Raw genomic sequence first — 288358 nt, 5'->3', positions numbered from 1 at the left:
TTGTTTCTTGATGCTGGAGTCACCTTTCCTTTGTTGCCCTGAGGAGCTGACCTCTCCTCCAAGTGTTCTTTGCTGCTCTTGTTGTAGTGAGCTAGCTGATACCTCTGTACTAGGGAACCCATCTGTGCTTGACCAAGAGGCAGCTCCTCTTCTGAAAAGGGATCAAGCCTTTGCCTCTTTTCCCCTTGCTGTGTTGTTGTGGTGCTGAGGGGAGTCTGTTCCTCTCTCTCTCTTTTCTTACCCCTCTCTTCATTTGTAGGGGTTTGGAGCACCGAAGTCTCCACTGTCACATTCTGCACTGAGGCCTCCTTCTCTTGCGTTTGCTGATCATTCGGACCAGGAGCCTCTGCCATTTCTTCCTGCCGTTCAGGATGATCTTCAGGCTGCTTGTCTTGGGCTAATTCTCGCGCTTTGGGGGCCTCTTGCTGTTCTTGTTCTTTGCCTTTATCCTTGGCTGAGATTTCTGCTGTGATTGGGGCTTGGGCTGCCTTTTGTGAAGCTGTAGATGATGAGGCAGCTGCTCCCACTTGTGTGCTTGGAAGAGAGAATACCTGTGAACAAAGCTCCAAGTCAGCCAACTTTTGGAGATTTTTCATTGCTCTTTGAGCTAGTTCTTCTTGTGTGGTAGCCTCTTCTAAGGTGCCTTCCCTCCATTCTAGTTGATTTGCATATTTTTCTATGTGAGGCAACCTTACATGATCATAACTGGCCAGCCTATATCTGACCCTTCTTAAGCTTATGAAATGAGCGGGGTCATATGGTTTCCAGAGGAAGCTGGTCTGTAGGCCAAGGCCTTCTAGCATTCTATCTGCTTCTTGCCAACCTTCCTCCCTTTTATTGTAGATGAAGTGGCCTAGTTGGTTTCTAACTTTGAGCTGTGCTTTCTTGCCCTTGCTTGAAAAGTGGAGCACATCAGCATTTCCAAATTGCCTGAAATATTCAAGGGCAAACAATCTCATAGGCACATACTTGGGTAATCTGTATGGGGGAAACTCACACCCATATATTCTGATAACTGTGTGGTTTTGGTAATAATACCAATCCCCAATGCTGTATACCTTAGACAACTGAAGAATCTTCTGCATGTCATCAGTTAGTCTTGGAGGAGGTGAGCTCAGAAGCAGAGACATTGCTGGGTGGATGAAGAGGTCTATAAACTCACAATAAGAGTATGGGGAATAAGATGTACAGTGGAAAGCAGATGACCAATAAACCACTGACCTTGGATTGCCTTGTGCATCCACTCTTTTCACAGGAAAAGGAAATTTCTCATGCTGATAGTATAGGATCAAATGGTAGATATAGGAGGTGTATCTGAACACACTTTCTCTTGCCAAGTTTATCAATTGCTCATTTATCTGATTGGAGATGTAAGTGGCATAGTCATAACAGATTGGGGACTTGCCAGGGGAAAACATGGCCATCATCACAAGCACAGTTTCATCCACATATTCTACTGAATTATAGCCCAATATGGGACTAATCATGTCTGCAAGGTCTCTACCCAATTTATTTAGGTATACATGAAGAATGGGAGGGTACTGTACGGTCTCGGAGTTAATGAACATTTGATTTATTTTGGTGATTTGAGCATCTGTCAGCTTAGCTCCTTGTTTTATCAGATCAGTCAATGATAAAGGAACTAATTGCTTGGCAGTATGGAAGTTTAGCATCTCTCTGATGGCTTCAGGGGTGACATAAAAAACAACTGAGCCTGAAGGGTCAAGCACAGCCCTCTGAGTGGGGTCATAGCAGTTAGCACATCGATGGATTAGGTCAGGAAACTGGTTGACTTGAGGGAGCTTGAAGGTGGGAAGGAAAGAGTCCCAAATGCCTAATATATCTAATCCACTTTCATGTTTGAGTTTCAATTCATTTAGCAAGTGAATGTGATACTTGCTATGCATTAGCATTTCCTCTGATATCTGGTAATCTTGGTTTGCTAAGGCTTTCCATTCCAAGTGTTAACACCCAGGTTGTTCCCTTTGACTCTAAGGGAATACGGCCGGGGTAACCACTAACCAATCTTTGGATTACAGTGTCTAGCCAAACTGTAATCACAGAGGGCTCTCTCTTTATGATTTGTCTCTGTTCTGTGGAGATTTTAGGCTAGCTATGAAGTGAGAGTGTTTAGTTTTATGCTTTGGTTGAAGGATGTCTTTCTGTACTTGAAGTGTGAAATCTGCAGATGAATTTATTTCATTGGGCAATGGAGTCTGTAGCTACAAGTGTTTAGAAATCTTGAGATGATTTACTGAAATTACAAGGCCATTTAAATACTTCATATAACAAAGTTAGCTTATGATGGTGACATGTGAACAACCAGTGAAAAGCATTTAAGAATTTTCCACTAATCTGGGGTGTGGGAAAGAGATAGATGCCTCAGGAGCAAACTTGAATTCCTGAAATATTTATCACAGTGAGAGATATAGCTTGAAAGTGTAGCAATTAAGAATTACACCTTTTTACTCTATCTGGAAGAAAACATTTATAACAGCTCAGATTGAGTTCAGGGTAATTTGTGATTAAATCCTGGAACTATTCTTTTACTTTGCCATTTAGTGTAAAACTCACAAACATGAAAGAAGATGAAAAATACTGGAAAACATATAATCGCGGAGTTTTAAAGAAAGACTTATTGTGCTATGAAACATGCAGGAATCCTGTAACATTCGGCCAGCCACCACAGTGCATCAAGGAACACATAGCTTTAGAAATTCCATCCACCTTCTGTCTTATTTCTCTGAGAGTTGTACAGCAACAAAATATAGAAATGAAATCAACAACAACCCTTGCAAACTCATGCGAAGGGGGCTTTATAGAAATGTTTATACAAAATATCTCAGGCATTGAGTCATCTGAGAGAGAAATATCTTTATTATTTCGTACAGAAGAAGTAGATAGGAAGTTATCACAGCTTTGAACACAACATAACTGCCCTTTAAGTCTGTCAGAAGATATTTCGACCTTTGGAGGCCACTGAGTCGGTTGGAATGTTCTGCTTTAATGCTGGAAGATGCGTCTTTACGGCTGTCGTGCTGTAGCTTTCGGCCTTGCCACCTGTGACTGTGCTTGCTGTTGTGGTGACCGAATAGCCCTGCTGAGTTGGCTCAGCCTTCATCTTTCCTTTGTATGCTTGATTTACCGAAATTTTCCCTGTGTATGATCACTTATAAAGTTGCAAAAACTTGACATTACAGGTTCTGGTTTGATAATATTAGCTGTATCAATCTATTCCAGACTTCCTGTGTGGGTAATTGGTGTTTCACAATTGCCTCTATGGTTTCATCTGCTTCTGTATATTTATAGAAATTTGGAGGCACATCGAACATATGATTGATTTCATTCATGATGAAGAACAGGTTTTCCACTCTATTGTAGAGAGTCTGCCCTGATGCTGGCCCTGATTCTGCTGAAGTGCTGGGTTGTTCTGCAACTTGACTTGCAGCAAAGGCATTGACCCTTTTAGCATAGTTTTCATGGGTAAGCAGTTTTCCCACACTGCTTAGTATGCTGGGGAGACCTCTGTTTTGTAATATCTGAAACCTGTCCATGAACCTGTTGATTTCAGTCTGCATATCTTGGCTTCTCCTTTCTAATGTTCCAATCAGGTTTCTTAATGTTAGGACCCTTTTAACCATTGAGATTGTCTCAGTCCTGTTAGCAATTCCCATGGTGGTCAGTTGAGAGCTTGTCCTGTGATTTAATATATTGATCATCCTATTGGCAGCATCAGGCATGTTGCCAAGGCTTGCTCTTGCTCTGTGTATCTCCCTGTTTTCCTTTGTAATGAGCTCTGACTGCTCATGTATAGTCTCAATAAAATGCCACTGGTCAGTAATAGACTGGCCAATGTTGGCCCATAGGACTGTTTTCAGCTCAGCTGTCACTTTATCAAGTGTGAGCTCCTTTTCTAGCTCAGATATTCTCTTCTTGAGTGCTTTTATATCTCTTTCCTTCTCAGCCACATTCTGTTTTCTCTTATCATATCTTTCATTTACTTTAGCCAAAGATTCTTTGGCTTGATTAAGCTCTAACATTTGAGCTTCCAGGACTTGAATTTCATTTTGAAGCTTCTGCATGTCCAGACTATGAGTCTGCTCTGTTGTTGGTGCAGTTGTTGATGTAGTTGGTGCTGTTGTTTCTGTTTGTTGAGGAGGAGGAGCGGTAGTTGGAGCAGCTTCCTCGAGGTTGATTACTTCAGGAGGAGGCTTGGAGGTTTGACCTTCTTCTCTTTGTTTCAAGGCTGCCTGTAATGCTGCCTGTGCAGCCTCTGATTCTCCCAGCTTTTCTTGAGTTTGGATTAGCTGCTTGTACAGAGATACCAACAAGGTTGTGGCCTCTTGGTCATGTCTTTGCTGGGCAACATCATCTGTTTGAGGGTGAATTGTGGCTGGGAGTTTGATCTTTCTCCTCAAAGCTGCCATGTCTGCATCCCTCAACTTTAATATCTCTTGTATGCCCTTGATATCTTTGGGATCATGCCCAATCTCTATGATGATGTCTTCTAAGGACCTAATTCTATTGTCCTTTGCTTGAGAGGATGCTTTCTCTAACTCAAGCTGAGCAGCTGTGTTGTTAAGGCTATTCTCTAGCCTATAATTATCAAATGTTTTGTCTGCCAAGGAGGCATACACCATCTCACCCGTTTGCTTATGCAATTCTATTTTGTCCATTGGGTGGATGTCCTTGGCAAGGACCTCAAGGTTGGTCCTCAAGTAGTCAGAGGCAGATTGTGGCTGTAATGTTGTTGGCATAAAATGACTCATGATCATTTTGCCTTCCTGCACATCATATGCAGACATGAGTCTTTGTTGATTGGTGGGAGCCATTTTCAACAAATGGTTGTACAGCTGTATCTTGATGGGCTCATTCCTTTTCTTGATGTCGATGAACTGCTGTTTAATGTTGAGTTCACCTTCTCTTTGCTGACCTGAGGAACTCACTTCTCCTCCCATTGTTCTGTCCTGTTCCTGTTGAAAGGAACTTGCTGATGCTTCCCTGCTGGGTGGGACCATGCCAAAAGACTGCCCCATTGGCATTTCTTCCTCTGAGAAAGGATTTATTCTCTGTCTTTTCTCCCCATGAGTGGTTGATGTTGTAAGGGGAGTCTCTCTGTCCCTTTTCCTGCTTGTATCCTCCTTTTGTGGAGTTTGGAGGATTGATGCCTCAGCTAAAGTTTCTTGCCTTGGAGGCACAGTCTGTTCAGTGGATTTAGGGGCTTCCACTATTTGCTCTTGCTGGACAGGCTGCTCCTGTCTTTGGTCTTCTTGTTGTTGGTGTTGTGATTGTTGCTGCACTTCCTGCTGCATCATTTCTTCTTGTTGTTGCACTAGTGTTTCCATTTGCTCTTCAGTCATAGGAGGTGGCTGTTCCATCTGCTTTTCTTTGCCTTTGCTGGATGTCTGTGGGGTGTTCATGGCAGCTTGCTGATGCGTTGTTGAGGATGAGGCAGCTGCTCCAAGTTGCCTTCGATATGAGAGGGGAACCTGTCCACAAGTTTCCAAGTCAGCTTCTTTTTGAATATTTCTAGCCTCTCTTTCTAGCAGCTCTTCACTAGTAATTTCCTCTTCTAGTGTGCCCTTTTTCCAGCTCAATGTATTGGCATACTGCTCAATCTCAGGCAGCCTCACATGTGCATAGTTACCCAATTTGTATTTTATCCTCCTGAGGGAAACAAAATGATTGGGGTCATAAGGTGTCCATTCAAAACTAGTTTGCAGTTTGAGGCCCTCTAGGATCCTATCTGCCTCTTTCCATCCCTCCTCTCTTTTGTTATATAGGAAAGGGACCAGCTGGCTCCTTACCTTCAACTGCACCTTCTTGTTCTTGCTTTGGAAGTGGTGGCAGTCGGCATTTCCAAATTGCCTGAAGTATTCTAGGGCAAAAAGTCTCATAGGGACATACCTTGGCAGCCTATAAGGCTTCAACTCACAGCCATATACTCTGATTACTGTGTGGTGTTGGTAAAAGTACCAATCACCAATGCTGTAGGATTTGGAGAGATGGAGAACTCTCCGCATGTCATCAGTCAACCTTGGAGGAGGAACACCATACAATAATGTCATAGCTGGATGAATGAACAGGTCTATGAATTCACAGTATGTGTATGGTGATAGAGAGGTGCAATGAAACACTGTGCTCCAAAACACAACTGACCTTGGATTCCCCTGGGCATTAACTTTCTTCAGGGGAATGAGGAAGCTGTCTGGTTGATAAAACAAGAATAGATGGTAAATGTATGAAGTGTATCTGAACAATCTTTCTCTTTGCAGATTCATTAGCTGGTCATGGATCTTATCTGCAATATATGTGGCATAGTCATAATGTACAGCTGGAGGTTTTCCAGGAGAGAATATAGACAGCATTGCCATTATACTATCATCAACATCCTCAACTCCCCTGAACCCTAGGACATAGCTGATCAAATCCACCAGCATTCTGCCCAAGTCATTTAAGTATGTATATCCAATAGGAGGAGTTCTGATGGCTTCAGAGCTTGGTTTTATGAACAGCTGATTGATTTTGATGATCTGGTCATTTGACAACTTAGTCCCCTTCTTTATCAAGTTCTGCATGGAGAGAGGGGTCAATGGTTTTGCAGTGTGGAAATGCAGCATCTCATTTATGCTCTCTGGGGTGATGTGGAACAGGATTGAGCCTGTGGGGCTGAGAACAGCTCTTTGGCAGGGATCATAGCACTCCTGGCATTTGTGGATCAATTCCGGCATAGGATTGGCCTGAGGGAGGTTGTAGATGGGCAAATTTGAGTCCCAAATCCCTAAGATATCAGCCCCAGCAAGGTGTTGGGCTTTCAATTCATTTAGCATCTGAATATTGTATTTAGAGCCTATTGGGAACCAGTCTAACATCTGATAATCTACATCTCCCAGAGCTTTCCATTCTAACTCCCTTTGGGGGGCATTGGGAGGCTTGATATTCAGTGCAATTGGAGTTTCCATGGTTTATTAAGCTTCTGACTTGCAGGTGAACTGGCTGAAGTAAGCAGAACAATACAGAGGTGATTTCTTACAATAGAGGTGTGAATTGTAAGGGCCAGAGGGTGAATTGAGCAAACAACAATTGAAATACTGTTTAACCAACTGATTAAAACAATATCAGGGCTGACAAGAACTTTTCTATGGTGAATTTAGCCAGCTGAGGTTTCTAGTTCACGATTGCGCGAACTACTTGTGAATTCAGGTTGATTTAGTCAAATGCAGGTTTTGCAGACTGTCTGTTGCCTTACCAGAGGAAATAGGTACAGGTCACTGGGTAATTTATGGTGAAATCAGTGTTTTTTGGGCCTTCTTAACAGTTTGCTAACAGAACTATGATAAAACCAGTTACAGGAGTTATCTCGAGAAATACCTTGCAAATGGCCGATAACAGGTTGGAACTGCAGGTACAATGGAGGCGCCCACGGTTTCAGAGTTGAATTGTGCAGGTTGGCCCTGATATGGTCGTAAGATACATGCAGGAGTAACAACAGAAGTTTTGGCGAAAAGTGAGAAAAACACGAAAAATTGGCTAAAATATGGATTTTGGGCATTTTGGCGTGCTTTCGGGGATGACGTCAGCATGACGTCATCAGGTGGGGTCGAAGTCGGATGACATCAGCATGACATCACTGGTGAGGTGGCACACTGTGATTGGTCCACGAGGGTAATGAGGTGGCGGACATATCAGCGCAGGGGCGGACGGAGATGCTGACGCGACGGCAGAGTGTCAGTGACGTGGCCCTGACGCGGAGATGACATAAGCCCGGCAAAACTGGTGGTAAGCGAAAGGCGGTAGTGGTTTTTCTCGGACCGCCTACAATACGGCGGTGGTTTTGTCAGAGGGCAACCCGAGAGACTGAGAAGGCGACGCGTGGCCGAGGACTGACGTAACCCTTCGTCAGTTTCTCGGGTACTAACTGTCGGACGTCGGGCCCAACCCGATATGTATAAGGGCCGTCCGATCAAAAGCGCTTGATCGGACGGTTGACGGGTCAGTGAATTGATCGGGAAATACGGAAGGGGGGCGGGATTTAAATAATATATTTATCGGGATGCGTGCTCAGTGGAAGACCTTTGGGATTTGGTGTTTTGTAATGTTTTTCAATGTAAAAAATAATGCGGCCCCGACACTTTGGATAAGCGAGAGAAAGTGGGTTTTGATGGTTTTTTAGTGTATTTTCAATAAAACTCATACAGCGCCAGAACCATCGGATCACATAAAAATGGGTTTTTTATGTATATTCTTGTAAAAATGCACCCGGTGCTTGGACTTTGGATAAAGGAGGAAAGTGGGTTTTTAGAGTATTTTTGCAAATGAAGCGGGTTAGTGGACAAAAGGGGTCTTTCATCAGGTTTTCTTTAGCCAATGAAGGTTTAATGAGTGAAATGGATTCAGAAGGGGGAAGAGAGGTGAGGCTTAGGTTCTTCAAACTGACCAGATGCCAATTTGATCCCTGACAGAGTACATATGGCTAAAATGCCAAGGGGAGGGATATTTATACAAAGTTTGGGGTTTATACACCATGGTGTTAATAATAGTAGGGGAAAGGTAACATATGGGAATTACATAATAGAGTTAGTGGTTAATATGGATGAAAAGGGTGAATGAGGGGAGATACTACTAAGTTTGTTTGAGAGTTACTTAGTTTAGGGAGTAGATCATAATGAAAAGAGCCTTAGACAATAAATGTGGCTTTCCAATGAATAAAAACCACTATCAAACCTCAAGTCTCTTCTAAGCATTTCAATTGATGAGGGGATGTTAGTAATGAATAGGAAAAAAGGATAATTGGGAAGTTAGACATGCTCCTTTGCTTTGATTTTCTTATCTTGACCATCAAGATTAAATCTGAAATGGATACCACTTCTGCAACCCCATCTACTTACCCAGCTACTTTGCCTAGCATTTTTTGTTTCTTCTTGGAGGGTGCATTTAGACTTGCAGACCCTTTGTGTGCCTTTTCTTTTCCTTTGGCTTTTTCCTTTGACTTCCTATCTAGTACTGCCCTTATTCCTTCCAAGGCCCCAGATTAAGCAGTTGGGAACCTTAATTCTCTACCTAGCTACTTGTCTGCCAAGATTAAACAGTTTGGACAGACTTCTTTCTCTATTCTACAACAGAAAATTAAAACATGGCATGATCCAGGTTAGGCTATTGGACCATCCATCAGAATTTGAGTAAACATGAACATATTCACACACCTTGTCTTCTTGGAAATATGGGAGCTTTGTACCATCAAAGCAGAGCATATTTGGCTCTTGAATTTGCCAATCATGAAATATGAAACCTATTGGTATAGGTATCTAACAGTGGCTCCACATGGGGATGGTTTTTCTTCTTGAAAGACCAAGAACAGCAGGTCAGAATGCCTTGGCTCTTTGACTTCTCTTTAGCAAAACTTGGGGTCTTTTCTTCTTTGAAACATCAAAATTGTCAACTGTCATATTTACAAAACTTGCTGAACTACAACCCTTTCTTGCTTCTGCAAAATCCTTGAAACTAAGTTATTTACATGCTGAAAAAGAACACTACACACAGTAAATTATGTACAAGGGAACAGCCATGCTTTATTCATGGAAGGTAGTCAAAATAGTGCTTCAACATCCTGCCATTCACAGGACCTTCATCCAGATCAGTTTCATCAAGGTTCTTAAGAAAGTAAGTGTTGTTTCCTTGTACTGCTTGGATGATAAATGGTCCTCTCCAAAGGGAATCAAATTTTCCATGTTTACCTTTATCTTCCCTTCTTGAATCCCACTTGAGAACTTTGTCACCCATATTGAAATCCTCAGCTTTGGTTCTTCTATCAAAAGCTTTCTTCAGCTTCTCTTGTAGGATTTGAACTCTGTTATAAACTTGGTCTCTAGTTTGCTGTAAACAGATAATTTGATTGACCCTCCTTTGCATATCATTGGGTTCAGCTTGACTTTCTTGCAGTAGTTTCATGACAGGAACCCCTAGTGAGGAAGGAAATCTGGCTTCTAGTCCATAGACTAACTCATATGGGCTGACCCCAATGGACCTTTTGGTTGTTAGTCTATCTGCCCATAAGGCATTTACTAGTTTCTTATGCCAATTCTTTTTATTTTCTTCCAACACTTTCTTTATAATGTTCACCAGGCTCTTATTTGATGATTCAGCTAGGCCATTCCCTTGAGGGTAGTAAGCAGTAGAGTGGCCCAAAGTAATCTGAAATTTGTGGCAGAAGTTGACCATATTCTTGGATCTAAAAGCAGCAGCATTGTCTGTTATTATCTTGTTGGGGCAGCCAAATCTGGAGAGCATGTTATTCTCCAAGAACTGAATAATTGTTGAATCATTTGCTTGTCTGCATGGGATGGCCTCAACCCATTTGGTAAAGTAATCTGTGGCTGTGAGGATCCATCTATGTTGGCCTGAAGATGAGGGATGAATTTCTCCAATGAAATCCAAGCCCCATTGCTGAAAATGTCTTTCTGTTGCAATAGGCCTTAAGGGAAGTGGTATCAGCTTTCTTTTTCCCTCAAATATTTGACATTTATGGCATGAGGTAGTAAAATTCTTAACATCAGAGAACAAAGTGGGCCAATAGTAACCAGCCCTCAGTATTTTATCCACAGTGGACTTCCAATACAAGTGTCCACCACAGTCACCTGCATGAAATTCTTCCTTGATCTTGTTAGTTTCATTTTCAATCAAACAGTTTAGTAAGATACCCTCATGGTTTTTCCAAAACAAATTGCCATCTATAACACAGAATCTTGAGGCTTTCATTTTCACAAACCTACATTTAGTTCTGGACAGTCCTGGGGGAGCACATAGGTTTTGTAACACATAACAGATATCAGAATACCAGGGGGATTGTTCAAAGGCTACATTGATCTTTGGAGTCGCCAGCTCCTGTTCACTGTCCAGTTGGTTGATGTCCAAGGCTTGGAAGTTTGTTTCAGACATTAATTTAGCCAAGCCCTGCCCTTTTATCAGTTTTGTAGGTTTTATTTCAATATCAAATTCCAAAATGTTTGCAATCCATTTTCCTCTTCTACCTTCTAAGTTCTCTTGAGTAAGTATGTCTTTCACAATTGGGCTTGGTACATAGGCTATGACATGGGAGTATAGGATGTAGATCCTAAAGTCTTTAATAGCCTTGACTAAGGCATATGCTTGCTTTTCCATGATCTGGTATTTCAAGGGTGCATCTCTAAGAGCTTTACTAAAGAAAGCAATGGGTTTCTCATTTCCTTGGTCATCTTTCTGTAATAACACAGCAGCAATTGTGTGTTGGGAGGAAAAGGAGAATATGATAAATTCCCTATCAAATTGTGGATTTGTTAGAACTGGGGTTTGGGTAAGAGCCACCTTTATTCCTTCAAATGCTTGACTTGCTTCTACTGACCATTTCACTTTTGAATCCTTTTTAAGCATGTTATTAAGTAACCTACTTAATTCGGCCAGATTTGGGATAAATCTCCTTAGGAAGTTGATTTTCCCCAAGAAGGCTTGCAATTCCTTCACATTTCTTGGATGAGGCATTTGTAAGATGGCCTGGATTCTGTCTGGGTCAATCCTAATACCATCCTTTGAGATAATGTGACCCAACAGCTTACCCTCCTCCAATCCAAACAGGGACTTCTTGGGATTTAAGGAAATTCCATATTTTCTACAAGTTGTGAATATTTGTCTCAGATGTTTCAAATGTTCTTGGTCAGATTTGGAAAAAGGAGTGAGGTCATCTAGATAAATGACAAGGAAGTCATGAATCTCTTTGGCAAAAGCAATATCCATTGCTCTTTGAAATGTAGTCCCTGCATTTTTCAACCCAAAAGGCATTTTAACATATTTAAAAGTTCCCCATGGAGTTGTAAATGTTGTTTTGTCCTGATCATCAGGGTGAACTAAGATCTGGTTGAAACCTGAGAATCCATCAAGTAGAGAAATCCTTGAGGACCCTACTACTCTCTGCAAAATGTGATCCATCTTGGGTAAGGGGTAATTACCTTTCAAGGATACTTGATTCAAGTTCCTAAGGTCAACACACAGCCTTATTTCACCAGTCTTCTTTCTTGTAGGGACTAAGTTAGAAATCCAATCAGAGAATCTGATTGGTGCTATGATGCTAGCTTTAAACATCTTTTGTACTTCTTGTTCCATTGCTGGAAGAAGCATAGGATTGATTCTCCTAAGTTTTTGTTTAAAGGGTTTTTGATCTGGCTTGAGAGGGATGGTGTGTTGAATTACAGAGGTGTCATAGGATTTTAAATCCTCATAACTCCAAGCAAAGACATCCTGAAATTTCTTGAAAAGGTCAATGTATTTAGGCTTTTGATCAGGTGGTAAGGCAGCAGACAGTTTTATGATTTTGGGTTGTTCAACAGTCCCAATGTTGCACTCTTCTATGGCAGTGTTGAGGGGCTGCATTTTTGGTTTACTGGGAACATCATTTGAATCAAAAATATCTTCCAATGGGGCCAAACCAGTGGGAAGAAAATTGTCCTTTAATTGTATCACTTCAGCTTCATCATCAGCTGTCTCTTCTTCACCATCAATTTGTTGAATTTCTAGTATGCTGTCCTTGTTAAAAATTGTGGGATTTAGCATTTGGTTAGCTGTTTTAGGTGATATTGCTTTATTGTCCTTTTCACCCTGTATTTGTGATTGACTTGCTCTATCAGTGTCAATACTTAGTCCTGAAAATTCTTGCTGCAAGGTCAAGAAGTTGTTTATTTGCATGTCATCATCAAACACTTGCCAATCCTTAACATTGTTTGGGACAGATGGTCTGTGTTTTATCTCAGCTGTAAAGCAGTGGTGGGGTTCAAAAGGTAGCTTACATGTACTCGCAAATGTAGCCAAGCTATGAGCATGAAGGTTTTGAGTCCTAGGAATTTTGGTAATCTGAAATTCAGTGAATGAATTTAACAGTTCAGCAGCAGCAGACCTATAGGACCTCAGTCTCTTGTCATTGGTGACAAAATTACCCTTGACTTGTTGGATAACTAGGTCTGAATCTCCTAGGATTGAAACTTTTATGGCTTGTAAGGACTTTACTAGCTTGAGACCTAGTAAAAGAGCCTCATATTCAGCCATGTTGTTAGTGCATCTGAAGTTCAACCTATAGGCTCTTCCCTCTGCATGACTGTTTTGTTTATTATGTATCCAAATTCCAGCCCCTGCCCCTAACTTGTTGACTGATCCATCAAACTCCATGAACCATAAGATTTCTTGTTGCAGGGGAGATTTAATAACTTCTCTATGGTCTGGGATTGTGAGTTGAAGTTTTGGTTTTTTATTTAGTTCATCTTTTAGGACAGTCTCATCACTTGTTTGGATCATCTTTATTTCTAGAGCAGCTGTTTGTTCACTACAGCCCTGCTCTTGTTTTGGTGTCTTGGTTTCATCATTATCTGTTAGGCCTGAATTGTCATTGAAGAGAATGTATGAATCTATATCAGAATGGACAGCATATATGGGAAAGTTTTGAGGTTTCTCTTCACTGCTGACCATATATTTCATGAGGGATTCTCTATATAGTCTCTTGGGTTGACCAAAGACTGTGATTGTGGCATATGACATGTCTAACTACAGGGAACCTTGGAGTTTATCCCCCCATGATCTTGACAACAGCATTCCATATTTGGGTGGGATATCAGCAACTACAACATCCATTAGGATTGTTTTGTTTGGGTATTGGACGAGGGATACACACAAGTATTTTATCAAGCCTAAACACTTAACTTGGCTGGAGTCAAATGAGAATAGGTCCTTATATGGTCTTGTAATGTCTAGATTCAGCCTCTCCATCACCGATTTGGGCATGAGGTTATGAGAAGCACCTGAATCAAACATTGCATTGTGTAGTATCTTGTCATGCACATGCAAACTAAAATAGAAAGGTAGTATCCCTGTGACTGCTATTTTTCCATCAACCTCTGGACCAAACAGTAATTCTGGGGTGTCATCCAACACATTGACATTATCTTTACTATGAGTGAGTTGAAGGGATTTCTTGATGTGCTGTTTATAAATGTCATGTTTGGCCAATTCTGAGAGAGGAATAGCCACTTTCAGTTTGCCAATTTCAGCCTCCAAATCAAAAGGCTTTTCAGTTTGCAACTTAGTGTTGTGGGCAACAACCTTTTCTTTGTTTACTGTATTTTCCTCTTGGTTCTTATCCTAATCTTGAGGTTTGTCCTTTGCACTCATGTCTTGAGGAAGGTCCCCTGGATTAGGCTGCAAAGAAGGCACAGGTAGTGGTTGTGGTGTTGAGGACATTTGTTCAGTGATCTCTTCCGCAATTGCCTCTGCTGCAGGTAACTCAGTTGTGTTGATTGGTTCAGTGACTATGGCCCTTTTAGGCTGCAGGCTGTCCTTTGGTTTCTCAGGTTGTGTTATATTTACAGTTCTGCTCCTTAATTTGTACTGTTTATGAACTTCATAAACAGTTGTGTCATAGCCTTGTTTGAAGTCAAATGACTCACCTGATTTGGTTTGGAATTGTGGAAAGTTATCATCTTTGTGATCCTCTTGACTTAGGAAAACTTGATGCCCATCATTCAAACCCATCAAGTTGATGTGGGTATCATCTTCTTGCTCATTTGAAGTGGATGTTTCAGCATAGTTCTCTTGAAATGGAGGTCTGATTTCTGGATCAGCATTGGCCTTGCCAATGTTTGGGTTTGGGTTTCTCCTAAAATTTGGATTCCTTATGGGGTTGTTTTGTGGTGCTTCCCATGATGCTTTCCTTTCAACTGATTCCACCCTATCACCCAATCTCTTCATACCATTGAGTATGGCATCAAGCTTTTGATCAAAGGTTGTAGTTTCTTCCTTGTATATGCTTCTCTTTTCTAACCTTGCCATGTTTCTTTTAGCAATCAGGTTTGCTTCCACTGTGACAGCAACCTTTTGGGCTTCTTGGAGAGTCTCAGGTGCTCTTTCCTTTAACTGATATGCCATGTCAGGATCAAATCCATCAGGGAATTTGTACAGGGCTAAATCAGGGGGAGGTCTTAAGTTTTGTGGTATTGCATTGTATACATTGTTGAATCTAGCACAATACTCAAGAACGGTCTCTTGAGGACCCTCTTGATTGTGTCATATTCACCAAGTATGTGTAGGGGATCTTTCTTCTTCTCTCATCTGTTAGTGAAAATTTGATAAAGTTCATCAGGGGTTGTGATGGAATTTGCAGCAAGTGATCTGAACCAGGTTCTAACATCACCTGTCAGACTTTGGACAAAAATTCTCATCCTCACACTGTCATCATCTATTTCATAGTTTTCAAAGTGATCTTGCATCCTCTTGGCATGTTGGATGGCAGAGTAAGGGCCAGTGGAGTCAAAGTAAGTGATCTTGGTTTGGTAATCCTGAGGCAAAGCTGCAGGATTGGCAGGCAACTGTAAGGGTGCATATCTAGCCATATTTACAAGGTTTAAAGGATTAACAGGGGTAGCTGGGATAATAGGAACAGTGGGTACCACAGGGGTAACAAGCAAGGGTGAACCTGGAGTGTGATTCAAGGGAATATGTGCAGTGGATGAAGATGTGGGAGGAGGGCTTTGAGATGTGGATGGTGAACTAGGGGAACTTGGAATAGACCGAAAAATGACTTTAAATGGGGTAGAAAGGCTAGGATAATCTGTATCTGAGGTCAAATCAGCAGGCTGCTCCTGCCTTTGCTGCTTCCTAGTGTTTCTAGGGATGGTATTTGGATTATCCATAGTGATGGGTGGGTTAGGGTCAGGATTTGCCCTAGTATGCCGTGGATTTTTCTTGGGAGCCAGCTTCTAACTGTTTTTGGATTTTGTAGGAAGTTTTTATATTTGCAAGGACTGGATAAAGATTTTGGAATGGCTATATATATTTCAAAGCTAAGATGAAGATTCACTAAAAAAAACTCTTCCCTAAAGCTGTCAATTTGACACAGAAACAGTTTTGAAGGCCTCCTGACTGATTTCAGGCTTGATAGTAGCTATGGAAGATAGATAGTAATTGAAAAATCCTAAGAAGTCCCCAGTGGAGTCGCCATTTATGTTAACACCCAGGTTGCTCCCTTTGACTCTAAGGGAATACGGCCGGGGTAACCACTAACCAATCTTTGGATTACAGTGTCTAGCCAAACTGTAATCAGTGAGGGCTCTCTCTTTATGATTTGTCTCTGTTCTGTGGAGATTTTAGGCTAGCTATGAAGTGAGGGTGTTTAGTTTTATGCTTTGGTTGAAGGATGTCTTTCTGTACTTGAAGTGTGAAATCTGCAGATGAATTTATTTCATTGGGCAATGGAGTCTGTAGCTACAAGTGTTTAGAAATCTTGAGATGATTTACTGAAATTACAAGGCCATTTAAATACTTCATATAACAAAGTTAGCTTATGATGGTGACATGTGAACAACCAGTGAAAAGCATTTAAGAATTTTCCACTAATCTAGGGTGTGGGAAAGCGATAGATGCCTCAGGAGCAAACTTGAATTCCTGAAATATTTATCACAGTGAGAGATATAGCTTGAAAGTGTAGCAATTAAGAATTACACCTTTTTACTCTATCTGGAAGAAAACATTTATAACAGCTCAGATTGAGTTCAGGGTAATCTGTGATTAAATCCTGGAACTATTCTTTTACTTTGCCATTTAGTGTAAAACTCACAAACATGAAAGAAGATGAAAAATACTGGAAAACATATAATCGCAGAGCTTTAAAGAAAGACTTATTGTGCTATGAAACATGCAGGAATCCTGTAACATTCGGCCAGCCACCACAGTGCATCAAGGAACACGGAGCTTTAGAAATTCCATCCACCTTCTGTCTTATTTCTCTGAGAGTTGTACAGCAACAAAATATAGAAATGAAATCAACAACAACCCTTGCAAACTCATGCGAAGGGGGCTTTATAGAAATGTTTATACAAAATATCTCAGGCATTGAGTTATCTGAGAGAGAAATATCTTTATTATTTCGTACAGAAGAAGTAGATAGGAAGTTATCACAGCTTTGAACACAACATAATTGCCCTTTAAGTCTGTCAGAAGATATTTCGACCTTTGGAGGCCACTTAGTCGGTTGGAATGTTCTGCTTTAATGCTGGAAGATGCGTCTTTACGGCTGTCGTGTTGTAGCTTTCGGCCTTGCCACCTGTGACTGTGCTTGCTGTTGTGGTGACCGAATAGCCCTGCTGAGTTGGCTCAGCCTTCATCTTTCCTTTGTATGCTTGATTTACCGAAATTTTCCCTGTGTATGATCACTTATAAAGTTGCAAAAACTTGACATTACAGGTTCTGGTTTGATAATATTAGTTGTATCAATCTATTCCAGACTTCCTGTGTGGGTAATTGGTGTTTCACAATTTCCTCTATGGTTTCATCTGCTTCTGTATATTTATAGAAATTTGGAGGCACATCGAACAGATGATTGATTTCATTCATGATGAAGAACAGGTTTTCCACTCTATTGTAGAGAGTCTGCCCTGATGCTGGCCCTGATTCTGCTGAAGTGCTGGGCTATTCTGCAACTTGACTTGCAGCAAAGGCATTGACCCTTTTAGCATAGTTTTCATGGGTAAGCAGTTTTCCCACACTGCTTAGTATGCTGGGGAGACCTCTGTTTTGTAATATCTGAAACCTGTCCATGAACCTGTTGATTTCAGTCTGCATATCTTGGCTTCTCCTTTCTAATGTTCCAATCAGGTTTCTTAATGTTAGGACCCTTTTAACCATTGAGATTGTCTCAGTCCTGTTAGCAATTCCCATGGTGGTCAGTTGAGAGCTTGTCCTGTGATTTAATATATTGATCATCCTATTGGCAGCATCAGGCATGTTGCCAAGGCTTGCTCTTGCTCTGTGTGTCTCCCTGTTTGCCTTTGTAATGAGCTCTGACTGCTCATGTATAGTCTCAATAAAATGCCACTGGTCAGTAATAGACTGGCCAATGTTGGCCCATAGGACTGTTTTCAGCTCAGCTGTCACTTTATCAAGTGTGAGCTCCTTTTCTAGCTCAGATATTCTCTTCTTGAGTGCTTTTATATCTCTTTCCTTCTCAACCACATTCTGTTTGCTCTTATCATATCTTTCATTTACTTTAGCCAAAGATTCTTTGGCTTGATTAAGCTCTAACATTTGAGCTTCCAGGACTTGAATTTCATTTTGAAGCTTCTGCATGTCCAGACTACGAGTCTGCTCTGTTGTTGGTGCAGCTGTTGATGTAGTTGGTGCTGTTGTTTATGTTTGTTGAGGAGGAGGAGCGGTAGTTGGAGCAGCTTCCTCGAGGTTGATTACTTCAGGAGGAGGCTGGGAGGTTTGACCTTCTTCTCTTTGTTTCAAGGCTGCCTGTAATGCTGCCTGTGCAGCCTCTGATTCTCCCAGCTTTTCTTGAGTTTGGATTAGCTGCTTGTACAGAGATACCAACAAGGTTGTGGCCTCTTGGTCATGTCTTTTCTGGGCAACATCATCTGTTTCAGGGTGAATTGTGGCTGGGAGTTTGATCTTTCTCCTCAAAGCTGCCATGTCTGCATCCCTCAACTTTAATATCTCTTGTATGCCCTTGATATCTTTGGGATCATGCCCAATCTCTATGATGATGTCTTCTAAGGACCTAATTCTGTTGTCCTTTGCTTGAGAGGATGCTTTCTCTAACTCAAGCTGAGCAGCTGTATTGTTAAGGCTATTCTCTAGCCTATAATTATCAAATGTTTTATCTGCCAAGGAGGCATACACCATCTCACCCGTTTGCTTATGCAATTCTATTTTGTCCATTGGGTGGATGTCCTTGGCAAGGACCTCAAGGTTGGTCCTCAAGTAGTCAGAGGCAGATTGTGGCTGTAATACTGTTGGCATAAAATGACTCATGATCATTTTGCCTTCCTGCACATCATATGCAGACATGAGTCTTTGTTGATTGGTGGGAGCCATTTTCAACAAATGGTTGTACAGCTGTATCTTGATGGGCTCATTCCTTTTCTTGATGTCGATGAACTGTTGTTTAATGCTGAGTTCACCTTCTCTTTGCTGACCTGAGGAACTCACTTCTCCTCCCATTGTTCTGTCCTGTTCCTGTTGAAAGGAACTTGCTGATGCTTCCCTGCTGGGTGGGACCATGCCAAAAGACTGCCCCATTGGCATTTCTTCCTCTGAGAAAGGATTTATTCTCTGTCTTTTCTCCCCATGAGTGGTTGATGTTGTAAGGGGAGTCTCTCTGTCCCTTTTCCTGCTTGTATCCTCCTTTTGTGGAGTTTGGAGGATTGATGCCTCAGCTGAAGTTTCTTGCCTTGGAGGCACAGTCTGTTCAGTGGATTTAGGGGCTTCCACTGTTTGCTCTTGCTGGACAGGCTGCTCCTGTCTTTGGTCTTCTTGCTGTTGGTGTTGTGATTGTTGCTGCACTTCCTGCTGCATCATTTCTTCTTGTTGTTGCACTAGTGTTTCCATTTGCTCTTCAGTCATAGGAGGTGGTTGTTCCATCTGCTTTTCTTTGCCTTTGCTGGATGTCTGTGGGGTGTTCATGGCAGCTTGCTGATGCGTTGTTGAGGATGAGGCAGCTGCTCCAAGTTGCCTTCGATATGAGAGGGGAACCTGTCCACAAGTTTCCAAGTCAGCTTCTTTTTGAATATTTCTAGCCTCTCTTTCTAGCAGCTCTTCACTAGTAATTTCCTCTTCTAGTGTGCCCTTTTTCCAGCTCAATGTATTGGCATACTGCTCAATCTCAGGCAGCCTCACATGTGCATAGTTACCCAATTTGTATTTTATCCTCCTGAGGGAAAAAAAATGATTGGGGTCATAAGGTGTCCATTCAAAACTAGTTTGCAGTTTGAGGCCCTCTAGGATCCTATCTGCCTCTTTCCATCCCTCCTCTCTTTTGTTATATAGGAAAGGGCCCAGCTGGCTCCTTACCTTCAACTGCACCTTCTTGTTCTTGCTTTGGAAGTGGTGGCAGTCGGCATTTCCAAATTGCCTGAAGTATTCTAGGGTAAAAAGTCTCATAGGGACATACCTTGGCAGCCTATAAGGCTTCAACTCACAGCCATATACTCTGATTACTGTGTGGTGTTGGTAAAAGTACCAATCACCAATGCTGTAGGATTTGGAGAGATGGAGAACTCTCCGCATGTCATCAGTCAACCTTGGAGGAGGAACACCATACAATAATGTCATAGCTGGATGAATGAACAGGTCTATGAATTCACAGTATGTGTATGGTGATAGAGAGGTGCAATGAAACACTGTGCTCCAAAACACAACTGACCTTGGATTCCCCTGGGCATTAACTTTCTTCAGGGGAATGAGGAAGCTGTCTGGTTGATAAAACAAGAATAGGTGGTAAATGTATGAAGTGTATCTGAACAATCTTTCTCTTTGCAGATTCATTAGCTGGTCATGGATCTTATCTGCAATATATGTGGCATAGTCATAATGTACAGCTGGAGGTTTTCCAGGAGAGAATATGGACAGCATTGCCATTATACTATCATCAACATCCTCAACTCCCCTGAACCGTAGGACATAGCTGATCAAATCCACCAGCATTCTGCCCAAGTCATTTAAGTATGTATATCCAATAGGAGGAGTTCTGATGGCTTCAGAGCTTAGTTTTATGAACAGCTGATTTATCTTGATGATCTGGTCATTTGACAACTTAGTCCCCTTCTTTATCAAGTTCTGCATGGAGAGAGGGGTCAATGGTTTTGCAGTGTGGAAATGCAGCATCTCATTTATGCTCTATGGGGTGATGTGGAACAGGATTGAGCCTGTGGGGCTGAGAACAGCTCTTTGGCAGGGATCATAGCACTCCTGGCATCTGTGGATCAATTCGGGCATAGGATTGGCTTGAGGGAGGTTGTAGATGGGCAAATTTGAGTCCTAAATCCCTAATATATCAGCCCCAGCAAGGTGTTGGGCTTTCAATTCATTTAGCATCTGAATATTGTATTTAGAGCCTATTGGGAACCAGTCTAACATCTGATAATCTACATCTCCCAGAGCTTTCCATTCTAACTCCCTTTGGGGGGAATTGAGAGGCTTGATATTCAGTGCAATTGGAGTTTCCATGGTTTATTAAGCTTCTGACTTGCAGGTGAACTGGCTGAAGTAAGCAGAACAATACAGAGGTGATTTCTTACAATAGAGGTGTGAATTGTAAGGGCCAGAGGGTGAATTGAGCAAATAGCAATTGAAATACTGTTTAACCAACTGATTAAAACAATATCAAGGCTGACAAGAACTTTTCTATGGTGAATTTATCCAGCTGAGGTTTCTAGTTCACGATTGCGCGAACTACTTGTGAATTCAGGTTGATTTAGTCAAATGCAGGTTTTGCAGACTGTCTGTTGCGTTACCAGAGGAAATAGGTACAGGTCACTGGGTAATTTATGGTGAAATCAGTGTTTTTTGGGCCTTCTTAACAGTTTGCTTGCAGAACTATGATAAAACCAGTTACAGGAGTTATCTCGAGAAATACCTTGCAAATGGCCGATAACAGGTTGGAACTGCAGGTACAATGGAGGCGCCCACGGTTTCAGAGTTGAATTGTGCAGGTTGGCGCTAATATGGTCGTAAGATACATGCAGGAGTAACAACAGAAGTTTTGGCGAAAAGTGAGAAAAACACGAAAAATTGGCTAAAATATGGATTTTGGGCATTTTGGCGCGCTTTCGGGGATGACGTCAGCATGACGTCATCAAGTGGGGTCGAAGTCGGATGACGTCAGCATGACGTCACTGGTGAGGTGGCACACTGTGATTGGTCCACGGGGGTAATGAGGTGGCAGACATATCAGCGTGGGGGCGGACGGAGATGCTGACGCGACGGCAGAGTGTCAGTGACGTAGCCCTGACGCGGAGATGACATAAGCCCGGCAAAACTGATGGTAAGCGAAAGGCAGTAGTGGTTTTTCTCGGACCGCCTACAATACGGCGGTGGTTTTGTCAGAGGGCAACCCGAGAGACTGAGAAGGCGACGCGTGGCCGAGGACTGACGTAACCCTTCGTCAGTTTCTCGGGTACTAACTGTCGGACGTCGGGCCCAACCCGATATGTATAAGGGCCGTCCGATCAAAAGCGCTTGATCGGACGGTTGACGGGTCAGTGAATTGATCGGGCAATACGGAAGGGGGGCGGGATTTAAATAATATATTTATCGGGATGCATGCTCAGCGGAAGTCCTTTGGGATTTGGTGTTTTGTAATGTTTTTCAATGTAAAAAATAATGCGGCCCCGACACTTTGGATAAGCGAGAGAAAGTGGGTTTTGATGGTTTTTTAGTGTATTTTCAATAAAACTCATACAGTGCCAGAACCATCGGATCACATAAAAATGGGTTTTTTATGTATATTCTTGTAAAAATGCGCCCGGTGCTTGGACTTTGGATAAAGGAGGAAAGTGGGTTTTTAGAGTATTTTTGCAAATGAAGCGGGTTAGGGGACAAAAGGGGTCTTTCATCAGGTTTTCTTTAGCCAATGAAGGTTTAATGAGTGAAATGGATTCAGAAGGGGGAAGAGAGGTGAGGCTTAGGTTCTTCAAACTGACCAGATGCCAATTTGATCCCTGACAGAGTACATATGGCTAAAATGCCAAGGGGAGGGATATTTATACAAAGTTTGGGGTTTATACACCATGGTGTTAATAATAGTAGGGGAAAGGTAACATATGGGAATTACATAATAGAGTTAGTGGTTAATATGGATGAAAAGGGTGAATGAGGGGAGATACTACTAAGTTTGTTTGAGAGTTACTTAGTTTAGGGAGTAGATCATAATGAAAAGAGCCTTAGACAATAAATGTGGCTTTCCAATGAATAAAAACCACCATCAAACCTCAAGTCTCTTCTAAGCATTTCAATTGATGAGGGGATGTTAGTAATGAATAGGAAAAAAGGATAATTGGGAAGTTAGACATGCTCCTTTGCTTTGATTTTCTTATCTTGACCATCAAGATTAAATCTGAAATGAATACCACTTCTGCAACCCCATCTACTTACCCAGCTACTTTGCCTAGCATTTTTTGTTTCTTCTTGGAGGGTGCATTTAGACTTGCAGACCCTTTGTGTGCCTTTTCTTTTCCTTTGGCTTTTTCCTTTGACTTCCTATCTAGTACTACCCTTATTCCTTCCAAGGCCCCAGATTAAGCAGTTGGGAACCTTAATTCTCTACCTAGCTACTTGTCTGCCAAGATTAAACAGTTTGGACAGACTTCTTTCTCTATTCTACAACAGAAAATTAAAACATGGCATGATCCAGGTTAGGCTATTGGACCATCCATCAGAATTTGAGTAAACATGAACATATTCACATACCTTGTCTTCTTGGAAATATGGGAGCTTTGTACCATCAAAGCAGAGCATATTTGGCTCTTGAATTTGCCAATCATGAAATATGAAACCTATTGGTATAGGTATCTAACACCAAGTCTCTCTGAGGGGCATTCAATGGAGCAATATTCAGGGCCACAGGTGCTACTGGTGTGTCCATGTTTCTCAAGTGAATTTGGGTCGAATTGTGACTATCTATGAGAGAAATACCGTCCTGCGCGGTAGGTTAGGTAGTTTGCTGAACTACAGCCTGTTTCAGAATAACAGGGGTGTAATTGGGCACAATTGGCCGGTTAGAAACAGATGAAATTTGTTTTGAGGCATAGTAGGCCTATTTCTCCAGGGAAATTGGTCAATTCTATTGGTTTTTTTAATAATGCAGGACGAAACAGAGGGCGTGGTTGGGGAATTTGACAAATACCTGGTTAGGTGACGGTATTAGAGCTTGGTTGCGGTTGAATTCTGGGCGACAGCAGCTCCGAATGTTCTTGGCGAGGTGCGGCAGCAAAGGACGTAAAATCGCATGCAGAAGGCAGAGCGTAAAAACACAGAAAAGAACGTAAAAATGACAAAATTTGGCAAAATATGGACTTTTTGGCGTTGGCGCGAAAAATTGGATGACGTCAGCATGACGTCATCAGGTGGGGTCAGTGTCGGGTGACGTCAGCATGATGTCATCGGGTGACGTGGTGGCCTGTGAGTGGTCCACGGGGACTGCATAGGTGGAGGGCATGTCAGAGCGATGGCGGGCGGGGGTGCTGACGCGGCGGTGAGGTGGCGTGACGTTGGCATGACCGGTCAGCGGAAAACCGGAAACGTTAAGTAGTATGATATCGCACCGCTTTTCATACGGAAGCAGGATTGTCAGAGGGCGGCCCGATAGAATTTGGGGGCGACGCGTGGCAGAGGCCTGACGTCATCCTCTGACAAATTTCGGAAGCTAACGGCAGTACGTCGGAGCCGTTCCGAAATTGATAAGGGTCGTTGGATGGGAAGGCCCAGATCCGACGGCTGGCGGAAGGAAAAGCTGGCCGGACGATACGGCAGCAGGGCGGGAATATTTTAATATTTTCTTTGAAATGTGTGCCCGGCGGGGACTTTGGACTTTGGCGAAATTTATGGTTTTTTCAATGTATTTTTTGTGAAAATGGGCGTCATATCAAACTTTGGATAAAGCGGGATAATGGGTTTTTTGGTGTATTTTGCAAATAGCGCGGGTTAGGGGTAAAAGTGGGTTTTTTACAAGGTTATTTGCAAATGAAATGGGCAAATGATTTCAAAGGTTTGTGAAGGGAAAAAGGGGTAGGGTTTAGGTTATTAAACTGACCAGAGGTCAATTTAATCCCTGACTTTGGACATATGGCTATAATGCCAAGGGGGTGAGATATTTATACATTGCTTGGGGTTTATACACCATGGTGTTTATAATAGTAGGGGAAAGGGGAACATAGGGGATTTTTTAGATAATAACAAGTTAGGAGTTAATATGAGTGGAGAAGGTAAATGAGGGGGTGAAACACTAAGTTTTATATGAAATCAACTTAGTTTAGGAAGTAGATCAAAATGAAAAGAATTTTACACAAGAAGTGTGGCTTTTCAAAGAAACAAGAACCAGCAAAAGACTTTGACTTCTTTCATGAACATAGGTAGTGTTGGAATGTTAGTAATAAATATGATAGGGGATGATGGGGAAGTTAGACATGCTTCATTGAGTTGCTGCAAAAACTGCTGAATAAGAGATCTGTACTGGCACCATGTTTTTATCTTTTCTTAAGCCAGTGAAATGTCATCAACCATGCTTTCTGCAACCCCATCTACCTACCCACTGTATTGCCTAGCATTTTTTGGTTACTTCTAGGAGGGTGCATTTAGACTTGCAAACCCTCATGTGCCTTTTCTTTTCCTTTGGCTTTTCTTTATTGATTTTCTATCTAAGGCTAACCTTATTGCTTCCAAGGCCCCAGATTAAACAGTTGGGAACCTTCTTTCTCTACCTAACTACTTTGTCTGCCAAGATTGAACTGTTTGGACAGACTTCTTTCTCTAATCTATGATAAAAATTGAAACATGGCATGACCCAGCTTAGACTGTTGGATCACCCACTCAGAAGTAGGGTAGCATCAACCAAATATGAATATGTTTCCTCCATAAAAATATGAGATCTTTGCATCACCAAAGTAGATCATATTGGCACTTCCCATGCCAATCATGAAAAATGAAACCTATTGGTATAGGTAGCTAACAGTAAGTAGTCAATAGAAAGTAATAGTTGAGCCTTCATCGCTACATGAGGAATCTTGGACCCCAGCAAGCACATGATCATCAACAAAATGTCCCTCATGGGCCTTATCCTGATCTGCTCAATGGGGACCATGTTTCTCACTAAACCACTGCCAGGTATGCAGTGAGTTTGGATCAACTCGAGGGTGGTTCGTGGATCTATCCTATCCTCGATCAAGTTCATTGTGCACCGCTACACGAAAAACCTGTCAGATAGTATATATCATCTCTGTTGATCAAGAGCTCTTGATCCCCGATTCGGAACACCCCTTGGTGTTCATCCCACCATTGGATTATCCAACTCAGAAGTTCTTCCTGACCCTTCATCAGGTCAAGCCTTGCATACTTCATCAAGCCACATCTTCGCAAAGAAAGTATGCATGTTGGATCATTTAGCATATGTAGTTCCTCACTATCATGAGCTCTTTCTCTCCACAGACTCATGATGATGGCTCCAAAACTACACAAAATCACCCAAAAATTAGTCAAAATGATGGAGAAATGACAAATAAATCATATGTTACGGTTTGAAAGTGTTCCCATGCTACCTAACGCCCCTCCTTAGGGGCCACAAGGCATGCTAACGCAGACCCACAGGTCGTGAAGGGCGTTTAACGCTCCTCTAGACCTAGAAGGGAGTGTTAGTGCATACCATTAACTAGGTGTGGTGAAGTAAAATTATGAGTGCGGACACAAACGATTCCTCTAGCCCGATAATGGGTCTAGCCACAAACGATACATTCTATGGAAGATTTCCTTAGGTTAGAACCAATTAAGAAGGACTACCTCTTAGTATGCTTATCCCATTTGGTGATTACCTTGCTTTCTCGCTCCACCTATCTCTTGTTTTCGTCTTCAAACACCTGAAACAAGTAAACAACAAAAAAAAACAATCGTGATAATAGAAAAATTATAATTCAACCTATTTAAAAAGTCAAGAAACATTAAGCCATGAACATGTAAGATTACACATCATGTAGGAAATCAATTGATAGTTGCATATATATTGAATCAAGAAGAGATTACAACCATTGTCTTGACATTGTCGTTCTCCTCCGATAAAACCAGGTTACCACACACTTCCATTAGCATTCCATAATGGCTTCAACAATGATAATTTTAGGCTCTTCCCTTTAGGCTTCACACTAAACCAAATTCACACTTCTCCCTCACACAACTAGAGAGATACAACTATGAATAGCTTGTTGTTTACTCCAAATTTAATTAGCACTAGCACACCAATATTAACACTACAACACTAGCTTGTACTTGGGAAAAGGGAGGTTTATATAGCATGAATGGATGGGAGATGGTTCCTCTTCTCATGGGATAAGGTCTTATCTCTTGAGGTAGTTCCATCCTTATAGGGGAAAGGAGCCCAAATTGACATCCTTGACCCCATCCGGCCAAACCATTTACTAGACATTTGTTATGAAGCTTCTAGAGCTAGAAGCCTCAGCTCCTTATTTAAAAAAATTTCCATAAGAGGACCAACGCAACTGGAACAAAGATTAGCCACTCTGGTCGCTGCTAGGGATAGTGTTAATTCCTGGATATCGGTGTGAGAAGGACAAGGGTCATTAGCACCAACCTTGTAAACTGGGAAAAATAGAATATTTTGGTGAAATGGTGCAAAAGGGAATTGTTCTGCTCATGAAGAGGGACACAATGCGAGTTTATTCATGAAGGGAAAGCATGTAGGGTTCACTATAGAGGTCCTCCAGGATCAAGGAATCGGGAGTACAGGGACAATGACAAAATGCTATATAACAGACGCCCCCGAAAGCATGAAGGCCGAACTAAAGTGAGGGATGAAATGCTTTATGAATCAGTGCGGGGAACCAGAGTCCGCTGTCAGAAAACTTGCAGGCAAGTACATATACATATACATAATTGATAGCTTTTTCAAATGATACATAAATCGTGGTATGGATGCAGCCACCCAGAGGATGATCATGTAAATAGATCCAGGCATGGGTCCAACCATCCTATAAAGAGGATCATATCGAAACCAAGGTATGGTCATAGCCATCCAATAATGAGAAGGATCACATATGATAGCTCCTGGTATGGTCGCAGCCATCCATCTGAGAGAGACGTGTATATCAACATAATCATGTCACCCCACTTTGCAACCTGGACTTTTGTAATATGAGCCCGGGGCGTTGTGCTCCAACATGACCTGATCAAAGTACAAATTCTAACATGTGAATAGATGTGTTGACATGGAACATGCTATAAAGTCGTTTCATTACTAGTCAATGATGTAAACTTTTAACAAGCTTGAGAGAAACCACCAATGATGACAATGGTCCTCAAGGTACTATCAACACTATCCACAGATTGTGAATAGAGGAACTAAAGTTGAACACTCATGAAATCACTCAATTGAAATCCAATGATGTGAACTTGTCATCGAGTGCGAATAACTTGCCATTAAGGCATGCAAGCTCTAAGGTACTGGAAGGGAGTCTCCCAATAAACATCCTGGATAATGAGCTAAAGTCGATAGGAAGTGACCATGTCGAAGGAGGGCCATAATGTATCCCACATCATTGACATGAGACAAAAGGATGCAAAATTATTTTGGATGATACAAAGAATTAAAGAGGTAAGTGTAACTGCAAAAGGACACTCTTGAACATATCAGTGACACAAATGGAAGTTTGGCAGCTTTTGGATCCATATAATTGGTGGTCATGATGATGTGGCAAAGATCAAATGGAAGGAAAAAAGGAATGGCCCAACTTAGGAAGGTCAACGATACAAAGGAGGATATCCCAACCTGACACGAAGAAGAAAGTGTCACGTTCAAGAGTGAGTTTCTGAAACAACTGATTAGATTTCCAAATTTCCCCCACCATTTTTGGCAGGTGGTGGGCTCCAGTATTGTAGCAATAATGCTACAACTCCTAGAACTCCCTTCTTTAATTTTATCAACCCGGTAGTTTGTAACAAACTTGGAAGCGACGGTGCTGTATGCACAAGTACTAGCTCTTGCCGCAGCTGTCACTTGGTCAGCTGGCACAAGTCTGCTAGGAGCTTAAGACAACTTCTATGAGCTCTTAGAAGAAGCTTTTTAACTGATGAATGAAATCTAACTCAAAGGAAGCTAATCTACTTGCGGAAAGAAACTGAAAGCCAAAACTTAACGCAAACCCTAGCAAACCCTAATTCTATCAGCTAGTCCTACTGACGCAAAGATGAGAATGCAAACTACTAAAAGAGATGTCGTTACTTTTATGAAGGTAAAATACACGTGTCTAGACTACCTCTACCTGAAGAAAACATCTTTTTTACTTTTGAATCAGTTATTAGAATTATCATGCATGTGCTTTTAACTAGCTTTTTACTGTGCATAGGTGGATCAAGGAGGAGAAATGCTTAGAAAAGGTTGGGAAGGTACAGAGAGGGCCTAAGGGGTCCCTAGCACCCTTCCAAAGAGTTTCACAGAGTTTGGCTATCAAGAAACCTCATTCGTGAGCTTCTACAGGAAGTCTGCAAGGGTTCTACAGGATGTTTAGGATTTCTACAAGATGTTCTGTGATTTTTCTACAGGATATTTAAAAATTGGATTTTGGAGGATGGGTGAGTGAGGTAAGGTGCATGAATGGATAGGGAGGTAGGGTAGGGGCCCGAAATGACCCAAGGACTGATGGATAGAGTTGAGGAGAAGGTGTGGATGGCTAGACTTGTTCCAAGAAGACTGAAGTAATGTTGCACAAAAGGTAGGGTTATGAGGGCAGTATGGCAACGTGAGGCAAGAAACCAAGTTAGGAGATGGAGAAGATGGGTTTGAGGGAGTCTGGGTAGACAGAGAAGTGGTACAGGTGCTCTACAATTTGTGTTTCCAACTGAACCAACAAAGACATGCAAGAAAACAAAGATCTAGTTATGCTACCCTAATATGATCTAGCTAACAGTAACAAGAATGGACATCAACTTTATTTGCAAGGAAACCATGTATATTAACTATGCAATGAAGCATTCAAAGATCTGAACATGTAACAACTTCTAAAAATGAAAACCAAACACTAATGATTGCATGGCAAAGAAAAGTCAGTGTTTTTGTGGGCAGCAAAGTCATCCTAGTCACAGCTCCTGATCCCAGTGAGGGAGAGGTGAAACCACAGATGTTTGTTGGCCCTTTTCTTGAAGATTTTTCTGTTAACAACCTATCAACTATATTTTAGCATGAAAAGCTATTTTACTCATAAAAAAAAAACTAAATAACAAAACAAGATTTAGATCTAAATAGCCGATTTTATTCTAAGAATGCAGCAAAAACACATAAAGATAATCAAAGGAGGTACTGGGCGCTTGAGATGGGCCCAACCCCAAGAGCTACAGCCTCCTAAGAGAGATTTAGAGCTGGTGCAAAGCTGGATTCATCTTTATTGAGCAAGAAAAGAAGAGTTACATCAAAACTGTCCACAAGGGAAACTTGAAAATGAGCTGAAAGCAAAGCTAATCTATTGCCTAAAAATCGAACTACAAAATGACTAACTACTGGCTAACTACCAGCTAACCAAAATGAGGCCCTAAGCCTTCTTATTTATACAAATTGAGGACCCCAACAGTCCTCCTAAACTTTAGGGACTCGGCTACCCAAAACTTGTAGTTAACAGCAGTCCTACTTGACTTGCTTGGATGCCCTTGTGCTAATTGATTTGGTGGCCCTTGAACCCCAAGATTATGGTGGAGAATTCTAGGTAAGGGCCCATAAATGAAGGGGACACCTTCCTACAAATCCTCTCCCTTGTTCTCCCACGAATTTGGCTGCCAAGTGCTCATTAAAGCCTTCAATTTTGTCTCCAATTTGACCAAAAAGGCTACACAAAGCACACATTAGACTTCTTGGCATAATGACTAACCCAATTCACTCTATTAGCATAAATATAAAAAAAAACATGCAATAAACTAATGAGAATGGTGGATTAAGTCGAATTAGGAGGTTGAATGAGCCCAAATAATTATCCATTTTTGGGGCTCATCATCAACCCCCTACTGAAAGTGTTGCTCATCCTCTGAGCAACCAATCTATCTCCTCATCTTTGATGGCCCTGGTGGCCTCCCTGTCATCCCAAGCTTCTGAAGTGATTTCCTCTTCTTGGTCATGAAACCATGATTTTCTCTCTTCTTCTTCCCACTGTCTACTCCTTTTCCTAGAGAATTCTCAGCCTTGGTATGATTGTGAAAGTATATTCAACCATATGAAAGGAGATGAAACCAGTGGAGGATGGAAGAAAAGAGTGGTTGCATGCCTCCTCAACAGCCTTCAAGCTTCAAATCCCTCTTCATAATCGATTCTGGCCTGCCCAACGGCTCTACAGGATGTTTCTGGTAAAAATACAGAACTTCCTGTAGAAAGTCCTGTAGCTTCCTGTAGAAGGCTGAACCATGACTAAATTGTGTCTGAACCCTGAAAAAAATGAGTGTTCATGGAGGGGATGGATGTGAGGATGCTTGGGAACTTGGTAGGGACCCTTCTGCTTGTGTTGGGAGGCCCCCTTTCCGCATTGTGTTCCTGAAACCTACAACAGTTTCCAGGGATTAAACTATTGTTTCTTCCAACACTTCTTTTTTTGGATGGATAGTTCAGTATCATAGTTTCCCAGATGATGAGCAGTTTAGTGGCAGCATTCTTCACGTGCATGATTGGGTCCTGTTACCCCTCAAAATGCAGATGCGTTTTGATCTTTGCAGAGGCATTCTTTCCAGCACACAATAACTTCATATACAGGGTGATATTAGAAAATGAAGTAGCAGTATTCCCGAGTAGAATATGGACACAATAAGATAAATCCAATGTTTTTATAAGTTCATATGTCTTAGATGTTTTTTTCAGCATAGGAAGGCACCTTGAAGATTCTGGGAGATATTTCAGATTTGGAATAATTCAAATTAGATTTTGAACAGGGTGCAGAATTATACCAGCTTACAGAGGAGCACTTCCATGAGACTTTTGACTTTTTTTTCTTTTTTTTTTTGTTGTTTTTGAATCAAAGTCAGAGTCTAAACCAACACATATATTTCAATATGTATGGTGCAAGCTTTGCAAACAAATCAGCAGTTATGGAGGATTATAATACATGTAGAAAACACAAATATGAGCATTTTCTTTTATTGGAGCTGTTCTTGTATGATTGGGCAGAATTGAAGTTGAAGAGACACTGTTTTGAGAGAAGTGGATGCTGTTTTCCCATCAGTTCCAGATCAAAAAATGAAAGGCATTTTTTGTTGGTCTATGTAACCCCTGATTTCACATGTCTAGGTGCAGTTCTTTAGCCAATTTATATGATATTTGAGTGTTGTTTGAAGAGGAGCATATGAGGCGCTTTCTGGAAGACCAAGCACAATATCTACACCAGGAGATGGGGCACGTCCATGATAGGAGTTATAACCAGCAGCCTGGGAAAATTTTCCAGGGTTGTTATGTGCCTTAGTTATAGCATAAAAGGAAGCATTCTTAACCATTGTTTCTGATGCCTGCTGACTGGGTAGAGGGAGCGCACTACTTCAGATCTGCTTTAACCATTTGCTGTGATGCCCCTTATTTCAAGCACTAGAACAGATTCTATTAGCAAGTGTTTTTCAAGAAGATTCATGCATGGTCACCCTCTAATTCAAAACAACTCAATTCACCACCTTTTTGGAGTATATCATACATGGAAGAGTTTTTTCGATCCTACCTTTCTCGGGACTCCAAATTTGTCAAAGAAAAATCCATTTTCTCTGCTTTTGAAACCTGTGTCGTACTTCCTGGAGAACTTCTTCCTATAGAACGTTGATAAGCAGGAGGGTCTTTAAAAGAAAATGACCAAGAAAGCTTGGTTTGTTGCTATGGAGCTTGTTGCAGCTGCAAGGACGATGATAAACTAGAAACAATAGCTGTGAGAGTTCGATTGGCTGTTTATGAAGATTTTCGTTGATGAAGGGTGAGCTAGCCAACTACACGTTGGCCACATGCAGACTGTTGGTCCTCACTGCAGTGTTTAACTATTTGTTCTTTACCTGAAATCACGTCCATCAATCACGCTGAAGTTTAAACGGTCACCACTACCTGTTTCCAGATTTCCTCCTGAGATGGCTGAGCACACGTGTCGTATCCACCCACCAAGCGTTGTTGAACTAGATGAGGGTGGCTAGTTGGCTGGCCACTGATTCTTTTAACCACAACCATCTCATTGTTTACACAGTTTTCAAATTACATTCATGCAATTAGAGGAGCGAGTTTAGTCACATACCTGGAAGTCGTGCGTGGTTGTTGTGAAGTGCTGAGGTCTCTCATTTGCTGCATGCATTTGTTTCTATGGTTGCATGATGGCTTGGTTGATGATTAATGGTTGTTTTCCTTGTGCATGTGTCCTCTAACCAGATCTAGCTGCAGGCATTTGTTTCCACGTTCAAATCTGCACCTTCAAGCTGCTGCTGCTGAATTTTCACCGGACCAGAACTTGTTTTCGCCATTGCTTCCAAACGATGAACCGGATTGATCTGAAACTTACTGAGCATGTTCCTATCATCATGATGCACCTCCCATAGCAAAATCGTGATCAATGGATGCACAAATTTCGAGAAAAATGGAAAATGACTGAATATTTCAGAGATCAATTTCTCGGAAACCGTACATCGGAATCGGCTGAAACTACTTGAGTAGGTTACTATCACCCATATGCATATCCCCATGAAAGATGTTTTGAAACGAATGCACAGATATGGAGAAAATGAAAAAATGGCTGATGGTGATGGAGGCTGATTTCTTGGAAACCGTGCACTGGAATGGCCTGAAACTGCTCGAGCATGTTTCCATCATCCCTATACAATTCTCTGTAAAACGGTTTTTCAAATGGATGCATGGTTTTCAAGTTATGGCAAAAACAAATTTTGTTCTATGTATTTTCTCTTCAAAGCATTTTGCAAGTTTTTGCATGGAAAGAAAAACTGAGCTTGGGCTGTGATGCAGGTATGGAGATGATGGAGGAGGAGTTTTAAGATTGCATGAGGACTTCTGAACCCTTGAGGAAGCTACCATGTTCGCCAAACCACCTTTTTGAAATCCATTTCTAGCTTCCTACAATTTCTACAGGAACTTCCTGTAGAAGCACAATGAGGTGGAAAAGATGATGGAGAAAGGAAAGGGATGGACACAGAGGTGCTTGCAGGCCTAACCAACAGATTCCAAGATTTAGATTCCCTTCCAAAATCGAATCTGGCTCGCTTGAAGGTTCTACAGGATGTTTCCTGTAGAAATACAGATGTTCCTGTAGAAGGCACAAAAACTCCTTTGTATTTGTTTTGAGTGATCCTCCTGACCTGCAATGTCATTGCTGCAACCTGAAACTATTCAATGGAAATTAGATTTATTTTTCTTTTTCTTTTTCTCTTTTTTTTTTTGAAAAACAACTAGGGCGCCTCATGGAGGTTTTCACCCTAATTGCCTGCCCTGGGCGCCCCCAAGGGAGGTTTTCACCCAGAGATCTTGTTCTCTTTTCTCTTTTTTTCCCAACCCATTGACCGCCTCATGGAGGTTTTCAATCAATGAGCCAATCTAAGGCACCTCCGAGGAGGTTTTCACCTTAGATTTTTATTCTCTTATTTTCATTTTTTCTCTTTTTTTGTCTTTTTTTTTCTTTTCTTTTTTTTCTCTACCCTACCTTACTTGAAAAACAAAATCATTTTCAAGTATAAGAATACTTCCAATGGAGCCATGTGCACATCGAGATTAGAGACAAAATGATGTGGAGGCTTGAAATGCATGCCTGGACAGCTATTCGGATTTTAGAGACCAAATGGTCTAACTTTGAAGGGATCAAACATAGCTGAGGAAGAGAGTACCACTGCAACTTAGTGACCTTCTGAAACCATATCTCAATATAGCTCTGATATCCTTGGTTCTTTTGTTGATCTGGATCATGTTTCATGTCACCTTCTATCATGACTTCCTCATCTTCCTCTTTTTGTTGATCTTTCTCTTGAATACATGGAAGATTTGATGATAACCATGAAGGATCTTTCTTTATCTATGCTTCCGATGTCTTCTCCTCATCAAGTAAAGCCCATGGTTCTTTGATTTCCTCTTTTGAATCTTCTTTTGCCTGATGTGGTCCTTCAATGCTTTCAATATAGTCTCTTTTTTGCAATACTCTTCCTGAGCTATGGTGAAGATCATTGAGCTCAAGAGCAGTTGTTTGGACATGTTGTGCCTCAGCTTTGCAATTGGGTTGAGCTGCTCCATGGTATGGTTTTGGAAATGGTGGTACGGGTAGTTGAGTGGAGGCGTATATTTGAGATGGATGTGGATGGGGTTGTGGTTGGGTAGGCATTTGGGGTTTCCTTGGTGGAGGAGGAATTGATGGTTGCGGTTGAGCAGGTGGTGGAGGAAAAGAAGTGGGAGGAGTGTTGTACTGGGGCCTCCACCCCTGATGAGGTGCATTCCACTGAGGTTGTGGTTGAGCATAAGAGTGAAACGAATGAGCAGCTGGTTGGGCATAATATGGATCTATGAAGGAACAAGGAGGAGGTATGAACCAGGAAGGATGAGTAGGGGGATCCCAAGAAGGCATGAAAGTGGCTTGATAGGGGTCATAATAGGTCTCAGGTGTCCCTTGCAGTTCCTGCTGGTAAGATCTAGGTCCATGCGGCCTCCTTTGGTTCATATAATAGAGTGATTCAGTGTCTCCTTTGGCTCTCTAATATGCAGCTTTCATTCTGGGTAAGGAAGGGCACTGATCTGTAGGATGGTATTCTTCACAGACAAAACACACTTCTATGGAGTACAATGGACATTCGTTCCTAGGATGCTTCTAGTGCACCTAGGACAAAAAATGGCCAAAGCCCTCTTGGCTTCTTCTTGCTTCTTTTGGATCTGCACTGTATCCAGTTGCATGGCAAGAAACTGCCTCATATCACTCTTGAAATCTTCGATCTGATTTGCAAATTCATTTTTGGATAAGGTACTGCTCTCAACATTTCTACGTGTAGCCATTCGCTCAAGAGGAATGTTTTCTTCTTCTTCTCCCCTAGAGGTTCTTTAAAGATTCCTTGATGTCCACCTAGGGCTTCTTCTTAATCACAACCATCGAAGAAGAGAGAATGTTGGTTGTGTGAAGCAGTGGGGGTGTTGTGAAATCATTTTTCTGAACTATCTCTACTCCTACAAGGCATGAAAAGAAATCTTTTTGGTCGATTTTTGTATTTTTCTTCTTGTACCTGCAAAACTAAAATAGATTGAACTGCAACTAACTATCTTGTTGAAATGAAAATGCGGAATTGAAATGAAAGCAGGAAAGGACTAATCTATTTTGCTCAAATGAAATTGCAGGAATGAAATGCTAGGCTACGGTTGCGGAATTGAAATGCTAATCTACGCTTGTAGAAATGAAATTGCGGAATTGAAATGCTAATCTATGAAAGCAAGAAATGTCTACACTACTTTTGCGGAAATGAAATTGCAAAATGGAAATGAAATAAACTACTTAGCAGAAGGTTGTAGTAGAAAATAGAAGAATAGCAGCAATCACTAATACTCTGACGCTTCCCCGGCAACGGCGCCAAAAAGGATGGTGGGCTCCAGTATTGTAGCAATAATGCTACAACTCTTGGAACTCCCTTCTTTAATTTTATCAACCCGGTAGTTCGTAACAAACTTGGAAGTGACGGTGCTGTATGCACAAGTACTAGCTCTTGCCGCAGCTGTCACTTGGTCAGCTGGCACAAGTCCGCTAGGAGCTTAAGCCAACTTCTATGAGCTCTTAGAAGAAGCTTTCTAACTGATGAATGAAAGCTAACTCAAAGGAAGCTAATCTACTTGCGGAAAGAAACTGAAAGCCAAAACGTAACGCAAACCCTAGCAAACCCTAATTCTACCAGCTAGTCCTACCGACGCAAAGATGAGAATGAAAACTACTAAAAGAGATGTCGTTACTTTTATGAAGGTAAAATACACGTGTCTAGACTACCTCTACCTGAATAAAACATCTTTTTGTATTTTTGAATCAGTTATTAGAATTATCATGCATGTGCTTTTAACTAGCTTTTTACTGTGCAGAGGTGGATCAAGGAGGAGAAATGCTTGGAAAAGGTTGGGAAGGTACAGAGAGGGCCTAAGGGGTCCCTAGCACCCTTCCAGAGAGTTTCACAGAGTTTGGCTATCAAGAAACCTCATTCGTGAGCTTCTACAGGAAGTCTGCAGGGGTTCTACAGGATGTTCTGTGATTTTTCTACAGGATATTTAAAAATTGGATTTTGGAGGATGGGTGAGTGAGGTAAGGTGCATGAATGGATAGGGAGGCAGGGTAGGGGCCTAAAATGACCCAAGGACTGATGGATAGAGTTGAGGAGAAGGTGTAGATGGCTAGACTTGTTCTAAGAAGACTGAAGTAATGCTGCACAAAAGGTAGGGTTATGAGCGAAGTATGGCAACGTGAGGCAAGAAACCAAGTTAGGAGATGGAGAAGATGGTTTTGAGGGAGTCTGGGTAGATAGAGAAGTGGTACAGGTGCTCTACAATTTGTGTTTCCAACTGAACCAACAAAGACATGCAAGAAAACAAAGATCTAGTTATGCTACCCTAATATGATCTAGCTAACAGTAACAAGAATGGACAGAAAATTTATTTGCAAGGAAACCATGTATATTAACTATGAAATGAAGCATTCAAAGATCTGAACATGTAACCAACTTCTGAAAATGAAAACCAAACACTAATGATTGCATGGCAAAGCAAAGTAAGTGTTTTTGTGGGCAGCAAAGTCATCCTAGTCACAGCTCCTGATCCCAGTGAGGGAGAGGTGAAACCACAGATGTTTGTTGGCCCTTTTCTTGAAGCTTTTTCTGTTAACAACCTATCAACTAAATCTGAGCATGAAAAGCTATTTTACTCATAAAAAAAAACAAACTAAATAACAAAACAAGATTTAGATCTAAATAGCAGATTTTATTCTAAGAATGCAGCAAAAACACATAAAGATAATCAAAGGAGGTACTGGGCACTTGAGATGGGCCCAACCCCAAGAGCTACAGCCTCCTAAGAGAGATTTAGAACTGGTGCAAAGTTGGATTCATCTTTATTGAGCAAGAAAAGAAGAGTTACATCAAAACTGTCCACAAGGGAAACTTGAAAATGAGTTGAAAGCAAAGCTAATCTATTGCCTAAAAATCGAACTACAAAATGATTAACTACTGGCTAACTACTAGCTAACCAAAATGAGGCCCTAAGCCTTCTTATTTATACAAATTGAGGACCCCAACAGTCCTCCTAAACTTTAGGGACTCGGTTGCCCAAAACTTGTAGTTAACAGCAGTCCTACTTGACTTGCTTGGTTGCCCTTGTGCTAATTGATTTGGTGGCCCTTGAACTCCAAGCTGATGGTGGAGAATTCGAGGTAAGGGCCCATAAATGAAGGGGACACCTTCCTACAAATCCTCTCCCTTGTTCTCCCGCGAATTTGGCTGCCAAGTGCTCATTAAAACCTTCAATTTTGTCTCCAATTTGACCAAAAAGGCTACACAAAGCATACATTAGACTTGTTAGCATAATGACTAACCCAATTCACTCTATTAGCATAAATATAATCAAAAACATGCAATAAACTAATGAGAATGGTGGATTAAGTCGAATTAGGAGGTTGAATGAGCCCAAATAATTATCCATTTTTGGGGCTCATCAGCAGGTACCCCAATTATTTTTTAATAACAAGCTTGAAGGGGATATCATATGCTTGCACTATAAGTTCATCCTTCTGACAAAGCCGACTTAGTAATTTAATGAGCCCTAGGAAGGAGAAGCTCATGCTCATCATGATGAAGAATCCAATGTCGTTTAATACTTTAATGAGTCTGACAAAGGTGTAACTCGCTATCTTTTTCATGTTTAGAGAGTTTGAAAAATACACGGAAAAGAAAACTCCACATGGTCCCTTTTCGTAGATTTGTGTCTCTCGAGCCAGAAAAGGTAGAAAACAATACTTGAGAGAACCACTTGACCATTTCAATGGAGTACCTTTTTCATAAATAGTGCATCCCAACTCATAAAAGGGGTAAACTTATACTGGGCACATGACGTTTCGCATCCGTTAACAAGTTTGAAATGAAAAGGCCTCGACTATCTTTTCACTTTTAAATGGTTGGAAAAGAGCTTGAAAGCAAACCCCCCACTTTATTCTCTTTTATAGTCGAAAGGGAAAAATACTCGCCAATCTTTTCATATGAGTTTTACGAGTCAAGAAAAGAGCTGAAACTTGACTCGGCATCATTGTCAAATATCCATCGCCTGTCACTGTGCAAAAAAGGTAAAGTGCATTATCCAATTCTTGAGGAAAAATAGGTCAAAATATTTACAAAACGTAATATTTCATGAAAATTTGAATAAAAGGGAGGAAAAATAAATATTTTTTACCATTTACTATTTTACCTTGTTGTGAAAGACTTTTTTCTCACTTTTGCCCTAATTGTTCCTGAGCAGATTACGGGCGATCCAGGAGGTCATTCATCGATCCTCCAGTTACAGGTAAGATCCAAAGACCTAAGCTTCACTTTCATACCATGTATTCCTATTTTTAACCATTTTTAAGATTTTTGAGGGAGGATTTGTCAAAAAAAATTAACCCTCGGTCGGCAAGACTTCTGGATACGGAATCGCGTCGGCCGAGGGTAATTAAAATGACCTATTGCACAATTAGCACAACTATTTTTAAAACAAGCATGTTGGGGCTGTGAATAGGGAAAAAACTGATTTCCCCTCAAAAACACCATTCGAATTTAAAACTTATGGGTCAAAAATGATTATTGACTTAAATCCATGGTTTTTGTAGGAAAGAATTGCTGAAAATGCTAGGTTGGAAAGAATGTGAGCACGAGGATGTGGACACCCAAGCACTGAATGATCCAAATTGCCTAAACTTTTTGAGGCACTGTGGGCTCCTTAAATTCTTTCTCACGCCAAGGATGTCAGCCCAACCTGAGTTGCTTCGGTATCTGATTAGTCTCTGGGACATAAATTGGAAAATAATCATCATTGGTAACCAGGAGCTGGAGTTAGAAACTGCAGACATATATTTCATCACAGGACTGTCTGAGGGAGGGGAGCCAGTCAACTTATATTGGCCACGACCAATTGGGGCAAGCATATCCATGTTTCTTGCCAAACATTGCCTTGAAGCCCTTAAATCCAAGAATAGCAAGATTGAGATTGCCATCGTCTGAAATTTGACACTGAGAGTGCTACTGTTGACCATCAATAGAGTGGTGGGGTCCCAGGAAGTGCATGAGACTAACAATTCAAAATTCCTATATGCCATCGAATTCACAGCACCAACGATCTTCAATTGGGTGGAAGCCATGAAGATCAACATAAAACGCCAACTGACCAAAGCTAAGGCGGGGAATCTGAAAAAATTTTGCTTCGGATCCATACTAGTGACCTTTTTCTTGGAACGGTTTCCACTATTCTAGTACCACTTGACTGAGGTAGATCCTCCAGTGCCACGTGACCCGCGGATGGCCCGCTAGAGTCGTTTGATGCCCAAGATCACTGACGGCCAACACATGTCATACAAGCCTACCTTCTTTTCATGGCTACCACTACAAAAGATCATTTTGGAGGATTGTCCATACAGTGGCACCAACTTTTGTGGAGGTCCGGACTTGCTGCTGCCAGAAGGAGAGGATTTTGACGATGAAACTAAAAAATCAATTTTTTTAATTTTGTGACTTTTTAATTGTTTTTGATATATATATGTGTGTTTATAACATTTCACTTTGTTAATTCAGATTTTGGACCAAAGCATCCTGCTGTGATGTCTTCAATAGCCAGGCACATCGCCTGCTAATTTGATGTTATCGCTCCTTATTAGGAGGGGAGTGAAAATGAGGAGGAGATCATGAGGAGCATTGAGGGGTTGACTCGTGGTATCCCAGAGTATGCTTGGATGTGAGACATTCCTTGCCAATACCAAAGACACATAGTGGGACTACCAGATCAGATTCACTGATTGTTGTCTCGTGTTTCATGAGCCATGTCATGCTACCACGATCACCACACTTATTAGTTCCTAGGTCTAGCATTTACATTTTTGAGGCCTACGCGCCACAAATGTATGAGGCCTGCGAGCCGCCGATGTTATTTTAGACACACATATTATTTTTTTGGGGTTTTGATGTATCAAACATTATCACCATATATATATGTATATGCTGTATTTTCTTTCTTACTATGGTACAAATGATTTGTTTTATCTTTTCACATGTTTCAAAAATGTCAATCCAACACATAATTGGCTAATGCATCTATCAATGTATTCATGCTTCTAGGAATGTGATGATATGTAATGTAATCAAAATTCCTTTCTAGTAGATGAATGCGGAGATACATTCTCATTATCTGAGGGTTTCTAATGGAATATTTCTCGTTGAGTTGAATGATGACAAGCTGTGAATCCAGGTTGACAACCAACTCTTGAATATCAAGAGCAATGGCTTCTAACAATAGTTCGATGACTGCACTATATTTAGAAAAGTGGTTAGTTGTGCAACCTAAACAAATACCTTGAAGATCAATCAAATCACCATGAGGGTCATAAATAGCCCATGATATGTAGGATAGGTTTCGGGTACTACGGCAAGCACCATCAACAAAACTGACGTGGAGAGTCACAATTATCTTCAAAGCAAGGAAAACATAGTAAATAGGAAAGTTGTTTGAAAACTCACACACCAAACCACACTACACAAAAAAGAATGACACACTAATGTACACAAGTAACCATGCAAGATGAACTAAGCATAGTACTTCTTGAGAAAGTCCATGCTGGGACTTTGGTAATTGATCAACATAGATGAACACCGGAGTTTTACTGTGGTCATGACTAGTAAGTGTCGACTCGGCAAAATAATAGAGTAGAACTCATATTAGGCATTTCCCCCATGACCCCTAGGCGAGGGAGGGTTACAAGTCGGATGAACAACCCCATTGCAATAATGGGAAATGGGGAAAAACTTGGGGAGGGAGAAAAATCCTAAATCCATGAAGGGATAAAGGTTCCCTTAGTTGAAAGAGCTTGAAAATGGCAAGAAAAATTGACATGTCAATAGATATCTGAGAAGAGAACTCTTCGAGACTGGTGGACATGACCGCCAAGCGAGGTAGGAATGAGGAATGATGATGAGTATCGGTCCAAGATGGTTCCTCGAGCGAAATTACTTCCATGATACCTTCGTTAGTAAAAGTCTCATCTAAGGGAGCAAGAGATTCCAAAGCGCTAAGCCATGGGGATTGAGAATACATATCAAGAGAGGTCTTCAAAACAGAAGAATCAGAGGATACGGAACATGAGGCCAAAACAATTTCCACGTAATTAATTTCATCAGCACTAAGTGGCATAACCTTGCCCTAGGTATCAACACAATCTGGTGAAGGTATGACCCAAGGGTAAGATTTGATCGAGACTATGTTGACAGAGGCAACATGAGGAGGTGTGAGCAGAAAAATTCCCATTAAGGAAGAATATTTAAAAAGACCTGCGCCCCCCCCCCCCCATAGGGAGAACCATTGTTCTTGACGTACGAAACACTGCCATCTGAGGAGGAAGAGGCAAAGAAGGAGAGTTGGTCAATAGTGACAATCTTCCTTTGGTGGGGAAAACGAATCACGCTGAATATGCAGGAGGCTACAACATGCATAGAATGGGTCTAGCTCTGGCCGAATAGAAGATTATAATTGATATCGGCGTCAACAATATCTACCTCGTCTTGTATTGTATTTCCCTCTAGAGTAATGGAAAGGTTAGGTAAGACACCGAAGGGTCACGAATCGTGCCAATCAAAAGCTTCCAAAGTGTTCAGGGATTCGTTCAAAGCTGGAGAACCAATGGCCTTCTAGAATGCGATTGACATGATGCAGGTGGAAGCACGTTCATCAATGACAGTCCTATGGATGGTCTTCTCATTGATGATTACCTGAATGAGAAAGGAAATCTAATGAGGTAGGCACGAAACATGGTTCTCTAGATCAAAACATATCAAATTGGAATTGGTGGGATCAATAGCCCCGATAGTCGACAACAAATATTTTTGCTGTGATGGGAAGCTTTGGAGCACCTTGAGAGCTGACATACTTGATGACACCTGAGCCAAGTCCTCAACAATATTATAATGTTGAGCAGCTCGAGTGTTGGGATTGTATGAGGATTTCCTTAGCACACCTCGAGAGGGTGGCCAAATATCGGATTCAGGGTTAGGGTGCTCGATATGAAGAGGGCCAGAACTCAGAGCAGAAGAAGAAGGGGTGGCTTCTTTCTCTTTCCCAGCTTTCGGAGCAGGAGTTCAGTTATCTTTTGATCTAGTAGCCAAATTAATAGGCATACTCATCATGAACACTTGAGATCCTGAGGAAGCAAAGGATTGAGGTTGGTCTACCATTTGGGTCTGCTGAGACGAAAATGGCTCTTTTAGGATAACTGGGGTCCCTTTGAGCAAAATAATAACTTCAAATCGTTGAGGAAAATCCTTGGTGTAGTGATCCTCCTCACAAATGAGGTAGTGATACTTAGGTTTCCGTTCTGAAGACTCACCAACAAACAATTTAGGAGGACCATGTTTTGGGGCATCGGCTTTACCCTTGCCTTTTCCTTTCTTCTTACCTTTCAAGGAATTTTTTTGTTGCGGTAGACTGGACAACATGGACTTCTAAGGTTTTACCAGGGCTAGGTGGATTTTGGGAAGAACTGTTGGAAACAGTGTTTTAGATCAACTTCTATTTGGAAGAAGATTTAATAGGGTTCTGGGACACTAAACCAATGACTCCATCAACAGGGGGTGTAGCCTGCGACTTCGATGTTGTGGGATCGGATTATTGCCGTGAAGCATCCGGTAATAACTCATACAAAGTGCTAGACTGAGAGTAAACTAGATCTAAGTACTGGGCACGAGAAAGGCTTGTGCTTCAGTAACACACCCGCCCATAGATACATCGCGAGAAATCGGGGACACGAATGACTTAGTGAACCATTCGGTGAGCAAATGATCAAAAATCTTGAATTTGACTAGGCAATGTCTACATATCCATTCATGGATGTGATCGGAGATGTGTGTCATAGTATCTTGCTTAAGCGATGTGAGAAAATAGGTGCCAGTTTCATAGTGAATTGGTAGTTGGAAATGTGTGAGGAAACCCATGGCTAAATAGTTAAATTCATGGTAGGTACTTCGAGGAAGCTTGATGTACCATTTGGCTATAGAACCTATGAGGGTTCGTTGGAAAAGATGGAGACAAATGGAATCGTCAACATAAGAATTCGAAGATCACCAGAGGTGATATGTCATCACATGGGCTTGAGGATCTTCTTTTTCTTTGCCATCAAATTTTGGACAAGTGCTCGGGATCTTGGATGGAACCAGAGGCTAATATAGCGAATGAAGAATTGGATCATCTATAACGCAAGACACATATGGAAACTCTAGTGCGGCCAAGAAAGAATTGAGTATTAAAAGGCATTGGAGTTCAGTAAGTGGGTCCAACCGGAGGAGCCCATCCCTGCTGGTAAGGATTTTGGCCCCACAGTGGGGGATTTTCGCCATATGGCATTTGATTCTGCCCCCATTGTGGGTTACCTTGACCATAGGGAGGATTTTGACCTTGAATGCCTTGGAGTTGTCCAGTCATAGGTTATTGATAAGCAACATACGGTTAAGAGGTTGTTGAGCTTGTTGACCTTGTACATATGGGTATTGTACCTGTTGTCCCTAAACATACGGGTGGTGAACTTGATGCCCCTAAACAAGAGGATTTTGGACCTGGTCCCCTTGGGCATAAGGATTATACACTTGTTGCCCTTGGACATAGGGATTTTGTACCTGCTGCCCTTTACCAAAAGGATTCCGTACCTGTTGACTTAGGACATTAGGGTTTTGTACCTGTTGATATGTATATAAGGGTTGGCGCTGCTCGGGTTAGTTTTGTTGTTGCAAGGGTTGGCCTTGCGACTGCAAAAGTTTTCCTTAGGGCTACAAAGGTTGGCCTTGCGAGGGTGTGGGTTGGGAGGTTAACAGAGCATACTGCATCTGTTGCTTCACGGTTTGTTGCAACAATTGCGAGGATTGCCCCTGCGGTTGTTGCAATTGACCTTGCTGCGAGATCATTTTCCCTTGCTGTTGCGTGGATAGCTCTGGCTACAACGAAGGTTGCCCTTGCTGTAACAAAGGTTTCCCTTATTGTTGTAGAGGTTGTCTTTACTGTTGCAAGGGTACTTGAATAGTTCCTCGAAAATTTCCGAATTGAATCTGGCCATAGCCACCGTGGAAAGTGGATGAGCTAGGGTAAACGTACTGCCGAGGTTGAAGGGTGTAAGGTGGATTAACTATTCCTTGGGAACCATATTGAAGGTAAAGAGTTTGGTATTGGACTTGAGCATCATAAGGCTACTGATACTGGACATTGCTTGACCCAGATGGACCAATGATATTTTGAACTTGTTGGTACTAAACATTGCTTGACCCAGCAAGACCAACAGGGTTGTGAATAATGCCAGAAGAAGGTTGGTTCACACCAAGCATGTGAACCTATGAGCCACTCACATTGGTGGCACCTGACAGTATAGAAACATTCAAATTCTTCCCCCTAGGTGGTGGCACATCTTAGCCATTGATCGGAGGTATTGAGGACATGATAGAGACCACAGGTTGAACCGGATGGGTAACTGGGACGGATGATACAAGAGAGTTCAAAATGGTGGATTGCAATGGGATTGAGGTAATAGCCTGTTGGGAGGTCAAGTTCCCAACGAATGGACTTGTATTAGACATGGCCCTATATGCCCAAAAATGGTTATGGTAAAGTGACGAGGCACTAGGTGTACCTGAAACCAATTATGCCAAGGAGACATAATTAAGCAGCAATTCCTAATACACATTGATGGGAATGCTCCCTATATAGGGGAAACCTTTAGGAGGAAATGGATTTTCTTCCTCCTCGACAGTATGTGGAGTAGACAATTCTTACTCATCTGGAGAGGTGACTGGAGCATCACCTGGGGGTTCCATATCTTGGAGAAAACGATGGCGAATAACCAAAGAAGTACAAGGGGATAATTCCAAAGGAACACCAAGTTAGTTTTACAAATTCTACTGACGCTAAGGTGATATCACAACAGGGTCAAACAAAGGATTCGAAGGATAAATAATCATTCCAAGTTGACCGTCAGTGGTTAGGGAACTCTCAGGAGTTTGAATGGGATTGTCCGGAGACTCTAGGCCAAAATCAGCAAGTGACCTAGTATCTAAAGTAGGCGGAGGATGTGATGACAAAGGTTGAATGCTCAAAAAAATTCCAAGTTCAACACCTTGGTCCTCGAGTGACTCTGGTAATTCACGAAATGGCTCCTTAGATAATCTTTCAAACGAAGGAGAGGAAGAGGAACTAGGTGAACCAGATGGTTCAGCCATGATGATCTTATCTTAGTTAACAAGAAAAGAGAGAGATAAACTTCAAGGCTTTAAAATTTATTTAAGGGAAACTCACAATTTGGTCCAAAAAGACTAACAGGATCTTATAATATTGTAGGCAATCAATTTATTAAGACACATAAATAGATTGGTGCTCTTTCATGTTTTAAGATTCGAGATAGAAACGAAGATGACTTTATCACTTTCGATTGGAAATGAGCTCGAAAGGACAAACACTCGAATGATATTTTAATTTTAATGAGTCAAAAAGATCAAATGACTGCTCTGTATGGTCTAGGCAAAAAGGATTACCAGGCAATAGTGAACTGTAGAATACCTCTCGACAAACTGAGAAGTACGGGCAGGCAATCTCCCAGAATGTTGTGTTTAGTGTATCATGTTTGCAAGGCAGCTGACTTGGCTTCTTATGGATAAAGTATTTCATCCTAGAGGGGTCCCCCATTATATACTCAATGGTAGGGGGAGCACAAATCTGTACTAGCATTGTCTAATGCCAAAGCTAATGACAACTGCTAGGTTTAAAGACGTTGAAACACGTCTCTAGCCTAGACCTTCAAGATGTGACCGTTAGATTTCAAATGCGCCTTAGTTTAATTGAGTTCGGTTTAAAGTTTATCTTGAGTTATGTCTCAGTTTTTAGTCCTTAGCGATGTGACTCAAAAAACCCTAAATGCAACTAAATGAGATAAGACCCTTTTAATTCGATGAATTGTCTACACTAGAGAGGGTAGAAAACACACAATCAAAATGCAAACAACCAAGAAATTGAAAGCAAAATGATTTTTCACTACTTCACTTTTTGAGAAAATAAAATAATGAAAAATACATTCCAATTCCTAATTTCCTGACAAGTATATTTCTAACACGTTCCAAAAGAAAAAAGAGTTATTTTTCATTTCAAATGCCAATGTAATCCTAGTCTTTAATGATGCCAACTACCGTAGCAAACTGATGCAACAAACTAGAATTTCATACTTTTCATGAAATGACGAAAAGAATTTTTCGTATAAAACACTTCAATGAACAAGTTTTTTGAGACAATTAGCTCTTTAAGAAAATAAAAACACAAAAAGAGAATCTCTTTCAAACTAGTGAAACATTGACTTTACCAAAAATAAGAAAAGAAATGTGATCCATGCCAGAAAAGAAACATTTAGACAAGCAAAAGAAAACTTTTCAGACTTGTGGAATGGAGGTCAAAGCCATATAAGGACAATAAATGAAATGCAAGGAGTAAATGCACCAACAACTCAACTCACTGAGTTCACAATCAGTTGAATGGATGACAATTTGGATGCCCTAGTGCCACTAACCATCCAATGACCCAAGAAATCAAGCGAAAATATGACAAATCAACAAGCAAACTAATGAAATGAAAATTAGCTTTCTAGTCAGGGAGAAAACGGTCTAAAAGGCTTATGGGTTTGAAATCATGAGAGCAAAACACACTGGCCAAGATTTAGGACAAACCATAATCTTCACTTACAGGCATCGGTGCGATTGCCTAACTAACAACAAGCACCAAAAGGAGGTCAGCGTGACTTTTTCTCAGCATATTGCGCTGATTGGCATGACTGTCGGTGAATTAAGAGCGCTAAGTGAGGAAGCTAAGAAAAAAATAAAAAAAAATTAAAGTTGGGACCAAATTTGCTACTATGAATTTCAAACTCAAACCAGTAAGCAAAGGAAAATAGATAGAAGCAAAGGGAAAAAGTGGAACTAGAAAAGTTCAGAGAAAACCATGAAATCTCAAACAAACAAATAGAAGGATTGGTTCCCCAGTATGGTGGCCAATTTGTGGTGAAGTAAAATTATGAGTGCAGACACAAACAATTCCTCTAGCCCGATGATTGGTATAGCCACAACTAATAGATTCTATGGAATATTTCCTTAGGTTAGAACCAATTAAGAGGGCCTACCTATTAGTACGCTTATCCCATTTGGTGATGACCTTGCTTTCTCGTTCCAGCTATCTCTCATTTCCTTCTTCAAACACCTGAAACAAGTAAACAACATCAAACAACAACCATGATAATAGACAAATTGTAATTTAACCTACTTAACAAGTCAAGGAACATTAATCCTTGAACATGTAAGATGACACATCATGTAGGAAATCAATCGATCGTTGGATATATATTGAATCAAGAAGAGATTACAACCATTGTCTTGACGTTGTCGTTCTCCTCTAACAAAATCTGGTTCCCACACACTTCCGTTAGCATTCCATGATGGCCTCAACAATGACATTTTTAAGGCTCTTCCTTTTAGGCTTCACACTAAACCAAATTCATGCTTCTCCCTCACACAACTAGAGAGCTACAACTATGAATAGCTTACCGTTTACTCCAAACTTAATTAGCACTAGCACACCAGTCTTAACACTAAAACACTAGGTTGTGCTTGGGAAAAAGGGAGGTTTATATAGCATGAATGGATGGGAGATGGATCCTCCTCTCACGGGAGAAGGTCTTATCTCTTGAGGTAGTTCCATCCTTATAGGGGAAAGGATCCCAAATTGACATTCTTGAACCCATCTGGCCAAACCACTTAGCAGACTTCCATTACGAAGCTTCTAGAGCTGGAAACTTCAGCTCCTTATTTAAAAAATTTGCATAAGAGTACCGGAGCGACTCGAACAAAGCTCAGTCACTCCAGTTGCTAGGGATAGTGTTAATTCCTACATATCAACACAAGCAGGAGAAGGTTCATTAGCGTATGTCTTGTAAATTGGGAAAAACAGGAGATTTTGAAGAAATGGTGCAAGAGGGAATTGTTCTGCTCATGAAGAGGGACACAATGGGAGTTTCTTCATGAAGGGAAAACATGTAGGGTTCACTGTAGAGGTCCTCCAGGATTAAGGAATGGGGAGTACAGGGACACTGAGAAAATGTTGTGTAACACTAGGGATTCTCCAAACTAAAAAATTTGACCCCTAATGTAGCTAAAAAAGCTAAAATAATGCAAGATGAATGTTAGACCATATACCGAAAACAAACAGCATGTCGAATGGTCACTTGGATTGCTTGAAATCGCTTGGGGAAGATCTACTCTTTTCACTCCCGAACACTCTCACAACACTCAAATGGTGAAAATGAATGCTCCAAAGCCTTCTTATAGTCACTCTGGAGGTATGGATCACCTTAGTTAGTCATTGAAATTGATGTTTTTCATTTCCTATGTTTTTTATCATACTCCATTTCAATATACTTTCAATATTACTCATGCTTTGATGAAGAGGTTTCAGTGCTGAATTGCAGAAATGACCATGTTCGATTCACTATGAGCGCTTTCTTTTATGGGATCTTTTCTTGCTCTTGAATTGAAAAATCCCTGAGTTTTCGTCATCAGGCTCGTAGAACTCCTACGACGACAATATGAGCACTTTCTTTTTTGGAACTCTTTCTTGCTCTTAAATTGAAAAATCTCTGAGTTTTTCCCTTCTTTGGGCTTGTTAAATCTATGAAGAGGGCATGATCAGTTCTTTTATCTCTTTTTCCTCGCTCATTAAACTGAGAAATTTACCTCAAGTCTTCTTCATTTGACTCGTTAAAATTTGATGAAGATCTATTGAGTTTGTCATCTTGGGACTCATTAAAATTTCACGACGAATATCAAGTTTACTTCGTCCCATCATACTCTTAACAAAATGAGGCAAACATTTATTGAGAATAGGTTTATCACTTTATCCAGACTCATTAGACTAACTTATGGAAAATGAACCATGTCAGAAATACTATTAAACCTTTGTCGCACCTAGTTAATAACTATGACAAAGGGACCCCCCTGGAGTTGCTCTTTACGATCTTTTCAGACTCTCTAAATATGAAAAGACCACCGACTTTACTATCTGGACTCGTTAAACTTAATCTAATGGGGAAAATTAGACAACACAATTACTTTATGGCGGTATTTTAGATAGGTTTTTTTTGCAGCAGTCGTTCCCTTGAACATGGCACTCCCTCAAAAAAACCTCCTTTTTGTTGACCTCTCAAAATGAACCTTACCATCCTATGAGTTTATCCTATATACTCTGATGTTCTTGCATCCATGTATCCTAACACTCTTTGACGTTCATGAGTCTAGAGATGTCTGGTTAAAACCTTTGTGTCATGCCTTCTATTATTCAAGGGATCCCTTTATCCTCTGTTTCCTATATCAAACCATCAATCATATACTTCCATCATGCCCTCTGTCGATTTGACCCATTGCTAAAAAAATTTCTTTAAGACACAATCATTCTTGTCTCGTTTTGTGTCCACTAATGTAGGGAACATTATTGCCTACCCTTCGACAGATATGTTCCTATCAACTTCAACACTCTATCTAGGAAGAAAATCCATAAACATATCAGTCCCTTGGAAATTGCAAACATTAGTGGCAATTTACCTTATGTTTGATCAAGGGTTTTCATTATTGGCTCCTGATTGAATGATTCTACGAGTGTTCAATGACAACATCATTATTCACACTCTTTAGATTGTACTCCGCATCTTAAAGACCATCATCATTATTTGTGGCCATCCTCGCATCTGTTAACAATTTTCATTATTGACTAGTAATCAAATGATTTCATACATGTTCGACCTCAACACCTTTATTCACATGTGTCGAAATATGTTGTTAAGATGAAGTAGCGATCAAGACCTTGGGTAGAGGCTTACACCACTTAGCCTTGTTTCCTCTCCCAAGTTGCGTACATTATTTTTTGGAGACAACTTGTTAGGATGATCCTATTATGACACAAGTTCCACATTGTTCTTATCGATGGACATGATCATCATATCTCTTTGTTGAGAAATCACTCTGACATAGCTACTGAGCATGGGAATGCCTGACTTAGGACATGATTTTAGATTTTACATATGTGGTTGTATCAGGTTTCTCGTAGTCCTGAATCTTTGATCCTCTCTCTCTTTTTTCCAACACGGAAATTCTAAAGTATTTCGGTGATCATCTTCACTTCTGATCTCACACTTTAGGGGGCATCTATTAAATAGGAAAATGACCTCCTCATTAGCTTAGAGGAGAAAGGAAATTTGACTGAAAGATTGACAAAGTTCACATTCATGTTTTTCAGGGTAATGCTCCCCAGGAACTAGCAAGGAGCCTTATAATGATCCTCAGCCATGAACCAGGTGCGTTAGTCCCTAGGGTAACTCTTTGTATTTCCTTAGGGATAGCGTTAGTCAACTTTGGTGAGTTTTTGGAGGTCAAAGGAGTAGGTTGAGTGAATAATATCCTACAATTTTCTCATATGTTTACCCGAAAAGCAAGAACATCCAGATTCAACCTATTTGAGGATATTACTATTCCTAATGCAGTCTAATGAACATGGAAAGAGAAATAAAACATGGAAACATACCAATTTTTTCCAAAGGCAGCTCATGAAAGAGTTGGCAAGGTTTAGCCTCTCATTCTATATATTTGAGGCTTGGGGCATTGTGAAAAAGGTCAAAAGAATTGAAAGGATGATCTATTGACTGTGAAAGCTTTGCATTAGAAATTGGTTCACCAAGAGGTTAAGAATAGAGAGAGAGACGGGATATGGAGGAGTAATGGAAGCTTGATGCAACTGATGGTTGTAATCACTCTTTCTTATCATTAATATAGACCTGCAGTTGTGTTGTCTACCCCATGGCGTTGATGTTGTGATTCATTTTCATGCTTATGCAATACCATTGAGTATGAGTAGCTTATTTGTGTGTAGTTAGATATCCTTATGTATTCTTGTTTTGATTATCAAGGTTATATGTTGTAGTATTACTTCTCATCTTTTTTATGTGCATGTATTGATCTAGGATCTAGTTGAGAGGTCTTCCACTCCACTACTTTGGGTTCCCCGGCAACACTACACCAAGATCCAAGGTAAAACTCTTCCTTCCTGTTTTGATTATCATTTCATTGATATGGATATGTACATGTCTCTTTGTGCCAGCTGTAGCTAATTTGATATGTCTTCCAAGGATCCCGAGAAGATCCCTGAGGGTATTTCCACCACAATCAACCATGCATTAATCCCTATAGCACACATGCACAACATGGCTAATGGTGCAACATATTCCTATATTTTGCAATGACATGAGAGGGAAACACTTACAAGGTTTATAAAAAGAGGGTCATAGGCAGACTGACCAATTCCAAAACTCGATCACAACCCTAATGAACTGAGGCAAGCATGGGGGACCTGAAATTTTCTGAAGTGCCCTAAAATTTTGGGTGTTCTTGTAGTGGCTACAACACCACCTTTTTTTTACCTAGGATTTTTTTCACAAAATAGGAAAATTATTTTCTTTTTCCCTTTCTAAGAATACATTTCTATCCATCTATTCTTTATCCTTATTTTTCCACCTCGTAGAACATTTCTCTCTGGTTATATTGTTTCTTATCTTTCCACCCAACATAACATTTCTCTCTTTCTATGTTGTTTCTTGGTCACAGAATTCCTCCCTAGAATATTGGAGAATTATGGAAGGTTGCAACTATGACCACTATCACTTTCCTCTTTTTTGTCCACTTGGACTTAACCACTTCAATAGTTTTTCTGGAAACAAAGAAGCCCAAAATAATTGCGTGTTGTTTCCCATCATTTTTCCAGGAGAAAAACAATTATTTTATTATAACAAAATTTATTTACATAAGTCAATCAAACTTAGTCTTGGTCTTGTTTAGTCAATTTAATTGTCCTAAATTTATTACATAAATTATCGACCGAAGTTGGTAAACTTGTGAAGTGCAAGTGCATTATATATGCTAGATGCATTTTGAGTTTAGTAAGATAATGGTTGAGGATGGTTTATTTTTAAGGATTTTATTTATTCCTATGTTCCTAATGAAAACTAAAGATTTATAATACAATCAATTCTTAAAAAGGAAAGTAAGGTAAGCTATCATGATCTTCTTTAATTGACTATTGTTAGTTACTATGTAAATGATAAAAACAAAGCTATGTGAATTAATGTTCTAGAAAGATAATTACCTCTACTCTAAAACTAATTACTTCTATTCAAAGATAAAATTCATAAAACAATCTAGATTAAGATCTACACACTGCAATTATCAATCTTAATTGAAATAATGAAACAAAAGGAGAAAGAATGTGATCTAAACAAATATAACTATTTATGAAAGGAAGGAGATTTATATATACAGTCCTATTTTAAAAAGCATGAAATGAATTGAAATCATTACAAAACAAATGAAACTATGATAATGCAATTTGGAAAAATAATCAAATGAACTAAACTGAATACTAAGAAAATGAATGAACCTTAACTGTCTGCAGGGGTCCTCCACAAAAAACAAGGTTTATAACTCTATCACGGTAGTTAACTATGCATGATATTCATGAAAATACTTCTTCAATTAAAGAGGAAGAAAGTCATGGAACTTCAAACTGTCAATTACAAATTAAATATATGTATGTGTGTCCCTGGTTGTTGTTTACACACACACACACACATATCTATATCTATATATATATATATATATATATATATATATATATATATATATATATATATATATATATATATATATATATATATATCTATATATATATATATATATAGATATATATATATATATATATATATATAGATAGATATATATATATATATATATATATATATATATATATATATATATATATATATATATATATATATATATATATATATATCTATCTATATATATATATATATATAGATATATATATATATATATATATATATATATATATATGTATGTATAGCATTCGCACCTAACAGTTTTGATATTTTCACACCTTAAAAACTTAAATACAATCCTAATCTAAATATTAATCTAATAATGGAAATTATAACGCTTCTTGATGATTTTATATTTGGAAAGCAAATGAGAGAGTTGTGACTGAATTGAACTCTCGCTGCTCGGTTCATCCACGCATTGACCCACTCCCTTGACTGCGTGACTAGGAGATTTCCTTGATGATTTGGCTCTGATAAATAGAAGGAGAACCATGAGGAGATGAATTCCTATCTGCCCATGTGCTGCTTTTCTTGTCTAGTGTAGTAGAATATGTCAAACCATGGAGGTAGCTGCAGATTCATGTTAATTTCATAGCTATTATGATCTTTAACTAAATAATAAGAAACACTAACAAGTATGAAAAATAAGACATCTGAGTACCTTACCATGTCAAAATATCTTATTTTATTGTTTATTGGAGTTGATAGTAGTGATGAAAAGAGGAAAAATGGATGGAAAATGATGTCAAAAACAGAACAATCATGAGACTCTACATTCCCCCATGCTGAGGTCTTTGCATGTCCTCATGAAAAACACAAAACTAATGTCTCTTGTTTAATTATTGCATTTCTTTTGAAACTTCTGCAAGTACATCCAACTTCATGTTTTTTCTCTTCTTTCCACCCACTGCCATCCATGGATTTTTCATGAGAATCTTGTACTTCAGGTTTATTACTTGCCTTTGTAGAGTTCTATTTTTCTGTTTTGGCTTCTTGTTCTTCTTGTACCACATACTTATGTGTAAAAGGAGATTGTCACTCTTAGCCACTTGGATTTCACTCTGCACCTTTAGAGTTTGATTCTCCTTCTGAATGTACCTGTTTAGTGTCTCCAACTCAAACATTTCTTGTTTTAAAACATTTACTACTGGAGTTTCTTATGGTTCACTAAACTGGACTTCTTCTTGATTTGAAGCTGATGTTATTGTTGCATCTCTTTTCTCCAGAGACTCAATATAATCATATATTTCCTGGTATACTAGATCAATTTTAGGTGTTTTTTGGGCTAGACTCTGAGAAGGTGTGATGAAAGTTTGTGGAGAAAGCGTTGAATTTTCCTCTGCTTCTAGGTCAATATGCTCAATACTTTTTGGTAGGTTGTTCTTTTGTTTTTGGATTGAGTCTGGTACTTCTTATTAAGTTTGTCACATGAGGCTTTTGAATTTTTGCCTTCTTCCTTTATATTTTAGGTTTCTTTGTGTAGGGTATGTTCTCTGTCTTTTGGTTGGCTTTCTTTCTTCTAACATCCTTCTTGTTCATATTCCCCAAAATGTCTGCAAGAGGAATGTCATCGTCTGATTGCTCATGTGACTGTTGGTTTCCTTGTTTTGTTAGTATTTCAGTTTTTCTTTTTCTTCCTCTCTTAGCCTTGTTGCTCCTTGGATGTTCTTGTTCTACTGGTTCTTCAATTTTTCTTTTTCTCCCTTTCTTAGCCTTATTGTTGCTTGGTTGTTCTTGGTTATCTTCTTTAAAATGGTTCCTCACCAAAAATATTTCCCAATTATCACCCACATTCTTAAGATGGTATTCAACAAGGATTTTAATGAGACCATGGTGATACATGGTGTTTTCTATAAATTGAATTTTTCTTTGGACATTCCCTAAAATCTTTCTTAGAATATTGAGCAAGAAATAAGGAAGATTTGTCTCATTATCCTCAATAAAATTCATTAACATTCGGATATGATAGAAAAACATGCATCTAAACCTCCCTTCACACGTAACAAAGTTTTCAATTATTAGAAGAAAATTTCTCCACTTACTTTTTAATGCTATTCTCGAGATGCCTTTCTTGAAAATGGTGGTATCCATGCTAGGATTCTTTAGAAAAAATTTCCATTCTTTGCTCTCAATACCTCTGTTCTTATACCATTTTTCTCCAATTTGAGGCAATCGAGTAGATTTGACAACAAAAGATTATGTGACTGTGAATTTTATGTCCCCTATATTGACTTCCACTCCATCAAAGGCTTTGGCGAAGGACTTGGTGACTTCCTTGTGGAATCTGTCAAATTTCACTACAAATTCCATCGACTGTGCTTTTTGCAAAAATTCCCTTGTTTGTGGATATCCTTCCAAAAATTTTCTTCCTGGTTGTTCTGTTCTGACTATAACTTGCATGGCTGAGAAGCTTCGTCTCAAATCTGTTTGTTTGACAGGGTATGAGGTGTTATCACTTTGATATTTCTTTTGAAGTTAATGAAGAAAGAAAAATCAAAGGTAAGCACAAACCACTTTTGGAGATCAGGACCTAGCCTTCCTGATGCTCAAAGAGGTCTCTCTCTTTATATTTTAACTTTGTTTTAGTTAAGATGATTTTAGGCTAGTTATGGCTTGCACTTGGGTTTTGTTTTGAAATTGGGTGGTGGGATCACTTTAATTAGATGAACAGAGATTTTCTTCTACCATTGTGGTATGGATTCTAATGTCAGACAAACAAGATTGGATTCAGTTCTAAAAACATTGTCTACAGGGCAAGAATAGATGAGTTACTGTTGATCTCAAAGGCTAAATGGTGGGATAGTTTCAAGTTGGATCCAGGGAGCAATTAAGGGTTCCCTAGGCCGGACTTTGGAAGTAATGAAAGAGGTAAACTAGGATGGAAGAGAAATTAAGGGTTCTCAAATTTGGGTATCAGAGGAAAACATGTAAATGACTAATTGTGCTAAATAGAGTGTAATTAAACAAATTCTGAGTGATATTTCTAGTTAATTCATTCAGCTTTAGAACACATTTAATATTATGAAACACATAAAAAAGGTAACAAAATCACACAAAGAAAGTACTTCACTGCAAATGGCTCATCTCACGAATCCTATAGCGATATTCTTTTATTACTTTCTCCAGTTTGTTGACTTGAAAATGGTACAATCACCCTTAGGTTCAAGATCAAAATAACTCTACAAATGTAAAATAATCCACATAGTACTTCGAATTTTGAAGTATTTTTACAAAATGAATTACAAAATAGCTGAAACTACTTTTAGAACTAATCTAGGAAAAAAGGAATATCTTCTTACAAGAAGATAGAGACAGCGATTGAACTGCTGCTTGTTGCCCCTCTTATTAAGGTTCTGTTGGCTTTGCTCTTTGATCTTTTGCCCTTTATGCTGCTTGGCTATTTGGTCTTTATGCTGGATGTTCTGTTTAACTTTAACCTTTCATGTGATACTCTTTCATCTGATACACTTTAATCCCGTTGACCTGTCAATATCCTTTTACCTTGTTGTTTCACTTTTTACTGTAGATTTATAATTTACTGTCCTTTTACTATAGTAAATCATTTAGTTTTTCCCATCTTTCTTCATCTGGTAATTGGATATTGATCATTTTTCTATATATCTCATCTACCTCTGTATATTTGGCAAAAGTGGGCTTATTAATAAATAGGTGTTTTACCTCATGTTGGAGGTAAAACAAGTTTTCAGAAGTTTAGTACAAGACTTTTCCTGTTGGCATGCCCTTCATAGATGAAGTGATCACCTGTTCTTTGGCAACTTCCCTGATCTTCTTGTTGTAATCTACCTATGTCATTAACTAGTCATTTATAACTAAGGGATTAGGTAATACCTTTTCCTTCAAAAGTTCAAATTTAACCATGAACCTATCAACGGCTAGCTGCATGTTCCGACACTTATCTTCTAAATTCAACATCAAATTCCTCTTGGTGAGGACTATTCTGAGTTCCAAAATTGTATCTATCCTATCAGGTATCTCAAGCTCTTATAGTTCATATTTATTCTTGGAGTTGAGGAAGTGGATGATTCTTGCCGCTTCCTTTGGCATATCTCCAAGTTCTGTTTTAACCTTTTCAATGGTTTCTGTAGCATGCTTTATTAAATCTATCTCCTCAAATATGACCTGTATGGATGCCCAAATATCATTGACAGAGTCAATGATATTGGCCCGCAGTTGCTCTTTAGCCTTTCCTATTGGTTCGACCAAGGTCAGCTCTTTTTCCAGGTTCTTTATCCTCTCATTCATCCTTGCAACCGTTTGTTGTTCTTCCTTATGCATGATTTTGGCAAGTTTGCAGTCTATCTCAAGGCTGTTGACTTTCTCTTTCAATTTGTTCATCTCATTGGTCTGAATGGACATTTCTTCCATTGCTTTGACCAGCCTGTTTGCTTGTTCACTTGTGGAGGTCGTTGATGTTGATCCTGTTGCTGATGTAGTCTGTGTTGATGTTGATTGTGCAGTGGCCATTGGAGAAGTGGGAGCTAATGTTGCTACCAGAGTAGAAGGTAGAACTGTGGTCACTATTGGAATGACAGTTGCATGAGCATTATAAATGCTAGAATGTTTGAGTTGGATTAATTTATCCAACTCCTTCTGCATTTCCTTCAACTAGTCATTCAATTGCAACACCAAGTACATCATCTCTTCATGATTGGTCAGGCTTTCTAGGACTTCTTTTGTCTGTGGGTGTTGCAAGTGAGTCAACTTGAGTTGTTTCTTGAGGGCTGCTATGTCCTCATTCTTCTTCTTGATCAGCTTCTCTATGGCCGTAACATCACTTAGGTCATGGCCTAGTTTAATAACTAAGTCCTCTAAGGACTTTATCCTGGTGTCTTTAGCCTGTGTAGAGGCTCTCTCCAGCTTTAATTGAGCTGTCACATTGTCCAATGAATCCTGTAACTTGTAAGCAGCAATGGCCTTTGTTGTGAGGGTGGAGTAGATTAGTTATCCAACTTGCTTGTGAAATTCAATTTGATCAATGGGATGAACATCCCTGTCCAAGACCTAAAAATTTGTCTTCTTGTAGTCTGCTGAGGTCTTTGGTTGCTATACATTGGGCTGTAAGAAAGAAACCTGCATTTTTCCTTCTTTTATGTCAAAATCTGACATCAGTCTAGTCTAGTTTGGTAGTGTGAGATTGCGATATTGGACATATGTCTCTGCCTTCAGTCCCTCATTCCTCATTATGATTTATTTGAATCTGTCTTTAATGTATTTTTCCTTGTTAGCTGGCCTTACATAGGAAGATATCTCCATATTTGACTGTCTATCTACCAATTGTGTTTTGGATGTTGAGGGTTGTTGTGTCTCCTCTGATGTAGTTGGTTCTTTATCTTTCTGTCTCATTTCCTCAGTGTCAATTATTTCTTCTGATGCAATGTTATCCTTATGTTAAAAGACATGATTCAATTTGGGCCTTTTGCTTGGTTCCATCAGCTCATAAGTAGTATCCATGGCAGAGCTAGATGCCTCATCCTTGCTCCTATTAGGGTTCTTCTCCTCATTTACTGGGGTCTCTATGACTAGAGGAATGTTCATTGGCCCTCCCTGTTCTGGAACTTGCAGGAAAGAGTTATGATCAAATTGTCTCTCAAAATCAATAAGTGTATTCTCTATGTCCACAATAGTGTTGCCCATGTTAGTCAAGGTGTTCTCCACCCACCCATCCCGATTAGCATACTGTTCAATGTTAGGCCTTGGGTGGTGGATGTAGGTTGCCAACTTGACCTTGAGTGTGAGATTCTTTATGACTCCATGAGGGTCATAGTGCCAGATGAAACTATTTTTGAATTTCATTAGTTGAAGTAATCTGCCAGCCTTTGGTCCATCTTCTCTGTTGCTACAAATAAATGGGCCCATTTTTTTCTTCGCTTTGGACTGATTTTTCTTCCTATAAGCTAGGAAGTTGATCTTATCAGAGTTGATCATCTGCCTAGAGTACTCAAGAGCAAATATCCTCATTGGGAGGTATTTTAGCAACTTGTAGGGGGCTATCTCACAACCATAAATCCTAATATATGTGTGGTTTTGGTATAAGTACCAATCTCCCACCTTGCTATTCTTGGCCAATTGCAGTACTCTTTTAATTTCAGGGTTGATTCTAGGTTGAGTCTTAGAAGTCAGTTTGTTCATAACTGGGTATACAAAAGAGTCTATAAAGTCTTTGTAGGTGAATGAAGTGGAAAACTTGTGGACCAAGGGTGTCCAGTAAATCACTGATCTCTCCTTTCCCTTGGTGTTCAATTTCTGGATCCTCAAAGGGAACTTATCTGTTTGGTAATACAAGAACATATGAAACAACAGTGATGAGTATTTGAAAACTCTTTCAGTGGGTAACCTAGTGAACTATTCATGCATTCTGTTTGCAATGAACTGGGCATAATCATACATGACAGCAGGAGGCTTGCCTGGAGTGAAAATGGATAAGAAAGCCATGATGACCTCATCCACATGCTCATATGATGTGAATCCTAGGATGCATGAGAGCATGGTGATTATTCTCCTACCAATCTCTAAAAAAATAGTGGCAACATAGGGTGGAATGCCTTTAGGAGTATGGCACTCCTCAATAATGAAATTATGGAAAATTTGTTTGATTTTAACTAGGCCTAGTGTGATGTGTAGGTCCAATAGGTGTCCAATGGATAAAGGAGTCAGATTGGGACCAGGTTGGATTTTCAGCATTTGGTTGATGGAATCAGCAGTGATGGTGAATAATATCTCATGGTTTGGTGCTTTAATATCCCTACGACTTGGAACATAACAGCATGACAAAAATGTACTATGTATGGGAATGGGTGGACTTCTGGGAATGTATACTTGGGAAAATTGTATTCCCAAAGGTTTATATCATCAACATGGTTGAGGAATGTATCCTTGGCCTAGCAATGGATTCTCAAAAGGTGGCCTGGTGTGGCTGTATCTTTAATTTGGAAATCCCTATCTGCTAGGGCCAAGTAGTCAATGTATAAATGAGGGGTTGTCACTGGTCTAACATCCAAAGAGGTTGGGGCAGCCATATTTGTGATAATATAAGGGAATTGGGCTTATATTGTCTGTGGGAACGAAGTCTTGATAAATCTGATACAACGGTAGGGTATTGGCAGTTTGCAGGTCAGAGTTTTGGTATTTTAGGAGAGGGAATATTCTCAATTTAAGGGAATTCAATTAAATTCAATCAATTATTTCATGAATTTTACTGTACATTTTAAACTGAGAGGGTCGTTCTCGTTTTCTATCGAAATACCTGGAACTTATGGTCAGGGCTGCAAACTAGTCTTTGAATGGTGGTTGCAAAGGTTTTTGTGGCTTTAGGTGTGCTATGGATGACTGAAATGGGTGTTCAGAGCTTCTTCATGCTGCAACTGGTAGTCAGAATTGGTTGCAAAAGCTCAAGGGCACAGGAGGGCTTAGAACTCTTTCACAGAGAAAATGCATCAAAAGAGTGAAAATGGGGGTTTGTGGGCTTTTAACCAGGAATGGTTAGAAAATTGGCGGGAAAATGTTTTTATGAACAGTGATGGTTTTGCTATATGGTAGGGAGGCGGTATTTTGGGGATATCACACCTCTTATGGGGGTCAGGCAGTATTTTACCGAGAGCAAACGACTTAGCGCGGTGCCACCATGTAACCCAAGGGGGCCTAGGCGATACCACCCATATCACGTGCTTTCGGGCCGGTAAAGGTCAGGAAGTGAACGGACACGATATGGGAGAGGGCCGTAGGATCTGGGGGTGGACGATCCAACAGTCAACGCACGACGGAGATGCATGGCGGGGAATGGGGGTGGAAGTTAGCGAGGCCCATGGAATTAATTACACTTGAGTTGTAATTAACCAATTATTAACTACGGGTTTATGAAGTAATGCGGGTTTATGGAATATAATGGGTAAAAACAAATTTTTGGGGTTTAATATAGTAATTCGGGGGGGGGAGATAGTTAGGATAGGAGGTTGTAGTGGGTTTTTAGGGGAATTAAGTCCAAGAGGAAAAAGGGTTTCACACTAGGGGAAAGGGATTTTTTGGGAAGGGGGATGAATTTAGAAGGTAAATTGGCTGGGGAATGTGTGAAACCAAGGGGGGTAGGAGTCAAAATGAAGGGAAATGGTGTTTTCACAAACCATGAAGAGATAAAAGGGAAATTAGTAAGTATATAGTGGGGGTTGAAATGCAATGGGGGGAGTTAGGCAAATCATCTTATGAGCATCCTTTTTCTTTCATAATTTCTCCTGCATACTGAAACACACGATTAAACATGATAGATGTGCTTATGCCTCAAATAGCTTGTATTTCTGCAACCTTTCTTCTACTTACCCTTTTACTTACCCTAACATTTTTTCTTCACTTTGTTGGGTGCGCTTAAGCTAGCAAACCATTTTCTTTCATTTTTCTTTTATGAAACAAACTATCTACTTCTAACCTTATATCTTGCAAGGGCTCAGATTAAACTGACGAGGTCCTTTTATTTCTCTACCTATCTACTAATTTGCCAAGATTAAATTATTTGGTCAGATTTTTATTCTCTAACTATAAACATGAAATTCAAAGCATGAAGTAGTCAAGATTAAACAGTTTGACTATCATGGGTTGTGGCATGTATGACAAGCTGCACATAACCATTATGTAAGACAGTAAAGCAAAGAGTAATGGCACTTGGACTTGCACACTTTCATGATCTATTTTTTGTTTTGGGTTCATATTTTTTCATTTTTTTTTTCCTTTCTTATTTTTCTTGTCCTTTGATATTTATTTTAATACATACCCTCTTTACATTTTTTTTTAATTTTAATATGGAAAACATTTGCAGAAAGCAAAGGTGTGTACAATATTACAAGTTTTAACCTCATCCAATTCAAAATTATGAATCCTATCACTATAGGACTCTAACATGAGGGTTTCAGAGGATTTTAGAGTAATGAGGATGAGAGTGTGAATGCCAAGAATGTGATTTGTAAGGATATGAAGAAGTGTGATATAATCTAATTGTTGAGAGAGTAAATGAGCATGATTTGGGTGATCGGATTAATAAAATTCTGGATTTGGTTTGGAGCATAGGAATAATGATGAGGAGCGAATGGTGGATTAGATCCAATTTGACACGATACTATTAACGTTTAGTAATGATGATTTTGAATTTGGTAGTACAATGTCTATATAATTCATACGATTAATATTTTGATCCTTATTATCAGGTTAAAGAATTGCATACCTTTGAATTATTTCTTCTAACATGTGGTTGTTGTTATTTGTATTGTCTTTAGGTGCCTTGTAGTGGAGGGAGTCAATAACTTCTTTCAATTATTCCATCAGAATTCTCTGTCAAATTGGCTGCATAAATCTGTCGAAGCTGCAGAAACTAATTATGTATCTGTTTTATTTTGAAAAATAAAAGAGTGGGAAATAAAGAAAATGGGTTTATAAAAGATGTAAATAAAATTTAGGGTGTCAAGAATTGATTTTCACCTTAGGTTTTTTGTATAAACATGCCAACCATTGTTGGTTTTCAAGTTTACATATTTTTATTATTATTATTATTATTATTATTATTATTATTATTTTTAATTTAGAAAGAAAAATATTTTTGAAGATCAAGTTGGAGAAGAAGGAAAATCCTTCTTCACCAACTTTAAATCAATATTATCTTGCAATTTGTTATAAATTCTTCCTTGGTCAACGGATTATGATAGAATCTCAGTCGATGACCATTCACAAGAAAAGTGATTTTGACTACTCCATTGTCAAAGAATGTTTCAATCCCATAAGTCCCAAGCCAATGAGTTTGAAATTTCCATTGGAAATATTTGAACTTTGAATCAAATAGTAATGCCCAAACTCTTGGTTGGAATTTTCTCTCTTTGATATATTTATCATGCCATCTATATATCTGTTGTTGAACTAGATTAGTTCTTTGGATTGCATCTTGTATTATTTCATCAAGTTCATTTAGTTGCTCCATTCTTTGTTTTTGTGCTTCTGAAAGATCAAGGCCCAATTTGATTGTTGTCTTGAAAGTTTTGAATTGAAACTCAATACGAGACCGGACTTGTTTTCCATAGACAAGCTGATAAGGAGTATGTCCTATAGTATTTCTCCATGTGGTACAATATGCCCATAAAGCTTCTGGAAGCATTTCTGCCCAATCTCTTTTATGCAAGTTCAAAGTTTTGATGAGAATTGCTTCAATGACTTTATTGGTGGACTCCACTTGTCCATTTGCTTGAGGATGATATGGAGTAGACTTTCAAAAACCATAGCCCATTTTTCAAAAGGGTCAATAAGTACCTGAGGTTGTAGAGGCATCTCATCAGAAGGAACATGTATCCCCATCCTTTGAAAACTATCACATCCCTTAACATACTCTCTGGCATCATTAAAAGGGGAAGGCCAATAGTATCCTAAGAGAATGTTGGGTCCCTATAATACTAGTGATTACCCCATTACTATTGTAGTTATACCCCTTATTAATATTTTTGTGCCCCTATTGCCCCCATATTGTTATTACTGTGCCCCATAGAATCCCTCTATTGTTATTTTTGTGGCTTTATATTATTATTGTTAGGTCGGCTGGATTATATTGTGACTCCTTAGACTCCTATATATAGAAAGGAGGTTTTGTCATTTGCATCATCCAAGAATTTTTCATTTATGTAATGTAAATGAGGTTGCCCCCTCGAAGAGGCTGAATTCTAAGGCGTTTATCTATCTTTTCTATCTTTTCTTGAGCTAGTTTCATAACATTTGGCATCAGAGCTTTGGATTCTAGGGTTTCGCTGCTCCAAATAGGTCATCGTGGCATTTTCGCTATAACTTTTTTTTGTGATGTTTCAGAAGTTGAAAAAAAAACCCATTTGACAAGAAATCACACTGAACCTTGGATCCGAATTTCAGATCGTTTCGCACGATATTTGTGGAGATATTCTCTGAGGAAGTTGGTCTTTTTGCAGACTCCTGAATTACATTCAAAACAGGTGACCTAGGGAAAATCTTCATAACTTTCTCTCTGGGGATCGGATTGAAATTTCGTAAGAAGGTACAGAAAGCGGACGGACTGAAGTTTCTTGTATGCATGTTTCAGATCCAAAGGTCAAAACAGTGACTCGTGGCACGTCGTACAAGTTCGATCTACTGAACTAGTCTATAAGCAAGTCACTGTGGGAGATTTCACATAACTCTTCCTTGGAGAATCCAATTTGGGTCAAACTTGTGGCATTGGAAAGAGTACACAGAGGGCTACTATAGCTCAAAATTCAGAACTAGATGATTGGAAAGTACATAGATACATCAGAGGCAATATCGAGTTCCTACAAAGTGAAAAAAGGTGTGTAGATTTTCTTAAATTTTTGCTTAAGCTTGGTTTGAAAATTTATTTTGAAGGATTTCAAAGGGCATAGTAGAGCATTATTATCAGTAACTGATGCCCCGAGGAAAGAAAATGCAAACACCTAGTAAGGAACCTGAAATCTCTAGCATGACTCATGAAGAAGAGGAAGAAATGCAACATGATATATCAAAATTACAAGACCAAGTGCAACAACTGTCCCTTGCACAAAAAGGAACAGAATCTAAGATGGATGGTTTAAAGAAAGATGTAGAAGCTAAGATGGATGGTTTAAAGAAAGGTGTAGAAGCTAAGATGGACTGTTTAAAGAAAGGCGCAGAAGCTAAGATGGATGGCATGGAAGCTAAGGTGAATGGCATGGATGCTAAAATTGATGGCATGGATGATAAGATGGAAGAATTGAAGATAAATATGAATAAGTTGCTACAAGAAATGGTCACTAAGGGTGAAAGGGTACTAAAGGAAACTCATGATGAGAACAAAAGAAATGTTAATCATGATTCCATAGACTCTAATGTTGGATCGAAGACTCACCATGTTCCAAAAATCGATATGACGAAGTTTGATGGCAAGGATCCCGCCACATGGATATTACAGATGGAGCAATTCTTTGATCTCAATAATGTGCAAAACACACAAAAGGTACGTATGGCAACTTATATTTGGAACCAAATCACTTTGTATGGTATCAATGGCTTTGCTCTCGTAAACAATTTATCACTTGGGCAATTTTTACGGAAGAATTGATAGCACATTATGAGGATACAAAAAGCAACACTTTTTTTAGCCAACTGATAAGTCTCAAACAAAAGGGTTCAATAATGGAGCACATTGAGGAGTTCCAAAAATTGAACATAAGGGTAAAAGATATTCCAGAGGAGCATAGGATTGATGTGTTCATAGGGTATTTAAAGGATAATATCCAACATGATGTTCACCTTTGGGAACCGGATTCATTAGAGAAGGCATTCAGGTTAGCAAGAAAAATGGAAAGAAAAATTATGGCAACCAGGAAGCATACCACTCACAACTATAAATATGGAAGTTTTGTTGACCCCAGTCTTCCACAACCTATAAGGTTGACACCACAACAATTGGAAGAAAAAAAAGCAAAAGGGCTTTGTTACAGTTGTGATAGCAAGTACACTAAAGGTCATAAGTGTGCTGAGAATAAATTATTCTACATAGATTGTGAAGAGGAAGAAGAAAAGGAGCAAGAAAGGTCAAAAGAAGAGGATATACTCCAGGAACAAAGTCTAGATGAAGAACAAATAAATCCAACCATATCTTGTAATGCATTGGTAGGAATTACCACTCCTCAAACCATCAAGATACAAGGACAAATCAAGAAGAAAAAGGTAATAGTATTGATTGATTCAGGAAGCACCCACAATTTTATTCATTGTAAGGTAGCAAAAGAATTGAATTGCTTCCTATATTCAACACCAGAGTGTCAAGTGATGATTGCAAATGGAGGAACAATAAATTGCTCTGGAAAGTGCCATAATATCAAGTTATCCATGGGAGAATATGTATTGACTAGCCCAATGCTTTCCATTCCAATAGGAGGTGTTGATGTTGTACTAGGAGTCCAATGGCTACAATCCTTGGGTACAATAGCTTTTAATTTTCAAGAACTTTTCATAAAATTTTCTACGGAAGGAAAGGAAGTTGAATTAAGGGGTATTACAGGCAAACCAGGAAAGATAATCAGCTCTAATGGTATGACAAAGCTTCTAAAAAAGGAGCAAAGAGGTGTAATTGCACAATTATGTTCACTAGATGTTTCCAAATTGGAATCATCTATTTCTCCAGATCTCCAAAAAGTCTTGGACAATCATTCCAAGGTATTTGAGACTCCCAAAGGTCTCCCACCTATGCGTGATAATGATCATGCTATTCATCTGATTCCAGGAAGTGTTCCTCCAAACATCAAGTCGTACAGATATCCCTATGTCCAAAAGAGTGAAATTGAACGTATGGTTGCAGAAATGCTAGAGGCTGGTATAATTCAACCAAGTCAAAGTTCTTTCTCTGCTCCAATAGTATTGGTGCACAAGAAGGATGGATCATGGCGCATGTGTCCAGATTATAGGGAGCTAAACAAGCTCACTATTAAAGATAAGTTCCCCTGATCCAGGTGGATATTGGTGGCCACCTACCAAGTCCACCTGGACCCCCACCATTTTCTTTCTCAGCATTTTCAGTTTCCTTAATTGTAGCACAACTTACTATTTTTAGCAGTTTTTCGGGTCCTGAACTTCCGGAGCCGTTTTGAGGCCCTAAACGACGTTTTTTGGGGAATCCGGGAGCAACATGGGTCCATGGAATGGACTGATGTTGCCCGTTCCAACAATGATAGTGCTCGGATAGATCTTTCTAATGAGCTATTGTACGCGTCAAACGGAGATCATATGCCAAAGTTACGACCCCGGGAAGTTGATGTACCAACTTACCCCCAAACGGGGCCCACAGTTTGGCGTTTCATCTCCTAGGGTTAGGTTTTGGAATGTTAAGGGTTTTCCATTGTTTCTCAACAATAAATAGGCCTTCGAGCCTCATTTTAAGACAGTTCAGAGGCATGTAGCCATCACATCTCTTCTCAGAGATAAGCTACCATCGCCCTAGCTGGTTTATTTCCATTTCTGGTTGTAAGCATATTTCAGTATTTTCCATTAATGAAATGAAGTATTATTTCCGCTGCATCTTTGTGTATATGGTTATTTCTATAATTTGTTGCGTTCCTGTTTAAATCCAGATCAGTGGTATCAGAGCGGTCTGCTTTTTCTCTGTTTTTTCTTTGCATGTCCCCAACAAGGTCGGGATATAAGGAGTTAGGGCTTGAACTGGTTGAACCTTTGCAAGACCAGCCTCGCAAATCCCGACGGCCTCCCATGGCGGACAAGAAGAAAGACGAGGGGGCAGGAGATCCCATCAAAATCTTGCTCGAAGAAGCCCTCGAGCGACAACGGAACGCGATGATGGACAGCTTTGCCCAGATCCTTCAGCGGCTACCCAGAAGCAACGCATCGGCTTCCAGCAGCTACTCTGGAAACGCCACACCCTTTAAGGTACAAGTTAATTTTGAAATCCCCATATTCGAGGGTCAGATAGACACAGATGTCGTAGATAAATGGTTAAATCTGCTAGAGGGTTATTTTTCTGTTCATGAATTTTCGAGTCGGGAAAAGATTGTTTTTGCTCTCCTCAAAGCAGCCCCTCACGTCAAGGACTGGTGGGAAACCTACTGCGAGCAGAAGGATGAAAGTACTGGCTCACTATTTTCAGCCGCACCCACCTGGGATTCGTTCCGGGATGCCATCAAGGAGCAGTACTACCCTGTCGGGAGCTACGAGGATGAATACATAAAGTGGACCACGCTGCGGCAGGGAAGGGACCAAGACGTGCCGGAGTTCACCAATCTTTTCCATACCCTTCGCACAAAGTTGGGTATTAAGGATTCGGAGCAACATTTGATACTCAAATACCGTGGCTGCCTGCACAAGTACATCCAGGAAGAAATACAATTCCTAAACATCCCCTCGCTCGGCGCAGCATACCGGTATGCCGTCAAGGTCGAGCAGAAGTTTAAACAAAAGAAGCGAGACTTTGGATCTGCGAATCCAAAGCAGGGGAAAGATGCCCCTAAACCACAGAACAAAGGACAAAGCCAAGGCGGGACAGCCCAAGACAACCAGCCGAAGCTGCAAGCAAAGAACAATGCCGCGAAGCCAAGAAAGGACACTGGAAAATGGTGCGAGTTCCATAAGAGCTCCACTCACAACACAAGTGAGTGTCGGGCCAAGCAGTCACTGGTGGCTGAGCTAAAGGTTTCAGAATCAGATGCATGTTCCGACTCTGAGTCAGAACCCGATAAGGGGTATGAAAAAGTGAAGCAGATCATTGATGCGGACCCCAGCGCCACTGTTGCTACCGCAAAGATCCAGAAAAATGAACCCGAAGATCCAGAGGAGGAGGAGCATCTCTTCCACTCCCAGATGTGGGTAAAGGGATCCCCGATACAGTTCATTGTTGATAGCGGGAGTCAAAAGAACCTCATTTCGGCAGAGGTCGTGAAGCGGTTGGGCTTACCGACCACAGCACATCCACAACCATACACCATTGGGTGGCTTCACCAAGGATGAGATCTTCGCGTGAGCCAGCAGTGTCGCCTTCCATACAACATCAAGCCCTTCACGGATGAGGTATTGTGTGACATTGCTCCCCTTGAAGTTTGTGATGTATTACTAGGACAACCATACTTGTGGAAGCGACATGCTGTGTATGAATCAAGGCCCCGTGCTGTTATTATTACATTGGGAAATAAGTTGTTCAGGATACCAGAGGTAGCACCACCTGTCGTCCTCTCTTTGATTACTGCAAAACAATGCAGTAAGATCATTTCCAAAACCAAGAAATTTGTTTTCCTGATGATACGCCCTCAAGAAAAGAAGAAGACAGTGGTCGCGGCCTCCAAACGGGGCCCCTCTGCACGACAACTACAGATGGACAAGATTGTGGAGGAGTACGAGGACATCTTCACCTCCCTGGCAGGGGTTCCTCTGCACTGTCAAGTCAAGCACTCCATCGATCTGACCCCAGGTGCGCCGCTACCCAATGGGCCAATTTATCGGCGCTCCGTTCTGGAGAACGATGAAATCAAGAGGCAAATTCAGGAGCTCCTGCAGAAAGGTCACATCCGTCCGATTTCATCGCCCTGTGGGAGCCCGATCATGTTGGTACAGAAGAAGGATGGGACGTGGAGACTTTGTATTGACTACCGGGCGCTGAACAAGATCACTGTCCGTAATAGGTACCCGATCCCGCGGATTAATGACCTCCTAGACCAACTAAAGGGGGCGAAATATTTCAGCAAGATCGACCTGAAGTTGGGATATCACCAGGTACCAATCGAACCCTCCGATGTGTGGAAGACTGCCTTCAAATCCAAGGAGGGCCTCTTCGAATGGTTGGTCATGCCTTTCGGATTGACAAATGCTCCTGCAACCTTTATGAGGCTAATGGATGACATCTTGCGGCCATTCACCAACTCCTTTGTAGTAGTATACTTGGATGACATTCTGATCTTCAGCCAGAGTTAGGAAGAGCACCTCCACCACATCCGACAGGTTCTCCAAACACTGCGGCAACACAAGCTATGTGCCAATTTGGAGAAATGCACTTTTGGCATGACCCAGGTTCAGTATCTGGGATACATCATTGATGAACAGGGGGTGCATGTCGATCCAGCCAAGATACAAGTCATTCGGGATTGGCCCTCTCCAACCACTCTAACAGAGCTCCGCAGCTTTCTAGGTCTTGCCAACTTCTACCGCAGGTTTGTGTTGGGGTTTTCTCATATTTCTTGGCCCTTGAGTCAAGTCACCAAGGGCGGGGCGAAAGCAAAATTCTTTTGGTCTGAATCTCAACAGAAGGCATTCAGGGAGTTGAAGGATCACCTCTGCACGGCACCAGTGCTCGCGTTACCCGATTTACAACAACCATTTGAGGTCGAGACAGATGCCTCTGACTATGCTATTGGGGCAGTCCTTACTCAACATGGACATCCAGTGGCATATCACAGTGAAACACTTTCAGACACAGTCCGGAAGTACCCCACTTATGATAAAGAGATGTATTCCATTGTACAGGCCTGCCGACAATGGAAGCATTACATTTTGGGGAAGGAAACGGTCATCCACACAGACCACCGACCTCTGCAGTTCATACAGACCCAAGGGAAATTGCAGAATGATCGCCATCAGAAGTGGTCTACATACCTGCAACAGTTTCACTTGAATATCAAGTATAAAAAGGGCAGCACCAATAATGTTGCAGATTGCCTCAGTCGACCACCGATCATGGCGCTAACCACCGTGCTCAACTCTTGTGGGCACGAGACTTCTGATTGGCCACTTCTCTACAAAAGCGACCCAGAATTCAGCCACACATACCAGACACTCTTGGAGGGTCGGCAGGTTGCAGATTTTCACCTCCAGGGTGCCCTATTATGCCACCTCGGTCACCTTTGTGTTCCTTCAAGCGAGCGTGCCAAGATGATTTGGGAAGCACACTACAGTCGGGCTGCTGGGCATTTCGGGGTCGAGAAAACAGTGGCAGTACTGCAAAATTATTTCTATTGGCCGAATCTTCGACAGGATGTTGGGAAGTACATCCGATCATGTACTGCCTGTGCCATTGCCAAACCGACCATTAAGAAGCACGGTCTCTGTACCCCGTTGCCTACCCCTAGTCGACCTTGGGAATCCATCTCCATGGATTACATGTCAGGCCTTCCTTCCACTAAGCATGGAAATGATTGTGTTTTTGTGGTCATCGACAGGTTCTCAAAGATGGCCATTATGGTGGCCTACAAGAAGAATATCACAGCAGAAGCCACTGCTAAACTCTTCTTTGAACGAGTGTGGGTGCACTTTGGGATCCCACAGTCTATCATCTCAGATCGGGACAGTCGGTTTCTCAGCACATTTTGGTCCAGTCTCTGGTCAATGCTGGACACCAAACTCATGAAGTCCACAGCCTTCCATCCTCAAACTGATGGCCAGACAGAGGTTGTCAATAGGATGATTGTGCACATTCTGCGCATGTATAACTCAAAGCATCCACGCACATGGGACGAGAGCCTCCCCTATGTTCAGCACAGCTACAACCGAGCTCTTCACAGCTCCACTGGCCATAGCCCTTTTCAGGTGGGTTTGGGATTCCAGCCACTATGCCCCATTGATGTGGCCATGCCACTTGCAGCTACTCACATGAATTCAGCTCATATCCAGTCTGAAACAGATAAGGCCACCAGCTTCATTGAGCGCATCCAACATATTCGCCAGCAGGTCCATGACATTCTTGAGAAATCAAATGCCAAGTACAAGCAGCGATATGATCAACATCGGGTGCCACACAAGTTTCAGGTGGGCGACAAAGTCTGGTTGCATTTGCAAAAGGAACGCCTTACTGGAGCCTATCGGAAATTGAGACCACTCCGATATGGTCCTTACACCATTACTAAGGCTATGGGAGATAATGCATTTGAGCTCAGCATTCCCCCATTCCTTGGCCTGCACCCAGTGTTCAATGTGGACCGCCTTCGGCCATACTTTCCACCATTGCTAGACACATCCGACATTGCAGAACAGCTCAAACCCACAGAATTAAATCCAGATTGCATGGAACAAGCTGCAACTGATCGGATCATGGACACACAGATCAAGAACACTCGCCAACAGAATATCCAACTGTATCGAGTTGTCAAAGCAGGCCAACTCCTTCAGCAGGGCAAGTGGCTCACCAGGGAACAAGTTCAGCAGAAGTTTCCTCATCTCATGGAGGAGCTCAACGCAATGGGGACCATTGCTTCCTAAGGGGGGAGGAATGATCCAGGTGGATATTGGTGGCCACCTTCCAAGTCCACCTGGACCCCCACCATTGTCTTTCTCAGCATTTTCAGTTTCCTTAATTGTAGCACAACTTACTATTTTTAGCAGTTTTTCGGGTCCTGAACTTCCGGAGCCGTTTTGAGGCCCTAAACGACGTTTTTTGGGGAATCCGAGGGCAACATGGGTCCATGGATGTTGCCCGTTCCAACAATGATAGTGCTCGGATAGATCTTTCTAATGAGCTATTGTACGCGTCAAACAGAGATCATATGCCAAAGTTACGACCCCGGGAAGTTGATGTACCAACTTACCCCCAAACGGGGCCCACAGTTTGGCGTTTCATCTCCTAGGGTTAGGTTTTGGAATGTTAAGGGTTTTCCATTGTTTCTCAACAATAAATAGGCCTTCGAGCCTCATTGTAAGACAGTTCAGAGGCATGTAGCCATCACATCTCTTCTCAGAGATAAGCTACCATCGCCCTAGCTGGTTTATTTCCATTTCTGGTTGTAAGCATATTTCAGTATTTTCCATTAATGAAATGAAGTATTATTTCCGCTGCATCTTTGTGTATATGGTTATTTCTGTAATTTGTTGCGTTCCTGTTTAAATCCGGATCATCCCCATTCCTGTCATTGATGAATTACTGGATGAATTGCATGGATCAATTTACTTCACCAAGTTGGATCTTCGTTCAGGATATCATCAAATCAGAATGAAGACTGAAGACATTCCAAAAACAACATTTAGAACTCAAGAGGGTCATTATGAATTTTTGGTCATGCCTTTTGGCCTTACCAATGCACCTTCAACATTTCAAGGTTTGATGAATTCAATTTTCAAACCATTCCTTAGAAAATTTGTGTTAGTATTTTTTGATGATATACTAATCTACAACAAGTCTTGGAAGGATCATGTTGAACATGTTGACAGGGTGCTACAACTATTGGAGGAGAAACAATTATATGCAAAAGGATCCAAATGTTTCTTTGGAGTCCAGGAGGTGGAATATCTGGGTCATATTGTATCTCATGAAGGAGTTAAGGTAGACCCTAGCAAAATTAAAGCCATTAAGGAATGGAAAATCCCCACATCCATAAAGCATCTGCGAGGATTTCTCGGGTTGACAGGGTATTCTCGCAAGTTTGTTAAGAATTATGGGAGAATAGCAGCACCTCTAACAACATTATTGAAGAAAGATGCATTTTCATGGACTCCGAAAGCAACAAAGGCTTTTGAACATCTTAAAGAGGCAATATGCCAAGCACCGGTCTTAGCTACACCGGACTTCACAAAAACATTTATTGTGGAATGTGATGCTTCAGGAAATGTAATTGGTGATGTTCTAATGCAAGATGAAAGACCTATTGCTTTTGAAAGTCGTCCAATCAAGGGAAATTTTTTAAGCAAAGCTATTTATGAGAAGGAAATGTTGGCAATACTCCATGCACTTAAGAAATGGCGACCCTACCTAATGGGAAGACACTTCAAGGTAAAAACGGATCATGATAGCCTTAAATACTTTTTAGAACAAAGATTATCCTCTGAAGAGCAACAAAAGTGGGTCACAAAGATGTTGGGTTATGACTTTGAAATCATCTACAAAAAAGGGAAGCAAAATGTGGTGGCAGATGCACTCTCAAGAAAGGATGAGGATGTGGAAGCATTGTTGTGTCTCATTTCTATTATCCAACCAGATTGGATAAACGAAGCAAGGGAGGAATGGAAGAATGACGAAGAAGTGTGGGCACTTATTCGAAAGTTACAACAAGATTCCAGTACGTCTAATACATTTAGCTGGAAAAATAATTCATTATGGTACAAAGATCGCTTATACCTCTATAAGAATTCCCAGCTAAAACAAAAGATTCTTATGGAATTGCACACTTCTCCCTTAGGAGGGCACTCAGGATTTTTAAAAACTTACCACAGGGTTAAGAAGGAATTTTTTTGGGATGGCCTTAAATCAGATATTCAAAAGTTTGTGGCGGAATGTTTGGTTTGCCAACAAAATAAGGTTGAAACAATTAACACACTGGGTCTATTACAACCTTTATCCATTCCAATCCAACGTTGGGAAGAGGTTTCAATGGATTTTATCACAGGGTTACCCAAGTCTGAGGGAAAGAGTGTCATCATGGTGGTAGTTGACAGACTTACCAAGTATGCACACTTTTGTGCATTATCACATCCATTTAAAGCCAGTACAGTTTCTACTGCATTTATGGAAACAATTCAAAAGCTACATGGAAACCCAAAGATTATTGTAAGTGACAGAGATCCCATTTTCACTGGAAATTTTTGGACAGAATTATTTTCTTGTCTTGGTACTCAGTTAGCTCATAGCTCATCTTATCATCCTCAATCTGATGGGCAAACTGAGATAGTAAACAAATGTTTGGAAGGATATCTTCGTTGCTATGTATCTGATAAACAGAGACAATGGGTCAAATGGTTGCCTCTGGCTGAATGGTGGTATAACACTTCCTTCCATACAACAACAAAAATGACCCCATTTATGGCACTTTATGGGTATCAACCACCATCCATCACATCATATTTAAGAGAAAATTCTAAGTTTCAGGCAGTGGAACATCACATCAAACATCAACAACAAGTCCTCCAACTCTTAAAGGATAACCTCGTGTTGGCACAGAATAGAATGAAACAACAGGCAAATCAACATCGCAGTGAAAGAAGTTTTGATGTAGGTGATTGGGTATTCCTACGGCTACAACCATATAAGCAAATGTCCCTCAAGCAAGCTAAGAAGGATAATAAATAATCACTAAAGTATTATGGTCTGTACAAGGTGTTGCAAAAGATTGGTACTATGGCATACAAATTGGAGCTTCCTGCAGCTTCTCGATTGCACCCAGTTTTCCATGTTTCATGTTTAAAGAAGGTTATAGGCGACAAGCTCCCAGTTCAAACAATATTGCCAGAACTTGACGAGGAAGGAAAAATTATATTGGAACCGGAAGCAGTCACAGAAACAAGAACTCGACAGCTACGAAATCGATCAATTTCATAGTATCTTATCAAGTGGAAGAACTTATCAGCTGAAGATTCCACATGGGAGGATGAGAATTTTATGCAGAAGTATCCAGAACTACTCAAGCGTTGAGGACAACACTTTTTTTGAAGGAGAGGGGCATGTTGGGTCCCTATAATACTAGTGATTACCCCATTACTATTGTAGTTATACCCCTTATTAATATTTTTGTGCCCCTATTGCCCCCATATTGTTATTATTGTGCCCCATAGAATCCCTCTATTGTTATTTTTTTGGCTTTATATTATTATTGTTAGGTCGGCTGGATTATATTGTGACTCCTTAGACTCCTATATATAGAAAGGAGGTTTTGTCATTTGAATCATCCAAGAATTGTTCATTTATGTAATGTAAAGGAGGTTGCCCCCTCGAAGAGGCTAAATTCTAAGGCGTTGATCTATCTTTTCTATCTTTTCTTGAGATGGTTTCATAATAGAGAAGGACTTTGTAAGAAGCTCTTATGTCAGTGAAGTTTCCTCCATATGGATCATCATGACAAGATTTCAATATCTCTGGTACTTCAACTTCTCTCACACACCTTCGGATGATCAGATTTGGACCCGTTTTATACAATTATTTGTTTATCCATGAATAAGATGCACTAATTTGAATTACCTTCTTTTTCTCTCGAGGAGACAAGTATCATGGTAATTTTCCTGTAGCCAAATAGTTAGCAATATCTACAAACCATGGAGATTTAGTAGATACTACAAAAAGATATTCATCAGGAAAATTATCTTCTACAGGCATATCATTGTTATCATTTTGAATTCTTGATAAAAAGTTAGCAACTGTGTTTTGTTTTCTAGGTCAATCCAAAATAGTAATATTAAACTCTTGTAGCAATAATAACCATCTAGTGATTCTTCCATTAGTGATTGATTTATTCATTAAGTATCTAATTGTAGAATGATTAGTATGTACAAAAGTTTCATAGCGAGTAATATAATGTTTGAATTTATTGTTGTCATGAATAACAGCTAAAAAATCATTTTCTGTGATATTTAAATTAACTCTGCCAGAGTCAAACTTTTATTGGTGTAATAAATGCCATATGGAGTTAAGTCTTTTTGTCCTAGTAGAGTTCCTAAAGATGTATCTAAAGCATCGGTTGAGATATGAAAAGGAAATTTCCAATTTGGTCCTCTAAGAATGGGTGCTTCAGAGATTTTCTCTTTTAAAGATTCAAACACCTTTTGGAAATCAAAATCCCAATTGAATTGATAGTCTTTCATGAGTAGCTTGAAAATTGGAGATGCAATTTTTGTAAATTTTTCGATAAATCTTCTATAATAACTAGTGAAACCAAGAAAACCTCTAACATCTCATTAACAGGTTGGAATTGAAAATTTAGAAATAACTTCCACTTTAGATGTGTCCACTCTAATTCCATTTCCTGAAATATGGTGTTCTAGAACAATTCCATCAGTAAACATCATAAAACATTTTTCATGGCTTAATGAGAGATTTTCCTCTTTACATCTAGTGAGAACTTTTTCTAAATTTTCAAGGGATTCCTTAAAATAATTTCCATATATTGTAAAATTGTCCATATACACTTCCACACAATCATGAATAAGATCAGAAAAAATGCCTAATATTGCTCTTTGGAATGTTGTAGGAGCATTACATAATCCAAAGGGAAGTACTTGGTAAGAATAAGCTCCCCATGGGCAGGTAAATTTGGTTTTATCTTTGGCCTTCCAGGGCTACTTGGATTTGGTTATACCCACTAAAACCATCTAAAAATGAAAAATATTTATTTCTTGCCAATGTATCTAAAACTTGATCTATGAAAGGAAGTGGAAAGTGATATTTTAAAGTGGATTTATTCAATCCTCTATAGTCAATACACACTCTCCATTTTCCAATATTTTTGGGAACAATTACTCAGGGTGAAACCAATTGGTTGTCTGATATTGGATAGATGAAAGTGACATTCAAGATTTTCTGTAGTTCTTCCTTAACAATATCCCTTAAATTTGGATTCATTCTTCTTTGAGGTTGTCGAACTAGTTTGGAATTTTCTTCAATATAGATGTGATATTTACAAGTAGTAGGATCAATTCATTTCATGTCAGTATATTCCCATGAATAAGCAGAGAAATGTTCTTATAACATCTTGATTAATTCTTTCTTTGTGAAATTCTTCCAAATTATTATTGATATTCAAAGCTTTTCCTGGAAATATTTCAATTGTAGAATTGTCAAATTTTTCCATAAAGTGAAAGGATAGTTGACGAGATGATAAATATTCAATATTGTAATGTTCTTGAAAACTCTAACTAGATTTATAATATAATGAAGATTCAATATTTTCCGTCAAATCTAATATTTAATCTTCTTCATCTAATTGTGAAGTAGCAAAGATTGGTCTTATATCGAAGTCATCATCTATCATTCTTCATTTTCAACCTCTACTGTTGTTTTTGTTGGTGGATATAGTGTGATTTTCTTTGTTGTACTTCCATCAGAAATGAACATATCACCAGATCTACAACTTATGAAAGCATTGGTTTTAGTTAGCCATGGTCTTCCTAGAATCAATGGATTCCCTCCTAAGTTATTCTTGGGTGTAAAAATCATAAAATAAATACGATATTCCCATGAATATAAGGAAACATATATGCTTTCTAATACACCATCAGGTTTAATTACAGATCTATTTGCCAATTGTAATAGTGTAGGTGTATATTGAATATTAGAAAGTTTTTATTGATTCATAGTTTGTTTACTCATGATATTTATGCCTACTCCTAGATCAATCAATGTATTTGGGATATCTATACCATTGATGTGTGTTTTCACAGTGGGGCTTCCTGGATCAATATATTTTTGAATTGTTGTTTTACTCATAACGATATCTACAACTTTTCCAACAAGTTGGATTCTTTTTATTTCTTTTCTCTTTCTTCTAGGTTTCTTTATGCTCAAGTCCCTAATTGTCTTTGCATAAATTGGTATTTACTTAATAGATTGAAGAAAAGGAATCTTTATGCAAACATTCTTTAGTTCATCTAACATGTCATAATCAGGAACTAAAATTTGTTTCTCCACTCCATCGATTTTCACTATTTTAGGGAAGGGTGGTTTTGAGGCAGATGTTGAAGGTTGTTCCATAATAGGGATTGAGTTATTTCAATGTGTTGAAATAACTTGTTTTTGAGTTTCTTATTTTTTTATCATTAAGAGACTTTTCTTCTTCAGGGATATTTTCTTTTTCACTTTCCTGAATAACAATTGAGGGGGACCTTTTTTCTAATATTCTACCAGATCTAAGTTTAACATTATTTAGATCTAATGGAGTTATCATGTAGGTTTGAAAATTTTGTCCTTCCACATTGTAAACTGGTTGTGAATTTTTATTATTATTTGGATTTGAAAGTGGTTGGCCAAGAAATTGATTTGGTCTTTGAGTAAAAGGTAACGAGAGTTGTGGATTCACATTGTGAGGTTGAGTTTTTTGAACAAGCTAAGGACAGTATTGTGGAGGAAAAGTAGGATATCTTTGCTGAAATTGTGGATATTGTGGATATTGAGGGAATTTTCCATAAGGATTTTTCCATCCTTGTGACCAAGGTTGTGGCCAAGATTTCCAAGGCATTAAAGCATTCCAATTACTTTGTGAAGATTGTGAAAATGGTTGATGATTAAAACCTTGAGTTGTATTTGGCTATGGATTCTGCCAAGGTCTTTTAGCAATAAAACAGAGAGGGTCTACCTAGTTTGGTACTCCTTCTTCTTGATAAGAAAATTTAAGACCTGGTATTGAGGGACATTTATTTGTATCATTATTTTCCACACAAATAACGCAATTTTATATAATTTTTAAATCAAGAGGACATTCTCTCAAGGCATGTTTCTTTCTGCACTTAGGACAGAAAATGGATAATGCAACATTTTCATTTTTTTGCTTGTTTTGTATTTTAAGGGTGTCAATTTGTTCCTAAGGCTCCCTAAAATATCTTTTTTAAAGTTATCAAGAAAATCTCCTAATTCTTCTCTACTTACTGTTCCAGTTGCAAATTTATTAATGCTTGATAGAAGAGGGTCTCTTGGATTTTTCCCAATTCTTGATTTGCCTCTTCAAATGTGTATGCACAACTCACAAATTTCTCCTTGTGACAACTAAGAAATGTCTCCCTTACCCATTAGATTGTGAATATCAATCCATTCATCTCTAATTGATCTTAATAAGAGAGCTTTCAAAGTTTCTTCATCTAGATTATTCATTTCTACCCTTTTTACATTGTAAGCAAATATTTCAACGAAATCTTCAAGATTTTCATCTTCTTTTTGAATCATTTTAAAGACTTCATCTTTATTTTTATGGGGCATACATTAATCCTTACATTTCTCTAAGAATGTAGTTTTTATTTGTTCCCATATTCTTACGGAGTTTATTCCTAAACCCATAAACCATTTTAATGTTGCATCCTTAAGGGTTGCAGGGAATAATTTCAACTTTTGAGCATCATGTAGATAATCATATGATCTACAGAAGACTTAAAATTGACAAATGTCTCAGGGTCTTCGCTCCTTAATCCATGAAATTTTGGAAGGATAGAGGGTGAGATATTTTTCATTGTAACAATTCTATCTTCATCGAGGATTGGAAATCCAAAAGGTTCTGGATTTATATTCTCTCCTCTTCCTCTTCCTCCATCTCTTCCACATCCTCTTCCTTGCCTTCCTCCTCCCCTTCATCCTCCAATTATAGGTTTTTCACCATTCAAATTATGTACCTCTTCTTCCCCTTCTCTAGCCATTGTAGATTCTTTAGAATTAATATAGGGTTCTGATTCTGGTTCTAAGATTCAGTTTTCAATCTCCTCTAGTTCCTCTAGCTCTTCTATCAATGGTTTGAAGTAGGTTTCTTCTTCCTCTTCTTCAATAGGAACTTCCAACTCTAGAGCTAGAAGTTGTTCTCCAGTCGAAGATAGGAAAATTATTCTTGTTGATGGGGATGTGGGATCTTCTTCAATTACAACTTATGTTGTTGAAGTTGGTGAATCTTTAGGTTGGATTTCAGATCTTAATACCTCAACAAGTCTATGTTGGCCTATTATGGATGGAATTCAAGTTTGTGTGAGTGGTGTGGCACTACAAGGTCGTGGTGGAGTGAGTGATGTTGTTCGAATTAAGCTCTTTTGTCTACTTACAAATCTACCCCTAGAGTTTCTTTCCCTATGCATATCATGTTTTTTTTTAAGAAATCAAGATCTATATTTACACTTCCCCGACAACGGCGCTAAAATGTTTAGTCAATTTAATTGTCTTAAATTGATTACATAAATTATCGACCAGAGTTGGTAAACTTGTGAAGTGCAAGTGCACTATATATGCTAGAAGCCTTTTGATTTTATTAAGATAATGATTGTGGATGGTTTATTTTTAAGGATTTTCTTTGTTCTTATGTTCCTATTGAAAACTAAATATTTATAATACAATCAGTTCTTAAAAAGGAAAGTAAGGTAAGCTATCATGATCTTCTTTAACTAACTAATATTAGTTACTATGTAAATGATAAAAGAAGAGCTATCTAAACTAATGTTCTAGAAAGATGATTATTTTTATTCTAAAAATAATTATATATATTCAAAGACAAAATTTATAAAGCAATCTAGATTAAGATCTACACACTACAATTATCAATCTTTAATTGAAATAATAAAACAAAAGTAGAAAGAATGTGATCTAAGCAAATATAACTATTTATGAAAGGAAGGAGATTTATATATACAACCCTATTTTAAAAAGCATGTAAGTGAATTGAAATCGACAAAAAAATTGGAGAATTGTAAACAAATGAAACTTGATAATGCAATTATGGAAAAATAATGAAATGAACTGAATTGAATACTAAGAAAATGAATGAACCTCGACTGTATGTAGGGACCCTCCACAAAATAGCAGGTTTATAACTCTATCTCAACAGCTAACTATGCATGATATTCATGAAAATACTTCTTCAATTAAAGAGGAACTAAGTCATGCAACTTCAAACTGTCAATTACAAATTACATATATGTTTGTGTGTCCCTGGTTTCTATATATATATATATAGCACTCGCGCCTAAAATTTTTAGATTTTGATGCCTTAAAAACTTAAAGGCAATCCTAATCTAAGTGCTAATCTGATAATGGAAACTATAGCACTTCTTGACGATTTGCTATTTGGAAAGTGTTAGCCTCCTGTTGCAACAGGTGTTCATCTTTCATGATTGACATTTTTACATGCCAAATATGTCATATTTTGTATGCTGCAATGCTCCATATTTTCTAAGAGAGGCCAAAGAAGAGGCCATGAAAGTGTGCCAGTCTAAATGCCACTATTGTATCCCAATTATGATGAGTTATCCATTTTTGAAGAATTTTCTATTAAGGGAAGGCCAAACAGCTTAATCTTGGCCTCCCTAGGTTTCAATTTCTTGTTTTAGAATATAGAGAATGAATATTTGTCCAAACAACTTAATCTTGGTAGATTTGTAGATAGGTAGAGAAGCAAAGGAGCCCAAGTGCTTAATCTGGGCCCTTGGAAGAAATAAGTGTAGACTTATATAGAAGGACAGCAAAAAAATGAAAAAAGGATAATCAGGGTCTGCAAGTCCAAGTGCACCCATGCAAAAAGAAGAAAAAAGTTAGGTAATTAGGTTGGGTAGGTAGTTTTGTGTTGCAGAATCAAGCTGTGTGGTCCACTTCATGTTTTCAGGTGTTATATCTTCGCAGATCACAGTTATGATGCAGTTTTCCATTTGGAGGAGCTCAAGCGAGGCATGCCTAACTCCCCCTTCTTCTCATTTCCCAAGTCACTCACTAACTTCCCTAAAGGGGTCAAGATCTGCTTGATACCTCTTAGTTTCATCATTTTCCATATCATTTGCCTTGGTAAAGATCTGTTTTGCTTAAGGCATGTTCATACTTCCTCTATGAATCATTTTCCCCCCTAATAGCCTAATATTCGCATACTTAGTGCTTTCTTATCACTTGTCATATTAACTACTAATCTTACTATGTAGCCCCCTATCTATCTCCCCTTCCCCTACTAAAAATATGTTAATAACTCCCCTATGTACATATTCCCAACCCTTGGCATTTTAGCCACATTTATCAAGTCTGGGGAAATATTAAGTCCATCTGGGACCTATATTTAACCCATCCGCGTTCATATTTTGTGATAAAGTTGGTTCGAATCACACCCATGCCGCATTAACCCATAAAAACCCACATCATTAAAGTCCCCCTCCCCGCCATATAAAAACACACAAAAAATGCGCGCGGGCCCCGTCCCTAACCATCCGCTGCCTTACTTGTGCTGCCGACCTTCAAATCTGGCGCGCCCAAGATCTACGGTGGGCGGGCCTTTTTGTGCCCCGATATGCCGAGGGTTAACGCCCGGGAGATGGGCAGTTTTCCCATCGTACTCCCGCCACACGTCACCCTCTCGGCTGTGGCGGAGCCCCCTCCTCCGATACCGCCTGCGCACAAAAGCGGTGCGCCCCAAACCGGATACCGCCTTTCCCCCTGCCACGTCATGCTGACGTCATCATCCTGCATTGGCCTCCTGCCACCGTGTCCTTTCCATGTCACTGCCACGTCACCTCCTCCACTGTATCACCACATCACCCACCGTACTGCTGACGTCACCCTGCCACGTCACCCACCGTACTAGGACCCACCGCATGACGTCATGCTGATGTCACCGTCAAAAAGCGCGAAAGGCAAAAATCGCAGCCTAGGAAGCCCAGAATCAAAATCTGAGGCAGTTTTTGATGCGCGATTAGCACCTAGCGCTAATCACTACTAATCATGCATCGCTATGGGAAATAGGCCAAAATGGAAATCCCTTTCATGGCTCGGCCTCCAACAGGAGAATGACATGAATTTCTTCGCGCAGCATTCAAAAAGGGGCAAACACAGTTTTAAAAGCAAACAAAGGGCCGAGAAGAAGCCATGAATGGTCGTACAACAGTTTAAAGAGTATCAGAAGTGAGAAAGGTGCACATTCAGTGCCAAAGCATATCAAGGAAGCGGCAAAGAGTGTCAGTCGAATGTTTTAAATGAAAACCTTTATTCCCAATGCAGGTGAACATTGAATGACCTCCAACAAAGTCAAAGAAAGCAGTAAAAGCCAATCAAGGCTCTCCCATCACACTTAATGCACCTCAGAATCACTCAAGAGCATGGATCAAAACCCAAAGCACAGTTATGGCTAAGTGATCAGCACAGAGCCATAAAGACAACACATTAAACTCCTTTTTGGTACAGCTGCACCCAGCGCAGCTCGAGGATATTTTCCCGCATTTATTTCAGACATGTGTTAGGTTAGAAACACTTATTGCAGTAGATCTGTCTGAGATCTGCTTTTTGTAGATATTTTATCTATAAAACAACCCTAATTCATTGTTTTAGGGGTGGGTTGGTTGTATAGCTCCAAGAGAGACTCGCTCTGTATACCTGATGTTTTACTTAATCAAAGACTACTAAAAAGCTTGGAGGAATGACTGTGTGCTGTGTATCAATGTTTTGAAGAATTGAATGTGGAATTCTTGTGCTGCAACATGAATCAATAAGTGTTTCTTACCTTTTTTTTCCACTGATGTACCGTCCAAAATAGCAGAAAGAATGAATAGTTTAGAATTGGTTTAATTGCCCTATATGCTCAATTTCTGCTGTTTCTATATGTTTTCATCTGAATTAGTAATGAATATGAATTCCATGTGGCTCATATTTCACCTAATTCACTCATGTTTGACAGTTATCTAGGGATTCTTCACTTCTCCTAGATAGATCTCATTCACCTTCCCTCTGCTAAGCTGAATGAGAGATTCTTAACTGCCTCTCATTCCTAGCCTTCATTCCATCCTTTAGATTGAATCACTATTTCATGTGCAGCTATCTTGCTCCATATTCCCTCTTCTAACCAAGAAAACGTACCAACAGTTCTACTCCTTGACTCCACGCCCAATGGTTCTAAAACTTTCATGTTATCCCTGCCTCTTTACTTGAAAGCATCATCCATCCCACCAAAACTAAAACAAAACCCCTTGTACTCAATAACTAGCCTAAAATCATCATCAACAAAGCTAAATCCTAAAGAGAGAGCCCTCTCTGACTGCTGGTGGGCTAGCACCTGCAGTCCAAAGATTGGTTTGTGGTTACCTCGGCCGTATCCCTTAAGGAGCTAAGGGACAACCTAAGTGATAACATAATGGCGACTCCGCTGGGGAACATCCTCAGTTAAATCTCACAAATCAAGTTGCAAAGCTCCACTAGGGAAAAACAATGAATTTTCCAATTGCTACATATTCCTTAAAAATACAGATGAAGCCTGAATGTCAGCCAGGAAGCCTTTGAAGTTGTTCTTGCTTTGCATTTACAGGAGTAAACAAATGTTGCTTCAGTCAAACTTCATGCTAGTTTTAAGTTATAGATAACTATTCCAAAATTTGATCAGTTCCTTGCTAATTCTAAAAAAGCATTCACAGAAAATACCAAAACAAGTTCAAAATCTAGCTCCCAAAAGGAATTCATGGTATACAAGGTCAAATCCAGACACAAAACCCCCAGCTATTTTTGAAAATCTCAATTTAATCCCAAGGAACTTCAGGAAGCTAGAGAAAAGAGAAGATTTTGTTGACTTTAGCCCTGAAACAGTTCAACCAAGCTGTGTTCCAACCCCTGTCAAGGTTTTATTTCGTTCAACCCCCACTTCCCCTTGTTTATCATCCACCTCCCAAAGCACTCCTTCCACACCTCCATTTACTGCACATACTCCCCTAACCGTTGTTGTTACAGCTGTTACAGCTGTTCCTATTGTTCCACCTATCCCCGTAAACATAGCTAATAGATATGCAACCTTGCAATTACCTGCTAATCCAGGGGCTATGCCTCAGGATTATCAAACTAAAATCACATACTTTGATGGAATTGGTTCTTTCACAACCCTTTAGCATACAAAGAAGATACAAGACTATTTTGAGAACTACGAGATAGATGACGATAGCGTCAGAATGAAGATTTTCGTCCAAAGTTTGACAGGTGATGTTAGAACTTGGTTTAGAGCACTCACCGCCAATTCCATAGCAGACCCAGAAGCCTTATACCAGTCATTTATCAATAGATGGAAGAAAAAGAAAGACCCCTTGCACATATTATTTGAATATGACACCATCAAAAGAGGCCCTCAAGAATCTGTCTTGGACTATTGTGCAAGATTTAATCATGTTTATAATGCAATACCACAGAACCTAAGACCTCCACCTGATCTTGCTTTGTATAAATTCCCTGATGGTTTTGACACTGACATGGCTTATCAGTTAAGGGAAAGAGCCCCTCAAACCCTTGCAGACATGAAAAATGTTGCTGTTAGCGTAGAGGCAAATCTAATTGCCAAAAGAAACAGAGCTAGAACTGAGAGAAGAACCACCTTTAAAGAGGAACCCTCAGCCTTAGACCAAAAGCTGGATGCTATTATCACTGGCATCCACAGGCTAGGAGACAGAGTAGAGAGTGTTGAGAGGAAATCATCATGGGAAGGACAACAACCTAATACCATAAGGAACCCAAATTTCCGGAAAACTCAGAATACAAATGCTGGTAGGTCTAGCCCAGACCATGATGTAAGGCCTCTTTTTCACGAAAATTACGCTGAAGCATCTACATCTAGTGAACAGACGGAAGATACTCACATTAACTTGGTAGATTTGAAGGCTGAGCAACAAATTTTCCTAATTCAACAAGACCAAGATGAGCATGACCTTAATCAATTTCATACTAAGTCTGGTGAGCCTTTTGATTTTAAACAAGGCTATGATACTGCTATGTATGAGGTCCACAAACAATATAAGTTGAGAACAAGAACCATAGATGTGCCTAAAATGGTTGAGGCAAATGATACCAAGCAGCCGAAGAAGATTAAAGAAAAGGTTGCCTTCATAGAAACTGCTAGTAAAACAGTCCCTAATCCAAAGGATCTCACCATAGAGGATGTCACGGACATCCAGTCCTCTAATCATCAGCCTCTGCCACCTTCTTCCTCGAAAGAAAATTTGAACAGCGTTCCAAAAAGCCCTCCTAAAACTGAAAAACCGCAAGCAATTACTTCCCTTAACACTGATAAACAAGACCAAACCGTTGATACGCCAATAGAAAAAGGGAAGCCTGCCTACCAAAATACTAAAACCCAATCTGAAAAGCCAAATCATGGAGAAGCAAACCTATGCCCTTGTTAAAACAATCAAAGATTTCCGAGTTTACATTTTGTATTCACATGTGATTGCCTATGTCCCAAATGCTGTTGTAAAAGACATATTAACCCAAGAGGGGCTAGAAGGAAAAAGAGGCAAGTAGATTGCTAACATCCTTGAGTATGACATAGAAATTAAACCAACCAAGCTCATAAAGGGACAAGGTTTAGCCAAACTGATGTCCGAAACTAACTTTCAAGCCTTAGACATCAACCAACTGGACAATGAACAGGAGTTGGCGACTCCACAGATCAGTGAAACCTTTTTGCAATCCCCATGGTATGCTGATATATGTTTTGTATTGTTAAACCTGTTTGCTCCCCAGGATTGTCCAGAACCAAGAAAAGATTTTTAAAAATGAAGGTTTCAAAGTTTTGTGTCATAGATGGTGCATTATTTTGGAAAAATCATGAAGGTATATTGCTTAATTGTTTAACCATGAATGAAACTAACAATGTCATGAAAGAATTCCATGCAGGGGACTGTGGAGGACACTTGTATTGGAAGTCCACTGTTGATAAAATTTTAAGGGTTGGTTTCTATTGGCCCTCTCTATTTGCAGATATAAAGAAGTTTGATATCTCATGTCATAAATGCCAAATCTTTGAGGGCAAAATAAAGTTGTTACCCTTGCCCCTTAAGCCCATCTCAACCGAGAAACCTTTTCAACAATGGGGTCTTGATTTCATTGGAGAGATCCACCCCTCTTCCTCAGGCCAGCACAAGTGGATTTTAACAGCCACCGACTATTTCACTAAATGGATTGAAGCCATCCCATGCAGACAGGCCAATGAATCCATCATTATCCAATTCCTTGAGTGCAATATCCTTTCTAGATTTGGCTGCCCTGAAAAGATCATCACTGACAACGCCGCTGCTTTCAAATCCAAAAAGATGATCAGTTTTTGCCATAAATTTCACATTACCTTGGACCACTCCACAGCCTATCACCCCCAAGGTAATGACTTGGCCGATTCATCTAACAAGAGCCTAATTAATATTATCAAGAAGGTCTTAGAATAAAACAAGAAGAACTGGCATAAAAAGCTCACAAATGCCCTATGGGCAGACAGACTTTCAACAAAAAAATCCATTGTGATGAGCCCTTATGAGCTGGTGTATGGCATGGAGGCCACATTTCCATCCTCCTTGGGCACTCCCATCATGAAAATGTTGCAAGAGATCCAAGCAGAACCAAATGATATTCAAAGAAGAATGAATCAAACCATTCATCTTCAGCAAACCAGAGAGCAAGTTTATAACAGAGCTCAAATATTGCAAGAGAAACTCAAAAAGATGTTTGATAAAAGAGCTAAGGCTGAGGATTTCTACATTGGCAACAAAGTTCTAAGGTGGGACTCATGAAGAGAAGACAAGGGCAAACATGCAAAATTTGATTTTTTATGGAAAGGGCCATTTGTTATTTCTGCTGTTTAGGGAAATAACACATATTTCCTCAAATCTGTAGAGGGCAGCACTGTTGAAGAAGGTCATGTTAATGGCCGAATGATAAAACATTACTATGATCCCTATTAAGGGGTACAATGCAGCTCTGTACATATCTCTTTGTACATTAATATTTGTATATATTAGCACTTTGTTTTATTTTTATTTTAGCAGTCTGAGTGTTAGAGGAGCAGCAGCAAAGTTTGCTAAGACACAGCCAATGCAAGTACTCCACTTTTAAGGCTCTATCTCTGCAATAGTCTCAGAAAAACAGCAGGAGTAGCGTTGTCATATCACAGCAATTCATGATAAAAGGAAACTGGTTGCAGTTTACAGTATCCAATCAAACAGTATCAATAAGAGAGGAGCATTGTTTAGTTTCACATCAGCAACTGTTTCTAGACCAGAAGCTAAGGGAAATACATCAGTTTTGATCCATGTTTGGTTCTATTTCAAAGGCAATTCTCAAGAAATATGGTATATAATAGCAAGCATGCAGAAGAAAGCAGGCAGTGCTATGTATTTCACAATATTTCAATGAAGGAGGTGGCTGCTCCTATTTCAAAGTTTCACATTTTTAGCAACCAGCACAAGGAAATTTTTCAGTCCACAACAATAATAGAAGATCAAGGCAGTATGACCTGCTGTTCTTGGCTTTTTACAAGGAGAAGCCATCCCCAAGTGGAGCCATTGTTAGCCTCCTATTGCAACAGGTGTTCATCTTTCATGATTGACATTTTTACATGCCAAATATGTCATACTTTGCATGTTGCAATGCTCCATATTTTCTAAGAGAGGCCAAAGAAGAGGCCATGAAAGTGTGCTAGTCTAAATGCCACTACTGTATCCTAATTATGACGAGTAATCCATTTTTGAAGAATTTTCTATTAAGGGAAGGCCAAACAGCTTAATCTTGGCCTCCTTAGGTTTCAATTTCTTGTTTTAGAATATAGAGAATGAATATTTGTCCAAACAATTTAATCTTGGCAGATTTGTAGATAGGTAGAGAAGCAAAGGATCCCAAGTGCTTAATCTGGGCCCTTGGAAGAAATAAGTGTAGACTTAGATAGAAGGACAACAAAAAAAAGAAAAAAGGATAATTAGGGCTTACAAGTCCAAGTGCAGCCATGCAAAAAGAAGAAAAAATGTTAGGTAATTAGGCTGGGTAGGTAGTTTTGTGTTGCAAAATCAAGCTGTGTGGTCCATTTCATGTTTTCAGGTGTTATATCTTTGCAGATTACAGTTATGATGCAGTTTTCCATTTGGAGGAGCTCAAGCGAGGCATGTCTAACTCCCCCCTTCTTCTCATTTCCCAAGTCACTCACTAACTTCCCTGAAGGGGTCAAGATCTGCTTGATACCTTTTAGTTTCATCATTTTCCATATCATTTGCCTTGGTAAAGATCTGCTTTGCTCAAGGCATGTTCATACTTCCTCTATGAATCATTTTCCCCCCTAATAGCCTAATATTAACATACTTAGCGCTTTCTTATCACTTGTCATATTAACTACTAATCTTACTATGTAGCTCCCTATCTATCTCCCCTTCCCCTACTAAAAATATGTTAATAACTCCCCTATGTACATTTTCCCACCCCTTGGCATTTTAGCCACATTTATCAAGTCTGGGGAAATATTAAGTCCATCTGGGACTTATATTTAACCCATCCGCATTCATATTTTGTGATAAAGTTGGTTCGAATCACACCCATGCCGCATTAACCCATAAAACTGACATCATTAAAGTTCCCCCCCCCGCCATATAAAAACACACAAAAAATGCGCGCGGGCCCCGTCCCTAACCATCCGCCGCCTTACTCGTGCCGCCGACTGTCAGATTTGGCACGCCCAAGATCTACGGTGGGCGGTCCTTTTTGTGCCCCAATATGCCTAGGGTTAACGCCCGGGAGATGGGTGGTTTTCCCGTCGTACTCCTGCCACGCGTCACCCTCTCGGCTGTGGCGGAGCCCCCTCCTCCGATACCGCCTGCACACAAAAGCGGTGTGCCCGAAACCGGATACCGCCTTTCCCCCTGCCACATCATGCTGACGTCATCATCCTGCGTCGGCCTCTTGCCGCCATGTCCTTGCCATGTCACTACCACGTCACCTCCTCCACCGTATCGCCACGTCACCCGCCGTACTGGGACCCACCGCATGACGTCATGCTGATGTCACCATCAAAAAGCGCGAAAGGCAAAAATCGCAGCCTAGGAAGCCTGGAATCAAAATCTGAGGCAATTTTTGATGCGTGATCATGCATTGCTACGGGAAATAGGTCAAAATGGAAAGCCCTTTCATGGCTCGGCCTCCAGCAGGCCCGAAAGGTGCAGAATGACATGAATTTCTTCGCGTAGCATTCAGAAAGGGGCAAACACAGTTTTAAAAGCAAACAGAGGGCCGAGAAACAGCCATGAATGGTCGGTGCAACAGTTTAAAGAGTATCAGAAGTGAGAAAGGCGCACATTCAGTGCCAAAGCATATCAAGGAAGCGGTAAAGAGTATCAGTCGAATGTTTTAAATGAAAACCTTTATTCCCAATGCACGTGAACATTGAATGACCTCCAACAAAGTCAAAGAAAGCAGTAAAAGCCAATCAAGGCTCTCCCATCACACTTAATGCACCTCATAACCACTCAAGAGCATGGATCAAAACCCAAAGCACAGTTATGGCTAAGTGATCAGCACAGAGCCATAAAGACAACACATTAAACTCCTTTTTGGTACAGCTGCACCCAGCGCAGCTCGAGGATATTTTCCCGCATTTATTTCAGACATGTGTTAGGTTAGAAACATTTATTGCAGCAGATCTGTCTGAGATCTGCTTTTTGTAGATATTTTATCTATAAAACAACCCTAATTCATTGTTTTAGGGGTGGGTTGGTTGTATAGCTCCAAGAGAGACTCGCTCTGTATACCTGATGTTTTACTTAATCAAAGACTGCTGAAAATCTTGGAGGAATGATTGTGTGTTGTGTATCAATGTTTTGAAGAATTGAATGTGGAATTCTTGTACTGCAACATGACTCAATAAGTGTTTCTTACCTTTGTTTTCCATTGATGTACCATCCAAAATAGCAAAAAGAATGAATAGTTTAGAATTGGTTTAATTGCCCTCTATGCTCAATTTCTGTTGTTTCTATATGTTTTCATCTGAATTAGTAATGAATATGAATTCCTTGTGGCTCATATTTCCCCTAATTCACTCATGTTTGACAGTTATCTAGGGATTCTTCACTGCTCCTAGATAGAGCTCATTCACCTTCCCTCTGCTAAGCTGAAGGAGAGATTCTTAACTACCTCTCATTCCTAGCCTTCATTCCATCCTTTAGATTGAATCATTGTTTCATGTGCAGCTATCTTGCTCCATATTCCCTCTTGTGACCAAGACAACACACCAGCAGTCCTACTCCTTGACTCCACGCCCAATGGTTCTAAAAATTTCATGCTATCCCTGCCTCTTTACTTGAAAGCATCATCCATCCCACCAAAACTAAAAAAAAAACCCTTGTACTCAATAACTAGCCTAAAATCATCATCAACAAAGCTAAATCCTAAAGTGAGAGCCCTCTCTGACTGCTGGTGGGCTAGCACCTGCAGTCCAAAGATTGGTTTGTGGTTAGGTCGGCTGCATCCCTCAAGGAGCTAAGGGACAACCTTAGTGATAACAGAAAGAAAATGAGAGAGTCATGATTGAATTGAACTCTTCCTGCTCAGTTCATCCACGCGTTGACCCGCTCCCCTAACTACACCATTGGGCGATTTCCTTGATGATTTGGATTGGACGAATAGGAGGAGATAAATTCCTATATACCCATGTACTTCTTTTCCTGGTTGGCGCAGTGGAATACGAAAAACCATGGAGGTAGATGTGGAATCATAAAACAACTACAGATTCATGTTAATTTCATAGCTATTACAATATTTAACTAAATAATAAGGCACATTAACAAGTATGAAGAATAAGACATCTGTATACCTTACCATGTCAAAATCTCTTATTTTACTATTTATTGGAGTTGATAATAGTGATGAAAAGAGGAAATATGGATGGAAAATAATGTAAAAAACAGAACAATCATAAGACTCTATAGGTCCCATAACTAATGTTTCCAACTCTGATATTTACAAGTAATATAAGGAAATAAAATTTTCAACAAAACAATTACAATAGAGGTATTATAGGAAAGAAGTGGTTGAAAAGGAAAGGGGGAAAAACCTCTTTGCAATCATTTATGGGGGGTGAGTCTTCTTAATTCACGAGATACCTCTCAAAAATTAAGTTCATTAAGAGTAATAAAAAAGGTCACTATGCAAGAGGTCGTCCAAAAATGGATTTTGGGGATGAAAAGGGACATGATCAACAACATGATAAGGATGAATCCAAGTCTCATTAAGGTAATTTTTCAATGATGTTGATGAGTTCTTAAATCAGTTTGAAAATTTCTCCTTATTATATGCACTTTTCACTAATGAACCTTACAAATATGTGTGGTATATCAACTCCGATGCAAGTAGGCACGTGACACCTCACAAGTAACTATTTGCAAATATGAAAGACATATTAGGATAATTAGTGTTCTTGGGTGATAATAAATCCCATGGAGTAAAAGGAATAGGTATAATTCTTATTTTAATGCTAATTTGAAGTATTGCACTGATTAAGAATTTTTTGTATGTTCTTAGTACTAAAAAGAATTTGTTTTCATCAAGTGTTATTACTAACCAAGATATGGATGTGAATTTTGGAAAAAATATTTTTACTTGGAATTGGAGATGGTGACTGTAAAAATTGATTACAGGAATTGCTAATCATACAACATTGGCTCATGATCATGGATCACCAGTATAAATGTGGCACGAGATTTGGTCATCTGAACCTAGACAACCTCAAGAAAGTCCAGAATACTATAAGAGGTATGCCACAATTTAATGCAACCATAGGAGGAGTATGTGATGCTTGTTGGGGCGTTTGTTTCAATTTTGCAAGGTTTTGGAGATACAAAAAGGAGGAAACATATGGTAGAAGCAATGATCAAGTTGCAGAGAAGACAGCTGGGGAGGAAAACAGGAATAGGAAGTTGTGAGACGGTCATACAAAGGTGTCAGCATAAGTAGGGGTAACCGAGCAGACAAGGCGAACGAGAGACAACCAAGGAAAGAAATAGTCAAGTAAGAACTGACAGTGCAAACAACAAAAGTGAATACAAAAGGAGAAGGCTGCAAGGAGAAAGGGGTTGGTTGGTTAGTTGAAGAGTTCTAGTCACGGATGAGCAACGAGGAGGATGCAAGCTCTTAGAGAATTTGACCTGAAGGCCAGAGCGGTAGCTGAGAAGCAGGGTGAAGTCTATTGCAGTTAGTTGGGTCATGTAAGCGGGTATTTCATGCAATTTTCTGTGGTTGAGGCCAATGTGTAATGAAATTCTATTCTATTGAATTAATACAAATGAAGAGTCAAACTGGTTGCTTGGTATGATGTGTGTATTTGGTTGTGTTATCTGGACCCACTAAAAATTTGAATGTGTTGCAAGTCTATACTCATGGTAGATTGATCTTCATGTTTCTATATTTTTAGTCTGAGTATATGCATAGGGCCACTTATAGAGTAATGGTTATGATATCCTTGAACCTACAGTGAACCCTTCTTCCTTTCGGTCACGACATGCCTCGGGTGAGACTCCTTATCCCTTTGGGTAAGGTGAAAATTTCGGCATTGTCCTAGACTACAACGAACCATTTTTGGCTCTTTGTTCCTGAACCTAGGGTCTTTCCCTGATGCCATCTTTGTGCAAAAGAATGGTTCTGTTTCCAGGACCTGAAGCCATAAGAACTGGTTTTAATTATGGTGTCAAGGATACTTAAGAAAGAGATTAGGGATTGGTGGGATAAAATAGTAGATTAGTTTATATCAGAACAATTTATTCAAAGAGGTCAACCTATTGCCAAAGTGAGTAGAGAGACTTTGTACGTTGAGGTTTTGAATGACCAATATGAGATCTTCTGATGTAAGTTCCCATAAGACTTGTATAGTAGGTTAAGGAGGATAAAAGTGTAGAATCAATAAGAAGAAACGACATCAGTCCATTGTGACTGAACTCCCGCAGACCTTGTATCACTTCAACACTTGGATAGTGATCTGACAAGGGTAGTATATTTTTAGGTATAGACTACACTAGAGGGGTACATAGTCGAGTTTTTCACAGAGAACCATCAATCCTTCTCGAGGGTAGAAGCGATGTTCAAATCAGGGTTAAGAGGGAAGATGGTGAGGGAAGTGTCGTTGTGGATTTAGAAGTTCATGGTGGAAGAAGGACTGCTACCTTTGTCTACAATAACCATGGTAGCATAAAACCCTAGTATTGGGGGATTGACCTAAGGGGAGGATGCTACCAGTTGGGGAATAGAGATGTTACTGAAGGAATGGATGTAGATGGATTGTAGAAATATAGATATGTCAAGGTGCAGAGGAGAGTGCTATTAGCTGACAAGTGGCAGGCGAGAGTGGTTTAGACTCTGAAGAAGAGATGAATGGGACCTCACCAAGTAGCAGCGGTGTCAAGGAGATTAGAAGAGGGAAATAGAATGGAGGAAGATGTAGGACAAGACAAGAATTCTGATGGGATGAATAGAAGCCAAGATAATGATGAGGGTTCTCCCTTATAGGTTGCGGGAAATATGGCCGAGGGAAAAGTTTGGAGCAATCGCGAAGAGAAAATGGAAGAGGAAATGAGCAATGTCATGAGAAGGTTATTCACCGAAGGTGAAACATCCGCAAGAGATCAACAATAGAATCCTTGAAGTACAAGTAGTATCCATCCCGACCTTCCCCTGGTGCCTTACAGTAATCTTGAGAAACTTGTTGCTAAGTTAGCTAAAGAAATACAAGTATATAGTGTGTGTGAGAAATATAAGGCTAGTTTTAATGAAGTAAATAATAGTGGAATTAGCGGTAATAGTAATCTGGGACTGCAAGGATCTCAATAACCCGGAAACAAAGGATTTGTGTTGTTGGCGCATACTCGGGTAACCATGGCATGATCCTTCACTAGAAACATAAATTTGTTGGTAGAGGAAATGAACACATAGAACAACATTGGTACCTCTGCAAAGCTATATGGAGAGCATGTCAGATGCCAGATAACATCAAGTTAATTGAGTTCTAGACCATGTTGAGGGAGAGAGATCTATGTTGGTTTATAAATGGGTAGAACAAAACAAGAATCCCTCAGTAGATGATATCAAGAGAGGATTCGTGCAAGAATTCAAAGTACATCAGACTGACAAGTAGGGGTTATTGGAACTATGGGAAATCAAGAAGAAGGAATGTGAAATAGCTTGGGAACTAATGCAGATATTTAAGGATGTTATTGCTAAGTTGAGTTACACCTTAGATCATAATCACCAGAGATATTGGTTCATCAAGGTTCTCTTACTCCTTAAGAGAACATTGTTGACACAACAAAAGATTGGGATCCTCCAAGACACTTTATAACAAGCGTTGCATATAGACACCATGGAAAGATACCTGCATGAGTATCAGAGGCAGGGTTGTAGGACCTGTCAATCATGGGCCTACAAAATCAAATCACCAACTTAATGGAAAAACTAAAGGATCTACAACTAGTTTAGTAAGCTAAACCCAGTGTATGGTGTACACATTGCATGATAGAAGGACGTGTTGCGACAGAATGTCCATGGTTGAGGGGAATCAACCATTCAGGAGGCACTTCAAGACCATCGAGAACCCCACCAATAGTAGGAGTTTCGGAAATAGGGGCGCAAGAAGCTTTCCCCAGACGAGATACTCAAGAATACTATGAAATGTGTAGGATGTACGAACATCTACCGCGGGTATGCCAATACTACAAAAGTACTCCAATTTTCCAAATAACAGCTATTTTGAATTTTGTGCATCTACAACACATCACAATAACTAGTGCAGGACATTAGATTCTTCAGAAAAACAGCTGGATAGGTCTACATTCAGAGTCCATGAGTCTAATAGGGGGAGTTTAATAATTTTCTTAGAGTATGCTCTCTTGTTTCATCTTTTTTATGTTTAGGTTCCTTCTCATATCAAGTTGTCTTTGTATTATATACTAATACCCTTTTCCGTTAATATTTTCCTTGGTAGGAAAGATTGTAGAATACACAAAGGTTATGGAGTAGACTTCAAAGGATAGATTTGAAGCATGGAAGAAGCTTTGTTGTAGAGTAATCCCTTCAAGAATTGAGGTTTTACAAGGTTTTTTAAGGAACAACTCAAGGTATGCCTTAGAATATAATCTTTGTTATAAATTTCTCTTCATGTAAAAGATATGATCATTTTTCTTTTGAAATTTGTTATGCATTATTGACATCATTATTTCTAGGGTTTTGAATCTTAAAGATTCTTGTTAGGGTGATTAATGATTAGATTAAATATACCCTTTTCGTACTATCATTTTGATCATTATTTTGAAACCATAACCTTTATGGCTCACCATAAAACCCTATTCTCTTAATGTTAAGGGTATGTCTGTAATGTCAAAACCCTAGTCTACTTAGGGTTGTTGATGAAATCTAGAAATCATATTCTTTTGATGTTTAGGTTTTGGTATTTTATGATAGAAACCTACTTCTTTAATGTTTGTTCTTAATTTCTAAGTCATATATTGAAACCCTGGATCTTTAGTGTGAATTAGGGTTTATGAGAAAAACCCTTGTAATTACTATAATAAGATCCTAGGAATAAAACCTTAGGTATATATTCATCTAATTGAAACCTTAGCCTGGAGAAAATTTTCATCTAACTTTGATGTATTGATGTTTTTGTCTTGGGTTTACCTAGTATATATGAATATTGATATAAAATTCTAGTATGTGATAATGAAATCCTAGATATGTATATGCGAGTATGTTGATCTAATCGTTGATGCTCATTTTTTAGTTTATGAAACCTAGTGTTTGTAAAACCCTAGTAGAAGACTAATATTCTAGGATATCATGATATTGTTTTCGATATATTTTAGCTTTGATGATAAAATATAAGGTTTGCTACAAACCCTAGTAGAAGTCTAACATGTTGTTGAAATCTTAGATGTATAGTAGGATTGTTATTTGATTGAATTGTTGATATATAAGGCTTTGTGTCTCAAAGATGAAGTCTATGTTTTATGACAAAACCCTAGCAAGAAGTAAAAATCTAGTATGTCTCTTATGAACGTAACTAAGTTTAGGTGTTTGATATGTAAATTCTAAATGCTTCCATTATAGTAACATGGTTTTGATATAGTTAAATTGATTCTTCTATATGTTTGTATTTGGTTGTACTTTCTATTAAAAATTAGGGTACATAATCTTCAGATGATGAAGATGTTCATATGATAATAATAAGCATGATGAAGTAAGTTGTTATGGTTAAGAAGACCTTGATGCCATAAGAAGGAATGGAGCCATGAAAGGCTCTCTGATGTTATAGAATAAGGAAGTGGTTGGTCTCCCTAAATTGAGAGGGAGCCTGGATACAAGAAAGGGTACATATTCCCAATTGAGAGCGGTGGCATACTATGTCAGTGAATACTTTGAAGTAATTAAAGGTATTATCGATAAATTTCCATGAAATAGAAAACAAGATACTTGAGAATATATAAATATGTATTTGGTGTTACTGAAGAAATGAAAGAAGAAGAAAGCTTTCGACAAATTGTATATGGATAACTTGATGATGAAAGTAGCATAAAAATGATTGAGGACCTCGAAGGTTTGTGTTTACTTATATTTCAAAATTTTATTTTTGATTGGGTTTGTGTTTGTGAAGGATCTCTCCATAAAATTCTGAACGTTTGAAGCATGCTTGGAGTGGCGGATATATATCCAATTTAGTTTATAAGGAGAGATGAAGCATCTTATGGAAAGAGGCTTGGGAGGAAATCTAGTCGGCCTATGTGTTGATGTCTAGTTCCTGAAGAGGGATGGTGGCATTGGTGATGGAGTTCTCACCTTGGATACACATCTAGATCCCTGGGTTGGTGGTAGATCTTAAAATTTGGATGGTACCTAAAGTTAGATAAAGCTTGAGTCCCCTTAGTCCCATGCGGATAGAATACCCTAGTCATATTTCTAGTCTGCAACACTGAGTGTGCTAAAACTCTTCATAGTTCATTTTGAGATCTTCCATGTACCTCTACATATATGTAATTATGAATACCTCCCTAGTTAAGAGGGAGTGTTGAAGAATGTAACTAGTGTCGGTCTTCATAATTGTATTTGAGTCATGATGTAATGTATTTGTCAAATGAAAGAAAATTAAATTTTATTATAAAATAATTTGAATTATTAAAGAATGGGTTTCATGCTTGGGTCAATTGTTCTTAGGTAAAATCCTCCATTGAAGGCTTTTAGGGTTTATTTCAAGTATCCTTGTCCATGTCATAATGTAAAAGACCCTTCTTGGGCTCTATTTGTCAGGAAAGAAATTTTTTATAATGTAAAATAGGTCTTTTAGGCCTCCTCCACCATGTCAGTCTCAATAGAGGAATTCGACCTCACAAACTCACTATATAAAGGCAACAACTCACCTCATTTGACACACTCACTCAACAAGTTCAAATTGCAATAGTTGGAAGCAAAAAATGTATGAAATTCAAGATGGAAGAAGGAAAGGGTTAGTTAAGGAGAACGAGGTCATTATCTAGCTAAGGAAGATGAAATTTTCCCTCTCTTATTTCACACATGCGAAGGAACTAAAGTTGTAGGAGGGCCAAAATAACAGTCTTGAAGTCGGGCCTAAATTTTGATGCAGTAAGGGTAAAAAATATGTCCTTGACGCAATATTGAAGTAGTGTTGATCCAATATTATTGCAGTCAATCTCTAAAGGTTGGAAGAATAGTTCAAGGGCTGGATTAGTGCTAGAGGAAGGCCTTTCGGTCTAAGGTCCTTATCTATCTCAATTTGAATCTACTAAAGGAAGAGGTTTTATTGGGTTTTAGCCCTGGCTGGGTGCCTACTTCTAGTGTCCCTGATCTTCTTGTTTTTACTTTGATGATTACTTTATGAGAATAAGATAAAGAAAGAACAAAATAAATTAATAAGAACATAACAACATCACTAGTAATTATCTACATAAGAAAATATGTTTGCCTTTCCAATTTTCTAACAGTGGAGATGTATTTTCACGTATTTAAATACATTGTGAATAGATATAACATGTTTTTTACTAGTGAGAATATTTTTTAGTTATTGTGATTACTTTCTTCAAATATATCAAGATGATTTAGATTAATCGTAACGGAATCTATATTTTGCACATTTGAATACTAACCAGAGATTTGCGTACTTGTTTAAGTATTTCATATTAACTTGTTTCATTAATTGTATAGTTGTAATATTTATTAAACCTTAAGGTGTTCCCCTATGAGAAGAACTCCCCTCCTGCCCTCCTGTCATAATTTGTGTCATTCAAAATTTTGTTAGACGATTTGATCATGCTCACCCATTCATTCGAATTTCATCGAAAGGTGATAGGTGGCAGTTGCGACTAACTCCCACAATTCCAAATTCCATGCCCATCCATTTCCCAATTACATGAATAACGTTCCAAATTTCCCATCCATCCATTTCCCAATTGCACGAACAATTGTTGCAGACACATGCCATGGCTTAGATGCATCTTGCAGAACTGGACTCTAATAGGGGAGAATTTTCAAGAGCGGAGAATCACCATTCAAACCAAATTCACCGAAGCAGAATGAAGCTCTAGAGTGTTTCAAACATGTCGAATGGTTTCGATTTCCGGGCACCTATACAGATCAGGATACTTGTTTTTCCTTACAACGAAGAGAGAGAACCACCATTCAAACCAAATTCACCGAAGAGGAACGAATATCTAGATGGTTTTGAAGATGTCAGGTGATTTCTTTAGAGTAATTCAATCCCCTTAGAATGTTGACTTGGAGACAACAAAGAATGCAACAACGGTGGCGGAAGTTACAGCGAAGGTTTATTTAAGAAATTCCTCATCGCATTCAAATCTAGAAGAAAAGAATGCAAAGGGGAGGAAGAACGGAGAATGGGTAAGCTAATTTTCTAATATCTTCGTTGATCACTCACAATCAACATTCGAGGTACTTCTTCTAAAATTTGCACACTAAAATGTTGGGCATAATTTAAGGAATAAAAGTTTTTGTGTGTTTTTGTGATATTAATTGCAGTTATTCATCTGTAGCCTTGATTTTGTCCCAATGTTTCTTGCAAATTGAATAAATGGAAACAAATCAAAAAGTCTTATTGGTTACTTACATGCACTTAAGGTAGCAGCAGAAATGAACCACTTAGTTTCCATGTGTTGATACTTTTCCTTAAGGAAATAATCATGTCTGCAACTTCCAACAAATTTATTCCATGTGTGTAGTGTGGGATGCTATTAGACATAGTCAGTATCTTAGATAATTATAGCACAGAGAAGTATTTTCAACGTGAAAAAACCCACAATCCCTTGTTCCAGGCAAACCCCATTTTCTACCTACCAACCAATTTGATATAGGTTGAAATAATGCTTAGAGTTGAGGAGATGAGATTTTAAAGTCTGCAAAAATGTTCACCAATGTTTCATCTTATGTATAAAGATATATTCGTCGATTCTATCTAGTGTGTGATGGATTTTAGGGTTATTTCATGCTTTCATAGTGACTCTCATATTAATATATCGACTAGAATATTTTAAATCCATCCATACCCTCAACAGTGAAAATGAATTTATGATGTGACTTACAGTTGCACTCAACCTTGTTAAAATATAAATAGACAAATGATTCGATTTAATAAGCTAGTTTCAAATATGTTTTTTATCAAATATTTATTTTTTATTTTAAATATTCTTATATACTAATAATATTACATATCATTGGTTTAGTGTTTTAATAAATTTTATCAAACTATATAGCATAATCCTCTACTTCTAGGAGTAGGGTGATCCGCTCTTCTATAATGTAAATAACCTTTCTATAACCTTTCACAGAAGAAATACCTATATGATGTGTCAGACCATCCCCTTAAATGAGAGTCCAATATAGTGGAGCCAATTTAATATATTTTTTTCCTTGCATACTTTTGATTTTATGGAAGACTTTAAGAATTGCAGAAGGAATTTAAAATACAAATTACAATCTCCATTGCAAAGCCTATGTAGATGTTATTCATATATTTCTTCCATTGATCATTGGACTTTTCTCCTAATGTAATACCTTCATTAAAAATAAAAATGAAAGGAAGAACTTTTTAAGCCAAATTAATACAGAAAACAAATTATTTTCATTGACCATAGACAGATAAATATTCATAAATAGGAAATGTTTTAAAGAATAGGAAGGTTTGACAAAGATATTCCTCTTCTGTAATGTATCTTACTGGGTAATCCCCTGCTTAGAAAGTGTTAGAGTTAGATAGTTTATGAGTAGTCGAATGTCTTCGAAAATAATTTTGCTATCATGGAAAAGGTCAAACTCACAAACATTTTTTTTGTCATGAGTTCGACCAACCACTACTTAGAAATTCATCATGAACTTGGTCATCACTTGTTCGTCAAAGTTTTAATCATTAATGGAAAGGGGTGTTTTCTTTTGAGAGTTGTCATTATAATTTTTGAGTTAGGTTTTTTAGGGTTTGTTAGAGTGGTTCACCTAAACATATGTTTACAGTCAAAGGGATGATGTCTAAAGCAGTATGGTCACAAATGTCACAATTTTTTCTCCCTCTTCTAATATCATTTATTTCCCTCATTTTCTATTCAATATTTTCTTACTTGGCCCTACTTATCATATTCCCTTATCCCCTTATTCTTTCAAACTTTTTTCCTATTCCTAAATATTCATGTTATCCCTTATCTCTATTATAGGCCTAAATTCCCTTTTATCCTAAGCCTAATCCCATTTAAAAACCATCATAGTGAATCATGTATGAATACTACCCATTTACCCTAAGTCTCGATCCCCTCTATCGCCTAATGGTCATCATTTCAAATCACATTCGCATGCCTCACATTCACTATGAGAATCTTCTAGCCCTGTTTTCTCTTCCCAAGTGTTGCCCAAATACTTTGTTTTAGCCACCATTTTGCAGAACAGTTTCCGACTACATGGACGATAATTTTGAAAACGGAAAGAGATTTTTATCAATCACAGAACAAAGAACAATAACCTCTTCCATATTTTTTACAGGTGTCACATATTAGGATATTGGATTGCATCTTCAAAGCCTATTTTTCGGACTACATAAATACTCTATTTTAGACATGGTTTTGTAGAGAAGTTTTTGAGGCTCTAATGAAGAATTTTAAGAAACAAAGAAAGGTTTCTATCAAAAGCACGTTCATTTACAAAAACCACTCTCATTTTCTATAAAGGTGTCACAGTTTGGGAATTAACGATGTCACTTGGAGTCCCATTTTTCATGATTTCCTGCTACCAAAATTCTGAAATTTGTTTTTGGAATTTGATTTGTAAATTCACATTTTTGGAAGGTTTGATGCATGATGGAAGTTATAAGGTGTTTGTGATGAATTCATGGATATTGTAATGCTTTTAGAGCAGCCTATAGTTCTATGGTGTTGATTTGTTGAAGCTTGATATCATATAAGAGGCAGTTTTGGAAAATGTGCTATGCATGTGTTCCGCGGGCCCTACCTACACACATGAACGTATATTGGGAGGAAGCCAACTATCAGGATTTGAAGCTATGAACGTGGAGAAGATGTGGAAACCAACTCAGATCTTCAACAACCATCCACGTGTCAGTTTTGAAAGGAAAAATCTCCCACATATTCGTTGCTCTCGGTCAGTGTCTAGCTATCCCTGCTTTTTCTATTTGATTTCATTCATGAAGATATAATCTTCAAAGATAAATTTGTTTTATTTAAACATTTGGCTTTTTATATTTAGTTGAATTCATCATGCTTTATGTTTTTTGGTTTTCATCCAAACAGGGAAAGAACTTGGAATAGCAAAAAGCTTACCTTTTTTAAGTTTTGTTTCGATCCACTACTGGATCGATCATGCAGCGAATGTAGACATTTATCATATTATGTTTAGTATATTTAAACCAGATACTACATATGGAAGTGGTTGTTGTTGGTTTCATTATTGTTGGGAAATTATTGTAGTTTTATGTTGTGACCTGTGTTAATGAGTATGGTTGGATGTTGAAGAGATTCCAGTTGAATTGCAGAGATATTTGTGGTATGAATGCTTCGGAAATGTTTCTTCTTTAGTTTATGTGTTATCCTCTTTGTGTTATCTTCTAAATCTGATTTGAAGGTGTATGGAACAGTTATGCTTGAATTCATTTCACATGCTCTTGTCTCACTGTTGGGGAAATTATATGTGTTATAATTCCAACATTAAATCATCAATCTGGGACTCATAAGCTTCAAGGCACAAGCACAGGTAATGCAAGATCAGAGTGTCTAATCTAAACTAGCATCATGAAATCTGAAATATATTCCTAAATTAAATACAAAATTCCTATTCCTAATTTGAAACTAATCCATTGATAAAAACATGCTCAAGCAATACCAATCACTATTCAAATGAAACTAACTCTAATTAATCATAAACCAAGCAATACAAATTACTATTCAAATGATTTTAATCTAAATGGAAATCTCAATCTAAATAATAAGATCTATTTAATCTAAGTACAAGAATCTTAAATCAATCAAGATTAATTTAAAATGATACCAAACTTATGTTAAATCTTAATTCCAATAAAATTCACTCTCATTCAAACGATCTTAAACTAAGGCAATGGAAAAACAAGACTTCAACTAATCTAATTCTCGGGATGCATAAAACAAATCAAATAAGCATTCAAACTAACCTCTATCATCACTCTGCAATTGCTTCAAAGGAAACTAAGTAAACCAAGATTCTAATTGACATGCTACAAAATAAGAAACTAGTATATCCTTAGATTACTTTAATCAAACTCAAGAAATCATTCAAACATAAGAAAATTGACTGATGGTTCTACCAATAACTAATTACAATTATAATGAATTTCAAAACTAAACTACAACTTCAAACAATGATTTAATGGTCCCGTTGCATTGCTTTCAAATACTTGATTGCCAAAACACAATGTTACAAGAAGTTATAGCAAATCAGTAAGGTACAGAATTGATTTCAATTCATATTTAAAATAAATAGAGTTATCGATCTCTTTTTTATTCAATTAAGAAGCACCTTTGAGTATTCCAATCATAAACTTGTAACAAAGGGGTTATTTATGTAATACAATTGTTGATCAAGACAATTCGTTAGTTTGCAACGAGTTGGAGATGAAGTATTTATTTAATTTCAAGAAAACAAATTACAGTCTTGAGTACATAATCGTAATTATGAGATCTAATTAACAAATGCTTTCAAAACAAAATCCTTTACACCTAGGTCTTAATTAATCATGCTACCCATAACCTATGGAATTTATAGGACTTGCTTCTAGGCGTTGGTGGGCCCTTGCCATTCCCAGAGAAAGTCTAGATTAATGCAATGTTCTTAAGAATAAAAAAAAATCATAATACTCACCGAAAATTCAAATGTTGAATCAAAAGTATATTAAGAATCAAGATTCAAATGATAAATACATCATCATCAAATGTCTGCTTATGAATTCAAACTCTCATGCAACAAAACTATTTAATAGGTCGTTCACTCAGCTCTTGCATGCAGCAAAACCATACAGACTCACCTCCTTGTACAACAAACTATGCATCTGTGTATTGTCATCATACATATCCATGCCTGAGGGAAAAACTTCCTCGTAGTAAAAATTACATGACAGTATTCTCCCTGATCAGATTTCTCATGCAGCAAAACCAATCAGATTCGTATCATTCTGCCCCCTTGTTGTTGCTTCCTACGTACAACTTTATACAATTCAATTATTCTAACAAATCATAGAGGTGGTTATGGCAAATAAAGCAAGGAGTGGATCAAGGCTTTGGATAGTAGAAAAGCGTTGGAGTTAAACTAAATAAGAATCTTTTGGAACATGCAATGAACTAGACTAATCGTGGTTGTCCCGTGTGGCTCACCCACAACCATTCAAATCTGAACCCGTTCAGGCCCAAAACCGTTCATCGTTCAACGATTTTATACTTAAGCAGAGTATTTCGGCACTGATTCTGTACTTAAGAATTGTTTTGACCTTAATTTCTTCTTGGTGATGAATTTTGACAAACGGTTTCTAGGTTAACTGAAAAATGGTATTTTGAACACAATCCAAGTCTCGGAATGTCGATATTCTTCTTCATTTTATGACAAAATGAGATTTTAAACTGTAGAAACTAGTTTAATTGACTCATGAAGAATTTAGATAATGGAACCCTACGGCAAATGCTCTTAGCAAAAACCGTAATTAGTAAATCATGACAAAATCATTTATAATCATAGAAAATTCAAGAAAACTAACGATAATTAACCACAAAGTGTAAGACGTGAATTGGCTAAAAGTTGTGGAATTACGATATGAAATGTGTTAAAAATGTCGGAATTTAGGTTATGAAATAGTGGTACTGTGTGATGGAAAAATGGGCATATTCGAGGCCTAACACTAGTTGTACCAAAATATTTCAGTTGCAAATGGAATATTTATACCTTTGAATATTTTTCCTTTTTCTTCTTGATAGTCATTCGTCCAAGTTGCAGTAATGAAATGTTATTTATTCTCCCATTTTAGATGAATGTCTTGATGTTCTTATTTCCACTATACTACAATTTATTTTTTTCATTCTAAAGTTGTACTAGTCGAGCCTTTGTATATGAAATTAGTTGGGAAATGCATAGGCATGATGTACCAGGGAGGTCATGATTACATGCATTAGTTTTCCTAGAATCTCCTACCACCACCAAACCAAAAAATTAAACATTTTCAGAACTGGTCTCTGTTAAAGATTATATTTCAAAGTTTTATCTCTGAACTTGCTTAGTGAGGGAGCCACCTCAGGTTGAAGAAGACTAGTCTATCAACCAAAAGAGGTATGTGGTTACCTCTAGGTTCCTCTCCTCAACCTGGAGGAATTACAGAGTGCTAACAGAAAGTGTTCCTTGAATATATGTTTAAAAGTGATCACTTAGGTAATGTATCTTGCTAAGTAATCCCCTCTTGAGAAAGTGTTCCTTGTATATATGATCAAAAGGGATCACTTAGATGTGGTTAGATGTAGATCCAATGGAAATAAGGTTGAATTGTGAACCTAAATTCGTTATTGTATCTACCAAATAGTAAGTGTGAATCCTCAAATATTTAAAAGAGTCTTAATATCCTTGTTCCTAGAAGTTGCTTTGAACTCCCCTGCATTGTTTGCCTTTAAACAAAAACTGAGGTTTCCTTTAGCTAATAAATCATGTGAATCTAAGAGAAAAAGTACTAGTCCTAGGATCCCAATTTAGCCTCAGCCTCTACATCAAAAGAAAAATCCATGTTTTTGACTTATCAATCACCAAATCCCCCACCGTTCTTTCAGTTGTCGCCTTTTATGAGGTGTGAAAAGAAGCTAGTAGAGGCATAACTTGTACAATAATTTAGAAAGGTTGATGTCAGTGGTTTTGATTTGAAATAGAAATCGAATTTTCTAAATTCAGGTAACAACTGATCTATGGAGCTTGAAAAAAAGAGACCTACAAATTAGTAAGGAAACTGAAACAAAGAGACCTACGAATCAGTAAGGACACTAAAAATATCTCACTCTTTGCCTTATTAATTCTGGTGCCAACAATCTTCTCTTTCTTATAATTCCAATGGAGTACCCTCTATAGGGATTATTTGGCATGTTTGAATCAAATGATCATCTGTAGAAGTATAATTTGAAGCCCATATTTTGACAGAGTTGTCTAGTATATCCCTACTGTCATTATGCCCTGCAAGGTTCTAGTAGGCATGAGTGGTTGAGCTCACAATTTGTGGCCTTGTTTCTTGGTATTTCCAAATAATCAAGTCTGAGTTCCATGTCTCCACTTATTGTATGCGTCACTGATACATTTAGCTCACCAAGTAAACCTGCTTGTTATGTTTTAACAAACATAAAATATTTATGATTTACTATAGACAACATATCTTTCAACAATGTGAACTAACACATACCTCTATAAAACTTTACAATGACCAATAATTAAGGAATAGGTTACTTGTGTAGCAAATATCCCGTACTTTTAGGTGAATTTTCTGGTCAGATTTGTGATGGATTAGTGAAATTACCAATTTTGCTCATTGCAATTGTAGTTAGAAGGTGTGAATCTAATGAAAGTAAGATCTATAAATCCATTTACAATACTAGAATTTGAAAAGTTAAATTTATAAAAATTATGGTATTCCCTCCCAGACTGTTAATGTAGCAAACAAGAAGACTAATTTATTAATTGTTCATGTGGCATTTGACAATTATCACAGTTGCAACTTCCATCAAGTTTATTCCATGCATGCAGTACAAGATGCTACTAGACATAATCAATATCTCATATCAGCATAGCACATATAAGTATTTTCAACCTGAAAACCCACAATCCCCTATTTCAGCCAAACCCCATTTTCTACCTACCAACCAATTTGATAGAGGTAGAAATAACACTCAGAGGCGGGGAGATGAGATTTTAGAGTCTGCATAAATGTTGACCAATGTTTCATCATATGTATAAATATATAATCACTGGTTCTATCTGGTTCATGATGGGTTCTAGGGTTATTTCATGTTTTCATAATGACTCTCATATTGATATCTAGACTTGAATATTTTAAACCCATCCATACGCTTCATAGTGAAAATGAATTTATGGGGTGACTTGAAGCTGCACTCAACCTTGTTAAAATCTAAATAGACGGGTGGTTCCTTTTGATATGACAGTTTCAAATATATTTATTACATTCAAATGAAAAATGTAATTTATTAATAACTTATACCAAGAGTTTTTGAAAAGTTTTATTAAGAGGGTCTATATAAATTTATTTAAAATAGTCATGAAGGTTATGTCATCAGAAAAATAATTTTATAATTCTGTGTGTGTGCTTCCAAAGCCATAATGCACGTGAAGAGAATTTGGAAAGAATAATTTTCCATGTTTTGAACTTGGATAAAGCTATCATCCATATTAGAAGCAAATGAAAGCAGGGAAAACCGTTTAATATGGAATCTTGATCCCAAAAGGAAACTGAATTTCCATTCTGTCAGACAATAAGTTTATAGAAATCAAGTCTGACAACAACAAAGGTGTTGCAACAACGAAAAGTGACTTTGTGACAGAGGGTGATTTGCACATTGTCCTATCACATATACAGAGACAGTGTTTACCAGTCCTCTTTCTGGATTGTCTTAGTATAATGTAAGGGAACAACTCTTCTGACCCAATGTAATGTGACTTGGAATCTGGAAAAACAGTTACATTTTAACCTTAACCAACTTGCTTTCAACTATAGAGAGATATTCCAAACTGAGCAGGTCCCTTGTCAACTATCTAAATCTAGCATGGAGAGATAAGGGGCAATCTCGCTACCTCTTTTTCCTAAGTGAATGATAGAAATCATGATTCTAACAATAAATTCCGCAGTTTTGGATTATTTTCAATTTAATATTGTGTACTACATACCTCCAAATATTTCCCACCTCGCTTTGAAATCATCCCTATATACTATCTTAATCTGTCAATATCAGAGAACTGTCATATTGCTAATATCAGGGAACCATCATATTGATTAAGATACAGCTAAAGACAAATTCCCAAATGCTAATTGAAAAATTAAAACCAAATAAATTACCAAGCGCTAATCAGAAAATGAAGTCCAAATTGCCTGCCATGAGCTTTTTTTTCAGAGAAAGGTGTAAATTTGGACCATTTCTCGATTTGTGCATGTCATCCTTGCGCAGGGGCCATGCAAATCTTCTCTGTATCGTTCCAATTTTATCGGATGTTGAGCTTCCATTTTATGTAAATCACAGTCCCCTGTAAAAAGTTTAGCGAGAAAGAACAGAGCACATATGCACATTTATGAATATCCATTCCTCTGAGATTTCTCTGATTACTGTACTTAGAATGGAAATAGACGTATTATAAAACAAAAAAACCTCTTACGAGTCACTATCTATTTATCTACTGAGAACTTGTAGAGCATGGTTTGCCTGTAGATGTGGCCGGGTTGGACAATGACAGAGGGGAAATTAGGCTGATTCACTGCATTGGGGAAACCCTGAGTCTCGAAGCACAGTGCTGTGTGTGGCTTGTACATGAAGCCTCCTTTGCCCACTGTGTCTTTCAGATTATTACTGGTATAGAACTGCATCGCTGGAGCAGTGGACCACACCTCCATCACCCTGCGACTCCAAGGATCCTTCATCCTCGCAGCAATCCTCAGCCCATTCTTCAACTTGGGTCCGTCCAGAACATAATTGTTATCGAACCCAGGGGGCCTCTGCCTACTCTTCACTTTATTAATTCTGGTGCCAACAATCGTCTCTTTCCTGAAGTCCAACGGAGTTCCCTCCACAGGCAATATCTGGCCTGTTGGAATCAGATGATCATCTGTGGGAGTATAATGTGAAGCCCATATTTTGACAGCATTGTCCAGTATATCCCTACTGCTGTTATGCCCTGCAAGGTTCCAGTAAGCATGAGTGGTTAAGCTCACAGGCGTAGCTTTGTTCCTCGGTATTGCCTCATAATCAAGTCTCAGCTCCATGTCTCCACTTATTGTATAAGTCACTGATACATCCAGGTCACCAGGAAAACATGTAAGTTATGTTTTAACAGGAAACAAAGTTTTATGATTAGCTATTGGAAATATATATTTTTGTTGACAGTGTTGGACCCGCCAACATTCAGGGATCTCCCCGATATGAAGTCCCAATCAGACCTCACACCATTTGGTGGAGGAGTCCCATCCGGTATAAAGGCCCATTGGCTAAATCTTTAAAGATTTTCATTGGCTCTAGTTGTCAACACAAAAGAGCGATGCAATGGTGTCTTCGAAAATCAAGGGCTATGTGTTTGATGAGTGTGTAGTGCAACTATTTCGAGGTTCTTCTAATGCAAAAGGGTTAAGAATAGTGAGCCTCTAAGTGAGAGGTAATATTACCACCCAGGAAGAGACACAAATGAATCAGAATGACTCATCTAACATCTAACGGAATAGTCCACAGTGGATGTGACAGTTGTTACAACTGACAAATAAAGAAAGATCCATATAACATCCAGCGGAATATTCCATAACAAATGTGATGGTCATTACAATAAACAAGCAAGAAATGATCTATCCAATATCCCGTGGAATAGTCCACAATGATGGGACAACGTTAACAACCATTACAGCACATTCTCAATAAGATAAGCACTAAAATAGCCAAAATAGTTCAACTATTTTAGTACATGTGAAAGCAAGCATTAAGTACAAACATCCACATAATAGTCTTACAAACATTCATAGTCGATGCATGAAGAACATGTTGGCTTTAAAAGGCTTATGTTATTAAAAAAAACTTCTAGGACACCTTTTTACATTGTACATCACTAGCCCCAATAGTGGGACACTGGAGCCACTCCTTTCTCCTCAAAGAACTAGTTGATCTCTCTAATGCTTTGCGGGAGGAGCCAAGGTGAAAAATCATTTTCTCATACAATGAGGGGGTATATATAACCAAGGGGTGGTACTTCCACCTAGTGACTCTTTGACTACCATCATGATTGTTCAACTTCCTATGAATTTTCAACTTACATGACTCTTCATAATCATGTGTCCTTTGGACTTCCACTTTACAATATATTTGATTACAATATACATGGTCCACACTAGTGATGTGGCATATCACAACTCATGAGATGACTTGACATGACTCTGGTGACATGCATTGTCTTGATGATGTGGAAATGTCAAGCCAATGTTGTTGTTGAGTGTTAGATGTGTTCATAGATATGCTTTCTCTTCTCCTCTGCATAGCTTGGTGATGCAGGGTCTTCAATGATCTTCAATCTTGGAAGGTGGTTGCAAACTTGTGTCCCCTTTTCTTGCACTTGATAGGTCTACTCATAATTTCAGCTACAAGTGTGTCTTTAGGCATGCTTCCCTCCTTCTCTTCATTCTTTATCATCTTGCCATGACATTGATAATGTGCATATTCCTACAATTCACTCATGACAGGATGAAATCAATCTGAAAACTCCCTAGTCTAAGATGATGCATTATTATCCATGAATTAAGCTTGAGACAAGTGACAGACTAGGAGAAAAGGCTTAGTGACTGTGCATTGTGTAGTTCTAGCTGTCAGGGAGATAGCTTGATCACTGAGACTTCACAGAGTGTAGCTTAGGCTTGACTAAGGAACGTTTGTGCACAGTCCTCACTAAGAGGAAAAATTGTGCAGTGCCCACTGAGGGACATAATTGCACAGTTCACACAAGCAGTGGTTGTTGCGGGATGATGCCTTGGGAGGATACACTGCACAGTTTCAAGAGGAAAGGGGGACTTAGAAGTTGAGAGGCCTAAAAGGTAAATATGTGCAGTTTCTAAAGGTAGTGAGCTCCAACTGGGGAAGGGCACTTGAAGAAGAATGTGCGTAGTTTTGGAGGCCAAGGGATTTTTGGCTCTCTACGCATTGCACAGTTCTAGTAGGAAAGGGAAAATCTTGAGGGTTAAAGGTGTGAAGTGTGCAGTTCAAGGTAGACTGGGACGCAGAACTGCATAATTTTGGAGGTCAAGGGAGGTTGTTGGGCTCTGGAATTTCATAGAACAGCAACCCTGGAGGTTACTGACTACACACTATGCAGTTCCAAGTAGCAAGGTGACATCCACGAGGGATGAGATTGCACAGTGTGCAGCTTAGTTAGGTCTTGGTGAAGCCAAGTTGTCCAGTTGGGAAGGTCTCCCTAACATGGCTAGGTGTGGGAAGCGAGTTGGACTTGTGATGAACTTGAACTGTGATCACACACTTAGCATATTTTGACAACACGACAACATAGATCATCGAAACAAAAAAACAAAGCATTCCCCTCTGTCTAGCTACCTCATGACAAGACACGACAAGTGCAACACTTAAGATAGACTTGAGGACAACCGTGACAACACTTGTACAACAAAGCTCTAGACCTTGTGTGTGAGTGTGACGAATGTTAACATGGTTAGTATGGTTAGGATAACTCATTTACACAAATACCGACCTTCAAAACCACCAGAAAAGGCTCACAAACATTACATAATGGTCAAACATGTCAAAAGATGACAAGTAATCCAACAATAAAAAGGGGCCAAATAACTTCATGATAGCTCATGGCATGAGCTTGAGTGTTTGTCACAATCAAGGAAAAGACTAAGGAAGGCTCTGAAATTTGAGTGCAAGCCAAAATTTTGGAGGGTGTTGCAGTAGCTATAACACTTGTTGATGCACTGGTTGAACCCTAGCATTTCTGTCTTGGTTAGTTTCTTTTGTGCAAGGCCTTGGTTCCTCAAGGGGTATTGATTCTTCATGTAGATCACTTTGGCCTTCTAACTTACCCCATGCACAGACATGGACCCCTTACCATTTCATTATATGTATGTATATGTATACGGGTGTAAATATCACCATGAGCTAAGTTATAAAGCTCCAATAAACGGTATGGGTGTCATGTTATTATGGTTGTTATATTGTCATGTTGTCATGATGTTTTGCTTTTGAGCAGGTATTTCATTGTAAATATTACAACGAGCTAAGTTAAAAAACTCCATGGCAATGTGTTTTCTTTTCAGCGGTTTTTCTGAGGCCTTGGTGTGGTTTAACACTGAGGTCATTTTTCCCCGAGGGGGAGGGTTCTGTAATAGCCCTGGTGAAATTTCATGTAATAAAAGTTAATAAAGGAAAAATAAGACCATGGTTAAGGGACACTCATTCCAAGCTGAATGTTGGGCAAAGACATCCTAGTATGCATCACTGGTTGTGTGTTTGGCTAAGGAAAATTGGCAAAGCCATTAAAAGCCAAAAATCCATTTTTGACACATTTATTTTTGAAAATAAAGGAAAATAGGAGAAAAGTAAGGTGAAAGGTCACATGTTGCATGTGAGGAGGAGATTGAAGGAAAATAATGGAAAATGAAGAAAATAAAGGCCTCATTAATAAAAAGGTTTCTGAGGATTAGTTGGTAACCTTTTGTCAGTTCAATTTCTAAGCTCTCTCACTATTCTCTCTCTCTCTCTCACTCTTGGTCACTTAGAGTTTTCTTTGAGCACTCTAGTTTTGGATCAAGGAAGGAAAAGCAAGCAAAGGGAAAGGAAGGACAAAAAAGGGTCAAGGAAGAAGAGCAGGATCAGGCAACTTCAGCAGGAATACTTGCAGGTAACCTTTTGCATGTGTGATTTCCTAGCTAGTTTGGACATGCATAGATTTGCATGTTGGTGTATAGTTCTCTTATTGTCAGTGGCATAGTTTTGTCAAGTTATGACAATGGTTTTTAGCCTAGCCTTTCCTTTTTCCATATGCCATGGTATGTTGGGATTTTTATCTTGGTTTTGAGCTTTGGTTTGTCGGATGAATTTTGGAATCTAAGGCGGAGGTGGTCTCATGTTTCATTCCTAAAGGCCTAGGAATCACTTGACTGGTTTTGGAGGGATACACGGTAAAGCCTAAGGGCGAAATCTTAGTTTAGGGCCTAGTGATCCAGGTTTGGACTGTGGTAAATCCTAAGAGATTAATCTCGTTTAGGGCCTAGTGATCTGGGATAGAATTGTGGTAAAGCCTGAGAGACAAGGAGATGGAAAACTCCTCTAGGACAGCGATGGATTCCGGATGGCATTCCAAGTTCGGTTTGGTTGTGATCGGAGCATTGGTTTTGGTGTGATCATGATTTGGTGAGGGTGGAGGTGGTTTAAATTCTAGATTCCCTTGGTTTTTCTTAGATTGGTTTTCCTATGAGATCCCATATTCATGCTTGGAATATGGCACGAGGGTGACTGGCTAAAAGAGAGATTTGATTCAGCCATGTCTATGGTCGGGTGGTACGTGGAAGTCCTGAACCTAGTCGGATTTGCCTCTAATTAATAAAATCTAAGTTCTCTTACTTTTGTACAAGTTTATATGTGGATTTAATGCTTGTCATATCTCTAATATTTATATGTTTTTATGCTAGTTATAAGCATGGTTAAATGACTAGTTCATGTCATGGTTATTTCATGTATTTACTTGTAATTATTAAATGGATGGATACAAGACCTAATTGATGATATAATAGCTCAATGGAGAAGGAGGTGATCCTTTTGGTTATGTTTCATAAGTTATTTTAGTCATTTATGCTGTGTCTTGTATCCTAGACCAGTAGGTTGCATTGATGTCAAGTGTTTTACAGAATGTCATTCCCATTTGGGAACCTCAGGCCTAGTCTTGAGGTTTATTTTTTATTTATCGGAATCGTTATCATGTATTTGATGGATTTTGAAAGTTGTAGCAAGTTCCGGGCGGAGGCCAATATTCTAGGCTTGAAAAGTGGCTCAAATCTCAAGGTTGCTGGCACAGGTCTGCTTAGAAAAGTCCATAGTCATTGGCACATAGGCCTATGAGAGCGACTTTGAGTTATTGGACATTGTCATGCCTATAGCATGAGTGCAACCAAGGGTTAAAAGGCTTAAATCATCAATGGGACTTAGGGATAGGATATCTGAGTGGCTGACATGTCTCCTGAGGGTGTTGTTGTTGATGTGGATGAGTTTGTTTGATATGTTTCATCGGTTGCATTTCCTTAAGGTCACCAAGGAAGTTGAATCCCTTATAGTAGCCTCTCTCTTCGCACATTTACCCCAGTTGGCAGGTTGCTTCGGTGGACCTGGGAGGAGGGGGTGTTACATATTGGTATCAGAGTGTGGTTATGCTCTCCTTAGGTGAAGGTGCTTGGTCATGCATGCATGCTAGTTGCATGTGTGCCTCTTACACCTGCATTCCATGTGCTTGTTGAATTGCATCATGTTTATCATGATTGCAGTAAGGTTGTCATTAGGAACTTGGTGTGATTTTGTGGGATGCATCGTCGGAAGTATATGATTGGTTATATGATTATATGCATCTTGAATACATCCTTGTATGTTAGGTTGCATGCTTGTATGTTTTTATTACATGTATCCGTCTTGTAGGTTGATTACAAGAATTGATCACTTATGCTCGACTACATGCGTTCATATGTATGTGTAGTCGATTAGGCATTGCTTATGCATGTTGTAGTTAAATGTGGAAATCGGTGCAATGGAGTAATGGTTGTTGTCATGCATGAGATCATAGCATGCATTGTTGATATGGCCTTACATTGATGGTTGGACCCTAACTAGAATGATATTTATGTGTTGATGCACTTCTTTAATATATATATATATATATATATATATATATATAGATTATATATATATGTTGTTATGATAATGTTATACATGTATCGTGTTGATTTGATGATCTTGCAGACAAGGTATCCTCCCCAAATTATGCTAAGGTACATTGGTTTATTGTGATTTGGTTTAGCTGACATAGTATGCCTTGCAAGAAAGAGATCATATGGCTAGCAAGGTGGTAGACTACATAGAATATCCCTATGCATCAGATGGGAAACGTGGTGTGGGGCATTCTTCTAACTTGGAAAACACATTAAGAAGCCTGAAGGAAGAAATGAGGAGTTGCAAAGTAGACAATGACAAAATCATGCAGGCACAAGAGAAACAAGCAAAGTTGAATGCAATACTAGTTCATAGTTTGTTAGATTTGCAGCGACAGAGACCACTTCAGATCAGCCATCGACATAAGGACAGAACTAATGGGGCATATGGAATTTGGTCGCCTAGTAGACACAGGTCTGATAGATCTGACACGATCAGAGATGGAAGGCTTTTGGATATTCCAGATAGAAGAGGTGATCGACACATGTACTATTCCAGTTCTGGTTTTGATAGGCATCATGATCGCCATCATTATCATCCTTACAAGAGGAGTGATAAGGGATACTTTCCATATGAGTTTAAGAAGGAAAAGCCACCTACCTTTGATGTAGAGATGAAGAAATAATAGGATGTAGAGGCATGGTTGTTGGGTATGAATAAATTCTTTTGATTTCATGATTATTTAGAAAACATGAAAGCAAAGATAGGCACTTTCAGTCTTAAAGGTAAAGCGGATTTTTGGTGGGAAGATGTGAAGAATGTCAAAGGTATACATGAGGAGGATTTTACTTGGCATGCATTTGAGAGGCTCTTCAAGAAGAAGTACTTGTCTGAGAGGTACTATGATGACAGGGCTAAGGAGTTTTATGAGTTGTGGATGGGTTCTATGACAGATGATGAGTATACTAGCAAATTTTTGGAGCTGTAGAGATATGTGCCTTACCTCAGGGATGAGAAGGCCAAGGTTCAAAGATTCATCAGTGGACTGCCAATTTCATACAAAAATCGGATTGATTTTGATGAGCCTAGATCGTTGGAGGAGGCCATATGAAAGTTGAAGAATTTCTATGAGTAGTCGAAGCGCAAATTTGAGCCTAAGCATGACTTGAAAATAAATGAAAAAGCTAAAGGAAAATGGCCACCAAAGAGAGGAAGACCTCAATATGCAAGTGAGAAAGAAAATGTAGTGCCTTACAAGATATTCAATACAACTTAGAAGGGATGTGGAGAGCAGCAGGGTAGAGGAGGTGGTAGGGAACCATTGCAGTGTTGGATATGTGGTAAGGATCATCGTAAGAGGGATTTTCCGCAATATCAGAGTGTTGGTAGAACCCAAATCTACAGTGATTAGGAGGTGCATACAGTTGGTGATGTTGTTCATAACATTCCTTGGATCTATGCAATTGTGGACAACAGGTAGGCAGATCATCAAGCATTGATCAGTGAGATGAACGGTAAGCTTTGCGATCAAGTTGTTTCTATTTTGATTGATCCTAGATTTAACTATAGTTATATTAATCCTGGCCTAGTGGATAAATGTGGTTTGAGAAAACAAGTGCATGCAGAATCTTAGTAGGTACAGTTGGCTACAGGTATGAAGAAGCAAGTTCTCCATTGGGTAAGAGCTTGTTCATTTGAGTTAAATGGCATGCCAATAGTAGCGCATTTGAATGTACTACCCTTGGGTTCATATAGTATGCTTTTGGCTATGGATTGGTTATACTTTCACATAACCAAAGTGGATTGTTTCGACAAGGCCATTGAGTTTGTGGATGATAGCGGGGAAAAGATGACTTTGCAAGGAAAGAAGAATCCTACATTAGTGAGGATGGTTACCGCTATGCAAACTAAGTGCAATTGCAGAAAAGGTCGTGTGATGTTTGCAGTACACATTTCTACTGACAAGGATAAGGAGGTTGAGGATGCAAATGTGTTAAGAAAATACCCAGTTTTGCAGCAGTTTCAAGATGTATTTCCTTAGGACATTACAGATTTGCCACCTCACACAGAGGTAGACTTTTCTATTGAGTTGGTGACATGGGCAGCCCCAGCATCAAAAGCACCTTACTGGATGAGCACTCCTGAGTTGGTTGATTTAAAGTTGCAGCTGAAGGAAATGTTGGACAAGGGGTACATTAGGTCAAGTGTATTTCCTTGGGGCACACCAATGTTGTTCGTAAAGAAGAAATATGGTACTCTTAGATTATGCAGTGACTACAGGCAGCTAAAAAACGTAAAGATCAAGAACATGTACCCTTTGTCGAGGATCGATAATTTGTTTAATTAGTTGAAGGGAGCAGCAGTATTCTCTAAGATCAACTTGAGATTGGGATAATGTTACATACGCATCAAGGAAGAGGATATATTCAAGACCGCGTTCAAGACCAGGTATGGGCATTATGAGTTTGGTGTTGTTCCATTCGGTTTGACTAATGCTTCAGCTACATTTATGTGCTTGATGAATAGTGTGTTGCATCCTTATATGGACAAATTTCCTATTGTATTCATTGATGAAATACAAGTATATTCTAAGAATGAGGAAGAATATGCCAAGCATTTAGCAGCAGTGTTGAGATTGCTAAGAGAGCATCAGTTGTATGCTAAACTTAGCAAGTGTAGTGTCTTTCAAATTGAGGTACATTACTTAGGGCATGTTGTCTCCAAGAATGTCATAGCAGTGGATCCATAAAAGATAAGGGCTATCATGGAGTGGGTAGCTCCTAAAAATGTGGATGAGGTGAAATCATTCATGGGATTGGCAAGTTACTATAGGAGGTTCTTTAAGAACTTCTCATGCATTGCATATCCTATCACATCATTGCAACAAAAAAGTAAGAAGTTTTAATGGACATAAGAATGTGAGGCTAGTTTTGAGAAGCTTAAGAAGTTATTGACACATGCACCAGTTCTAAAGATAACAGCTTTAGACAAGGAGTTTGTAGTGTGTACAGATGCTTGCAAGAGAGGACTTGGTGGAGTCCTCACGCAAAAAGGATAGGTAGTGTGCTATGTTTCACGAAAAATGAATGAGCATGAGTAGAAATACTCGACGCACGATCTTGAGCTAGCATTGATTATACATGCATTGAATATGTGGAAACACTATCTTCTTGGCAAAAGGCTCATATTGATGAGAGATCACAGACGATTGAGGTATTTGTTTGATCAGTCGAATCTAAATTCCAGGCAAGCTAAATGGTTAGCTACCCTTAGTGAGTTTGACTTTGAGATTAGATACATCAAATGCAAGAACAATCGGGTTGCAATTGCTCTTAGCAAGAAGTATAGCAGTTATGAGCTCTTATGGGATAGAGTTACAGGATAGGATCTTGCAGGAAGGACAGCAGGATGAAAAATGCATGGAGATTATGCATAGATTACAAGTAGATTGAAGGTACAGATACGGGTGCAAGTATAGGTACAAGTGATCAGGATGTAGACTATCATCTCATGACAGATGGTTTGGTGAGGTTTAGAGACAGGATCTACATGTTGAATTGCAGTGAGCTCAAGAATCTTATCTTGAGGGAGTTTCATGCCAAGCCATACTCGAGTAATCTAAGATATCAGAAGACATTGACTGTGGTAAATAAGTTCTACTATTGGTTGAATCTCAAGAAGGAAGTGGAAGATTTCATGGCTAGATGTTTAGATTGTTAGCAAGTAAAGGTGGAATGTAAGCATCTAGGTGGTTTATGTTGATTTTTGGTAGCATCGGATGTGCTCTAAGTCTCAAATTTTGTAGAGAGGCTTAGGCACATATATTCCAAAGAACCCAGAAAGAATTTTTGGAAATTCCATCCGAAGGCAATTTTATTAAAATAATTAATTATTTTTAATGGGTACCTAAGTCTAAACTTAGGAAAATAAAATAATTAATGGGTATTAATCTAACTATGGGTGTAACTTCTAGAAGAATATGAGGTTCGAGCATAAATAATCTTAGCCATTGATTAGCTTCTAATCTAAGTCGTTGAATGTCAATGAGAAGATTATTTAAGGAGGCTTGAGGGTCATTTGGAAAACACACTGAGAGAGATCAAGAAGATCAAATTTCTCACAAAGGGTAACGCAGCAGTTTCTAGAGGATTGATCGAAATGATCTTTTGCAGTGAGGAGCAGAGATAGTATTTGGAAGAGGGATGTTTTCCTCGGCCTGAGAGTACAAGGAAGAGAAGACAAAATGATGTCCAGAGAGAGGCATACATTGGCCCACGCAGAGCTGACGTAGTGACAACGCAAGCCTTAGAGGGAGATCGAATTCATGCTGAGGAAATCGAGTTTCAAAATTTGGGAGCCGATGTGTGAGACCGAGAGGTAGAAATTAGGAATTTCCAGCCAGAAGAGGGTATGAAGGAGGAGCAACATGATTCTCAGCAGGGGTGAGCAGAAACTGCGTGAGGCTTACACAGTTCTGCGTAAAGGCCACGTAGACGAGACGCAAAGGCTCTAGTCTAGTGTGATCATACTCAGATTCTTCCAGTGATAGGGTGAGAGAATCTCACTATTTGTTTTATCTAGTTTCTCCCTATATCGGATTGCTAGTTGAGCATCCAAGGAATTGTACTCAGAATTACTACTGCATAATAATAGAACCCTCAGATCTACAGCACTAGTTTTCCCGCATTGGGTTATTTCAGGGACATTTGTTTAAAAATAACGGTGTCATGGTGTTGTATTTTCTTTCTTTCTCAATTTCTTGTTTCCCCATATATTTTAATTAAGTGAAGGTTGCAATGTGTGTATTTCGATATTTGTCATAGGAAACTGCAAGTAATTTGTTTAAAGGAATTTAACAAATAGGAGAAATATCATTAGTTGTTGCAGTAGCGATTCTATGTTTAGGAATTTTCACATAGTATCGGAGCAGCGTAGGTAAAACAAGAAGAGCAGTGCCAGAGAACCCAGTGTTGAGCAGAGAAGGAGATTGAATAGCTATAGGAGGCAGAAGTTCGAATCCCTAGAGGGATTGCACAATCTAGACCAGGAGGGCTGAATTTTCGAGGAATGTCTCTCTCTGAGTGATTCGACGGAGAGGAAGGGCTTCCATATCGGAATTTTATCGTGCTAGAGGGAGCAATGCAGATCCTTAGCATGAGGAAGATCTGGTGGGACGCAATTTTTCTGCAGCCAGTTTTTTTGGAAGAAAATCATCAAAAGAGAGAGGAGAAGCACCGTGAGGGAATTTTTCCTCAATAAACTTCCCTCCAAGAATTTTGTTTTCTTATTGCCTAAGCAGAAGCAGTAAGAGACAAAGAGGAGCAATTCAACATTTTCGTGACATAGATGGAAGCCAGTGGACTGAGAGATCAGAGCAGGTTGGATGGGGCATCCAACTATGTGATATGGAAGGCAAGGATTTTGTGCTTTCTGGATGAGCATTTTCTTAGGGTCTATTGTCGATAGTGTGGTGGCTGAGCCTGTTGTAGATCTAACCCAAAAGATATATGATAACAGAAATAAACCCAAGAAAGAACACGATCAAAATAGATAGAAATGATTCTTTATTGATCAAACCCTTATGGTAGGGCAACACCATACATTCACTCCTTAAGGAAGGAGAACACTCCACAAGCCATATGCTCGTTCATACAAGAATACTTCACTTCATATCCCTCCATGTGGAGTCTCTAGCCTCTATATAGGCCTCATACATACAATACCATGGGTCATTACCATGGTTCCCTCATACCATCAACTAATACCATGGGCCCATTACATTATTATTAACTACTTGTGGTCCCTTACATGACATGGGTTAACCACATTATTTATTACTATGGCCCATCCCATTATTACATTATTACCTTGGGTACCTCCCTTGGTACCCCATATTATCCCCCCTAGGTACATAACATTCCACCCCCCTAAACATGTTTCGTCCCCGAAACATGGGAAGAACATAAATAATAAGATCTACTCAAAAGAGTAGTCCACTGATACCATGCACGTGCATCTAGCCATCCAAGAGAAAGGTGAACCCGCGATCTCGCTGGTGCCTCGCTCGCTTGGGATGGAAGTTGACCGTGGCAGCTCTTCTGTGTTGATGTGTAGTAGGTGGATCGTCTCTCCTTTCTATCCATCATGTGACGACTTGGTTTCCATGATGGTTGTCTTGCGGGGTGATGTGGGTGATGATATGTTGAAGTTTTAACCGACGATGGCTTTTGCTTGACTTCACCCTGCTGTGGTGCCTGTTGTGGTGTCTTCTTTTTCAATATGACTTCAACCACTAAGCCCTCCTCTGATGTATCATCACCTGTAACCTTTTCTTCTGCAGCCTCTGTTTGTGTTTGATTGTCGATCATCAAAGGCTCATCATCTGATATGTCAGTCCCTTGAGCATCTTCTGCTTCAGCCTCCATGTGCTCTACCTGTTTATGGATGGAAATATCCTGTAATGTAATTTTCTTCTTTTTATACCATAGCTTCAGGAATTTCTTCTGCACATTAATATTGATAGTACCCACGGATTCCATCCAAGGGTATCCCAAAACAACATCCATGTTATCCATATCTGAAGCATAAAAATCACCATGAAACACATACTTATCCATAGAAAGCTTCAAATCCATATAGATTTGAACATTCTTATCATCAACCTGTGTATGTTCAATTTGTTTTGCTGGGACTTGCAATTTTTTTGCCAAATTAACACTGATAAAATTATGTTTACAACTAGGATTGATAGAAACAATGATTTTCTCCTTTTGAATCAATCCATGAACCTGCAATACAGAGATACCCGCCAAAAATAACCCTTTTGGTTCCTTGGTTTCCTTCGTTCCTGTAAAAATAAAAGCTTTGCTAGGCTGTGTGTCTTTCTGTGTGAGCTTATCCACAAGATTAGATTTACGGTCAAAGCGCTCTATAAGAGCTTTGGCAAATTGGGCCCAACTCGCAAAAGGTCCATTGCGATGTTGATGCCATTCCGCCCATTGCCATCGTTCATTGTCCAAGTACATGGTCCCCACTCCAAGCTTAGTCCAATCATCTTGGAGACGATTCAATTTGAAATACTGGTCCATTTGTGCTAGCCATGAGGACGGGTGAGAACTGTCAAATTTATACAAGTCCCTCAAACTTTGATCTAGGCCCGCCATCACAAAAATATTGGTGAAAAATTGAAATGGTTACAGATCCGTCAATATTGCTTAGAATCTCTATTATAACCTGTTTTTGGAAATGGAACAACCATTCTGCATCTACCCATGTGATAGAAATCCTGATTTAGACACTGGAATTTCAGATCTGCGCTGCTACTCTCCCGCCGTCACCCAAAATTTCTGCAAAAAGAGCTGATTTTAATTCAGCAATATCTCCCTCATCCGGACTCCGATTCGACTGATTTTTTTTTTTTTTTTGAAATCATGTGTTTTTTCACAAAGATTCCAGATCTGCAATTAGATTTTACAGATCTTGTACAAGGACGTCTAGATCTGCGCCGCAAAATCGCTGCCCTGAAAATTGTCTACAACCCCACTGATTTTTAAATCAGCGATATCTTCTTCATCCGAACTCCGATTCAACCGATTTTTTTTTTGAAATCGGCTATTTTTTCACCAGGAATACAGATCTGCAATTTGATTTTGCAGATCTTGCACCAATACATACAGATCTGAACTGCAATTTCGCCACCCAAGAATCCCTGCAAAAAAAAAAAAAAAAATCTCCACGGTTTGCCCAAGAAAGTGCTCCGATACCAATGTAGATCTAACCCAAAAGATATATGAGAATATAAAATAACCCAAGAAAGAACAAGACCGAAATAGATAGAAATGATTCTTTATTGATCAAACCCTTATGGTAGGGCAACACCATACATTCACTCCTTAAGGAAGGAGAACACTCCACAAGCCATATGCTCGTTCATACAAGAATACTTCACTTCATATCCCTCCATGTGGAGTCTCTAGCCTCTATATAGGCCTCATACATACAATACCATGGGTCATTACCATGGTTCCCTCATACCATCAACTAATACCATGGGCCCATTACATTATTATTAACTACTTGTGGTCCCTTACATGACATGTGTTAACCACATTATTTATTACTATGGCCCATCCCATTATTACATTATTACCTTGGGTACCTCCCTTGGTACCCCATATTATCCCCCCTAGGTATATAACAGAGCCCACGGATCTAGATCAGCTAAAGAAGTACAAGAGAGAAATAGTGAAGGCCAAGAGGATGATCCTTGATGGAGTAAAGGATCACACAGTATGTCACATCGCTAGCAAAGGGCTTCTAAGGAGATGTGGGATGACTTGGTGACGTTGTATCAAGAATATTCTGAGCAACAGAAGATGTACTTAGAGTAGAAACTGAGATATGCACAGATGTAAAAGGGGGAGTGCATTTATCTATTCCTCATGAAGCTTCGGGAGACGCAGGAAAAGTTAGCAGTTGTGGGGTCTACACGTCAAGGTTCCGAGATGGTGAGACTAGCCTTAAACTCAGTCTTAGAAGAGTGGCAAGTCTTTTTCCAGAGCATCCTGGGTAGAGCAGCTTTGCAAGACTAGAAATGTATGTGGGCAACTCTCAAGTAGGAAGAGTTGAAGAGAGATCTAGTCAAGTGTAATCTTGACGGAAGTAGCAACAGTGGGTCGAAGCCCAAGGAGGAGGAAGATAATGCATCCCTTACATCCAAGGGGCAGCAAGAGAAGCGGAGGCGGAAGAAGGAAGTATCAAAGATCAAATGCTTCAGGTGTGGTGAAATAGGTCACTACACAATGCAGTGTCCTCTTAGGAAGAAGGACAAATATGAGAAGCATGATCTGAAGGCTACACCTGCGAAGATCGAGGAGGAGTTTTCCATGATGACCAAGATACCTTCAAAAGGTAGGTGGGTTGATTTAGAGTTGTAGTTTGAAAGAGATGCAGATGGGAAAGATCCTTGAGGAGCCCACCTCTCAGATCAATTCCTTGTTATGGGAGCCCAGATCAAAACTAGTAGGATGGATCAATGTCAGTTGATGTAGAGGAGTGTTGGAATGACAGATGGAGTGGCTAGAACACCAAGTCTGAGCAACGTGGTTCAGAGTTGCAGCAGTGCAGGGAGGCACAGTGCAGTAGCAGCAGCAGTGCAGTGGCTTCAGAGGGATAGCATGGGACTAGTAGCAGTCAAATCTCCAACATCAAGATGCATCTATGTTTAACACTTTTTCAGTAATTTGGGATATTTTTTCGTTGTTGATGCAGTAGCAGCACCAGTTTGCAGTGTAGATGCAGTTGGTAGTGGCAGTGCCAACAGCATAATGGATGCAAAAATTCAAAGGGAGTTGAAGTACGTATGCAGTGTTGATAGTGGCAGTGTCAATAGCAGTATAGTTGCAGTAGTAGTGCAATAGTTGGTGGACAACATGTAAGACATCAGCAGTGCAAAGGACGCTGTTATGAAGTCAGGGTGATGCTTCAGTGGGAGGCATTGCTAGAGCATATTCCTCTCTAAGAGGGAGTGTTGATTTTTGGCAGCACCGAATGTGCTCTAAGTCTCAAATTTTGTAGAGAGGCTTGGGCACATGTATTCCAAAGAACTCAGAAAGAGTTTTGGTAAATTCCATCCGGAAATAGTTTTATTAAAATAATTATTTATTTTTAATGGGTCCCTAAGTCTAAACTTAGAAAATTAAAATAATTAATGGGTATTAATCTATTTGTGGGTGTAACTTCTAGAAGAAGACAAGGATCAAGCAGAAATTATCTTAGCCACTGATTAGCTTATAATATGGTCCATTGAATGTCAACGAGAAGATTATTTAAGGAGGCTTGAGGGTCATTTGGAAAACACATTGAGAGAGATCAAGAATATCGAATTTCTCCGAGAGGGCAGCGCAACAGTTTATAGAGGAGTGATCGAAGTGATATTTTGCAGTGAGGGGAAAAGATAGTATCCGAAAGAGGAAATTTTTCCTGGGCCGGTGAGTATGATGCAGAGAGGACGGAACGATGTCTAGAGAGAGGCAGACGTTGGCCCACGTAGAGCTGACACAGTGACAACAAAGGCCTTAGAGGGAGATCCAATTCTTGATGAGGAATCGAGTTTCAAAAGCCATGAGCCAACATGTGCGACCGAGAGGCAGAAATTTAGAATTTCCAGATAACAGAGGATCTAAAGGAGGAGTATCATGATTCCTAGTAGGGGTAATGCAAAGACTGCGTAAGGCTTATGCACTTCTACGCAGAGGCCACACAGAGGGGACGGAAAGGCTCCAGTCCAGCATGATCAGACTTAGATTCTTCCAGTGACAGGGTGAGAGCATATCACTATTTGTTTTTTCCAATTTCTCTCTATATCGGATTGCTTGTTGAGCATCCAAAGAATTGTACTCAGAATTACTACTGGATAATAATAAAACCCTCAGATCTGGTTCACTGGTTTTCTTGCATTGGGCTTTTTCGGGGACATTTGTCCAAAAATAACGGTGTTATGTTGTTGTATTTTATTTCTTGCTCAATCTCTTGTTTCCACATATATTTTAATTAAGTGAAGGCTACAGTGTATGTGTTTTGATATTTTTCCTAGGAAACTGCAAGTAATTTGTTTAAAGGAATTTAACAAATAGCAAAAATATCATCAATTGTTATAGTAGGGATTTCGGGTTTAGGAATTTTCACAGTTTACTATAGCCTATATCAATTCTAGAATGGAAATGGGAGGTCATTTCCATGGATTTCATCATAGGTCTTCCAAGGACAATGAGGAAAAAGGATTCTATTATGGGCAGGGTTGACAGGTTGAGCAAGGTAGCTCACTTCATTCAAGTAAAGACTGCATATTTAGCCAGTGAGGTCGCATAGGTTTTCATCATAGAGATAGTGAGACTACATGGTGTTCCGAAGAATGTTGTGTTAGACAAGGATGCAAAGTTTACTTCCAAGTTTTGGAAGGATTTAGTTGCAGGCTTGGGCACAGAGTTGGCCTTTAGTACATCTTATCATTCGTAGATAGATGGATAGACAGAGAGGGTTAACAAGATCTTGTAGGATATATTGAGGATGTACCTGATGCATCAGTAGAGGAAATGGGAGGAGTATCTTCCATTGGTTGAGTTCACATACAACAATGGTTATCAGGAGTCATTGAGGATGAGTCCTTTCGAGGCATTGTATGGGCGAAGTTGTAACACTCCCATCAACTGGAGTGATCTAGTGAACAGGGTACTTATTGGACTAGATATGTTGGTAGACATGGAGAAGGAAATGTAGGTTATAAAGAGGAATCTAAAGCGAACACAGGATAGACATAAAATTTATGTGGATCAACACAAGGTGCTTAAGGAGTTTCAGGTTGGGGAGCATGTGTATTTGCGCATCAATCCTAAGAAAATCTCTTTGAGGATTGGTTCACGTGCCAAGTTGGCACCACGGTATTGTAGGCCTTTCGAGAACCTTGAGAAGAATGGACCAGTGGCATATCGACTTGTGCTGCCTCCAACAGTGAAATTCCATGATGTTTCCATATTTCATTGCTTAAGAACTATATAAAGGATGTTGCTCATGTTATTGATTGTTTTGTATTGCAGGTGGAGCAAGAAGGAGAGTTCTAGTCAAAGCCTCAATGCATATTGTAGCGGAAACATCTCATGCTCAGGAATAGAGCCATAGAGCAAGTTAAAGTGCAATGGAATCACTTTGGGCTTGAAGAAGCTACATGGGAGATGGTGGATCAATTGTGGGCCCTGTATCCTTCATTGTTTGTTAGTTGAGGCAAAGCAATTTTGGTTTGATACTGGTATATGTTTGGCATATGTTTTTCTAATGTTTTGGTATATGTATGTATATGTATACGGATGTAAATACCTCCATGAGCTAAGTTATAAAGCTCCAATAAGTAGTATCAATGTCATGTTATTATGGTTGTTATTTTTCATGTTGTCGTGATGTTTTTCTTTTGAGCAGATCTTTCATTGTAAACACTACAATGAGCTAAGTTATAAAACTCCATGGGAAGTATGTTTGCTTTTCAATGGTTTTACTAAGCTCTTGGTGTGGTTTAACACTGAGGATGATTTTCCCAAGTGGGAGGGTTCTATAACAGTCCTAGTGAAAATTCATGTAATAAAAGTTAATAAAGGCAAAATAAGACCACGGTTAAGGGACACTTATTCCAAGTTTAATGTTGGGCAAAGATATCATAGTGGGAATCACTATATGTGTGTTTGGCTAAGGAAAATTGGAAAAGGCTTAGGTAAAGGCATTAAAAGGAAAAAAATCATTTTTGGCACATTTATTTATGAAAATAAAGGAAAATAGGAAAAAAGTAAGGTGAAAGGTCACAGGTTGCATGTGAGGAGGAAATTGAACAAAATAATGGAAAATGGAGAAAATAGAGGCCTCATTAATAAAAAGGCTTCTGAGGATTAGTTGGTAACCTTTTGTCAGTTCAAGTTTGGAGCTCTCTCATTATTCTCTCTCTCTATATCCCTCTTGGTCACTTAGATTTTTCTTGGAGCACTCTAGTTTTGGATCAAGGAAGGAAAAGCAAGCAAAGGGAAAGGAAGGAAAGCAAGGATCAAGGAAGAAGAGTAGGATCATGTAGCTTCAGCAGGAATACTTGCAGGTAACCTCATTAGAGAACTTTTGAGGTCTAAAATGGGCCTCCTCAGAAAAATGTACAACCAAAATAAAGTTTATAAGAACCAATAGGATTTAAGATGATAATGTCAACCATGGGGGATGATTCACTATTTTTGGGGTAAAAAAGTAAAAGTATTAAAAAATAATAAAATAATATCTACTTTTTCAACTTATCTCCCTAAGGTTTGACTCAAATTTCGAGCAGGAGTACTCATTGGATGCAAAATTTAATTCCTCATCTGAGTACCCATGTTGCATCCTTTCGATGGACCCTGCAACATGAAAAATGAGAAATACTTGGAAAAACGTGAATGCAATCACGTTTTTCATGTATTTCTCATTTTTGTGTAGTAGGCTCCATCAAAAGTATGCAACATGGGTACTCCTTGGATGAGGAATCAAATTTTGCATCCAATGAGTGTTCATACTTGAAATTTGAGTAAACACATAGGGAGATAAGTTGAAAATACGAGTTGAAAAAGTAGTTTTTTATTTTTTCCCTCTAAAATTTGATTATGTAATCTAATATTATTTTATTATTTCCACTATTATTTTATAATTTCCTTAGGAGGCCCATTTTAGACCTCAAAATTTCCCTAATCCTTTTGCATGTGTGATTTCCTAGCTGGTTTGGACATGCATGGCTTTGCATGTTGGTGTATGGTTCTCTTATTGTCGGTGGCATTGTTTTATCAGGTTATGATAGTGGTTTTTAGCCTAGCCTTGCCTCTTTCTAGATGCCATGGTATGTTGGGATGTTTATCTCGGTTTTGAGATTTTGTTTGTCGAATGGATTTCGGAATCCGGGGTGGAGGTGGTCTCAAGTTTCATTCCCAAAGGCCTAGGAATCCCTTGATCGATTTTGGTGGGATACACAGTAAAACCTGAGGGAGAAGTCTCGGTTTAGGGCCTAGTGATGCACGTTTGGATTGCGATAAATCCTAAGAGACTAGTCTTGGTTTAGGGCCTAGTGATCTGAGATTGGATTGCGGTAAAGCCTGAGAGACAAGGAGATGGAAAATTCCTCAAGGATAGTGATGGATTCCAAATGGCATTCCAAGTTCGGTTCAGTTTTGATCAGAACTCCAGTTTTTGTTTGATCACGGTTTGGTGAGGGTGGAGGTGGCTTAACCTCTAGATTCCCTTGGTTGTTCTATGAGATCCCACATTCACGCTTGGACTATGGCACGAGGGTGATTCGCTGAAAGAGAGATTTGGTTCAGCCATGTCTATGGTCGGGTGGTACGTGGAAGTCTCAAACATGGTTGCATTTTCCTCTGATTAATAAAAGCTAAGTTCTATTACTTTTTCATAGGATTATATGTGAATTTAATGGTTGTCATATATCTGTTATTTATACGGTGTTACGCTAGTTATAAGCATTATTAAATGACTAGTTCATGTCATGGTTATTTCATGTATTTACTTGTAATTGTTAAATGGATGGATGCAAGACCTAATTTATGATATAATAGCTCAATGGAGAAGGAGGTGATCCTTTTGGTTCTGTTTCATAATTTCTTTCAATCATTTATGCTTTGTCTTGTATTCTAGACCTATAGGTTGCATTGATGCCAAGTTTTTGATAGAATTTCAATCGCGGTTGGGAATACTCAGGGGTAGTCTTGATGTTTATTTTTGATTTATCAACTTTGTTATCATGTCTTTGATGGATTCTTAAGGTTGTAGCAAGTTCTGGGCAAAGCTCGAGATTCTAAGCTAGAAAAGTGGCTCAAATATTGGGGTCACTAGCACAGGTCTGCTAAGAAAAGTCCACAGTCGATAGCAAATAGGCCTATGAGAGAAACTTTGAATTTTTGGATGTTATCATGCCTATAGAATGAGAGTGACAAAGGGTTAAAGGGCTTAAATCATCAATGGGACTCAAGGGCAGAATGGTTGAGTGGTTTTCATGTCTCCTGAGGGTGTTGTTGCCAATGTGGATGAGTTTGTTTGATATTTTCCATTGGTTCCATTTCCTTAAGGTCACCAAGGAAGTTGAATCCATTATAGTATTCTCTCTCTTCACATGTTTACCCTGGCTGCCATGTTTCTTAGGTGGACCTGGGAGGAGGGGGTGTTACAAAAACATATATACAACCATAAATAAGAGTGAAACTAGTAGTTTCATTACACAATTTCATAGGAGGATAAACATACATGAAATGGTATACAGAGGGGAAAACATACTGCACATTACTCCACTTGGAATCAATAGAACTACATCATTAATCTTTAAAGATAGATTCCAAATCACCAGTCCATCATAGTTAACATTTTTATAAGCTTGAGCACCTCATGAACAAGCAAATTAAACAAAAATTGGAATCACTTTTTTTACAAACAAAGCTCAGAACTTGTAAAAGCAGAATTCTGACCTCTAGAATGTAGAATTTAGGAGCCTTTCAAATGATTTTCTTCCCCCTATTTATAAGGAGAGGGGAGGCTTAAAACAATAGTTACAAAATATCTCAGTGATGCCCTAGTTGTCTGATCGACTAGTTATCTCGACATGCATAAGGTCTGTTGCCCAAATGATTACAACAAATTTGATTCCTTCTTTAAAATAGGGAAATGACATAATCACAAAATTTGGTAAACCTGAATGATGTTCATAGAAACATATCTCCATGCCATTTCCTATGAATTCCTTTCATCAGGCCATGTTTTTGCCATAGTTTTCCTCCGCAGTTACCGACCAATACACTTGTCACTTTCTCCCTTAACTATTTGAATTCCCCAATTTCTAGAGCTGGAAGCGATCAGTTGTGGTGGCCTTGACGATGCTCTGTAATCATAGCTACTGACCCATCCACTTGGCCACACTCTAGGCTATACCATCAAAACTTGATGCATCTCGTAAATTTATTTGAATTAGCCTATCGAAATCACAAATTTCTAATGCCTTCAAGTTTGTTTTCTATTTTCCCTCTTCCTTTCTATCCCATGGGACCGGGTGTCGTGACCTCAAGGTCAGAGGTATGTACTAAAACCTTTTATGCTCTTATTGGTGCTTATCTCTCTTTTTGATTCGTACTTCACCTTTGGTTTTTGGATGGTCATGAACAAGCACCATCTATATCAGAAGCCCTCTTCCTCTTAACCCTTTCTGAAAGGGTTTTGATACTTTCAACCTTTGATATTTCTCCTTAGCACTTGAGTGCTCCAACCAGCTCAATGCCTATTGTGAAGACAATCCCTTTTACGGACAGAAGCGATCTCTCTAGTCCTATGAGAGGATCTAGTAAAAAAACAGATAAGCAAGTGCAGGTTTTCCTACTTTATGTTGGAAAATGTAAAGTAAGATGGATAACCTACCTCACTCCAATGTTAAGCGCTCGTTGATGCCATCCTCAACCTTCTCGCTTCTAGGTTCGATCCTCTTTATGCCATTATGGATGAGTACCTGCAAAGAAGATCAAACAAGAAATACATAAGCATAGATAGCATAATTCATTCTAACATGAACTACATGACATATAAAGGAACATCATGCTAAATTAATAATGATTTATACACTTATGGAAAGTAAACACATGATGTATTTATTAATAGAAATGAGGGAATCATACAACCATAGGTGCCTTGATGTTCGAATCCTACTTTGTGGTGGATTTCCAAGTCCAAGCCAAGACCTTCAAGCACTCCTTCTCCTTAGTTAGATGGGCAACATTTAGGCATAGTTTCATCATAAGAATGCAACCAAGCAATGACCAACCAGTTGGGGATAGAATGGATTTCATTTATAGGGAAGGAGAGAGATTTAGGGATCCAAAAAAGGGGAATAAGGTCCACATCTTAAGGGGAAGATCCCTAAAGGTAGGATCAAAGACTCAAAAGTGGAGAACTTGGCCATATCCTCATTCAACAATATCCAACTCGCCCTTCTCGAGGCTTCTAGTAAGAGAAGCTTCTCCTCCACTTTAGGAAAAACTTCCATAAGAGGTTAAGCACAGGTTTTCCTATCAAAAGCCATGCTAGCAGTGCTAGGTCAACATATTGCAACAAACCATCAGCATAGGTCAACAGTAGTGCAAAGCATGTTGATCCTAAAAACTAGGGTTTCAGGGAAACTTCTTCACAATTCTCTCAGGGTGGGTTTTCTTCTCTTCTTCAGGGATATTTATGTATATGTTTCATGGTGTGATCTGAAATGATCATATGTTAAAAACTGAAGTAGAATTGATTAGCCATTAATGAATATAATGTTTAACTGAAAGTGTTGAAACCGTGAGAATTGCTTGAGGAAAAGACCTTATGACAGATGAATAAACATGAATAAGATACAAGACAATAGTGAAAATAGCAAATACACGACGATACTAGACAACAAGATTGATTACGGAGTTTGTCCTTGATGCACTACATCTTCGGGTTTGCTTTTAAGATGGGCGATTTCTTTAATAAGATTGAAACCAAGGAGGTCGATTATACAGCAATTTGACCAAACTGAATGTGCACGCAGGCACTTCTTGTCACTGTCATGAGAAATCTCTCTGAACCCACTTTCCAATGCCTATCATGGTTTCCAATTCCGACTCCAGATGCTCTTGTCACACTGAAAACAAAATCGACTATAACCTCCAGAACCTGCATACAAAAACCCAAAACCATTCTCCTCACACTTCAATGAGCAGACTGCCTTTTTAAACCCACCAGGTGTATTCAAACTCCCTCCACCGAGTTTAGGAATGCATTTGATTTAATTTGGGTTCTTGGGCCTCGATCTATCCATGTCTTGACACCGTAGGGATAACACCATGGTCATCGCATTAGTTTAATGTCAAATAAAAACCATAAAACCCACAATTGGACCATATATTAAAACTGAAACCGTGGCGACTTGCTGACCAGGCAGAGGAGGCTAACTACCCGCATGTGAATAGCGTGATCTAACCATTATTAGACACCTGGTGGTTTATCCTAACGGTTGCAGTCGACGATTTGTATGCGACAACTATCCAACACAGTGCTGCTAACAGTCCTGACTCCTGGCGCTAACCCTAATGGTTAATCCCCACAGCTTCTCACATGGCATAGTTCCTACCGCGGTTATAGTTAGGTAGACCCTTTCTCCATCATTTGTAACCCTGACTACCTATTCACATGGTTTACAACTCCCATGCAATTTCCAATCTAGTGGTTAACGTAACCCCGAAGGTTATCCGACCTTCATTCACATGACCATGCGGTCCCACTGCGGTCTCCTCCGCAGTTAGGGACTGTCTATATGATTTATATTTTTTTACAATGTTTTTTGTATTGTTTAACAAAGGCCGAGAGTTTGTAACATTAGGTTTTATGTATTAATTTGGAATTGTTTTAATACATGGTTTGGATTGTAATATATCTGATAGGTTTAGAACCTAGGGTAAAAGGTTTAGGACTTAGGTTTTATGTTTGTTAATGCATTTTAATGTATGTTTAATACATGTTTTAATGCATAGAGGTAATGTATTAGGGTTTTAGGTCTTTAGGTTTTTTTATGTTTTCCTCCATAGCTTTTAGGGCTAGGGTTTAGTCATAGGTTTTAGCCTTACAAAAAAAACCTTTTACATCAAATTGTCAAAGTGACCTTTGCAACAATCGTAACGTGAAGACGAACAACAAACCTGGCAACATGGAAGACAAACCATATCCTGGCGAACTGAAGACAACCAACATGTCGACAATGAAATCCTATGAGGCGGATGACCATAACATGTCGAAAACCAGATACAAAACCATCACCATGAAAACCATTAACAACACTATTGAAATTGAATGACACCAGACTGAATGTTGATGGCGAAACTGAACCTGTGTGACTGATCTGACGAGATCCTCCTGGATCAATCCTCTCCACTTGAAATCTCTTGGACCACAAAAGTTTGACTAAACAGATAGTAAATGAGGGTAGAACTTCCTCACTCTCCACCTTGTCCTGATGATGTACCAATAGATTCGATCAATCACATGCAAGTGATGACCCTAATGACACTAACCATGGCACATTTTGAATTGTTGACCTGCTTCTTCCATTTGCATTATGCACAACTTGTGATGATGGTTAAACAACCTATTATGAACATGGAAATTGATTTCTTTCCACGAAATACCATGAGTTAGTGATTAATAATCATCTTTGAAAATAGTCTCCACAGGATATTATTCAATACCATTGACATGTATTAACAATCTATTTTGTGGAATGACAAAGACAATAAAAGATATTCTTGACATCAAACCATCTACTTGGTTTAATATACTTTCCTACTTCCTGATTACTAAGTGAACTTGTTGCCATAAACCCATCAAACTGTAAGGTGAAAACTGTTGCAACTTAGTTTGATTTTGAAAGTATTGAATTAGCTGTTGATTTGTTTGAATCACTTTTTCCTTATTCATTAAATGATGTTTCCATTGATTAGCACTTTCCCCTATTGCATAATTTTCCCTTAGATACTTTGACCCTGCTTTAGAAAAGGCTTTGATATGAAAACAAATGGGCTTCCTCTCCACTTGAAAAGAGGCTTCCAAATTGTTTGAAGTATGAAATGGAGACACAATACAAGAGAAATTGAACATTGACTTTCCCCAATACTAACCTACATCCCTATAACTGTTAACTTCCAAACTGTTTGAAACATGAATTGGTGACACAATATAAGAGAAATTGAACACTAACTTTCCCCAATACTAACCTGCATCCCTGTAACTGTTAATTTCCAAACTTGGACTAAATTGATTCATTCTGACATTAGGAAGAGGAGCTTTAGACATCAACTGTAATTCATGTTGTATTCCCTGCTTATGAGTAAGATGTTTGGTTTCTTTTAATAGAACTGGAAAATTTTCTACCTATTTAATCAAACTATCTTTAAATTGAGACTTATAACCTGAACAAGCATCATGTTGATTGTTATGTTGTTCCTTTACACACATGATTACAAATCTCTTATTTGAACTTATTAATCGCTTCATCTGATTAGAAACAATATTCAAATGATTTTTTCTTTGATGTGCCCTGACAATAAATTCAACCCCATCTTTCTTAAGGTGATATTTATTCTCTCTCTTATAAAATACTGCATCACGATCATAAAGATAAGGACTTCTTAAGACAACTCCACATATGTCTATTGGAACCACATCTAATTCCACTTCATCAATGTAATTAGCTATAATGGAAAATCTTAATCGACACTGTTTGGTGACTTTTATCTGAGTTGATTTATTTAGCCATCCTAATGGGTAAGGTCTTGGATGATTCTGTGTTTCCAAACCCAAATTATTAACTAAATATTCAGATATTAGATTAGCCTGTGATCCATTGTCAAAAATTGTATCTATCTTTGTGTGCTTAGAAGTTATCCTTATGAATTCAACTCTTTTCCTCATTTGAAGGATTTATGTTTGATGAAGATGCAATAGTATTTGAACTTGAACCAGTGTCAGAAGTTTTACCTGTCGTAACCATAGTATTTATCCTCCTTTCATCACCTGAATTGGAACCTAGATCCTGTTGGAATACTGCAATTGCCTTCTTTTCATCCTTCTCCTTAAGGAACTTTTTGGGCTTAAGTTTTGATGAAGTTTCCAACACTTAGATTCATCGTGACCAATTCTCTAGCAATGAGAACAAGTAGGTATTTCCTTCTGAGCTATCATTGATTCTTTCTCTTCGAATTGTTCTTCCCTTTACTGTCATTGGAATCTTTTATTTCCAACTCTTTGGATGATTGTGATGAAAAATTGAATGGTCTGCCACCTGATTCAATATGTATGGCCTGAACACACACTTCATCAAAGTCATTAGGATTAAACATCAATAATGTATGCTGAAAATATGAATGTAAATTGTCGATGTATTTTAATAAAGTTTCACGTGTATCCAATGAAATAATAAGCGCCAATGCTTTCTTTCTGAACTCCTGAGTAAACTCCTAAACACTCTATCCTTTACCTTGCCTCAAGTGTTGCCAATCAATAACAACTTGCTGCATGTGTCCTAAAGGATAAAATTGTTTCCTAAGAGCTTTTAAAAACTTAGACCATGAAGAGATGAATTTTCCTTTTCGCTTTACATCTATCAGAGTTTTACTTTCCTACCAGATTAAATTTGTTCCCCCCATTCTAAGTGTAGCTAACTGAATTTCTGTTTCATCATCGGAAATGTTCCGAATATGACAATACACTTCTAACTGTTTAATCCAGTTATCTAGCTTTTTAGGATTCATTTTGCCATCATAAATAGGTAACTCAAATTTCACATCAAGTTTCAAAACAGATGTTTTCTTAGGTTTCTTTTTTGTTCATATTTTTCACTCGAAGAAGAAGAAGAAGATGATGATGATGATGGAGATGATGGAGGTGAAGGTGGTTTATCAACCTTGCCTTAACATTTTTCCTTCTTCGATGTCTTTGAAGAAGAGGCTGCATCTCTTGCCTTCTTGTCTTCATAGAGTTCTCCCAACATCGACTGCATAGTCAAGAATGCTTGCTGAAACTGTTCATAACTCATCTTAGTTTCAGTATTTTCACCTACATCAGATCCTGTCATGGTCGACTTATGAACGACTTGTCACTTTCCAATCTCTAGATCTATCTGCTCAAGGATTCCTTCTCCACGTTGTGACTTTGACCTGGTTAACATTCAATGGAAAATTCTACAAATGCAACCTACTCTAATACCAAATTATATGATTTGAAATGATCATATGTTAAAAACTGAAGTAGAATTGACTAGTCATTAATGAATAGAATGTTTAACTAAAAGTGTTGAAACCAATAGAACTGCTTGAGGAAAAATCTTTACGACGAATGAGTAAACATGAATAAGATGCAAGACAGTAGTGGAAATAGAAAATACACAGTGATACCAGACAACAATATTGATTACGGAGTTCATCCTTGATGGACTACATCTCCGGGTCCGCTTTCAAGATGCACGACTGCTTTATTAGGATTGAAGCCAAGGAGGTCAATTACATAGAAATTTGACCAAATTGAATGTGCACACAGGCACTTCTAGTCACTGTCATGAGAAATCTCTCTGAACTAGATTTCCAACGCCTGTCACGGTTTCCAATTCTGACTCTCGATGCTCTTGTTACACTAAAAACAAAATCGACTATAACCTCCAAAACCTGCATACAAAAACCCAAAACCACTCTCCTCACACTTCAATAAACAGACTACCTTTTTAAACCCACCATGTGCATTCGAAGTCCCTCCACCAAGTTTAGGAATGCATTTGATCTAATTTTGGTGCTTGGGCCTTGGTCTATCCATGTCTTGACACCTTAGGGATAACACCATAGTCATCACATTAGTTTAATGTCGAATAACAACCATAAAACCCACAATTGGACCATATATTAAAACTAAAACCATGTCATCTTGCTGACCTGGCGGAGGAGGTTGATCGCCCGCATGTGAATAGGGCAGTCTAACCATTGTTAGACACCTCGTGGTTTATCCCGATGGTTGCAGTCGACGGTTTGTATGTGATAGCTATCCAACGTGGTGCTGCTAACGGTCCTGACTCCCGGTGCTAACCCTCACGGTTAATCCCTGCAACTTCTCACATGGCATAGTTCCCACTACAGTTATGGTTAGGTGGACTCCCACTCTGCCGTTTGTAACCCTGGTTGCTTTTTCACATGGTTTAAAACCCCCGCACAGTTTCCAAGCCAATAGTTAACATAACCCCAACAGTTATCTGACCTCTGTTCACATGACCATGCGGTCCTGTTGCGGTCTCCTCCACAGTTAGGGACTCTGTATATGATTTATATTGTTTTACAATGTCTTTTGTATTGCTTTAACAAAGGTCGAGAATTTGTAAAATTAGATTTTATGTATTAATTTGGAATTGTTTTAATACATGGTTTGGATTGTAATATATCTGATAGGTTTAGAACCTAGGGTAAAAGGCTTAGGACTTAGGTTTTATGTTTGCCAATGCAATTTAATGTATGTTTAATACATGTTTTAATGCATAGAGGTAATGTATTAGGGTTTTAGCTCTTTAGGTTTTTTTATTTTTTCCTCCATAGCTTTTAGGCTAGGGTTTAGTCATAGGTTTTAGCCTTACATCAAAAAAAAACTTTTACATTAAATTGTCACAAAGTGACATTTGCGACAATCGTAACTTGAAAATGACAACCAAACCCAGTAACATGGAAGACAAACCATATCCTGGTGGACTGATGATAACCAACATGTTGACAACAAAATCCTGTGAGGTGGATGACAATCACATGTTGAAAACCAGATACAAAACCATCACCATGAAAACCATTAACATCACCTGAACAACCTGAACCATTAACAGCATTGTCGAAACTGAACGACACCGGACTGAATGCTGACAACAAAACTAAACCTGTGTGACTAATCTGATGAGATCTTCCTCGATCAATCCTCTCCACTTGAAAGTTTTTGTACCACAAAAGTTTGACTAGACAGATAGTAAATGAGGGTAGAGCTCCCTCACTCTCCACCTTGTCCTGATGATGTCCCAATACGTTCGATCAATCACCTGCAAGTGATGACCCTGATGATGCTGACCATGGCACATTTTGAATTGGTGACATGTTTCCTCCATCTGCAGTATGCACAACTTGCGACGATGGTTAAGAAACCTGTTATGAACATGGCAATTGATTTCTTTCCATGAAATACCATGAGTTAGTAATTCATAATCATCTTTGAAAATAGTCTCTACAGGATATTTCTCAATACCATTGACATGTATTAACAATCTATTTTGTGGAATGATAGAGACAATCAAAGATATTCTTGACATCAAACCAACTACTTGATTTAACATACTTTCTTACTTCCTGATTACTAAGTGAACTTTTTGCCATAAACCCATCTGATATGGCTTCCTGTCAATCTCCCCAATGTTGGGCTCTGATGTGATCGGGTCTTGAATTGCAACACTCCTCTTTAAATCTGGGGAAGCAACAAACTTATATTTTGTTGACTTTAATGTAAAATATACAAATGTATTTGTAAGTAATAATTTATTATATATAAAAAAATGTACAAGTGATGAGAAATGTTACAATAAGGCCTTGCTTATATAACTAGGTAGGTGCCCTTTCATGACTGGGCATGTCTTTAGACAATCCTTTTCACTTTAAGTTAATGACTTTTTAACATAATCAGTATTTGATTATTTATTTTTATTTTTATTTGTTACAAATTATATTCATAACATTTCGAAAGCTTTGTCCTCAAAGAACACTTTTCTTTATGCTGCCAGGGCATTTCGGCATGTATATTTTGTCAAATATTGTAGAGTTTATCCATGTTCACTTTTTTTAATTAAATCATTTTAATTAATTAAATAATTAAATAATTTCATTAATTAAATAAATAAATAATTTTATTTAATAAAATAATTTAAAGAAATACTTTATTTTAATTAATTTAAATAATTTTATTTAATTAATTAAATTATGTGAATTTAATTTATCATGTATGATAGAATGAACAAAAAGTCGACCACGCTATCATGACCATGCTCTCCACACCACACTATCGAACCTCAGAGTATCAATCGCACATATATAGAATCGAATCGATGCAAGACATGTCGTTTGACCTTTGACCGAAGACACGTCGCTTGACCAATCATGCATATAAATTGATCTGACATATCACCGGGAACATGTCGTATGACCCAATGTTTGACTTGGGACACACCTTGTGACAGCGGCATCAATTTTTTTTACTGACATGTCAAAGAAAATATCAGGGTCATCCACAATGAATGAGTAGGCCATGTTGTCGCCCTCTTCAATCGCCTTGGAAATGGCCTGTCAAATTCTAGTATGGTCATTAAACAAAGTCTGGAGGCAGAATACATCGATGATATGGAGCCCTAGTCCAAACTTGTCGTGTACCCTGTAACCAAGCAACATGTTATGAAAAATGCATACTACTGGTAAGGATACCTCAGGCCTCATAGAATGCAAATCGTTGGTGATTATCATGCCTTTGAGATCTTTGAATCCCATGGAGGAAAGAAAATTCAGTAAATTGCTGACAATGATTGGTTTTCGGATGATGCATCATTTGTTGTATTCCCAAAAGAATATTTCCCTCCCGATGGTCGGGTTGTTTTAGTGCAGGTTTGAGGTTAGGTCGTTTAATAGACTCTGCGCCATGTTTTTGAGCTCCTCAATCGAAATTTGTTTGTTTTTGCTGCGGAAAAACACCTAACATTGTCCTTGCATGTACGCTTTCATGTGGTCGAGGTGGAAATGCAAAACGAATTGATTTCCTTTTTTTGATTGAAATTTGATTTCATTGTTGTGGGTTATTTTTTCACATTCTTGTCGATAGCTAATGATGTAGTAGTGGATTAGATAATCATTCATGAAGTCTATGTGGCACTGCAGATGTTGAACTATGTAGTGTGGCATCGTGGTGGATAGTTGATTAATGGAGATCTGATTTCCTAGTGGCTAGTTAATTAATGGAGATCTGATTTCCTAGGATTTTAATTTCACATTCGAAGCAACAATTTCATTATTTGATGAGGAAGATAAGTCACTTTCCTTCATATTTACCTCATCTTCCACTAATCTCATACTTCTATGGACAAAGCATTTATCTTGATTATGCAAATTTCACCCCCTAATTCGATTGTCCTCTTCCATTGTTTCCAGAATGCATACTTCAAATCAAACAAGAACTATTAGCCCTACTGAATACTACATTACCTTCTATTGGATTATTGATTTTGAGACTCCCCTGTTTTTAACTCTTGAAGAAGAATTTTGACTTTCATCATGATTTCTATGAGATTGTTCATCTTCCTCATTGTTATGATATTGTTCATCTTCCTGTGTCTCAAGATAGTCCTCATCATGACCATCTTCAACTGGATCCTCATCTTGACCTATATCAACTTCATTGTCATTACATACATTCTTATCAAAATATTTTTCTCATGTTTCACTTTGTTTCGTTTCTTCACCATCGCTATCGTCTCCCGCTGCATAACTTTTCTTTAGACATGTTGTAACTTCTACACATGATTTTTATAATCCTTGAAATGCTTCTTGAATTTTACTAAACTTCTCAATGTATTCAGGGCGAAATATTAACAACATATTGTGGGACAAACAAATTTCAAGGACTCACATGGTTATATCATGTGGCATGGCTCTAATACCACTAAAGCAATGAAACTTATAGCTTGTTGACCTTAATGTAAAATACACAAATGTATTTGTAAGTAATAATTTATTATATATATAAATGTACAAGTGATGAGAAATGTTACAATGAGACCCTGCTTATATACTTAGGTAGGTGTCCTTTCATGATTGGGCATGTCTTTAGACATGCCTTTTCACTTTAAGTTAATGATTATTTAACATAATCATTATTTGATTATTTATTTTACGTTATTTATTTTTATTTTTATTTGTTATAAATTTTATTCATAACATCTAGGCTTTCCTCTTGGCTTTCAAATTTAATCTTTGGTAATGGCCTCCTCAATCTTTCGGCCTCTAATATTTGTTCTCCCTTTGGCCTTTTGCACTTCAGCTCCCCTTTTTGGGCCAACATTTGACATCATTTGGCACAATTTAATAAAGGTACAGTAGGTGACAACATTGGCTCCAATTGGGGACAATGCCTTGCTAGAAAGGTGTTGAGAATGTGCAAACTAGTAGCCTTTTATCCATTAGGGTTGGATTCATTATATTCAAGTATATAAAAATAAAAATAGAAACATGAAAACTTATAGTTACTGGTATCTACAATGGCTCACCGGTATGTATAGTGGGTGAAAATTAACTTCTTTAGTGCTAGAAGTGAAGCTTGAGAAACTGCCCATTCACAGGCATCTCAAGTGCTTCACCATCCAAGGTTTTCAGTAAGAAAGTATTGTTCCCCTTTGCCTCAGCAATCTTGAAAGGTCCAAACCATAAAGGATCGAATTTTCTATGTTTTTCTTTATCTTTTCTTGTGACATCCCACCTAAGCACCAAATCCCCTGGTTGTAAGGTTCTATCTTTTTCTTTTGTGTCAAATAGGGCCTTCATCTTTTCCTGATACAGAATCATATTTTGAGTCACCTCCCCCCTATTTTCTTGAAGTTCTACTAGCGGATTGATCCTCCTGCTTATAGAATTTGTCTCTTCATCCATCTCTTGTATAATTTTGGCCACTGGCATTATTAGTTGTATGTGAAAAATTGCTTCTTTCCCATACACTAATTCAAAAGGGCATTTCCCAGTTGACCTCTTGGTAGTAACTTTATTTTCCCATAAAGAAAACTTCAGTAGTGAATCCCAGATTTTCTGATTTTCTAATATTGTCTTCTTAAGAATCCTTACCAAGGTTTTATTTGATGATTCCACCAATCCATTTCCCTGTGGATAGTAGCTAGTGGAGTGACCGACAATGATGTTATACTTATGGTAGAAGCTCATAAACTTGGTAGATTTAAAAACTTGAGCATTATCAATGATGATCTTCCTTGGGAATAAAACCTGGAAGGGATATTTTTCTCCATGAATTTGATAACAACGACATTGGTTGCATTCCTGGCTAGGACTGCTTCCACCCACTTAGTGAGGTAATCGGTGGTTGTAAGAATCCACTTGTGTTGATCAATGGAGGGTGGTTTTATTTCCCCAATGAAGTCTAAACCCCATTGTCTGAAATGTTCTTCAATGAAAATAGGGATTAAAGGAAAAGGTGTTAATTTCTACCTTTCAGCAAACATTTGGCACCTCTCACGAGCCCAAACATATGCATGTACCTCACCAAATAGTTTGGACCAATAAAAACCTGCTTTGAGAATTTTATGGGTTGTAGCTCTCCAACTATAATGCCCCGCACACACACAATTATTGAACTCATCCATCACTTTATGGATCTCTTCTTAAACTACGCATAAAATAAAAAAACCCCACTAGGTCTTTCCAATACATTTGACCATTTAAAATGAAAAACGTATGGGCCTGTAACCTCAAAGCTATGCATTTAACTTTATCAAAATTGACTGGAAAACTAAGAAAAAGTAAATAGTGGATTATATGTTTATACCAGTGAGACACGAGGTACTTCATTTGGATATTCTGCGTTGTGGTCTTGACCTTATTCTTTTCGTCTTCTCTTTGGATTTCTCCTTCCTCTATCAGCAAATTTATACCGAAATCTTGGCAGTTTGATTCAGACAATATTTTAGCTAATCCCTGCCCTTTGATCAACTTCATGGATTTGATCTCCAGGTTGTATTCTTGGATTTTAGAAATCCATTTACCTATTTTTCCCTCACTATCTCCTTGTACCAAAATGTCTTTCACAACCACTATAGGAACATCGGTTGTTATGCTTGATTGCAGGACATATATTTTGAAGGTCGTCAGCACATTGACCAAGGCTTAGGCCTATTATCACTCCAAAATTTCTTCAAAGTTGTCAGACAAAGAAATGATATAGGTAACCACAAACCACTTTTGGAGATTAGGACCTAGCCTTCCTAATCTCAGAGAGGGCTCTCTCTTTATTATTTAACATTGTTTTAGTTAATTAATTTTAGGCTAGTTATGGTTGCACTTGGGTTTTTTATTTGAATTTGGGTAGTGGGATCACTGACTTAGATGAAAAGGGTTGTGTTTTACCATTGAGCTATGGGGTGAAATGTCAGACAAACAAGACTAGATTAAGTTCTAAAAACGATGTCTAGAGGGCAAGATAGAGGAGTTACTACAAATATCAAAGGCTTGAAGGTGGAATGGTTTCCAATCAGATCCAGGGAGTAATTAAGGGTTCCCTAGGCTGGATCATGAAGAGAAGGGAAAGAGGTCAACCAGGATGGGAGAGAAATTAAGGGTTCTCAAATCCAGGTATTAGAGGAAAACATATAAATGACTAATTGTGCAAAACAGAGTGTACTTAAACAGATTATGAGTTAAATTTCAAGTTAATTCATTCAAATTTAGATAACATTTAAGTTTATGAGACACATAAGAAGGTAACAAAATCAGACAAAGAAGATACTTCACTACAATAGCTCATTTCAGGAATCCTCTAGTGCAATTTTTTTATTACTTGCTCCAGTCTTTTGACTTGAAAATTGGTACAATCACCCTTAGGTTTAAGATCAAAATAACTCTACAAATGTATAGCAATCCACCCTGTATACTTCAAATTATGAAGTATTTATACAAAAGAACTTTACAAAATATCTCAAACTACATTGAGAACTAATCTATTGAACTGTTGTTTGTTGTCCCTATTATTTAGGTTATGTTGTCTTTTAGTCTCTGATATTTTTCCCTTTAAGTTGCTTGGTTGTTTGGTCTTCACGCTAGATGTCATATTTATTTATGACCTTTCATCTGATACACTTTCATCTACCTCCTCTGTTTGTCTTTCAACTGTATTTCTTTTACCATGAATGTTTTGTCACCTGCTTTTGCTTTTACTTTTACTTATTACAGTAAATCTTACTCACACTTTCTTGTTTCTGTGTTTTTAGTAAAAAATAATTTTTACTATAAGAATACAAAATGTCGCTTGGAGAGTAGTTTGTAAGAATTTTCTGCTGTGCTGGTGAAAATTATTTCATTTGTGTTTTAACCATTACTATCTCTTTGTAAAGGATTTCTTCCTGCTCTATGATAATTGTCATTTTTCTTCTAAATTAAGCTTTTGAATACATTTTCCTTGTGAATATTGGAGTAAACAGGTTTTGCAACTAGTATCAAAATTGTTTATCCAAGCTCCTATTCTGTTAATCACCTACAAAATACAATAATTCGTTAATAAAATCTAGGTCTGAGAGGAGGTGACCAAAGGTTGTATTTGAATTGGGAAGAACTATGGACGAAGTCCGAAGCGTGTTTGAGAGGTAATCCATGGTGAAATCCGGTCGCAGAGGCTTAGGTGGCGTAAATGGCTAAGGCATCTTTCACTGAAAAAACGAGTGAAAAGAGTGAAAATGAGGGTCTTCAACATTTTAACAGGTAACGGCTAGAATTGGCGTGCAAATTCATAATGTGAACAGTGAGTGGTTTCAGCTTTAGTGGGGAGGCAGTTTCGGAGGCCATCACACCGCTTTTGGCCATCGGGTGGTATTTTCATGAGAGCATGCGAGTTCACCTGGAGCTGCCACATAGCCAAAAGGGGTCCGAGCAAAGCCACGAATCTTGCGTGCTCTCAGGCAGGTAAAGGTCGGACGTCGGGAGCACGCAATATGGATGTGCGCCTTCAGATCTGGGGGTGCAAGATCTAATGGCTATCGCGCAACGGAGTTGCACGGAGGGAAATCAGGGAGAGATTAGCGCGGCCTGGGGGATAATTACACTTAACTTGTAATTATTTAATGAATAAGTGGTGCGGGTTAAAAGTATAATGCAGAGATTTAAATATAGTAGGACTGGGGTTAATTGTGGCGGGGTTTATTTAACCACAACAAGGGGGTGGGTTAAACGGGTTTTGAATTGGGAAAATGTGAATTTGCAGAGGTTTCTTTATAAAGCAGGGTGAAACAAAAGTTTGGATATATTGGGTTTTATGGTTTAAAGAGGTTTTTATATCAGGAAATGTATGAATGGAGGAGTTAATCAAGTAATGCGGGGGAGAATTAAACTTAAGAAAAGGGAGTTTATGGGTTTTTATGGTTTTTTGTTGGAAATAGGGAAATTAAAAAGGGGAAAATGATTTTTTCAAAGGGGAATGGGTTTCACACTAGGGAAAACGGGTTTTTAGTAGGGAAATGACCTTTGGAGGGTAAATTGCTAGGGAAATGTGTGAAACCAACTGGTAAGGGTCAAAATAAAGGGAAAAGGGTATGTTCTTAGGAAATGAGGGGCTAATGGAGAAATTAGTAAGTATGCAGTGGGGGATGAAATGAAATGACGGGAAGTTAACCAAATCAACTTGTGAACATTACTTCACTTTCAAAACTGCTCCTGCACACTGAAACATAGAATTAAACATGATAAATTTGCTTATGCTTCAATCAACTTTGTACTTCTGCAACCTTTCTTCTACTTACCCTAACATTTTTTTCTGCACTTAATTGGGTGCATTTAAGCTAGCAAACCCTTTCTTTCCTTTTTCTTCTGAAAAGTAAACTATCTAATTCTAACCTTATATCTTCCAATGGCTCAAATTAAGCTTATGAGCACATTTTATTTCTCTACCTAACTATTGATTTGCCAAGATTAAACAGTTTGGCTAGATCTTTATTCTCCATCTATAAACATGAAATTTAAAGCATGAACTAGTGAAAATTAAACAGATTGACTGTCATGGTTTGTGGCATTTATGACAAGCTGCACACAACCATTATTTTGTACAGTAAAGTAAAAAGTAGTGGCACTTAGACTTGCACACGTTCATGATATATTTTTGTTTTGGATTCATATTTTTTCATTTTTTTGATATTTTCTTATTCTTTTTGTCCTTTGATATTTCTTTTAGGACATACCTTCTTTACATTTTTTAATTTTTAATATGGAAAACATTTTGCAAAAAGCAAAAGTATGTACAATATTACAAGACTAACCATAGACAATTCAAAATTATGAATCCTATTATAATAGCACCCTAATAGTGGCTCCACATGGGGATGGAATTTCCTGGTGACATGTCAAGAACTTTAAGATCAAGTGGCCTTTGAATTGTGACTGCAGTTACCCTGTAAATAGTTCGTCTGTGATTTCTGCCTTATTCATACTTATGATGGTGAAACTTTCAAAGCTCAAGGCCTTCTCTCCTAGCTTCAACTTCAAAAGATTACCATCCAATCCAATCTACACTCTGCAATGTTATGTACAATGATGCAAAGTAAAGTGAAATATTGTTAATCAGTGGAAAAGTAATGCTTCAGCATTCTACCATTGACAAGTCCTCCTGGTAGATCTAATCGATCTATCTCTCTCAAGAAAAAATCATTGTTACCCCTGTAACCATAAACGACATAAGGCCTTTGCCATAAGAAGTCAAATTTGCCATGTTTGCCTTTGTCTTCTCTTCTTGAATCCCACTTAAGAACTTTATCACCTATGTAACAATCATCAGCTTTGGTATTTTTATCAAATACCTTTTTTGATTTCGTCCTGGATTACCTGTGATTTTACATATACTTCTTATTTGGTCTGATGCAAGTGTATGGTCTAATTTATCCTTCTCTGGATATCATTTGGTTCTACCTACAACTCTTGGATGATCTTCATCACTGGCACTCCCAAAAAATATGTAAAAACAACATCCATCCCATATACTAATTGATAGGGAGATGTGCCAATGGACTTCTTAGTAATTAGTCTGTCTGCCCATAAGGCATTGACCAACCTTTTGCTCCATGTCTTCTTGTTGTCTTCCAGTAACTTCTTGATGATATTGACTAGGCCTTTGTCGGAGGATTTTTCAAGTCCATTACCTTGAGGGTAATAAGTTGTGGAGTGGCCAAGGGTGATGTGGTATTTTTTATAGAAATCTATCATTTTCTTGGACTTAAAAGGCAGTTGCATTATCAATAATGAGATTTTGGGGGCACCCAAATCTTGACGTGATATTATTTTCTAGGAAGGAGATAATGGAAATGTCTGTGGCTTGTCTAGAAGGGATGGCTGCTATCCATTTGGTAAAATAATTATTGGCTATCAAAATCCACTTATGTTGGGCTGAGGAGGCTGGGTGTATTTCTCCAATGAAGTCTAACCCCCATTGTTGAAATGGAATTTCTGTGGAGATTGGTTTAAGAGGCAAGGGTAAAAGTTTTCTCTTTCCCTCAAATATCTGGCACTTATGACAGGAGGTCACATGTTTCTTAACATCTACAAACAGAGTGGGCCAGTAGAAACCAACCCTCGGAATTTTTTCAGCAGTAGTCTTCCAATACAAGTGTCCTCCACAATCTCCTACATGAAATTATTGCATAATTTTATCAGCTTCATCTTTCAGTAAACAGTTCAAAATAATACCACTAATGTCTTTCCAAAACCAAGCATTATCTATGATACAATATCTTAATGACTTCATTTTCAAAAATCTAGCTTTAGTTCTTGTTAAACCAAGAGGAGCTTGTAAGTTTAGCAATACAAATATGATATCTGCATACCAGGGTGAATCTATCAAAAGTTCACTGATCTGTGGAGTTGTCATCTCTTCTTGATTATCAAGGGCACCAATGAAATTAATATCTAGGACCTGACAGTTCGATTTAGCCATGATTTTGGCGAAACATTGGCCTTTGATAAGTTTAGGAGGCTTTATTTATATGTCATATTCCAATATAGTGGCAATCCATTTGCCTATTTTCCCTTCAGGCCCATTTTGTGTCAAAATGTCCTTAACTATTGAATTTGTAACATAAGAAATGATGTGAGAATGCAAAATATAAACTCTGAAGTCTTTAATAGCCTTTACTAAAGCTAATGCTTGTTTTTCCATAATGTTGTATTTGAGTGTGGCATCTCTTAAGGATTTACTGAAAAATGCAATTGGTTGTTCATATCCTTGGTCATTCTTTTGCAACAAGATTGTTGCAATGGTGTGTTCTGAAGCAAAAGAAAAAATTATAAAATCTTTCTGAAAATCAGGACTTATAAGGACTGGAGTTTTGGTTAGGGCTTCCTTGATGGCTTCAAAGGATTGTTTGGCCTCCACTGTCCATTTAAGTGTTGAATATTTTCTTAACATGTTATTTAGTTCTCTAATCAATTTTGCTAAATTTGAAATGAATCTCCTAAGAAAAATAATTTTGCATAAAAACAATTGCAAGTCTCTGATGTCTCTACAATGAGTGATGGTCAAAATGGCCTCTATTCTATCAAGATCTATTCTAATTCCATATTTAGATATAATATGTCCCAACAGCTTTCCTTCTTCTAGACCAAAGAGTGTCTTTCTGGGATTTAAAGAAATCCAAAATTTCCTACATTTGATGAAAACTCTTCTCAAGTGATCTAGGTGTTCATTATCAGATTGAGAAAATATTGTGATGTCATCTTGGTATACCGCTAAGAAATCATGGATCTCCTTGGAAAAAGCTATATCCATAGCTCTTTGAAATGTTTCTCTTGCATCATTAATCCAAAGGGCATCTTCAAATAGATGAAGGTAGCCCAAGGAGTAGTAAATGCAATTTTGGCTTGGTCCTCTAGTTGAACTAAGATCTAGTTATATCTAGATAATCCATCAAGTAAAGAGATTTTGGATGAACCTACTACCCTCTGAAGGATATGGTCCATTTTTGGTAGAGGATAGTTGTCTTTTAATGAGACCTTGTTTAAATTCCTAAAATCAACACAAAGTCTGATTTCTCTAGTTTTCTTCCTAGTAGTGACTAAGTTTGAAATCCAATCTGAATATCTAATGGGGGCTATGATTTGGGCATCATACATTCTTTTAACTTATTTCTCAATAGATGGAATAAGAACTGGATTAATTATCCTAAGTTTCTGTTTGAAAGGTTTATGATCTTCTTTAAGAGGTATTTTGTGTTGAATTATGTTGGTGTCATAAGATTTTAGATCTTCATAACTCCATGCAAATACCTCTTGGAACTCTTTAAACATATTTATGTATTTTACCTTTTCCTCTGGAAGTAAGGTTTTTGATATTTTAATTAGTTTTGGTTTTTCCTCAGTTCCTATGTTACATTCTTCTATATCTGCTCTCAAAGGCTCTAGTTTCGGTTTCCTAGCTACATCATTTGAGTCAAACAAATATTCTAAGGGGACTAATCCCTTTGGAAAAATATTATTTTTAAGATTAAGAATTTCGGGATCATCATTAATTATTTCCTCTATTTCTACACTTTCTAAGTTATCTACTTCTAATCTAGTGAAATTAGTAGGTTTAGCTACTTCTAAAATATTTACATCTGTGTCATTATCTATTGTACAGTCTGTATCTATTTTACAATTCTGAAACTCACCTTCAGCATTCATGAAGTTATAAATCTGAGAATCCTGGGAGAAAATTTGTCAATACTTTAAATTGTCTGGTATGACAAGCCTATGTCTCACTTCTGCAGTGTACTAATGGTTGGGTTGGAAGGGAAATTTGCAGGTACTAGCAAAAGTGGCAAGATTGTGGGCTTGCATATTTTGTTTTCTAGGAATGGCAGCAAAGTTTGTTTCCAGGAGGTCTTTAATCAAATCTATGACAATCTCTATATATTGACTAAGTTTGGGATTGTTTACAGAGTATTAACCATTAATTTGTTTAATAATCAGTTATGAGTCTCCAAGTATGGAAACTCTTTTAGCTTCAAGTTTTCTAACAATTTGTAATACTAAGATCAGAGCTTCATACTCTGCCATGTTATTTGTACAATTGAAGTTTAATCTGAATGCATGTCCCTCAGAATGATTATTCTCCATATTGTGGATCCACACTCCGGCACCAACCCCTAACCTATTCACAGATCCATCAAAATATAGATGCCACAGGGACTCATGAAAAAAAATTTCATTGTCAATTGTTTTGTATTTCAATTCTCTAGTTGTGATTTCCTTTTTGTCATGGTCTAAATTGTACAAGATGAAAGAGTCCATACCAGAATGGATGGAGTATATGGGAAAGTTTCGTGGTTTTTCTGCACTACTCACCATGTATTTCATCAAGGTCTCTCTATATAATTTCCTTTGTTGGCCAAAAACAGATATGGTGGCATAATACATATTTAACTGCAAGGATCCTTGCAATTTTGTTGCCCATGAGCGAGATAACAACATTCCATATTTGGGTGGGATATCTGCGACTACTATGTCCATTAGAATACTCTTTGCTGATCATTGGACTAGATTTACACATAAATCCTTGATCAAACCAAGGCATTTAACTTGGCTAGAGTCAAAGGAAAATAAGCCCTTATATGGTCTGATAATTTCTAAGTTCAGTCTCTCCATGATTGCTTTTGGCATCAAATTATGGGATGCCCCTGAGTCTAACATAGTATTATGTAATATTTTGTCATGAATGTTCACGCTAATGTAGGAAAGAGGGACTCCCCCTTGCTGATGAATACCATTAGCCTCAGGGCCAAACAATAATTCAGGTTGACCATCATTCAAATTGACAGCATCTTCTCCCTCTCCTATGTTTAAAGTTTCAGTTATCTATGATCTATAGGATTCATTATTTACTAGTTCGGTCAAAGGAACTAATATCTTTAATTTGTCTATTTCAGTTTTGATGTTGAAAGGGAGTTGAGCCTTGTTTGGATGAGATCTTCCTTAACAAATGCAGTTTGTGTGTTTTTATCTTGTTTCTCAGTACTAGGCAATTCATTCTGTGTTTCAGCAGTTTTGTTCTAATTACTCCTATTTGGAATGTTTTCAGTAATTGTTTCAATTTGAGTTTCAGTGGAGGTTATACCTACAATTTTTGGGGTATAAGTCTCTGGTGTTCCTGTTACACTAAAAAATGTCACCATGACCGCTTACAGTTAGTATAGCTCAAATCAACAGTCATGCTACCCTCTTAGGCAAGTCTTATGCCTCTGCTATCCATCTCAAACTCAAAGAAGAGAGAAAGTCTTGTAAAAAATGTGTTTATCTCTGGGGTCGCAGGTTCTCTCAAGCCTTACCTGCGGGGACGCTCACAATGTTCACAAAAACTGCGTCTTTGGACGCTCTGCATGTCAAGGGATAGGTGCGTCCTTCTGTAAAAGGCAAAATGCGCAAGTTTCATCTTAAAAAAGTTACTTGTGGTTACTTCTAGAACTTTCTAGAGGTCGGTTTGATGAAATGGATGCGCCTCCAGTTGGTTCATGTATCCCTATTAAGGAGGAACTTATCCCATCAATAAGGGAGCTATCCCACCCAAAGAGGGGGATTATCCCATTGATGGTGGACCTGAATAACCTCTTTACAGCACTATAAATAAAGACCTTGGGCCAGAAGGAGGGGAGGTTGGAGCTATACATTTTCTTTGGGTAAATGCTGCAGGAATTAGGACTCCCATTTAGAACCTTGTGAGGAGAGATTGTCTTTGCTTGATTCTACTTGGAAGTGGGTGAGCTTTGTCAAAGTAGAGGAAAACCCTTGATGGACCCTGGGAGGAACTTGCACAACACCAAGGCCAGGTTGTAAGAGTTTCTTTGTTTCGTTATTAATACAAACTGGTTTATTTTTCTCAATAGCTTGTGTTAATGAGTTATTTCATGTGTTCCTTGGTCTGCATGTTGGATATATGTTTTATTATATGAAATGCAAGTGCTTGGTAATTGTTTGATTGTTTGTGGTTGCAGGAATTGATGTGAAGGAGGAGCTCATCCACATCAGCAAGGACGGACTACAACAACAGCGTTTTGGAATAAGGTAAGCCTAAACACTTGTAGTTTTCATGTTTTAAAAGGTGTATTTAGAGAAAGATCACTCCATTTTGTCTTGTTTGTCACTAGAGAGTTTAGACTCCTAGGGAGGTCAGTTGTGTCCGCACAAACGACTTTTTCCGCCACAACAAATTGGCGACTCCGCTGGGGAATCCATTAATGAGAGAGTCTTTTCCTTTGTGTGAACTTTGCTCTGAGAAAATCATTTTTATTTTCTGGTTTTTTACTGTGAGAATTAGTATTTGGGTGGCTTAGCTTTAGATTTAGTTAGATTTGGTTTTTCTTAACTTTTCCCGAAGGACGCACCCTCTGAGTACTGCACAGTGCGTCTTTGGACGCGCTGTTGCCGTTTGCACAGAGCGGGCCCGCGCCTGTGATAACGGGTTGCCTGCGTCTTCCTGTAAAAATTAGGAAAAATCCATTTTTTGCTTTAATTGCTTTTAAATTTTGATTTTTCTTAGTGTTTTCTGCCCAGATCCTTTAGTACCCTGTCAAAAATTTTCACCTGAACTTGTTTTGTGAGCTTTGAGTGTTTTAGTGGATTTCAACGAAGTTTAGGACTAGGGTTTGATTTTTGGATAGGTCCTGTAGTGACTTTGACGGTAGAAAGTTGTCCAGCCTTAGATCTCTCTGGTTTGTCAGCCTTCTTAGAAGTCGGGCCTGTCGTAAAGTCTCCTTGTGTGAGCAGCTTGCCATTTAAGTTGTTTTGGGTCAAATTTCGAATTACTTGTTTATAAAGTGTTGATTTCCATTTTACAAAAAAAACAAAAAGATTAGAGTTTTGTTTTGACTAGTTTTTGGTTCTGCAATAAGCTAGTCCTTGATTTGATTGTGATCAAGTAAAACACCTTGGAATAATCATTGTTGGTTTTGGCCTCGTTAAGATTGCTTAGAGTAAATTTACCTTTTAGTTTGCTTGTGAGTGAATTTTCGTAGTTTTTAATAGTTGTTAAGATTGATTTTTGTTACCTTAGATTTATTTGCTTTATTAAAAGAAAAATACAAAAACATCTTCTTTAAAAGTCTTGTTTCAAGTAGCTTTTTGTTTTTTGAAAGAGAAAAAGAGTTTTTTCGTGCATGTAAAGAGCGGTCATGTTTTTATGCTTTGAAAAGACAAACGAATTGTTTCTTTGATTGTCTTCAATTAAGAAGTTGCTTTTATAAAGATTGCATTCTCTCAACTTTTTAGTTAAGCAATTCATCGAAAAAGTAAAGTAGTGGGTAAATCATCCTAGGTGCATTTTGTAGTGGTTTTGAGTCGAGTCAACACACCACTGGTTTCACTTCCATCACCTTTTGACTTAAGAAACAACCTTAAAAGTAACGCTTAAATTAAAATCAATCTAGTAATCTTTATTTTTCTAGGGCTCTGAAACACCAACATAGCTTAGGCTAGGGTCTTGGAGTAGGTGAGTACTTAACTCTCCAAGACTACAAAACCAAACAGATAGTTTATCTTGAGTAGAATAAATCCAATTGTTTCAGTTGCACTCTGGGAAAGCTCCTCTTAAAGGAGAAGCACGAGCTCGTGTCCGAACCAGTGAGGGGATCATTCCTCCCTCGTTGGGAACGACGCCAGACAGTACGTATTACAAACGGTAAACCTCGGATTAACCATTGTCGAGGAGCCAGGGGTCACTTATCGGTAAACCTTAGATTATTGTCAAGGAGCCGGTAAGGGGATTGAGCTTGTTACTCTGCCCTTGCGTGCTGTCGGAGTTTAGACTGTTCCCCCAGGTGTAATTGTTGTGATTGGTAACTTTAGTGACCATAATCTTTAGGGTTCTACCGAGGTGACGGTGGAGGGAAGGTCCCACTGTACCTGGAGCAGACGTCGGTTATACTCACTTGGATTTTCCGGGGGGTTCACTTCACTTCGAGACGGTTAAAGTGGAGGAACTTGTGCCGGTCTATTCATTAAGCAGGTTGCCGGGGTAACTTTTCCACCCGCCATTTCTGTACTGAATCCTGCGAGGTTGGGCCTAATCACCAACTAGCGCTTTTGGTCCGGAAGACTACTGTTTGTGTTTGGTTTGACGCTCTAGATTATTTAGGCGTGTGCTTCAAATTTGTTTGCTTCTTAGAAGACTTTAGGTGGTTTGATTTGAAATTTTTACTTTGTTTTCGTGTGTTGTAGTTAAAAATCTTTAATTGTGGCGGAATTACCGAGACAGTCCCGTAGACTTCGGGGCCAGTCTCCTGAAGTTGTTTCTGTGGCCGAATTGTTGAGACGATCCCGTAGGCTTAGGGGATCACCTCCTCGAGACGACACGGGTAATCTAGAAGGTTTAAAGGTCCTTGTAACTCCTCCTAGTGACAGTAGAGTAGGTTCACCTGAAGAAGGAGAATCTTCCTTGGTAGTCCATCCAGATTACCAAAGTTTAGAAACAGGTTACAATCCCGAAACTGTTACAGTTTCCGAGCTTGCTGGTAGTTTTTCATCTGCCAGTGAAACAGGCGAAGAACCTGAAATTTCCGAACCTGTTACTCCAACTTCTAGTGTCCCTGATTCACCGAGAATAGAAAGAATTATCACCGAAAATCTTCCCTCTGGTTTGATTGCTATAGAAGAACTTGCTCCAGAAGAGGATATAGGTGTCTCTCACCTTGAAGGTCAACTTACTATTGATCTAAGGGAGCGTGAATCCATCTTTTACAGTCCTCCTAGAAGTACTCCTTGGTACCTTGCATTAACCAACTTTTTGGACAACTCAGTAGGTTTTTCTACACCTCGTACTCCTTTTCCACCTGGAGGTATTTATACTCCTGTAAATATGTCTGGTCAGTCGTCCGTGTTTACTCAAAGTCCTGAATCTTTTTTACACGGCGGTCCTTCTGTTCCCACTGGGTATCAGTCACTTTCTGGTACCTTTGCGGGGGCATCTCCTCAACCCGTTGATCATGGGTTATTTGCTGGAAACAGTGGTAATGTACCATTGGGTGTAGGAGACATTTACATGATGTCAGGTTCAGTTCCCGTTTCCCAACCTCAAGGTGGCCAATTACCGCCTGGGGGGCAACCGCAGTTAACGCCTGGGGGGCAACCTCAAGGTACACAAATCGTGTCTGGGGGGCAACCTCAAAGTCAGTATGTACCTATGGTGCAATACGTGCCTCAAGGTCAACCTCAGCCTCAATATGTACCCCAAGGTCAACCTCAGTATCAATATCAACCTCAAGGATGGCAACCCCAAGGCTGGCAACCTCAAGGGTATCAACCCCAAGGTTATCAACCTCAAGGGTACCAACCTCAAGGTCAAGGTCAACCCCAGTATCAGTATTTACCTCAAGGTTATCAACCTCAAGGTCAATACTCAGGTCAAGGTTATCAACCGCCTCAAGGTCAGTCATATGTTCCAAGTATGGGAACTGCGCCTTACAATTATCAATCCTACCCTCAATCTGGTTATGGATCTCAGTATCCTCAACCTGTTACGGGTCAATACCCTGGAATGTTAGTGTGGGATCCATCACAGGGTCAACAGGTGTTACAGCCAAGTGTACAGATGCTTCCTCAAGCTGGACAACCCGTAGTTTCTGGTCCAACCCAGCAACCGCAACCTGTCCAGCCCAATGTTCAAACTTCTGTAACTTCGGTAGTTACTCAGCCGTCAATTGCACCTAGTACTCCATCTCAAACGGCTGCTGCAACTACCGCTACATCTACCATACTTACTTCTGGAGTATCGACGGCTCCAGTTTCTACTGTCCCTGTTACCACACCTCAGACATCTTTACCGTTGTCTGGATCTACGATTCAAACCACGGTCCAGATGCCTGTAGGTCAGCCTGGTATAAGTACGGTTGTCACTACTCAACCTCAATTTGTTCAACCTCCGTACCAGGGACAGTACCAACATGGGCAAGCTGTCCAACAACCGGTTTACCAGTATCAACCGTATCCTGGGTATACTTATCAACAACCTCAACAACCCCAGTACGGTCCGGTTAATCCTGGTTTTCCAGGAGGATATAATATCCCAAATGCGACTCCTGTTCCTAGTTATCCTGGATATCCTCCTCCTGGGGCTGGTATTGTGACCCAGAGTTTTAGAGATCCTAAACGGCAGTTACCGTTTATCGCAACTTTGGATTTACCCGACTTGACGCGCCTAACTAATGATCCAATTCAATATCTTCAGTTCTGGCCGCCAATGCCAAATAAGTTGCCCAGCGATATACCCAAGTTCGAAGGTAAGTCTGGAGAGGACCCGTCCAATCATGTGATGACTTACCACCTCTGGTGTGCTTCAAATTCTATCTCTGATGATTCCATCCGCTTACGTCTTTTTCAACGTACACTCATTGGTCTCGCGGCCAAGTGGTACATTGAGTTGCCACGGGCCTCTTTTTACAACTTTAGCCAGTTAGCTACCTCGTTCTTAACTCACTTTCAGTTGCCAGTCAGATACGATAACGGCACAGAGTTATTAACTTCGCTAAAACAATCGACGTCCACGTACATTTCTGATCACATCCATGAGTGGAGACGTCGTAGGAGGTTAGTGAAAGTTTTTATTCCGGACCAAATCTTAGCTGAATGGTTTGTCAAATCATTATTACCGAAGATTACTGAAGATGTAGCTAAGGCCGGAGTAGTCACTGAGGAGCAAGTCATTGCTCAAGCGCAATACCTTGACTTAGTTTACACTCAGTCGGGTACGTTACACGAGAAGATTCCGGATCTTCCAAAGTCGAATCAAATCGCTGCTGCTCCTTCGGGATCTCATGCCGCTGATGGTATGATTGGTATAGTGACTACGAAGAGTAAGAAGAAGTCTTCCAAGGCCTCCAATACTCCAATAATCACTTTGCCTGATTCTCCGACAGGAGAGTCTTCTCCTCCTGAACTTACCGCCGACATTCACGCTGTAGAGTCATCTACGGCCAAATCAAAAAACGGTGGAAAGAAGAAAGGAAAGAAGAAGGCTAAAGCAGACAAGGCTCCAAAGGAGAAAACTGAAAAGTCGGAAACCAATGACGAAAAACGCAAACCTCGATATCCTTGTCTTATTTGTGAAGAGGATCATTTTACGAGAGATTGCCCTCATCGGGCCGAGGTTGTGAAAATAGTCAAAGGTTCTCCCACTCCTGCTGTGTTAAAGAATCCATTTCCGGAGCAGGAGAATAAGATGATAGGTTCTTCTTCGAATGCCAGTGAAGAACCCATTTTGATGATGTCTCATGTGAGGATTGCGACTCGATCGCAAGATTATGGTAGTAAGGCTCCTGTTGATGGTAAGGAAGCAGAATCTTCTCACTCTAATCCATCAACTTCAACTCCTGGTTCCGATCCACTACAGATCGAAAAACCTAACCCAGACTTAGTGATTAAGCCGCCCGCCAAGGGTGTACTTCGAAGGTCTGCTTTCAATCCACATGCGAGAGCAGCCCAGAATTACAACATTGTTGAAGACTTAGCTGTTTCACCTTCAGCAATGTCGGCACTCGAAGTGCTGCAATCATGCCCAGCACAACGGAAATTGCTTTTGTCGGCTATCGGAGCTGTCGATATTCAGGACCCGAACCTAATGATCTTTGATCTAGAAAATAGTACGCCACGTCTCCCCCATCAAATGGCTTTCCAAATTCCAGTGATAGTCAAAAACAGGCCTATTCATCGGACTGTGATTGATGAGGGAGCCTCAACGTGTATTATGTCGATTCAATGTTGGAGATCCCTTGGTTCTCCTCCGCTGAACCAATCCCCCACCATCCTTAAGGCCTTTGATGGCCGTGGGTTCCGTCCGTTTGGTATTTTACAAGAATTGCCTATAGGGGTAGAAGGTAAAACCGTTAGTCTAGATGTGGAAGTGGTTGATGCCCCTCTAGACTACAACCTTCTTTTGGGTCGAAGTTGGTCATATGCTATGACAGCGGTCGTTTCATCGGTCTTCAGAATAATCAAGTTTCCATATAACGGTAAGATCGTAACTATTGATCAGCTGACATACTTTTCATCCGACCCAGCCTCTTCAGAGAGTATCCAGCATGTCGGTAAGACGACAATCCCTTATAGGGACGTTGGTGTAGGTTTAGTTAAGGATTCCGGTTTACTGGGAACTTTTCCTCTCCCTCCACTTAACGCAGACCCTTCATTTGCGACAATTCATATGATTACATCAGAAAACATTATTTATGACGATCCTTGGATTGTCCCATCTGACTCTGAGATAGACTCATTCGGTGATGTTATGCCTTTGAGTCCGTATGAAATTGCTTATGAAGCTGTCGTGTCTTTTACCGACTCGCATTCAACCGAAATCGACCAAATGAATGTGGTCAGTGAAGAATCACTTTTCACCTCAACCTTAGAACGGATAGCGTTTCCCGAAGTCGTGTCATCTGACGAACAACTTCGCGAAATCCTAAGTGTAGATGATCTACCATGGGAGGATCTCCATCACAGATCTTCGTTTTTACCTAAGGATGATGCATTTGAAAATGATTTTTCATCTATCTTTACCGCTGAATATGTCAAAGACGCTCAGGATCCAACGAAACATTCTGATTCAGAGTTGAATTTAGGGAATATTTCTCGTACTATTCCCATTGATATTTCAGTGAAGCCCGGAATCGAGGAAAACATTCATATAGGTGCCGCTTGTACAGAAGATGAAATCCAAATTTACAAGGCCCTATTCCAGGAATTCCGCGACGTGTTTGCCTGGTCTTACGAGGAAATGCCGGGAATTGATCCTGCCATTGTTGTTCATGAAATAAAGACCTACCCGGATGCTAAACCCGTCCGGCAACGGTTGCGTCAGATCCACCCTCGAAAAGCGGCTGCGATTAAAGCAGAAGTCGAAAAGTTGTTGAAAGCAGGTTTCATTTATCCGATCCCGTTAACATATTGGGTATCGAATATTGTTCCGGTTAACAAGAAACAAGGAACAATAAGAATCTGTATCGACTATAGGGATATAAATCGAGCTTGTCCAAAAGACAACTATCCTACGCCTTATATCGATCAAATTATTGATGATTGTGCCGGAAGTGAACTGTTTTCCTTTATGGATGGCTTTTCAGGCTATAATCAAATCAATATTCTACCTGCCGATCAACCAAAAACGGCATTCATTTGTCCATGGGGGACATTTGCTTATTGCAAGTTACCTTTTGGGCTTAAGAATGCCGGGGCCACTTTTCAACGGGCGATGTCTTATGCATTTCATGACATCAAGCACATTGTGCAACCCTATCTCGATGATTTGCCTGCTCATTCTTTACATCGAGCTGATCACCTTGTCCACCTACGAGCAATCTTTATGAGGTGTAGGCATTATCGAATTCGGTTGAATCCCCACAAGTGTGTTTTCTGTATAGAAACAGGTCGATTGCTGGGATTTGTTGTTTCAAAAACCGGCATTCGCGTCGATCCCTCGAAGGTCGAAGCTATCATCAAATTGCCTCCTCCTTCGAGTTTGCGCCAACTCCAAAGTTTGCAAGGGAAAGCGAACTTTTTACGCCGATTCATCCCGAACTACGCCGAGGTCACTAAAGGTTTTACACGGTTGTTGAAACAGAACGCACAATTCTTTTGGGACGAGATTGCCCAACAATCTTTTGATGCACTTAAACACGCGTTGACCCATGCACCGTTGTTGCATCCTCCCAACTACAACCAGGACTACTTCTTATACCTCGCAGCTTCGCATTCCACCATCGGAATGGTGTTAGTTCAAGAAGATGAATTCGAAGCAGAACATGTGATATATTATCTTAGTAGGACCTTAAATCCCACTGAGTTAAAATATTCGCATGTGGAGAAATTGGCCCTGGCAGCCGTTCAAGTTGTCCAGCGTTTCCGTCACTACATTCTTCTCCGTAAAACTACAGTTATTTCGGATTGCAACCCTATGATTTATATTTTGACAAAACAACTGCTAGGGGGCAAGTACTCTAAATGGATTGTCATCCTGCAAGAGTTCGACTTGGAGTTCGAGAAGTCCAAGTCTAAGAAATCCTTAGTTTTTGCGGAATTGATGTGTGATTTCCCGAGTGCTGAAACAGAAACTGTGGCAGAGGAGTCCATTGCCGACGAATCTTTGTTTCTTATCAGTACGTTAGATCCATGGTACGGGGATATAATCATCTATCTCCAAACCCAAACCTTTCGGCCTGAAGCTTCCAAGGAAGAACGTCGAAAAATTCGGTTTCAATCCCAGCAATTTAAAATTATTGGAGATACACTTTATCGCCGGGGGGCAGACTTAGTTTTTCGACGTTGTTTAACTCACGAAGAGGCTGAGAGAGTTTTGAATGATTGTCACTCTGGAGCATGTGGCGGTCATATGTCTGGGTATGCCACAGCTCAGAAGGTGTTGCGCGCTGGCTATTTCTGGCCGTCTATGTTTAAGGATTGTATCATTGCCGTCAGGAAATGCCACAACTGTCAAGTGTTTGATCGCAAGATGCGCGCTCCACCTGCTCCTCTCCACCCTATAATTGCCGCTGGTCCATTCGCCAAATGGGGTATTGACTTTATTACTTGTAACCCTCACTCGGCCGGGGGGCATGCGTATATCATCCTTGCGGTTGATTATTTTACTAAATGGGCCGAGGCGATGCCTACATTCGACGCAAGCGGCAAGACAGCTGCAGTTTTCGTATTCAATCATATCATAACTAGGTTTGGTGTCCCACAAGCAATCATTACTGACCATGGGAGCCATTTTCGAAACGTCATGATGACTGAGCTAACAAGCCAGCTTGGTTTGCGCCACGATAGCTCTACTCCTTATTATCCGCAAGCCAACGGTTTGGTTGAGTCAATCAACAAAGTTCTAGTCATCATGATTTGACGGATCATTGGTATCCATCGAACGAATTGGCACAACATGTTATTTTCAGCGCTATGGGCATATCGAACTTCAGTGAAAAATTCAACAGGGTTCACTCCTTTCCAGCTAGTTTATGGCTTGGAAGCTGTGTTACCCATTGAATGCGAAATCCCATCACTTCAAATGGCTGTCGAATTACTTCCAGCTACTTCCGAAGAGGAGAAACGGTTATTATACTTGGCTAAATTAGATGAGACTCGACGTGACGCTACATTAGCTATCGAGACTCACGCGAAACGAATGAAAGCTCAGTATGATAAAAATGTAACCCCTCGAAGTTTTTCGGAAGGAGACCTAGTATTATTATATGATCAAGCTAACGATAAGCTAGGTGCCGGAAAATTCGTTCCCATGTGGCATGGGCCCTACATTGTAAAGCGAAAGCTAGCAAAAGGGGCTTATGAGCTAGTTGACTTTGATGGGGACTCTTTGGGTAAACCCAGAAATGGACTTTACCTAAAGAGGTATTATGCTTAAACGATGGGTATGGAGAAATTTTTAGATAGGTTAGATTTTCTTTCTAGCTAGCAAGTGTGTTAGTTTAGTCAGTGTGCTTAGCTTAGAGAGTGTGGTTTTTCGTCGTTATTCTGGCTTATCTTGGTTTTACTCTTGATATTGCAGATGTCGACGCCTCTCCAAACATACATTGGATTTGCTGATGGTGCTTGTCGTAGTACACGGAATATTTCTTCCGCAGCTTGGGTTATCTATTCGCCCTCTGACGAGTTAGTTTCTATGCATGGGGTAAGCCTCGGTCAAACAACGAACAACATTGCAGAATACAGTGCAGTGATTGAATTATTATCCGAATCTATTTCATTTGGAATTCGACGTTTGATAGTGAGGTTAGATTCTGAACTTGTTGTATTACAGCTTAATAGAGTTTATGCCATTAGAAATCCTGTGTTATTAAGGTTGTTTTTGAGAGTGCGTCTCTTGGAACGTGAATTTGATTACATTGAATATCAACATATTCCAAGGTCTTTGAATACATTAGCAGATGCAATTGCTTCTCGAGTGTTGGACAGACATTTACAATAATCATGCAAGTAAATTTAAAAACATTTCATCACATATGTTAAACAGGATAAGCCGGTAATAGTGATATATATAGATAGAAGTGTGTCAAAAAAGATATACATCGTCTTCGATCATAGGTTGAAAACACCTTATGATCGGAAAAATGATAGTACAAAAAGTCAAAATGTCACATGTGACTACAAAAGTGACTAGTCAATCACTGGTGGTGCTCTCTGTATGACACCACTGCGCGGGCTACCTTACGCAAAAAACTCCTAAACGGTCCAGGGACCGCGACTACGAAGCGCTGAAGCCGGATAGGAATGTCGTCCATAGTAGTCTCAGGTATATCTGCCGTGAGACGCTCTAGATCATGCTCCAACTCAGCTAGTACTTCTGCAGCCGCGTCCTGTGGGACCGGTACCGGTGCAGCTGGATGTAGTCTATCAAAAGGCCGGAGGTTGGCTGGACGCTGTGGACCAACATCTGCATTTTGAAAATTTTACTGTTAGTTTTGAGACGATATATATGAAAAATAAAAAAATACATAATTTGAAAACTTGTGAAAAATAAAGTACCTCTGTCATCCCATTGTTCTCCCTGTGGAAGAATCATGTCCGGATCATGTCGAAAGTCTACTCCGGCATACGGAAAGTCCTGTATCGAAAAAACCTGGTCCTCTAACCAGTGAAAGTAACTATCTGAGAATCGAACCACTGTCACGCCCTCGTCAGGATGCCGGGCCATCACCGCAACCCATCGTATCAGCTTTGGCTCCCGAGGACCCAATGTATCAACAGTGAGTTGCTGAGGGATCAGCATTGGAACTCTCTCCAAGGCAAAGCTCACGACTAGAGGCCCATATCCAAAAGTCTTTAGTCGTCCGTTCTTTGCCTTGGTCAGTTGGCTCTTCATATGAGCCGACACAGCTTCACACCAGTTGAAAATGGTGCCTTGGTAACAGTCAATTGCCATCCGCATTTGGGATCCGGAAGCAATGTGTAAAGCGGCCGCGCCGCAAATTCTGGTAACCGTGAACGCTATGACTTTAAGTTCACGCAGAGTGATGTGTTTTATCTCTATGCCTTTCGAATGGTGAGCCCCAGGTGTGCACCACTCGTCGCGGAGACTATCAAGGGATTGGCCACCCGGCCTAGTCCCCGCAAGACTGAGTTGCTCGCCTCTGTTTGGCAAGCCAGTGAGAAAGTATACATCCGAGGGCTCTATCTCGAGCTGGTGCCCTCCTATGTAAAAGCATTGTTCTTGAACGTTCCATCGCTCAACCAGCCATTCCAAGAATCTTACCTGGCCCCTCATGCCCGGTATGGTCCAATATTTGTATAATCCGCATGCTCTTAGGGCATCCAGGGAAGGTTGATGATTTATTGCAGCTTCATCATCGTCTACATGCTCTCTTTCTCTCCAATCTAACATGGTTAATGCCCTGCACATCAAAAATAGTCATTAGAAATTGATTTTGGAATTTTTTATGGTTTTTTGAGGGGGTTGGGGTTTTGAAATGCGCGTTTCACGGAAGACGCACCCCGACTTTGCAGCACAGGGCGTCCGGACGCGGCTACTCCGAAGACGGGCTGCGTCTTCCGACCGTTTTCCTGTGTAGGAAAAAGTCGGGGGACGCGGGTCACCCAAAGGGCACCCGCGTCCGCCGAGAAGCGCATTCCAAAACCAAAACCCCCCCAAAAAATGAAACTAAGACCTAAAAATTAATTCTAAACGGATAGAAATGCAGAGTAGGATGTGTAAAATACCTGGATAAGACGGTGTTCAGTTCCGACGGTCAGATTTTCCGCAGCAACCACGGGAAGTTTCTTGTCAAAAGCTCCTTTTTCAACCACAACAGTCAAACGGTAAAAATAACATGGTAAAAAGTCTTTTTATAGGTTTTTTGGATGAATTAGTTCATTTTTTACCATGAAAAGATGTTTTTCGATGTATTTTTGCCTATTTTAAACAGGTATGAGTAATATGTTGCTTTTGTGCAGGACAAAGGGATTTCGAGGGAAATTGTCATTTTTCACAAACAAAAATATCAGAGTCATCTTTTAAGCCCTTTTCTGACTCCTAAAACATGAAAAGATCGCCGAGCGTTTCTTTTACACTCGTTAAAACGGAATTAAAAGACGGTCCCCTTTTAGCTCTTTTCTGACCGCAAAATCAGGAAAAGATTGCCGGGTTTTTGTCGTTTCAAACTCGATAAGGAAATAAAACGACGTGTCCTTGATCGCTTTTTACTTTTCAGGTCAACGACACTATTATGAAAGTACTCCTTGGTCGCAAGATCAAGCGGTTCCCCCAGGTATTATTTTATACTTTTTCGGGCTTGAGGGACACAAATGTACGAAAAAGTTCACCGTGGAGTCTCCTTTAGTTTTTTCAGACTCTCTAAAATTGAAAAACGCCGAGTTTCTCCTATACTGGGCTCGTTAAACTTTTACAGTAGAGGACATGTTCAATTACAAACAGGAACGAACCACTCCTTCCTAGGGTTCGAATTTAAACTAGGTTGGACTCGTCCGAAGGATGAGCTTACAATCAAGCATATGTTATCCTCCTCAAGCTTGTTAAAAATAAAGAGGTACTTGCCAGAAATGGTGGGGGAAAAAAGAGAAAAATGAACCTATTTGTTACCTTTTGTCTCAAAAGAAACTTTATTACCACTCTTGAACACGACACTTTTTCATTCACCTGGGTTGGGAAATATTTTACCTCACAGTTAACCAAACCACTTTGAAAATCTTTAGCCGGGTTTCGGGAATCACTTTGAGTTATTCGTCACCAAGCCATCTGTTGTGTCGTTATGTGTTCAAGAGGTCTGCGAGCAAAACTTTCATCTGCAAAATACTTGTCATCCATTTGACCATCCCCGAGTCAGTCCTCACAGCAACATTTCTTCAACTTGAACAATGATTTCGTGTTGTGGGCTTGCCTGCAACGGGTCGCTTTCTATCGACATCGACACATTATCTAGAAAGATGACTTAGGAATCGACAGTACCTTGAAGTCTGCATGCATCAATGGCAGGTTTCTCGCCTTTGACGTCAGTTTACATCATTGACTTTCGATCAAAGGATTCCGTGAAGTGTTCGACATCAAAACATCTATTCACATTTCACGGGTTGTGCTTGGTACTTTGAGAACCATTGACATTACTGGTGGTCTCTCTCACGCTTGTTAACAGTTTACATCATTGACTGGTAATCAAGTGGTTTCTACCATGTTCGACATCAAATCATTTAATCACATGGCTAGAATCGTACCAATTCGGGAAGTAGAAGTGAAGACCCTGGATCTAGTTTCTACCATCCAGGCTGCGAGGAGTTTTGTATTCATTATCTATGTAGACTAATCATAAACAGATGGCTGCGTCCATACTGTGTCTACAAAAGTCTATAAAAATGATGTATTGCAAGATCATTCCTGTATCAGAGTAGTTAGTCCATTAGTTAAAGTTTTGAATCTGAGTATGGGAATGCCTACCTCAGTGATGATATAATCTTATACATGTATTTTGTGTTGAAAATTGCAGGTTCCAACCAGGTCATCCACAAGACAATCCTTGAAATGATAAAGCGCTTCACCCTTCCTAGAATTACAAACCCTAATCTATTCCAGGCTTCGCACTTTAGGGGGCAATCTGTTACACTAAAAAATGTCACCATGACCGCTTACAGTTAGTATGGCTCAAATCAACAGTCATGCTACCCTCTTAGGCAAGTCTTATGCCTCTGCTATCCATCTCAAACTCAAAGAAGAGAGAAAGTCTTGTAAAAAATGTGTTTATCTCTGGGGTCGCAGGTTCTCTCAAGCCTTACCTGCGGGGACGCTCACAATGTTCACAAAAACTGCGTCTTTGGACGCTCTGTATGTCAAGGGACAGGTGCGTCCTTCTGTAAAAGGCAAAATGCGCAAGTTTCATCTTAAAAAAGTTACTTGTGGTTACTTCTAGAACTTTCTAGAGGTCGGTTTGATGAAATGGATGCGCCTCCAGTTGGTTCATGTATCCCTATTAAAGAGGAACTTATCCCATCAATAAGGGAGCTATCCCACCCAAAGAGGGGGATTATCCCATTGATGGTGGACCTGAATAACCTCTTTACAGCACTATAAATAAAGACCTTGGGCCAGAAGGAGGGGAGGTTGGAGCTATACATTTTCTTTGGGTAAATGCTGCAGGAATTAGGACTCCCATTTAGAACCTTGTGAGGAGAGATTGTCTTTGCTTGATTCTACTTGGAAGTGGGTGAGCTTTGTCAAAGTAGAGGAAAACCCTTGATGGACCCTGGGAGGAACTTGCACAACACCAAGGCCAGGTTGTAAGAGTTTCTTTGTTTCGTTATTAATACAAACTGGTTTATTTTTCTCAATAGCTTGTGTTAATGAGTTATTTCATGTGTTCCTTGGTCTGCATGTTGGATATATGTTTTATTATATGAAATGCAAGTGCTTGGTAATTGTTTGATTGTTTGTGGTTGCAGGAATTGATGTGAAGGAGGAGCTCATCCAGATCGGCAAGGACGGACTACAACAACAGCGTTTTGGAATAAGGTAAGCCTAAACACTTGTAGTTTTCATGTTTTAAAAGGTGTATTTAGAGAAAGATCACTCCATTTTGTCTTGTTTGTCGCTAGAGAGTTTAGACTCCTAGGGAGGTCAGTTGTGTCCGCACAAACGACTTTTTCCGCCACGACAGTTCCCCTAAGGAGGATTTGTAAAATTTTAGTGACAGGAGCTTCTATTATATTTTTAGTTTGGGTCTAGATTGATCTTTTAGTGGGAGCTTCTTTGTTCTTTTTACTTCTTAAGCTATAATGTTTGTGAACCTCATATATAGCTGACTCATAACCCTGTTTAAAGTCAAAGGACTCACCAGATTATAATTGCAATTGTTGCAACATGTATAACTCTTGCTCTTCTTGAGTAAGAAAAATAGTATTTTCATTGTTTATTCCTAAAAAAATTATCTAGCTGTCATCCTCTTCTTCATGGCTCTATGATCCCTCAGCATAGTTCTCCTGGAAGGGAGGCCTAATCTTCTGATCTGGTATAGCATTCTTTCCAGCATTAGGATACTTCCTAAAGTTGGGGTTTCTTATTAGGGGTGGTTGCTGATTCTCCCATTGAGGTTTTATTTCCATGTTTTCTAATCTATCCATTATTCTTTCTACGCTCTTTGCTAAATTATCTCTTTTTCCATCAGAAGTGGAAGTTTCCTCTTTAATTAAAACTCTCTTTTCATTTCTCATTCTAGATTTCTTGGCTAATAGGTTGGCCTCTACACTAACAGCATTGCTTTGCATTTGTTCCAATGTTTGAGGGTTTCTTTCCCTTAAGTGGTATGACATGTCTAATCCAGGTGGATGTTGGTGGCCACCCCCCTATCCCACTTGGACCCCCACAACTGTCTCTTTCAGTTTTTCAATTTCTATATTTGTAGCACAATTTACTATTTTTAGCAGTTTTTCGAGTCTTGAACTTCCAGAGCCGTTTTGAGGCCCTAAACAATGTTTTTTGGGAAATCTGGGAACAACATAGGTCCATGGACCAATGTTGTTCTTCCCAAAGTTGTAGTTCTCGGATATATCTTTCTAACGAGCTATTGTAAGCGTCAAATGGAGATAGGGTGCCAAAGTTACGACCCCGGGAAGTTGATATACCAACTTACCCAAAACGATGCCCACAATTTGGCATTTCATCTTCTAGGGTTAGGTTTTGGGATGTTAAGGGTTTTCCATTATTCCTAAACAATAAATAGGCCTTTGAGCCTCATTGTAACACAGTTTAGAGGCATGTAGCCGCCATATCTCTTCTTAGAGATAAGCTACCATCGCCCTAGCTAGTTTATTTCCATTTCTGTTTGTAAGCATATTTCAGTGTTTTACATTAATGAAATGAAGTTTTATTTCAGCTGCATCTCTATGTTTATGGTTATCTTTGTAATTTGTTGTGTTCCTATTTAAATCTGGATCAATGGTATCAGAGCGGTCTGCTTTTTCTCTATTTTTCTTTGCATGTCCCCAACGAGGTCGAAATATAAGGAGTTAGGGTTTGAGCTGGTCGAACCTTTGCAAGACTAACCCTGCAAATCCCGACGGCCTCCCATGGCAGATGAAAAGAAATATGAGGGGGTAGGAGATCCTATCAAAATCTTGCTCGTAGAATCCCTCGAGCGGCAAATGAACACGATGATGGACAACTTTGCCTAGATCCTTCAGCGGCTACCCAGAGGCGATGCATCAACTTCCAACAGCTACTCTGGAAATGCCACACCATTTAAGGTACAAGTTAATTTTGAAATACCCATATTCAAGGGTCAGATATACACAGATGTCGTAGACAAATGCTTAAATCTGCTAAAAGGGTATTTTTTTGTTCATGAATTTTCGAGTCGGGAAAAGATTGTTTTCGTTCTTTTCAAAGCAGCCCTCCACGTCAAGGACTGGTGGGAAACCTACTGCGAGCAAAAGGATGAAAGTATAGGCTCACTATTTTCAGCCACACCCACTTGGAATTCATTTCGGGATGCCATCAAGGAGCAGTACTACCCTGTCAAAGGCTATGAGGACAAATACATAAAGTGGACCACGCTGCGACAGGGAAGGGACCAAGATGTGCCAGAGTTCACAAACATTTTTCATACCCTTTGCACACAATTGGGTATCAAGGATTCTGAGGTACATTTGGTACTCAAATACCGCGGATGCCTACACAGGTACATCCAGGAAGAGATGGAGTTCCTAAACATCTCCTCGCTCGGCAGGCATACTGATACGCTATCAAAATCGAGCAAAAGTTGAAACAAAAGAAGCGAGATTTTGGATCTGCAAATTCAAAGACCAATTGACAAAGCCAAGGTGGGGTGACCCAAGACAACCCGTCGAAGTTGCAAGAAAAAAACAACACGAGGAAGTTGAAGAAGGATACAGGAAAGTGGTGTGAGTTCCACACAAGTCCCACTCATAAGACAAGTGAGTGTTGCACCAAGCAGTCACTAGTGGCCGAGTTGAAGGTTTCCGAATCAGATGCATGTTCCGACCCTGAGTCAGAACCCGACAAGGGTAATGGCAAAGGTAAGCAGATCATTGATGCGAAGCCCAGCGCAACTGTTGTCACCGCCAAGATCCAGAAGAATGAGCCCGAAGATCCAGAGGAGGGGGAGTGTCTATTCCACTCACAGATGTGGGTGAAGGGTTCGTCGTTGCAATTCATTGTTGGTAGTGGCAGCCAAAAGAACCTAATTTCAGTAGAGATCGTGAAGCAGTTGGGCCTACTGACTACACCACACCCGCAACCATACAGTATTGGGTGGCTTCACCAAGGACGAGATCTCCAAGTTCACTAGCAATGTTGCCTTCCCCACAACATCAAAGCCTTCATAGACGAGGTATTGTGTGATGTTACACCTCTAGATGTTTGCGATGTATTATTAGGCCAGCCATACTTGTGGAGGTGACATGTTGTGTATGAGTCAAGGCCTCGTGCTATTATTATTTCTTTGGGTAATTCATAATACAGGATACCAGAGGTAGCCCAACCTACTGCCACCTCTTTGATCACTACTAAGAATGGCAGCAATCTCATCTCTGAGACTAGGAAATTCATTTTCTGTCTGGTTCGCTCCCAAAGTAAGGGGAAGATCATTGCCACATCCATGGCCCCTGCAAAGGGTTCCTCCACGCAGCAGCAACAACAACAGAGAGATACGGTCATGAAAGAACACAAGAACAACTTCTCCTCACCCACAGGGGTACCACACAGGTGTCAAGTGGGCAACACAGTTAGGTTGCATCGGCAGAAAGAACGCCTTACCAGAACCCATCAGAAGTTCAAACCACTCCGACATGGTCCTTACACCATTACTAAGGTTGTGGTAAACAATGCTTTGAAGCACAACATTCCCTCATTCCTTTGCCTGCACCAAGGGACCAAGTTCAGCAGATGGAGGAACTCAACAATGGGGATCATTGCTTCCTAAGGGGGGAGGAATGATCCAGGTAGATGTTGGTGGCACCCACCTATCCCACTTGGACCCATACAACTGTCTCTTTCAGCATTTTAGTTTCCGTATTTGTAGCACAATTTACTATTTTTAGCAGTTTTTCGGGTCATGAACTTCCGGTGCTGTTTTGAGGCCCTAAACGACGTTTTTTGGGAAATTTGGGAGCAACATGGGTCCATGGACCGATGTTTCTCTTCCAAAAGTTGTAATGCTCAGATAGATCTTTCTAACGATCTATTGTACACGTCAAATGGAAATCGAGTGCCAAAGTTACAACCCCGGGAAGTTGATGTACCAACTTCCACAAAACAGGGCCCATAATTTGGCGTTTCATCTTCCAAGGTTAGGTTTTGGGATGTTAAGGGTTTTCCATTATTTCTCAGTAATAAATAGGCCTTAAATCCTCATTGTAACACAGTTCAGAGGCATGTCGCCACCACATCTCTTCTCAAAGATAAGCTACCATCACCCTAACTGGTTTATTTCCATTTCTATTTGTAAGCATATTTCGGTATTTTACATTAATGAAATGAATTTTTATTTCCACTGCATCTTTGTGTTTATGGTTATCTCTGTAATTTGTTGCATTCCTGTTTTAATCCGGATCAATGTCAGTCTCAAAACCATCAGGGAATTTGATTAATTCTAGGTCAAGCGGAGGCTTAAGATTAGCAAGGATTGCATTGTAGATGTTATTGAACCTAATACAATAATCCTGAACTGACTCATTAGGAGTTATTCTAATGTTAGCATATTCAGAAAGTATTTGCAATGGTTTTTCTTTCTCTCCCATCTATCAATGAATAATCTATGAAAATCAACTAAGTCTGCAATATGGGCAGCAGGTAAAGCTTTGAACCCTTTCTTAACATCACCTGTTAATGTTTGGGCAAACAACCTCATTTGGACATATGATTCATCTATCTCATGCAACTCAAAATAGTCTATGATTTTGTTCACATGTTGTTAGGCAATGTACTGACTAGTAGCATCAAACAAAAAGATTTTGCTTTGATAATCTTGGGGCATGGCATGGAGTTGTGCAGGTAAAACCAGAGGTGCATATTAGTCTGCCATGGCTTGGATTCTGGCTTGACTAGGGTATAAGGAACTGGTAGTTGAGGAAGGGCTTGAATTGGATGGAGATGAACTAGATGATGGTGAGGATGGTTGATGAATAATTGGTCTAGGGGAATGGACTGTAGTGGATACTATAGGTGAAGTAGTGGGAAATGAAGGTGTATTTACAGTGATTGAAGATTGTGTAGAAATTTCAGTATCAGCAATAGTAAGGCCAGCTAGTTCAATAAATTGTTGAAGGTAAGTATCATCTAGATGGATAATCACCCCTTTTGATTCAATGGGTTGAATGAACTTAGGGTCTAACATTGTTTCATGAATGGCATTCTCAGATTTAGTTCTAAATAATGAGAGGTCAAATGAAAAATCAAAAGGAATTTTCTTTAAAGTTGACAACTCCTCAAGGAGTGAGTTTTCTTTGACTAACTGGCTACTACTTGCCTGAGTTTCCATGTTTTTTGGTTTTCTTAAAATTCTGTCTGGGTCATCAACTATGGTAGTAGGGTTTGGATCTGGATTTGCCCTATTATAGTGAGTCTTCTTAGGAGCCGGAATTCTAACTTTTTTAATTGTTTCTTATGAAATTTTTCAAAAAAAACTTGCGAAAATGACCTTAAGGGGCTCAATATGTGATCTGAAAATGGGGCGTTAAAGGCTTCTTGTCCAACTTACAAGAACCTCTCCCACTTCCAAAGCTTAAATATTCCCAAGTCCTTATGATTAACCAATTGTAGAACTAAAAAGTGCTTGAAAATAGGTGTATGATTGTGTTTGTCTTTAAATTGTTTATATGCCTTAAGTTTATTTGCTTGAACTGATATAAAACATATAACAACAAATAAAGCATACAATGCAGCAACAAGAAATCACACATAACAACAATATATACTATGGAGTTCACTCAAAACTCCTGGGCTACATCTCCTTGAGCTCCAGTCAATTTGAATAGGCTCTCTGGGATTATGGCATATGTCCTTTTACAAGCTCCACGCTCAACTCCACTGGTTTACACTGAACACAATGGGCTTAGAACACCATCTTATCCCTAGCTCTGAAGCTCTCTGGCTTTCTGGCTCCGGCTCTGGCTCTGACTCTTGGCTCTGGCTCATGACTCTGGCTCTGGCTCTGGCTCTGGCTCTTCAACTCTGTCTTTTCTGTGCTCTCTCTCTCAGCCTCTATGTGCCTCTGTAATTCGCTTGACCTCCAAGCGACTGTCTCAGCAACTTTCAGCTCTCTGGTTTTCACGCGACCTCCAAGTGACTCCAAAAACTTCCTCAGCTGCCTATGCTTTATGCTCTGCCTGCTCTTGCCCTCAATCGTGCTCTTTGGCTTCTTTGATGCATTCTTCCGGCTCTGCGGCTTCCTGTCCATTTCTCTGCATATAATCATTCCTCTGTCTCTTCATCTGACCCTCTGGCTTCTGGCTCTATGGCTCTGTGCGTTACAAGCGCATCATTATTTACAAAACACCCACTTGCTGCGTGGCACAATAATCAAGGGCTATTACAAAGGAATCAGGCCCTTTCTTAAGGTGAAAACCCGAAAATGGAACAAAATTCCAATACACGGAATTTTACCAAAAATACACTATCGGGCGTGAAATCCAAACTTCAACCATTATGAAATTTCTCCTATAAACCCTATCAGGTCTGCCCTTTTATGGCTGTCACAAGCCCATCGCTGATCTACGTGATCTCCAATCCAATAGCTGATAGTCCATTTCGGGTGGCTTATGTGCACGAAGATTACCCGCCCAAATAGGCGGTTTTCTCTCTCATGCACCATGCCACGTGTCAGCCAATGTATGGGTTCGGGCGGAGCCCATCCAATACCACTTACCACCTGAGGTCCGCCTGAAATCCTGCTTACCACGGAACTCAAAATTTATAGGGCTACATTTATAAACCTTTCGGGTCCGCCATTCTATTGCAAATCGCTATTGCATGGCGTAATGGCCAAAACCCCATTTACACGGGAAATACATTAAAAATCCAAATTTCTGGATTTCAAATATTATGCAATTGGGCTTATAATTCCCATCGGGTCTGGCCCTTATCAGCTTATTGTAAGTCGTGTGCCCAACGACCCTTTGTATCGGGGATCACCGATCACCCGATCATCGATCTTTCAATTCACTGATCCACCGATCGCCGATATCGCACCTCACGTATCACATCGACGGGGGTCTATGCCTCCTACTCCTCTGATCGCTCTAATCGCTGATTATCGCAATTGCTAATCGCATGTCACCTTGTTTGGGGTCCCAATATCGGGAGAAGGCCTACCTCCGATGCGATAAGTAGGAGGTCGCAATTGGGGGTTCCTTCCGCCCTTGCCTTAAGAACTCTGCTTAACCCTTCCAATGTGATTTTTCCTTTATAAGGCCTTTAGCCCATTTTTAGAAGAAATGCCTTCTTTTCCAAAGGACAAAGGCAACCTTCTTTCTATGATAACTTCATCATCCGAAGTCCATTTTAGCCCATTCAAGTTGCAATAGATTCAGAATGAGAAGATCTATGCAATGGGAATATTTCCAAGAGCATCCTTGGACTTTCATTTTCCTCTGTGAGGAACACTTTAGACTAAGAAGTTTATCTTAGATCCATTTTGGATCACACATTCCCACTAAAAGAACCTTTGATCTCCAAAAGAATGACATACTTATCTGGACAGTAAATGAGAGTAACAACACCCTCTTCTTTCAGCCTCCATGCACTTGCCTTGCATAGTGCCTCTGAACCAAACTCTCTGACCACTTTCCTTCCCGGATGTGTTGGTCCTCTTGGGAAGAACTATTTTCCTCCTTCACTTCATGCATAACTCCTACTGAGATGGTCACAGAATATAGTTTGAACTTCTCTACCTTGATCATTGATCCCTGGTGGCTCAAACAAATGTGAAGTTACATCTGCTTCACAAAAATTTCATTTGTACTTGTTAACATTCTATCAACAATAATTGTTAACAACAATAGAAATTCCGACAATAGCTGGATGGCCTAAGCTCCTGCTTCAACAAAAGAAACAGATTTCACATCTTGTGAACACCTCCATGTCTTACATTTGCATACAAATGATGGACTAGATAACAAGCCCACAAAACATGCCTTTAAAAAAAATGACCCTTCAAGTCAAGCATGTAGAAAAAGACCTCTAGGACTCTTTTTCAAAGATGAAACACTTCAACATTATCTCCATCTTGAAGGCCAAATCAACTTTTTTCAAGTCAATATTACATGCATGTTTAAAACAAATCAATCAACCCTTCAAGTTAATCACACATACATGTTTAAATACAAGGAAATCATCAACATCCCTATGTTCATGCGTATCAAGCTCATGCATGCATTTCATCCTTCGACTTTCGCTTAAGAACATTGTACTTTTGAAGCTGAAATGAAAATAATGTTGCAGCAACAAAGTGAGTCTCCTACTCAACTTCTCCATTTACCTTCTTGGAAAAATCCTGCAACTTGCATTCCATTAACAAAGAAATGCAAATAGATGTCTTATATCAATAGACATGCAATCTTAATTGGATAAGAACTCTAGCCATTTCTTACCAATCCATTTCAAAGGTCTTTCCTTTGTCTGCACATCAGCATCAACATGTGAATCATCCTGAAACACATCAATCATGGAATATTCCTTTCCATTTCTGTCATCTTCTCTTTCCACTTTCTTCAGCTTTTGTGGAAGAATTGTTGGATTCAGAGTCCAACACCTTTCAGCAAGATTCCCTTGCTTATGGCAGTAAGTGCAACACATGTGCATCCTCTTGACAGCATGATTTGCCTTGTCTAATGGACCTTTGGCTTCTTGTTTCCTTTCCTTCAAAAGTTTCCTGTATGTGGTCATTCTCTTCCAACTTCTAGAAACATTATGGTCATCCAAACCACAAAAGGAACATGCAATTATTTTCCCATGCTTATGTGGAAATTTATCATGCTGAACATAATCAAAAGGAATATGGTAAGCACCAGATTTATACCTTTTTCTTCCACCTCTTTTACTTTCATGAGGAGGTGAGCTGAATGAAGAAGTAGCTCCCTTTGGAACACCCTCAATCTCTTCAAGGCTATCAGATTTTCCAAAACTCTTTGGTCCAAGTGCATGCTGATATACACCTTCTTTCTGCAAGGTATGCTTCACACCAATGCATTCCCCAAGAATACAATCTTCACAATCTTGGGGTAGAAGACCTAAAATAAAACTCCTTCTTGGAGCTGTTTCTATGGTCTTCATGGCAGCTTTGGAACTTTCTTCATAATATTGTTCATAGCCAAGACCCAAATACCTAGGCCTTTCCTCAACTATTATTGGCTCAACAATACCTTGTGCATGTTTGCCCAAGCCTTTTCCTTCATAGCCCATCTTAGACATTAGCTTGGAACCTATGCCTTTGGTATGGTTTTCAAAAGAACCAATACAAGCATTCTTAGAAGAATTTGAAGACAAAAAGGAATTGTTTACCTCTTCTTCAAGTTGATACTTGACTAAGGCTTCTTTGGCAACAAAGGGTTGTGTCTCCAACTCATGCATCATTTTCAGGTTCATATTTGCAATATGAAGTTGCCTCTCCATTTCCTGCAATTTGTCAGAAAGAAACTGCTTCTCTTCCTCCACGGAATTCAAATGCTCTCTAAGTATTCTATTCTTCCTTCCATCCTCATACATTTCCCTCACCATATCCATCATGGTGAACAAGTCTTGCTTCTTGTCTCCATCAAAGAATCTTGTGAAGAAAGAAGAATTTGAGGACTCACTTGTAAAAGTTGTCATTATGCCAATGAACAAAAGAACTTCAAGCAAGATTAATAAAGAGCTTATTCAAGTAACCTTTTGCAACAAACCTCTTATGCTTCAAGGATTTCCTTGAGGTCCTTTGGAATAATAAGAATGCCTTCAACCCTTATTCCTTCTTGTCCTCTCCTGGACTTAGCTATCAATAGCTTTCCCTTCACCTCTACAAACTCAAAAAATATTCAGTCTGCAAACACGCATATAATCAACCTCTGACTATTTAAACACCTTTCAAACAAGTAATCTTTGCTCTGTCAATCAAGCATTCTGATATGATACCACTTGCTCTGGTATAATCAACTTTGATATCACCTTCTTGAAGGTGATGTTAATCAATCTCGGGCTCTGATACCACCTGATCTGAAAATGGGGCATTAAAAGCTTCTTGTCCAACTTACAAGAACCTCTCCCACTTCCAAAGCTTAAATATTTCCAAGTCCTTGTGATTAACCAATTGCGGAATTAAAAAGTGCTTGAAAATAGGTGTATGCTAGTGTTTGTCTTTAAATTGTTTATGTGCCTTAAGTTTATTTGCTTGAACTTATACAAAACATATAACAACGAATAAAGCAACAAATATAATGCAGCAACAAGCAATCACACATAACAGCAATATAATATGGATTTCACCCAAAACTCTTGGGCTACGTCTCCTTTAGCTCTAGTTAACTCGACTAGGCTCTCTGGGATTATGGCATAAGTCCTTTTACAAGCTCCATGCTCAACTCCACTGGTTTACACTGAATACAATGGGATTAGAACACCATCTTATCCCTGGCTCCAAAGCTCTCCAACTTTCTAGCTCTAGCTGTCGTTGTAGCTCTCGACTCTGGCTCTGGGTCTGGCTTTGGCTCGTGGCTCTAGCTATCGCTCTAGCTCTTTCTCTTGCTCTCACTCTGGCTCTTCAGCTCTGGCTTCTTTGAGCTCTCTCTCTCAGCCTCTGCGTGCCTCTATAATTCGCTTGACCTCCAAGCGACTGTCTCAGCAACTTTCAACTCTCTAGTTTTTTGCTCGACCTCCAAGAGACTCCAAAAACTCCCTCAGTTTCTTGTGTTTTCTGCTCTGCCTACTCTTGCCCTCAATCGTGCTCTCTGGCTTCTTTGAGGCATTCTTCCAGCTCCACAACTTCCTGTCCATTTCTCTGCGTATAATCATTCCTCTGCCTCTTCATTCGGCCCTCTAGCTTCTAGCTCTGTGGCTCTGCGCATTACAAACGCATCATTGTTTACAAAACGCTCACTTGCCATGTGGCACAACGATCAGGGGCTGTTACAAAATAATTGGGCCCTTTCTTCAGGCGAAAACCCGAAAATGGAACAAAATTCTAGTACACGGAGTTTTACCAAAAATACACTATAGGGTGCGAAATCCGGACTTCAACCATTATCAAATCACCCCTATAAACCCTGTTAGGTCCACCCTTTTATGGTTATCACAAGCCCACCATTGATCTACGTGATCTCTGATCGAACGACTAACAGTGCGTTTTGGGTGGCTTATGTGCACAGAGAATACCCACCCGAAAAGGCGGTTTTCTCTCTCCTGCACCATGCCACGTGTCGTTCAGTGTATGGGTTCGAGCGGAGCCCATCCAATACCACTTACCACCTGAGGCCCGCCCGAAATCCCGATTACCACAGAACTCAAAATTTCTAGGGCTACATTTATAAACCTTTCGGGTTTGCCATTCTATCACAAATCGCTATCGCATGGAGTAATGGCCAAAACCCCATTTACACGAGAAATACATTGAAAATCCAAATTTTCAAATTTAAAATATTATGCAATCGGGCTTATAATTCCCATTGGGTTCTGCCCTTATCGGCTTATCGCAAGTCACATGCCCAACAACCCTTTTTATCGGGGATCACCGATCACCTGATCGTCGAACTGTCGATCCGCCGATCCGCCGATCGCCGATATCGCACCTCACGTATCGCATCGACAGGGGTCTATGCCTCCTGCTCCTCCGATCATCGATTGGAAAATCGCTCCGATCGTCGAATATCGCAATCGCTAATCACATGTCGCCTTGTCTAGGGTCCCGATATCGAGGGAAGGCCTACCTCCGATGCGATACGTCGGAGGTTGCAGTCGGGGGTTCCTTCCGCCCTTGCCTTAAGTCCTCTACTTAACCCTTCTAATGTGATTTTTCCTTTATAAGACCTTTAGCCCATTTTTAGAAGAAATACCTCATTTTCCAAAGGACAAAAGCAACCTTCTTTATGTGATAACTTCATCATCCGAAGTCCATTTTAGCCCATTCAAGTTGCAGTAGATTTAGAATGAGAAGTTCTATGCAATGGGACTATTTCCAAGAGAATATTTGGACTTTAATTTTCCTCAGTGAGGAACACTTTAGACTTAGAAGTATATCTTAGATCCATTTTGGATCAAGATGAAATTTAAGGTTTCCTTAAAGTTTTATGAGACTGAGGATCAAAGTCCCCAATATGGTCGCCAATGATGTTATCACCCCAAAATTTCTTCAAAGTTGTCAAAAAAAGAAATGATAGAGGTAACCACAAACCACTTTTGAAGATCAGGACCTACCCTTCCTAATCTTAGGGAGGGCTCTCTCTTTATGATTTAACTTTGTTTTAGTTAATTAATTTTAGGCTAGTTATGGCTGCACTTGGGTTTTTTATTTGAATTTGGGTGGTGGGATCACTTACTTAGATGAAAAGGGTTGTCTTTTACCATTGAGCTATGGGGTCAAATGTCAAACAAACCAGATTAGATTAAGTTCTAAAAACAGTGTCTAGAGGGCAAGATAGATGAGTTACTACATATCTCAAAGGCTTGAAGGTGGAATGGTTTCCAATTAGATCCGGGGAGCAATTAAGGGTTCGCTAGGCCAGATTATGAAGAGAAGTGAAAGAGTTCAACTAGGATGGGAGAGAAATTAAGGGTTCTCAAATCCGGGTATCAAAGAAAAGCATATAAATGACTAATGTGCAAAACAGAGTGTACTTAAACAAATTTTGAGTTGAATTTCCAGTTAGTTCATTCAAATTTAGATAAAATTTAAGTTTATGAGACACATAAGAAGGTAACAAAATCAGACAAAGAAGATACTTCATTGCAATAACTCATCTCATGAATCCTCTAGTACAATCTTTTTATTACTTGCTCCAGTGTTTTGACTTGAAAATTGGTACAATCACCCTTAGGTTTAAGATCAAAATAAGTCTACAAATTTATAGCAATCCACCCTGTATACTTTGAATTATGAAGTATTTATACAAAAGAACTTTAAAAAATATCTCAAACTGCATTGGGAACTAATCTATTGAATTGTTGTTTGTTGTCCCTGTTATTTAGGTTCTGTTGTCTTTTAGTCTCTAATCTTTTTCCCTTTAAGCTGCTTGGTTGTTTGGTCTTCACGCTAGATGTCATATTTACTTATGACCTTTCATCTAATACATTTTCATCTGCCTCTTCTGCTTGTCTTTCAACTGTATTTATTTTACCATGAATGCTCTGTCACCTGCTTTTACTTTTACTTATCACAGTAAATCTTACTCACACTTTTCTGTTTCTATGTTTTTAGTAAAAAATGATTTTTAGTGTAAGAATACAAAATGTCGCTTGGAGTGTAGTTTGTAATAATGTTTTGTTGTGCTAGTGAAAATGATTTCATCTGTGTTTTAACCTTTACTGCCTCTGTGTAGAGGATTTCTTCCTGCTTTATGATAATTGTCTTTTTTCTTTTGAATTAAGCTTTTGAATACATTTTCCTTGTGAATCTTAGAGTAAACAGGTTTTGGAACTAGTATCAAAATTGTTTATCCAAGCTCCTATTCTGTTAATCACCTGCAAAATACAACAATTCGTTAATAAAATCCAGCTCTGAGAGGAGGTGACCAAAGCCTGTATTTGAATTAGGAAGAACTATGGACGGAATACGGAGTGTGTTCGGGAAGTAATCCATGGTGAAATGTGGTCGCAGAGGCTTAGGGTGGTGTAAATGGCTAAGGCATCTTTCACTGAAAAAACAAGTGAAAAGAGTGAAAACGAGGGTCTTCAACGTTTTAACGGGTAACGACTAGAATTGGTGTGGACTTTCATAATGTGAACAGTGAGTGGTTTCAACTTTAGCGAGGAGGGGGTTTCGGAGGCCATCGCACTGCTTTTAGCCATTGGGTGGTATTTTCATGAGAGCATGCAAGTTCACCCGGTGCTGCCACATAGCCAAAAGGGGCCCGAGAAAAACCATGACTCTCACGTGCTCTCGGGCAGGTAAAGATCAAACGTCGAGATCGCGCAATATGGATGTGCACCGTCAAATCTGGGGGTGCAAGATCTAATGGCTATCGCATGATGGAGTTGCACAGAGGGAAATCAGGCAGAGATTAGCGAGGCCTGTGGGATAATTACACTTAACTTGTAATTATTAATAAATAAGTGGTGCGGGTTAAAAGTATAATGCACGGGTTTAAATATAATAGGACCAGGGTTAACTGTGGCGGGGTTTATTTAACCACACCAAGGGGGTGGGTTAAATGGGTTTTGTATCAGGAAAATGTGAATTTGCGGAAGTTTATTTATAAAGTGTGGTGAAACAAAACTTTGGATATATGGAGTTTTATGGTTTAAAAAGGTTTTTATATCGAGAAATGTATGAATGGCGATGTTAATAAAGTAATGTCGGGGGGGGGGGGGAGGGAATTAATAAGGGGAAAATGATTTTTTCAACCATAAAACTCCATATATCCATAGCACTAGGCTAAAAAATGTTATTGGTTGCTCATGTACTGCAATGTTCTTCTACAATAAGAAAACAGTCAATGTATGAGGGGATTCAGCAAAAGAGAAAATAAAAAATGGTTTTAGGTAGTTAGGGCTGACTAGTACAGGAGCTTCTGCAAAGGCCCTTTTGATTCTGGAGAATAACTCTCGAGCTTCTTCAGTCCATTTTACCTCCCTATCCTTCTTCCACGTCCCTGTTATTTGTTTAATTATATCAACATAATTAGGTATGAACCTCCTCAAAAAGTTGATTATGCCCAAGAAACTCTGGATTTCTTTCTTATTTCTCGGTAGTGGGATGTTGTTGATGGCTTCCCGGTAGTGGGATGTTGTTGATGGTAATTATCCTTTAGTGATGCCTTAAAATGATTGAGAAACAAATCTAATTTCTCATGACCATGGGGCCAAACGACACATGTGTCGTCAACAAACCTCTTTCATCGCTTAGGGCAGAATTGAGCAGAGGCCAAAGCTTTGGTCACAATATATTCCATGAATAAGTTTGCAACTATAGGGGAAAGAGGAGAAACCATCACTTCCCCACAAGTTTGTTTAAAGAACTCAAATTGGAAGTTGAAAAAAGTGGAGATAAGGCAAAGACCAACCAATTTGGTCATGTCATTATCAGTGATCCGATTATTGACATCAATGGCCTCCTCAATAGGGATTTTTGTATAAAGGGAAACAACGTCAAAGATTAATAACAAATCCCCTAAAAAAAATTGCCAGATTTTGGTGAAAAAGTCTATTTCGTCTATAAGTTAGACTACACCTATTATTAATTGTCACCTATGAAATCAATCTTTTATTTTTCAAGATAATCAAAATGACAAATAAATAATCTCATACAAATCTAAATTATAATTAAAAATATAAATTTATAAACCACTTCAACAATAAATAAATAAAATTTTCTTTAGATTTATGCTGAGTTGTTAAATTAAGACATTGATGAAGATTGATCCCTCTCTTGAACTTGGTCTCTCCTCCAACCCTCATAAAATTACTGCATATCAATTAAGAAATTAGAGAAAAAATGAAAAAGAGGTAGATGTAAACACACTTTTTTCACTTAAAACTTCATTCCTTTAGTTGAAATTCTTAGAAACAAATCTTGATCCATATAACAACTACATGTTGAAATCAGCCAAAGAAAGAGAGTGGATCTCCAAAAGTTACCACCACTAACTCTCAAATCCAAACCAATTTTCTAAATTAAATCCAATACTAATCATAAAAATACTAACACTCCATCTCAAGGATAGTGCTAGGTACAAATAATCCAAGCCTAAATCTACAAAATTCAAATTTTGGTTTGGGTAGAGCTTTGGTGAAAATATCAGCTATATTGTATTATGTCAAGGAATACTCCACATAAATCTACTTCCTATGGATGAGGTCTTTGATAAAATGGTAAATGGTCCCAACGTGTTTAATAAAAATCTCATGAAACACTGAATTGTTCATTGTTGCTCAACTTTACGTATGACAAATGATCACAAAAGGGAAATGTAGGAATGTTCTCCATCACTCCAAGCTCAAGAAGAGATTTTTGTAGCCGCTTCATAGCTCCCAGTTGAAGTAGAAACATACTCAACCTCTATAGAAGATAAATCAACACATGCTAGTTTCTTACTACAAGAAACCATTCCATAACCCAAGGACAAGAAATACCTTATAGTGGACTTCCTAGAATTCACATCTATGACCCAATTTGCATCTGTAAACCCATGAAGACAAACATCCTTGTCTCTTTCATACATATGGCCATAAGAAATGGTCCCACTCAAATAGCAAAGGCCACTTTTACTTCCCTGCCAATGGAGCTTTTTTGGTTTAATGCATTCAAAGTGTTTAACAAGAGAATGTGATAACTACATTATATTTTTATCTTGATGTCTCAAAATATAGTAATAAAATAATTTGTAATATTGAAATTATAGCATTTTGATATTAAATGTAAGAGTGGCCCTGAGACTTTGAAAAATGTGATCTTGAGAGTGAAGCATGATGCTAGAGGATTAGGTGGACTACACAAATGACCCCTTTAAGGGGGTTCACATTTGGACTTCTCCTTGTGCAGTTAAGAACATTGGTCATCCTTGGAGTAGGTTCTTCCATTCAAATTCCATGGTCTTTCATATAAATATTTAAAAATCCTTATATTTGTATGGAGAATGGTGGATTAGGTTGATTTTGAGATTTGTTTGTGACATCAGTGTTCATATACCCATTAATACTAGCATCTTTGAGATCATACGAGACATATATTCCATGGTTGTATTTTTCCTTGATATCATGGTATATGGATGAAATAATATGGGTCTCTTGACTTTTACCTATCCTTTCCTATAGCTCCTTGATCACCTAAGAAAAAAATTTGTATGACCTTAGCGCATCCACGTCCATGACGATTAGAGGGAAAAACTTACAATGGATATAGCTTACTCAATACTCATCAGAAGTATAAAATACCATATATCAAATCAAATGGGTCAAAATCCTTTTTCCAGTGGTGATAGTTTGATGGAAATTTGATGGCCCTATCAAAAGTAATGAGCCTTACAATTATACAATTGTCATGAAAAAACCCTAACATTGTTGATTTGAAATTAGTGATATCTTGACCTCTTGATCTGTGATCGAGACAACAATTAACTCAACTATTTTTTGTAGATAATTTAGACCTAAAACTTGTTTCGATGAATTCCTCCTAGAAAGCTACAAAAAATTATTTAAATTTTGTGGCCATCAATTTTCCCCTTCGAAAAAAAACAATAATCCACAAACTAGAAAAAAAAAAAATGACCCACTTTGATTGAAGAAAGGAATTTCATATTGCATGTTAAATACCAAAATATATCTCTAAAAATAAAATTGTACACAATAGATCCAAGAATATTATCAATATTCTCTATTATTAATATCAAACCCTTAAGCCAGGGAAATACCTTACAATTTGATTCCTTTTATGGAAGGAGTCCATTTATGTTCACTTGCCCCTTCGAGGGAGGGACCTTCTAATGCGTTAATGTTCCAATTAGAATAATCTTCTCACAACCCATAAGGAGTTATCCATCCCTATTTATAATTATCAAGAGAATTTTAGAAAACTTTAATTATGACAAACTCCTAGCTACCTAGTGGACCTTTTTTAATGAGGCCACACTACATTTATTCAACACTAACTACCATAGTGGGCCTTATTTAATAGTATAGTGGACCTAGTCCACCCTACATTGAATGACCTCCATTGTTATTATTCTACTATTATTCCCCTTAGGTACACTACATTTTCATCCTTGCACCCTTGCAAGCATACTCATTGATATGAATTTGTTCTATGCCTTCTAAGGGAAATCCCATCAAATGTTAGCAAAGCTATCTAGAAATAGAATAAAAAACATAAACATAAACAAAAAATAAACCCTTCTGATGTAGGAGCATCTGGCTGACCGGTTAAGACAAAAAGGAAACGTTGTTTGGTCTCTGAAGAGGATAGAGAAGTAATTTGTTGAGCGAACAATGTGGTTGTGTTTCTTTTACTTTTATTTGTTTATGTTGTCTAATTTAATAAACGAACAGGAAATAGGAAGGTCAAGAATTAGAATTAATTAGGATAATTGTTACAAGCAACTAGTTTTACTTTCGTAATAATATTGTAAGACAATAACAGTTCCAGAACTAAACAGATGCAACTAAACAGGTTGTAACCAACCGCAGTTGGAAAAACAAAACAGTTCCAAAGAAACAGTTCATGAAGATCATTTTTAAAAGAGGAACATAACACAATCGGGGGTTCGACTTTTTGAGAAGTGAATAAAGAAATATATTTTCTGTGCACACAGACATTCCTCTCCAGCGTCCTATCGTTGTTTAAATTATTTATATGACATTACATTGATTTCCATTCACAATACAGGTCTATCTTTATTCTATCCTACAGTTATATTTACATGCATGTATTTTGAGTTACGTTGGTCGAGACAAGCATACGAAACCAGACAGTTGCAAAAACAATTCCTGAATGTGTTGCAGAGACAAGACCCACGGACCCGAATCAACAAGCATATGAATGCCAAACCTCGAACAGCAAATCTACAAACAAGGTGCAAGCATTGACAAATAGGAAACCAAGCAGAGTACCCAGGTATGCCTGAGGAGTAAAATTCATAATTTTAATTTATAAAATAAGTATGGGAGAAACCTCTATTCAGTCATACATTGTTCCAAAACCCTGTTCAAACAACTATACACTCAGTGCCAAAAATTTATTTCAAATTCGGGACAATATACAGTGCGGGCTTAGAAACCCTATAGCTCACAAATAGCAGAAACATTTATGCAAGCCTACAGTCGAGACTTCACATAGTCAATGGCTCAACAAAATTCTGAAACAGAGATTACAGTGACCCCAAACTTAAGGCGTTGAATGTAAACAACAAGAGGAACAAAGAACGACACTACCCGGGTCTAGTCGGAGTTTCGAACAGCCAGGTTCTGAAACCATCCAGGTCATCATACCTGCAACAATAGCCATACATCAAGTTTCGTGAGTACTGAACAACGAAATAAGGTGAGAGTACATAGAACAACAAGAATCGGTTCCAGAATTTACCTGACGGAGGTGAGCTGCGGTCTTGGCAGTTCGATAAAGCCACCCTGCTCACGAAGGAGCAAAGACATTAGTCGATTGAGGAAAAAAAGGTAACCGCTGATAGCATGGAACCAGTAAACTTACCCTTGCAACGTTGAAGGAGCTGAAGAGAACTGCAACCACATTCTACACGAACCCGAGGAAAGACGACTAGGAACCCAACATTTGTTACCTGGAAAAGTTCCAGCCAGAAGAAAATCTCAATGACCATAAGAACCACCAGCATTGACACCGTATACTAAGAAGGCACAGAGATGTTAACCAGCAAGCCACAAACACATAGTAAAATACTAGAACAAGTGCAAATAAAGCAGAGATCGAAATTACAGTGATAACAACATTCATACCGGATGAAAGAAGGAAACTTTTAAGTCAAAACCTTGAACCCGAGCACATAATAACAGAACCTCGCACAAAAACCGCCACAGCCTACCAAGAACGCAGAGCTTACAAACTGAATGAATGTGCATGCAAATGACTCATGCTAGGGTTTGATCACCCATACCAAGGCGGGCTCGAGAATTCCAAGGGATGACACTTGTCCAACAACTGAAGAAAAAAGTACCAATCACAAGTACGGGTTCCAAGGACCAAATCCACATCATTACAATCAACCGCCGGTGAATCCACCTTACACCTAATCTGTTGATCATCATTAATTTCTCTTTATTCACGCGTTAAAGACCGTGTGTGGTGTGTCAAGGTGGGCTGGACCCATCAAGTGGTATCAGAGCAGGAAGTTGAAAGAGCCAGGATATGGAGGTTGGAAGACGAGGACGTGGAAGAGGTGTGCGCAGAGCAGTAGACGAGGGATTGAGGGAAGAAATAAGGACCCTTACTACTCGCTTAGAGGCAGTGGAGGCAGGAAGGAGAAGAGATCCAGAACTTGGAGATGACAGCGAGGAGGAGGTAGTAGCTGCTACAGACATATCAGATGAGGAAGCCCCAGAGATAAAATTGTTGAGGTCAGTGCTGCTAGCCAGCAGCAAGCCCAAACTGGAAATTCCTAAATATGATGGTAGTCTGTCCGCAGAAGCTCTGTTGGACTGGATAAACGAGTTGGATAAGTATTTTGGGAATGAAGAGATCAGTGAGGACAGAAGAGTCAGGTTTGCTGCAACCAAATTGAAGGGACACACCGCCCTGTGGTGGGACAATGTCCAAGCAGACAGAAGGAGAATGAATAAGCTACCGATAAGGAAGTGGCCAAGGATGGTGGCCAAGCTGAAAGGTAGATTTCTGCCTAAGGATTTTCAGGTTGCGCTTTACCGACAAGTACAAAACTTAATAAAAAAAGGCATGACAGTAAAAGAATATATGGAAGAATTCTACCGTGTGAACTTGAGGGTTGGTTATACTGATGATACTCCATAGAAGACAGCAAGATACTTAAACGGATTGAGGCTGGAAATACTGGATGAAATCAGCATTCTTTCCCCGCGAAACATAGAGGAAGCCTATCAGATTGCTGTAAAGGCTGAAGAAAAGATTAATAGAAAATAGAATAATAGGAGGACGAGGAAATGGCTGAGGACAAGGACAGTCCTACGGCAGAGGGAGAACTGTCAGTGACAGCAAAGAAGGTAGGAGCTCCAAGACTTCAGGAATGGAAAAGAAAGGAGATAGCACTAGAGGTGGTCGGCCCTATCAGCGAGTTAGAGGGAATGGCCGAGGAAGGGGAGCTAAGTTCTAGTGCTACAGGTGCCATAAATCGGGGCACAGATCTTTTGAGTGCCCTGAAGTAGAGAAAGTTGGCCAAAGGGGAACATTTGTTGCACAACCTGAGGAAGCTGAGGCACCGCCCCAGGAAGCAGAAAATGTGGCAGAAACGGGGGAGGCCTTGGTTCTAAACAAAGTACTGTTGAAGCCAGCCAAGGAAACTATCGAGTAGACCCAACAGAAAGCACTATTCCGAACAGTTTGCAAACCACACGGAAAGTGTTGTAAATTGGTCATAGACAGCGGGAGTACAAATAATTTGGTTGCCACCGAGATGCTAGAGAAGCTGGGATTGAGGCGACTTAAGCACCCCACCCATTACAAGGTGTCATGGCTATAGAAAGGCCACCAGCTATTGGTTGATGAACAATGTGAGGTTGAATTTCACATTGGCAAATACAGGGACAAGGTTGTCTATGATATTATGCCAATGGACGTGTGTCACATACTGCTAGGAAGACCATGGCAGTATGATCGGAAGGTGGTACACGATGTGAAGACGAATTGCTACAAGTTTGTTAAAGATGGAGTCAAACATACGCTTGTACCCATCAAAGAAGAGGATACAGCAGAAGCAAGCGGGACAAAAGCGTTGTTAGTAGGTGGAAAACAGTTTATGAAACAGATCGAGGAAAGCGAAGTGAATTATGCTGTCGTGAGGAGGACTAAGACTGTGCTGTTGCACACGGAAATGTCTGAATTTCCTCCAGAAATTCAAGGGATGTTACAGGAATTTAAGGACATTGTAGTTGACGATTTACCGGACAAATTGCCTCCCAAAAGAAGCATCAGTCATCATATCGATTTCATACTCAGAGCAAGCCTACCAAATAAAGCAGCATATCGGATGAGCCCGAAAGATAATGAAGAGATTAGGAAACAGGTGCAAGAGTTGCTAGATAAAGGGCTAATCAGGGAAAGCTTGAGCCCTTGTGCGGTACCAACAATTCTCGTGCCTAAGAAAGGAGGAGAATGGCGGATGTGTACGGACTCGAGGGCTATCAACAAAATCACTATTCGATACAGGGTTCCTTTACCAAGAATGGACGATATGATGGATTGTCTAAGTGGGGCAGCATATTTCATGAAGATTGATTTAAAGAGTGGCTATCATCAAATCAGGATCAGAGAAGGAGATGAGTGGAAGACAGCCTTCAAGACTAATGAAGCACTGTATGAGTGGCTGGTCATGCCATTCGGTTTAAGTAATGCTCCTAGTACTTTTATGAGGTTGATGAATGAAATGTTGAAAGAGTTCATCGGTAAGTTTGTGATAGTATATCTTGATGACATATTGATTTTCAGCAGGACGAAAGAAGAGCACCTTCAACATGTTCGAAGAGTGCTAGAGAAATTACAGCAAAATAAACTGCTGATAAACTTGAAGAAATGTACTTTCCTACAAAAAGAACTGGTTTACTTGGGCTTTGTAATTGCAGAAAATGAATTGAAGATGGATCCAGAAAAGATCGCAACAATCGTTAATTGGCCGTCACCGAAGAGCTTATTTGAGGTACATAGCTTTCACGGGTTGGCGAGTTTTTATCGCAAGTTTATAAGAAATTTTAGTGAAATTTGCACGCCTATGCTGGACACCATCAAAAAGGCCAGTCAACCTTTTTGTTGGACCAAGGTAGCAGAGGACAGCTTTCAGCTCCTGAAGCGGAAGATTACAGAAAGGTCGATTCTAAGGCTACCAGATTTTAATAAGCTTTTCCAGGTTCGATGCGATGCAAGTGGGACAGCCATTGGCGCTGTGCTCAATGAGGAAGACAAACCTGTTGCATTTTTCAGTGAGAAATTGAATGAAAGTAGGCAGAAATATTCCTCATATGACAAGGAATTTTATGTTGTCGTCCAAGCCTTAAAGCATTGGAGACACTACCTACTGGGAAATGAGTTTGTGTTATTTTATGATAATTCAACGCTGCAATATGTAATGCAACAGCATAAATTGAACCACAAGCATGCCAAATGGGTGGAGTATCTGCAAAGTTTCACCTTTGTGCTGAAACACAACAACGAGCAAGCCAATAAGGTGGCAGACGCATTGAGCAGAAAAGCCTTGCTCTTACAGGAAAGTAAAATACAAGTGTTGGGTTTCAAGAACTTGAAAGATTTGTACCAGACCGACATAGACTTCAAAGAGACCTTTGAACCCTGTCAAAATCTCGTGCTAAAGAACACAAGTCCATGGTTGGACTACAACTTGCAGGAGGGACTATTGTTTAGAGGGGGACAGTTATGTATCCCAGATTGTTCGATGAGAGAAAATATTATACGGGAAAAACATAGTGGGGGTCTAGCCGGCCACTTCGGCATAGACAAAACTTTGGAGCAGCTCGGACACTTCTATTACTGGCCAAGAATGCGCAGGGATGTACAGCGGTATGTGAATAGGTGTAAAGTATGCCAACTAGCGAAGGGACATAGTCAAAACACTGGACTTTACACACCACTACCTGTTCCAAGTAGACCATGGGACTCAGTCAGCATTGACTTTGTCTTAGGACTGCCTAGAACACAGCGAGGATATGACTCAGTGATGGTGGTGGTAGACAGGTTTTCAAAAATGGCGCATTTCATCCCTTGTCAAAAAACTAGTGATGCCACTCATGTAGCTCACCTGTTTTTCACAGAGATTGTTAGATTACACAGCCTACCCAGATCTATTGTTTCTGACAGGGACGTAAAATTCACGAGACACTTTTGGCGCACCCTGTGGAAGAAGTTGGACACACAGTTGAACTTCAGTTCTGCATATCACCTGCAGACTGATGGGAAAACGGAAGTGGTGAATAGGAGTTTGGGAAAATTGTTACGAAGTTTGACTGGGGAAAATTCACGATTATGGGATCGTGCTCTCACTCAAGCAGAATTCGCTTATAACGATTCACCAAACTGTAGCACCAGACACAGTCCATTTCAGATCTTGTACGACATGCATCCTCGTGGAATACATGAACTACGGGATCTGGGAAAGTTGGAGCGGAGAAGTGCTGACGAGGAAGATTTTGTTGAAGCGATGAGTGAACTACACGAACAGGTGAAGCTAAAGTTGCAGGACAGCGTGCAGAAATACAAACAACAAGCAGATTCAAAGCGGCGAGAAGTCCAATTTAATATAGGTGATGAAGTCCTTGCACACTTACGCAAAGAACGCTTTCCTAAGGGCACGTATAACAAGCTAAAATTCAAAAAGATTGGTCCCTGTAAGATTTTGCGTAAGTTCTCAGCGAATGCTTACGAAATACAGCTGCCACCTGATATATGCATATCACCTATTTTCAGTGTGGCAGACCTGTTCCCATATACTGAAAACTCAAAGGAAAACAGTGTGGTAAGGCCAAAACGGGACACCCAAGTTGGAGACAGTTCTTGGATGAGGCGCATGCCTTCGGTTCAACCCCATGAGATTGAGAATATTCTCGAAACAGGTAGCCAAGAAGACTCGCAGGAAAGAGTATCTGCGATACCTTGTCAAGTGGAAGAACCGTCCAATTGAGGACAGTTCGTGGCTCGACGCGGCACAGATACAAAAGGCTGGTTATTCTGTGGAAGAACTCATGGAAGGAAGCCATGACTTTTTCTTACCCCGAGAGCCTGATGTAGGAGCATTTGGCTAACACGTTAAGATGAAAAGGAAAGGTTATTTGGTCTTTGAAGAGGACAGAGGAGTAATTTGCTGAGTGATCAATGTGGTTGTGTTTCTTTTACTTTTATTTGTTTATGTTGTCTAATTTAATAAACGAATAGTAAATAGGAAGGTCAAGAATTAGAATTAATTAAGATAATTGTTACAAGAAACTAGTTTTACTTTCATAATAATATTGTAAGACAATAATAGTTCCGGAACTAAACGGATGTAACTAAACAGGATGTAACCAATAGCAGTTGGAAAAACAAAGCAGTGCCAAAGAAACAGTTCCTGAAGATCATTTTTAAAAGAGGAACATAACATAATTGGGGGTTCGACTTCTTGAGAAGTGAATAAAAAAATATATTTTCTGTGCACACAAACATTCCTCTCCAGCGTCCTATAGCTATTTCAATTATTTATATGACATTACATTGATTTCCACTCACAATACAGGTTTGTCTTTATTCTATCCTACAGGGATATTTACATGCATGTATTTTGAGTTACGTTGGTCCAAACAAGCATACAAATCCAAACAGTTGCAAAAACAATTCTCGAACGTGTCACAGAGATAAGACCCATGGACCCAAATCAACAAGCATATGAACATCGAACCTCAAGTAGCAAATCTACAAACAAGGTGCAAGCATTGACAAACAGGAAACCAAGCAGAGTACCCAGGTACGCCTGAAGAGTAAAATTCATAATTTTCATTTATAAAATAAGTACGGGAGAAACCTCTGTTCAGTCATACATTGTTCCAAAACCCTGTTCAAACAATTATACACTCGGTGCCAAAAATTTATTACAAATTCGGGACAATATACAGTGCGGGCTTAGAAACCCTACAGCTAACAAATAGCAAAAACAGTTATGCAAGCCTACAGCCGAGACTTCATATAGTCGATGGCTCAACAAAATTCTGAAACAAAGATTACAGTGACCCCAAACTTAAGGTGTTGAATGTAAACAACAAGAGGAACAAAGAACGACACTACCCGGGTCTAGCCGGAGTTTCGAACAGCCAGGTTCCAAAACCCTCCAGGTCATCATACCTGCAACAACAGCCATACATCAAGTTTCGTGAGGACTGAACAACGAAATAAGGCGAGAGTACATAGAACAATAAGAACCGGTCCCAAAATTTACCTGACGGAGGCGAGCTGCGGTCTTGGTAGTTCGATAAAGCCACCCTGTGCGCGAAGGAGCAAAGACATTAGTCCACTAAGGAAAAAAAGGTAACTACTGATATCATGGAACCAGTAAACTTACCCTTGCAACGTTGAAGGAGCCGAAGAGAACTACAACCACATTCTGCATGAACCCGAGGAAAGACGACTAGGAACCCAATGTTTGTTACCTGGAAAAGTTCCATCTAGAAGAAAATCTCAATGACCATAAGAACCACCAGCATTGACACCATATACTAAGAAGGCACCGAAACATTAACCAGCGAGCCACAAACACATAGTAAAATACCAGAACAAGTGCAAATAAAGCAGAGATCGAAATTACAATGATAATAGCGTTCATACCGGATGGAGGAAGGAAACTTTCAGGGCAAAACCTTGAACCCAAGCACATAATAGCAGAACCTAGCACAGAAACCGCCACAGCCTACCAAGAACGCAGAGCTTACAAACTGAATGAATGTGCACGCAAATGACTCATGCTAGGGTTTGATCACCCATACCAAGGCGGGCTCAAGAATTCCAAGGGAGGACACTTGTCCAACAACTGAAGCAAAAAGTACCAATCACAAGTGCGGGTTCCAAGGACCAAATCCACATCATTACAATCAACCACCGGTGAATCCACCTTACACTTAATCTGTTGATCATCATTAATTTCTCTTTATTCACGCATTAAAGACCGTGTGTGGTGTGTCAAGGTGGGCTGGACCCATCACCTTCAAATGCTTATGGTGTTTTGAAACCAATCACATGTATATTTCTTATCTAATGTGTTTTTTTTGCCTCTATAAACATTAATAAAAAAAAAGGTACATAAAAAATGTAGTTATTGCCAAAAATCTGAAAACTTAGGCACCATATCATTTCTTCAAATAACTCTAATAGTGATCTTATTGTGGCAAGGGACTCCTCACACATTTGAGGAAAAACTTAGCTAAGATATGACATTATAGCATTTGGGGTCTCCAATGGAATATTTCCCAATCAACTAGTTCATGTTAAAATTAATCTTTATTTGGAGCTTCTTTATTTAGTTTCGAGTTTTTTATTTTGTTAATTTCCCAATTTTGCATGTTCATATGCTAACTTTATTATATGTTATCAATGTTATTTTGCATATTCTAATTATGCCTTGCATAATACAAATCTTGTGTTTTTCAACTTTGTATGTTGGTTAGAATTACTAGCAAACAACATATTCTTTGTGAATGTGTGTTACATTGCATATCATCTTGGATTTTGTTTTGGAAATTATTCTTCGTATTCTTTTTTATAAAAATATTGAAACATGGTAAAATTGTCACGAGGCTTCTCAATATGTGAGATTTTGTTTCCCATTTTGAATTCATAGAGAATAAGACTTGTTATTAATATCTTATATCTATAGTCTACAAGTGAGGGGCATTATCATTTGTGAATATTTCTTTTATGTATTCCTCTTTAAAAAAATTTGAATAACATTTATTATTGATATTTTATATCTATAGTCTACAAGTTAGGGGCATTATCATTTATGAATATTTCTTTTATGTATTTATTTTTAAAGAAATTTCTGGTGTGAAGGGTGTTTGTTTACCAATAATGGATTTGTTTTCATGGTAGTGGAGATGTATTTTGACATATTTAAATAAATTGTGAATAGATATATAATAGATAGTTATTATGATTACTTTCTCTAAAAATATCAAGATGATTGATTAATCATAACAGAATCTACGCTTTGTAAGCTTTGTACATTTGAATATTAAACATATATTTGTATACTTGTTTAAAGATTTTGTAGTAGTTTGTTTTTGACAATTCTATTGTCATAGTAGTTTGTTTTTGAAAATTCTAAAAAAAAAAATTGTACTTGTTTTAAGGATTTTATATCAATTTGTTTCATTAATTGTTCACTTGTAATATTCATTTCTCTTTCTAATATTATAATTGTCCTAGTAATTTGTTTTTTACCATTCTTAATCATTTTTGTCATAGTAGTTTGTTTTTTAGAATTTTTAATGATATTTTTTTGTGTTGCTAGTTTTTTTCCATGGGTATGGGTAATGATGCTTTACATTAAAGAGGCAAACTTGGTGTATGTTTGGAGGGTTAGTTGAGTTTTTTATGCCAAAAAAAATTTTGCTATCACTTTTAATTTCGTTAATTTGATTATATTCTTTGTTGTCAACCTTTGTGGTCAATTGGATTTAAATGTTGTTATCATTTCCACTTAGGTTCAATTCTTACATGACATGTTAAGCTCATAATGAGCATTTCTTGTAATGACTTCAAACCTGGTCAATTGGATTTAGATGTTGTCATCCTTTCCACTTAGGTTCAACTCTTGAATCTGAGACTTTAAGCTAGTAATGAGCATTTCTTATAATGACTTCAAACCTTGTTATGTAAGTAAATTAATTTACTCCCTATCCTATAACAATAAGGTTCAAAGTCATAAACTCAACAAGTCACTTACTAAATTAAACCTAGATGGAGAGGATAATAAAGTCACTTCAAATTTCACAGATAAATGCTAATAGGCTTCAATGTCTCTAAAATTTCAAGTAAAACCAAAATGAATTACTCTACAATCAAGTGAAATCTCAGACTATCCCATTAAATGTTCAATGCAAAAAATGTCAGACTATCGCATTAAATGTTCAATGCAAAAAATACTTCTGACATGGCCCTAGGCACCAAATAGATTATGTTTTAAATAACCATAGAATAATCTGTATGCTGCCCAAAATAAAATATGTATTAGTTAAATCTTGGATGTCACACCCATCAACGAAATGTAAATATTTTAATTACTTTCACAGCGCGAACTTGGTAATCACGGGCAAATGTAAAGGCCAGGGGAAACTTTACTTGAAGTTATTCTAAAAAGGTTATGGCTGAGTCTTGGAATTGACGGAGAAAAAGTTTCCGATGAAATTTTTCATTTAGTTAACAGTTACAAAACAGTTACTCCAGAGCGAAGAAAACCTGAGGCAATTTTGGAGACTTGGTTTCGGAGGTTTAGTTAGAGGAGGTCCAAGTGAGGACATTCAAGTAGCTAGTTGTGGAATTCTTGAGCTCGTGAGTGGCCAGTGGAAACTGGAAACTGGAGACCCAGGACAGAGAGTTGGGGACCCAGGACAGAGAGTTGGGGAATTCTTAAGCAACCTAGCTGGTGGTCAGTGGAAACCCCAGGACAGATTGTGAGTCTGAGAGTTTTCTTGTTGGACTAGTGTGGTCTTGATGCCGGCCTGAGAACAGACCTTTCTAGATTATTATCTATCATTTTAGATTGTTATCTATCAACTGCTCTTGGATTTGAAAAGGTTTGGATTTGAAAAGGCTCGAGGAAGAATTGGTTGTGATTGTCAATTTGTCATTCTCACTGGTTGGGAGGGGTCTGAATTCCGTAACTACCAAAAACCTAAACAGGTAAGTATTGTGCATGTTGGTAGAAACCTTATAAAAATTATCTCTTTGTGTACAATTAATTCTGTAAATTACTTCTGCCAACTATTTTTATAGTTGGCCTATCAAGTTGAAAAGCATAAACGGATAAGTTTCCTATTCTGTAAATGATGTTTGTTACATGACCCATTCTATGTTTGTTAGATGATATAAGTATCATGGTTGCAATGATGTTTGTTACATGTTTTAAGTTTAAGTATCATGGTTGCAATGGCAGATCCTTCCGGAAAAGCCGTAATAGTAAGATACTCTCTGTAAAGGCTGAGATAAATGTTACATTGAGGAAAATGGTGGGCTTTTATAAATAAATAAAGAATAGGTAGGGAACAGAGTGGTTGAAGAGCCCTTAGAAATAAATGAATGTAAACAGATATTATTTTACTGGTATGAGACTATGACAAACAAGGTTAGTTCCAGTTGGCAAGCAGCGTTCATTCAAAATTTATAAATACAATATGCTCCACATGGTGAATCGCAGGTCCCGAAGGAACCATGTCCCGCCTAATCACTAGAGCAGTAACAATACCCACTCTGTAATGAATAAAGAACTGGAAATTAAACAGAAACAGTAAAATTGCGATAGGTTGTAAGCCCAGACCGTAAAATCTAGAAAGAGGTAGAAACAAATACGAATTGGTAGTACAAATAGTATCTGAATACCCTTTTACAGCAAGGATTTATTCACAGCAATGCTGCTGCATATACCACTTTAGTTTTCGGAACTAAATTACAAAAAAAGCTGAACCATGAAGGGGAATCGACGGAGCCAAACTGTTCCAAATCACTGTTACATGCAATATGGCAACTGTAGGAAAGAAAACACGACTATGACAAAACATGGAGGATATTCACCATTTAAATAAATAAAAACCGAAGGGTTTGAAAACCCAGAGTTGTCGTCATACCCAGAATTCAAAATTATAGAGAAACTAAAATTTGCGCATAAAATCGTATACTCCAGATAGTATATTGTCAGAATGCAGACAAGAAGTCATATTTATTAAAATTCCGGCAGAATTGTAAACATTCGCATCCTAATACCCAGAGAAGGGGCACGCCGAAAGGCCACATTCATAAAAGTTATATATCTGAGCTGATCAGAAAATAAAATCCATGTCTGATTTCGGCAGCATGATTCCAGAGCCGGCCGTGAAACCCTAACGCCAAAATCTGGCAGACGAGAACCTAGCCACCGCAAGATAGGAAAAAATAAAAAAAGAGAGTCAAAACTTTGGAAATAAATCTCGAAGTAATTGCAGTAAACTCTAAAGGATGCCTGTCAGCTATGGGCTCCGATGATCCTTGTCCAGCTGCCACAACAACCTAACAAGGGTTATTATAGCAGAATGATCCATAAGCAGAGAACATTGCTAGAAAGTCCTGCAAATCGCATATAGCAAATATAAAAAATATAACTAAACGCTTTTACCTTAAAACTATGGCAAGAGCTTAACGTCGTCACACCTGCAAACAACTTCCAACCTCAGGAAACAGGTATAAAAAACGGGTTCCTTTTGCTGTTGATAATCCTGGTTATAACCTTATCTCTGGAAAACAAATTTAAATACCAGATCTGCAAGGAAACTGCCGTAGAGATTACCTGGCATACTAGCCTGAGCAGAGTAAATGACAAAAGAAAAGGGGATGGTACGAGTTGCTGAGCAGAGCTCCTCCGGGCACGCAGAAGGCAAATCAGGCGAAAATGCGATGAGGGATACGGTGGTTACGGCCATAACTAACCCTAGTGGATGAGAACCATGTGATCTCTGCCATGAAAAATTTCGAAGGGTAGCTTTAGGAACCACGTGTGGATGGAAGGATCTAGAATAAGAGTGTGGGTTTCATTAAGCCACCGTTAACATTAGAATATGGCTAAATCATCAAGGTGGCAGATAAGATAATTTAATTATATTTATGTTTAATTAAGGATCACAAAGTAGGTTCAACAGAAGGGATGGAAGGGTGGAAAGGGTTGAGTACAATGATGTTTATAAAAAAATAGATGGTATGAATACGAGAGTTACGAGAAGTTCTAGGAATTTATGGGTTTCAAGATCAAACCTATCTCTCTTAACATCAACATTCGAAGTTAACTAAAGAATATTGAAAAAAATTCCACAAAATTCGCTAACATGATAAAAATCCAATAAAAAATGTGGACTGTCCATCAACTCATTGTCGGGGGAATTTGTGCATGGCTGAAGTTTAAAAGATTATAAACCATAGAACTATGCCTATTAAACATAAAAGAACTAAATCATAGTTACTTTAAACCAATATTAGAAGAGCATAACATGATTTAATAATGAGATCCACCAGTAATACGAGTATTACTGAGTTAATAAAACAGAAGCCTTGTTTTAGGATAAAGATATTATTTTTGGCGTGGATGTTACTTACTGAGTTAATAACACAGAAGCCTTGTTTTAGGATAAAGATATTATTTTTGGCGTGGATGTTACTTGAAATCTGTGTTTATTGCGAGTAGCATCAAAGTAGTTTAAATTTCATATTTGTGTATTAATTTTATTCAGATGTATTTCGTTTTTTTGGATTCCATAAAATCTATGTTTATTGTGAGTAGCATCAAAGTAGTTTAAATTTCATATTTGTGTATCAATTTTGTTTAGATGTATTTCATTTTTTTTTTATTCCATATAACATGGATATCAAAGTATGGATATCAAGGCAGAAGTGATAATAAGAAGATATTTTCTTTTACTTTAGATACAGATTGTTTCATTTTTATTTTACTTTATTTGAATATTTTTCACACTTGCACCAGCTTTATAGATGAAATTTTCACTATAAATAAAAAAAATTGCATCATATGTATCACATAAAAATAGACTTTCTATATTTGATCAGAAAGAATTCCAATGGAAAACAAATCAATATATAAACAATGCAGATTGTGCCGTAATGAGTAAATGTTAAGTTAAAGAGTTGTCACTGACATAGTAGTTGAATGTGCAAAATAGTTGAATCTCCCAAATATTGTCTGACACTTTAAGATTCTGGGCTACACCATCCAATTCTTGCAATTTTTTGTTGTCTTTTAGATGAATGAGTTATTGATCAAGAAAGAGCAGTTATACAATGACCAAGAGAATGTGCAAAATAGTTGAATCTCCCAAATATTGCCTGACACTTTAGGATTCTGGGCTACACCATCCAATTCTTGCAATTTTTTGTTGTATTTTAGATGAATGAGTTATTGATCAAGAAAGAGCAATTATAAAATGACCAAGAAAAGCATATAACTGTTTGGAAAACTGAACTCACACACACAAGTAACAACACAGGATTTACGTGGTAAAATAGTTGAATCTCACAAATATTGCCTGACACTTTAGGATTCTGGGCTACACCATCCAATTCTTGCAATTTTTTGTTGTATTTTAGATGAATGAGTTATTGATCAAGAAAGAGCAATTATAAAATGACCAAGAAAAGCATATAATTGTTTGGAAAACTGAACTCACACACACAAGTAACAACACAGGATTTACGTGGTAAAATCTTGACAGGGTAAGGAAACATCCATGGGGCAAGGGATTGGATTCTCTATTCAATCAATAATGATTCTCCATATAATAGTTTGGGCATTCATTTGGTTTTATATGTGCCTCCTCAGTTACATAACCAATGATTCGATATAAACCTAACTTGTTACATTTTACCCAAATTTACATAATTATTTGTCAAACTTCCAACAAACTTCACCTTGACAACAATTTTCCTAATCCCTTTCACATGCCCATTCATCATCTTTTTTGCAAGCCAAGAGAAGCTAAACACCATTGTAGCTTCTCTACTGTAACTGGCTTTGTGAATATGTCTGCATAATTCTCTCACGTATGGACCTTTTGAAGAGCTACTTTTCCGCCATCGATCACATGTCTTAGAAGATGATACCTTACATCAATTTGCTTAGAAGATGATACCTTACATCAATGTGCTTGGTTCTGTTGTGATAAGCAGGATTTGTAACCAAATGAATAGCACTTTGACTGTCACAAAATACATTCACTTTCTCCCGCGTCCTTCCAATCTCATCAAGCAGACCCTTTAACCAGATTGCTTCTTTACTGACATCTGAAGCAGCTATATATTCTGCTTTGGTAGTGGACAATGCAATTGTTTCTTGAAGCTTTGACATCCAACTAATTGCTTCACCTGCAAGAGTAAAGACATAACCTGTAGTAGATCTTCTTTTGTCCAAATCACCTGCATAATCAGCATCTACATATCGCAGACAAATCCTTCACTACCACTAAAGATGATGCAATGGTCACTTGTGCCTCTTAGGTATCGAAGCGCCCATTTCATTTCTTGCCAATGTTCTTCCCCTGGATTTGCCATGAACCTGTTGACAACTCCAACTGCATGTGAAATGTTAGGTCTTGAGATACCATTGCATACATTAAGTTGCCTACAACATTGTCATATACTGCTTTTCTTCATCAGTTCTAGGACTCAAAACCGAAGAAAGCTTAAAATGGGAAGCTAATGGAACATTAATAGGTTTCACATTGTTCATACAGAACTTTTCAAGTACTTTCTCCACATACTTCTGTTGTGATAACCAAAGCTTACCATTTTTCCTGTCTCTATGTATCTCCATGCCCAAGATATGTTTTGCTGCTCCAAGATCCTTCATATCAAACGTCCTAGAGAGCTAAGCCTTTAACCTGTTGATCTCTTCCATGCTTTTGCTTGCAATAAGCATATCGTCAACATACAAAGCTAAGATAATGAATATGCCATTGAAACTTTTGAAGTATACACAATGATCATACTCACTTCTTATAAAGTTTTGGCTCACCATGAAGGAATCAAACTTCTTGTACCATTGTCTGGGAGACTGCCTCAGACCATACAATGATTTCCTGAGCTTGCAAACTAATCTTCTGTTGCGACCTTGTACAAAATCTTCTGCCTGTTCCATATATATCTCTTCATTCAAATCACCATGTAGAAAAGTCGTTTAAACAACTAACTGTTCTAACTAGGTTAAGTAATGTAGTTAGTGCCAACACAGTACGAATAGAAACAAGTTTTACAACTGGAGAAAAATCTCATGAAAGTCTATACCTTCAACTTGAGAATACCCTTTTGCTACCAGTCTCGCCTTATACCTTTTCATACTTCCATCAACTTTCCATTTCAGTTTGAAGACCCACTTGCATCCAACAACACTTCTCCCTTCAGGAAGCTCTACAAGATCCCAAGTATTGTTCTTGGCTAAGGAATCCATTTCTTCTTCCATAGTCGTTTTCCATTTTTCGCTATCTGTATCATCTACTACTTCTTGATAACAAGAAGGTTCCCCATCTTCAGTAATCAAAGCAAAAGATGAAGTAGAATCTTCATACCTTTTGGGAGTTTTTCTTTCCCTTGTAGACCTTCTTAGAGTGATCGGTTGCTGAACTGGTCCAGAAACTTGAATTGGCTCAGAAACTTCAATAGCTTCCTTTGTATCTTCAACACCTTTTTCTCCAGAATTCTCTCCTTCCTTTTGACTATCACCGAAAGGTCTAGCCTCCAACTGAACTTGTTGATTTGGTGATACCTGTTCCTATTCAATTCTTTCAACATTTGATTTTAAAAGAGAAGTTTCATCAAATGTTACATCTCTACTAATGACTATCTTCCGCAATGTAGGATCCCACAACCTGTATCCTTTCATTGCATAGTCATACCCAATAAAGACATAACATTTCGATTTTGGATATAATTTTGAATGCTGATTTTTAGGAATAAGAGAATAAGCATCACAACCAAATATCCTTAAATGTGAATAATCACAAGACTAACTTGTCCAAACTTCTTCAGGAATTTTACAATTAATTGCTACTGAAGGTGATTTGTTAACTAAATAACAAGCAGTAGACAATGCTTCTTCCCACAACTCCTTTTGCAAGTTAGCATTGTTGATCATGCTTCTGGCTCTTTCCATAAGAGTCTGATTCATACGTTCAACAACACCATTTTGCTGAGGAGTATAAACAGCAGTTTTGTGTCTAATAATTCCCTCATCCTTACAGTATTGTTAAAATTCAATTGAAGTGAACTCACCACCATTGTCAGTTTTTAAACATTAATAGATTTTCCTGTTCTTTTCTCTACCATTGCTTTAAATTGTTTAAAGACATTGAATACATCAGCTTTCATTTTTAGCATAAAGACCCAAACTTTACGGGAGAAATCATCAATAAACGTTAAAAAATATAGAGCACCTCCATATGATACAACAAGGGATGGTCCCCACAGATCAAAATGAATATAGTCAAAAATATCTTTACTATTATGATTTCCAGTTTTAAATCTTTGTTTACACTGTTTTCCATACACACAATGTTTACAAAAATCTAACTTCAAAGATTTCAGATTGGGAAGAGATTTACATTTCATCAGTGTCTGAAGACCTTTCTCGCTCATGTGACCCAATCGCTGATGCCATAGACGAGTACTTGCTTCTTCCTTTTCTGACGCAACTGTTGCTTCATTGACCTGAGTACTTTCTTTTAACCTGTAAAGATTTCCGACCTTTTCTGCTTTCATTACCACTAGGGCTCCTTTAAAAGCTCTCAACACGCCATTCTGACCTGTAAACTTATAACCATCTGAATCCAACACTCCCAAAGAAATCAAATTTTTCTTCAAATCAGGTACATGTCTAACACTAGTTAATGTTCTAACTGTGTTATCATACATCTTAATCCTGATATTTCTCATCCCAACAGTCTGACATGACACATTATTCCCATAAATAGAGAACTACCATTTACATTTTCATACGAAGTAAGCCAATTTTTGTGTGGACATATGTGATGAGAAGCACTAGAGTCTAACAGCCAGCTTTCTAAACCCTGAGAGACATTACATTCAGGTGAAGTTTCATCTATCATACATAAATTTTCAGCAGATAAAACTTTGTCTATCATACTTGGATCGACGTGATTCGCTTCCTTCTTCGGGTTATCAGATTCTTTTCGTTTCCAACAATCTTTCTTCAGGGGTCCAATTTTATTGCAGTGCCAACATTTTGCCTTACACTTCTTTCTCTTTGATTTAGATCTGGAAGACCCCCTTGTCTTTTCTCCTCTTTCCTTTGACCGTCCTCTAGCTATCACGACTTCTGATGCAGCTGTTTCAATACTGGATTTCCTTCGTACTTCTTCAGACAAGAATGCTCCCACGACTGATTCAAACTTCAAAGAATCAACAATTCTCCAGCTGATTGAAATTACGAAGTGATCGTATGATTCGGGCAGAGAACACAACAAGGTTATGGATTTATCTTCTTACTGAATTTTAACTTCCATATCTGTTAATTGACATATAAGTGTATTAAAAACATTCAAATGTTCTGCAACTTTTGAACCTTCTTTCATTCGAATACTACAGTTGTCTTTTCAGATAAATTCTATTGGTTAACGACTTTGTCATATAGAGTTTTTCAAGTTTTTCTCATAAACCTGAAGCTGTACTCTCTTCAATAATGTTGAAGAGAACCTCATCCGCCAGGCATAACCTGATGGTACTTGATAGTACTGAAAGCTTGGGAATTCAAGTCCTCTCAGTCTGAATCAGTCATGGTTGCACGTTTCTTAGTTGCCCCATCCAATGCCTTGTTGCACAAGCAGATCCCTAACTTTCAATTTCCAAAGAGCAAAATTTCTCTTGCCGGTGAATTCCTCCACCTCGAATTTTGCATTCGACATCTTGACCATTTCTTCCCTCCTAGGTTTCAGTCTTTCAACTAGAGTTTATTTTTTGGTTTCGCTTTCTTAAAAAAACTTTTAAAAAAAAATCGAGCCCCCTTTTTTAAATAAACAAATTCCTTTCTACAATTCTGAGCCTTTTTTTTAGTCTGTTTATTAAAACAAAACAAACTTATTTCAGTTTTTTTTCTTGATTCTGTTAGAGAAACCCTTCAATAGATTTTATTGAAAAATAAAACTTGTTCTTCTTTCCTTAATGAAACCCTGCTCTTCATCAATTTTGACAACTTTCTAAAAGAAAATTCCACTGGTTTTTGAGCCCAAACCAAAATATTCTCGGTAACAAAATTGTCTTCAACAAAGATTAATTTTTAAAAGATTACCCGGATCTTCCACACAGGTTCCTTCATGCACAGATCTGGTAGCACTTCTAGGTGCAACTGTGGCAGCAAACACGCTGAGGGTTTGGCAGCGTCCACACAGGTTTCTTCCTCACAGACAAATGGCTGTGGATGCAGAGATTTTGGTCGTCACGCAGAAAACAAGTCCACGGCTTCGAGATTTAGCAGCTCCCTCTTCACGCTCTGCTCATGCAACACTTCACGCAGAGATGAGGTTTGGCCTTCCTCCTCACGTTGCAGTCAACGTAGCCCTTCAACGGAGATTTGGCAGACTCTTCACGCTCTGCTCATGCAACACTTCACGCAGAGATGGTGCTTGGTCTCTCCTCACGCAGAGATGGACATAGATGACCTCCTGACGCAGAAGCGTACTCCTCCTCAAACGCAGAGAAGATGGGAAAAAACAAGGCTCAAGCATCTACGTGCAGTCACGCTCCATCATGCTCTGATCCAACCTTCTTCTTTTTTTCACAGGCAGATTCATGCTCGATTCACGCTCTTTCAAATTCAACTAACTCCCCCACTCTGATACCACTTGTTGTATTTTAGATGAATGAGTTATTGATCAAGAAAGAGCAGTTATACATTGACCAAGAAAAGCATTTAACTGTTTGGAAAATTGAATTCACACACACAAGTAACAACACGGGATTTACGTGGTAAAACCTTGACAGGGTGTCAAGGAAACATCCACGGGGCAAGGGATTGGATTCTCTATTCAATCAATAATGATTCTCCATACAATAGTTCGGGCATTCATTTGGTTTTATATGTGCCTCTTTAGTTACATAAACAATGATTCGGTATAAACCTAACTTGTTACATTTTACCCAAATTTACATAATTAGTTGTCAAACTTCCAAAATTATTGTCATCGACCAATAGAGGCAAAATTATAATTTAGCACAGGATCACCATTATTTAAGAAATGGTGACTACAAATTTATACTCCAATGCTGAGGAAACAAAAAAAGAATGAGCAAGATGGAATATGAAGAAAATGTTTCGTTTACATGTGTTTTACAGTTTGAGATCCAAAGAAGGCTTTCTTTCCATCTTGCTTGATCCAGTAGGCTTCTCCTCCATGAATATGAAAGGCTTCCTTTTCTTCTTGCTTGATTCAGTAGGCTTCTCCTTAGCGAATATATGGACCTTAGATCCTTCTACGCCATCCAAAAGCGATTAAAAAATTGTGGGCATCCTTCCTGGATCATCAAAGCCTGTCGAAATGGTATTTGGGTTATTTGCACTCTGTAATATAGTTGAGGAATGAAGGCGTGAACTAGGTAGGCCAGTTGGTATATTTTCATTGATAACAGCTTCCAATAGAGTAGTAAACTGAACAAATTCCAACTGAGGGGTAAGCTGAACATATTCCAACTGAGTGGCAAACTGAACAGATTCCGACTAAGGAGTAAACCCAAACATAGGACAAGGGTAGGAAGGCAAACGAGCAGCATGTTCATTGCGAAAAAGCAAATCATAAGTACCCGCTAACTACCTTGTCATGGTATCTGACATCATGGAAGCAGATGTACTTTGTGATGCAACCGAGTCATGGATGTTTGATATAAGTGTACCAAACTGACGAACAATTGGAACCGTGGTGAAAGGGTTAGAAGGAAAAGAAGTATGGTTGTTGTGAGCAAGCAAGTTAGAATTACCAGCTAAGTGCCTTGTCATAGTATCTGACATCATGGAAGCAAATGTACTTTGTGATGTAACCGAGTCATGAACACTTGATATAAGTGTACCAGACTGGGGAACAATGGAACCGTGGGAAAGGGTTGGAAGGTAAAGTAGTATGGTTGTTGTGAACAAGCAAGTCAGATCTACCAGTTATGGAGGATAGCATACTAGAGGAAGGGGATGATACCAAAATGGGACAAGTAGCATACATCCTGGGATCAGTTGCACATTGTGATGCAACGGGGTTAGGAAAGCTTGACATAGGTGTAGCAGTTGGTATAAACTAAGGAACAATTGGAGCGATGGGAAAAGGGTTGGAAGGCAAAGCAGAATGGTTAGTGTGAAGAAGCAAATCAGAACTACCAGATATGGGAGATAGCATAGTATGAGAAGGGGATGATACCAAAGAGGGAGAAGTACCACCATATGGTGAAATACAACCATTATTTATTACACCTAAATTGATCTCAAATGTTGTCTTGGACAAACCTTTTGTTTCATTTCGAAATTTTCCATCAGAGTTCACTTAGGCCCTTCGCTCTTTCAGCTTTTTTGTCTCTGGAAAAAATCCACGAATATTTGAAACACTGGTATAAAATCTAGATGCTTTTCCAGAGAAATCTCCAATTTCACCTCCGACTTCTCTTCCAGGGTTTATTTTAGACCTTCCTTTAGAACGCGTTCTCGCGTCCAGAGAAATTTCACTAACATTTGAAGCACTGGAATAAAATTCAGATGTTGCTCCAGACAAATCTTTAGTTTCATCTCTGAATTCTCTTTCAGGGTTCTTTTCAGGCCTTCCTTTATGACGCTTTCCCACTTCCAGAGAATTTCCATCAATATTTGAAGCATTGGAATCAAAATCAGATGGTGTTCCAGATAAACCTTTAGTTTCATCTCCATCTTTTCCTTTAGATGTCGTTTTAGGTCTTCGTTTCCGTCACTTTCCGGTCTCTAGAAAATTGAGCACTTCGTTCTTGGACCTAAATTGGTGTCCTTTAACTGGTTTGTATTAAAGCTACAAATAAACAATTGTCATGCTCTGATTTATGGGGGAAAAATGAAAATAAAATAATAATTCAAAGCAGGCACTTGCAAATGCTTTCCCTTAACTTTCATGGTTTAAACATGGTGGAATTTTGAATGGTCGTCACAGTCATGGTTCAAATATATCAATGACTTGTAATTGGCCCCGATTACATGAATTCTGCCCTATTTATACACGACTTAAGCCTTGGTGATTGGTACAAAATCACATATTTACCAGACCCTTTGAAATTTGTTACAAACTAACACACTAGCCAAACCCTTCAAAATATAAAATAGTTGGTTTAATTTGTATGGGAAGCAGTCTTGGCACAAAGTCACAGTTACATAAAACAGATGCAAGCTGCAACCATTAGATTCAAAATATTTTGTCCTCCATTATCCAAAAATCTTGAAAATATGAATTCTTTTCAACTTAACTTTGATTTGCCATCTTGATTATCAATTTTTTTTTACAAATATGAAAATGGTTTAATCTAGGAGCTATCATACACGATAACTACCTCTCAACATTTTTCTAGAAATTACCAAAAATCCTCATTGGTATCAGAAAATTTATTTCCTAGAAAGATTTTTCCCTAAAAAAACGAGAGTGACAAAGAATCACATCAAAACTGAGGGTGAGGAAGAATCAAATTAAAACTGAAAGGGAATTGAAAAAGTAAAAAAGAAAACTTCATATATTTGATAAGGACATCACTCTTTTCCTTACGAGAATAGAGAAAGGAGAAGAGGGCCTTCAACATAGCTCAAGTAAAGTTCTCCTCCAATATATATTATAACTATTTCAAATCTAACTATTTGAGTGGCCAGAAAAATCAGTAACGTTGGCCTCTCAAATTCGCACCGTCCATTTTAACTATTATTCATTCATTACTCACCGTTAGGGACCTTCTCTAAGTAAATAATAAGCATAAGCATATCCAAGAGTTGGTAACTGGTTTTCAAACCTGGAGCACAAGTAGGAGAAGGGACTGAGGGAAGCAGATCCAAGAGTTGGGCATTGGCTTTTAATCCAGGAGCATAAGCTCGAAAAGGGAGTATAGCATTTATTGAGCAAGCATTCATCTCATCATAGAAGGGAATCTGAAAAGTATAAAAAACGGCCTACCTAATAGTTATTTTCCAATGTAACAGAGCACAAAATGATCTTGTGAGTACAATGAAAAACCCAATCCATCCAACATTCCAATCCATTGCCTAGGCTTCACAATTTCGGAGATCGGTGACCACTACATCCATGGAATGATTGTACCAGGCCGATCTACCAAAAATGATCACTTCCTATCGGGTCAACCATGGACCTTGACCCCTAGAGTGTCGAGAGAATTCAACCCAGGTCAACCATGGACCTTGACCCCTAGAGTGTCGAGAGAATTCAACCCGTGACATCTTAATAAGAGAGGTGATTTAACTACAGGGACTTGATCAGTTGAGCTAACCTTAGAGCTAAACAAGCTTCAAATATTTAGAAAACCCTCGTCAAAATTCACCCATAATTCTACCCAATCTATGAAATTGACAAAAATTCAAAATCTTTTTTTACCAATTTCATGAAATCTAACAAATTGATACTTTTTTTGAATTTTTTTACCAAGTTGGCCAAACTTGGAACTATGGTATAAAGAGCAATTTTTTTTAAAAATAGTGGGAGCCTAAATTTAATTTCTATTTTCTTTTTCTTAGCAATTTGGCCAAATTTGGTAATCATGTAAAGAACCTCTTTCACAAAGATCGTTGGAACCCAAATCTAAACAAAAGAAATGATCAGCATTATTCTTTTCTACTTCAAAGTGCTAGACAACAATTTATTTCACCAGCTTAACCGAGGTTGAATTTTACAGAGGCCATATTAAAGACATATGCCAATTGAATGAAAATCTCAAGTAATTTCTTGTACTTCGCGCACCTTAGGTTTACAAGTTGTTGCAAAAATAAACATTCTGAATCAAATACAGGTATAGCTTATAAGTAGGAGGCACATTCTGTAAATACCATACTGTGATTTTGAGCGTCATTGCTCCGAACTACGACAACCTCCATTCCTTGATTTGTTTAAACATAGGTAAGAATATATTTATTGCACATAATAGACCCATCTCTAAAATTTCAAATAGTTTAGCGAAACAACCATTAAAATGAAAATAAATTAAGGCAAGATGGTTGGCTTTCTACAGTTCAAAGAAAACAAAAAACAAAAGCTTCAATCCAATTCTAAACATGGAGGAAAACAAAAACAGAGGCTTCAATCCAATGCTAAACATGGAGGAAAACAAGTGGGTATCAATACCTTATCTGTCGTGCTTGCATTGTAGCCTCTCTTTGTAATTTTGAGTTCAGTGATACATTCTTTAGGCAGCCATTGTGGCGATTCAAATGACATGAAATGCTTCCATAGTTTAAATGTAGTTGTACCAGGCCAACTTTTAACTTTCTCTCCAATGATCTAAGCTTCAATGGTTGGAGGTTAGATATCCAAGATGAAATCAGGACAATAGAGGAAGCATCCCAGTGCACCTTGAAGGCAGAAGAAAAGATAGCTAGGAAGCAAAGCTCTGGTAGAGGACATGGTTTTTCCAAAGGGAAAGGATGGACAAATGGAAGAGGAAATTTTCCTGCATAAAAGAATGATGAAGGAAACTCAAATCAGCAAGGGCAGTGAGAGAAAGAAGGTGGCAGTAGAGGAGGAAGATCTTACAAGAGAGGTAGAGGTAGAGGAAGAGGCAAGGAGATTGTCTATTGGTGTTACAGATGTAACAAATTGGGTCACCGATCTTGAATGTCCTGAGAATGACAATACAAGACAACGAGGTTCATGCATAGCTCAAACCAAAGTAGTGGAGGCACAAGTACCCAAGGTAGAGAATGTGCCAGAGACTGGAGAGGTGTTGATGATGCACAAAGTCCTGTTAAAACTAGCAAAGGAGACTGTTGAACCGGTCCAAAGGAAATCCTTATTCAAGACAATGTGTAAGGAAAAAGGAAAATGTTGCAAATTGATGATTGAAAACAGAAGTACAGACAATCTAGTCTCCCAAGAAATGGTGGAAAAATTGGGATTGAAAAAGATTAAGCACCCCACACCTTATAAGGTATTGTGGTTGCAAAAATGACACCAATTTGTTGGTGCATGAACAAAGTGAAGTTGAGTTTCAGATAGGCAGGTATAAAGACAAGGTGATCTGTGACATAATGCCAATGGATGCTTGTCGCATTCTTTTGGGTCGCCCATGGAAGTTTGATAGGAAGGTGACACATGATGGAGAGAGGAGTTGTTATAAGTTCGAAGAGGATGGCATCAAGCACACTCTTGTACCATTGAAAGAGGAAGGTACAACTAAAACAAGTAGCCCAAAAGCATTGTTGCTTAGTGAAAAGGAATTTCTACAACAGATGGAAGAAGAAGAGGTAAGCTATGTAGTGGTTTGCAAGCCAAAGGTAGTATTTCTGCACACTAAAATTGTAGATTTACCTATTGAAGTTCAGGAGTGGTTGCATGAGTTTCATGATATTGTAGTTGATGAATTGCCAAATGAGTTTCCACCCAAGAGAAGCATCAATCACCACATAGACTTGATACTAGGAGAAAGTCTTCTAAACGAGGCTGCATATTGAATGACATCCAAAGAGAATGAGGAAGTGAGGAAGGAAGTCCAAGAATTGTTGGACAAAGGACTAATAAGAGAAATTTTGAGTTTGTGTGTCATCTCTTCAGTACTAAATCCAAAGAAGGGTGGAGAATGGAGAATGTGTGCTGAATCTAGAGCAATCAACAAGATCAACATTCGTTATAGGTTTCCATTGCCATGGATGGATGATATGATGGATTGCTTGGGTGGGGCAACTTACTTCTCAAAGATTGACCTGAAAGGTGGTTATCATGAAATTCGAATCAGAGAAGGAGACGAGTGGAAGACAACTTTCAAGACCAATGAAGGCCTGTATGAGTGGATGGTCATGCCATTTGGCTTGTCAAATGCACTCAGTACCTTTATGCGGATGATGAATGAAGTCTTGAAGGAGTTCATTGGTAAGTTTGTCATTGTTTACTGGATGACATTTTAATTTTCAGTCAAACTAAAGAAGAGCACTTGAGACATTTGAAGTATGTTTTAGAGAGGTTGCAATAAGAAAAACTATTGATTAACATGAAGAAGTGTTCTTTTATGAAGAGTGAGCTTGTATACTTGGGTTTTGTCATTTTTAAGGATAGCTTGAAAATGGATTCGGAGAAGATAGAAGCAATTGTAAATTGGCCCTCACCTAAGAACATTTTTTAGGTGAGAAGTTTTCATGGCTTAGACAGCTTCTACAGAAAATTCGTCATGAATTTTAGTGGCATTTTTGCAACTATCGTTGATGCCATCAAGAAGAATAGGAAGCCATTTTATTGGACAACAACAAAAAAAAAATCAACTATTGAAGAAGAAGATCATTGAGAAGCCGGTGTTGAAGTTGCTAGACTTCAATCAGCCCTTTCAAGTGAGATGTGATGCTAGTGGGACATCCATTGGAGTTGCACTAAGGCAAGAAGATAAGCTCATTGCATATTTCAGTGAGAATATAAATGAGTCAAAACATAAATACTCTTCCTACGCCAAAGAATTTTATGTGGTGGTTCAATCTTTGAAGCATTACTTGATGCCTAAGGAGTTTGTTCTATACACGGATAATTTTGTCTTCCAATACATTATGCAACAACATAAGTTAAATCATAAACATGCAAAGTGGGTGGAGTTCCTTCAAAATTCCATTTTGTTTTTAAGTACATTAGTAGTAAGGAAAATAAGGTTGTTGATGCCTTGAGTAGGAGATGCTTAATCATACAGGAAAGTCAAATACAAATTTTAGGCTTTGATTATTTGAAGGACTTGTATGACATTGATGTTGATTTTAAAGAAGCTTTTGCAGCATGTAAAAATGCAGTCAATAGGGACAACAGTCCATGGAAAGAGTTTATGTTGCAAGATTGGTTATTGTTCAATAACAATTTTTTATGTATTCCCAATTGCTCAATGAGGGAAAACTTGGTCCAAGAAAAGCATAATGGCAGGTTGGTTGGACACTTTGGTGTTGAGAAAACACTTGGGCAGCTGAGTCACTTCTATTTTTGGCCTAAGATGAAGGTAGATGTACAAAGGTACATGAGTAAGTGTAGCGTATGTCAACATGCGAAAGGGAGAAGTCAGAATGATGGACTATACATGCCATTATCCATTCCCAACAGACCTTGGGATTCAATGAGTATGGACTTTGTTTTGGGTTTACCGAGAACTCAACAAGGTAATGATTCAATCCTTGTAGTTGTGGATATATTTACTAAGATGGCTCATTTCATTCTATGTTTCAAAACTAGTGATGCTACCCATGTGGCTAATTTTTTTTTTGATGAGATTGTTCGGTTGCATGGTTTTCCAAAAAGTATAATCTCTGACAGGGACACAAGATTCACCAGACATTTCTAGAGGACCTTGTGGAAGAAACTTGGCACTAAGCTAAATTTTAGCTTAGCCTATCATCCACAGTCTAATGGGAAAACAAAGGTTGTAAACAGGAGTTTAGGTAATTTGTTGAGGAGTTTAGTAGGTGACCGACCAAAGAAATGGGATCATGTGCTAGCCCAAGCTGAGTTTGCCTATAATGACTCACCAAATAGGTGCACAGGAAAAAGTCCATTTCAGATCTTGTACGACATGCATCTGAGGGGAATTTGTGAGCTAAGAGACTTGGGAAAGCTTGAGCATAGAAGTGTTAATGGAGATGATTTTGCAACAACCATGAGTGAGTTGCATGAGAAAGTAAAACAAAGATTACAAGATACAAGCAACAAGAAGATTTACACAGGAAAGAGGTAAACTTTGAAGTAGGAGATGTGGTCCTAGCTCACCTAAGAAAAGAGAGGTTTCCAAGGGGAGAATATAACAAATTGAAAATGAAGAAGATAATACCTTGTAAGATCCTCGACAAGTTTTCAACGAATTCTTATGAGCTCGAGTTACCTCCAAGAATTGGCATTTCACCCATTTTTAATGTAGCAGATTTGTATCCCTACACAGTTGGTGATGCAGATCCAACTTCTGGGAATCTTGACCAGGATGAAGGAATGGAATAATAGTGGTTGAAACAAATGCCTGTGGCAAAGAGTTTAGAGGCTGGACAAATTTTGGATACACATGTTGCCAAGAAGACCGGAATGAAAGAATACTTGGAATATCTTGTGAAATGGAAAGACCATCCTATGGAGGATTCTACTTGAATAGATGAAACAACATTACAGAAAGCAGGTCATTCTATAGAAGATCGTGCTCATAAAATTTTTCTTCCATGGGGAGTCTGATGCAGGTGCATTAGGCTAAGCACATAAAAATGATAAGTTATTAAAGTCATACCAAGAGCCTAGAAATGTGATGGATTGATCACATGCCAAGCCTAGAACATTTTAAAGTTTATTTGTGAAAAGATTTTGATATTTAGTTAAGATTAGTTAGGAACGTTTAGTTAAAAGAAATTATTTTATAGTTAGTTGGGAGTTAAAGCTAAGGGAAATTGGTTCACATCCGTGAACTCATTCTTGGACAATTTTTTCAGTTTTTCAAAACAAGAGAGAGGAACATTTTAGAAAACGGGAGATTTTTGGAGTGTGTATGGGGCAGGGATTTTGTTCTTTGTGTGAGATTAAAGTTAACTGAACATCATTTCTTAGACTAGTGGTTTTTTTTATCAGCAAGTCAAATTTGTAAGTGTGTATGAGATATTTAATTGTATGAGCATTTTTGAAGCTTATTAACAGTGATATTAATATCTGGAGTTTGAAATTGCTTTGGTCATTACTCTTTAATATATTTCCCACAAAAATTACTATGTATAGTGAGTAATTCGTGCATTGTATTCTCTCTGTTATTTACATTTAAATGAGAACCTTAAGAATCACATTTCAGTAAATCTTTTAATCTCGTGCTTTTGTGTCCAAGATTGTATATTGGCAAGAGCCATTTACGTTACAGGTTCGAGAATACAGAGCACTCTGTGTCAAGCCAACAGAAGAAGGGAAAACCGGCATCAAACTTGTGGGTCAATTTCTAATCAAAGAAAGACAAAAATTGAAATTCTTCCATCTGGGTTTTGTGCCGAGTAGGGTCTGTTTGGTAACCTGCAAGCTATTTTCCCAAAAGATCCTTGGTTGGGGATTTCCGAAGTGATCTTTAAACTGTGTTTTTGTGGACTGTGTGATTGGGGGAAATGACTTGTTCCCTTGCACCAACACTTGTGTTTGTAGGAATTGAAGCTGAAAAAGACAACTTCGTGTACCCTTGTAAAAGACAACTTGTTGTTCCCTTGTACCAATGTCTATGTTAACCTCACTCTCATGTGTTAAAAACAATTATAAGGCCAAAATAACTAAATTAATTAAAATCAAGAAAGTTGGATTTAATCCTACCTTTCTAGATTGAGTTTGTTCCTCATAATTAGGAGTCAAGTTAGGCCTAGTTGGTTGAGAGATTCTCTCCAACTAGTTAAGATCCTAGATTAGTGTTTGGTTGAGAGATTTGTTCAACCATAGTTGTCCAAGATAGACGCACTATCTTGAGACAAATTCTCCTCATGTATTTATATGTATCATAACCATTATTTTAATAATGAGAATGTGAGGAATGTTGTAAGGCATTTTCCATCATGTCTCTGTTGTTTATGTCTTTGATATTTTTATATATGCTTATTTGATCTCCTTCATGTGGTATCGAAGCTTAGACGATTCCTACCTGGGTAATTTGATATGCGTGAGATTTGGTTTCAATTCACGGTGGGAGCATGGGTGGTCGACTGGTGTGAGCTCATGAAGAAATTGGTTGCTGCTGGGAGGTGCCAAATAAGCCTGTGTCAAGATATCACTTTCGCAGTCGCTACTAGAGGAGCTAGGGTAGAACCAAGTCGCAGCAGTTGACCAGCAATGAGGTTGAAGCAAACATAGAAAATCCAAAGAAGATTCTTTCAATTTTTTATCACACAATTTTGAAAGGCGCTTATAGCATGTATAAACGACTTAACTACTATGTATTTGTAGCCACCGTGATGCCTCTTTAGAGTCAAGCAACAAACCAGTCCTCTTCAGGTGAGGATAGGAAGTGTAAATTTGCGTTCAACACAATCTAGCAAGCACAGTTTAGTATGGGAACAAGATCGTGATGCATCCATTTCTTTGCAATCAGAAGATGGTGGACAAGAAGCTTCTCAGGGTTTGCCATTTCAGCTTGCAATGTGGGACTTTGGACAATGTGATGCAAGCTCTCACATTTTGGCTTATTGAAGGAACTGTGAATAAATCAACGTTTCAGAAGTGCATTGGATCACTAATTGAGTTTTATGCTTTTAGTTTGATTCATTGTTAGCATCATTTTTTCTTTAATATTGAAATTAAGTGTTTCTTGCTCTCATCGCTAAATTACTTAGCCTTTATCGCTAACCCCTCGATCTTGACCTCAACTGGCTCTTCTCCTGCTCACACATACCCTCAGGCTCTACACACTCGACGAGCTCAAGTACTTCTACTATTATTGTACCTAGAATTAATGGATACTTTCTCTACAGCTGAGACTGGTGCATTATATTCCCAATCACCCACCACCGAGCCCTTCTGATACTTGGCTACTTGCTTTACCACATAAAAGTGACCAAGTGACACCCAAAACCTGTGAACAAGAAGCCCACCGAAGCCCCGAAGCACAGTAAATAAATAACATAAACAATGTACCTCTCAGCCATTACAAACTTATTCTGGTGGTTACACTCCCAACATTGAGGAGAAAAGTTTAGGACAAAGGTGTTACAAAAGAGAGTTTCTTTCCAGAGAAAGCCATTACATTGAACAAAACTGCGTTGAAGAATCAATGTTTGCCACAAGGAGTTGCCAACGTTTGCCAGAGAAAATTGTCTAAGAACCAACGTTTTCCAGGAAAGTTCTGTTAATTTACTTCTCCAAATAACCATTTTCATAAAGCTATGGCTTTATAATATAAATATTGAAACGTGCCAATCAATTTTTTTTTAAGTGATTTCATGAATTCGCTTTTTAATAAGAGTTTAAAAAGTATTGAAAGGTAAAGTTTACTATTGGAGAGAAGATATGTTTTTTTGTTTTGTTTGAAATTTGTAATTTTTGGAGAGATAAGAAGTGTTGGTAAGTTGATATTCTGAAATGGAGAGATACGAAATGTTGGTATTTTTTAATAAATGGAGTAATAAGGTGTAAAAGTTTGTAAATGGTTTTTTTTTGGAGACATAAGTGATCATAGAATTTTTGGATGAGATAAAGGTGCATTAAAATTTTTATTTTGGAGAGATAAGGTGTGATTTTGTGGAATGATAAGGTGAAATTATTTTTGTTGGCATTTTGAAGTGATAAGTGTTTTGTATTTGGAGTGATAAGTGAATTTGTTTTAGAGAAAGTCATTGTTGTAATCCAAAGTAATATTTACTTTGAGATAGATTGAGTTAGTGAACATCTAGTTTTTGAAGACAATTTGCCTCCAAGGAGTTCTCAAACTTTGTGCTTGAGAAATTTCAACGATGTTGTAAAGATGAAAGGTTGACGTACTCAAATACTTAATAAAGACATATTTTTTGTGGTGTTGAAGTGTCCTAGATCTACCTGAAATTGAATAAGGGAATATTAGGAACACCTTGTGTAGTGCATGATTCTTGATGTTGCTTATTTTTTGTGTCTAATTTTGACACTATCCTTATAATATGGTACACATAGAGTACACAACAAATTAAACAAATGCATGCACATAATAAATTCTCTTCAAGCTTAGGTAATCAAACAAACTACAAACAATCAAAAAGCGGCGACACATAATCAAGTTGTCAAAGACGATTCTACATCAACATCCAATCAAGTTAATGAAGTTGTCATCTACATCAAAAATTAACTACATCAACTTTTTGACAATGCACTTGCAACAGTTTTATACTCAAAACAAAATTGTAACTTGCAAATAATCTCTTTTTTTGTAAGTTAACCTGTAACCAAATTCAAATCAAATTGAGTTGAATTGTAAGGGTGCATTCTCGGTTGAACCCAACACCCAAGCTTTGAATTGATAACGAGTCGTGATTCCATTGTTTTCAACTGAATCATCAAATTCATCTGAACTTGTCATTAAATCATTGTAAGTCTTCTCTTATGCATTTTTTGATAGTATTCTATACCCTTCTTTGGAAAATTCAAGCAATGATCAAGAAAACAATTTCAAGCAATCATGATCAAGCGAGTGTGAAAGCAAGCAAGTGTGAGTTCAAACAATCAATTGTTAACACAAGTTCAAGCGAGCGTGATACAATCAACCAAGAATCAAGCGAGTGAGTTCAACTCTAAAGCAAGCAAATCTGATATTCAAATAACAATCAAGCAAGTTCAAATCTACAACAACCGAGCATGAGTTCTAGTATTCAATTATTCAAGTCAGCGTGAATCAACACAAACATGTTTAACCAAGCAATGTAGAGAGATCAAGCAAGTGAGCGTGATAAAATAAATCAAGTGAGCATGAAGTCGATTGAATCATTCACAAAGTTCAAGCGAGCATGAAGTTGATTGAAGCATTCAAAAAGTTCAAGTGAGCGTGAATTCAAGCAAGTTCACATGGAGAAAAGCATTGAGTTGTTACAAATTCTTAACAATCTGATCCTATCAACTGTTGAAGACATGGTGAAAATCAACAAAGCAACTCTTGTTGATATTCAAATGCATTTACAACAAGCAAATGAGACAATTAAGTTTCTTCAACTGGAGTCACAATTACAACAAGATGAGTTGCAACAGAGGAGTGATGCTTCATTCAACCATACATATGAAGATAAAAATGATGATTCCAAATCACTCATCCAAACAACTTCAAGTGTAGAAGTTGTCCATGACCAAGTTCAACTTTATTCGTCCAATCCAGTCATCAATCCGTGGGAAGAAATCCAAAGAAACAAAAATCGGTGTGGATTAGGATATGACAAAGATGACAATAATTTGCATATCCCAGATTATTCAAAGCCGATAAAGTTCATCAGTGCAGGATTCTTGATCAAGTAACATCAACAACCCATGTGAAAGTTGAAGACAAACCCACATGCAAACATTTTCAAAGAACATGTCACATGGAATATCATTGTTTTGATCTCCATCCTTGTCACCATTGTGGCTAACAGAATCACTCATCCAAAAAATGTTGCAAACAAAACCAACCAGCCAGATTGAAGATCAACTATGCATGGATTGATCCTTGGGAATGGCTGTCAACAACTAAAAAATTGTATAAATTTTACAACAGAATTCAATCTCACCTATTGTAGCCAACAATCAAATGAAGATGATACTGTAAGAGCCCTATTCTAGGGTCTGCTAACCGATCTATTTTTGAAGAATTTAAATGCAATAAGAGGCAATAGTTTACTTACTTACAAGACATTAAACAAATAAAATTTTACCATTTACATTCTAATAAAATTTACATGAGCAATCTATGGAGGAATACCTGTATCGGTGGCTGGTGGAGATGCCTTTGTCTTGTTGCTCCTGCTGAATGCTCCTCTTGACAGACCCAATTGGATTTACCTCCCAACCAACTAGGAAATAATTCCTAGCCCAGGAAACCTCCACAGGTTCCCTAGCCCTCCGAGCCCAAGTCCAACCAGGTGTAGTGTGTGTGTCCAAGATGAATGATCCAAACCAAGATGAACAATATTTCCCTCCTCTCAACAACCCAAGAAACCTCCACAAGTTCCTAAGGTCTCCAAAAAATCACAACAAATTCTAAAATCACAACCAACCCCAAAATCATAAGCAAGGCCCAACCTCTCCCTTTTCTCCCTTCCCCTTCCCCTTCCCTTTTTATACCCTCCCTCTCTTCTCCATCTCAACCACCTCTCATTAATGTCATTAACTTCTCATCCATCCTTACAGTTGACTTCTCTTCTCCCAAGTAAAGCTGGGAGTACATTTGGAAATGTGACATGAATATAAAATTGAGAAATTAATGGGAGAGGACCATGTCTTCTCCCAAGTAAATCTGAAAGTACATTTGGGAATGTAAGATGAATATATATATATATATATATATATATATGGAGAGGACTATGTCTTCTCCCAAGTAAATGTGAGGGTACATTGGGAAATGTGAGATATAATTAAATGGAGAGGACCATGTTTTCTCCCTAGTAAACGTGAGGGTACACTGGAGAATGTGAGATTAATTCATATATTATTTGAAATAATGGAAGGAGACCATATCCACCTAAGATTCAATTTGAGAAAGTAAGTTGGGAATTTGAATAATAGAAATAATGAATTTTATATTAGACCAATATTTCTCAATATTTTCAGATAATGTAAACATTATTAAAATTTGTAGGATAAGATTTAAGTGGGGCATTACATACACCCCTCTTTCAAAAAATTTCATCCCGAAGTTAGAATGAAAAGATACAAGGAGTTAGAAAGCATAGCAAATCAGAGGGAGTTATAGCAATAAAATTTGATAAGTCAGACAATGACATTACTTCCCATCAAGAGTCTTCAAATGATCTATATCCTCTTATCCATCTTGACCTACTTCTGTTCCCACCCTATCCATCCTTTGCTTCTTTATCAGTGGCAATGACCATACCAACCACTAATAAAACCGACATGGTGGAAGCGTCGAATACATCGACCTAACTTCCCTAGCAGGTAACTAGCAATCATCATCACACGTCTAGGGGAGCATGTCCACCACTGCCCTCCCACGATTCTAGGTTTTGGAGGATACACGGTGGGAAATGCCTCCACCCCTCCTTCAGAACTAGGGTCAACACCCTAATATGGACCACACTACAGAGCTGGTTGGACTTGTCATCGAATAATCCAGTCAGGTCGTCTTGCCACTTGTCATTTGCATTTTACTCGTGTCATAAGAGTGCATATCAAGTAGATACCAAATGTAATAGAACAATGTACATCATACCTTTCCTCATTGGTCGTCTCGACCTTCCCAATGGAATAGTAGATCTTGGTTATCATACGGTTCTTTCCAATCTGTAGTTTAGTTCTCATCCATGCATATATATAACCACAAAATAGATATAGATACATGATCTTAAACATCATGTTTATTAAGCCTAGTGTCCATGTGTCAATTTTTGTTGTTCATACTGGAAATAAATCTTACATCAGATAAATCATAATTTCACTAAGTCATTGATTAGATAAATCATATATATATAAGCCCATACAATGCAACAATAATTCTGACAAGTCATGCACTAGATAAATTGTAACCAAGTCATACATTTGGTCATACATCCAACATTTCCATCATCAATACCAAATCCATCAATTGATTTTCACGTGTCCAACCAAATGTATATAATGTTCATAAATAACAACATGGAACTGCAAAATAGAACCTTAACATAGGTGGCTATCTACGTTAAAATGGGCATCATAAATGCTCATGTGACATCCTTGTGGAAGCCCTCAATAACAATTAGAGTTGAAACAGATTCAACTGTCCGTCATGGAAAATAGCATTTGAACCTGGATATGCTATAAGGTGGTACCAAAACCAAAAAATAATGGCAAGCAATGGATTAGTGCACTATCAATTCCACTAGAAGGTGCTAGTATAAGTTTTATGCATATAATTTCTTTAAAACTTTAATGAATATAAAAGTCCCACTCTTCCAATTTGATGGTTTTTCATCTTCCAAACCCATTTAGTTAATCTTGAAAATAAAAGACTCAAAACTTCAGAAACTGTTTCCAACATGATTTTCATACCTTTTTTTTTGTAATTTGAGAGAAATTTCCTCTAAATGTCAAAAGGTTCAAATTTATTATATATTTAATCATTGTTTACTAGTACTAAAACAATTTCATGATATATACTGCAGCTCACAATATGACCAGACAAATGAGAAATAATTAAATGAATGGAATAATTGCCCTTGCCCTGCTGCTATTAGTATTTCCCTTCTAAATGGCACCACATCTCTAAATATGCCTACTCCTTTCACAAGTGGCCAGTGACCACAAAAGTTGCGAAGAAAGTTGAGGGTCCTTTTATCCAAAACTAGAGACACATTATTTTTCACGACATTTTTATTCAACACTAGAATAAGGGTAAGAGTGTATTCTAATATTTTCACTGGTCTTTTATTGACTAAATAAGTTTCCATTTTAAAATCCCAAATTCTCTACGAATTGATCTTCTCATTTAATTTAAGATCATTAAAAACAACTATCACAGTAAGCCTTACACAAGTCCATGGTATTCAATCTATGTTTTTACTAGAAAATTCCACCACCCATAGAATAATCATTAATGTGACATATAGGATATTTCAACATATCCAAATCTGAATTCCCATGCTTCATAGTCATTTACTTCTCAGACTCGAGACTTGTTATTATGACTTCCTCCGTGAAGAATGACAAACATACTATCTGAAAGATAATCCTACTGTCCGAATGGAAAATCTACTATATCTTAAATAAGAATAATGATAATCTAATATCAACAGAATTAAAAGCCACCCTCGTATGTAATATAGAACTGACTACATTTTTTTTTTATAGATTGGGACACATTTGCAACGAGGAGGAATGGTATGGGACTGGTATATCTAAGCTTCATATAAACTGCTATGCTAAAATTTTTGTCTTATCCTATGCCCATAGATGAAGGGAACTTGGAGAACAGTTCAAGTAGGTATCCCAGAACACAGAGAAGGCACACTTATTTGTCAGGGAGGATCTGATTTGTGAAGATTGATGCAAACCAGCACAAGGATGCTGCCACATGTGCTCTCTAGAATGGTCTTCATCATCATGGCAGCAAGAAGAGGGTGCGCTTTTCATCAGTGCCTTCAATCCGAATGTCAAAATCCTTGTGTATTGAAGGAACTTACTTTAGGCACTCTCTTGTAGCTTACACCCAGCGGAAAGGCACATGTTAGGGGCTACTCCTGTAGATATTTTTCGAGAGATATATGTAACAACAGGAGAAGGGAGTTTTCCTTTGGCACTTTCGGGTAGCTACCAAGAAACTTATAAGCAAGAGGTCATTACCTACAGTGAGCCGCTTTTCCCACAGCTTCTTCATTGCTTTCGCCTTTATACTTTGAAGTCAATGTTGCATTTGTTGTCTCATGCATCATCAGGACTTTGCATGACAGCATGTGATGTATATATGGTGATGGAGAAGTGTCACCTTTGTCTAATCTGTTCTTTGCACATCAAAGATTTATACAAGCTTGAGTGGAGGTGTGCATACACTCCCAGTGCTAGTTAAAGTTGTTTGCTGTTTGCAGCAGGTGCGTTAGAGAAAGTGATTGACATACATTTGGGTTGTAAACTTAAGTCTTATCTAGTGAAACTTTCAGTTGCATTGCACAGGTGGAGGGCACAACACCGAATAACTTTATACCTTATCCATTAAACGAAGCATGCAGAAGGGAAGTTTAAGTTCTATTTTAAATATTTTCCAAGTATGTTGGTTCTGCTATAATGTCTCTGTTCTAGTAGCATAAAACCCTCCAAATTGTGATTTTAAACCTGTAAAGACACTCAACATACAGCAATATACTGGGGACAGTTATAGTTAGTGAGGTTAAGAAGCACAAAAAAATTTCAGTTACAACTATTTTCTCTTCGTAAGAAAGCTACCAATTACATACCTGTTCCTACTACCTGGAATACTAAAAAAAAAACTCTTTCTCCTTCAGGAACTCGTAAAATAAATAAAGATGCGTAATATGATGCAGTCCATAATCTGGATAAGATTCTCCAACTGCACTATCTGTCCTATGCTACAGATATTCAATAATTTTCTTTTGAAAAACAAGGCTTGCTATAATCATCGATCATTTCCTACAAATCTATCAGCTGCGCATGGAGGAAAAGACAAGAAACATATCCTGGCAGCTAAACGAAAGCTCAAGACATATCTTATCTACCTCGACAGATAAGCGAAAGTATTTTTGGCATAAATTGGTGGGCAAGCAATCTCTAAAATATCTCATAGCTGCTGGGCCTGGGAATGCATCATCCTCCATAATGCTTTAAAATATGAACCTTGAGACTTTGACTAAATTTACACACTTACGTAATCTTTGTATCCTTTATTCCAACTTGAAAAGGATGAATGTCTGTAACATTGAAAACGTGATTGATATCTATAGTTTCAGTCAACTTCAAAAGATAGGCATTGTCATTGATTCGACTGAAAACTGGGCAAAGCCCAATCTTTTTAGGTTTGAGCTTGTTATAATTCTTCTGAGGGTACCTTTCCTTTCCAAAGTGCACTATAGCTCATTCTTATTTCATGAAACACATTCTCTTTCCTACTTGTTGTTATCCTCTCAGACAAATCAAGTAGATCTACCTACCCCCTTGGGATTATCTCCATAAATAACTTGGAAAAGAGATGTACCTGTAGATCTGTTAGCACTGGAGTTGTATGCAAATTGAGCTTGTACCAATTTGATCCCATTGCCTCAGCTTTTCAGAAGCTAGATTTTGTAACATATTACCCAAGCTTCTATTTACTACCTCTGTTTGACTCTGTTTGGGAATGATATACTGAGTTGAACTGTAACTTGCTGTCCAATTTCTTCCACAAGGTCCTCCAAAAGTGACTAAGGAATTTAGTATCTTGGTCACAATCTCTTTGAAAATATTTTTTTTTTTTTTACCATCACTAGTTTTCTTGTGTAGAAGGAAATGAGCCATTTTAGAAAACTGATCCACAATTACAAAGATAGAGTCATTACCTCTCTGAGTTTGTGGCAGCCCCAAGACAATCTCAATCGAAGTATCTATTTATGGTCTCTTAGGCACAGGTTTGGGTGTATATAACCTGATATTTTGCTTCCCTCCTTTAGCAAACGGACAAATTTGACAAGTAGTAACAAATCTACTGGCATTTCTCCTTATTTTTGGCCAAAAAAAAAAAAACTTCACTTAATAAAGTATAGGTTGGTCTTATCCATTCCAAGTGTACAACTAAACCTCTGGAATGCAATTTTTGAAATTAGCTCATCCCTTCTAGATCCATTGGGAATGCACAACTAATACCTTTAAATAGGAACTCATCAGCCAATACATAATCTTCAAATAAGCTATTTCTTGAGGCACTGAGATCTTTATAAACCTTGCTGAAATATGGATTAGCAGTATATTCACCCTTCATTTCTTCAAACCAACTATCTCCATTTCTCATGGTGACTAAGCTATGATGCCTCTGACTTGATGCATTGGCCACGACATTGTTGTTCCACTTTGATGCTTCACAACAAATGTATAGGACTGCAAAAAGGAGACCTGTTTGGATTGGAGCTTTGGTTACCTTATTTTTTAGCCGTTCAAAACTTCTTTTAACTGCTTTGGCCCATGAATACTTTCCCTTTTGTACAATATGTTATAGTGCACTAATGCCATTGAAATTTCTAATGAACTTCTTGTAGAGGTTCACAAATTTATGGCATCTCTTCACTTATGTTATTTCTGGGAGAAGGCCACTCAAGAACAACCTTTACCTTTTCCAGATTTATATTCAATCTACTTGTTGAAATTACGTTTTACCCATTTTTTTTCCTCTTTCAGATTACAACATAATGTCTTTCAGCTTCAAATGAAGGCTTGAATACACACTACATGCAGAGATTTTTGAAAACTGCTTCATTAGGATTTGCTACCTTCACATCTAGCCCATGCAGAATTCCAAATTCCATCTTTACTGGGGAATTCCCTCCTTTTTATATCTAGAGAAGGTTAAAGAAATTTTTCTTAATCTTCTCCAGAATGTCTTTTGGTATATGGGCTATTGATAACCTATACACTGGAATCCCATCTAGAACAAACTTTACAAGTACTAGTTTTCCTCTTATGGACCATGATTTGTAACACTAGTCAGTAACTCTTTTCTCTATCTTCTCATACAACCATAACTAGTCTTTGAACCTATACTCATTTGGTTTAAGTGGAATCTAAGATTTTCTACTCCGGCATTGTCTTTCCCTTTCAACCTCTAACCATTGAAAGTATTGAAGATTTATTAAAGTTACCTCCATTTCGGTTTCCTTTTCGTACAAAGCTACGATCTCTTTGTACTTATCTGCTTCCCTGAGACTCTCAACTCTAAATAGAATGACGGCACTCGAACAACAAGTGTGACAATGAAATTGGATTCCTCATTCTTATTCCTTTGATGGAGTCTTCTCTTTTGTGGGATAATATCATTCTGCTCAAATATTTTGTCACCATAAAAAAATAAGGCATCATTGAGCATCCCTGTGTTAAGCCTCTCGATGCATGAAAGAATCTAGAGGTTGATCCATTGATTAATGCGATAAAAGTGTAGAGATTAAGCACTTGTTGATCCAGTTCACCATTTGAATGCACATTCATATGTGAACTAGGGCTAGCCTTAAGTACATCTAATTAACCTTATAAAAAGCTTCAACGAAATTGAGTTTCATCACTATAGCTAGAATTCTTCCTTATCTTTATTTAGTGTAATCCTTGTATGGTGCCTACAACATCATGGATTTGTCTATTTTAAGGGAACCCAAATTGTTCTTCTGGAACAACTCAGGAGATAATTCTTTTGAGTCAGCTTGCAATGGTTTTTGTGATAATTTTATCAACTGTATTACATAGAGATGTTTTACACAGAGATGGGCTTGTAGTCTTATAGAGGTCCAGGGTCATTTCTTTTTGGAGTTATTCATTTGAATGTAGCATTTATATTGCCAAGCACTTTCCTAGATTTTCTAGACTTGTGAACCACCTTCATTGTTCAGTGTTCACTAAGTCTTCATCTATCAAATTATAAATTTTGTAGTCCAGCCATTTGGACCTATATTTTTTTTTTGCTTTGTGAAAGGAATGGAGAACTTGATTTATTGCTTCTTTTGTTACCTTAGCATTAAGCATTCAGTTTATTGTTCATCTATAAGTCTGGGAAAGAAAGATGCCAGCTTAAGAATTTCTACTATGTTGCGGCCTAAAGGGTCCTGGAATAGTGTCTTGAAATAATTGACACTTTCTTTTGCTATATTTTGAAAATTTCAGGTTTTCAATGCATCTATTTTCCTGATATCCCATTTTGGATTTTGAGGTTTGGCAAAATTCTGATTTTTTTGTATTTTCATCTTTCTTTCCCAACCATATGGCCCTGCTCTTCGGCCTCCATACTAATTTTTTTTTCTAACAATATTCTTTTAGTTTCTTCCAACCTCTTCAACTTGAGCTTTTCTTCATCAGAGAATATGCCTTCTTTGGGTCCACTGTTGTGAAATAATGGTTTGATATGAATTTCAGTGTCTACCAATTCACTTTAGGCTTCCTAAGCTTTCTTTCTTGCCAATTCTACCACTACTTTCTTTACCAGTTTAAAATTTTATGTGAATTGAAAGATAGCTATTTCTTCAATATTTGGTTCATATTTTTGCCATTCTGATGTGACTAGATTTTGGAAACCCTAGATTATTGAATTTGAAGGGGACAGGAGGCTTATTGTCATCTTTTTCTACTTGTAACAGCATGGGGAGATGATCTGATCTTCCTCTCTTCCCCCTCCTAGTACTTAATTCTATCTTCTTCTTCAAGAACTCTTTCTGCCACTAGGAAGCTGTCCAACCACTTTGACAAAAACCAGATTTAAATTTAAGATATAATCTATATATAAATATCCTTTCCTTGTATTATAAAACAATGATAAAACAAGGCTAGAATTAGTAAATAAATCAAGGTTTTAGCTCAAGAAATCAGAGATTTTCTTTTACAATCAGCTAGTCCAACTTAGGATATGTATTTGAAGCACAAATGACTTAAAACTAATGGTGTGTTTAAGTGTTCTTATTGCTGTTATATATCTTGTTATATCTTTAACAAGTACCCCATAACCTGAACCTGTGTTTTATATATAATTTTAATCCATGCACATTTTCTTATTATTGGCTTCCTTTTTTTTTCCTGATATGGATGCGAGTTATTAGCTTGCAAGCTCAATAATGATAACAATTTTGTCTTGAGTCTGTGGGACCAGTAGAGGATAAGTGGAATTCTACTAAACCTTCAGACTTTGTTGCTTTAAAAATGGTGATTTACTATTGTTACATGGCCTTGGTGACCCTTTAAAACCAATACAAGTTGGTAAAGTAGATGTAGCCCTGCCAGGAACAACCAGGTAGTAAGAAATAGACTTTTATCATAGGCATAAACTGCCATCCTTGAGTTGAACTTGCATGCTTGATTATCTGAATGTTGGTTTTCTTGATGGCAACAAGTGTTAAGAATGGTAGGCACAATCTTTACTATGCTACAAATTTTTCTAGTAGTCACAGTTCTTTTATAGCAATTAATTTAACTTTTCTAGATCACCTACCCACATCAATTACTTTAACCTTAATCTTTAGCAACAGGCGTACTTCACTTATTTTCTCAAATGAGTATTTATTGGGCAGTATTGGATTATTTTAGTGATTTATTAATTTGTAGCACTCAGTAAAGATTTGGTTTGAATGGGACTTGGCAAGACTTGGCAACTCAGGAAAGACTCAACAAATAAAAAAAAACTTGAAATATGGTAAATATCATGCAACACAAAAAGAACTAGTGAGTCTGGTGAGTCTGCCGAGTATGAGGCGAGTCTACTAAGTTGCATGTCTCCTGAGTGTGAGGTGAATCTGCTGACTGCCAAGCCTTCCAAGTGAGTCTCAAGCAAGTACTTGTCCGAGTGATGAATCAACAAGATTCAGACAGACTTGTGAGTCTTGGCCAAGTTTGGCAACAACGGTTTGCACAATTCACATATGCTTGACAATCTTTGACAATGACATGAACCCTTCCCCTAACGTTCTCAACTATCTCTTTTACCTGTACTGGAAATCTTCTAAAGTTTTCATTGTAAATCTTTTCTGGCTTTTTTTTCATGATTCTTTCTATATTTCCGGTGAAGGGTCTCTACAAAGGTGCAACCTCATCATTTGTGGGCATGGCTTTTGAAAGTTCACTTCTTTTTGGTGTTTATTCCCAAATGAAACAAGCTTTACAGGTCTGTCCTGGAAAATTCATTGGATCAGGCAATGCTCCTAGCCTTTGTTGTAGGGGTAGGAGATATTAACAACAAATAAACTCATCTGTTTTGATAGTCTAGGGCATGGCAGCCATACTGCTTCTATTGCCGATGGAAGATATGTAAGTAATATTAATTACAATGGTTTAGCAGTTAGAGGTGCTCCTTAGTCAAGACAACAAGAAGCATGCAACAAATTATTACTTGAGATAACAAGCGTTCTTTAGTTCCTAAAAAAAATTGTTTATAGCAACACGCAAGCAACAAAATATTATTTGAGAACGATAATATTATTTGAGGTAACAACCAGACAAGAAAGAGACACATGAATTGGTTGCCTGGGGAACTTGGAAGCGTGAGGAATGATAGGTGTTTACTTAGTGTTCACTGGTAGTTGTTTGTTTAAATAGCAACACACATGCAAAAGATGCTAAACATGAACACACGCTAATATTACTTCAAATAACAACACACTGAAACGGAGAAGCGATTGCATTCTCATCTGCAAGCGATTGAAGAAGAACAGAAAGTGAATTTGCTGCATAATAACAGAGAAATCATCTCAAGGAAACAAAGTGTGAATTGGCTGCACAATAGCAGAGTGAATTGACTGCATAATAACAGAGAAATCATGTCAAAGAAACCCGTAGCGATGGAGATCGACATGGATATCCTCTCTGAGAAATCTATAGTGATGGATATCGACATGGATATCATCTCAGACAAACCAGAACCAACAGGAGGAAATAATAAAAGCTCAGCCTCCTACTCCTACAGCCGCACCTCCAAAAGGGTTGTAGCTCCAAAGAGATGTGAAGAAAACATGGACAGAAGGAATAATAGCAGATGCAGGGGAGGACAGATTCATAAAAAAAGATAAAGCATGCTGCTATTGGCTTGCAGGCAATTGCAAGTACGCAAGCGACGACTGCAAATATTTATACATGAAATTGTCTTTCAAATTGCTCAAAGAACCGCCTTCAAAGTTCATTTATGAACAGAATACTGCCAAAAGGTTTAGCACAAAATGGTCTTCTACACAATTTTATTTGCCCGAGAACAGAAAATTTTCTTGTTGCAACAAAACTAAAATGTTATTTTAGCTTAGATGGAAGCTTCTACCGGATTGCAAGGAAAATTTTAAAGTGCAATTTACAGGTTAGTAATGTCTTGGTCTTCAAAGATTCAACTAGATTTGAAAAAATCTCTAGTGGGTAGGCTTCAAGGTCCATATTTTGAACCCAACCTCTGATACCATGTGTAAGAGCCCTATCCTAGGGTCTGCTAACCGATCTATTTAAGTAAGTAGTTTACTTACTTACAAGACTTAAACAAATAAAATGTTACCATTTACATTCTAATAAAATTTACATTAGTAATCTATGGAGGAATACATGTACCGATGGCTGGTGGAGATGCCTTTGTCCTGTTGCTCCTGCTGAATGCTCCTCTTGACGGACCCAATTGGATTTACTTTCCAGCCAACTAGGAAATAATTCCTAGCCCAGGGAACCTCTGGCCCTCCGAGCCCAAGTCCAACCAGGTGCAGTGTGTGTGTCCAAGATGAATGATCCAAACCAAGATGAACAATATTTCCCTCATCTCAACAACCCAAGAAACCTCCACAGGTTCCTAAGGTCTCCAAAAAATCACAACAAATTCTAAAATCACAACCAACCCCAAAATCATAAGCAAGGCCCAACCTCTCCCTTTTCTCCCTTCCCCTTCCCTTTTTATACCCTCCCTCTCTTCTCCATCTCAACCACCTCTCATTAATGTTGTTAACTTCTCATCCATCTTTACAGTTGATTTCTCTTCTCCCAAGTAAAGCTGGGAGTACATTTGGAAATGTGACATGAATATAAAATTGGGAAATTAATGGGAGAGGACCATGTCTTCTCCTAAGTAAATCTGAAAGTACATTTGGGAATGTGAGATGAATATATATATATATATATATATATATAGTAAATGTGAGGGTACATTGGGGAATGTGAAATGTAATTAAATGGAGAGGACCATGTATTCTCCCTAGTAAATGTGAAGGTACATTGGGGAATGTGAGATGAATTCATATATTATTTCAAATAATGGAAAGAGACCATATCCTATCTAAGATTCAATTTGAGAAGGTAAGTTGGGAATTTGAATAATAGAAATCATGAATTTTATATTAGACCAATATTTCTCAATATTTTCAGATAATATATACATTAAAAAAATTTTCAGGATAAGATTTAAGTGGGGCACTACAGATACTCTCATGCACCTGAACAAAGGAGTACAATAGTGAAACTCTCCTACACCTGAAGGGGGGGAGTTCAAAAATCAAATGTAGATGATTGTCTCTCCTTTCAACTGACAAAGGGGGGAATTAAGGGTGGTTTTCAGATTGAAAGTCTTGACAACATCAACAAAAGAAGCCAATGGGCATCATCAAAGTAGCCAATGGGTAGTTTCGACATCATCAAATTCACGAGTGGGCGCTATCAACATTTTGTTAGTGGACAAGCAAATGGGATGCTGATTGAAAGCAAAGGACAAATGTGTCATTTTGCAACTTGGCACCTGATGGAGTTCTCAAGAGATGTATCAGACTTGCAGTTGATTCATGTTCTCTTCAGATTGGAGTTTTTTCAACATCCAACTTTGGCGGCTTTTCAGGCATCGTTTTTGAGGATCAACCGTTTCAGCATGAGAACTTGGAAGATGGTTCCTAGTTCTTATTTTGGACTTATCATTGAGGGGGGGAATATTAACCTCGCTTTCATGAGTTAAAAACAATTATAAGCCCAAAATAATTAAATGAATTAAAATCAAGAAAGTTGGATTTAATCCTACCTTTTTAGATTGAGTTTGTTCCTCATAATTAGGAGTGAGGTTAGGCCTAGTTGGTTGAGAGATTATCTCCAACTAGTTAGGCTCCTAGATTACTATTTGGTTGAGAGATTTGCTCAACCATAGTGTCCAAGATAGATGCACTATCTTGAAACAAATTTTTCTCATGTATTTATATGTATCATAAACGTTATTTTAATAATGAGAATGTGAGGAATGTTGTGAGGCCTTTTCTGCCACGCCTCTGTTTGTTTATGTCTCTGATATTTTTATATATGCTTATTTGATCTCCTTAAGCATGTGGTTTGCAGAGATAGCAACCATCAATTTGTGCTTGTTGTTCCCTTACACCAATGCTTGTGGTTTGCAGAGATAGCAACCATCAATTTGTGTTTGTTGTTCCCTTGCACTAATGCTTGTGGGTTGCAGAGATAGCAACCATCAGTGCTTACCTTAAAATGTATGATAATTTTTAGAATGTGTGATAATTATTTTAAATTTTATTAATATTGATGTGTTTTCGATTGAGATTTTCTTAATATTAATTATATTCCACAACTTATCTTAAAATGTATGATAATTTTTAGAATGTGTGATAATTATATTAAATTTTATTAATATTGTTGTGTTTTCGGTTCAGATTTTCTTAATATTAATTATATTCCACAAAAAAAATATTATTTGAAAGTATCAACATAATTATATTTTTATTATACATTTTTATTTTGGAATATACTTTATTATTGAAATATGTGATAATTATCTAAAACTTTATTATTATTAGTGTATTTTCATTTTGAAATATGTGTAGTTATTTATAAAATTTCAATTGCTATGAATAATAAAAACAAAAATAATATATTCAATAAAATATTTTGGTAAAAGATTGCATCTAGATGGTTCTAGATGGTTGGGTTCAGATTTTCTTAATATTAATTATATTCCACAATGAATATTTATCTTTAATAACAACTCATATTTATCTCTAAGAAAAATATTATTTGAAAGTATCAACATAATTATATTTTTATTATACATTTTTATTTTGGAATATACATTATTATTGAAATTATGTGATAATTATCTAAAACTTTATTTATTATTAGTGTATTTTTCATTTTGAAATATGTGTAGTTATTTATAAAATTTCAATTGCTATAAATAATAAAAACAAAAATAATATATTCAATAAAATATTTTGGTAAAAAATTGCATCTAGATGGTTGGGTTCTGGAACCACCCAGATGGGTGGATTTTGAAATAAAATATTATGGAATGATGTATCTATAATTTTGTTGGAAGAAGTCAACATAATTATATCTTTATTATATGTTTTTATTTAAGTATGTATGATATATTTTTTTATTATTGTTATGTTTTTATCTTGAAAGATGTGTAATTAGCTATAATTTTTAAAATATTATAGAAAAGTAAAAATGAAAAGAATATTTCAAACCAAGTTGTCTTTAGGGACTTTTTGGAAGCTTTTCAGGTGGGTATTTCCGGTCTAATAGCTCTAAAATCCGGCAATAATTTATTGAAATCACAAGTTCGATAGGTAATCCTCCACAATCGAAGTGCCCTACGGGTTTTTCACCGTGATGAATCCATATATACAATAAAAAACGAGTTTAAATAACACAAATCAAGATTTCACCTCAAAAATTTTCACTGCTTTAGTCCAAAAAGCCGCACTAAAAGCAACTCCATTTCAAACTAAGTTTATTTATTTTATCACATGATCTTTTTTTAAATATAATATTAAAAAGATGTATCCTCTATTTAATTGGCCATACAAAATAATAATTTTTTAAAACTTTATTATTATTTTATTTTATTATTATCACCGGAAAGTCCAAAAAGCCGCACTAAAGGCAACTCCATTTCAAACTAAGTTTATTTATTTTATCACATGATCTTTTTTTAAATATAATATTAAAAAGATGTATCCTCTATTTCATTGGCCATACAAAATAATAATTTTGTATAACTTTATTATTATTTTATTTTATTATTATCATAAGGAATAATGTGCAACTATTTTTTAAATTTTAATATAATAAAATAAAAAAGTAAAAAAATAATATTTTAGATAAAAATTCATGCAATATTATGGAGAAACTTACTCCTCCCACTATCAAAACATGCATTCACAAAATTTTGTTAAAAAGACTCTACCAACATAATTATAAGTTTATATCATGTTTTTATTTGTATGAGAATTATAATACCATGTTCTCATTTCGAAATGGAAGAGAATTATTATACTCTCATCTTGAAATGTAAAAGAATTATTATATAATATTATTATATGAAAAATTAAAACAATTATTTAAACTTTTTTTAGTGTGTTTTTATCTAGAAAAATGTGTAATCATTCATAAATTTCTAATAAAAAAAAAAAAAGATAAACATTTTAGTTCAAAACTTGCTACTTAACCTTTTTTCCAAATAAAATATTATGGGTAGATATACCCCTCCCTTTAACTCACATTCACAAAGCAAGTAAGATGCATCCAACAATGTAATCTTTTTATATAAAATTAGGTTAATAAATAGATTTTTTTTTTCAAGTAAAGTGAAGTTTTATTTTCTCTTTTTGTTTTTTTTCTTTTACCTTGGATATTTTTTAAATAAACAAAATTCTCATGAATAAAATTCCAAAACTAAAGTTCCCTTTAATTAAATGAAATTGTAACTTTTATTAAAATTTCCACCTTCATATCATATTCTCATCTCAAAATTCTTAATAATTATGATACCATGTTCTCATGTCAAAATGCATGAGAATTGTTATACCATGTTTTCAAAATTATTACAACATTTTGTCAATTAAAAATGTATAATAATTATTTAAAACTTTTACATACCTTTTCATGCCTTCTTATCTAGAAAGACGTGCAACTATTCATAAATTTTTAATTTCTATAAAAAGTAAAAATAACATTTTAGTTCAAATCTCATGTTACTTAACCTTTCTTTCCAAATAAAATATTATAGAGAGACATACCCCTTCATATAAAAAGATATGGAGAGATGTACTTTTCTATTTGATTCACTATCACAAAGCAAACAATATGTATCTAGCAATTCAACAACATTTTTTTTTAAAATTAAGTCACCAAGTTTAATCTTCTTTACAAGTTTATTTTTTCTAATTAAGTAATTATTTATTTATTTGAATTTTCATTATTTGAATTTTTTAAACCAACTTAGATACATCTTAACTCTTTATCTACTATCTTAGATCTCGATACTTGATAGATCTAGAGTTAATGGATCTATGATAGTTTAGTTTAATTAATTATTATTATTATTATTATTGACCTGAATCAACATATTTACACAACTACATTATAACATCTCTTCCATATTGAGCTAGAGCCCTCTCGGCCTATAAACTAAAAAAAATTATTTTGTAGTCATTAATTTACTTGTCTCATATTATCTCCCCCCAAGTTAATAGCTCACTCTCCATTATTATAAAAATAAAAGAGGAATATTTATATCATAAGTAACAAGTTTTTATTTAGTGATTCATGTTAATTATTTATAACCTTATTATTAAAAGACAAGCAATATATTGAGATCTACATCATAAATGTGAAAGCATTCCATATATACATCATTAAATGTGAAGGTATTCCACATTGAATATTAATATTGGAAATGATCTTTTTCATCGGAATTCGACCATACCATTTCAAGTAAGATTGTAATTTTTTATTGTTTAAAACACATTTTGAATCCATATATAGATTTATCACCTTGAAAAACTCCATAGATTAAATAACTTAAACTCAAATTTTTAAAAATCTCCATAGGATTTTCCTTAAAATTAACGAAAAAATACCCCGAAAAGGGTCATTTCATCTATTAGTTAAAATATGTCATTAATTAAAAATATCCAACTAATAATTAATTAAATATGATATAAATATTAATATATATTTAGTTAATCGTTGAGTTGTTCAATGTCTATTGTTAATTTAATTACAATAATATGATTTGTCAAATATTATTAATGGTCACCTATGAAATCAATCATTTATTCTTCAAAATAATCAAAATGAAACATAAGTAATCTCATACAAATATCTAAATTATAATTACAAATAAAATCTTTAAAACTATAAATTTATAAACCAATAACAATAAAAAAAAATTAATAAAAAATTAAGTATTTTTTTTCTTTAGATTTATGCTAAGTTGTTAAATTAAAACATTGATTGAGACTTATATCTCTCTTAGATGGATCTCTCTCTTGAACTTAGTCTCTCCTCCAACTTGCATAAACTTACAAGTTGAAAAAGAGGCACATGTAAACTCTCTCACTTGAAACTTTATTCGTTCCTTGAAATTCATAGAATACAAATCTTGATCGATATGATAAATACATATTGCAATCATGATGCATGTGGATATGAGTAGCCACCCTCCTATTTCACCTAGACCCCCATTCGTTTTCGTATGTTTCCTTGTTTATTTCAACATTTACTATTTTTAGCGATTTTTTGGGTCTTGAACTTCCGAAGCAGTTTTGACCCCCTAAATTGTGTTTTTTTTAGGTCTGTAGCAGGTCCCCCACCATAGGCAGGAAAATGTAGAAAATCATGTATCACTGAGAGAGACCTTTCCAACAAGGTAGCGTACATGCCAAACGGAGATAATATGACCAAGTTACAACCCTCGGAAGTTGGCTGCCCAACTAACCCCAATGAGACCAACAAACTCTTAGCGTTCCATCTCTTGGGGTTAGGGTTTTCCCTCGCTATTCAATAATAAATAGGCCCTGGAGCCTCATTGTAACACGGTTTAGAGGCATGTAGTTGCTACATCTCTTGTAAGAGATAAGCTAGCATTACCCAAGCTAGTTTATTTCCATTATGTTTGTAAGCATATTTCAGTATTATGATATTAATGAAATGAAGTGTTATTTGTGCTGCATCTTTGTATTTATGATTATATCTGTAATTTGTTTCGTTCTTGTTTAAGTTCAAATTAGTGGTATGAGAGCGGTCAACGCTTTCTTTGTTTTTCTTTGCAAGTCCCTAATGAGGTCAAGGTATAAGGAGTTAGGGCTCCATCTAGATGAACCTTTTCAAGACCAGCCTTGCAGACCCTCACCATCTCCCATGGCAGAAGAAAAGAAAGACGAGGGGGCAGGAGATCCTTGCAAAATATTGCTCGAGGAATCTCTCAAGCGATAGAGGAACGTAGTGATGGATAACTTTGCCTAGATCCTTCGACGACTACACACAAGCAACACATCTTCATCCAATAGCCACTCTGGAGGTGCCACTCCTTTTAAGGTACAAGTTAACTTTGATATTTCAATATTTGAGGTCCAGATAGATGGAGACGTCGTAGATAAGTGGATGAATATGTTAGAAGGATATTTTTTTAGTTCATGACTTTTCCAACAGGGAAAAGAATGCTTTTGCACTTTTAAAAGTGTTCCACATGTCAAGGACTCGTGGGAAACCTATTGTGAACAAAAGGATGAGAGGAAATCCTAATTGTTTTCAGTCACACCCACTTGGGAATCTTTCTGAGATGCCATCAAGGAACAATATTACCTTGTCGGGAGCTATGAAGATAAATACATAAATTGGACCACGCTACAACATGAAGTTGGGCATCAAGGATTTTGAGTAGAATTTGGTACTCGAGTACCACAACTGTCTACACATGTACATCCAAGACGAGATGGAGTTTCTGGATATCTCCTCACTCGGCACGACATACTGATACATTGTCAAGATCAAGAAAAACTTTAAACATAAGAAGCGAGACTTTGGATCTATGAATATGAAGCAAGTAAAAGGTGCCCCCAAACCACAGAGCAAATACCAAAGCCAAGGTGAGGCAACCTAGGTCAACCCGTCGAAGCTGCAAGCAAAGAACAACACCATGAAGAAAAAGAAGGACATGGGAAAATGGTATGAGTTCCATAAGAGCTCCACTCACAATGCAAGTGAGTGTCAGACCAATCACTAACTGGTGGCTGAGCTAAAGGCTCCCGAATTAGACACATGTTTCGACTCTGAGTCAAAACCCAACAAGGGTAATGAGAAAGGGAAGTAGATAATCGGCGCAAAGCCCAGTGCCACCGTGGCCACCACTAAGATCCAAAATAATGAGCTTGAAGATCCAAAGGAGGGAGAATGCCTCTTCCACTCACAGATGTGGGTGAAGGGTTCTCTGCTACAGTTCATTGTGGCTAGCAGGAGCCAAAAGAACCTCATTTCAACAGAGTTCATGAATGAATTGGTCCTCTTGTCGACAACACATCCGCAATATGGCTCCTTCGCACAACAACAACAGATGAACAAGGTGGTGGAGGAGTAACAGGACATTTTCTCCTCACCTACAAGGGTACCTCTGCACTTTCAAGTCAATCACTCCATCGATCTGACATCGGGTATGTCACTACCCAATGGGTCGATCTATCAACGCTCTGTTATGGAGAACGATGAGATCAAGAGGCAGATTCAAAGTTGTTGCAGAAAGAGAAAATTAGGCCAAGCTCAACACCCTATGGGAGTCTAATTGTATTGGTACAGAAGAAGGACGGGACCTGGAGACTTTGTATTGACTATTGGGCGTTGAACAAGATCACTGTCCAGAATAGGTACCCAATCCCACAGATTGATGACCTTCTGGACTAGCTCAAGGGGGCCATATATTTCAGCAATATTGACTTAAAGTCCGCCAATTGCCACGTGCCTATCGAACACTCCGATGTGTACAAAAATGCCTTCAAATCCAAGGAGGGCATTTTCAAATGTTTGATCATGCCTTTCAGGTTGACGAATGCCCCAAAACCTTCATGATATTGATGGACGACATCTTGCGACCCTTCACCAATGCATTCATGGTGGTGTATTTATATGACATATTGTTCTTCAACGAGAGTTGGGAATAGCACCTCCACTATATTAGACAAGTCCTTCAAACCCCGCGACAACACAAGTTGTGTGCCAATTTGGATAAATTCACTTTTGGCATGACCGAGGTTCAATATGTGGGGTACATCATTGATGAGCAGGGTGTGCATGTGGACCTAGCCAAGATACAAGTCATTCGGGATTGGCCAGCCCCAACTACTCTAACAGAGCTCTGCAACCTTCTGGGTCTTGCCAATTTCTACCGCAGGTTCGTGTTGGGGTTCTCTCATATCACTTGACCTTTAAGTCAAGTCACTAAGGGCAGAGTGAAAGCAAATTTTTTTTTTTTGAAACCCAACAAAAGGTGTTTGCCAAGTTGAAGCAGTGCCTCTGCTTTACATCAGTGATCACATTGCCAAACCTGCAGCAACCATTTGAGATTGAGATAGTCTCCTCTGACTATGCTATTGATGTAGTTCTTACTTAGCAGGGGCATCCAGTGGCTTACCATAGTGAGACTCTTTCAGATGCAGTATGAAAGTATCCCACTTACAACAAATAAATGTATTATATTGTGCAGGTTTGCCGTCAATGCAAGCACTACATTCTGGGGAAGGAAATGGCCATCCATACAGGCCACCGATCCCTGCAATTCATATAGACACAACGGAATTTGCAGAACGATCACCATCAGAAATGGTCACATACCTGCAACAATTCCATTTGAACAATAAGTACAAGAAGGGTAGCACCAATAATGTGGAAAACTGCCTCAAATGACCACCAACCATGGTGTCGGTCATTGTGCTCGACCCTTGTGGGCACGAGATTTCTGGATGGTCACATCTTTACAAGAGCGATCTAGAATCCGACAACACATACCAAACACCCCTTGAAGGGAAGCATTTTGATATTAAGTTTAAGTAGTGGCTCTGAGACTTTGAAAAATGTGATCATGAGAGTGGAGTGTGATGCTAGAGGATTAGGTAGTCTATACAAAGGACCCCTTTAAGGGGGTTCACATTTGGACTTCTCCTTGTGCAGTTAAGACCCTTGGTCATCCTTAGAGTAGGTTCTTCTATTCAAATTCCATGGTATTTCGTATAAATATTTAAAAATCCTTAGATTTGTATGGAGAAAGGTGGATTAGGTTGATTTTGAGAGTTCTTTGTGAGATCGGTGTTCATATACCAATCAATACAAGCATCTTTGAGATCATATGAGACATATCTTTCGTGGTTGTATTTTTCCTTGATGTCATGGTATATGGATGAAATAATATGGGTCTCTTGACTTTTAACTATGCTTTCTTGTAGCTCCTTGATCACCTAAGAAAAATTTGTGTGTGACCTTAGTGCATCCACATCAATGACAATTAGAGGGAAAAACTTACAATGTATATAGCTTACTCAATACTTACCTGAAGTATAAAATATCATATATCAAATCAAACGGGTCAAAATCCTTTTTCCATTGGTGATAGTTTGATGGAAAGTTTAGGTCCCTATCAAAAGTAATGAGCCTTACAGTTATGCAATTTACATGAAAAAACCGTGAAATTGTTGATTTTAATTAGTAATATCTTGACCTCTTGATCTTTGATCGAGACAACAATTAACTCAACTAATTTTTGCAGAGAATTTAGCCCTATGACTTGTTTACATGAAAATCATCCTAGAAAGCTATAAAAAAAAATTTAAAATTTTGTGGCCATCAATTTTCCCCTTGGAAAAAAAGTAATAATCCACAAACTAGAAAAAAATTAACCCGCTTTTATTGTAGAAAGGGCTTTCATATTGCATCTTAAATACCAAAATATATCTCTAAAAATAAAATTGTACACAATAAGATCCAAGAATATTATGGAAATTCTCTTTTATTAATATCAAACCATTAAGCTAGGGAAATACATTACAATTTGATTCCTTTTATGGAAGGAGTCCACTTATGTTCACTTGCCTCTCGAGGGGGGGACCTTCTAATGGGCTAATGCTCCAATAATCTTCTCACAACCCATAAGAAGTTATCCATCCCTATTTATAGTTATCAAGAGAATTTTAGAAAACTCTAATCATGACAAACTCCTAACTATCTAGTGGACCTTTTTTAATGAGGCCACAACACATTTATTCAACACTAGCTACCATAATGGGCCTTATTTAATAATATATTGGACCTATTTCGCCCTACATTGAATGGGCTCCATTGTTATTATTCTACTATTATTCCCCTTAAGTACACTACATTTTCATCCATACTTGCACCCTTGCAAGCATACTAATTGATATGAATTTGGTTTATGTCTTCTAGGGGATATCCTATCAAATGTTAGTGAAGCTATCTAGAAATAGAAAAAAACAAAAACAAACCCTTCAAATGCTTATGGTATTTTGAAACTAACCACATACCTATTTATTATCTAATGTGATTTTTTTTGGGACTCTCTCTATAAACATTAATAAAAAAAGGCTCATAAAAAATGTAGAACTTATTGCCAATAAAATGCAAACTTGAGGCACTATATCATTTCTTCAAATGACTCTAATAGTGATCTTATTATGGCAAGAGACTCCTCACATATTTGAGGAAAAAACTTAGCTAGGATATGACATTATAGCATTAGGGGTCTCAAATGGAATATCTCTCAATCAACTAGTCTCTTGTGTTTTTCAACTTTGTATGTTGGTTAGAATTACTAGCAAACAACATATTCTTTGTGAATGTGTGTTACATTGCATATAATTTTGGATTTTGTTTTGAAAATTATTTGTCTTATTCTTTTTTATAAAGATACTAAAATATGGTAAAATTGTCACGAAGCTCCTCAATATGTGAGATTGTTAGAATTACTAGCAAACAACATATTCTTTGTGAATGTGTGTTACATTGCATATAATTTTGGATTTTGTTTTGAAAATTATTTGTCTTATTCTTTTTTATAAAGATACTAAAATATGGTAAAATTGTCACGAAGCTCCTCAATATGTGAGATTTTGTTTCCCATTTTGTATCAGAGGTGAGGTGAAGACAAAGCCCAAGCAAGAGTGAAATAGAGAGTGAAATAGCAATCACAGAAGACAGTTGGAAAGGACAAAAGGCTCAATGGGTTCCTCATCCCACTTCCCGGTAGAAGACAAGCTCCGTGAGAAGTTTGACTATCACGGATGGAAGATGTCTCTTGATTTGACATTGGAAGAACAAAAAGTGTTGGACTACGTGAGGGGTAAAATCCTGGAGCCTCCATCAAATGCACCGATTGCTACAAAGAACAAGTACACTAAGGGTGAAGTCAAAGCGAAGAAGATTATCCGAGATTCAATTACCAAGCGTTCGGTGGCCTACATTTTCGAGTTGAACACCTCCAAGGAGATCTATGACAGATTGGTAGGCTTGTTTAACGTTAGTGATGCAAATCAAGTTTTGTTCCTCAAAAATAAGTTGAAGGATATTAAGAAGGGAAAGGACGAGGATGTTCAATCCTACTTATTAAGGATCACTGAGATCAAGAATCATATTCTATCAATTGGAGAAGTCATTCCTAATAGGGAACTAACTATCACTACCCTTGGAGGGCTCCCATCTGAATGGTATATATTTAGAACCACTCTTCTCAATAATGATTGAATTTCCAAGACGCATCCAAGAAATTCCTTCAAACAAAGGATACCACTGCTTTCTCCTCTCATGCCAAAAGGAGAAATAATTATGGGTCTAAAGGTCATTTCAAAGGAATGATCAAATCGAAGGGTGGAAGGAAGGGAAGATGCTTTGTTTGCAATAAAATTGGCCACTATGTGAGGGAGTGTCCAAATAGGAAGGAAACATCACATGATGATGATCAAAATCACTCCAAGGGAAACTTCAACAACAACAATCAAAGGAATGGCAGTTTCAATGGAAAAGGAAAGAGGAATGCAGGAAATAAAGGAAATGGTCAACCCTCCAAGAATGCAAGGAACTCCAGGCATGAATCAAATGTTATTAACAATAAGCAATATTAGTATTATCTGATATCGTCCCTCTCCACTAGCTCTCCTCCGGACTCGTTGGGAAATTAGCTTATTTATAGTGGTGCCTTGAGGTACTTCGCTGGTTACAAGGAAGCTCTCTCTAAACTGATAGAGAAGGAGACAAACTTGGAGATTATTCTTGGAGATAATTCCACCTATCTCATAAAGGGTGTAGGGAATGTTACCCTTCAATTAAATCGGGGTAACACAATCCATTTACAAGAAGTATTATATGTACATGATCTTAAGAAAAACTTGGTGTCCATTTCGGCAATGGAAGACAAAGGCTACAAGGTGGCATTCATCGATGGAAAGGTACATGTTTGGAAAAATAATTTTAAAGATGATTTTACTCTTCGAATCCGAGTTGAATTTTTATATCAAGTTGGAGGAAGTCCACTAGGGGTCATGTCTTGTGACACATCTCTACAATCTGAACTATGGCATCGGACATTTGCCCACCTTTATTATAAGGCTCTACCCGATGTGAGACAGATGGTGACAGGGATGCCCGAGTTCAAAGTAGAGCATGGAGGTGTGCCCAGAATGTGATGAAGGAAAGCTTAAAAGAGGACCATTCCCCTTAAGTAATAGCAAGACCTCCGATATTTTGCAGTTGGTTCACTCCGACATATCTGGTATGATTGCCATAAACTCTTTGGGAGGATATCTATAATATCTCCCTTTTTCCATACACTCTTTGGGAGGATATCTATAATATCTCCCTTTTGCAGATGATTATTCTCTCAAGACTTGGATCTACTTCTTGAAAAAGAAGGATGAAGTTTTCATATGGTTATGTCACTTCAAAGCCTTGATTGAAAATCAAACCAAGAAGAGAATCAAGATATTAAGGACTGATAATGGGACCGAGTATATATCCAATGAGTTCCATGAATTTTGCAAAGAAGCTGGCATTAAGAGGGAGACCACAACACCATAAACTCCTAAGAAAAATGGTGTGGCTGAAAGGAAGAATCGTATGATTGTGGAAGTTGTTCGTGCCATGCTTCATGATCAAAAGCTTCCGAAGTTTCTATGGGTCGAAGCTACGAATATCGTCGTATATGTTCAAAACCGATGCCCTCATCAAGCATTGGACTCAAAGGCTCTCGAAGAAATGTTCATTGGTAAGAAACTCGATGTCTCTCATTTTAGAATTTTTGGAAGTCTTGCATACTTTCATGTGCCGAAAGAGAAGAGAAGTAAATTGGGTACATTTGGAAAGAAATGAACCTTTGTGGGCTATAGCAAAAATACCAAGTGCTATAGAATTTATGTGGCTGGTCAAAGGGAAGTTGAGATAAGTCATGATATTACCTTTGACAAAGATATGGCTCTTAGCAAGGTTGACGATCTTCCTATTCCAAGGAAGGATAAAGAAGTTGACACCATGAAACCGGATGAAAAAGAAGATGAAACGATGTTGAATGTTGAAGAACCTATGGATCATATTGATCCTCCTCCTCAAGAGCCCTCCTCCTCTAGGAAGAGACCCTCATGGATTAGGGAGACTCTTGAAGATGTCGAGATACATATTGCACCCAGAGGGACTTTCTGTGAAAGCAAGAACCCGACCAGGTATCAGGGATACTTGACAATTATGAGCACCATCATTCAAAATGAGCCTAATCGTTCGAAGAAGCCGCGAAGCAAAGTATGGAAGGATGCTATGAATGAAGAATACGAGTCCATCATGAATAATGATGTCTGGGATATGGTCCCTAGACCCCAGGAAAAATAAGATTTCACCTCGAAATGGCTTTACAAAATCAAGCATGGAGTTGATGGGAGTGCTGAAAAGTACAAGGCTCGCTTTGTTGCTCGAGGCTTCTCTCAAAAGAAAGGTGTGGATAACGATGATATATTTTCCCCTGTTGCCCGATACACTACCATCTGATCGATCATAGCCCTTGCTGCTACGCAAGGATGGAACCTACATCAGATGGATGTCAAGACCACTTTCTTGCATGGTTCGATTAAAGAGGAAGTCTATGTGGAACAACTTGAGGGGTTTGAGATTCATAATCGAGAATCTCATGTATGCAGGTTGAAGAAAGCTCTCTATGGGCTGAAACAAGCACCCCAAGCTTAGTATGAGAGGATCAATAGCTATTTGATGAAGCTAGGATTCACTAGGAGTGAAGACGATCCGAACCTTTACTTTAAGGTTGAAGATAATAAGCCTCTCATACTGGTGTTGTATGTTGATCACCTCTTTCTGACTAGTGCAGACCCTCTCATTCACAAATATAAGAGGGAGTTGGCTTCTGAATTTGAGATGAAGGACCTAGGACTGATGCACTACTTCCTAGGGTTGGAGGTCTGGAAAAATTCAGGAGAAATTTTCCTATCTCAAGGAAAATATGTGGTGAAGATATTGGAAAGATTTGGGATGGTGGACTGTAAGCCTGTGACTACCCCGATGGAGCTTAACTTTAAGAAGCTATGTGGTAGTGTTGCCGGACCTGTATTGGGAAATGCTTTTGAGTATCGTCAACTCATAGGAGCACTGATGTTCATGGTGAACCCCTATCTGGATATATGTTTTGTAGTCAACACATTGGGCCACTATATGGTTGAGCCTCATCACTCACTTGGATTGGTACCAAGAATCTTCTAAGATATCTTCGGGGCATAATCACTCATGGACTGAGATACACTGTCGGAGATGTGAGGCTGCATGGTTATTCTGATGCTGATTGGGCAGGTAGTGTGGTGGATTGCAAGAGCACTTTCGGGTGCTGTTTCTCCTTGGGTTCTACTTCGATATCCTAAATGAGCAGGAAGCAGAAGCCAGTGGCTTTGAGCACTGCTGAGCCCGAATACATTGTTGCGAGTATGGCCTCCTCTGAAGATGTCTGGTTGCGGATGCTCTTTAGTGAGTTGTTTGGACATTTGTTGGATACTACTGTGATCCTCTGCGACAACCAAAGTGGGATTCGTTTATTAGAGAATCATGTATTTCATGATAGCTCCAAGCACATCGATATTAGGTACCACTTTATCCGGGATATGGTACAACAAGGAGCAATAAGGCTCCATCATATTGGGACTGATGAGTAGGTTGCCGACATTCTGATGAAGCCCCTGGGAAAGGTCAAATTCTTGACTTTCCGAGAACGGCTAGGAGTCGTGGAGAGACCCTCTTATGAGGGTACCGTATGATACGTACATTGAGCTCTCGGAGCTCCGAGGGGCTTGGGGTACTCCTTGGAGCGATGAGAAACCATAAGGTGAGTGGTTTAGTCTTCCCCTAGTAGTTTGTTGTGTACAAGGTGAGTGGTTCAACCTTCCCCTGTGATGCCCCGTGGTGACATGTAGCAGGATGAGTGGTTCATCCTTCTCCTACTAAGACATCCTACCCATGCAATATGGGACTCATGGGAAGTACCTCTCATCTGGCCAACGAGTAGGGAAATGAGGATAGGAACCATAGCAGTACCGATGGATGCATCGTGTAACTATTGTACTCCCTATCCTAGGATGATATTGATCTGGGATCAATTGGAACTCACTTTGGGTCAGTAAGTGGTATGAAACACTTTCTTTATTTGGAACTGATTTCGGATCAGTGAAAGCGGTATGACACACTCTCTTCATTGGGACTGACTTCGGGTCAGTAAGAGTGCTATGTGATACTCTCTATCTGGGGCTGACTTCGGGTCAGTAAGAGTGTTATGTGACACTCTCTATCTGGGACTAACTTTGGGTCAGTAGAGAATGGTATGGTACATTCTCGATCACTTATTCTTCTTCATAGTTCATCAGAGCAGAGCAGAACTGTGCAAAGCATTGATGGTAGAGATAGTACTGATAGACACTTGGATTAGCAGATGGAGTTCTCCCTAGTTGAGAGGGAGTGTTAAAATTGGCAACTAGGGCCAAACTCCATGTGTGTAACATTATTTATGGCAGCTGATATTTTTCTTGGATTCCTCTCTCCGAGAGGTGTAGGATTGATCTAACGGTCATCTGATTCCGAAATGTATTCATGTAGATATGAATTTATTTGTATTCTTGACAATTTGTCAAGGTTGGCCAGCGATAACATTATTTATGGCAGCTGATATTTTTCTTGGATTCCTCTCTCCGAGAGGTGTAGGATTGATCTAACGGTCATCTGATTCCGAAATATATTCATGTAGATATGAATTTATTTGTATTCTTGACAATTTGTCAAGGTTGGCCAGCGAGCAAAACAGTGATTTTCACCGCAAAAGGAGGACGCATATTCTGGTTAGGGCAGCATTGACTTGGGTTGATTGAGCTGCAAGTGGGTAGATTGGACAACGTTGACCAACGTGGAGACTTCTTTGACTGCGGATTGGGTAGGGTCGCCTCTCCTAGGCAGGCCGCATTTCTCGGCAGCTTCCTTGACCTGTTTTGATACCACACTTTGACCAACATTGAATGTCAAAGGTTGATCGCAGATCTGTCCCAGCGTTGACTACAGTTTAACTGGGATTTCAAATTGTTTTGGGCTGCCTATTCTTGTTGTTAGAGGCCGAGTTGACTAAGGATGACTAGAGGTCAAATCTGACCTGTTTGACCAACCTTGACTTTGCTGGTTAGGGTTTTGCTGTTGTTGTCATAAAATTACAGATTTGTATAATTGTACTATCTATCAAGGGTTTCCCCGCATTGGGGTTTGTCCCTGGCTTGTGCGACATCTTGTGTCCTCTTGTCTTGGCTTGTCTTCTACTGTTATATTTATGTTCTATCTGCATTTTACTATCATGCTGATGTGATTGCTATTCTAAAATTGATATTGGGCTAATAAGAAAATTTGAAGTAAATTGCTCTTAAGCATAGAACATATCAAAATTAATAGATTTAGATGTTGTTATCTTTTCCACTTATGTTCAATTCTTTCATCTGACATGTTGAGCTCATAATGACCATTTCTTGTAATGACTTCAAACTAGTTTTAAAAACAATCATGTAAATATTTTAGGTTTTCTTAGAGAACATTGTTTTTTAGAATGACTTTTTTTGCATCAAGGTCAAGTTGTCAACCTTTGTGGTCAATTGGATTTAGATGATGTTATCCTTTCCACTTAGGTTCAATTCTTTCATCCCTATCCTATAACAACAAGGTTCAAAGTCATAAACTCAACAAGTCACTTACTGAAATTAAACCTAGATGGAAAGGATAATAAAGTAACTTCAAATTTGAAAGACAAATGCAAGTAGACTTCAATGTCTTTGAAATTTCAAATATAGAAATCATTGAGTAAAAACCAAGATGAATTATTCTCCACAATCAAGTGAAATCTCAGAATATTGTGTTAATGTTCAATGCAAAAATACTTTTGACATAGCCCAAGGCACCAGATAGATTATGTTTTAAATAGCCATAGAATAATTCTTTTGCTGCCCAGAAAAACAAAAGATGTATTAGTTAAATCTAAAATGTAACCCCCCTCAATGAAAAGTATATATCTTAAATAAAGATGTATTAGTTAAATCTAAAATGTAACACCCCTCAATGAAAAGTAAATATTTTAATTGCTTTCACTCCATGGCTTTGGTAATCATGGGCTAAGTGTAAAGTCATGTGAAACTTTAATTTTAAGTTTTTATAAAAAGGTTATGGCAAGTCTAGGAATTCACAGGATAAGATCCTAGATGAAAATTTACAAGACAGTTACTCCTCTCCCTAGAGATAAATAATCTCAGTTGGGACAAGAGAGCCAAGAGGGTGAGAGGGAAGAAACCTGAAGCAACATTGGAGACATGGTAACTAGTTGGAAGATGTCCAGTAGAGGACAATCAAGTAGCTGGCTGGTGGTCACTATGCATCTGTAAGTTCTCTGGTTAGATTGTTGTGGTCTTGATGCCTGCGAACATAACTTTATAGGTCGTTGTCTATCAACTACTCTCAGATTTGAAAAGGCTCAGGGGGAGAATTGGACGTGATTGTCATTCTCACTGATTGGAAGGAATGTTATCTCTCCTAGTTGAATTCCAGGACTGCCAAAACCTAAACAGATAAGTATTTTAGTGCATGTTGGTAGAAACCTTCTAAAAATTATCTTTTTGTAAAATTACTTCTGAAAACTATTTTTATAGTTTTATGGTTGGCCTATCAAGTTGAAAAGCATAAATAGATAAGTGGGAAATGTACTGTTGAACCATTCCATGTTTGTTACATGTTTTAAGTATCATGGTTGCAATGGCAGATCCTTCCTGAAAAACTGTAATAGTAAGATACTTGCTGTAAAGGCTGAGATAATTGTTACTCTTGGAACATTGATGAAAATGGTGTGTTTCGTTAATATTACATGGTAAACAATGTAAACAGATATTATTTTACTGGTATGGTATGAGACTATGACGAACAAGGTTAGTTCCAGTTGGCAAGCGGCGTTTTACCATCCAGAACAGCCCTTGTTCAAAATATATAAATACAATATCCTCCAAATGGTGAGTCGCAGGTCCCGCCTAATCACTGGAGCAGTAACAATACCAACTCTGTAATGAACAAAAAACAGTAAAATTGCAATAGGTTGTAAGCCCACAGTAAACAAATACGAATTGGAAGTGCAAATAGTATCTGAATACCCATTTACAGCAAGGATTGATTCACAGCAATAAGCTGGAAATACATAAAAAGCTGAACCATGAAGGTTAAAAGACGGAGCCAAACTGTTATATGCAATATGGTAACTGTAGGAAAGAAAACACGGCAATGACAAGACATGTAGAATATTCACCATTTAAATAAATAAGAACCCGGAGATACCCAGAATTCATACCCAGAGATACTAAAATTTGCGCATAAAATCCGGCAGTATTGTAAACATTTGAATCCTGATTAACTAAGATAATCGTAATGCCCAGAGAAGGGGCAGGCCGAATGGCCACATTCATAAAAGTTATATAGCTGAGCTGACCAGAAAATCCAAGTCTGATTTCGGCAGCAAATTTATACTCCAATGCCGAGGAAACAGAAAAAGAATGAGCAAGATGGAATATGGAGAAAATGTTCTCTTTACATGTGTTTTACAGTTTGAGATCCAAAGAAGGCTTCCTTTCCTTCTTGCTTGATCCAGTAGGCTTCTCCGTGAATATAAAAGGCTTCCTTTTCTTCTTGCTTGATTCAGTAGGCTTCTCCTCAGCGAATATATGGACCTTAGATCCTTCTGCGCCATCCAAAAGCGATTGAAATTTTGTGGGCATCTTTCCTGGAGTCGAAATGGTATCTGGGTTATTTGCACTCTGTAATATAGTTGAGGAATGAAGGCGTGAACTAGGTAGAGCAGTTGGTATATTTGCATTGATAACAGCTTCCAACAGAGCGGTAAACCCAAACATTGGACGAGGGTAGGAAGGCAAACGAGCAGCATGTTCATTGCGAAAAAGCAAATCATAAGTACCCGCTAACTGCCTTGTCATGGTATCTGACATCATGGAAGCAGATGTACTTTGCGATGCAACCGAGTCATGGAATTTTGATATAAGTGTACCAGACTGAGGAACAATTGGAACCGTGGTGAAAGGGTTGGAAGGAAAAGCAGTATGGTTGCTGTGAACAAGCAAGTCAGAATTACCAGCTAGGTGCCTTGTCATGGTATCTGACATCATGGAAGCAAATGTACTCTGTGATGCAACCGAGTCATGAACGCTTGATATAAGTGTACCAGAGTGGGGAACAATTGGAACCGTGGGGAAAGGGTTGGAAGGCGAAGCAGTATGGTTGTTGTGAACAAGCAAGTCAGATCTACCAGTTATGGAGGATAGCATACTAGAGGAAGGGGATGATACCAAAATGGGACAAGTAGCATACATCCTGGGATCAGTCATCCTGGGATCAGTTGCACATTGTGATGCAGCGGGGTTAGGAAAGCTTGGGAAAAGCGTTGGAAGGCAAAGCAGAATGGTTATTGTGAAGAACCAAGTCAGAACTACCAGAAGTTCCATCAATATTTGAAGCACTGGAATCAAATTCAGATGGTGTTCCAGACAAATCTTTAGTTTCATCTCCATCTTTTCCTTCAGATGTCGTTTTAGATCTTCGTTTTGGCAGCTCTCCGGTCTCCAGAAACCTGAGTACGTCTTTCTTCGACCTAAATTGGCGTCCTGTACCTGGTTCGTAGTAAAGCTGCAAATAAACAATTGTCACTCTCAGATTTACTGGGAAGAAATGAAAATAAAATAATAATTCGAAGCAAATACTTTCCCTTAACTTTCATGGTTTAAATGTGGTGGAATTCTGAATGGCCCACACACTCATGGTTCAAACATGCAGATTATGATTACGGGCAGAACTCTGCATGACTCACATAGCTGGTTTAATATGTATGAGAAGCAGTCTTGGCACAAAGTCACAGTTACAGAGAACAGATGCAAGTTGCAACCATTAGATTCAAAATCCTTTTTGTTCCGCTATCCAAAAATGTTGAATATATAAATTATTTTCAACTTGACTTTGAGTTGCCATCTTGATTATCATTTTCTTTTGACAAATTTGAAACTCTCATACACGATAACTACCTCTCATCATTTTTCTGGAAAGATTGCTCCCTAAAAAAATGAGAGTGATGAAGAATCAAATCAAAACTGAGGGTGAGGAAGAATCAAATCAAAACTGAAAGTAAAGAAACTGAAACAGAAACAGTAAAAGAGAAAACTTCATAAATTTGATAAGGACATTACTTTTATCCTTACAAGAACAGAGAAAGGAGAAGAGGGCCTTTAACATACCTCCTGTAAGTAGGAGGCAAATTCTGTAACAACCTCCATGCTTTGATTTATTTAAACATAGCTAAAATATATTTACTGCACATAATAGACCCCTGTCTCTAAAACTTCAAACAGCTTAGCAAAACAGCCATTAAAATGAAAATAAATTAAGGCAAGATGGTTGGCCTTCTACAGTTCAAAGAAAACAAAAACAGAGGCTTCAATCCAATACCTTATCTGCGGTGCCTGCACTGTAGCCACTCTTTCTAATTCTGCATTCAGCGATCCATCCTTTGGGCAGCCATTTTGGCGGTTGAAAAGATATGAAAGGCTTCCGTAGTTTAGATGTAGTAGTCGTACCAGGCGAACTGTTCACTTGCTCTCCAGTGGTCCGAACTTCAGATTTTGAAGGCTGTTCATTCTCAGCTCTGTCAAGTTTAGTTTCCTGGTGAGAAGGCGAAAGCTGCTTCATATCCACGTTGTTGTCTGACTGAATTTCAGAAGGATTTTCAGTCTGTACCGTGCCAAGGATTTCATCAGGAGGAGCAGTAGGAGCTTCATTTTCAGCTCTTTCATGTTTGATTTCACGATGAGAAGGCAAAGGCGGCTTGGCATCCACATTGTTTTCTGACTGAATTTCCATAATGGAGGGCCAATGCAGATGGTATACGGATGGATTTAAAGTGTTAAAAGGTTAAAATACGGTATACATAATGCAAATTTGATTGGAATTTTGAGAGAAGTTATACTTCCATGCAAATTTGATAGGAATTTTGAGAGAATTTATACTTCCATTTTCACGGGTAATTTACAGAGTCTTTAATTCCAGAATTTTTGGCATATTTTGAATTGATCTAAATAAGTTATTTTATTGAAAAATAATAAATATATTTATTTATTTTTGGAGTAGTGGTTAAGTGGGATTTTTTGGGAAGCTTTCTGACTTATTTTACGATTTAATTTGTTTAAAATTTTATAGACATTTATTGAAATCACAAGTTTGACATGTGAACTCTTCACAATCCAAGTGCTCTAGGGATTTTTGATGGTGCCAAGTGAAAAAACCCGTTTAAACAACACTAATCAAGATTTAACCACAAATTTTTTTCCCAGATTCTGGCACATTAATCAAGATTTGGCCACAATTTTTTTCGCCAGATTCTGGCCAGAAATTTGTCGGTAACTCTAAAAAGTTGCACCTAAAAATTACTCCCTTTTTTTAGAGCGGTAGTCCAACGTGACTGATCATGGAAATTCCGGCCATATTTTGATAAAATCCGGCAGGATTTTTTGTAAATCCAAGTTACAATTGTCAAACTTCAAAATTTTGGGTGCCCAAGATGTTTTTGATTGTTGGCATTGAATCTATTTCCACCATTAAAAACATGATTCAAACACTGTTATGCAAGATTTTTTGAATCTTTTTTGCCCAGATTCCGGCCACTTTTGGCCGTTCAGGCAATTCCCCCAATTTGAATATTGAAAAATAATAAAAGCTTGACTACTTCAAGATTTTGGGTGCCCAAGATGTTTTTGATTGATGGCATTGAATCCATTTCCACCATCAAAAACATGATTCAAACACTCCTACTGCAAGATTTTTTGAAATTTTTTTGCCCGGATTCCGGCCATTTTTGGCCATTTAGGGAATTCCTCCACCTGGGTAGACGACTCTTTTTTTAATATAAATCAACAATTTGAATATTGAAAAATAATAAAAGCTTGGCTACTTCAAGATTTTGGGTGCCCGAGATGTTTTTGGTTGATGGCATTGAATCCATTTCCACCATCAAAAACATGATTCAAACACTCCTATTGCAAGATTTTTTGAAATTTTTTTACCCCGATTCCGGTCACTTTTGGCCATTCAGGTTATTCCTTGTCTAAGTAGAAGACTTTTTTTTTAATATAAATCAACAATTTGGATATTGAAAAATAATAAAAGCTTGACTACTTCAAGATTTTGGGTGCCCGAGATGTTTTTGATTGATGGCATTGAATCCATTTCCACCATCAAAAGCATGATTCAAACATTGCTATTGCAAGATTTTTTGAATCTTTTTTGCCCGGATTCCGACCACTTTTGGCCATTAATGCCATTCCTCCTCCTCGGTACACCACTCTTTTTCTTAATATAAATCAACAATTTGAATATTAAAAAATAATAAAAGCTTGACTTTTGTTTATTTAAAAAACAAATCATAAAATATCAAATTTATTTATTTATTAATTCACTCAAATTCCCCAATATCTTCGAATTTCTGACACAATTTTGATAAAATGATTTTTTTTGGAAATTTGGGTTACAATTGTCAAGCTTCAAGATTTTGGATTTTTGTGTGGCATAGGTTTTTGATGGTGCTCAATCATTTCCACCATAAAAAACAATTCAATTGATTTTAAAAAAATACCAAATTCTTGTGAAAAAGGACCGTTCCAGCCAATCAAACACAAATATAATAATTAAACATTAATTGTTTACCTTGATAACAATTATTTATTTTTATTTTTAACCACACATGGGTTTCAATGAGAATTCGTTAAACATAGAGTGCACAATTGTAGTTGGATAATTTATGAATGTTATAAAGGTATTGGTGTATTATATATTTCTCTTCCTAAGTATTAAATTCCTATTCCCAAGAGAGCCGGGTCGTGCTCTATTTATTAACTTGGGGTTCAAGTAATACACTAAGGTTTCGACATATGCATCATTCTCGCTTGATTAAATGGTTAACCTTGCAATGTCTGTTTGAAGAATTCTCTAGAGTCTGTCATCGTAATGCCTGCCACCACTTTGAGTTAATTTGCACGTAATAGGTGTATTGATCTCCACCATCCAAGTACTAGGGTTATCATCAGATGGTGCAGATGTCAACGACGAGGATAATGGTAATTGTTCCTACCTTTGGCTCCCTCTCGACTTGGTCATTCTGCCTCTCTGGCCTAGCAGCTCTGCAAATCTTTATGTTGAAGAAATCTTAATTCAACCCTATCGATTTCTCATTAACGAGTTGTGGCTACCCTTGCAATGGCGTTAGACACTATTCTTTTCCTTTTAACTCAGATTTCTTCTAGGGTTAGGTCGGGTTGTCATGGTGCCTAAAAGGCATGGAGGAACCATTACAGTTCTCACTGACCCTTACTCTAGATGCAACCTTATCTTCATTTTACAAGGAAATAAGGGTTCTTTTCATTTATTTTCCATTATCCTCAATTTCAGTAGTAACTAGTGGTTATGAGGAATCTACGACCGGACAGAAGTATCTTCCCTAGGCCTGGTGGACTAACCTAGAACCACAAAAAGACAAAGGGATTAATTTTTTCTTTAAAGTAAATAGATAATGGGATGAAGCCTACCTGGAATCTATCGTATGCTTCGCTTCTTCCTTGTCTTGAATGTTCATATCCTAGTTCTGATCACTATTATTAGAACCCACACAGTCAAATAACACAAGCTAACGATCCATGGAATCTATGCAGCATCATCTAATCACTTTATTCAATAGATCAACATGGTATTGAAATATATGAAACCATAACATCATATGTAGGAAAACAAAGAATTCTTTGTATTAATAGAAATGGAGCGAGTTACAACAAAAAATAGGTGTCGATCTTGTAAAAGAGCTCTTCCAAGTTGACTTATCCTTTCCTTGTCACAAAGTGCACCTCTAATCACCCTGATGCATCGAAATATATTTCTCACATCAACAGCATAAGGGTAGAATCACTCTTCAAAAGCTAACAACAACCAAGCAAGTGCTTGTCGAATGAGGTAAATATATAGGTGAAGGAGGTAGTTCATGAATTCCTATCCTCTGGGCTTGAGATCCACTCTTGATGGGAGGATGAGCTCAAGGGATAAGGGATGAAAACTCTGAGGTAGGGTAGGATAAGATTCTAAACTTTTATTTGAGGTAAATAGTCACAATAGATCTTGGAAGCTTCTGGAAGAGGAAGCTTCGAGATTCTTTCTCTTTTTCTCGAATTTCTAGAATCAACATTCCCTCAACACTGAGAAACCTCCTAGTGATCAACGTAGGTGCAAAGTATGGAAACCTGGTAGTCAACGTTGTCCACTAAGAGGCCATGGAGCGTTGATCCTTAAAACGATCGAAACAAGTTGCTTTAAGGAAGAAACGCAGGGTTTAGAATGAGTCATGCTTAGGGCTTTGTGCAAGGATGTTGAAAAGGAGGTCAAAGGATGTTGATTTATCCAGTTGAAGGCCTATTGAAGAGATGTGACAAAATGACCTATAATAGATTGCCCCCTAAAGCGCAAAGTCAAAAATGATAGCTGAAGATTGAAGTGTTTTACCTTGTGACAAGTTGAGATCGATAACAATCAACAAGATCATTCTCTGTTACAATACATTTACATCGTGCCATGTTTGCTGAGGGAAGCATACCCATACTCAACACATAAGCTAATCATTACATGTACAATTACCAAAAGACACATCCACAGATGACTGATGGTTGACCCATGACTGAATGAATGCATGTATGATCATAGCCATCATATGTTGTGATCTTGTACTACTCTTGAAATTGTAGCCTGGATGGATGAAACTATATATGGGGTCTTCTATCTCATTCACACGACCTACCAATGTACAAGTCTAACCATGTGAATCAATGAGATGAGGTCGAACATGGTAGACACCATATGATTATCGCCAAATGATGTAAGTCGTTAATAGATGTGAGAGAAACCACCGATGATGTTAATGACCCTCAAGGTACTGAAGTACAATCCATATGGTGTGAATAAATGAGTTGATGTCGAACACCACACATAATCTTTCAACCAAAGGCCAATGATGTAAACTCCCCGCCAAGAGCGAGGAAACGTTCCATTGATGTATGCAAAAAACTAGTTACCAAGGGATGTTTCTAAGTCAACTTCCTGGATAATAATCTGATGTCGACAAACAACCCGTCATGGGAGGGCCTTGATGTATCCCCCATCAACGACACAAAACAGGTATGATGATTTGAGACAGAATGATCATAATGATGATGATACGGAACTGGATCAGGAAAGACAGACATGGACTGAAGAGCATTGTAGCAGATATTGACTGAACAACTTTTCTTGAACACTGTGGCAACACTAAATGAAGTTGGTAGCATTGACCAAAATCTAAAAATAGAGGCTTTGAAATGGTATGATAAACCAAAAGACAAGCATATTTCCCAACCCAACAACCATGGAGATGAAGTGGAAGAGTGTTGTATTTAAGAATGACTTGCTACCATTAACAAATGGACTACCTTGTTTTCCCAATTTCCCCAACCATACTGGTCAGTACCTCTTTATTTTTTAACAAGCTTGAGGAGGATAACATATGCTTGATTTGTAAGTTCATCCTTCAGATGAATCCCTTTGAGAATATTTAACAAACATAGAGAAGGAGTGATTTGGTCCCGTCATGAACGATGAGTTCATCGTTGTTTGATGTTTTAATGAGTTTAGCGAGGGTATAACTCGACATCTTTTTTATGTTTAAAGAGTTTGAAAAAAAAGGAGAAAATAAAACTGCAAATATTCCTTTTCTTAAATAGTCCCTTAGGTCCGAAAAGACAAAAAATAATACCCAAGAGAACCTCTTATCCATGTTCGACTAAGGTATTCATTTTTCGTAGTTAGAATATATCAGCCCAGAAAAGGGTTAAACTTATACTGAGTAGACGTATTTTCATTTACTTTAACGAGTTCGAGAACATGAGTGCTCGTCAATCTTTTCATATTTTGGGAGCTTGAAAAGCGTTGAAATAGGATTTTAGGGGATTCCTTTTTTGTAAGTTTATGGAGCCCAAAAAAGTTATAAAAGTATGCTCCTCCTGGAGGAATGAGTTGTATAAAGGATAGCGATTGGTTTCGGTCATGATGGAATTGCTCAAAGCACACAAAGGTCAAGAGGAATTTTGGGTTACAATTGTCAAGCTTCAAGATTTTGGATTTTGGGTGTGGCATAGGTTTTTGATGGTGCTGAATCATTTCCCCCATAAAAAACGATTCAGTTGATTTAAAAAAAAAACACCAAATTCCTATGAAATTGTTGCAATGCTCATCAAACAAAAATATGATAATTAAATATTAATTGTTTATCTTGATAACATTTTTTTTTTTTTTTTTTTTTTTCACCATAGATGGTTTTCAACAAGAATTCATTAAACATAGAGTGCACATTTGTAGTTGGGTAATTTATGAATGTTGTAACGATATTGATGTATTATATATTTCTCTTCCTAAGTATTGAATTCATATTCCCAAGAGAACTGGGTCGTGCTATATTTATTAACTTGGTGTTTAGTTAATACACTAAGGTTTCGACATATGCATTATTCTTGCTTGATTAAATGGTTAACCTTGCAATGTCTATTTGAAGAATTCTCTAGAGCCTGTCATCGTAATGCCCACCATCACTTTGAGTTAATTTGCGTGTAACATGTGTATTGATCTCCACCGTCCAAGTACTAGGGTTATAATCGGATGGTGAATATGTCAGCGAGGAGGATAATGATACTATTCCTGCATCTGTCTCCCTATAGATTTGGTCATTCTGCCTCTTTGGCCTAGCAGCTCTGCAACGCGTTATGCTGAAGAACTCTTGATTCAACCCTTATTGATTTCTCATTAACGAGTTGTGGCTACCCTTGCATGTTTGCACCATGAAGGTGTTTGAAAGTGGAGTATGTTGACTCACTTTATTGTAGCAAATCTGGTCATTTCATCTCTTTAAGTACTCATACGTACAAATGGGATTCTTGTACTTGTGAGAGAGTTGAGAATTGTTATACATGCATGATAGTTTGTGTGAGTGAACTCTGGAATTTTTAATAGTTTCATTGTGTTTGAACATGCATGAGTGATTGACTTGTGTTGGTTGATTGCTTTGTTAACATGTATGTTGTCAACTTGAGAATGTTGATCATTTGCACATGCATGAGTGTCGGCTTGTGTGGTCGATTGATTGTTACATGTATGTTATATCAACTTGGAAGAGTTGATTTTGTCTCCAAAGATGAAAGGGAGATGTGATGAATTGTTTCATGAGAATGTGGAATTCTTGTTGTAAATCGTCAAGTTGTTGTACATGCTTTTGCTTGACTTGAAAGTTAGTTGTTTGAAGAAGCATGTTTTGTCGACTTGTGTTTAGTCGATGGTTTATACACCAAGATGTAAGAGTACATGGCGATGTTCACATGATGTGACATTTGTTGCTTTGAAGAAGCAAAAGGAAGATGTCGTCAAGTTATATTCTTGCATGAGTGTTTTTCAAGGTTAATGGTGTTTTTTGTGACAAGATGTCGCAGGATTTTGGAAGGTCCATGCTTGAGCAAGAGGCTCATGATTAGTCTTCATTCTCAAATCATGAATGAAAAACATGTTAATACTAGAGGATGATGGAATCAAGAAGCGAAAGTGGACAAAAATGCCAAAAAAAATTGCAGCCATTGTAGACCATTTGACGTGTTGACGCCAAGAAGCGAAAGGGATGGCGAATTCATTCTTCTAGATGTGGAATTTGGAACCATGGAGGTAAAAGAATGGTCATTTATTTTCTTGTTATTACTGATATTGGAACTCATCGCTGTAGTTCACTCAGATGGGCTTAACTTGGAAAAGTGGTTTCCAAGGAGAAGCTTGCATTGAATGCATGTGTTGCAAAGGAGGAACATGATTCTCAGTGGGAAGGCCATCAATCAACTTTCCAAGCACTGAGGGATCGCTTTGATACAATGGGGTGTTTAATCAGAAAGTAGCCAACAAGTGTTGGATTAGGTCAACAACAAAAGGAGAACATTGGTTGAAGTGCCAAGCCATCTGCAAGGTAAGTCATGTCAGTGAACCCAAGTGGTTGTCATGGAGATTTTTCAAAGTAGAATCAATTGTGTGTAAATATTCCTTGTGTGTATTCCTTGTATGTAAATCTAACAAATTGATACTTTTTTTGAATTTTTTTACCAAGTTGGCCAAACTTGGAACTAGGGTATAAAGAGCAAACTTTTTACTAAAATAGCGGGAGCCTAAATTTAATTTCTAAGCTTTTTTTAGCAATTTGGAAGAATTTGGTAATCATAATGTAAAGAAACTCTTTCACAAGGATCACTCGAACCCAAATCTAAACAAAAGAAATGATCAACATTATTCTTGTGTACTTCAAAGTGCTAGACAACAATTTATTTCACCAACTTAACTGTTGTTGAATTTTACAAAGGCCATATTAAAGACATATGCCAATTGAATGAAAATCCCAAGTAATTTCTTGTACTTGTGCACCTTATATTTACAAGTTGTTGCAAAAATAAATATTCTGAATCAAATACAGGTATAGCTTATAAGTAGGAGGCACATTCTGTAGATACCATACTGTGATTTTGAGCGTCTTTGCTCTGAACTACAACAACCTCCATTCTTTGATTTGTTTAAACATAGCTAAGAATATATTTATTGCACATAATAGACCTGTCTCTAAAATTTCAAACAGCTTAGCGAAACAACCATTAAAATGAAAATAAATTAAGGCAAGATGGTTGGCCTTCTAAAATTCAAAGAAAACAAAAACAAAATCTTCAATCCAATGCTAAACATGGAGGAAAACAAGTGGGTATCAATACCTTATCTGTAGTGCCTACATTGTAGCCTCTCTTTCTAATTCTGAGTTCAGTGATCCATTCGTTAGGCAACCATTTTGGCGATTCAAATGACATGATAGGCTTCCGTAGTTTAAATGAAGTAGTCGTACCAGGCCAACTGTTAACTTTCTCTCCAGTGGTCTGAGATTCAATGGTTTGAGGTTAGATATCCAAGATGAAATCAACATACTTTCTCCAAGGACAATAGAGGAAGCATACCAGTGCGCCTTGAAGGCAGAAGAAAAGATAGCTAGGAAGCAAAGCTCTGGCAGAGGACGTGGTTTTTCCAAAGGGAAAGGACAAAAAAGGGAAGAGGAAAGTTTCCTGTGCAAAAGAATGATGAAGGATACTCAAATTAGCAAGAGCAGTCAGAGAAAGAAGGTGGCAGCAGAGGAGGAATATCTTACCAGAGAGGTAGAGGTAGAGGAAGAGGCAAGGAGACTGTCTACCGGTGTTATAGATGTAACAAATTGGGTCACCGATCTTAAATGTCCTAAGAATGACAGTACGGGACAATGAGGTGCATACATAGCTCAAACCAAAGCAATAGAGGCACAAGTACCTAAGGTAGAGAATGTGTTAGAGACTGGAGAGGTGTTGATGATGTACAAAGTCCTGTTAAAACTAGCAAAGGAGACTGTTGAACCAGTCCAAAGGAAATCCTTATTCAAGACAATGTGTAAGGCAAAAGGAAAATGTTGCAAATTGGTGATTGACAACGGAAGTACAGACAATCTACTCTCCCAAGAAATGGTGGAAAAATTGGGATTGAAAAAGATTAAGCACCCCACACCTTATAAGGTATTGTGGTTGCAAAAAGGACACCAATTGTTGGTGCATGAACAAAGTGAAGTTGAGTTTTAGATAGGCAAGTATAAAGACAAGGTGCTCTGTGACATAATGCCAATGGATGGTTGTCACATTCTTTTGGGTTGCCCATGACAGTTTGATAGGAAGGTGACACATGATGGAGAGAGCAATTGCTATAATTTCAAAAAGGATGGAATCAAGCACACTCTTGTACCATTGAAAGAGGAAGGTACAACTGAAACAAGCAACCCAAAAGCATTGTTGCTTAGTGGAAAGGAATTTCTACAATAGATGGAAGAAGAAGAGGTAAGCTATGTAGTACTTCTGCACATTGAAATTGTAGATTTACCTATCGAAGTTCAAGAGTGGTTGCATGAGTTTCATGATATTGTAGTTGATGAATTGCCAAGTGAGTTGCCACTGAAGAGAAGCATCAATCATCACATAGACTTGATATTGGGAGAAAGTCTTTTGAACAAGGCTGCATATCGAATGACATCCAAAGAGAATGAGGAAGTGAAGAAGAAAGTCCAAGAATTATTGGACAAATGACTAATAAGAGAAATTTTGAGACTGTGTGTCGTACCTACAGTACTAAGTCCAAAGAAGGGTGGAGAATGGAGAATGTGCACTGAATATAGAGCAATCAACAAGGTCACCATTCGTTACAGGTTTCCATTGCCATGGATGGATGATATGATGGATTGCTTGGGTGGGGAAACTTACCTCTCAAAGATTGACCTTAAAAGTGGTTATCATCAAGTTCGGATCAGAGAAGGAGACGAGTGGAAGAGCGAGCTTGTATACTTGGGTTTTGTAATTTTTAAGGATGGCTTGAAAATGGATCTGGAGAAGATAGAAGCAATTGTAAATTGGCCCTCACCTAAGAACAATTTTGAGGCGAGAAGTTTTCATGGCTTAAACAACTTCTATAGAAAATTTATCATGAATTTTAGTGGCATTTGTGCACCTATCATTGACACCATCAAGAAGAATAGGAAGCCATTTTATTGGACAACAGTAGAAAAAAAATAAATTAATTATTGAAGAAGAAGATCACTGAGAAGCTGGTGTTGAAGTTGCCAGACTTCAATCAGCCCTTTCAAGTGAGATGTGATGCTAGTGGGACATCCATTGGAGTTGTACTGAGGCAAGAAGATAAGAACGTTGCATATTTCAGTGAGAAGATAAATGAAGCAAAACATAAATACTCTTCCTACGACAAATAATTTTATGTGTTGGTTCAAGCTTTGAAGCATTGGAGGCATTACTTGACGACTAAGGATTTCGTTCTATACACGGATAATTTTGTTTTACAATACATTATGCAACAACATAAGTTGAATCATAAACATGCAAAGTGGGTGGAGTTCCTTCAAAATTCCATTTTGTTTCAAAGCATATTAGTGGTAAGGCAAATAAGGTTGTTGATGCCTTGAGTAGGAGATTCTTAATCATACAGGAAAGTCAAATACAAATTTTAGGCCTTGATTATTTGAAGGACTTGTATGACATTGATGCTGATTTTAAAGAAGCTTTTCCAGTGTGTAAAAATGCAGTCAATAGGGACAACAATCCATGGAAAGATTTTATGTTGTAGGATGGGTTATTGTTCAAGAACAATTTTCTATGTATTCCCAATTGCTCAATGAGGGAAAACATGGTCCAAGAAAACCATAATGGCAGGTTGGCTAGACACTTTGGTGTTGAGAAAACACTTGGGCAGCTGAGTCACTTCTGTTTTGGCCTAAGATGAAGGCATATGTACAGAGGTACATGAGTAAGTGCAGGGTATGTCAACATGTGAAAGGGAGAAGTCAGAATGTTGGACTATACATGCCATTACCAATTCCCAACAGACCTTGGGATTCAGTGAGTATGGACTTTGTTTTGGGTTTACCGAGAACTCAACGAGGTAATGATTCAATCCTTGTAGTTGTGGATATATTTACTAAGATGGCTCATTTCATTCCATGTTTCAAAACTATTGATGCTACCCATGTGGCTAATTTGTTTTTTGATGAGGTTGTTCGATGACATGGTTTTCTAAAATGTAGAATCTCTAACAAGGACACAAGATTCACCGGACATTTCTAGAGGACCTTGTGGAAGAAACTTGGCACTAAGATAAATTTTAGCTCAACCTATCATCCACAGTCTGATGGGAAAACAAAGGTTGTAAACATGAGTTTGGGTAATTTGTTGAGGAGTTTAGTAGGTGAGTGACCAAAGCAATGGGATCATGTGCTAACCCAAGTTGATTTTGCCTATAATGACTCACCAAATAGGAGCACAAGAAAAAGTCCATTTCAGATCTTGTACGATATGCATCTGAGGGGAATTTGTGAGCTAAGAGATTTGGGAAAGCTTGAGGATAGAAAGTGCTAATGGAGATGATTTTGCAATAGTCATGAGCTGCACGAGAAAGTGAACCAAAGATTACAAGATACAAGCAACATCTATAAGCAATGAGAAGATTTACACAAGAAAGAGGTAAACTTTGAAGTGGGATATGTGGTCCTAGCTCACCTAAGAAAAGAGAGGTTTCCAAGGGGAGAATATAACAAATTGAAAAGGAAGAAGATAGGACCTTGTAAGATCCTCCACAAGTTTTCATAGAATTCTTATGAGCTTGAGTTACCTCTAGGAATTGGAATTTCACCCATTTTTAATGTAGCAGATTTGTATCCCTACACAGTTGGTGATGTGGATCCAGGGAATCTTGACTAGAATGAAGGAATGGAACAACAGTGGCTGAAACAAATGCCCGTGGAAAAGAGTTTAAAGGCTGAACAGATTTTGGATACACATGTTGCCAAGAAGACCAGAATGAAAGAATACTTGGAATATCTTGTGCAATGGAAAGACCATCCGATGGAGGATCCTACTTGGATGGATGGATGAAAGCAGGCCACTCTATAGAAGGTCTTATGAGAAATATCTCATAAATTTTTTCTTCCATGGGGAGTATGATGCAGGTGCATTAGGCCGAGCACATAAAAATGATAAGTTATTAAAGTCATACCAAGACCTAGAAATGTGATGGATTGATCACATGCCAAGCCTAGAACATTTTAAAGTTTATTGGTGAAAATATTTTGATATTTAGTTAAGATTAGTTAGGAACATCTAGTTAAAAGAAATAATTTTTATAGTTAGTTGGGAGTTAAAGCTAAGGGAAATTGGTTCATATCTGTGAACTCATTCTTGGACAAATTTTTTCAGTTTTTGAAAACAAGAAGAGAGAGGAACATTTTAGAAATGGGGAGATTTTTGGAGTGTGTATGGGGCATGGATTTTGTTCTTTGTGTGAGATTAAATTTAATTGAACATCATTTCTTAGACTAGTGGTTTTTGTTTTTGTTTTTTTTTGTTTTTTGTTTTTTTGTTTTTTGTTTTTGTTTTTTTTAATCCTGTCAGCAAGTCGAATTTGTAAGTGTGTATGAGATATTTAACTGTATGAGCATTTGTGAGGCTTGTTAACAATGATATTAATATCTGGATTTTGAAATTGCTTTGGTCATTACTCTTTAATATATTTCCTAGAAAAATTACTATGTATAGTGAATAATTTGTGCATTGTATTCTCTCTATTATTTACATTTAAATGAGAACCTGTAGAATCACATTTCACTAAATCCTTCAATCTCATGCTTTTGTGTCCAACATTCTATATTGGAAAGAGCCATTTACGTTACAGGTTCGAGAATATAGAGCACTCTGTGTCAAGCCAATAGAAGAAGGGAAAATCGTCATCAAAATTGTGGGTCAAATTCTAATCAAAGAAAGACAAAAATCGAAATTCCGCCGTCTGGGTTTTTGTGCCGAGCAGGGTCTGTTTGATAACACGTGAGCGATTTTCCCAAAAGATCCTTGGTTGGGGATTTCCGAAGTGATCTTTAAACTGTGTTTTTGTAGACTGCGTGACTGGAGAAAACGACTTGTTCCCTTGCACCAACACCTGTGTTTCTAGGAATTGAAGCTGAAAAAGACAACTTCTTGTTCCCTTGTAAAAGACAACTTGTTGTTCCCTTGTACCAATGTTTCTGTTAACCTCACTCTCATGTGTTAAAAATAATTATAAGCCCAAAATAATTAAATTAATTAAAATCAAGAAAGTTGGATTTAATCCTACCTTTCTAGATTGAGTTTGTTCCTCATAATTAGGAGTCAAGTTAGGCCTAGTTGGTTGAGAGATTCTCTCCAACTAGTTAAGATCCTAGATTAGTGTTTCGTTGATAGATTTGCTCAACCATAGTGTCCAAGATAGACACACTATCTTGAGACAAATTCTCCTCATGTATTTATATGTATCATAACCATTATTTTAATAATGAGAATGTGAGGAATGTTGTGAGGCATTTTCCACCATGTCTCTATTGTTGATGTCTCTGATATTTTTATATATGCTTATTTGATATCCTTCATGTGGTATCAGAGCTTAAACGATGCCTCTTGAGGGTCAAGAAACATACCAGTCCTCTTCAGGTGAGGATAGGAAGGAAGAGTAAATTTTCGCTCAACACAATCTAGCAAGCACAATTTAGCATGGGAACAAAATCATGATGCTTCCATTTCTATGCAATCAGAAGATGGTGGAAAAGAAGCTTCTCAGGGTTTGCCATTTCAGCTTGCAATGTGGGACTTTGGATAGTGTGATGCAAGCTCTCACATTTTGGCTTGTTGAAGGAACTGTGAATAAATGAACGTTTCAGAAGTGCATTGGATCACCAATTGAGTTTTATGCTTTTAGTTTGAGTCATTGTTAGCATCATTTTTTATTTAATATTGAAATTAAGTGTTGCTTGCTCTCATCACTGAAATACTTAGCCTTTCTTGCTGACCCCTCGACCCTGACCTCAAGTGGCTCTTCTCCTGCTCACACATACCCTCAGGCTCTACACACTCGACCAACTCAAGTACTTCTGCTATTATTGTACCTAGAATCAATGGATGCTTTCTCTATCGCTGAGACTGGTGCATTATATTCCCAATCACCCACCACCTAAGCCTTCCGATACTTGGCTACTTACTTTACCGCATAAAAGTAACCAAGTGAAACCCAAAACCTTTGAACAAGAAGCCCACCGAAGCCCCGAAGCTTCTAAAGCACTGAAGCACAGTAAATAAATAGCATAAACAATGTACCTCTCAGCCATCCCAAACTTATTCTAGCTGTTACACTCCCAACATTGAGGAGAAAATTTCAGGACAAAGGCGTTACAAAAGAGAAAGTTTCTTTCCGGAGAAATCCATTACAATGAAGAAAGCTGTGTTGAAGAATCAACGTTTGCCACAAGGAGCTGCCAATGTTTGCCAGATAAAATTGTCTAAGAACCAACGTTTTCCAGGAAAGTTGCGTTAATTTACTTCTCCAAAAAACCATTTTCATAAAGCTATGGCTTTATAATATAAATATTGAAACGTGCCAAACATTTTTTTTTTGAAGTGATTTCATGAATTCACTTTTTTAATAGGAGTTTAAAAAGTATTGAAAGGTAAAGTTTACTGTTGGAGAAAAGATATGTTTTTTTGTTTGTTTGAAATTTGTAATTCTTGGAGAGATAAGAAGTGTTGGTAAGTTGATATTCTGAAATGGAGAGATAAGAAGTGTTGGTAAGTTGATATTCTGAAATGGAGAGATAAGGAATGTTGGTATTTTTTTCTAAATGGAGTAATAAGGTGTAAAATTTTGTAAATGGTTTTTTTTTTGGAGACATAAGTGATCATAGAATTTTTGGATGAGATAAAGGTGTATTGAATTTTTTATTTTGGAGAGATAAGGTGTGATTTTGTGGAAGTGAAATTATTTTTGTTGTAATTTTGAAGTGATAAGTGTTTTGTATTTGGAGTGATAAGTGAATTTATTTTAGAGAAAGTCATTGTTGTGATCCAAAGTAATATTTTACTTTGAGAGAGATTGAGTCAGTGAACATCTAGTTTTTGAAGACAATTTACCTCCTGTTAGGATATTCCGACACATAGGAAATAGTTAAGTTCAACTTGGTCTAGTATAGAGTTAGGTATAGAGTTAGGTAATGTGTGTTTCTTTACCGTTGTACATTTTGTAACTTACAATCCGACGGTCACGATATGTAGTGATCCGACGGTTCACTCTCTCCTCGGTATTACCGACACTTGATCCGTGGCTTGACACCCGATTGGTCCATGAGTTCTATTTAAAGCGCATGGAGGGTCATTGTTTGGGTAATCCGTGCATGAGAGAAGCTTATGTAAATTTTCATTCTTTGATTAATAAATTGCCTGTAGTAGCCACGTTGGCGCAGGCCGTGGACTGTTTCCCTCTTTGAGGGTTTTAACCACGTCAAAAATACTGGTGTATTGATCTGTGATCTGGTTGTGAGCGGTGTCCTTTTGGTGTTCTTTCTGAGGAACTTACCCTGTAAATTCCTACATGGTATCAGAGCTATTTGAGGGCCGCGTCCGTTGGTGATCCAAATCTGAAGCCGGTAGAACTGCATCCGACTGCCGTTTCCTAGATCTGCTGTTTCTGACTTCTTTCGGGCCGAGAGGACTACTCTGTTGTGTTCGGAGCATCTGTTCCAGTGAGGAACCCTTTTCGTTTCACACGAAAAGGTTTTCGGTAGCCCTAGCTGCGTCATTTTTTAGATCTGGAGGTATACAGTCTTTATTTGCAGTTTACTGTTATTTTCTCTCTGCTTATTTCGGTTTCTGTTTATTTAGCCTTTTTTATTACCGGATCTATACCTTTCATTTCTGTGTATGCTCTTTGCCCTGCGACTCTGTGCGATCTGGGCAAATCAGAAACAGAAAGGAAGTTTTTTTTCTCATGCGTATGCTCTTTTCCCTGCACCTTAGTGTGATCTTGGAAAATCAGAAACATTGAGAAAAATATTTAGTTTCCGGCCAAAGCTAACTTTTAGCCGCAAGGTTCATTTTTGAAAATATCTAGTTTTTTGGCTAAAGCTAACTTCGAGCCATAAGGTTCGTTTTCTTTGCATGTCCGTGTTGGGTTTTGTGTTTTGTGTTTTGTAGGGAAAAAGAGCTTTCTCAAGGCAAGCACGCAAACCAAGGCCCCCCCCCTCTCTCTCTCTCTCTCTCTCTCTCTCAAATTTTTTGTATAGATCAATTGGTTCAAAGCTATTTTAAGAGAGTAGAGGTCTTGGGTTCAAGTCTCCATTTTGTGGGGGCGGATTTTTTCATTCCCGCACATTCGCGCACTTTGCCGGCAACTTCAACAATTTTTTTTCAAAAAGCCATAACTTCTTCATCCGGAAGCCTTTTTCAGAGCCGTTTAAAAATTTTTCGAGATCTATCCATTGGAACACTTACTTTCAGCATCTTCAGCTTCAATTTTTTTTTTAAATGGAAAGTCCATTCCAAGTCATTCTTGACAGCACTAACTACTTCCAATGGATATCCTACATGGAAGATTTACTTAGAAGTAAAGGTCTCTACAGAATAACCACAGACCAAGAGAAGAAACCAAAAGATGAAGACAAGGCTGCAAAATGGGAAAATAGACAAGATCAAGCACGTGGTTTGATAGGGATGTCTATTTCTCTTGATCTTAGATTCCATATTGCAGAACTTGAAACTCCTCATGAAGCATTGGAACAAATCACTAAAGTTTTTGGGATTAAAAATGAAATTAGAGCCCATCAACTTGAAAATGAGTTGCTTACATTGGATCCTAATAATTTTTCTTGCATTGAAGATTTCTTGTCCAAATTCAAGACCCTTAGATATCTCTTGGAAGGTGTTAAGGTTAAGAAAGAAGATAGTAACCTTATTTATTCCATCCTTACTAAGTTGGGACCAGCCTACTCTGTATTTGTTTCCACCTTCCATTCTACAAGGGAAGCTTTCATTTGTCAAGGAAAAGACTACAAGGCCCCTTCCTTTGACTCTTTTTGTGATTCTTTAATAAGAGAACAAGAAAAACTCTTACACCTTGATCTTCTTAATCTTGGAAACTCTTCCAAGAAAGCGTTAGCCGCCCAGCAGCAACCAAATTCAAAGAATCCTAAGAAGTCATATCCTAAAAAGAATGGTCCTAAACCAAACAAGGGTCCTAAGCAAACTCAGCCTCAAAATGAAAGATCATTTCAGCAAAATGATAAGACCAATAAAAACAAATGGAAGAAGACTGATAGACATTGTAACTTTTGTAATCGAGATGGCCACTTAGAATCTAAATGCTTTAAGAAGATGGAAGCCTTGGAAGCCGCAATGAAGAAACATAACATCCATGTGGAAACTTCAACTTCATCTTCAGGAATGGCACTTTCTGCATGTCGTTGTCAATCATCTCAGTCTGGTTATGCATTAAATGTATCTTCTTCTTCTCATTCTCATGAGTGGCTCATTGATTCTGGAGCCTCTTATCACATGGCCAAAAACAAAGCCATGTTTTCTTCTTTAAATGATTGTAACACCAAAAATATATATGTTGGTGATGATAGATCTCTTAATGTTGTAGGGACTGGAACTGTTCATCTAGACAATGGTCAGTTTAATGATGTATTATGTGTTCCAACCTTATCCTGCAACCTTCTATCTGTATATCAGATAACTCATTCAGGTGAAGGTAAAATTGTTGAATTTTCACCTCATGATGTTGTAATCAAGGATCTAAGAGATCCTAAACAGATTCTAGCTACTGGTATTGCTGATGATTCCACAAGGTTGTATAAGTTTCACAACTTTGGGTCATCAAATCTTCCCTCAGTATTTGTTGCTCATAATGATGAAGTGAGCAAACTTTGGCATGAGCGATTTGGTCACTTAAACTATCGCTCCCTTCAGCATCTATGTAAAGAAAATATGGTGACAGGTCTTCCTATGGTATCTTGCAGAGATGGTGTTTGTTCCGGATGTGTACTCGGAAAACATCATCGGGACAGTTTTGAAAAACGTGCCTCTTGGCACGCCTCAGCCCCTTTACAGCTTGTGCACAGTGATTTATGTGGTCCACTTCCTGTTGCTTCATTCTCTGGCTGCAAGTATTTCTTAACTTTCATTGATGATTTCTCCAGACGCACTTGGGTATACTTCTTAAAACTCAAGAGCGAAGTATTTAACACATTTTTGGCCTTCAAAGCCTTTGTTGAAAAACAATCTGGACATCAAATTCTTAAGCTAAGAACTGATAATGGTGGAGAATATGTTAAAAACACATTCATCAACTTTTGCACCGAAAATGGAATTCAAATGCAACATACTGTTCCATACACTCCACAACAAAATGGTGTAGCTGAAAGGAAAAATCGCACCTTAAAGGAAATGGCTAATTGTATGCTGCAATCTAAAGGACTCAGTCTTAGTTTTTGGGCCGAAGCAATTAATTGTGCAAATTATATAATAAATCGCACTCCTACTAAGGTTCTAAAGAATATCACTCCAGAAGAAGCTTGGAGTTCCATTAAACCAGATGTAAGTCACTTTCGTGTTTTTGGAAGTGAAGCATGGGCCCATATTCCAGATGAAAAGCATAAAGCTTTAGAACCTAAGAGTGAGAAATGTACTTTTGTTGGATATTCTGAAGATGTAAAAGGTTATAGACTTATTCCATTTAAGTCCAAAAATGTTATCATTAGAAGAGATGTAAAATTTGATGAAAATAAATCGGCCTGCGAGCCTAGTCCGGCGGATGTGCCACCTCTTCCTATCTCTTCTACTTTTGAAAACATTTCTTCTTCAGATGATGAAAGTGAGGATGACAATCCTCCCCCACCTTCTCAGGATCCTCAACTTCCAAGATGGGTTCGTGCTACTCGGGATGCAGCAGGTGATCTTGCCGGTGATCCTACAGATCAGCGACGTACACGTTCTCAGTTTGAAAGAGCCTCTTCTTTACTGGCTCAAGCTCCAGTAAATCATGATCCTGACACTTTTGCAGAAGCTTCAGGCCATCCACATTGGGAAACAGCTATGAATGAAGAATATCATTCATTGTTGGCAAATGATACATGGGATCTTGTTCCTCTACCAAAGGGACGCAAACTTGTTAGATGTAAATGGGTTTACAGAACCAAGTATGGACCAGATGGGAAAGTTGATAAACATAAAGCTCGTCTTGTTGCTAAGGGCTTTTCACAGGTTGAAGGCATTGACTACACTAAAACCTTCTCCCCTGTTGCCAAAATGAACTCTATCCGCCTTGTTCTTTCCCTTGCTGCCTCTTTAAAATGGGAAGTCCATCAGATGGATGTTAAATCTGCCTTCTTGCATGGGGACTTGCATGAAGAAATCTATATGGAACAACCCATTGGCTTCATCCAAACAGACTCCAGCCTTGTATGTCGACTTAAGAAATCTCTTTATGGTCTCAAGCAAGCTCCTCGGGCTTGGTATGCCAAAATGGATAGCTTTCTTTTAGAATCTGGCTTCTCTAGGTGTTATTCTGACAATACTGTCTACACCAAGAAAGTGGGCAACTCTCTTATCATCCTTGTTCTTTATGTTGATGATCTTATCCTTACTGGTAGTGATCCCAACCTTATAAACCATGTGAAGTCTAGCCTTAAAAAGAAATTTGAAATGACAGACTTAGGACACTTACACTATTTTCTCGGTCTTCAAGTCTTGCAATCCAAGGAGGGTATTTCCCTTTCCCAGTCCAAGTATGCTTGTGATATTCTTCGTCATTTTCACATGGAAGACTGTAAGCCAGCCCCTTCTCCCTTTCAGTCTGGAGTCAAACTTTCAGTCTCTTGTACTTCTCCTGAAGTTGATGCTACCTTATACCGTCAACTTGTAGGAAAACTCTTGTATTTAACCCATACTCGTCCTGACCTTTCCTTTGTTGTTGGCCTTGTTGCTCGTTTTATGCAAAACCCCCGTGAAAGTCATTGGAAAGCAGCTAAAAGAATACTTCGTTATGTTCGAGGTACAGTACAGTTTGGGATTCATTACAGTGCCAAAGCAGCTCCTCTATTAGTTGGTTTCACTGATTCTGATTGGGCTGGTGACCCTGATGATCGGAAGTCTACTGCCGGTTATGTCTTCACTCTTGGTTCAGGACCCATTACATGGGCTTGTAAGAAACAGGCTGCCATTTCTCTTTCGTCAGCAGAAGCAGAGTATCGTGGTGCCGTGGAAGCTAGTAAGGAAGCCTTGTGGCTTCGTCAGATCCTATCAGAGTTTGGCTTTGAGCAGCAGCATCCAACCACACTTTGGTGTGATAATCAAAGTGCCATTCAGCTATGCAAAGATCCAGTCCAGCATCAGCGCAGCAAACACATTGAACTACACATGCACTTCATCAGAAAGCTCATTCATGACCATGTTCTTGAAGTGCAATATTGTTCAACAGATGATCAGGTTGCAGACATCTTCACAAAGGCTCTCACAGAGGCGAAGTTCACTAAACTTCGATATATGCTTGGAGTTCAGGAAGTTGTCACTAAGGGGGGATAGGCTCTAGTGCCTCCTTCCTTCTCCTATTGTGTCATATTTGTAAATCCTTCAATCCTATCCCAAGTTGTTCTTAAGGGGGGATGTTAGGATATTTCGACACATAGGAAATAGTTAAGTTCAACTTGGTCTAGTATAGAGTTAGGTATAGAGTTAGGTAAAGTGTGTTTCTTTACCGTTGTACATTTTGTAACTTACAATCCGACGGTCACGATATGTAGTGATCCGATGATTCACTCTCTCCTCGGTATTACCGACACTTGATCCGTGGCTTGACACCTGATTGGTCCATGAGTTCTATTTAAAGCGCATGGAGGGTCATTGTTCGGGTAATCCGTGCATGAGAGAAGCTTATGTAAATTTTCATTCTTTGATTAATAAATTGCATGTAGTAGCCACGTTGGCGCAGGCCGTGGACTGTTTCCCTCTTTGAGGGTTTTAACCACGTCAAAAATACTGGTGTATTGATCTGTGATCTAGTTGTGAGCGGTGTCCTTTTGGTGTTCTTTCTGAGGAACTTACCCTGTAAATTCCTACGCCTCCAAGGAGTTCTCAAACTTTGTGCTTGAGAAATTTCAACGAAGATGTTGTAAAGATGAAAGGTTGATGTACCCAAATACTTAATAAAGACATATTTTTTGTGGTGTTGAAGTGTCCTAGATCCGCCTAAAATTGAATAAGGGGATATTAGGAACACCTTGTGTATTGCATGATTCTTGATGTTGCTTATTTTTTGTGTCTAATTTTGACACTATCCTTATACTATGGTACACCTAGAGTACAAAACAAATTAAACAAATGCATGCACATAATAAATTCTCTTCAAGCTTAGGTAATCAAACAAACTATAAGCAATCAAGAAGCAGCGACACATAATCAAGTTGTCAAAGACGATTCTACATCAACATCCAATCAATGAAGTTGTCATCTACATCAACAATCAACTACATCAACTTTTTGACAATGCACTTGCAATAGTTTTGTACTCAAAACAAAATTGTAACTTGCAAATAATATTATTTTTTGTAAGTTAGATTGTAACCAAATTCAAATCAAATTGAGTTGAATTGTAAGGGTGCATTCTCGGTGGAACCCGACACCTAAGCTTTGAATTGATAAGGAGTCCTGATTCCATTGTTTTCAACTTAGTCATCAAATTCATTTGAACTTGTCATTAAATCATTGTAAGTCTTCTCTTGTGCATTTTTCGATAGTATTCTATACCCTTCTTTGGAATATTCAAGCAATGATCAAGAAAACAAATTCAAGCTAGAGATCAAGCAAGTTCAAAAAGAATCTATCGTGATCAAGCGAGTGTGAAAGCAAGCAAGTGCGAGTTCAAACAATCAATTGTTAACACAAGTTCAAGAAAGCGTGCAACAATCAACCAAGAATCAAGCCAACGAGCTCAACTCTAAAGCAAGCAAATGTGATATTCAAATAACTATCAAGCAAGTTCAAATCTACAACAAGCGAGCGTGAGTTATAGTATTCAATTATTCAAGTCAGCATGTATCAAAGCAAGCAAGTTTAACCAAGCAAGTTAGAGAGATCAAGAAAGTGAGCGTGATAAAATAAATCAAGTGAGCATGAAGTCGATTGAATCATTCACAAAGTTCAAGCGAGCGTGAAGTTGATTGAAGCATTCAAAAAGTTCAAGTGAGCGTGAATTCAAGCAAGTTCACATGGAGAAAAACATTGAGTTGTTACAGATTCTTAACAATCTGATCCTATCAACTGTTGAAGACATGGTGAAAATCAACAAAGAAATTATTGTTGATATTCAAATGCATTTACAATAGGCACATGAGACAATTGAGTTTCTTCAACTGGAGTCACAATTACAACGAGATGAGTTGCAATAGAGGAGTGATGCTTCATTCAACCATACATATGAATAAAAATGATGATTCCAAATCACTCATCTAGACAACTTCAAGTGTAGAAGTTGTCCATGATCAAGTTCAACTTTCTTCTTCCAAGCCAATCATCAATCCGTGGGAAGAAATCCAAAGAAACAAAAATTGGTGTGGATTAGGATATGACAAAGATGACAACAACTTGCATATCCCAGATTATTCAAAGCCGATAAAGTTCATTAGTGCAGGATTTCTTGATCAAGTAACATCAACAAGCCATGTGAAAGTTGAAGACAAACCCACATGCAAACATTTTCAAAGAACAGGTCACATGGAAGATCATTGTTTTGATCTCCATCATTGTCACCATTGTGGCAAGCAGAATCACTCATCAGAAAAATGTTGCAAACAAAACCAACCAACCAGATTGAAGATCAATTATGCATGGATTGATCCTTGGTAATGGCCATCAATAGTTAAACAATATTATAAATTTTACAACAGAATTCAATCTCACCTATTGCAGCCAACAATCAAATGAAGATGATACTCTTATGCACCTGAACAAAGGAGTACAACAGTGAAACTCTCCTGCACCTAAAGGGGGGGAGTTCAGAAATCAAATGTAGATGATTGTCTCTCCTTTCAACTAACAAAGGGGGGAATTAAGGGTGGTTTTAGGACTAAAAGTCTCGACAACATCAACAAAAGAAGCCAATGGGCATCATCAAAGTAGCCAGTGGGTAGTTTCGACATCATCAAATTCACTAGTTTGCGCTATCAACATTTTGTTAGTGGACAAGCAAATGGGATGCTAATAGAAAGCAAAGGACAAACATATCTTTTTGCGGCTTGGCACCTGATGGAGTTATCAAGAGATGTATCAGACTTGCAGTTGATTCATGTTCTCATCGGATTGGAGTTTTTGCAGCATCCAACTTTGGCGGTTTTTCAGGCCTCGTTTTTTAGGATCAACCATTTCAGCATGAGAATTTGGAAGATGGTTCCTGGTTCTTATTTTGGACTTATCATTGGGGGGGGGGGGGATATTAACCTCGCTCTCATGAGTTAAAAACAATTATAAGCCCAAAATAATTAAATTAATTAAAACAAGAAAGTTGGATTTAATCCTACGTTTCTAGATTGAGTTTGTTCCTCATAATTAGGAGTCAGGTTAGGCCTAGCTGGTTGACAGATTCTCTCCAACTAGTTAGGCTCCTAGATTACTATTTGGTTGAGAGATTTGCTCAACCATAGTGTCCAAGATAGATGCACTATCTTGAGACAAATTCTTCTTATGTATTTATATGTATCATAAACATTATTTTAATAATGAGAATGTGAGGAATGTCGTGAGGCCTTTCTGCCACGCCTCTGTTGTTTATGTCTCTGATATTTTTATATATGCTTATTTGATCTCCTTAAGCTTGTGGTTTGCAGAAATAGCAACCATCAATTTGTGCTTGTTGTTCCCTTACACCAACGCTAGTGGTTTGCAGAGATAGCAACCATCAATTTGTGTTTGTTGTTCCCTTGCACCAACGCTTGTGGGTTGCAAAGATAGCAACCATCAGTGCTTACCTTAAAATGTATGATAATTTTTAGAATGTGTGATAATTATTTTAAATTTTATTAATATTGATGTGTTTTTGGTTGAGATTTTCTTATTATTAATTATATTCCACAACTTATCTTAAAATGTATGATAATTTTTAGAATGTGTGATAATTATTTTAGATTTTATTAATATTGATGTGTTTTCGGTTGAGATTTTCTTAATATTAATTATATTCCACAATGAATATTTATCTTTAAAAACAACTCATATTTTTCTCTAAGAAAAATATTATTTGAAAGTATCAACATAATTATATTTTTATTATACATTTTTATTTTGGAATATACATTATTATTGAAATATGTGATAATTATCTAAAACTTTATTATTATTAGTGTATTTTCATCTTGAAATATGTGTAGTTATTTATAAAATTTCAATTGCTATAAATAATAAAAACAAAAATAATATATTCAATAAAATCTTTTGGTAAAAAATCACATTTAGATGGTTGGGTTTTGGAACCACCCAAATGGGTGGATTTTGAAATAAAATATTATGAATGATGTATCTATAATTTTATTGGAAGAAGTCAACATAATTATATCTTTATTATATGTTTTTATTTATGTATGATATTTTTTTATTATTGTTATGTTTTTATCTTGAAAGATGTGTAATTAGTTATAATTTTTAAATTATTATAGAAAAATACAAATGAAAAGTAATATTTCAAACCAAGTTGTCTTTAGGGCGACTTTATAGAAGCTTTTCAGGTGGGGTTTTCCGGTCTAATAGCTCTAAAATCCGGCAAGAATTTATTGAAATCACAAGTTTTATTGGTAACCCTACACAATCGAAGTGCCCTAGGGGTTTTTCAGGGTGATGAATCCATATATACAATAAAAAAAACTAGTTTAAATAACACAAATCAAGATTTCACCTCAAAATTTTCCACCGCTTGCTAGCACTAGAAAGTCCAAAAAGCCGCACTAAAAACAACTCCATTTCAAACTAAGTTTATTTATTTTATCACATGACCCTTTTTTAAATATAATATTTTAAAAAGATGTATCCTCTATTTAATTGGCCATACAAAATAATAATTTTTTAAAGCTTTATTATTATTTTATTTTATTATTTTCATCTTGAATAATGTGCAACTATTTTAAAAATTTTAATATAATAAAATAAAAAAGTAAAAAATAATATTTTAGATCAAAATTCATGCAATATTATGGAGAAACTTACTCCTCCCACTATAAAAACATGCATTCACAAAATTTTGTTAAAAAGATTGTACCAACATAATTATAAGTTTATATCATGTTCTCATTTGTATGAGAATTATAATACCATGTTCTCATTTCGAAATGGAAGAGAATTATTATACTCTCATCTTGAAATGCAAAAGAATTATTATATAATATTATTATATGAAAAATTAAAACAGTTATTTAAATTTTTTTGTGTGTTTTTATCTAGAAAAATGTGTAATCATTCATAAATTTTTAATTAATAAAAAAGATAAACATTTTAATTCAAAACTTGCTACTTAACCTTTTTCCCAAATAAAATATATGGATAGATATACCCCTCCATTTAACTGACACTCACAAAGCAAGTAAGATGCATCCAACATTGTAATCTTTTTATATAAAATTAGGTTAATAAATAGATTTTTTTTTTCAAGTGAAGTTTTATTTTCTCTTTTTGTTTTTTATTTTTTATTTTTTTATTTTTACCTTGAATATTTTTTAAATAAACAAAATTCTCAAGGGCAAAATTCCAAAATTAAAGTTCCCATTAATTAAATGAAATTGTAACTTTTATTAAAATTTCCACCTTCATATTATATTCTCATCTCAAAATGCATAATAATTATGATACCATGTTCTCATGTCAAAATGCATGAGAATTGTTATACCATGTTTTCAAAATTATTACAACATTTTGTCAATTAAAAATGTATAATAATTATTTAAAACTTTTACATACCTTTTCATACCTTGTTATCTAGAAAGACTTGCAACTATTCATAAATTTTTAATTTCTAAAAAATGAAAATAACATTTTAGTTCAAATCGCATGTTACTTAACCTTTCTTTCCAAATAAAATATTATAGAGACATACCCCTTCATATAAAAATATATGGAGAGATGTACTTTTCTATTTGATTCACTATCACGAAGCAAACAATATGTATCTAGCAATTCAACAACATTTTTATAAAATTAAGTAAGTTTAATCTTCTTTACTAGTTTATTTTTTCTAATTAAGTGATTATTTATTTATTTTTATTTTTATTTTTATGATGTGAATTTTTTAAGCCAGCTAAGATACATCTTAACTCTTTATCTACTATCTTAGATCTCCATACTTGATAGATATAGAGTTAATGGATCTAGGATAGTTTAGTTTAATTAATTATTATTATTATTATTATTGACCTGAATCAACATATTTACACAACTACATTATAACATCTCTTCCATATTGAGCTAGAGCCCTCTCAGCCAATAAACTAAAAAAAACTATTTTGTACTCATTAATTTACTTATCTCATATTATCTCCCACCAAGTTAATAGCTCACTCTCCATTATTATAAAAATAAAAGAGGAATATTTATATCATAACTAACACGTTTCTATTTAATGATTCATGTTAATTATTTATAACTTTATTATTAAAAGACAAGCAATATATTGAGATCTACATCATAAATGTGAAAGCATTCCATATATACATCATCAAATGTGAAGGTATTCCACATTGAATATTAATATTGGAACGGAATTCGACCATACCATTTCAAGTAAGATTGTAATTTTTTATTGTTTAAAACACATTTTGAATCCATATATAGATTTAGCACCTTCAAAAACTCCACAGACATTCGAACTCTATAGATTAAATAACTTAAACTCAAATTTTTAAAAATCTTGATAGGATTTTCCTTAAAATTAACCAGAAAAATACCCTTAAAAGGGTCATTTCATCTATTAGTTAAAATATGTCATTAATTAAAAATATTTGACTAATAATTAATTAAATATGATATAAATATTAATATATGTTTAGTTAATTTCTGAGTTGTTCAATGTCTATTGTTAATTTAATTAAAATAATATGATTTGTCAAATATTATCAATGGTCACCTATGAAATCAATCTTTTATTCTTCAAAATAATCAAAATGAAAAATAAGTAATCTCATACAAAAATCTAAGTTATAATTAAAAATAAAATCTTTAAAACTATAAATTTATAAACAATTAACGATAAAAAAATAATTAAAAATTAAGTATTTTTTCCCTTTAGATTTATGCTAAGTTGTTACATTAAAACATTGATTGAGACTTATATCTCTCTTGGATGAATCTCTCTCTTGAACCTAGTCTCTCCTCCAACCTGCATAAACTTACAAATTGAAAAAGAGGCACATCTAAACTCTCTCACTTGAAACTTTATTCGTTCCTTGAAATTCATAGAATACAAATCTTGATTGATATAATAAACACATTGCAATCATGATCCATGTGGATATTCGTAGCCACCCTCCTATTTCACCTAGATCTCCAGTCGGTTTCATATGTTTCCTTGTTTATTTCAACATTTACTATTTTTAGTGATTTTCTGGGTCTTGAACTTTCGGAGCAATTTTGACCCCCTAAACTGTGTTTTTTTAGGTCTGTAGCAGGCCCACCACCATAGGCAAGGAAATATAGAAAATAATGTTGCACTGAGAGAAACCCTTCCAACAAGGTAGCGTACGTGCCAAACGGAGATAATATGACTAAGTTATGACCCTAGGAAGTTGGCTGCCCAACTAACCCGAACGAGACCAACAAACTCTTAGTGTTCCATCTCTTGGGGTTAGGTTTTTCCCTCGCTATTCAATAATAAATAGGCCCTGGAGCCTCATTGTAACACAGTTGAGAGAATGTAGTCGCTACATCTCTTCTAAGAGATAAGCTAACATTGCCCAAGGTAGTTTATTTCCATTATGTTTGTAAGCATATTTCAGTATTTTGATATTAATGAAATCAAGTGTTATTTGTGCTGCATCTTTGTATTTATGATTATATCTGTAATTTGTTTCGTTCTTGTTTAAGTTCAGATCATTTGTATCAGAGCAGTCTGCTCTTTCTTTGTTTTTCTTTGCAAGTCCCCAATGAGGTCAAGGTATAAGGAGTTAGGGCTCCATCTGGTTGAACCTTTGCAAGACCAACCTCGCAAACCCTCATGATCTCCCATGGTAGAAGAAAAGAAAGACGAGGGGGTAGGAGATCCTTGCAAAATATTGCTCGAGGAAGCTCTCAAGCGATAGAGGAACGCAGTGATGGATAACTTTGCCTAGATCCTTTGACAACTACACACAAGTGACACATCTTCATCCAGTAGCCACTCTGGAGGTGCCACTCCTTTTAAGGTACAAGTTAACTTTGATATTTCAATATTTGAGGGCCAGATCGTAGATAAGTGGATGAATCTGTTAGAAGGATATTTTTTCAGTTCATGACTTTCCAATCGAGAAAAGATTACTTTTGCACTTTTAAAAGCGCTCCACACGTCAAGGACTCGTGGGAAACCTATTTTGAATAAAAGGATGAGAGGAAATCCTAATCGTTTTTAGTCACACCCACTTGGGATTCGTTTTGAGATGCCATCAAGGAACAATATTACCCTGTCGGAAGCTATGAAGATAAATACATAAATTGGACCACGCTACAACACGAAGTTGGGTATCAAGGATTTTGAGTGGAATTTGGTACTCAAGTACCACAACTGTCTACACAAGTACATCCAGGATGAGATGGAGTTTCTGAATATCTCCTCGCTTGGCAAGACATACTGATACATTGTCAAGATCAAGCAAAAATTTAAACAGAAGAAGCGAGACTTTGGATCTATGAATATGAAGCAAGGAAAAGGTGCCCCCAAACCACAGAGAAAATACCAAATCCAAGGTGAATCAACCTAGGTCAACCCATCGAAGCTGCAAGCAAAGAACAACACCAAGAAGATAAACAAGGACACGGGAAAATGGTATGAATTCCAGAAGAGCTCCACTCGCAATGCAAGTGAGTGTTAGACCAATCACTAACTAGTGGCCGAACTAAAGGCTCCCAAATTAGACACATGTTCCGACTTTGAGACAAAACCCAATAAGGGTAATGAAAAAGCGAAGCAGATAATCGGTGCAGAGCCTAGTGCCATCATGGCCACCACTAAGATCCAAAATAATGAGCTTGAAGATCTAGAGGAGGGGGAATGCCTCTTCCACTCACAGATGTGGGTGAAGGGTTCTCTGCTACAGTTCATTGTGGCCAGCAGGAGCCAAAAGAACCTCATTTCAATAGAGTTCATGAAGCAATTGGTCCTCCCAGCGACAACACATCCACAACTGTACACCATCAAGTGGCTTCACCAAGGACAAGATCTTCACGTCGGCCACTAGTGTCACCTTTCCTATAGCATCAAGCCATTCACATATGAGGTACTATGTGATGTTGCTCCTTTTAAAGTTTGTGGTGTATTATTAGGACAACCATACTTGTGGAAGTGGTATGATGTATATGAGTCTAGACTAATTATTACTTTGGGAAATAAGTTGTACATGATACCAGAGGTAGCCTCGCCTACCACCATCTCTTTTATCACTGCAAAGAAATGTAGTAAGATTATTTCCAAGACCAGGAAATTTGTTTTCCTTATGATTCACCCTTAGGGAAAGAAGAAGGTTGTGGCCACGACTTCCAGATATGGCTCCTTCGCACAACAACAACAGATGGACAAGGTGGTGGAGGAGTAAAAGGACATTTTCTCCTCACCTACAAGGGTACCTCTGCACTTTCAAGTCAATCACTCCATCGATCTGACGCCGGGTATGCCACTACCCAACGGGTCGATCTATCAATGCTCTGTTATGTAGAACGATGAGATCAAGAGGTAGATTCAAAGTTGTTGCAGAAAGGGAACATTAGGCCAAGCTCATCACCCTATGGGAGTCTGGTTGTGTTGGTACGGAAGGAGGATCGGACCTGGAGACTTTGTGTTGACTATCGGGCGTTGAACAAGATCATTGTCCGGAATAGGTACCCAATCCCACAGATTGATGACCTTTTGGACTAGCTCAAAAGGGCCATATATTTCAGCAATATTGACTTAAAGTCTGTGCAATCACAAGGTGCCTATCGAACACTCTAATGTGTACAAAAATTCCTTCAAATCCAAGGAGGGAATTTTCAAATGGTTGATCATGCCTTTCGGGTTGACGAATGCCCCCAAAACCTTCATGATATTGATGGACGACATCTTGTGACCATTCACCAATGCATTCATGGTGGTGTATTTAGATGACATCTTGTTCTTCAACGAGAGTTGGGAATAACAAATCCACTATATTGGACAAGTCCTTCAAACCCCGTGACAACACAAGTTGTGTGCCAATTTGGAGAAATTCACTTTTGGCATGACCGAGGTTCAATATCTGAGGTACATCATTGATGAACACGGTGCGCATGTGGACCCAGCCAAGATACAAGTGATTCAGGATTGGCCAACCCCAGCTACTCTAACAGAGCTCTGCAACTTTCTGGGTCTTGCCAATTTCTACCACAGGTTCGTGTTGGGGTTCTCCCATATCACTTGACCTTTAAGTCAAGTCACTAAGGGCAGAACGAAAGAAAAGTTTTTTTTCGAAACCCAAAAAAAGGTGTTTGCCAAGTTGAAGTAGTGCCTCTGCTTTGCATCAGTGATCACATTGCATAACTTGGAGCAACCATTTGAGATTGACATAGATGCCTCTGACTATGTTATTGATGTAGTTCTTACTCAACAGGGGCATCCAGTGGCTTACCACAGTGAGACACTTTCAGATGTAGTTTGAAAGTATCCCTCTTACAACAAATAAATGTATTATATTGTGTAGGCTTGTCGTCAATGCAAGCATTACATTCTGGGGAAGGAAATGGTCATCCATACAGGCCACTGAGCCCTGCAATTCATACAGACACAAGGGAAGTTGCAGAACAATCACCATCAGAAATGGTCACATACCTGCAACAATTCCATTTGAACAATAAGTACAAGAAGGGCAGCACCAATAATGTGGTAAATTGCCTCAATCGACCACCAGTCATGGTGCTGGTCACTATGCTCGACCCCTGTGGAAACAAGATTTATGGATGGTCACATCTTTACAAGAGTGATCCAGAATCCGACAACACATACCAGACACCCCTTGAAGGGAAGAATTTTGATATTAAGTTTAAGTAGTGGCTCCAAGACTTTGAAAAATGTGATTGTGAGAGTGGATTGTGATGCTAGAGGATTAGGTGGTCTACACAAAGGACCCCTTTAAGGGAGTTCACATTTGGACTTATGTTTGTGTAGTTAAGACCCTTGGTCATCCTTAGAGTAGGTTCTTCCATTCAAATTCCATTGTATTTTGTATAAATATTTAAAAATCCTTAGATTTGTATGGAGAAAGGTGGATTAGGTTGATTTTGAGAGTTCTTTGTGAGATCGGTGTTCATATACCAATCAATACAAGCATCTTTGAGATCATACGAGACATATCTTTCCTGGTTGTATTTTTCCTTGATGTCATGGTATATGGATGAAATAATATGGGTCTCTTGACTTTTACCTATGCTTTCTTGTAGCTCCTTGATCACGTAAGAAAAATTTGTGTATGACCTTAGTGCATCCACATCAATGACGATTAGAGGGAAAAACTTACAATGTATATAGCTTACTCAATACTCACCGGAAGTATAAAATATCATATATCAAATCAAATGGGTCAAAATCCTTTTTCCAGTGGTGATAGTTCGATGGAAAGTTTAGGTCCCTATCAAAAGTAATGAGCCTTACAGTTATGCAATTATCATGAAAAAAACAATGAAATTGTTGATTTTAAATTAGTGATATCTTGACCTCTTGATCTTTGATCGAGACAACAATTAACTCAACTAATTTTTGCAGAGAATTTAGCCCTATGACTTTTTTCCATGAAAATCATCCCAGAAAACTATAATTTTTTTTTTAAATTTTGTGGCCATCAATTTTCCCCTTGGAAAAAAAGTAATAAGCCACAAACTAGAAAAAAATTGACCCGCTTTCATTGACGAAAAGGCTTTCATATTGCATCTTAAATACCAAAATATATCTCTAAAAATAAAATTACACACAATAAGATCCAAGGATATTATGGAAATTCTCTTTTATTAATATCAAACCATTAAGCTAGGAAAATACATTACAATTTGATTCCTTTTATGGAAGAAGTCCACTTATGTTCACTTGCCTCTTCGAGGGGGGACCTTCTAATGGGCTAATGCTCCAATAATCTTCTCACAACCCATAAGGAGTTATCCATCCCTATTTATAGTTATCAAGAGAATTTTGGAAAACTCTAAGCATGACACACTCCTAGCTACCTAGTGGACCTTTTTTAATGAGGTCACAACACATTTATTCAACACTAACTACCATAGTGGGCCTTATTTAATAATATATTGGACCTAGCTCACCCTACATTGAATGGGATCCATTGTTATTATTCTACTATTATTCCCCTTAGATACACTACATTTTCATCCATACTTGCACCCTTGCAAGCATACTAATTGATATGAATTTGGTTTGTGCTTTCTAGGGGATATCCTATCAAATGTTAGTGAAGCTATCTAGAAATAGAAAAAAACAAAAACAAACCCTTCAAATGCTTATGGTCTTTTGAAACTAACCACATACCTATTTCTTATCTAATGTGATTTTTTTTGGGACTACCTCTATAAACATTAATAAAAAAGGTTCATAAAAATTGTAAAACTTATTGCCAAAAGAATGCAAACTTGAGGCACTATATCATTTCTTCAAATGACTCTAATAGTGATCTTATTATGGCAAGAGACTCCTCACACATTTGAGGAAAAAACTTAGCTAGGATATGACATTATATCACTTGGGGTCTCAAATGGAATATCTCTCAATCAACTAGTCTCTTGTGTTTTTCAACTTTGTATGTTGGTTAGAATTACTAGCAAACAACATATTCTTTGTGAATGTGTGTTACATTGCATATAATTTTGGATTTTGTTTTGAAAATTATTTGTCTTATTCTTTTTTATAAAGATGCTGAAATATGGTAAAATTGTCATGAAGCTCCTCAATATGTGAGATTTTGTTTCCCATTTTGAGTTTATAGAGAGTACAACTTACTATTGATATTTTAAATCTATAGTCTACAAGTGAGGAGCATTATCATTTGTGAATATTCCTTGTATGTATTCCTTTTAAAAAAAATTGAATAAGGCTTATTATTGATATTTTATATCTATAGTCTACAAGTGAGGAGCATTATCATTTGTGAATATTTCTTTTATGTATTCCCTTTTAAAGAAATTTCTCATGTGAAAGGTGTATGTTTTCCAATGTTGGATTTGTTGTCATGGGAGTGGAGATGTATTTTGAAATGTATTTAAATAAATTGAGAATTTATAACATGTAGTTTGTTGGTGAGAATATTGTTTAGTTATTATGATTACTTTCTCCAAAAATATCAAGATAATTTAGATTAATCATAACAGAATCTATGTTTTGCACATTTGAATACTCAACATAGATTTGTGTACTTGTTTAAGGATTTTATATTAATTTATTTATTTAATTGTACACTTGTAATATTCATTTCTCTTTCTAATATAATGATTGTCATAGTAGTTTGTTTTTGACAATTCTTAATAATATCTTTTTGGGTTGCTTTTTTTTTCAATGCCTACAGGTAATGCTTCTTTATAATGGAAAAACAAACTTGGTGTATGTTTGGAGGGTTAGTTGAGTTTTTTATGCCTTGATTTTTTTTTCACCACTTTTAATATCATTATATTCTTTCATTTTCATCACTTTTAATTTCATTATATTCATTGTGATCTTTTATGTCATTTTTCTAAGATCATTTTGCGCCTTATGATAATTTAATTGTAATCATTGAGCCCTTGTGCCAATAATCATTTATGAAAACTTTTGTTTGGTATCCCATCTTTAAAGACGATCATGTAAATATTTTAGATTTTCTTAGAGGCCACTGCATTTGAGAATGACTCTTTTTTGCATCAAGGTCAAGTTGTCAACCTTTGTGGTGAATTGGATTTTTTTTTAAATAGGAAACTAGGGCCAAACTCCATGTGGGTCAACTTATTTATGGCAGCTAATATTTTTCTTGGATTCCTCTCTCCGAGAAGTGTAGGATTGATCTAATGATCATATGATTCTGACATGTATTCATGGAGATATGAATTTATTTGTATTCTTGACAATTTGTCAAGGTCGACCAGCAAGCAAAACAGTGAATTTCGACCCCAACTTATCCTCAATGCTTCATATAAAAGGAAGATACCTTGTGGCATTATTCCACACATCTCATCTCACATTCTTCTCTCTCTCCTACGCATTAGAGGAGCACCTCTCTCTGACTCTTTTTTGCATCAAGGTCAAGTTGTCAACCTTTGTGGTGAATTGGATTTTTTTTTAAAATAGGCAACTAGGGCCAAACTCCATGTGGGTCAACTTATTTATGGAAGCTGATATTTTTCTTGGATTCCTCTCTTCGAGAGGTGTAGGATTGATCTAACGATCATATGATTCTGACATGTATTCATGGAGATATCAATTTATTTGTATTCTTAACAATTTGTCAAGGTCGACCAGCAAGCAAAATAGTGAATTTCGCCCCCAACTTATCCTGAATGATTCATATAAAAGGAAGATACCTTGTGGCATTATTCCACACATCTCATCTCACATTCTTCTCTCTCTCCTACGCATTAGAGGAGCACCTCTCTCTCACATGTGTGGCTGAAAGGAGGACACAGATTCTGGTTAGGGCAGTGTTGACTTGGGTTGACCGATTTACAGGTGGGCAGATTGGACATCATTGACCAGTGTGGAGACTTCTTTGATTGCGGATTGGGTTGGGCAACCTCTTCTAATCATGCCACATTTCTGGGCAGCTTCCTTGATCTGTTTTGACACCACATTTTTACCAATTTTGATTGTCAAAGGTTGACCGCGGATCTGTCCCAGAGTTGACTACAGTTTAATTGAAGATTTCAGATTGTTTTGGGTTGCCTATTCTTGCTGTTGGAGGCCAAGTTGACTGAGATTGACTAGAGGTCAAATATGACCTGTTTGACCAGCCTTGACTTTGTTAGTTAGGGTTTCGTTGTTGCTATCATAAAATTACAGATTTGTATAATTGTACTATCTCTCTATCTGCTGAATTATTGAAGAATATAAGAAGAATTGATCAAAGGGTTTCCCTGCATTGGGGTTTGTCCCTGGCTGGTGCCACATCTTGTGTTCTCTTGTCTTGACTTGTCTTCTACTATTATATTTATGTTCTATCTACATTTTACTATCATGTTGATGTGATTGCTATTCTGGAAATTGATATTGGGCTAATAAGAAAATTTGAAGTAAATTCTCTTAAGCATAGAACATACCAAAATTAACATGGTATCAGAAGTGAGGTGAAGACAAAGCCCAAGCAAGAGTGAAATAGCAATCACCGAAGACAAATGGAAAGGACAAAAGGCTTAATGGGTTCCTCATCCCACTTCCCGGTTGAAGACAAGCTCTGTGAGAAGTCTGACTATCATGGATGGAAGATGTCCCTTGATCTGACATTGGAAGAACAAGAAGTGTTGGACTATGTGAGGGGTGAAATTCTGGAGCCTCCATCAAATGCACCGACTGCTACAAAGAAAAAGTACACTAAGGATGAAGTCAAAGCGAAGAAGATTATCCGAGATTCAATTGGCAAGCGTATGGTGGGCTACATTTTCGAGTTGAACACCTCCAAGGAGATCTATGATAGATTGGTAGGCTTGTTTAAGGTTAGTGATGCAAATCAATTTTTGTTCCTCAAAAATAAGTTGAAGGATATTAAGAAGGGAAAGGATGAGGATGTTCAATCCTACTTCTTAAGGATCAGAGATCAAGAATGATATTCTATCAATTGGAGAAGTCATTCCTGATAGGGAACTAACTATTACTACCCTTGGAGGGCTCCCATCCGAACGGTATATATTTAAAACCACTCTTCTCAATAATGATCGAATTTCGTGGTTTGAAGAATTGATGTCAAGATGCATTTAAGAAGAGACAAGGATGGTGGAGCAAGAAATTCCTTCAAACAAAGGCAATCCCATTGCTTTCTCCTCTCATGCCAAAAGGATAAATAATTTTGGGTCTAAAGGTCATTTCAAAGGAAACCTCGAATTAAAGGGTGGAAGCAAGGGAAGATGCTTTGTTTGCAATAAAATTGGCCACTATGCGAGGGAGTGTCCAAATATAAATGAAACATCACATGATGATGATCAAAATCACTCCAAGGGAAACTTCAACAACAACAATCAAAGAAATGGCAGGTTCAATGGAAAAGGAAAGAGGAATGCGGGAAATCAAGGAAATGGTCAACCCTCCAAGAAAGCAAGGAACTCTAGGCATGAATCAAATGTTATTAACAATAAGCAATATGAGTATTATCTGATATCGTCCCTCTCCACTATCTCTCCTCCAGACTTGTTCGGAAATTTGCTTATTGATAGTGGTGCCCTAAGGCACTTAACTGGTTACAAGGAAGCTTTCTCTAATCTGGTAGAGAAGGAGACAAACTTGGAGATTATTCTTGGAGACAATTCCACCTATCCTGTAAAGGGTGTAGGGAATGTTACCCTTCAATTCAATTGAGATAACACAATCCATTTACAAGAAGTATTATATGTACCTAATCTCAAGAAGAACTTGGTGTCCATTTCGGCAATGGAAGACAAAGGCTACAAGGTGGCATTCATCAATGGAAAGGTACATGTTTGGAAAAATAATTTTAAAGATGGTTTTACTGTTGGAATCTGGGTTGACTTTTAATATCAAGTTGGAGGAAGTCCACTAGGGGTCATGTCTTGTGACACATCTCTACAATTTGAACTATGGCATCAGAGGTTTGTCCACCTTTATTATAAGGCTCTACTCGATGTGAGACAGATGGTGACAGGATGCACGAGTTCAAAGTAGAGCATGGAGGTGTATGCCCAGGATGTGATGAAGGAAAGCTTAAAAGAGGACCATTCCCCTCAAGTAATAGCAAGACCTCCGATATTTTGCAGTTGGTTCACTCCGAAATATCTGGTATGATGCCCGTAAACTCTTTGGGAGGATATCTATAATATCTCACTTTTACAGATGATTATTCTCTCAAGACTTGGATCTACTTCTTGAAAAAGAAGGATGAAGTGTTCATCTGGTTCCATCACTTCAAAGCCTTGATCGAAAATCAAACCAAGAAGAGAATCAAGATATTAAGGACTGATAATGGGACCGAGTATATATCCAATGAGTTCCATGACTTTTGCAAAGAAGCTGGCATTAAGAGGGAGACCACAACACCATACACTCCTAAGAAAAATGGTGTGGCTGAAAGGAAGAATCGTACGATTGTGGAAGTTGTTCGTGCCATGCTCCATGATCAAAGGCTTTCAAAGTTTCTATGGGTCGAAGCTACGAATATCGTCGTATATGTTCAAAATTGATGCCCTTATCAAGCATTGGACTCAAAGGCTCCCGAAGAAATGTTCACTGGTAAGAAACTCGATGTCTCTCATTTTAGAATTTTTGGAAGTCCCGTATACTTTCATGTGCTGAAAGAGAAGAGAAGTAAATTGGGTACATCTGGAAAGAAAGGAATCTTTGTGGGCTATAGCGAAAATACCAAGGGCTATATAATTTATATGGCTGGTCAAAGGGAATTTGAGATAAGTCATGATGTTACCTTTGACGAAGATATGGCTCTTAGCAAGGTTGACAATCTTCCTATTCCAAGGAAGGATAAATAAGGATGAAAAAGAAGATGAAACATTGTTGAATGTTGAAAAACCTATGGATCATATTGATCCTCCTCCTCAAGAGCCCTCCAAGAGACCCTCATGGATTAGGGAGACTCTTGAAGATGCCAAGATACATATTACACCTAGAGGGACTTTCTGTGAAAGCAAGAAGCCGACCAGGTATCAGGGATACTTGACAATTATGAGCACCATCATCCAAAATGAGCCTACATCATTCGAAGAAACCGTGAAGCATCAAGTATGGAAAGATGCTATGAATGAAGAATATGAGTCCAT

General features: G+C 38.2%; 1 protein-coding gene and 2 pseudogenes across 3 annotated transcripts; all 3 read right to left on the bottom strand.

The window, feature by feature from the left end:
• Window positions 1-108856: 108856 nt before the first annotated feature.
• Window positions 108857-108952, bottom strand: LOC149235755 (U6 spliceosomal RNA; annotated as a pseudogene).
• A 165-nt stretch (window positions 108953-109117) lies between these two features.
• LOC149235754 (uncharacterized) lies at window positions 109118-109760 on the bottom strand (annotated as a pseudogene).
• An 86167-nt stretch (window positions 109761-195927) lies between these two features.
• On the bottom strand, window positions 195928-197309 carry LOC149235753 (uncharacterized). 3 transcript variants are annotated; one of them, XM_089461454.1, is made up of 3 exons: window positions 197090-197309; window positions 196919-196953; window positions 195928-196674 (listed from the first exon to the last, which is right to left on the bottom strand). In XM_089461454.1, exons 1-3 carry the CDS (start codon window positions 197220-197222, stop codon window positions 196570-196572), a joined length of 273 nt encoding a protein of 90 aa, XP_089317580.1. In that variant the 5' UTR covers window positions 197223-197309; the 3' UTR covers window positions 195928-196569. The 3 variants fall into 3 exon arrangements, with proteins under 3 accessions (XP_089317580.1, XP_089317581.1, XP_089317579.1); XM_089461455.1 differs by having other exon boundaries at window positions 196595-196799; XM_089461453.1 differs by having other exon boundaries at window positions 196595-196812; window positions 197090-197307.
• Window positions 197310-288358: the final 91049 nt, after the last annotated feature.

Source organism: Pinus tabuliformis, chromosome 8 (assembly GCF_031772625.1).
Source record: "Pinus tabuliformis cultivar Carrire ecotype Pingquan chromosome 8, CPIR1, whole genome shotgun sequence".
Classification (NCBI taxonomy): Eukaryota; Viridiplantae; Streptophyta; class Pinopsida; order Pinales; family Pinaceae; genus Pinus; species Pinus tabuliformis.
The sequence above is the reverse complement of the archived record's forward strand: the minus strand, read 5'-3'. Positions and strand labels throughout refer to the sequence as shown.

Excerpts from the sequence above, each read along its gene's own strand:
- LOC149235753 (XM_089461453.1), bottom strand. The coding sequence starts at position 197,222 with ATGGCCGTAACCACCGTATCCCTCATCGCATTTTCGCCTGATTTGCCT. Across the intron at positions 196,954-197,089 it reads TGCTCAGGCTAGTATGCCAG|GTGTGACGACGTTAAGCTCT; the intron begins GTAATCTCTACG and ends AGTTGTTTGCAG. Across the intron at positions 196,813-196,918 it reads GCTCTTGCCATAGTTTTAAG|GTTGTTGTGGCAGCTGGACA; the intron begins GTAAAAGCGTTT and ends AACCCTTGTTAG.